Source organism: Mesoplodon densirostris, chromosome 4 (genome assembly GCF_025265405.1).
Source record: "Mesoplodon densirostris isolate mMesDen1 chromosome 4, mMesDen1 primary haplotype, whole genome shotgun sequence".
Classification (NCBI taxonomy): domain Eukaryota; kingdom Metazoa; phylum Chordata; class Mammalia; order Artiodactyla; family Ziphiidae; genus Mesoplodon; species Mesoplodon densirostris.
The window spans coordinates 12,435,910-12,687,001 of NC_082664.1; the positions used below are offsets into that span (position 1 = coordinate 12,435,910).

General features: G+C 53.7%; 2 protein-coding genes across 4 annotated transcripts; one reads left to right on the plus strand and one right to left on the minus strand.

Annotated features, from left to right (window-relative positions):
- The first annotated feature begins 5,000 nt into the window (after window positions 1-5,000).
- Window positions 5,001-171,849, plus strand: ITPK1 (inositol-tetrakisphosphate 1-kinase). Of its 2 annotated transcripts, XM_060095703.1 has the most exons (11): window positions 5,001-5,097; window positions 5,570-5,801; window positions 46,505-46,529; window positions 102,758-102,883; window positions 125,638-125,755; window positions 150,571-150,669; window positions 150,990-151,030; window positions 154,776-154,941; window positions 160,741-160,808; window positions 165,398-165,560; window positions 169,726-171,849. In XM_060095703.1, the coding sequence occupies exons 2-11, from the start codon at window positions 5,707-5,709 to the stop codon at window positions 170,082-170,084; spliced, it is 1,260 nt and encodes a 419-aa protein (XP_059951686.1). In that variant the 5' UTR covers window positions 5,001-5,097; window positions 5,570-5,706; the 3' UTR covers window positions 170,085-171,849. The 2 variants fall into 2 exon arrangements, with proteins under 2 accessions (XP_059951686.1, XP_059951687.1); XM_060095704.1 differs by lacking the exon at window positions 5,570-5,801.
- Window positions 171,850-175,591: 3,742 nt separating this feature from the next.
- CHGA (chromogranin A) lies at window positions 175,592-188,390 on the minus strand. Of its 2 annotated transcripts, none has more exons than XM_060097929.1 (8): window positions 188,170-188,390; window positions 187,310-187,356; window positions 184,933-185,026; window positions 184,012-184,080; window positions 181,469-181,567; window positions 179,499-179,930; window positions 178,284-178,756; window positions 175,592-176,028 (listed from the first exon to the last, which is right to left on the minus strand). In XM_060097929.1, exons 1-8 carry the CDS (start codon window positions 188,213-188,215, stop codon window positions 175,945-175,947), a joined length of 1,344 nt encoding a protein of 447 aa, XP_059953912.1. In that variant the 5' UTR covers window positions 188,216-188,390; the 3' UTR covers window positions 175,592-175,944. The 2 variants fall into 2 exon arrangements, with proteins under 2 accessions (XP_059953912.1, XP_059953911.1); XM_060097928.1 differs by having other exon boundaries at window positions 179,493-179,930.
- Between the last annotated feature and the right edge of the window lie 62,702 nt (window positions 188,391-251,092).

Here is a 251,092-nt window from a genome sequence, read left to right on the forward strand (position 1 = left end):
CTCCTATTTTTGCACTGTTTTCATCACCGCAGTAGCTCTAGTGACTAGAATAGTTCCTGGCACATAGCCGATACTTAATAAATATTTACTGATTGAGTGAATGAACAGATATTATCCGATTTGATTGTTTAAATGGCCATAGGGGTCCACTTATGGATGATGGTGGCTAACACTCAATAAGGCGTGTCTGATACAGTCCTTTATGAATTTAGACTCTTTCAAACTTCTCGCTAACCTTGTGAGCTACATTTGATAATCACTCCCACAGAATAGATGATCAGGGCTTCCCTGGTGGCACAGTGGTTGAGAGTCTGCCTGCCGATGCAGGGGACGCGGGTTCGTGCCCCGGTCCAGGAAGATCCCACATGCCGCGGAGTGGCTGGGCCCGTGAGCCATGGCTGCTGAGCCTGCGCATCTGGAGCCTGTGCTCCGCAACGGGAGAGGCCACAACAGTGAGAGGCCCGCGTACCAAAAAAAAAGATGATCAAACTGAGGTTTAGACAGATGTATTAAATTGCTCCCGGTCACACAGATAATAACACAGTCTAGCTATCCTGAGCTAGCCCATGTAACTTTGTGTCAGACTGTTGAAGAATGGGTTTACTTAACCAGTCTCCTACAAATGGACACCATCTTATGGTTCCCAGATGAGGCAAGCAAGGCTCAGAGAGGTTAAGAAGCTTGCATAATAAGGTCACACAGCTAGAATTCTGGTCTATCGGCTAAACCCTAAATTCTCCATCACTACATTGTCTCACCTCCCAAAGCCTCCTCCCCCAGAGGAAGGATTGGGGTTAGGAGGTCTTCCCTGCTTCCCAAGTAGGAGGTGCCCTTCCTCCCCAAGGCCCTCTCTCTACTGTTCCTCTCCCCTCTCCGGAATCCTCTCCCAGATGGCCCTAGGCCATGGACACACACTACCCCATTTAATCCCTTAATGGTTCATCTGCCTCCCAAAGGGAATGTAGATGTCTCCAGACTTCCCTTCTGGAGTTTCCCACCTCAGAGAGGTCAGGGACCACCTGAAGGGACTTACCTGAGGTTCATTTAATCAGTCACTTTTAATGAGCACTTCTGCAGGTAGGGAAGTGTTAGAGGCAGTTTGGCTTCCTCTAGAATCCAGATAGCGCCCAGCCAGTAATATCTACTGTTTTTTAAAAATTATTAATTAATTAATTTAAAAATTTTTGGCTGCGTTGGGTCTTCCTTGCTGGGCGCGGGCTTTCTCTAGTTGCGGTGAGTGGGGGCTACTCTTCATTGCGGTGCGCGGGCTTCTCACTGTGGTGGCTTCTCTTGTTGCGGAGCACGGGCTCTAGGCACATGGGCTTCAGTAGTTGTGGCACGCGGGCTCAGTAGTTGTGGCCCACGGGCTTAGTTGCTCCGTGGCCTGTGGGATCTTCCCGGAGCAAGGATCGAACCCGTGTCCCCTGCATTGGCAGGTGGATTCTTAACCACTGCGCCACCAGGGAAGTCCCAAGTATTATCTACTGTTGTGTTTTGGGAACAATGGTGAGCAGAGAAAAGCACAGTCCCTGCCCCCAAAGGGCTTACAGTCTAGTGGTGAGACAAACATTAGTCAAGTACACCACTCAAAGGGGCAAGTGGGATGACCATCCTCACTAGAGGTGCAGAGAGCTAGATGGCTGATGCCAGGAAGGGACACCTGGGCTAGGAGCTGGTGGATGAGTTAATAAGCAAAGAGAGGGAAGAACCTTCCAGAAAAAAAAAGGGCTGCATAGCTAAAGGCTCTAGGGACAGCAAGGATCACCAGAGGCCAGGATGGAGGCAGCAGGGTGAGAGGAAGGTGGTGGGAGATGAGGGTGGGAGGCCTTGACCTTATCAGGGAGGTTTGGTTTTATCCCAAGTACAGTAGAAAGCCACTTCAGCAGCGTGGGGTGGGGGGAGGGCAATGGTGCAGTCTGACTGGACTGATCAAATCTGACTTGCATTCTGAAGACTGCTCTGGCTGAAGGGTGGAGAACAGACTAGCTGAACTAGTGGGCACAGAGAAGTGGGCAAGGGTTGTGGGGAAGGGTTGATGGGCTCTGTGGCACTGAAAGAAAGGAGGAAGTGGTGAATCTGAGAAATATTTGGCCCGAGATTGTGCCCCTTCCTTAGGTCAGCCCATATTCAAAGTCTGGTTGATTGAGCAGGGATGGAGCAGGCAGAAAGGCCCACTCCCTCGGTCAAGGTGGGACAGCTCTGAAGGGTGGTTCTAGCCCTGGAGCTCCCTGGGGGATGACCAACAACTTAAAACAGAAGTAAAAATGTATAGTTTCCCATTCTCAATGGAGAGGAGGTTTGAGGCCATGAATTGCCCAGGGTTCCAGAGAAGTGTGGGTAGGTCCCTGGTCTTATCAATGCATGGGAGGATCCTGATTTGCCCTGGGCAGGGGTCCTGGCCCTCAGAACCTGTCCCTCTCCTCTCACATCCCTCCCATCTCCAGAATGATGGTGAGCCATGGGGATGAGGGGCCTCTTGACCTTGGGGTGCTGGTTCTAGCTTTCCCTCTTACCTGCTCTGTGATCTTGGGCAAATCCTTTTCCCTCTCTGGGTCCATTGCTTCATTGCTAAGACAGGAAGTTGGAGTAATCAGTGACTCAGACTCTGAGAGTTTGTTGAAAGCTACGGTCATTATACATATAACTTCTGGCAGCTGCAGGGGTTCCTGGAGTCCTGGGGTGGGGTAAGGAGGGGACTTAATTGGGTCTCAAGTTAAGGATCCTTACATAAACACACTACTATATATAAAAATAGATAATCAGCAAGGACCTACTGTATAACACAGGGAACTCTACTCAATATTCTATAATAACCTATATGGGAAAAGAATCTGAAAAAGAATGGATATATGTATAGTATAACTGAATCACTTTGCTGTACCCCTGAAACTAACACAATATTATAAATCGATTATACTCTAATATAAAATAAAAATTAAGAAAAAGAATCCTTGTATAGAAGCAACTTAAGTGTCCATTCATAGATGAATGGATAAAGATGTGGTACACACACACACACACACACACACACGAATATTACTCAGCCATAAAGAAGAATCTTACTGTTTGTGACAACATGGATGAACCTAGAGGTTATTATGTAAGTGAAATAAGTCAGACAGAGAAAGGCGAACATCATACGATTTTACTTATATGTTGAATCTAAGAAAACAAATGAACAAACATAATAAAACGGAAACAGACTAATAGATACAGAGAACAAAGTTGTGGTTGCAGGGAAGGGGGGGGGGAATGGGCAAAATAGGTGACGGAGATTAAGAGGGACAAACTTCCAGCTCTAAGATAAATAACAGCACAGGGAATATAGTCAATAACCATATTGTAATCACTTTGTATGGTGACAGATGGTAACTAGACTTACCGTGGTGATCAATTCGTAATGTATTGAATCATTATGTTGTACACCTGAAGCTAATATAATATTGCAAGTCAATTATACTTCAGTTTAAAAAGAAGAGTCCTTGGGTGAGACAGTAACGAGCCCCATTTCTGATGACCTGCTGAGGACCAGTCGAATATCCTGTCTTAATCCTCCCCCAATATTTCTCAGATTCACCACAATCCTTTAAGGCAAGCATTACTTTCTCCACCTAGAGCTCAGAGGCAGAACTTAAGTGACTTGTCCAAGCTGGGAGGAACTGAACTAGGACCCCCCCACCCCACCGCCCAAAGCCAGGTCTTTCTAAAGCCAAAGACTGTTCTTCCCATTTCAATGAGACACATCTCTCCTGTCCCCACTCTGCACCACACCCCCTCATAACACCATACATTTTAGACCTCATCGCCACTGGTCTTTTGCAGCCTGAAGTGCTCTCATGAGGCAGGGCTTACCTCCTCAGGTAAGAGGGAGGACCTGAGGCCCAGAGAGGGTGGGTGGACTGCAAGGTCACCCAGCAGGGGTGCAAGGGGAGGGGAGATGGGTGAAGGGTGGAGCTAGCTGAGAGGTGGACACAGAGGACCTGTGTGCTCACTCAGAGTCAGGTGTGGGTGGACAAGCTTCACCTGGTTGCAACTGGGAAGCCCTGCAGGAGGAAGGATGGGGGAAGCTGTGATTAGGGGAAGAAGGCAGGCGCCTAGGGCTGGGCCTTAAAGAATGAGCTCCAGTTTGGTCAAGGAGAGTCTGTCACCCCTAACAGCTTTGTTTTCCATTTCTCCCTGCTTCTATTCAAGCTGTTCCCCCTTCTCAGGCCTGTCAACATCCTCCTTATTTTTCAAGGTCAGCTTAAATGTCTTCCCTGAAAATCTGAGACCCCTTCCACCCCCCATTCATTTTTTCTGACGGGGCCTGGGGAGAGATGAGACTCTTTGAAGGCAGGATGCTCCCCTACCGCCCCACAGGGCTTGGGCAGGCAGGGTGGGGTTAATGAATCAAGAGCGCTGAGGCTGTGGTCACCCTGCACCCTGAAAGCAGTGTCTTCTGGGCGTGTCCCACCCTGACCCCTGATACTTCTAGTCTCTCCCCCGCCCTCTCCGTTGGAGGGGGCCCAGAGTGTGATTGGTGGTTAACTTCCTAAGCCTGAGAAGGCCCCTGGGTGTTCATGTCCCCACCCTAGGGGCCCCCATCCTGGGCCTGGGTCTGTCTCCTCGGGGAAGACAGATCTCATTTAGTGCCTGCATCCGCCGCGCCACCCCTCCTCCCGCCCCCCTCCTCCCGCGCCCTCTGCAGCAGTTGGGACTGAATAGTGCTGGGGGTACAGAGATGCTTTTGATGAATGAAACTCAGTGGCTCGATCACTCCCAAAGGACAAGCAGAAAATGCCCACACCACGACTCCTCTCGCTCCTTTAAAAAGTAAAAGCACTTGGCAAGGGCTGCCCTAAATTCAGTCCCGCGCCCTCAGTCCCCAAGTTCAACAGCCGGAGCCTCGACACAAACACGCACGAAAGGAGTAGGCGGGGGAAGGCGCGGCGCCTTTAAGAGGCGGCGGGCGGTGCTGCCCCCTAGCGGCCGGCGCGGCCGCGCTTCCTCCGCCCCGGCGGGGTCCAGCGGGCCGCCCGGCCGGGTCAGCACGGCGGCGGTGGCGGGCTGCGGGCTAGGCCGAGGACGGGGACGAGGAGGAAGCGGCGGCGGCGGCGGGTGAGGACGGCTGGGCGGGGGGAGCGGGCGGCCGCGTGCGCCACGCCGGGGTCCGAGCGCGCCGGGAAGGGCACGCGCCCGGGTTGGATCGGCCGAACGCGCCGCCGGGGACTCGGAGTGGGGACCGCGGGCGAGAGCGAGAGGGAGGGCGAGGAGAAGGAACTCGGGGGCGGCGCGCAGCCCGAGCGCGGGGGCGATCCGCCGTGGCCGCCGCTGGAGGGCGTGTTGCTCGGTCCCGAGCGCCGGGAGGGCGGTGGGCTGGGCGGCGCCAGCGAGGGAGGGCCTCCCTCCTCTCCTCCCCGGCCCGGCCTGGCGCTCGCGAACTTGCGCGCCGGGAGCCCGGCGGGCGGCGGGGGCGTGGGCGGCGGCGGCGCGGGCGGCCCCGACGCGGCGGCAGCCAGTGGAATGCCGCGCTGAGCGCCGCTCCCTCCGCCTGGGCGCCCGCCCCGCCCCGGCCCGCCCCTCCCGGCAGGACTGCGCGCCCGGAGCCCCGTTCCGCGTCCCCGCCGCCGGGAGGAGGTGCCCGCAAGCTCGCGGCGCGCGCCGGGCCGCCAGACTCGGCCTGTGGGCGATTTCCTCCGGACCCCAGCTCCCCGCCCGAAAAGGAAGATGCAGACCTTTCTGAAAGGGAAGAGAGTTGGCTACTGGCTGAGCGAGAAGAAAATCAAGAAGCTGAATTTCCAGGCCTTCGCCGAGCTGTGCAGGTATGGAGGGACGGGGCTCCGGCGTCCGGGGACCCCCGGCCCGAGCCCAGTTCAGCCTCAACGGCTGTTTTGGGAGGTTAGAGCGAAACGGAAAGGAGCGGTGCGCGGGGACACTGAGTCCGAGTAGCCAGGTGGCGGTGGTGGCCGCCGGCTGTGTTCGAGAGAAGCAGTGGCCGGTATGGGCGGTGTGGCACGGACCAGGGCTCTCAGGTGCACTGGGACCCCGGGTGGGGAGACCCCTGCCTCCCCAGGGCACGGTGGGAGCGCTGCTAAAGGTGGCAGAGGGACCTGGGAAATCGGGGGATCCACGCTGTCTGCCTGTGGCTGGAGGTTACTTTTGGACTGGAGTGTTTTTCTTCCTTCGTCCGCTTCCCTTCATGGAGAAGGGCACCAATGTTTGTATGTTTGCGGACCACCTACTATGTGCCCCGCCGGTGCAGCTCTCTTTGCAAGAAGCTGTCATTGCATGTCACTGGATTAAGCCTCTTTGAAGCGAGTAGCAATACTTGGCATGTATGTGATTTGCTGTCTCATTAGAGCCTCGCACCAGCCTTGGGAATTGGCTGGGTTGGTGATTCAGGGCCACGTGTCTAAGAAGGGTAATCCATCCGCAGAGAGATGGGGTACCTGGCCCCGGGTCCCACATCTAGGGAGTGGCTGGTGCAGAGGAGGTGCTGGGTAGATGCTTGCGGTGTAGAATGGCTTTCGTCCCTCTGGGCTCCACCCCCCCGCCCCACCTCCCCATGCTGGTCCTCAGTGGGGGAGACTCCGGGTGTTTTAATAAGATCGCATTCTTAGTCCATTACAGATGCATCCAGTCTTGGGTCAGGTATGCCTCACCTTGTTCCACCACGGTGGCTTTGCCTCTGAGAAGCTGTTAGTTAAATCCTGTTCTCAGTGAAAGCCTGAGAGAATCAAGCTCCTCAAGCCTTTTGCAAACTCTAGGGGGAAAACCCTTTTGTTATGCAGCGTCTCCATTTGGTAGATTTGATTCTCGAAAATGGGTCCCACTTGCATTTTTGTCCCTATTGGGTCACCAAACATAATGATGAATTGAACAATTGGGTTTCATTATCTCCTGGTGTGCGGAGAAAGTGGCCAGTCTGAGCTGGTCCGCGCAGGCTGGCCTGGCAGTACCTCTGTGCCCCTCATGCCTGTCCCCCGGGCCTGTTGCTCCTTTGCCTTGTTCCAGCCCCCCAGGAGCTCTTCTCCCCACAGCCAGAGGGGCGCACCTTGTATAAAACAGCTCCTGGCTCTGCATCCCTTGGTCTGGGGATGGAGTTGGCTGCCTTCTCTCCTGCTGGCTTCCCCAGGAGAAAGCAAGCTTTTCATGGTCAGTAGGGCATGCCGAGTGGCCGGGGAATTCACAAGGAAACCAGGAGGAACTTGCAGCCAGAGCTTTGAAAGTGGGTCTGAAGACTTTTGCAGCGTCAAAAAGGGGCACTTGAACATTGCACCGCAGATACGCACACTTGTGGAAAATGTGCCCTAGATACTGAAGAAATGTGGAGAAGCCCCTTTGACGTGTTCTCGAAGTCTGGTGCTGGTGTTAGGTGCCCGAGCTCCCCCTGCAGTCATCTAAGACTTGGGAAATCCCCACTGATACCTTGCACCCTTTTTCCTGAGGTCTCTCTGTATTTGTGTCATCCTGTGTCTGCAGCTAAAGCATGAGGCTTGTCATCTGGTTGGTATGTTTTGCTTGGTAATTAGGAGGCTCTCGCAAAACAGTTCCAGCCGAGACTCGTGGCTGGGTCCTCAGGCTGGACTTGCGGATTGGCTTTCCCTCCCCGTGGACCCTCCTGTCTGTAAAGAGGGGGCTTCAGGGCAAGCCGTGATGTCAACCGTTCTGGGGGAGATCCAGCACGGAGTGTTGATTTCTCTGAAGGGGTTATTGTGTTCAAAGTCTAGTTGCGTTCTTCTGGCCAAATGGGCTTCAAAGAGAGGAAGGGAAACGTCTGGGTCATTCTAGAACCTCAGGAAACCCACTTTGTGTTTTCAGGGGTGCTTTAGATATTTAGTCACTTAAGCTTAGGAAGGAAAAGAAAACACCAAAAAGAATTTTTCTGTTTCTTCTCTCCTTTATTACTTTCAGGGCAGCGCCCCCTGGTGGCCGCGTTTTTGTACTGGGTGCAAAACACTCCCACCCTCGAGAGAGTGGCCAGAGTCCTTTGCTGCTCTGGTGTTTGATGTGCAGTCTCAGTGGCCGAGAAGGGGCTGTAGATGGACATTGTCATGTTTTTGACTTTCACAGTCCGGGGGTGCAGCGCTCCCATGGATGGGTGATGAATTGTCTGTGAGTCCCATAGTTAAGAAGTCCGGAGATGTTTGAAAATGGCTTGAGGCTGTGCTCCGAATGTTTGGGGCAGTGGCAGTGGCAGAGAGGATGACCTGAGTGGATCGGGATGAGTTGTTTGTTTAGTCGAACGTCAGTCAGGCCTTGTAAAAATCTTAGAGCAGGAAAGGGTGTGGGAGATCATCTTACCAGCACCCCCACCCTGACCCCCACCGCTCCCATGCCCCTGTGTTTTTTTTGGCCGCACCGCCCGGCTTGCGGGATCTTAGTTCCCCAATCAGGGATCAAACCTGTGCCCCCTGCAATGGAAGTGCCGAGTCTTAACCACTGGACCGCCAGGGAAGTCCCCCCAGCCCCTTTGTTTTACAGGCGGGGGTATGGCATGAGACGGAGCAGCCTCCATACGTTTGTTCCTTTTGTTCAATTTCTAGAATGGGTCCAACCTGGGCACCTTGAGACCCACACGGAAAGCAAGTCCTTTCTCCTTGGGCATCTCCGACAGTTGGGCGGACCCCCTCATTATCTTCACGGGGTCCAGCTGCTGCCGTTTTGTCTTGGAGACACTTCCTTGCAAGGCTGAGCTGTGGCCTCAGCAGGTGTAATGTCTGCTCTCTGAGGGGCATCACCCGCTGCAGGCATCCGTGGGCCATTGGAGCAGGTCCCGCTGGGACACCTTAGCAGGCGTGAGGGCCAACCCTTCGGACCCTGGTGCACCTCGATGGGATGGGCTTTCTGGCTCCTCGACAGATGGGCCTTGACTCAGCTTGTTTTTCATGGCACTGTTTGTTCCCGCCCCTCTCCTGCGTGTCTTCCCTTCTCCACGGGGACGGCTCTGGTGTTCTCTTACCCTCCTACCTGCCTTCCCCTTCCCCTCACACTGGAGCACCCTTGCAGCTCCCTCACACCTCCCTTTGTGCCTTTTCGAGAAGTCCAGAAGGAACTTCAGGCAGGGAGCAAAGAAGTAAAGCTGTTAGTTGGAAATATCTGGTAATTTTTTTTTTTTTTTTTTTTGGCTGCGTTGGGTCTTCGTTGCTGTGTGCGGGCATTCTCTAGCTGCGGCAAGTGGGGGCTACTCTTGGTTGCGGTGCACAGGCTTCTCATTGCGGTGGCTTCTCTTGTTATGGAGCATGGGCTCTAGGCCCGTGGGCTCAGCAGTTGTGGCGCACAGGCTTAGTTGCTCCGCGGCATACGGGATCTTCCCGGACCAGGGCTCGAACCCGTGTCTCCTGCATTGGCAGGCAGATTCTTAACCACCGTGCCACCAGGGAAGTGCATGGTGGGTGACTTTTTAATTTTTAGTTTTCTTAGTTCTCCACAGTGCCCTGTGTGGAAAGGCTGGCTGACCTGGTTCCCTTTGTCCGCGTTTTCTGTGTCAGCCCTCCAGCGCTTCACCCCCCCACTCCTCTTTCCTGCGGTTGAACGTGTGTTGCAGGAGGTGGTGGAAAGGCGCAAGACATCACGAAACATTTTGGTGTAGAACGTGGGTGAACCTCTGTCTGTCTTTACTGTCGTGTTACCTGACTTTTTTTTTTTTTTTTTTTTTTTTTTTTTGCGGTACGCGGGCCTCTCACTCTTGTGGCCTCTCCCTTTGCGGAGCACAGGCTCCGGACGCGCAGGCTCAGCGGCCATGGCTCACGGGCCCAGCCGCTCCGCGGCATGTGGGATCTTCCCGGACCGGGGCACGAACCCGTGTCCCCTGCATCGGCAGGCGGACTCAACCACTGCGCCACCAGGGAAGCCCTACCTGACTTTTTAATGCTGGAACCTCATCTCACATCATCCTCCCTGTAGCTCAGGGTGGCAGAATGGGGGAACTGAGGCTTGGAGCATATGAGGGACTTGCATTCGGAGTGGAGGGCTTCCCTGAGCCCAGACCCCAGGTCTCTACACCTGAGGATGTGGCTGCCTTGTTTATTAAGAAGTTCTTTGCCCAGCTTAGGCCTGGGCTCTTGGAGGCTCCAGAAGGAGGGCGCTGGGAGTTTGGTGTTAACAGTACCCTGGCCTCCAGGGTACCCCCAGGCCGTCCCTTCCCCTAAGGGCCCTTCAGGGCCTACATTCCTGTCTTTATTTTTATTTATTTTATTTTTTACTTTTTTGCTGTGAGGCATGTGGGATCTTAGCTCCCCGACCAGGGATCGAACCCGCAACCCCTGCAGTGGAAGTGCGGAGTCTTAACCATTGGACTGCCAGGGAAGTCCCCATTCCTTTCTTTAAATGAAGGAATCCAGAAGGTTCGTTTTTGCTGGGATGGTTTAGCATTTTTCTGTGCTGGGATTCTTTTCGGAGCTTCTTAGTGGGGAGGGAGGAGAATCTTTTCCTAGATTAAGCGCTGCTGCTCTGTGAGTGGGTATTTTTCTGTTTGTCTTAGTGTCTGGATCTGGCACCGTTTTGGGGGCGTGGAGGTGGGAAGAGGTGCTGACTTAGGTTTTCTTTGCAGCTGTGCACCGGGACTGTCCATACCCAGCCTTGTAAGTAAACACTTTCCAACAGCTTCCGAGGGAGCAAACTGGGCTTCCCACAGGAGAAGACGGCCATCTGGGCGCTGCTGTATGTTGATGAGCCTGCCTGGGTCCCAGGCCTGGGTCTACAACAGGCCACCCATGTGACCCTGGGCATGTGCCTCAGTGTCCTCATCTTTAAAGTGAGGATAATGAGGGCTTCCCTGGTGGCGCAGTGGTTGAGAGTCCGCCTGCCGATGCAGGGGACACGGGTTTGTGCCCCGGTCCGGGAGGATCCCACATGCCGCGGAGCGGCTGGGCCCGTGAGCCATGGCCGCTGAGCCTGCACGTCCGGAGCCTGTGCTCTGCAACGGGAGAGGCCACAACAGTGAGAGGCCCGCGTACCGCAAAAAACCAAAAAACCAAAACAAAAACAAAAGTGAGGATAATGACAGTATTAGCTCAGGGTTATGAGCCTTAAAAATGTCAGTATGCAGATGCATACCGTGCCTGGAGCTCTGTGAACGGTGGTTGCTGTCCTTGGTGAGGGGGGAGTGGGCTTCTGCCCACGAATGCCTTTTTACTCCCAGATCTTTGGCATTTGCAGATGGAGTGTCCCCGGCCTGGGCCATTTTTGAGTGACCCTGAAGTCCGGGAGGGATGCTGACTGCTCATCCTGCCTGCGTGTGAGGTGTGTGTGGGGCTGGCGGGCATGGCTAAGGAGGGGCTACCCTGCCTGGTGCCCCCCAGCATGTCCCTTCACACCCGGCCTGTGGGACTCTTACAGCCCCTTGGGGGGCGGGGCTGCTGTCCTCACCTACTTTATGGATGGGGAGCCTGAGAAAATTACATTAATGCCAGATGATACTTTCATTCTTTCAAGTTCTGAGATTCAAGAGGAGTTTGTGCTGGGTTTCCTGAAAATGCCAGGCGTCTCCACGAGCAATCATGATGCTGTTATTCACTAACATTTATTGTTTTATCTTTTTGAATATTAAATACATGCATATGTTAAAATGAAACCCAGAGGATTCAAGATACACAATGAAAAGGACTCAAAATACACAATGAAAAGTCAGTCCGTTTCCTTCTTGTTCTTGAGTTCCGGTCACTCAGGGACATGTGCTGTTGGCAGTCTCTTTCTCTGGAGGTGTTTTTTTTTTTCCTTTTTAACTTTTTTTTTTTTTTAATTGAATGAAAGATTCTTGAAATTCTGTAGTGCTTTACAACTTTCACAAGTTTCACACATGATTTTATATAATCCCATAATAACCTTTTTTAAAAAAAATCCCCTACTCCTATACTGCCCCTCCCCCCTTCTCTCGAGGTGTTTTGTGCAAAACACAGGGTGCGTGTGTGGGGGTCTCTTCCGCCCATATCGTTCTGCCCTCGGCTCCCTTCGCGGAACACCGTGTCTTAGAGAAATTGAACATCACTGCTTCTTTGGAGACAGTTCTGTTTCACTTGCCTCGTTTCTTTAACGGCTCTGGGGTCCAGCTCTTAGACCAGTGGACCCTATTTCTTGCCCTGTGGTTGGCTTCTGCCGGTGTGGACAGTGGGGCAGGGAGTGCTGTGCCCCATCGCCTGAGTGCTCATTGCTAGATGAGTGAGCCCTGGGTCAAAGGGCATAGGCATTTTACTTTTTCGTGGCAGTTCTGAAACCACTCACCAGGACAGGGCACTGCTCACAGATGACAGCGCATGGGAGGGCCTGTCCCGCACACCCTCCCCAGCACAGCTCGTGGACAGATATTTCTGATCTTGGCCACACACATGGGTGAGAAATGGCGCTTTTGGTTTGCATTTCTCTTATGACGGTGAGATGGAGTTCATGTAGGCGGCGCTGGCTGTGCTTGGGCAGGCGTGGGGCAGAGCTGGGCCCACTTGTGCCTCAGGCTGGGGCCTCCCATCCTAACCCCTGGGCCCTCCTGCCTCCACGGGTTATTTCTCCCTCGTGATTTAGCAGGTTTGGGGCATTCAGTAACTGCTTAGTGAAGTGCCGCATGAGTGCAGTTCCTGAACAGTTGGGTGTAAATAGGGTTTCTGTTCCTACTTGTATTTTGAATTCAGCTGGTAAGCTAGCTTTTTGAGGGAATGTTCTGGTACCTCCTTTATAGAAAGTAAGATTCATTTAGAAAGCAAATCATCATTCAGGAGCTGGGCACCTACTCCCTCCCTGGCAAAGCCGCGGTCTTAAACCCCTTCCCTCTTGGTGCATGACTCGGGCCCATCCCGACCTTTCCCCCTCCGCTGGCCCTCAGGGACCCGGCCTGGGTGTGTGGCCTGCTTAGGCGAGAGAGTGCCGTGCTCCCCAGGGAAGCCCAGGCAGGGTGCGGAGGCTTATCCAAGGTGACGCAGTGGGATGTGGTAGGGGTCGGGGGAGGGGGCCCTCTCCCCACTCCAAGGCCAGCGCGCCCTCCCCGCTGCCTGCTGAAGCCTCTTTTCAAACTGCGCCTCCTCTGGAGCTGTGAATGAGGCCGTTCCCTTGGGCTGTTTGAATTCCGCCTGCTGCCTTGTCTTGCCTGCTCCCAGCTGCCCTCAGAAAGCAGCTGCCCTTGTGGCCTGCGCCTCCCCAGCCGGGCCTCATGGGCAGGATTGCGTCGGCCTGTCGGGCTGACAGCTCCTGGGGGTGCCCCAGTTTTAGGGCTCGGGGGGTGGATCTGTCACTGGCCATGCAGAGTTGAGAATCATTCTGTGAAGGATCCCCGGACTCCTGCCCCCTCCCCTCCCAGGCCCGTGGGTGCGGGGTGCCCACCCCCGTTGACTGCCCTTGGTGTTCCCAGCAGCCCTGCCGTCAGAGCCCGCTGGGCAGACTCTGCTAAGCCGCCAGCTGCCCCGGAGGCAGAAGCAGGACACACAGGCCAAAGTCCCTCCCGAAGATAGCTTCTGGGAGATGCCTTTTGTTCTTTCCTTTTGCTCAGGATCCTAAACCCTTAGTGCCCCCCGGCTGCCCTTGTCTGTCTCTGCTCATTGTCTGTCTCTCCTTTGGAAAGTTGGTTCCATAAAGGTCGAGACTTTGACAGTTCTGTTCCCTGCTGAAGCCCCAGTGCTTGTAGCAGGGCACACAGTAGGGGCTCAAGAGAGCATCTGTTAGTGGCGGAAGGAACTGACTGGTGGGTTTTGGAAGCCTTTTCTGTGTCCCTGTGACTCAGCTAAAGCTACTTGTGACTCTGGAGTGCTCTGGGCCAGGAGGGAAGACCCAGGGTGAAGGTGGTAGGTCCGAGGTCAGGGAGGAGACCGTTGGCTTCATTGCTTCATTCCTTCATTCACTCAGCGAGTCCCGAGCATCCACCCTGGCTTGCCTTGTGCTGGTGCTGGTCCCTGCCCCCCTGCGCCTGGTAAGGAGATGAAGGGAAACCAGCACACAGGTACATTTAAAACGCTGCAAGGTAGAACGAGAGCCAGGAAGCCTGCCGATGGGAAAGCCATGGCAGGAGCCGCTGCAGGCACTTCAGCACTGTGTGGTCAGAGAAGGCCTCTCTGAGGAGGTGACGTTTAATGAGGGGCGAGTGCCTGTTCCTCTAGGAGCTGAGGAGCTACAGGGCGGGTGGGGTCTGCTGCCCGGAGGTCACACGCCCTGGCCTGCCTCTGCCGTGGCCCCGGGTTCCCTGAGGACCGAGGGCAGTGTCTAGGGAAGAGCAGGCCAGTTTCCACATTAGACAGGCGGTGGTCAAAGGAGCAGCAGGGTGTCCTGCAGTAGCGTTGTTCCCTGACAGTGTGACAGGGGACCAGGGGGGTGGCCCTGGAACCTTCCTGCACCTGAGGCTGCAGCTGTGCTCTGGGGGCCAGACAGGCGGACAGATGCTCCCCTCTGGCCTCGTTCAGCGCGGACTTTGTGTTCAGGAATGAGCAGTTCTGGGCTTTGGGGGGCTGGCGCGGGGATGGGTGGGGGACCCTATGGCCCTGGTAGGCCCTAGGCCAGCTGACCTTTCCTAAAACTCAGGTTAGGCCTCAGGTGCCCAGGGAGCGGGGGAAAGGATGCTTTCTCTCTTTTACACTCATTTACCTTCCTCCAGGCCAGTGTTTGCTAAACTCGCCCAACAAAAGCAGCACTGGGGGCACCAGTGAAAAACGTATCCTTGAGTCCACCCCCTCCCCCTTAAAATTCTCCAGGGAAAGGGTCTGGGAGCCTCCTCTTAACAAGTGACCTGCTGATTCTTCTGGGAAATGGACACTGTCATTTCCCAAACAGTGTTACTAGGCCTCACCCCCGAACCATCAGGCACGTTTGACGCTGAGTTAAACAGGCAAAAGCAGCTTCTTTACTGTGGGGCTTCTCTGGGACAGGGGCTTTCCAGGAGGGCACCTAGGATGTAAAGGTTCCCAGGCTGGTCTGTTCCCGGAGTCCCTGTGCGGGACTTGTGTTCCCCGGAGCCCACCCTGGGAAACTCTGGTGAGGCACTCGCCACCTGCTGCCTTGTTTGAACCTCATCCATCACACGGGAGGGGGGCAAGGCAGGGGCCCCAGGCTGCCTACCCAGCTTCCCTGCCTGCTGGTTGCTACCTTTTGGGCAGTCCTGTTTCCCCTTTTAAAAATGTCTCGCCTCTGGCTGCTGGTTTGCACTGAAGTTACTTAGAGGTGGGTCCTGAGGCTGGGGCGGAGCTAGTTTTTGCACCGGAGACATTCCTGGGGACTGGCTCAGCCAGGTGCACGCTGATTATCAGGCCAGGGCCGGGAGCAGAGGCCGGGGCACAGCCTGCGGTGCCTTAGTCTGCAAACCCATGGGCTCCTCATCAGGCTTCGGCCTGCTCGGGTCTTAGAGCCTCTGAGCCATGAAACCAGAACCGGGGGCTTGTCCAGGAGGCCCTCCATGCTTCAGAAGGGCTGTGTTGAAGTTCCCTCCTGTTCCCTCCTGGATCAGTGGCTCATACCAGATTTCAGAGCACAGGGGGAACTTAACCACGGGCCGGGCACTATTGTAGGTCGGGAACCTACTCTCCAAGATGGCACGTCTCCATTTGCTAGACGAGAACACCGAGGCTTGGGGAGCGGCGGGATGACTTGCCTGCTCACTCAGCTGTGAGTGGCGGAGCTTGGATTCACCCTCGGGGCTCACTGACTCTCGGAGCCCTGCTGTTTCTACCCTTCTAGGTGGCTTTTATCTCCATCTTGAATGTGACATCTTGGTACCATTGGACTGATACCCAGTTTCAGAAGAAAATCCAGGCATTCTTTTCTGAGCATCCTCTGTGTGCAGTTACGGGGCCCAGAGGGGTGGTGGGTGGTGAGACGTCTGTAACCTCGGAGCACAAGACTGGCCTGATTGGCTGTAGACGACTGACAAGCCATTCCGCCTCCCCAGGCCTCTGCTCCTCCATCTGTAAAGTGGGCATAGTACACCCACCTCTAGGGCAGCTGAGCGCGACAGGTGCTTCGGGTGTGACAGGACTCCCCCTCCCCGTGGGCCACCTCCCACACCCTCCTACCCGGCCAGGCCAGGGTCTGGGGCCTCTGACATATCTCTGGTGGGAGCCTCCAGCCCAGGGCAGGCAGAGAGCCTCCCTGTCCGGCTCTCCTATCGTTTTCTGGTGTGGGGGACCTGCAGCGCCTGTGCCCAGGACATGCCCCCCAGCCTCTCAGCTCACTGCTTCCTGGGAGGGGCTGTGCGTGGTAGGTGGCTGCAGAGTGGAGGCCCCTGTGGCAGTTTTGCTTTCATTTCTGCCTCACACCCTTTATCCATCCAACAGTCGAGGGCTGGGGTGTGGAAACCTCTGGAGCCCTGCCTGGGGCCCTCGTCCCAGTGCAGGTTGCTAGGCACCCCCCTTCCCGGTGGATGAGTTTGGGTGCAGTGGACCCGTGCAGCAGTGAGCACCCCGGGGGTGGCCTGGGGCCGCGGAAGGCTCTTCCTCGCAGCGCATTGGGCTGGGTCCCATGGAGGGGAGGGTGGTAGGAGGGGGCTGCAGGTTGTGCGTGGCCCTCTTTCTGTTCTCTAGGGGGGATGGGGGGGCCCTTGGAGAGGAGAGAAGGGGCCATGTGTGGGGGCGGTATTTGTGAGTCCCCAGGGGCTGTTGTGCTGTTTCCCATCCTCCCGGGATCCTGGGCGTCTTTCTGAGGAATGTTCAGTGCTGTGGGACTCTGGCTTTCTCTCTGGATGGGGTTTCCTCTTTGTTCCCCAGCCCGTGTTACAGAGGCCCAGAAGGCAGATGCAGAGGTAGCCCCAGGTTGCAGAGCTGGTAGGTGGGGCAGCTTGGATTTGAACCTGGCCTTGCTGACACTAAAGCTTCTATTCTTTAAGATTTTATTCTAAAAGTCCGAACATTCACTGTGGGATCCTTGAAAAGAAGCAAAGGAATTGCGGCCATTCTGTCAGAGATCTGTTCCCGCCTCCCTGCGGGCAGGTCTGGGCAGGGGCTCCAGGGTCCCGTCGGGAAGGAGTTCTGCTTGTTGCGGAATCAGCCCCCAAGCCCCCCGCCTGCACTTGGAACCTGGCGCAGCACGTCGTGGCCTGTGCCTAAGGAGGTTTCGTTCCTTAGGCTGCCTGAGCCTCTGGGCCTCCGTGCCCCTGCTGGTGAGGAATGTGCTTACTCCCTTGGGGGAGCTGCTGTGGCTGCCCCTGGCATGGAGCGGGCAGTGGGGTCCGTGGCTTGATGTCGTGGCCTCGTTTCCAGTGTCACGAGAACAGCTGAGCCCTGGGAATAACAGCAGCTCCCGATTCTGGAGCTCCAGCCACGGGCCTGACCCTGTGCTTTAAGGCTCCCAGTCCACACGCGGAAACAGGCTCAGAGAGGGTAAGGGACCTTCCCCGGGTTTCACAGCTCGTCACTCCTGGGGGTGCGATTTGAACAGCGCTTTCTGTGAATCTGAAGCTCCGACCCTTGACCATTAAGAGTTCCTTTCTTTGTAAATGAAGGCAGAGGATGAGAGGGTGGCTTTCCTTTTGCCTGAGCTCTTTTCTGATGACCCGTCCTCTGTGCCCTTTAGTGTTTAACTTTTCTCCTTTTCATTTTCAATGTCCGTTGGATGTATGGCTTGCCTGGAGTCAGGAAGTTTAGGTGCTGGCTCTGTTGGTGTCCAGTCCGGCTGGGTATCAGCTGAGTCACCTTTCAGCAGCGTTGCCATCCGTCCCGTGGATGCCGAGTTTGGACCGCCCAGTTTGCGGCGTGCTCTGTCCAGATAGCGTCATTCAGATTCCCAGGAGCTGAGCATTCCCGCCTCGCACGCTCCTGCCTTGAAATCCTCTGAGCCTATGTGGATGAGGCCCCATGGCCTACTCTTCTGCTTAAATTGCCATGCGTGTCCCTTTTTGGGGTCACCTTGGGGAACCTTGGTGCTTTTTCTACTGACGGTAGAGGGTTTTGGAAGCACCTTGGAAAGGCCCCCAAAACCTGGAAGGCTCTTGGGACCATTCTCATTGGAGCCATTCCTCGGCTTCAGAAGTGGGGGGATGCTTGTGAAAGAGCTCCGAGATCAGGAGCAGGAACTTGCAGGCTGGGATGCTGGGTTCTGGCTGTGTGACTTTGGGCCAAGCCACCTCACCTCTCTGAGGCTTTCGTTTCTATACCTGAAATGGGAGTTTTCTACCAACCTGCAGCAGAATAGTTCTGCAGATTGGGTGAGCTGAGGCAGCTTGAGTCTTTTTTAGCGCAGACCCTGGCTCTTGGTGGGCAAATGGTAACTCTGTTATTCAGAGTCAGCCATTAAAGGGTGATGGAGGGGCTTCCCTGGTGGCGCAGTGGCTGACAGTCCACCTGCCGATGCAGGGGACACGGGTTCGTGCCCCGGTCCGGGAAGATCCCACATGCCACGGAGCGGCTGGGCCCGTGAGCCATGGCCGCTGAGCCTGCGCCTCCAGAGCCTGTGCTCCGCAACGGGAGAGGCCACAACAGTGAGAGGCCCGCGTACCGCAAAAAAAAAAAAAAAAAAAAAAAAAAGGGTGATGGAGCTGTTGACCAGGAGCTTATGTTTGAGCAGCCCTCATATCTGGGAAGAAGATGGGCAAGCTGAGTTTCGGAAGCCTCTTAGGTAGGGCTGTGCTGGATTCCTTGTGATGTCCCAGGGACAGTGTGTATCTTGGTCAGTGGTGGGATGTGAAGGCTGACCCAGCCTCTTACTGGATGGGTGACCCTGGTGTGTTTTGGCCCCTCTCTGGGCCTTAATTTCCTCCTTGATAAGAGTCAGCCTCGAGCATGCACACAGGAGGGGCTCAGCACACCAACTTGCTCCTTTCTTGTCCAGGCCAGAGGCCGTCTCTGACGGAAGCAGGGGAGGGTTGCCCTTCACCCCCCCAGCCTGTAGTCACGCCCTCTGTGTCCACGGGTGATGGAGAGTCAGCTTACCCTGCTGGTGAGATGCAGAGGTTCGCCATCTGAGAGGAGGAATTTCCCAAAACCTCGGAGCCAGAAGGGGTCCTTGCAGGTGAGGGTTTGCAGCTCAGAGTGTCCAGCCTTGATGGTTCGTGCACACAGGGAATCAGCCCGATGTGCTGGGCCTGAGCCCTGGAGCCCACAGATCTCCTCCCTTGGCTTCCGGGGAACCGCAGGTCGGATGTGAGGCCAGGGTCTACTCTTTTCTGTTCCGTTCTGAGCCACTGTTGGCAGGGCCCGCCTCGTCCAGGATGAGTTCTTTTGGTTCATGGGCCCAGGCAGTTGGGGGTAGGACCCCCCAGCCTGGTGGTCTTTCCTGTCTTTCCTCCAACTTTGCCAGGAATGCCGAAAGGGCAAGCTCTTTGGATTTGGGATGCTCCCTGGAAGGGCGGGGGAGTGGGCGGGTAGCCGTATGGGACATGGACAGTTCTGGGGTAGGGGGAATGGGGACTCCCCTGGGAGTGAGACCTGAGGACTGGCCAGGTGCCTGCCAATCTGTCTTCACTGCCGGAGGACGCAGTGGGGCAGCCGGGGCAGCTGTGTCCTCCAGGCTTCTCTCTCTCAATCAGCCAACAGACGTGGAGAGTTGCTGGGATGAAGTTCAGGATCGGAGCAGAAGAGCGGTCGTCTGACTGATTTCTACAAGCGGCAGCAGTGTCTTGGTTTCGGTAGAAGCCTCAGTGCCAACTGGGCTCAGTAATAAAGGGGCTCCTGTAAGTGGTAACTCCATGCGGAGGTCTGGCTTCAGGTATAGGTGGCTTCAGGGGCTCTCAATGGTGTCCTCGGGACCCAGTCTCTCTCGGTCCCTGGCCTCCCTCGTGTGGCTTCATTCTCAGGCCCACGTGATACAAGGTGAGTCCTCACAACTGACCTTTATTCCGAGTGCCGAGTTCCTTGTGTGTCATCGCCTTTGATCTGCGTCACACCCCATGAGGGTGTGGGCTTTTGGTACCCCTGTTTCCTAACAGAGGAATGAAGCCACAGAGAGGTTAAATAACTAGCCCAGGGTCACAGCTGGTCGGTGGCAGGACTGGGATGCAGACCCGGGCGGGTGGCTTCGGGGCCTCCCTCCCCCCGGGACGTAGGTCAGCCTGGGCCACATAGCTGTCCCTCAGCTAGGTGCTGGGGCCGGGGAGTGCCCCGTTCCCTACCACGTGATCTGCGTGTGGGCCGGATGGACCCCATGCAGGAAGCTGGGGACTTCCCTGAAGACAGTGGGATTGGCCGCTGGGCAGCCAGGAGAGGTGGGGATACTCCCTTGTTCTGGGCTCCGGGGCCAGGGCGCTGTTCCCGGGGTGGGGTGACAGCCAACTCCACAAGTGAGAGCCTGAGGCTGGGCCCCTGGCTTCCTCTTTCCCCTCAAACAAACCCGAGCTGGTTCATTCCCACGGCCGGTCGGACGCCGAGCCCAGTGGTCATGCAGGGACATCCTGGAGGAAGGGCTTAGGTAACCCTGCCTTGAGGGATGGGGTCTGGGGCCTTGGGCAGAGGCTGCCTGGAGTCCAGGGTGAAAGCCAATGTCTTCCCGGCCCTGCCGTGTGGAACGGTGGGGTTTTGACACCGAGTGTTTGGGGTGAAACAGTCTTGCGTTACGTAAACACGTCGTCGCCCTGTTGCCGTCTGGCCCCGCCCCGTGCACGCCGGGGAATGTTTAGGTGCCTTTCCCCCGGGAGCCTGCGGGATTTTGCAGCTGTGAACTTTGGCTTGGGGGCTCAGTCCTCCTGCAGAGGGGAGCATTAGTGCGGGACGCGGGCTCTGCTGCCTGCATCCGAGCAGGCCTGCTGGGAGTGGTTCCCCCTGGAAGGGGAGCAAGTGACTGGTGGCCACACACCCGGGCCCTGCACACCTCAGGGCCCCGGTCCGGAGGGCCCCTGGCGAAGGCAGGGCTGGAGGCCGGGAGAAGGCTCAGGGTGGTGGGGCCTGGTGAGGGGTTTCGGTCCCTGATGGTTCCTTTCGGAACCAGTGGGGGAGCAAGGACCCCTTGAGAAGCCGGTGGCTGCCCTGCTCAGTGCCCTTGCCCTGCCTGCTGGGTGCCTCTACTTGGGTGTTCCCGAATTCTCCTAGGCCAGCGGTTCTTCTTAGTGGCGTGGCCTTTGGTGGCAGGTAGATAGAGGTAGTGGTGGTGGGAAAACAGTGGAAGGGAAGGCTGTCCCGGGCCCTCCCCTTTGCTGTGGCCACCGAGGACTGCAGGCCTGGCCTGACATCTGTCAGCCCCCCGGTAGCTTCCTGGGGCTGTATGATGAAGCCGCCGGGTCAGGAAGCTCACGTCTGTCTCATTCATTCTCACTGTCGAGCCGTGTGGCCGTCATCAGAGTCCCTATTTGAGCGCCCCCAACTCAGAGGTCCTGGGGAGCGAATGCTCCTGGTTTAGCTGGTCGGACTGCCGTTTGGGCCCGAGTTGTCAGCCCATCAGGTCTGTTACGTGAGGCTGCGAGGAGGGGTCATTTCAGTTTATCAGCTGATTAAAAACAGCACTTGAAAACAGAAAGCAAGCTGGAGAAGGTTAGTGACTTGTCTGCACGAAAATTCCATAGTTTCTTGTGGGCAGGTTTACATCTGACTTGTGAATAACGCTAAAAAACTTTTGTTAAAAACGAATAATGTACGTGATCAAAATTTAAACCACACCTAAGAGCGTGCAGTGAAAAGTCGGTCTCCCTTACACTTCACCCCAGGCCCTGGAGGCCGCCGTGTTACCACGTTCTCGCCTGTTCTCTCAGACACGTGTTGTGTCTGTGTAAGCCCTTGTGTACACACATACATGCACGTGCACAGCCCCCTTTTTTGTTTCTGAAGCAGTGATGGCCATTATCCATGTTCTCATACAATCACCTTTATTTTTCGTTTAATATAGCTTATGGGTGATTCTATACTTGTACAGATGTTGAACTGTCATTGCCTAGGAAATAATATATGAACATAGCTTTACTCTTCTGTTTTAGTACAACCTCAGGCTTGAAGAAGACCCCTTGTCAGTTTCTCTTGGGGGTTCTAGGCTTGCCCCGGGGCTCATGGTTACCTTCTCCCTTAGTCTGCCTGGGCTGCCGTAACAAATGTCATAGGCTGGGCACCGTAAACAACAGGCGTTTATTTCTCACAGTTCTGGAGGCTGGGAAGTCCGAGATCCAGGTGCCTGCCAGTTTGGTTCCCAATGAGGGTCCACTTCCTGGTTCATAGATGGCCACCTTCTCTCTGTGTCCACACGTGGTGGGGAGAGAGCTCTGGTCTTTTCATCTTGTAAGGACAGTAATCCCATTGTGGGGTCTCTGCCTTCATGACCTCATCTAACATTAAGTACCTCCCAAAAGCCCCCCCGCCCCGATCCCAATACCATCACATTGGGGGTTAGGGCTTTAACATGAATTTTGGGGGGACACAAACATTCAGTCAGTAACATCTCACCTGGCAGGGGTTGTACAGGGGTTGCCTTCCATCTAAGGCTGGGGGTCCTCAGTGTGTGTGGGTCTCTACCTCCTGCCCCACATGCATGTGGCCCTTAGTGGAGGTGCTGCCTGGAAGGAAGCCAACAGGTGTGCTGGTCCAGGCCTGCCACTGGCTCCTGAACCCAGCCCCAGTGCCCAGGACATGACTGACCTGGGGCAGGTGATGGGCCTCCTTTTCCTTGTCTGTAAAATGGGCACATTAGCACCCAGTTGGGAAGTTCGGGGGATCACAGGAGGTGATGGCTGAATTGGTGGAGGTGGTCTCTGACACATGATGGGGGATCTGATTATAATTTACGCTCTTCCCCAAATACTTTTTTTTTCTGCCTAGAGATGAATATTTAGAGAGCTGAATATCATCTGTGATCTCAAAACTGGTCACAGGAAGGGTAGCTGGTAAACTAGGAAGGACCAATCTTGGTTGATAACCTCCTAACCCAGCACTCTTGCTGGGGCCGGCTGGGGCGGGGAGGGGGTCCTCTCTAGCTCCGCCAAGTCTGGATTTCCTCAGCTGCTTCCGTCAGAGTCTTCCTCCTTCCCAGCCCCACGTGCTTCTGGGTAGGGTCCCCCACCAGCCAGCCCCTCACTCATGCTGAGCCCCAGCTGAAGGAAATGAAAGAACGTCATCTTCTCTCTTGGCAGTTTTGGTCCTCTGTAAAGACAGTGTAACATCATGAAAGCAGAATTTGAAGAGACAAATCATTCCTCTACTGCTCACCCCACCACGTCTAGTTCCTTTTTTGTATCTAAAGTTGCAGAGTTGAAAACATTGTACGGGTAGCTTTTTGATTTTCGCTTTCTGCACGCAGCCTTGTAGTGTAAACTAGTTCCATGTTGCTACAGTCTTTTTAAATAAATAAATAAATAAACTCATTTATTTATTTTTGGCTGCATTGGGTCTCTGTTGCTGCGCGCGGGCTTTCTCTAGTTGCAGCGAGCGGGGGCTACTCTTTGTTGCGGTGCACGGGCTTCTCATTCCGGTGGCTTCTCTTGTTGTGGAGCACGGGCTCCAGGCGCGTGGGCTTCAGTAGTTGTGGCACATGGGCTCAGTAGTTGTGGTCTGCTGACTCTAGAGCGCAGGCTCAGTAGTTGTGGCTCGTGGGCTCTAGAGCGCAGGCCCAGTAGTTGTGGCGCACGGGCTTAGTTGCTCCGTGGCATGTGGGATCTTCCCGGACCAGGGCTCAAACCCGTGTCCCCTGCATTGGCAGGTGGATTCTTAACCACTGCACCACCAGAGAAGTCCCGCTACAGTCTTTAGAGTGATCTTTTAAAAATTTTTATGAACTTTTATCATGAACATTTCCAACATGTATAAAAGAAGGAATAATAAAATGAAATCCCTCCCCCCATGCCAAGTATTAATCATTACTAACTTATGGCTCATCTTGTTTTATTTATTTCCCTCGTATTATTTTGAAGAAAATCTCAGCCATAGTTCATACGTAAATAATTTAGTATGATCCTTAAAAGCTAAGGACGTACATAATCAATATGATCATGTATTTATAGTTTAATTTTCCTTTTCATAAACCAAATATCTTAAAAGATAATAAAAGTGTCATCATTCCCTCCCCCGTCCCCCGCCTGCCGGCAGAAATGCTAAGGACTTAAAACATAATCCCAATGATGTTATCCCACCTGAAAATAAAGTACAATAGAGGATGGTCCTTTTTCATTGCTACGCAATAGCTCTGTTGGGTGTCTACGCTGTGATATATTGAGCTATAATCTTATGATTGAATATTTAGATTATTTCCAGTTTTCTTGCTGGTGTGGATAATGCTGCATTGGATATCATTGTGAATATAATTGCCTTCCTTCCCTTTCTGATTCCATTACGCGTAAGTAAGAGTTTTATCAGTTACTGTTGAATAACAAACCATCCCCAGCGTAGCGCCTTTAAACAGTAACCACTTGTGAGCTCACTGCTCTGCGGCGCGGCGGCTCGGGCTGGGCTCCCTTGTGTATCTGCGGTCAGCGGCCGGTTGGTCAGGATCTCTGCTTCTGTGGCTTGGCCTCTGCTCAGCCAGGGTGATGGGGGTGACCTGGCCAGGGGTGTCTCATCGCCCAGCAGGCTTCCTGGGTGTGTGCTCTTATCCAGGGGGCAGGGGTCCAAGACAGTGGGTGTTTCCAAGGCCTCTGGATGCCTGGTCTCTCCACCACAGTCTGTTGGCCAAACAAGGTTCAAGGCCCACCCGGATTCAGGGGGTGAGAAAAATGAACTTCACCTCTTTCTTTTCTTTTCTTTTTTTTTTTTTTTTTTTAGTACATAAAAGGAATTTACTCAGGGAAATATTGAGGCTGTCACATAAATCACCTGTTTCTGTAGAACAGTTGCTTCTTAACCTTTCTTAGAAGCTATAGATCCTATTCTGAAGAAATGACATGTAATAATACACATATACCAAAACACAGAGAATGCCACAGGCTCTCTGAAGCAAAGGTTCTATGGATCCCAGGCGAAAGCTGCTTGTTTGACACACTTGGCCTAGATTTTCAGGAAGGATGACGTGTAAGCATTCTTTAGAACAATTATCTTGTAAGATTTCTACAAGATAATCCACCAACGAGCAATTCCATGGTCACATAAGTTTGGGGAGCAGTGCATACCTGGAGATTTAAAACACACAGTAGCATATTAGAAATCCTAAGACACCTTGCCAGAAAGAAACCTTACTGTTTTTGACTTAGCGTTTTGCGTTTGACGTGTTAGCATCTCAGAGAAGGCATTTTGGGAGCCACAGCTTGGTCCGGTATTCACTCCATGACTTATTAGCTTTGTGACCTTCGGCAAAGAGCTTAACTGTGTGAACCTCAGTTTTCTCGTCTGTGAAATTGGGACAGTGATACTAATGCCACTCTGTTGGCTTGGTCGCAGCGGCAGAGTCATTGCAAAGGGTGCGGATGGCCAGAATGGAAAAGGCCCTGTCCTTTGGAGCTCTGGTCCGTGGGGGCAGGTGTGTGTGGGTAACAGACATGTCAACCAGTGAGGTAAAGGGGTGATTTCAGGAGGGAACAGGAAATGAAGTGGTAGCGGTGATCCCCAGGGTGGTGAGCAAAGGCCTTTCTTGTTTTTTTTTTTTTTTTTTTTTTTTTTCTTCAGTACGTGGACCTCTCACTGTTGCGGCCTCTCCCGTTGCGGAGCACAGGCTCCGGACGCGCAGGCTCAGCGGCCATGGCTCACGGGCCCAGCCGCTCCGCGGCATGTGGGATCTTCCCGGACAGGGGCATGAACCCGTGTCCCCTGCATCGGCAGGTGGACTCTCAACCACTGCGCCACCAGGGAAGCCCGCGAAGGCCTTTCTGAAGGAGAGACTCCTTCTGTGATCTGACTGGCCAGAAAGAAGCAAGCTGTGGAGAGTCTGGAGCATCTCAGGCAGGGGGAGGAGCAAGTGCAAAGTCCCTGGGGTGCTGCAGGGCCAAGGAGCTTGGTGTGTTTGTGGAGCAGCAGGAAGGAGGGCTTGGCTGGAGCCAGGCTTGTGAGGTGTGAGGGAGGGAGCAGGTAGAGAGGGAGGTGGAGCCAGATTCTTCAGGGCTGCCCATGCCGTGGCGTGCAGCTTGAGTTTTATTTATGTGAGAGGGGACGGCAAAGACTCCCATCAGATCACCCCATGTCCCCCATCAGATCACCCCACAAGATAGTCCTTGAACATCGATGACCGCTTTAAAAGCTTTGGGCAGTGTTCAGAGCTCCAGGGCAAGGTGTTTTGGCTGTCCAGTGCGTACTATCCTTGAGGATGTTAAATGTCAGATGAAAGGCATTGGCTCCTTGCGGCCCCAGGGCCCGTGCTCAGCCCTCAGGTGGGTGAGGACCCGTGTGTGTGTGTGTGTGTGTGTGTGTGTGTGTGTGTGAGAGAGAGAGAGAGAGAGAGAGAGAGAGAGAGAGAGAGAGAGAGAGAGAGAGAGACTGTGTCCCGGAGCAGGCCGTCCTCCTGGCTGGGCGGTCACAGGGACACTTCTGTACGCTTGGGGCAGCCTGGGCTCCCCTCCCTCCACCTGGATAACGAAGTGCCCCGAGCCGGCTTTGGACGGAGGGGCCTGGGGTTCAACCTTGCTTCTGCCACTTTCTAGCTCTGTCGTTTGGGGCAAGTTGTTGAACTTCTCTTGAGCCTCAGTTCCTACATCTGTAGGATAAGCAAAGCACTTTCTAACATTCACGGTTGATGTGTCAGTTGGAATAACGAATGTAAAGTCCTGTCGTTCACCGCCTGCCGCATTTATTTATTTATAAATGTTAGAAGGACCCCATCCCAGGTTCCTTGGTAAACGGGAGGCGGATGGTATTAAAGTTGTGGAGGTGGTGTTATCGGGTGGTGCTGTGGGTCTGGGTTAGAGCCCGTACTAAGCTGGGAGCACCCGGGAGCTCAGTTGGGTGTGGGAGATAGAAGCGCTGAAGGGTTAGGCTAGTTGTGCTCAGGTTAGGAACAGTGGTAGTAGTTGGGGGCGGGGGCAGTTTTCTCCATCTAGGAGGATCCAGGGAGGCTTCCGCTGGGTCTTTGAGGGTCTAGAGGAGCTCACTGGACAGAGGAGTGTAGATTTAAGGAAGTCCATGTAGCGAGCCGGCATGTGGGAAGGTGTGATCTGTGAGGTCAGGGGTCCTCAGACAGGGACTCTGGACGTGTTGGGTCAGGGGCAGATGGGGGCTGCAGAGAGGCCCTGGAAGCCTGGGCTGATGAGCATCTAGAGAGCAGTGAGGTAGGGTACAAGGGAAGGAGCACCTCTGATGCTCATCCCCACTCTGTGAGAGGCAGGTATAGCTGTGCAGGTGAACAGGTGTGGTGAGGACCCTGGAGCCTGGAGGTTCCCCCCGCCCGCCCCCGCCCCGCCCCCGGCTCAGATTCTGGCTGCCCTGCTGGGAGGTCCTTGCGAGTCTCTAAGCTTCTCTTGGGGATGGTGACAGTCCCCCGCCCTTGCAGGGCCAGTGGGTGGATGAGAGGTCCACGGCTGGCACTTAGCACATGGCAAGCACTTGATGATGAAATGGTGGCTTTTAAACGGGGTCCTGGAGGGCGAGCCCGTCTGACAGCCTCTTGTTGGTTTAGGCGAGGGGTGGTGTGCAGGGGTGGGGGGACGTCCCTCTTAGCCTCCTCTGAGCTGTGGGCACAGATGAGTTTCCAGAGCAGACCGACAGATACAGCCCTGCTGCTTGTTTCCTTTCTTTCTCATTGCGAAGCAGCGCAGAGCAGCTACCTTCCTCGTCCCCTGCCTGGCAACCCCGCCCCCTGCCCCCTCCCCCTCTCCCCCTCCCCCCACCCCGGCCTCCGGGAGGTGGGGAGGAGGAGACCCCACAGGCCCTCAGGCCTGAACCAAGGAGGAAACGGAGGCTGGAGGCTCTTGCCGAGGCTAAGTGACCTCTATTGGACCCCTCAGGGTTAGAGCTGGGTGACCCCCAGAGCCTCCCTGCTGGGAGGGCTGGAGCGAGGCCATGGACGCTGGAGGGAGCGTCCCAGGAGTCCAGTGCAGTCCATTCCGTCTGGACCTTGGCATTTGGGGCAGGCTTGAGTCAAGGTCAGGTGGCACAGGACCCCGTGAGCCATCCCTGCGGGAGTCTGGGCCTGTCCCGAAGGTTGTGGGAGCCCCAGCGGGCATGTGAGCTGGGCCACTGGCCAGCTCCCATGGAGGACAGATCAGAGGTGGGCTCTGGGTGGGGGGAGGGGGAGGCACCCATGGTTGTCCAGGCGAGAGGTGACGGGGGTCCAGAGGGTGCGGTGGCAGATGGAGGTGACCTGGGCTGGTGGCTGGGGACGCGTGAGGACCTCACGCTCAGGGTGTGGCAGGAGCCCGCCTGCCCCAGGCCCGCTGAGCAGAATCTGCGTTGTGGCGGGGTCCTCGGGAGGTGCCTGTGCACGTTACACACTCACGTCTGAGAAGCACTGGGTGGAAACCTGCTGACCCCTGGGTGTGGGGCTGGGGGAGGGAAGGGGGAATGACGCCAAGGCCCGACCATGTAGGGGCAGCGGGGGAGGAAGTGGTGTAGGATTTGGGGTGTTCATTGCCCTCGGGTTCCTCACTGGGGTGGTTGAAGGTCCAGAGGAGTTTCTGCGAAGGGCTGACAGCAGCCCGCAGCTCTGCTCTTGGGGTTCCAGAACCGGGGGGCCTGTCCTCTGTGAACGAGGTCGGGCCTGCCCCCCAGATTTGGGTGCTTGTTCATCTGCCTACCCGGTCAGGAAGTGGGCATTGAGTCCATAGGTGCACCGCTGTGGGTCGTGGAAGTAGAGAGTCCTGGGACTTCCCTGGTGGCGCAGTGGTTAAGAATCCACCTGCCAATGCAGGGGACACGGGTTCGTGCCCCGGTCCGGGAAGATCCCACATACCGCGGAGCAGCTAAGCCCGTGCGCCACAACTACTAAGCCTGCGCTCCAGAGCCTGCGAGCCACAACTACTGAAGCCCACGTGCCACAACTACTGAAGCCCGCGTGCCTAGAGCCCGTGCTCTGCAACAAGAGAAGCCACTGCAGTGAGAAGACTGCGCACCGCAACGCAGAGTAGCCCCCGCTCACCACAATTAGAGAAAGCCCACGCACAGCAACGAAGACTCAGTGAAGCCATAAATAAATGAATGAATGAATTAATTAATTAAAAAAAAGAAATAAAGAGAGTCCTGCTTTTATGAGCGTCATTTTGGGGGCAACAGATGGTGGCAAGTGTGAAGAGGAGAGAGCTGGGGGTGGGGAGCCCTGCCCTGTGGGGACAGGCTCGGAGGGGCAGGTCAGGGGGTGTGTGGAACTCTCTAGCGTTTGTCCTTGTGCCTCTGTGGGCATCTGAATCCAGGATCTAATCACGGCGTTGTCAGGAAGACATGTGGGAAGGCTGACCTCAGGTCGTCTTGCTCCAGAGGCTTTCAAACCAGAGGCTGGGTAGTTGAAAGAGACTCTACATGCAGGGAAGTGTTATTTTTTTATTTTCAGAGAATATAGATGTATTGAAATAGACAGTATAGTCACACGATTCAAATCAAAAGGCAAGAAAGGACTTAAGAGTGCAAAGGGTCCCGTCCTAGCTGTGCTCCTTCACCCCTAGCTTCCCCCTTGGAATTGTTCCTAGTTTTTTATGCCTCCAGGATATTCTAGCAAATGCAAGCAAACGTGTGCATACCTATATCCATATTTACATAAATACACACACACACACATATGCATATTTATTTATTTGAAAGTCTTATTGTTTTGAACCAACCCCATGTCCAGGAAGATCCAGATCCTTGTTCACAGATTTCTGTAGCTCAGGGTTCCTCAGCCTTCGTATGACTGACATTTCGGGCTGGATCGTTCTGCTTGTTAGGGGCTGTCCTGTGGATTGTGGGATGTGGCACCATCCCTGGCCTCCAGCCACTGGGTGCCACCCCTTCGCCCCATCGTGACAACCAAAAATGTCTCCAGGCATTGCCATATGTCCCCTGAGACAAAATCGCTTCCAGAGAGAACCACTGCTAGGCTGGCTTTGTTGCCACCCAGCCACCAGGTGTGGGTCTGGCCGGCTCTGGTGGCCGCTCTGGTGGCTCACTGTCCTCACCCATCCGTCGAGGCCCACATGGCGGCGTGCTTGTGGGCACTCCGTGTGGCTGGTTCTCTGGCCTGGGGGTCAGGGCTCTCCTGTTCCCTTGCTGGAGACCCTGAACCTATCCCTTTATACTTCTCCAAACCTCGATTTTCTCATCTTTGAAATGGGGCTCTTATAGCTTTTCCCTTCCTTGGGTGCTGGTGCAGACTGGGGATGCCAGTGTGGTGCCCCCCACCTCCTGAGTTCCAGGCTCATCCTGGGTGTGACCTCCCTGTGACCTCAAGTCCCTCTCAGTTCTGGGCCTTGGTTCTTGTGTATAAAATGGGGGGACCCTAGGAGGCAGAGGGCCCAGAGCTAAAAGGCATCCCCTGGGGAGAGAGGGGAATAGTGGAAGTCAGCCGCCCAGCCAGACCCCGTGGCGTTTTAAAACCCAGAGTCCCGAAGAGGGTTGTGTGCCAAGGTTGGGGGGGGCCGGGCTGCGGGCTGAGGTCAGAGTGCACGCTGGCCTGGCAACTCTGCCAGGAGGGGCACACTGAGGAGTTTGGACTCAGGCCGAACTGGGTTTGCATCCCTGCTCCTCAGCCACTAGCCGAAGAGCTCGTGTAGCCTTTCTGAGGGTCAGGATCCACATCTGTAGAGCCGGCAGTGCTGTTCTGAGGCTTCAGTGGGAGAGGGAGGCTTGTTGACTGGCTGCCCGGGCGTCATTCAGTCCTCAGCACGCTGTGAGTTACACCCCATTGTCACACCCAGTTTACAGATGGGAAAACTGAGGCACAGAGTAGAGCACCTGGGTGTAGGAGGCATACAGAGACTGAAGCTGTCCTTGTTATTATTAACTGGCTGCTCTTGGGATTTGAGTCTGAACATCAAAGACCCTAAAGATAGAGGAAAAAAGAAGAAAGACGTGCCTTCCTGGGGAAGGCCCTGAGCCAGATGTGGAGGGGAGCCGGGCTGGTTCTGGGCTGGGTTTCCTGGGCTGGTGCTTCCTCTGGGCAGCTGGGAGTGCTTCTCGGGGAGCACTGGTGCCCCTGTCGGCTTCGTTATTTTTTGCCTGCAGGGGCCTGAACGATGTGTGCTGGTGGTAAAACATTCCTTGGGCTGACATTGTAATCACACTGCAAGGGACGCTTGAAATTATATTCGCAGTTGGGAAGCTAATTTTAAATAACGTTTTTCTTTCATAATTATATGCAATCAACCAGCCAGTGTTATTGGGGGTTCTCTTTTTCCCTCAGCCAAGAGACCATCTGCTTTTCTCTTCCTGCCCCTCCTCCCAGCATGCAGTAAGCCACCTCCCTGGGAGAGGGACCACCAGCCCTTGGCTGTCTAGAGGCCCAAATGAAACCTTTCTTTGGGGACTGATGGGGCAGCGGGAGAGAAGTGGAGGGTGGTGCAGGCTCTGGCTTGGGCGACTGGATGGGTGGGAGTGTTTGCTTTCAAGACTGAGGCCCAGGTTGGTGGAGAAGGTGATAGAATATGATGCGTTGGTTTGGATGTTGTAGGATTCTGTGGATGCAAGTGACAGAAAACCCAATTCAGATGAGCTTAAGCGAAAAGAAAATTTTGTGGCTCAGGGAAGCAAATGGTACAAAAACAGCCCCTCAGGGCCCCAGACATACTTCCTGCCCCTCTCGATCCTCACCATGGATCAGCCTCCATGATCTTTTCTGAGTTCTTCAGCTGCTCTAAACTCCTACCTCAGGACGTTTGCACATGCTGTTCCTGCTGCTTTGCAGGCTCTTGCCCCCACCACACATCTGGCTGCTCCTCAGCCTTTTGATCTGAGCACAGTCCCCCCTTCTCTGTCAGCCCCTCGAGTGTTCCTTTCAGAACATGTCACAGCTTGTTGTACTTACTTCAGTTGTTTGCTTGTTCACCCTCCTCTCTATGCTGTAAGCTCCTTGAGGACTGTTTGTGTCCACCATGCTGGGCATGTGGTAGGTGCTCAAGAAATAGGCATGAAATAAATGAATGAGTAAAAGAATGCCTTGGCTGGAAAGCAAGCCATCAGGAGGAATCTGGTTTAAGAAAACCTTGGCCAAAAAAAAAAAAGAAAAAAGATAGCCTCCTCTCCCCACCTCCTGCAAATTGGACCCGTTCTTCTCTATCTTGAGTTCTTATCCTGGCAATTAAGGTCATTCCTGGAGAATTGTCCAGCAGGTTAACGTCCTGACTCGGGGAAGTGGGCCCCCCACTCCCCAACAAGGACTGGAACGGAGTGGGCTGTGTGCATTGTCCTTAGGTAAGGGGGCACCCAGGTCAGGAGAAGGCACTCTTTATTGGCCCTTCCAGTTGGGGCTTATCTCCTTGGGCTCCTTGGCCACCTTCTTCTTGGGCTGCCCTCTGTGTGAGGAAGAGGCTTCCAGTGCTGTGGATGGTGGGCAGGGGTGGGGATGTTCCAGCGTGGGCAGGTGGGGGAGGGCACAGAGTCAGGTGTGCTGGGAGCAGACGGGGTGCATGAGGAGGTGGGCACCTGCTGCCGAGGTCTTGAATGCTGGGGGTGTGGCGAGGGCAGCTGAAGGGGTGGGGGGCAGGGAGGGGATGTGTCACATCTTAGATGTAGAGGGTCACAGGCTGGACCCCTGGGGGGTGGGCAGGGTCGGCAGGATGGTGGCCTATGGTCCTGGTGGCCCTCGGGACGGAGGCCTGTGTCTCTTGGGGCGGGGAGGCTGCCCTTTGCTGGCACTGAAGCGTTCTTCTCCTCTGGCTGGACTCGGGGCTTCCTCTTTTTGGTGTTGCTCACTTCTGGGAGAAACCAACCCTGGCTCTTGGCTTCGGGCTGGCGACTGCCGCGACACCCTGCGTGGGGCTCTCGGAGGGATTTTCTCAGGCTGTTTGGGGCCTGTTGCCATGGCTCCCAGCTGCAGAGCCTGGCAGGGTGGGAGGCCGGGCTGGAAGGAGGTGGGGCCCGTGCCTGCCTGCAGGGAGGAGGCTCTGGGCTTCAGCTTTTGGTGGTGGGGCCCTCTGAGGCCCCGGACCCATTCTCTCCTCCTCAGGGGCCCAGAGGGCCAATTGCTCCTTCTCCTTGGGGGGTCAGAAACCTTTAGAGATGGGGAAGGCCTCCTAAGACGTTAGCCCCATCCCCTTCCCCATGTACCTGTCTCCCCTCTGTGACACGGGCAGCCAGCCTTGGCTTGAGTCCATCCCACCACGGGGCAGTCACCACCTGCCTGGACAGCCTTCCTTGGGGAGCCGGCAGCCTCTTCTACAGTTGAGCCAAAATCTGCTTCCTTGTCCCTCTGCTTTGTAGGAAGGGCTCCTCCTGCTTGGAAAGTGTGGATTTCAGGTGACACAGTGGCCAGAAGGAGCTGTCAGCCCCTTGGAGAGGGGAAAACAGGCATGCCGGCTCCCCTTGCTTCTGGGCCTTGCGTGACCCAGGCGTGTCCTGTCCCCACTGCACAGTGGTCTCGGGATGCCTGTGGCCAGTCACAGCTCCTCAGGAAGCCCCTTCGGGGCTGTTGACCCTCAGGCCTCCCAGGGGCCATGACACCCCTCCCTCCAGGCTCCTGGGGGTCAGGGGTCTGAGGAAGGATTTCAGCCCAGACTTGGGGCAGTGGCTGGGCTGGGTGGGGGAGGAGAGGCAGGTCTGTCCAGAACAATTCCTCCGCTGGAAATCCCAGAAGCTTCACCCCTAGCAGACCTGGCTGGACCCGCACCCTCATAGATCACTGGACGAGGATGGTCTTCGCTGACAGACCAGACCTTAGACTGTGGTTCTGCTGTGGCTTGTTTGCTGTGAGTCTTTGGGGTGAGTTCCTTTTCTTTTCTTTCTTTCTTTTTCTTTTTGCAATACATATGTATTTTTTTCCATCTTTATTGAGGTATAGTTGACAAAATTGTAATATATTTAGAGTATACGGTGTGATGATTCGATATTCCACATTGTGGAAGGATTAATTGAGTTAATTAACACATCTATCCCCTCACATATTTATTCCCCTTCCTTTTCTTGGTGAAAACAGTTAAGTTCCACTCTCAGCAAATTTCAGTTATATAATACAGTATTGTCAGCTATAGTCACCATATTATTCATTAGATCCTCAGACCATATTCTTCTGATAACTGCAGGTTTGTCTCTTTACCAAGCTCTTCCCATTTCCTCCTGCCCCCAGCCCCACCCCCAGCCCCTGGAAACCACCATTCTGTTCTCTGTTTCTTTCTTTCTTTTTTTTTTTTTTTTTGCGGTACGCGGGTCTCTCACTGTTGTGGCCCCTCCCGTTGCGGAGCACAGGCTCCGGACACGCAGGCCCAGCGGCCATGGCTCACGGGGTCCAGCCGCTCTGTGGCACGTGGGATCCTCCCGGACCAGGGCACGAACCCGTGTCCCCTGCACCGGCAGGCGGACTCTCAACCACTGCGCCACCAGGGAAGCCCTGTTCTCTGTTTCTTTGAGTTTGATTTTTTTTTTTTTTTTTTTTTTTTTTTTTTTAAGATTCTACTTAGGAGTGATACCATGCAGTATTTGTCCTTCTCTCTCTGGCTTTTTTCACTTAGCATAATGTTTGGGTGAGTTTAACCTCTCTAAATGTCCTCACTTGAAAAAATAGGACAGTCACACCCCCTAATGCAGCCTTTGAAATGAATGCTAAGTGGCCACTGTTGCACATCTCATAGCCCCCCCGGGCCCCGCCTCCTACCCCTGCCTCTTCCTCTATCCCCTTCTTTTTTTTTTTTTTTTTTTTTTGCGGTATGCGGGCCTCTCACTGTTGTGGCCTCCCCCGTTGCGGAGCACAGGCTCCGGACGCGCAGGCTCCGGACGCGCAGGCTCCGGACGCGCAGGCTCAGCGGCCATGGCTCACGGGCCCAGCCGCTCCGCGGCATATGGGATCCTCCCAGACCGGGGCACGAACCCGTATCCCCTGCATCGGCAGGCGGACTCTCAACCACTTGCGCCACCAGGGAGGCCCTATCCCCTTCTTGAGTGGGGAGTGAGGGGCTCAGGAATTACAGGTGTTTCCAATCATTTGTTTGGGTTGTATCGAGGCCTTTGGAACCTTCCCTGAAATTTGAGGGTCTCAGAGGCACCAGATGAAGCCACTGCCTGTTTCTAGAGTTTGCTGCTCAGTGCATCTGAAGTGGGCAGGGGCCAGGGCCTGATACCCAGGGCCTGTAAAAGGGGGCTCTGCAGGCCCTCTCTGGCCCCAGTGTGCCTAGGTGCTGGGCTCAGGCTCCAAACGCCTCAGTTTGGGGAGTGTCTCTTGCATCCACTTGGCAGCTTGGAGCTGTGGCCTTCGCTGGAGCCAGGTGGCCTTGGAGCAGAGGGTGGGGAGGCCTAGGTGGTCTGGGCATTTCTCATAGACCTTGAGGTGGACCCAAGGGTCAGGAATATCACCCCTTCCCCCAATTTACAACCAAGCCTTCCAGGCCTGGGGCCTTAGGTCTTTGCCACCCAGGCCCTGGGTGCCTCTTCCCATCAGGGACCCATGTCAGTGTTTGGTTATATCCATTGCCCCCTTGAGGTCCTGCGGGCACTGTGCGGGCTGAGCCCCAGCCTCCTCCTTGGTGACTGTCGAGACCCCCAACGAACCTCTGGACAAATCTTAATCTGCCACCAGCCCACACGTGGGCACTTTGAGAGAGAGTCTGAGATTCCGGGGCGGCAGAGCTACCAGAGCCTTGTTGGGATAGACAGAATAATGTCCCCCTCCGCCTAGTTGTCCTCAGAACCTGTGAATATGGTCCCTTACGTAGCAAAGGGACTTTGCAGATGTGATAAAGGTCAAGGATCTTGAGATGGGAGGCTATCCTGGATTATCTGGGAGGGCCCAGTGTCATCACAGCGGTCCTTATAAGAGGAAGGTCAGAGGGAGATGGGACAGTGGAAGCAGAGGTCACAGTGATGTGGCCACAAGCCAAGGAGTGCAGGCAGCTTCTAGAACTGGAAACGGCAAAGGCATGATTTCTCCCCAGAGCCTCCAGAAGGAGCGCGGCGGCCCTGCTGACTGCATTTTAGACTCCTGACCCCCAGAGCTGCAAGAGAATACATTTGTGTTATTTTCAGCCCTACTTTGTAGTAATTTGTTACAACAGCAATAGGAAAATGAATATACTGTTCTGATGCACCGCCTTTTTCAGAACCTGTCAGGAGGGACTAGGTGAAGGTCAGAGCCAGGCTCTGACTCCCTGCCCTTAGTCACAGACCAAGTGGGTAAGGTTGTTACTTGACTCCCTGGGCCTGTCTTCCCACCCCCCATCCTGCAAGTAGTTGGGGGTTGGGGAAGTATTTGAATAAGGGGCTTGTGGTTTAAGTCTTCAGAGACTGGGGATGGGGCTAACCTCACCTTTGCTTTGATGCGACAGCAGCCTTGGTGCTTATGGCAGAGGGGCCCAGGGAACCCCAGTGCCCAGAGGCCCTGGCATTGCCCCAGCTGTAGCTGGTGCTTGGCAGCCCCCCTCCTGGCCACCCCTGGGGCTCAGCTCAAGCAGCAGGCTTCAGAAACCTTCCCGCGCTCACCGCCATCCCCAGGGGCTTGCTGTGTGCAAGGGCCCCGTGGCCAGCAAATGTTTGATGACAGTCAGACAGGGAACTCTATGCTTCTGTGCTTGGAGTTCCAGCACAGCGGCAGGGCCGAGATTCCCCCCACCCCCCAACCCTGGTGGCTCAAAGAACCCTTCTCTTGGTCTTGGATTCCAGCCCTCGGGCAGGAGGGAGCTTTCAATTGTAAGGGAGTGCTAGCAGCAGGATCTGGGTGGATGGAGATATTTAATCTGCTCTGGAATGCAGCCTGTAAAAGAGTGTCAGCATCCCAGAAGCAGTCCTGGGACACACACTTGTGCAGTTATTTTGAGAGCGTGTGGTACCTTGAGGATAGGCGCTAAAGACAATTCAGAACTTCTCGGGCAGGCTTCTCCCTCCCCCATTGGGTCCAAAGGGCAGAAATATCAGCACAGGGATTCCTGTCTCCCTTCCTGCTGGAGCTTACCTTGTTCATGGGGCTGATGTTAAAGAGACTTCGCATTCCTGGGAATAAGAAACTGCTCTGAAGAGAACCGACTGAGTCATTAGCCCTGAGGCAGGTCTACTGACTGCCCGGCTGGGGGTGGGGGGGTGGGGGAAAGAGCTGGAACCAACCCTTCCTGATGCCCCTGTGGGTCTCCCGCTCCTAAGGCCCATCCTTAATTATGAGAAGGAGAAATTTTAGCACCTGCAAGGGGGTAGTGAAAGACCTAAAAGAATTTCAAGTAGAGAATTTTATATTGAAAAGTGGAGGCGTTAAGGGAATTTCAACATTTATTTTCGGATGAAGTCAGGGCGATTTCTAATCTGAAACGTGACACTTTGGATGCAGCAGGACACATTCTTGGGTAATCTCCACCCCTGCCTCAGTTTCCCCACTCTGAAAGTTGAGGGGGTGGGGTTTTAAAGTGCCTCGGCCCCTGTGCTGCCATGTGCCTCCATAGCAGAGGCCTTTTGGCCCTGGTGGTTCTGTTTTCTTCCTGGCGATGCCGGGAAGGTGAGTCACTAACTCTGCCTCTTGCCCACATCCTGGGTTCACGAGGAAAAGCCACTTCTAGGCATCCCATGGGCTCGTTCTAGGTCGGAAGGGACACGCTGACTCATGCCACTGCGGGGACCTTCTGGCCCACCTCCTGCAGGTGGGGCACCTAGTATGGGGGAAGGTCTTCAGTTACCAGAGGTGGTGACTGTCCAATCGGGAAGGGTTTTACATTTCCCTTGACCTCCCACCTGCCCCCCACCCCCGCCGCCCCAAGAAAAAAAGACATATGCTAGCTTCCAGTTTATCTGGTTCTTTCTTGGAGCTGTCCAAACAATTCAAATGTTTGCACTGGCTTTAAAATTCTCTTCGTATGTTGCCTTTGTATTGGGCCATTTCAGTTTCTGGCACTGCTAAGAGAAGACAAATCCAAATTACGAAACCATCGACAAGTGAACCAGGCTGCCGAGGACGCAGACGGGCCGGGGCCCTCAGGGATGGACTGGAGGCTGTCAGCCTCATTCAGGAAGTGCTTGCAGAGTACCTGCCAGGTGGGGGGTGTCGGTGGTGGGTACGGGGCACTGGAATAAAGAACAAACACTCAGACCTCGGGGGCTCACGGCCCAAAACTGAGCACAGAGCAGTCTTTTAAGTGTCCATGGCTGTGTGGCTAAAGAGCCATTATTTCTGCCCGGGGAAGGGGCAGGGAACAGCCTCTCGGCAAGTGTGATGTTTAAGCTTCCCCTGACGGATGAGCAGGACTTTGCCAGAGGAGGAGGGGCATTCCAGCAGAGGGCACAGCTTGCGCTGATGCACAGTCAGGTCAGGCCTGACTGCATTGACAGTTAGGTGTTTGTAGCCTAGGGTCTCTCTTGAGGGAGTTTGATGAAAGGAGGGACTTGTGCTACTCCCTCCACCCCTGATGCCTGTGTGCTGCACCTCCAAATGCCTTGTGCTAGGTATTGTGCCAGGAATTTGGGGTGTAGACAGAGGGCACAAGCCCTGTTTCCTCAAGGAGCGTTTATCAGTCAGGTTAGGCCCGGTTAGGCTACAATAACAGGCATCCCTGAGAGGTTTGCAACAACAGGTTTCTTTATAGCTCATTCAGAGTCCCCTCTGGGCCTGCGTGACTCTCCAGGGCTGGCGGCCTCCCTGGGGTGGCTCAGTGCTGGTCCTCTGCATCTTGGTGTTTCTCATTCTCGGCACTGTGTTGCAGATCATTCTCTGTTTAAGGGCTGTTCTGTGCGTTGTAGGGCCTCTACCCTCTGGATGTCAGGAACACTTCCCCCAGGTGTGACCATCAAATATGTCTTCGGACGTTGCTAAATGTCCCCTTGGGGCAAAATTGCCCCGGTTGAGAACCACTGTTAAGCTGAAGGTCCTCTTAATAGAGTTTTTTCTGGTTCCCAGCCTGGCTTCATAGTCACCCAGCCAGGTTTCTTTCCAGGAGTGGGTCTGGGATGGCTTTGGGGGCCGTCTGTGCCCCCGTGCCCCCACAGCTGCTGAGGACCAGGAGGACTGGCCGGAGAGCCGACCACTGGCCATCGAATGCTTCTGTGTACATTTCCTTGGCCAAAGCAAGCCACATGGCTGTGCCTAGCCTGCTGAGTGAGTGTGTGTGTGTGTGTGTATGTGTGTGTGTGTATATCCGGGGAGTGCCCAGGAGGAGGAGAACTGTCATATTGGTGGTCACCATTAATGTCCACTTTACTAGCTCTTAGTCTAGCAGGGGTCAGTGGCACGGAGCCGGGCATCCTTCGCATCCATACTCTGTGCTGGGGTGTGGGGTCTCTGAGGAGGACGGGAGCCAAGAAGGGCTCCTAAGGAGCTGTCCTCGAGCGTGGGTTAGGTGGTGATGCCGGTGTGGCATTTGGGGCGGTGGGGATCAGCGTGTCCCTCTGCAAACTTGGGTGAAAGAGAAGGCCCAGCCGCCTATTCGGGGAACCCTGAGTCCTCGGGAGACATTTCGAGGCCCTGCCTTCTGCAGGCTGGGGAGAGGCGGGGGCAGGGGATTTGCCTGCAGGGCTCGTGGTGCTAAAGGGCCTGTTATTCGGGGCTCCTGAAATCTGGTGATTACCAAGCTGTGCTACAAACGGCTGGGATGTGAATGTGCCTGGCTTTCCACTTATATAATTACACACTTCCCGTCTCTAAGTGGTTTTTAGCTCTGGTGCAGGTGCAGCTTCTTTCTCCCTGCCCGTTGGCGTGGGGGAAACCTGTGTTTCCGGGCTGATGCCCTCTGCTGTGAAATTGCTCCGAGGCAGCCTGGCAAGCCTCCCTCCCCAGCGGGATTATCCTTCCTCTGCTGTCCACTTTGGCCAGCCCTCTGCTGTGCCTGGGTAGGAGGCAGGTGGCTGTGGCTTTGCATATCGTGAGAAAGCAATTCTTTTTTTAAATTTATTTAATTTATTTATTTTTGGCTGTGTTTCGTCTTTGTCGCTGCGCGGGGGCTTTCCCTAGTTGCGGAGAGCGGAGGCTACTCCTCATTGCAGTGCGCGGGCTTCTCATTGTGGTGGCTTCTCTTGTTGCTGAGCACGGGCTCTAGGCGCGTGGGCTTCAGTAGTTGTGGCACGCGGGCTCACTAGCTGTGGCTCGTGGGCTCTATAGAGCACAGGCTCAGTAGTTGTGGTGCACGGGCTTAGTTGCTCCGCGGCATGTGGGATCTTCCCGGACCAGGGCTTGAACCCGTGTCCCCTGCATTGGCAGGCGGATTCTTAACCACTGCACTACCAGGGGAGTCCCTAAAGTTTATTTATTTTTTTGACGTGGACCATTTTTAAAGTCTTTTATTGAATTTGTTACAATATTGCTTCTGGGTCTTTTTATGTTTTGTTTTTCTGACCGCGAGGCGTGTGGGATCTTAGCTCCCCCGACCAGGGATCGAACCCCTACCCCCTGCATTGGAAAGCGAACTCTTAACCACTGGACCACTAGGGAAGTCCCAAGAAAGCGATTCTGGATGAGCCCAAGGGCCCGCTTTGCGGCAGAAGAGTAAAGACTCTTCTTTGGTCACTGCTCTGCTCTCAGGGCACCTGGAGTTCTCCCAGTTGTCACGGGACTTTTCTGTCCTTGTTGGTCAGAGGGTACCGCTGTCTCGGCCTAATCCCCTCTTCCCTGCTGACTCACCATTGCCTGTGCTTCGCTTGCCCGCAGCCCTCGGTTCTCATACTTGCCCTGGAAGGTCTGGAAGGGTCAGACCCATTTAACAGATGTGAAAGCTGAGACCCGGGGCTGCTCAGCAACACGTCCTGTTCTTTTTTTTTTTGTGGTACGTGGGCCTCTCACTGTTGCAGCCTCTCCTGTTGCGGAGCACAGGCTCCGGACGCGCAGGCTCAGCGGCCATGGCTTACGGGCCCAGCTGCTCCGCGGTATGTGGGATCCTCCCAGACCGGGGCACGAACCCGCGTTCCCTGCATCGGCAGGCAGACTGTCAACCACTGCACCACCAGGGAAGCCCTGCGTCCTGTTCTTGCTGCTGGTTTTCGCGGGCCCCGCACTGCTGTGAGGTAGGCCTGCTGGTGTCCCAAGGTGTACCTTGTTACCCTTCCTGATGCGACACACCCAGCAGCTGAGTCTCAGGCCTTATGGTGGCCTCTGAGTGGTTTCGGCTGGCGCCTCCGGATGGTCCTGCCTCCCTGGCTTCTGGGACCTTGCTCTTTTCTAGTCCTCTTGCTTTTGGCCCTCTTCGCTGGACTCCTGTCCTATATTATCCCCCCTCTCTCTACACCGTGTCCTTTGGGGTAATTTTTGTCTTCAGGAAGTGGGTGCTGCTCTTACTTACTAAGCTCTGCTATATTAAGCAAGACAGTGGCCAGTGACAGAAACTCAAAATCCACAACTGAAAGTCTAGAGAGGGCAGGCTCTAGGCCGGCTGGATTGGGGCCTTGACCTCTGGAAAAGGAGTGCTGGCCTTTTCTCCTGGTGTAGCCTCCTTCTGGATAGTCTGCCCACGGTGTCCTCTGACGTTTCCGGGACGTGCTCTTCGTGCTGCTGACAGTGCCCCAGGACCCGTCCTGGAAAGGCCCCGGGCTGGTCTGGCTTGGGTCCCGCGCTCACCCTGCAGCTAAGTGAGGTGCCAGGCCACGTGCCCACCCCTGGAGGGGCTGCAGCGCCTCCGTTTTCTGTTTGCCCGTCAGAATCACATGGATAGAGGAGGGGCAGTTCTGAGAGGGCAGGCAGGCAGGGCAGAACAGAAGTAACAGGCCCCCAGCCCCGGCGTGGGCCCAGCCGTCCTGTGCAGTGGGGTCCAGGATTCTCCTTGCTTGACAGGTGAGGAAAGGGAGGCACGAGGTACAGTTGTGTCTGGTTCCGCGTTCTCCTCGTGGGGACGCCCCCCACCTCTTACACGTCTGCCTGCCGCCCAGACAGGCCTGAACTGTTTGCTCAGCTCAGTGGGGGCTTCTGACCACCTCCTGGCACCACCGCGGTCAAAAAATGGAGAAGTCACCGTCTCCCTGCTACGCTCCGTCCCTGGTGCTGGCGTGTGTTCTCAGCCTGCTGCACCCAGACTGTGAGCATCACAGCTAGCTCTGGTTCTTTCATGACCTTTACTCCTGTCCCCAAGACCTGGAGGGGCTGCCCCTGAACGAACAGGCCCCCGCCCCCTCCCGGGCATATCTGGTCCCGCTGCTCCTCAAGCGGCAGGAGTTGCTGCTTGGGGACGAGCAGCTGTTCCACACGTGGCAGCTCCAGAGGACACCTGGGAGCTGCACGAGCCCCGAGCTCCTCTCAGACCCTGCCCTCCGCCTCCTGGATCAGGGTCTTTGGGACCGGACCTTGAATTTAGTATTTTTGACAAGTTCCAGGGGTGATTCTTAGTCATCTGTCCTGGCATTTGGAACCCACTGGCCCGTGGGGTGACATTCTGGGCCCCTGGGCTGTGCCCAGCCTGCATCTTCTCTCCACTTCTCATCGCCCCCACCTGCCCTCTCAGTGGGGCTTATGCTTCCACACTCCCAGATGACTTTTGGGAAGGGGGGACACTCCTCGTGTTATTCCTCTTTAACTTCTTCTCCCCAGTGTCTGTCTGTAGTTGCCCTTCAGTTTTTGTTCGAATGGCAAATGCCGCCTCCTCCTTGAAGCCTTCTCTGATTGCTCCATCTTCTCCCCTGAAAAGATACTCCATTTTTTAAGTAACTATTTAAAATTCCCCAAGGGTATGCTCTCCTTGCCCATCTGGAGAGGGAGGTCCCTTTTGCAAAATGGATCCCCCCCTTATGGGATATCCAGCTTTTGGAAAAGCAGGTTTGTATTATGAGTTGTGAGGTACACCTCTGTCCAAAACTTATTAATCCAACATTTATCAAGGAAATGACAATTCAGAGCCTGCATTTTCTTGAGGTGCAGGTTTTAAGTAAAATTCTTTAATTATTTACCTTTTATTGTTACTTTTTCTATGATTTTAGAGGTAGTATCTATGTCATTGTCGAAAACTTAGAAACTACCAGAAAACGAAAAGAACCACACATCACTTTACTGCTGCAGCCAAGTTAACACTGCAGTGTGTTCCCTCCCGATCTGTTTCCCCGGTGCCCGAGTATTTAAAAGGGCTTAGAATCCAAACGGGATGCTCTGATGCGTGACAGTCCAGTGGCCCCGGAAGGGGTGTCATGGCGGCTCCTCTTTGAGCAGCCCAGGGGAGCTTTTCTAGATAAATCCTGAGCTCCCCTTCTTCACTTCATCAGCTGGTCGATTGCCCCATGCCCTCATCAGGCATCTACTTTATGCCAGACCCTGGGAATGCTGGCACCTGTTATTTCGTAAAAAATAAAAAAATATAAACGTCCCTAGTTTGGGGGCATGCGTTAGAGGCACCTGGCACAAAATTCAAGAAGTGTACGAGGCTGCACCGTGAAAAGGAAGTCTCCTCACATCACCTCCCAGCCACCTTTGCCCTTGCCCTTGACTAGAGGCCGGGCCACAGCTATTTTCTGGTGGTACTTTCAGATTCGTTCTGCATATATGCAAGCATGCCTTTTTTGTCCTGGACGTTGTGCTTAACCCAAATAACTGTCTACGGCCCCCAGGCTTTGCATGTTGCTTTCCCGTAGCAGTGTCTTGGAGATAACGAATGCATTATGGGACCTGGAGCACTTCCTTGTTCTTTTAACTGCTGCATAGTATTCCTCTGACTGCATGTAGTTTGTTAGCGGCCCCTCTTGGGGGGTTTAGGCGCTGCCAGGCTTTTGCTGTCTCGGGCAGTGGGGCAGTTAACATCCGCAGCCTGAAACGCTTTGCCCGTTCAAGTGTGTCTGTGGGGTGAGGTCAGGGAGCTGGGGTTTTCAGGAGGAGGAGTTTACTCAGTTGACCACAGGTTTGTTTTCTCTTCCCTTCTCCCCGTCCCGTCTCCCTCCCTTCTTCGCCCCCTCCTCCCGCTTCTCCTTTGGTGTCATGATTCAATTTCTGAACTTTCTGGCTAGGGCCGGGTTTCAGGAGCCCGCTGCTCGGGAAATGAACATTCTTGGTACCTTTGTTCTGCAGAGGTTTGAGGCGCAGAAGGGAGCCCCAGCAGGTTATACCTTATTTTCCTGAGTGGGCGGTGATGGGGTGTGTGGCATCCCACCACCCTAGGGAACGTGGTTGTCTGCTTGCGTCTGTAGGCTCCCCATTACACCGAGGCCCTGGGGCATGAAGACCAGGCTTGCCCTCTTGGCACCTCCTGAGCCAGCTGCGCCATGACTGTGTGGTGTGGGGAGCCCAGCTGCAGAGCCAGTGCCCGCTCTCCTGAGGCAGCCGGTTCTCAGCTTGCCGGTCAGAGTAATGGGCAGTCACCGTGGAAGGTGCCGCGAGCACTCGGTGGGCCTTAGCTCCTCTCACCACGAGGGTGTCTGGTGTACGTGTGGCCGGACGTGTGTGGAAAGGGGACCCGAGCCCTGTCTTTTCTGCCAGAGGTGCAGTTTATCCTGTTCTTGGTGCTCTGAGCTGCAGAGACACTGCACTGGCTCCTGGGAGGTCAGCCCCACTTGAGGTTGTCAGTCCATCCTCGAGACCACTTTTTTTGTTTCTTTTATTGTACGTGTTCCATCTGTTTTCAAAGTTAGAGTCCTGTTTGTTTTTTAGGACAGGGGTAAGGAGGGTGGGAACTGTCTGGGCTGATGTCTGATGTGGATGGATCGGAAGTGACCGCAGCTGCCTTCCTAAGGACGTGAGAGCCACACGCCGGGATAATCTGGATGCCGAGAGAATTAACTTGGAGGGAGAAGCCAGACCGGGCCCGGCGCCTGGCAGAAGCCCTCTCCACCTGGTGTGGGTCACGTACACACGGGCCTGTCTCCTGCAGGCCGTCTGTCTGTCCCCGAGACTCGTCCCCTGAGGCTCCCCCCTCAGCTCTTGAAGGTCCCCATCCAGGGGGGGCCGGCAGGGTGAGGAGGCACGCTGCGCCTAACCTAGCGGGTCACAGTCACAGGCCACGTGATCGTGGCGGGTTACCATCACCAATGCTCCCTTAGGGCCAGGACGGTCTGGGAATGAGGCAGGGGCTCTGGGGTGTCCACAGGGCTCAGAAATGAATGGTGTGGGTTGTGAGCCGATGCCTGGATGTGACATGGGTTCCAAGTGACACCGTCTGTCCCCCTGCTGTGGGCTCTGGTGGCCCAGGGCGGTGCTGTCGTGTCCAGCCCGTCCCCTCATGAGATCGTGGAGGCAGATGCATATCGGCTGCCATTCCTTCCAGAACTGCAGAGAAAGCTGAGTGACGGCGAGGACCCTGAAAGCATCAACTACTGTGGTTTCCAGATGGGGTTCCTTGGGGCCCGGCGTCCTGGGAGGTGTTGGGTGTGGAGGGGCAGGCAGCTGGGCACGTCCTGCAGTGTGACCTGGTCACCTCCTGCTGTGTCTTGCTGTCTTACGTGGTGGCCTCCTTGTGAGTTTCCACTCTGTGCCCCGGTGCTCGGAAGGTGCTGGGAAAGGCTTGTTGCAGGAGCTCAGTGACAGACGTGCAGGTTGGCGGGTGTCACCCCCGCTGTGCCGTGTGAGGTGCTGCGCCTGCTCACCGTGGCCTGGAGGTTCCCCTGGGGCCTTGTGTCGTCTCCCCCCTCAGGCTGTGAGCCTCTCGGGGGCCCGAGCCATGGTGTTTCATCTGTATTGTCCCCCAGGGGCCAAGCCGGGCACAGGAACCGAGCTGCGGCTCCTGTATCTATGTCCAGGGGCGTCTGGATGCCAGGCGGGCACACAGCGAACTTGCCCCAGACCCTGGTCCAAGGAGGGAGCGAGGGCGAGAGTGCCCCAGGCCTTGCCCTCGCCTGATCACAGCCTCCTCTGAGCATCTGTGGGGGCTCAGCTTCTGTTCTCAGGAAAGCGCGCACGGCCCGGGCTGTCGGCGTGCTGTCTGCGGTCCACACGCGCTCCGCCCCCAGGGGACAGCCCGTCAGTGCTCCGGAACCGTGGGCTGGGAAGCGGTGCCCCAAGTTGACCCGGCGTGTGCGGGCCCGGAGAGGACGTCATGAGTCCGGGACGGCTTCCTGGGAGGGCGTCTGTCGGAGCCGAATCCTGAAGGCTGGGATGGAGGGTGGAGACCGAGGCTTGGAGATGCCACGCAGCCCTGTGTGTCCTGAACCGCTTGCAGTAAGGGCTGTGGGTGGGGGAGTCGGCAGGGAGCCTCTGTGTGCTCCTCTGGAGACACGGACCCCAACCCCGGCTCCACGGGGTAGGGTGAGTGAGGGCACGCATGTGGGAGCACGGCGGCCCTGGGATTGTGTGGGGAGACACGGGGAAGGCGAGGTCCAGGCCTGGAAGGATATTGGTGAGGACCGTGGTGGTTGAACCAGGCTCAGAGGGCGGGCAGGGTGTCAGTGGGGCAGAGATGGCCAGCAGTGGACAAGCAGCCGGGCAGGACTGAAGGGCCTGGGGCCTCTTGCACGTGGGAGTGTGGATGGGCTGAGGCCGCCTGAGGGACTGGGCCAGGGTGTCTGACCTGACCCGGGAGGGAGTGGGGTTGGGGGGTTGGGTTAAGGCCATCGGTGGTGGGAGGGTCTTGGGGTGGTCCAGGCTGGAGCTGTGCCCACGAAGCCTTGGCCCCGGGATTGGCGTGCGGGACGGCTGGCCGTGGGCGGCCTCCAGCCGGCTTCCTCTGGGCACCCAGCCCTCTCTTTCAGCCGCGAGGTGGCTTTGAGGGCTGGCTAGGAGTTCATAAACCTCCCCCTTGAAAGCAAGGCCGTTCTGGGGACCATGGCCTGAGAGGTGCCGCTGCACTCTCCTCGCTGCTGTGCCTCCAGCTGGCCGTAGTGACGTTTCTGGAAGGATGTTTCCTGCCTGCTGGAGTAACCTGTGTTTTCTTTGTTTTTCTCCACAGGAAGCGAGGGATAGAAGTCGTGCAGGTGAGTACAGACCACACCCTCGCCGTTGTTCAGCTGCGGGGGCTTTCAGCGCTCACTGAAGAGTCTGGGCGCTTGGCCTCTCCTTACACGCTCTCGTTTTTCACTTCTCTCCCTGTGCAATCGACGTGATGGCCGTCCCGGAGGGGCCGAGCTGGAGCTGGCGGTGTGTCGGGGTCGAGGAACTGCTCTGCTTTGCTGGTGCGGGAGTGGTGGCGCCCTTGGTAGGGGTGGGGATGGGCAGGGTGACCACCCAGCCACTTGTCCGGCTTCCGGACCCTTGCCTGTCCTCAGGCTCCGCTGCGGGAGCTCCAGCCCCCAGAGCCTCTGCTTCGGCTGTTAGAGCTCTGGGGACGAGCCTTCTCCTACACTGGACCATTCTTGTATTACCGCTGACGTGGTATCGTCTTCTCCACCGATGCTCCTCCCCCTGCCCCAGGGTTCGTCCCCCTCCCCCTCGTCACCCCTTTTCTGCTCTCAGTGGCCACATCTGATCTTCCCGATGTGCCCCTGGCCCCTGGAGTGTGGACTGAGTCCGTGGGGGCTCCTGACCCCTGTGTCGCCTCACCCTGGGTTGGACTTGGGTCAGGAGCTCACTGGGGAAGGGAGGATGGTTGGAGAGAGAGCTCTCGCGGGGGTGGGGGGGGTGGGGCTTGCCCTGTGGGCCCAAAATAGATGACAAGCTCAGACCACAGCAGTAATGCCGGGAGGTTGGATCTGCCTGAGAGTGGGATGGACGGGGGGTCACGCCAGGGGATCCCTCTGGCCAGCTGCATTTGTCCTGGCAGTGACGACTCACGGGGATGGGAAGGGGGCCACTGCTCTCTGTGTCGACAGGACGATTCCCTCAGCTCTTCGTCAGGGGCAGGCTGTGACGTTTGCCCCGGAGCTTTTGCCTGCTCCCCAGCAGGTAGCAGTGGGCCTTGGTGAGACCCGAGGGTGGCCCGGTTGTGCTTGCTGTCGCCCTCTCTGTCCCTGTCCGGGGTGAGTCTGCCTGTCTGTGCAACTCGGCTGGCAGCCCTCCTTCCAGCTGTAGCTGCAGAGAGGATAACCCAGGCCGGGGCGACCTCAGGGCCGTTGGGGAGCCTGGCCCTCTGATACGGTAGGTTTTCATAAAGCCTGCTGAGAAGCTCTCGGAGCCCTCCGTGTTAACTCCGGCCCCAGCCCCCTCCCCACACCTAGCAGGTCCCGTGGGTGTTGGTCTCAAGCTGCTCTGCTTCTGGGGCCACGGGGGGCCTGGTTGGTGGCGTGAGGCTGGGCGGGGCCTCCGTCTGGCTGCCAGAGTGGCCGGCTGCTGAGTTCTTCCTCCTGGCCTCACGCTTCGTAGCTTGTGGGTTGAACTTGTCACCCCAAGGCTGAGGTTTGTTTTGGGAGCGGAGGTCGTTTCTAGAAGCCTCTGAGCAGCTGTGCAGTTTTCATCCTGCCTCATCTTGGCTCTGCAGTTTCATGATCTGCACCGAGCTTTTCTGTGGACCTCAGTTTCTCCATCCATCAAAAGGGGGAGGTCTGAAGCCTACTAAAAAGTATGCTTTCAGCGTCATTTCTGATTGATTAGTAGTGGGTGCCTGGAGGATTCTAAAATCCGTGAATGGCTGAGGACAGGGATTGATTGGTAATGCCTGCTAGGGGTCCAACAGTGGACGGAGGAGGTGCAGTTGTATTTGTGTCATTCTGGAGCTAGGTGTCTCCTAGCTAGGTGTCATTCTGGAGCTTAGGTGATTCCTGCTCCAGGATGCTTTGGCTTAGTTTTGTCTCTCAGTCCTTTTTGACGGTTACCTTGGAAGCCCCCAGATCCTTTGTAGATGCTCCTATACCCACCACCAAGGCCTAGACCCATAGTTGGAGCGATCGATGGAGGTTACCGTGTGAAGGGCTAAGTGCTTCCCTGAGGTTAGCTACAGCCTCCCATCAGGGTCCATGGGGAAATTTCTGTTGGGAGCTGTTTTTAGAGGAAATGAATTCACGTGCTCACGAACAACTGCTGCTTAAAAGGTGAAGAAATATGCTCTACCCCCAATACCTGATTTCTGTTCACACCAGATCCCAGACTCTAGCACAGTGGGATGCCACCCCTCCCACGGGAGGGGAGAGGAGGGGGGGCGGGGGCGGTGCCTTGGAGCTTCAGGATGTGAGGGACAACCGAGGGGTCAGTGTGTTCGCTTTACATGGCTTCCTGGGAAGATGAAAACCTTTAATCCACTTTGTGGGTGGGATGAGAAACTGAAGCCATTGTTTTAGAATGTACCAGGCAGAAGAAGAGTTATGAAATCTTTCTTGATGGGTCTACTGTTCTTTTTGATGATGACTTGAGGGAGGAAGTGGTGGCTGGGGACCAGCGCGAAGGCAGGCTGGAAGCTTTCCATGCCGACATCTAAAAATAAAACCCACCACGACACCTCTCTCTTCACCTCCTCCTAGCATCCCTGAGTGTTTGGAGAGCTTGAAATTTCAAGACATAGAGAAAAGGCTCTTTGCAAAAACTGGAAACCAAGCCACTTGGCTGTTTTTTTTTCAAAATCAGCCGAGCCTCTGTGCACCAGACCCCAGGCTGGTGGGCCACTGGCTGCTGGAGATGGGCATTTGCCAGTCACTGGGCGGCAGTGACTGAAGAGGGTGAGAGTAAGCATGCCACCAGCCTCCACCCAGTGTTTCCTGTGTCAGGTGCTCTGAAGGACATTGTCCCATTTTGTGCAGCCACCTGGTAATGTGAGTGGTGTTTTCACGTCCATTTTAGAGATTAGGAAACAGGCTCAGAATGTTGTGAATTCCCTCAGGGAACTCAGCTGGTAAGCAGTCCAGTTGGATTTGAGTGCGGCTGGTTTGTCTGTAAAGCCCATGGTTTTTCTGATAACTGGGTCTCCCCTGCATGTTAATAGATGGCTCGGTTTACTACATGCTTCCATACCTGTTATCACCTGGGCTTTGGCTACTATTTTTTTTTTTTTTTTTTTTTTTTGCGGTACACGGGCCTCTCACTGTTGTGGCCTCTCCCGTTGCGGAGCACAGGCTCCGGACGCGCAGGCTCAGCAGCCATGGCTCACGGGCCCAGCCGCTCCGCGGCATGTGGGATCTTCCCGGACCAGGGCATGAACCTGTGTCCCCTGCACCGGCAGGTGGACTCTCAACCACTGCACCACCAGGGAAGCCCCTGGCTACTATTTTTAAAAAAAGCATTCTGGGACCTAGGGTCAGGAACCAAGACTGTAAAATGATGGTAAGACCTGCAGTGTTTGTTTTGGTCACAAGAGTTGTTCTTCCAGCTACTGAACGGCAGTAGCAACACTCTGGGTGCTACCATCTATTGGGCACTACTGTGTACCAGGCAGTGATGCCATGTACTGGAAGGAAGCATTTGTATGTAACCTCTCCAAGGAGGGGGTGGGAGCACATTTAAGAAAGGAACTCTTGCAGATCCTCAGCCTCCGCATGTGTTAGTTCCCACAGCTGATCTGCTTGGGAAGGAGCTCGTAAACTCTCCCGTCGGCCCTCCATCCATCTCTACGGAGGCAGTGCATGTAGTGGGAGTGGGAGCCAGACGGCCTGGGTTCACGTTTCTGACCGTCTGACCTCGGGCCAGTTTCCTAACCCCCAGGTGCCTCAGGCTCCCTGTCTGTAAAATGGGGATAATAGTGGTGCCTGTCCCCTGGGATTGTTGTGAGGACAAATTGCATTAATTTGGGTCAAGCAGTTGGCACTGTGCCTGGCCTACTGGAAGCTGGTTGTCTACAGGAGAAGCACACACTCTCATTACCCACAGGCAGATCTGAACGTGATGTGTGACCCCAGGGCATACATCCTTCTTGGGTGCCATGTGACTGGTTGTTAGGATCCTGGGCAGGTGAGGTGGTTCCAGTTCTTTGCTTGCAACAGAATTGAAAGAGGGCCTGATTGAGTTGTCAGGTGATAGAACATTCAAAGTGAGTTTTGATAATAAATTACCGTAATTCTTGCCATATAATTCCAAAGGAATTCAGAGAATTTGCTATGGTAAATCTCTTTCCTTTCCATTTCTAAAATTTATTTGAATAGGTGGTTTCAGCACTATAAAAATTGAAAAATGGAGGTAGAATTGATAATAAACACTGCTTTATTCTAGCAGTCAGTAATAGTCATCTCTGGATATGTGAAATAATTTTTTAAAATTACCATTCATCTCTTCTGAGATGTATTTCTAATAAGGTTTAATTTTTATGATGATTACTTATACAAATTTATAATATATTTCTGTTATATTGATCAATTATGTACTAATAGTAATTGTAATAATAATTCAATCCAGAAGAAAAATTTTGACACTTAGAGCTTTATGGTCACATGAAATTAAAAAATTAAGACATTTATATTCTTTTTTTTTTTTTGGCCTCATACTACGATAGACTAATCAATGAAAGGCCTTCCAACATGAAATACACTGATAATGGAAACATCTCGAGGGATGTGGATTGGAAATTGGAGTTTGAGGAGGCAGAAGGGGCCTTGCTATCTTTCCACGTGTTTAAGAAGCGTCCGATTCTGTAACTTTAAATGGATGATGGTGGATCTCAAAACGCTATGGTATTTAGATTCCGCTAGATCCATTTAAAAGAGAAACAGTAACAGTTTCATTTTGAAATGTTAATATTTACAATATGTTGGAAATTACATCCTCTACAAGTATTTAAACTTACAATGAGAAATTTTAGATGTCAACTTGAAAATGTGCAAATTGATACAAAGTTTTAAACATTTATTTTGGGGGCTTTGGTTTGAAGGCCACTGCTTTAGAGCGTTACCCCGTTTGCTTCCAAGAACCAGGCTCTGAGGCAGACACTGCCTCGGAGGTGGGGACAGCAGCCTGGCTCTCAGGCCATCAGAGGCCCCGCTGGGACTGGGCCACTCGGGCTCTGGGGCCTGTGTGTCTGCTGAGACTCAGAAAGGCTTTGGCGGTGAGCTTGTCTGCAGGCCAGCTGACCTCTCCTAACGTGGGTCTGTTGGGCCAAATGATGGTCTGTTGGGCCAAATGATAATAAACACCTGCCGTTACCTGCTCAGGTAGCGTGAGAAGCCCCAGCTGAGCCCGAGTCCAGCAGGGCTGGGAGGAATGGAAGTTCTGCTCTGTGATCAGCGCTGGGACTCGACTAGAGCACAGGGGGAGAGTGGGACAAGATGCCCTCCACCCCTGTGTCCTCAGGGGCTACCTGTCATGACAGGGACGGTCGCAGGTAGCTGTTTGCCTCAGTTGTCTCTTCTGTACTCTTGTGATGAGGGTGCTGGACGCACAGGGCCCCTTGACTCCTCCATTTCAGGCGTTAACAATTGGCCTTGCTGAGCCAATGAGGTGAGGGCCCCTCATAGCCGGCAGGTACCGATTGGGAAGACTGGGCCCCTCCTTGCAGCAGGATTCAGCAGACCTTTACTGGGTTCCTGCTGTGTACCAGGCTGCAGGTGCCGGGGACTCACAGGGGCCCAGGCCACATCCCTGCAGCCCTCTGAAGTCTGCCGTTGGCAGCCAGGGGCCAAAGTGGTGGGGATCATGGGCACGGGCACGGAGGAGGGTCCTTACCCCACTTGGTAAGTCAGGAAGGCTTCCTTCCTGGAGGAGGGCAGGGTGAGCCTGGCTAGTGGCGATGAGCCTTGTCCACCTGACAGAGCCCGGCTGAGAGGTAGGTTCAAGCCCACAGCCCCGGTCAGGGCTGGACCTGCTCCCGAGGCCCTTCTGCTCCCGAAACAACTAGGTGCTAAAGTGACCAAGTGTTGAGCACGGCACAGCCATCACGGCCCTTCCACCCAGTGAACCTTTGTTGGGAGAAAACATTCCTTGGCCACTTGGGTCATCTGTGGCCTGGGGCTCTGCTGAGGGCTGGGCAGGAGGCTTGCATCAGCCTTGCAGGACGCCTTCCCTGGGGAGCATTTTCCACTCTGACCTGATCTGTGGGGAAGGCCTGGGAGGGAAGCCTGTGGGTTCTCCGTCCCTGGACCCCGTCGCCCCTTTCTAGGGCAACCCTGAATTTCGTGGAAGAAGATCCAGAGAGAACAACGTGCCTACTGCCCTGCCCACCTCCAGCCTTGGCATCCTCAGGAACATGTACATCGCATCCCACCCCCTGTCCGCCAGGTTCCCAGGGCTGTCTTTCCCCAGTTATCTTCAAAGCGCCAGGGGAGAGGGAGATGGCTGTTAGCAGAGAAGGATTGGAGTCTTAGTTTAAAATGCAAATGAGCAAGCTGTAAGTGGGAGAAGTACAGTTGCTGGTTCGAGATTCATTGTCCTCCTTACAAATTCCTTGAGAATTCAGACATTATGAAACCCCAGTCTCTGGAGCAGCCACTGTTTCTCAAGCCGGTGAGGAAGTAAATACATTTCCCCGGCTTGCAAAAGAGTAAAGGGGCGTCTGCAGGCTTTTCCTGGGGGTTCCTGCAGCGTTGTTGCCTGCTTGAGATGTTGGAGTTCTTTGTGTGTTCGTCTGCCCCTGTCTGCACAAAGCATTCAGGGCAGGGGGTTGGGTGGCAGAGGATAAAGCAGAAGAGGGAAGACTAAGAAAGAGAGACAGACAGAAAGACGCCAAGAGCAGGCCACATGCCCAGGGCTTATAGAGGACTGGGTGCTGGGCATCTGGAGTGGGAGGGGTGCAGTGACAGGGGCCCCGAGCACGCGGGCAAGCCTGGAGGGTGGGAGGGCTTGTCTGTGCCTTTGTGGGCCCTGCGAGGACACAGGGGCAGCAGGCATGAAAGCGGGGAGTGGGCAGGCGGTGGGGGGGAGGCCTTACGGGGAAGTTGATGCCCCTTGATACAGGAATAACGAGGCGTACGTGTGGGTGGGGAGGTGAGGCATTTGAATGTCATTTCGGGCAGGGAGCACAGCCTGTATGAGGACCCAGGGGCTGGGAAAGGGGGTCTTTTGACTGCCAGTGGAATGGTTTGGAAGTGCCGAGGCCTCGGCCGTGAGGGAGTCAGGCAGCAGCCAGGTCAAGAGGGCGGCAGGGCCGGCCCACAGGAGGGCCGGGTGAGCTGACCCCGTGGGATGCTGGGGGCATCAAAGGGCTTCTCGGTGGGAGAGGTGTGCGTGCCAGTTAGAGGCGATGGCGGGGAGGGTCCCGCTGGGAGGGCACACGGTGGGGGATTAGACAAGCCGGACTGGAGGGTGAAGAGCTGGGTCTGCTGGTTGGAGGCTGGGGCTGGAGCCTAACGGGGACCCTGGGTCTGGCTGGAATGGATGCAGTAGTGGATGGCAGGGGACACAGAGGGCGGGGTGTGGTGCCTGGGTTGGGGGCGTGACAGAGAGTGCAGAGTCAGTCCTCAGACTGGGGGGCTCAGGAGCAGCAGCAGGGAGTGAACGCTGGTTCAGACAGGTGTGTTGAAGGCGGGCAGCTAAGTTCAGTAGCGGCTTCCGCGCTGAGAGCGGGAAGGAGAGTCACATGGCTGAGTGAGCGGTCCGCCTTCCTCCAGGGATTATAGGTGCTGGGTTCTCCATTCACCTTTAAAAAATGTATGTTATTTAGTTAATATTTCCACGATTCAAAAATTGTTTTAAGAAGTACGTTGTTCAAGGTGTCAAATGATTAATCCCCAGCTGGGTTCCCTCTGCCACCCACTCTGTCTCCAGGGTGGCCCAGCTGGCTGACCTTGGTGCCTCCTGGATTTTATTTCCAGGTAGCTGGGGCCCAGGTAGGGCTGGACACCTGTGAACATTCTTCCTTCCATCTGCTCCCTCTGCTGGGTGCTCTGGAGCCCAGTGTAAGGGGCTTGGGGAATATCGGTTGCCTTGGTGTTTCTTGGGCTCCTGACATCCTTGCAGCTGGAAGAGCCCAGGGCAGCCAGCTGGCCACTTCCTTATGGGCAGGGGCTTTCTGAAGGCCACCTGAGTATGACTCTGATGCTGACCTCTGACAGCAGACCCCAGCACCTCCAGGGAGGGTGGCCATGGGACTGGGAGTTGGCTCTGCACAGAATGTTTCCACGAGGCTGTTTGGGACCATAATTGGGATATAGATTGTTCTTGGCTGAGTTCAGCCTCCACGTGGAATCCAGAGGTCTGGGTTTGAGTTTCCTTTAGTCTGTTTTCTGACTGTGTGTGATCTCACTTTCCTCATCTTTAAATTGGGATGACACTTAGCACACAGGACCTAAGACGGCTAATAGAAGTGCAAGGATTGTGGGCTAATTTTCCCTGATCCTTTGTTATGAACGGTGTGGTTTATATGTGCGTAGGGCGGGGGATACAGCTGCAGGTGAAACTGTGCTGCTTAGAAAAATATGTTGCGCAAAGAATGTGATCTTTCTGTCCCCCTGCCAAAGTAACACTTTTAGGTTTCTAACTGTTGTGGATTTTAACTGAATTCCTTTTTAAAAGATAGATTTGGGTGGGCTAGGGAGGGTGGGAGGGAGGGAGATGCAAGAGGGAAGGGATATGGGAACATATGTCTATGTATAACTGATTCACTTTGTTATAAAGCAGAAACTAACATACCATTGTAAAGCAATTATAATCCAATAAAGTTGTAAAAAAAATTTTTTTTCCAAAGCTAAAAAAAAAAAGATAGATTTTATTTTTTTAAATTTGAAACACAGATATTTGTATCATTTTCAAAACTTTGAAAGTTGTTTTTATTCTTATTTACTTAACATATATTTAATGAATGGAGTTAGTCACATTTATCTGTAAGCATGATCATCAAAGTATTTTTATAATAATGATACATGGGGCTGGGGAAGTATTACATGTTGGGGAACGCACCAGCTGTTCACAGTAGCTGTTCATAAGAGGTCATGTTTTGGAGGGCAGCGTGGGAAAATGACGATGTAAGTGCTGTCGACGTCTGCTGAATGGTTTCAGTTCTGCCAGTTTTATTTTTATTCTTGAGCTTTTTAGGCTTGCTGTTACAAATAGCAACCATCTCCGGCGTCAGTGCAGTCCTGCGTGGCTTCAGAGGGCTGTGAACCTCAGTTCTGGGGTGTTCTTTCCTGGCCTTTGACTCGCTGAGTCAACTTGAGTAAGTCCTTAAACAGAAAGCACTCCGGCCAGGGAAGCTGGAATCCGGGTGCCGGGGTGGGCTCTGCGGGGGCCAGGCACCCACTCCCAGCCCACCCCCACCCCGGCTGCAACACTGGTCCACACCGAGTCAGGGTTCCACCTCCTCGTCCCTCTGCCGTTGGTGGGCCTTCCGATTTCACTGGCCATCTCGGGGGGTACAACACGTAAGCACGTAGAAGCAAAAGGAAGAAGGAGCGTGGTGAAATAGGAAGGGCTTAAAAGGGATAGAAAGAGCCAGAAGCAAAGGTTCCGCTTTGAAAGTAGCCACCTGTTTTGAGGTTGTTCTGGGGTGAAGTTGTCTAGAGTGTTACTCACAGTGTGGTGCGCCAGCCATTGCCTGGGAGCCGGTTACAGGGCCAGCCCAGAGCTGCCGAATCCACGTCCCCAGGTGAGCCGGCAGCAAGTTTCCAGTTGCAGAGGCTCCATTGCAAATAGTTGGTGCCCATTTGAGTTGGGGAGGGTGCACCTCCTGGGGCTGAGACTCTGTGTGAAATGGTGAATTGACTTGAGGACCCCGGCTGCGCAGCTGGCACTGGGAAAGCAGGAGTGGAGACGGGCGTTGCCTTCTGCTGTTTCCCGGATCACGAAACGTCCTTAAATCTTTCGGTGGCTAAGAAGCTGGCATCTCCCTCTCCAGCCCCCTCCCCACTCTCATGTTTCTGTTTGTGCTGTTAGACCTGTTCAGATGTCACCTTGCCAGTGACAGCTTCCCTGCTCCCCCAGCAGACGCCCTCCCCCCAAACTGGAGCTGCCTGTGGACGCGTGCTCCTGGGCCAGAACCCTCCTCTGTCTTTTTTTTTTTTTTTTTCCTTCATGGTATATCTCATTGTATTTATTTATTTATTTGGGTATAATTTCTTTACAATGTTGTGTTAGTTTCTGCTGTACAACGAAGTGAATCAGCTATATGTATGTATATATCCCCTCCCTCTTGAACCTAGCCCCCCCCATCCCACCCCTCTAGGTCATCACAGAGCACCCAGCTGAGCTCCCTGCGCTATATAGCAGGTTCCCACTAGCTAGCTATTTCACACATGGTAGTGTATATATGTCAATCCCAATCTCCCAGTTCATCCCACCTCCCTTCCCCGCTGTGTCCACACGTCCGTTCTCTACGTCTGTGTCTCTATTCCTGCCCTACAAATAGGTTCATCTGTACCATTTTTCTAAATTCCACATATATGCATTAATATACGATACTTGTTTTTCTCTTTCTGACTTACTTTACTCTGTATGACAGTCTCTAGGTCCATCCACATCTCTACAAATGACCCAATTTTGTTCCTTTTCATGGCTGAGTAATATTCTGTTGTATATATGCACCACATCTTCTTTATCCATTCATCTGCCGATGGACATTTAGGTTGCTTCCATGTCCTGGCTATTGTAAATAATGCTGCAGTGAACCCTCCTGTCTCTGATGAGGGCAGCACCTGGCCCTGTGTGTGCTCTGTGTTTGCTGGGTGAGTGAATGAAGGACTGAGCCGAGAACTTTCTATTATGGAAGACTCACGTGACATAGCAGATTCGGGAGGGCGGTATTGCCCATCGCTCAGCTTGATGTCCATGACCGCCTGGCCAGTATCACTTCCTGGAGACCTCGTTCCCCACTTGGACAGTTGGAGGCCAGTCTCACCATTCTGTCAGTTCATCCATGAATGTGTCACTACATGTCTCTGTAAAGTAAGGACTAGCCCTTGTTCTTAACCTCTCAGTGGGCCATTCAGAGGTGGGTTGGGGTGCTGCTAGTGGATGGGCCCAGCTTCTGGGTCTGGCCCCTGCGCTCCCAGCCCCTGGGAGGCGAATGAGGGGCAGTGCTGGGGCAGGTCCTTGGGGCCCTGCTATCTTCCTGCTGACTTCAGGGCCGCCGGTGGCTGTTAGAAACCCGGGATATGCGTGAATTGCTTGGGTTCCTATTGGTCCTTCCCTAGGAGTGGTCATTGTAACGGTGTCGGGGAGATGATCAAAGCAGTGTGGACGCGGCCTTACTGTGTTCTGGGAACTTCTCTAAGCGCTTACGTACGTGAACTAATTTAATCCCCACAACAATCCAGAGAAGGACTATCATTTAGTGCAATTCTTAGCTCTATTTGATGGATAAACTTTTTGTTTGGTTTTTGTTTTTGGCTGTGCCGCGTGGCTTGCGGGATCTTAGTTCCCTGACCAGAGATTGAACCTGAGCCCTCGGCAGTGAGAGCGCTGAGTCCTAACCACTGGACCGCCAGGGAGGTCCCAGTGGATAAACTTCTATTATCCCTGCTTTACGGATGAGGAAACTGAGTTGGAGAGAGCTCGCCCCAGCCTCTGAGCCGGCGTGAGGCGGAGCCGAGCCCAGCATGCAGGCTCTGGTCCATCTCATAACCTCTACACCCCACTGCCGCTTGTGCATCATCTCTGAAACCAGCGCTTCCTTGCCGTTCCTTTGCCCGCGTGTCTTTGACCTCTCTCCTGGACTGGCCCATCTGCTGCCCAAGGGCTCTTTCCCAGACAGGCTCCGTCTTGTCACAGCGTGGCTGCATGGCCCAGCGTACAGGGCGAAGACCCTTCCCTTGGAGGGATCCACAAAGCCTTTAGCCGTTGGTTCTCACTCTGGGGAGCCCAGCCCGGGCCACGCCCTCACGTGCACCCCAGGCACCCTCTGCAGAGCCTCAGCCTGCTCCTCCATGTATCCTGTCCCGGCAACCCGCCGTGGCCTTCCTCCTGTTCCTTCTGGTGGACGCTTATTCATCTGTGTGGCCCAGCTCACTGCCACTAGCTCCTCAAAGCCTTCCTGGGCCCCCCAGGCCCAGAGAGCCTCTCCCTCATCTGGGCCCCTCCACCCTGTGCCCCCAACCCCCTAGGCACAGAAGCTCCCATTCCATGGCATAATCACATATTCTGGCAGCTTCTCTTCTCTGGAAGCTCCTTAAGGCTGTGGACCATGTCTTCTTCTGGGGGCTGTGTCAGCCTGGCATGCCTTCTGGCTTATAGGCGCATCTTACCGCTGAATCTTTGGAAATCAGTGAAAAATAATTAGATATTGTAGAAATATATGAATTAGAAAAGTTCCCTATCATTTTATTCTCCAGAAATAACCACTGCTAAGTTTTCCTTTTTTTTTTTTTTTTTTTTTTTTTTTTTTGCGGTACACGGGCCTCTCACTGTTGTGGCCTGTCCCGTTGCGGAGCACAGGCTCTGGACGCGCAGGCTCAGCAGCCATGGCTCACGGGCCCAGCCGCTCCGTGGCATTTGGGATCTTCCCGGACTGGGGCACTAACCCGTGTCCCCTGCATCGGCAGGCGGACTCTCAACCACTGCGCCACCAGGGAAGCCCTCCATTTTTGTTTTCCTATGCCTGTGCTAATATACCCCTTTTTTTTTTTCTCTTTTGGTTTTCTAACACCTATTTAAAAATCTTTTAATACTTTCAAAACTGGTATGTGAAGATCTAATGAGCCTTTGAGCGGAGGAATAACATATTTGTGTATTGTGGAGGGTTCTTAACCTGTGCTTGATGGTGTGCGAAGGCTGAGGCCGGGTGAGGGGTCTTGGAATTTCTTTTTTTTTTCCCCCCCAGCACTAGGGTGATACGTCACGTAGCACCACTTTGAAAGGTCAGAAAGTATACGTAAACCGGAGAATTTCCCTTGTACTTATGAAGTGCTAACTTGTTAGTTTGTCATTCTAGCTCTTCCCAGAAAGAGAAAACTGTTACTTTCATAGTCTAGAGATATTCCTGCCTTTCAGTGTTCGGCTCTAAACTCTAGTGTTTACACTCTTATCTCTTTCCCTGAAGGCAAGGTTAGTAAGATAGGATTAAGTCGAGGCTGAGGAGGATTAAAATTACCTGTCAGGCCCGCTGCTGTGAGGGTACAGCAGGGTAGTTCTGAGCTTCTTGGTAGCCAAAGCATGCAGGGAAGTGAGATTAGCTGCCATGGAAAAGAAGAACTCTAAGTTCCCAGGAGGGGGAGTAGAAACGATGGAGAAGGTTGAACCTTCCTTCCTCAAATGTTGAAGAACCTCGTCAGTGTCACACATAGGAAATTATTCTCTTGACCTGGACAAAAAGGGAGAATTCCAAGAGAAGCAGAAGTATGGTGGCCTGAGTACATCCTCCATGAGTCTGGGGTGCAGGGACATTGTCCTTTTGGCGGGGGGAGGGGGAGCTCTCCTGGACCCCCACCCCCACCCCCTCTGCCTGGCCAGCTCTCGTCCTCCAACACCCCGTCCGTCTGCAGCCTCGCTCTGGAGCCATCGGGATTTGCATTCACCCGCCAGCGGCAGATTGGAAATAATGGTGGCTTAAAAGAAATACCGGGCTTCCCTGGTGGCACAGTGGTTGAGGGTCCGCCTGCCGATGCAGGGGACACAGGTTTGTGCCCCGGTCCGGGAAGATCCCACGTGCCGCGGAGCGGCTGGGCCCGTGACCTGTGGCCGCTGAGCCTGCACGTCCGGAGCCTGTGCTCCGCAACAGGAGAGGCCACAAGAGTGAGAGGCCCGCGTACCGCAAAAAAAAAAAAAAAAAAAGAAAGAAATACCGTGTTTATTTCTCTCCCTGTGAAAGAAGCTGAACGCAGGAACTTAGAGCTGGTGTGTGTGCTCCATAAAGTTGCACAGAACCCTCTTCTCTCTGTGCCACGCCATCCTCCGCTCTGGCTTCTAGGCTCCAGATCACCTCCTTGCCGAAGACGGCTGCTGGGGCTTCAGCCATCGTGTTGACATTCCAGGCCGTAGGAAAGTGGTCAGGGAGTAGGGCGCCCCGCCTCGCACCTGAGTCTGGTCCCCCTAGGTGGCCTCCCCAGAAGTCCCACGTTACACTGTTGCCTACCTAGCCTTGGTCACGAGTGTTCTAACAGGCACTCGATCCTGGCGGCCAGCAGGCGAGAAGTGCGGTCTTTTTGCTGGGCATGCTCTCACCTCACATGAACTTGGAGAAGAGAGTGGGCATGGGTGTTGGGCTGCAGCTAACTCTGCCAGCGCACTCGGGCTCTGGACTTACAAATGGACAAGTTACCCCCAAAGAGCCATTGACAAAAAGGCAATAATACTGGAACTGGCCTTGCAGAGTTGTCATGAGATTGAGCCGGTGCAGCGAAGGAACGGCGCAGAGCCGGGTACGTAGCCGTGCTCAGAAGCAGCTGTTTGTTATTATTTACTGGAGCCATTATCCTCGTCGTCCTTGCGGCCCGTGGAAGTTTATATGAATCTAAAGTGTTGTGCGGGTGAACGACTGGGTTGTTAGCTGAGCCAAAGTGAAAGGATCTCTCTTGTTTCATTTGTTATCACAAGTAAAGAAAAAGAAAAGAAGCCAGAAATGTCTACAGTGTCAGTTACACCTGTCTGGTTTGCTAAGAGCAGGGCTGACAGGGACGATGCTCCTGCTGTGGTCCCATGGGGTCCCCACTCGGGGGTGCCCTCCTGGATGTGGCAGCCCGAGGCCCCTCCTAGACTGGGACGTGGGCAGCCTGGTTTGTGGTGCCCTCTGGGATTGGAGCCGAGTTTGCCCTGGCTGGGGGCAGGCTGATTTACCTCCTGTTTCGAGATCTCCCTGTGCCCAGCCAAGGCATCACCTCTGAGGGGTGCTGACCCCTGACCCTGGCCACATAAGCCCTCCTCCCCAACCCGGCATGCTAGCTTCCCCTTGGCTGGGGGAAGCCCCAGGAGGCATGTGCACAGCTGCGATTTCATGGCTTTTCCAAAAGCTTGTGAACCCAGAGCTGCAGCTTGGCTCTCCTTCAGCCATCCCCACCCTTGAGAACTCCCCCGGGAACTCCCGCCGTTCCCCCCCCCCCCCCCCCCCCCGCCTTTCTCCCAGGTTCTCTGATGTCCTGTATGAGTGACAGGCAGGGGCAGACCTTTCAGGGACCCAGTCGGCCTGGCTGCCTTGTCCCCCTTTCCCGCAGGCCAGTTTTCCAGGCGGACCAGCAGTCTGAGTAGCCTCTCTCTTTTTGAACATTCTGCAGTGCCCTCAGAGCATACCCTATAAGGAGATCCCGGCTCACGCTGTGTCCCGAGAACTTGGCGTGGAGCGGGGCTCACTCATCACTTCCACAGAAGCCACTTGGGAGGCGCTCAGAGGTCCGATGGGAATGGGGGGGGGCTTTCATCAGGTGTCCTGGGGGAACATGTAGGGATCCCCGGTTCTCAAAAGAAGGTGACCAGCCTGGGCACCTGGGCAACGATCCCCTAGTGATATTGCTTCAGAGCTCTGAAATGCCCACGTAATGATTCCACGGTGCTGTGATGTCTTGGGGCTGCGCTTCTGTGAACCAGCCCAGGTGGCAGCAGTGATAGTCTGGGCCTTGCCCGCATTCCCACTTTGCAGGCGAGAGCACTGAGGTTCAGGCGGGTGGAGTGGCTTTGCCCTGTGCCGCCCAGAAGGTGAGCGGCAGAGCTGGGCTTGGATTCCAGGCTGTGCAGCGGCAAAGCCAGCGCTGGCTCTGGTCCTTCCCACCTTCCCCTGGACTGAGAATTCAGGGACTGGCCCCTGGTCCGGCTTCTCCCCTTCGTAGCTGTGCAACCCCAGGCAAGTGGCAAAACCTCTCTGAGGCTCATCTACCAGATAGTGACGAGACTGATGAATGTGATGAGACCAGGGCAGGTGGGAAGGCCTTCCTAAAGGAGAGCCGTGAGTAGCCTGAGGTCAAGTTGGGGCTGGTAAGGATCTTCCAGCAGCTCACTGGTTTTCTTGCTCCTGAGATCACTTGAAGGGTCTTTTGAAGCCCATCCCTTTGTCTGATGGGGCAGAAATTTGGCCTCGACTTGGAGTCTCTCCCATCCCTGGTGGGTGGGGCCCCTGGATCCCTGGGTAGGCAGGGTGTGGGTTTCCTGGCATGGAAGCAGCCCTTGCCTCATTCCCTTCTCCCTGCCTGGGCAGTATTTTTGCTGCAGGCCCTGCCAAGTGGAAATACGTTATGTACAGTGTTTTGACAGGAGCATCAAAAGCCTGGATGAGAAAGGATGCCTTTGGGACTGAGCTAATGGCCTAGGAGTGTGGCCTGAGGGGAAGGGAGCCTGGCACAAGAGGAGGGGGAGATACACAGTGGGGGGGGGCTGGGGGTATCCATTTATTGAACTTGATAAATGGGAGGCCCAGCCCTCCCCTAAGCCCAGGGCTTAATAACAGTATGTACCGAGTGAATATCCCAGGCTGACCATTCCCGGCTCCCACTTCAATAAGGACAAGGGTGTCCCCAAGCCAGCTTTGGGCCTCGGCCTTCTTACTTTGCTGTCTGAGGCCTCAGTGCCATCATTTGCCTGATGGGGACAAGGACCTCTGATGGGGAGAAGATGAAACACCCTGAGGTGTGTTGAGGCCAGGCCCGTCTGTCCACAGAACCCAGGGACTCTCTAGCCAGGTCGTTCTGGACCCGTTTGCTGCCTCAAATGGTATTGTGCTGCCGTGGGACCCGGGCCGCCTGCCAAGGTGGCACCTCCGTCCCGCTTGATTCTCTGACCCTCCAGAAGCAGTTTGAAAATGTCTTTCAAAGTGGTCCAGGAGAGCCTCCTTTGTGGCTGGTAAGAGCAAAATGTGTTTACCTGTGGCCCAGAGATCACCAGCAGTCACCCGTCACGAACGTCCTTTGAGTTTTTCCTCTCTGTTTAGAGATGGAACCTGTTTATATATTTTAAACAAAATTGTTTTCTGTTTGTACCTGCTTCCCTCAAACACACTTAACATGTTGTTGATCAAGTTTCCCCTTTTGTTAAAGGCTCCACTCAGGCTTGTTTTCTTTTTCTTCCTTTCTTCTTCTTTTTTTTTTTTATATTTTATTTATTTATTTGGCTGCACCGAGTCTTAGTTGTGGCACATGGGATCTTCATTGCAGCATGCAGACTCTTGGTTGCGGCATGCATGCGGGATCCCTGAGCAGGGATCGAAACCGGGCCCCCCCCTGCACTGGGAACACGCGGAGTCTTAGCCGCTGGACCGCCAGGGAAGTCCCACAGACTTGTTTTCTTTTTTTTTTTTTTTTTTTTTGCGGTATGCGGGCCTCTCACTGCTGTGGCCTCTCCCGTTGCGGAGCACAGGCTCCGGACGCGCAGGCCCAGCGGCCATGGCTCACGGGCCCAGCCGCTCCGCGGCATATGGGATCCTCCCAGACCAGGGCACGAACCCGTATCCCCTGCATCGGCAGGCGGACTCTTAACCACTGCGCCACCAGGGAGGCCCTTGTTTTCTTAATGGCTGCATAATGTTCTCTCTGTCAGCAAAGTTACTGAATTCTCTTGGTGGATGTTGGCTGTGGTTCTGGTTTGTCACTTGTAAATAGTGCTGTGACGAACGTCTGGTTCTGATATTGTTGGGGCAAGTTGGTGATTATTTCTGTGGGCTATATGAATAATAAATCATATTTGTTGTTTTCACAGTTTATGAAAAGTAGTATGTACTCCTTGGGGAAAAAAAAAAGCCAAACATTATAGGGAATTGTAGAAAGGGACGTTGGTTTTGGAGTTTGTCCTGCTGGACTTTTGGATGCACCCAGGTTCTGTTTCTCTCTCACGCGTCCTCTCGCCCCTCCTTCAGTTCTCACCCACGCCCCGGAGCCCCCCTCTCTGTCCTTCATGGCTGGAGGCTGTTGCCCATGTGTGTTCCCGATCTGGGGAAAGGGACGGAGAGTGTGGACCCATGCTGAGGTGTTGGCCCCTGGGTGGGTGGTCTCCAGCACCGCCGAGCTGCAGGCTGCTTCCTTGGGCCCGTCCACCATCTGCACCGTGGTCTTCCCGCTGTTTCTGCGACCCCTCCTGCTTCCAGGTGCTTTGCTCGTCTTTGCACATACCTGCGGTTCGCTAGCCAAGCTGAAGTTCAGACCACTTCTGAGAGTGGAGCGCTCCCATCTCCCTAACACCAACCCGCCCCCCACCCCGGCAGAGGCGGCGAGCATCTCCGTCTGGGGACCAGCCTTATCCTCACAAGTGCCGGTGGGCGAGTCATTTGCCTTCTGGTCCCAGCCTCCTCATGTGGAAGGGGATTTTCATGGCACCTACCTCTGAGGTTGAGAAGATTCACTGAGATAGAGTCAGGACATCTACTACAAGGCCTGGCACGAAAACCGTGTTCAGAAATCTGTGGCTGGTGGTGGTGTGTCAGGATTCACCCCTGGCCTTCGCTGCCAGTTTGTTTTCGGGGAACTGAGGACTGGAAAGTTACTTTTTGAAAAAGAGCATCAAACACCAGCTTGCAAGTCAGGTTCCCTTCAGGGTGGGAGAGTTGGGTACAGCCCGGAGTCAAACTCTGCAGTGCTTCTGTGGTGGAAAGGGCCCAGCCCAGAGTTTGGAGGAGAATTTCCAGTGTGGATATGGGTCACTGTCCTACGGAATCCTGACCACATGACTTCGAACCAGTTCCTTGTCATTGCTGAGCCTGGGTCCCCATCTTTCTTGGACATTTATACTTTTCTTTTTTTCTTCTTTTTTTTTTTTGGACATTTATACTTTTATCTTGGTAGTTCTGGGAGGTGGGACTCTATCATTCTCCCTAGTGTGCAGATGAGGAATCTGAGACTCAGATACATCACTTGCTTAAGGACATATCTAAGGCCACAGAGCTATCAAGTACCAACCACTGGGGTCTTTGAACCAGAGAGACCTGACTCCCATAGGCCTGACTCTTGCTACTCTTACCATACTCCCCGCCTGCCCCAGTGCTAACTGGACCTCCCTGGTTTCCCATAAAAACCTATCGTGCCCTTTGAGACTTTTCTGAGGATGCCACACACCCAGCCCTGTTGTCTTGCATGGGCCTTTGCAGCAGAGCAGAGCCACCCTCATTCCTGAGCTCAGTCCACTGTCCCCACCCCCACCCCCACTGATGCTCGCCTGTTCTAGCCTGTGACCCCTTGTTGGGAGAAGGCCCGCACCTGCCCGCCCTGCTTGGTGGCTCTGCACTCATCTCTCCCACCCAAGTTTGTTCCCGTTGTTCTAATCCTGTAATGTTCGGTGACCTGGAGAGTCTGACCAGGGGGCACCCGCGGGCGTTCCCAAGTTGTGTTCCCCGGGCTCATTGCCCTCGTGCAGCCGGGCCGGCTTTGGTTCCTTCTCTGTGGAACAGGCTGCTGGGCCCTGATGCGATCTCTGGGGTTCCATCTCCCCCTCCCCTCCTGTGAATCTCTGACGCTTCAGAAAGCGGGGTAGAAAACCTCCCAGTCATTCTCTCCATCTGTGCCTCCTTATTTCTTAGCCTTTCATCTTGAAGACAGCCTGGTGAGGTTGCCACGCTTGCAGTGCAGAGTTGGAGATCTGAGCCCTCCTGCCCGCCCTTCTGGGGGGCGCAGGAGTGTGAGTGAGAATGCGTTGATCCGTTTGAAACAGGCCCCTTTGATGCTCTTTAAATAGGGCAAATTTCTAGAGAATTCAGCCAGCTCCCCACATCAGACCTCACTTGGGTGCACTTGCTGTGGGTGTGGCAAATGCACACGTGGCTGCCTCTGTGCGCACCGTGGTTTGGAGTCAGCTGACGGGGATTTGCATCCTCTCTGACTTGGACCAGCTGTGTGACCTTGGGCAAGTCACTGTGCTTCAGGCTCTGTGCTGACTGCAAGGCTCATCATCGTAATGGTGGTAATCAAACTCACCGCTTTGGGAGGACCAGATGGGCTACCGCAGGTGCAGGCGCTGTATAGACTGTAAAGCACCCTGTGAGGTGAGCAGACTTGTGGATGCCCTCTCCCCAGCAGCACCCAGAGGCTTCAGAGGCTCAGGAAGCATTCCTGGCAAAGCCCAGTTTTCAGCCTCGCAACGTCACGCTCGGAAAATGCTCGCACGTGGTTTATTCAGCTTTAAGTGGGGGCAGATTCTGCAATGGGTTGTTTATTGTCCACATTGGATTTTTAATTTCTTATAAATTCCCCACAAATTGCTGTAGTACATCTCTATTTATTGAATCTGTCAGGGTTGTTTATGGTGCTGAGGCCTGGGCTCCTGTGTTTGTGGGCTGTTGCCCTGGTGACGCCAGGGTCTGAGACTCCGGAGGGGAGGCCCTGCCCCAAGGTGGCGTGGAAGGTTCTGGAAGGGCTGGCAGTGTGAGGTAGAGAGAGCCACGGCTGTTGCACAGAGGGCCAGCCTTGGGTCAGGCAAGGTGTTCAAGACTGTGGATTCCGTGCCAACTTCACCTCCTTCCTTCGGGCCCCCGCCTTCCCATGGGGGGTGCACTGCCCCAGCCTCCGAGCTCTGCCCCTCCAAGCCCTGGCGGCTCCGAGTGGGTCTGGGGACGGGCAGCGCCTGCACCGCGGGGCACCTGTGGGAAATGCACACACTCCCCAGACTTGCCGGCTTGCAGCTTGCGGTTCAGCAAGATGGCAGGTGCCCTCTTGCCTGTGCCCGACACACTGCCATCGGGTGACCTCTGAAGGACGCCCCTGGGGCTCCCGGTCCTTAGGACAGAGCCCAGCAGCCTTGGCCTGGCAGTTCTTTGCCTCCACCTCCATCTTACCCTGAGATCTTTCCAACCCCATCTCCCCCATTCCCCTCGGCCCTGCTGCATCTATCCCTCCACCCCACCCCCCAGCTCTGCACATGCCCATCTCCGCTTGCCGTGCCTGCCCCAGCCTTCTCTCTCTGGGGAATTATAGGCATCTCGGAACAGGCAGCTCCTGAGAAACCTCCTCCTTGAAGCCCTCTCTGCTTTCCCTGGACTGGGTCAGGTCCAGCTTCTCCGGAGCGCCCCTGTGATCCAAAGGCCTCACCTGCCTCAGCCCCATGGGGCTGCTTGACCCACCTTCGCGGCTCTCTCCCCTCGCTACTGGGTGCTCTGGCTGCCCCTCCTGACTCCTGCGGACTTGGCCTGCAGCCAGCACTCAGGAATGCACTGCAGTCAGCCGGCCTTCACAGGACCAAGACTTGAGGCTGGACTTTTCCCAGGAGGCTGGACACTCCGTCCTGGGGAAGGGATGTGGCGTGGCATGAATTGCAGGGAGCTCTCGGCCTTCAGTCAAGTCCTGATCGGCATCTGGGACTGGGGACTGGATGAATAGAAAGGCAGCTGCAGGAGGAAGGACAAAGGGACAGCTGAGAGGTGTCCCGACTCTTGTGTGCAGGTGAGAACGCAGAAAAGCTCAGAGGCTGGCCTACAGGTGTTTGTTGAGTATCTTCTCTGGGCCAGGCAGTGTCCCCAGAGGCTCTGGGGACTCAGCAGTGAACAAAATCCCTGCCCTCATGGAGCGTCGACATCTAGAAGGGCAAGAGACTAAAGAGATAAACGTCTGAAGTGAGTGAGATGGTGCAGAGCCATAGGGAGAGAAATAAAGCAGGTAAAGCACTGGGGATTGGTGGGGAACATGGCTTGATTAAAGCTGAGCTATCCCTGCCCTTTGACCCCACCATTCCACCCCAGGTATCTACCCAAGAGAAAGGAGCGCTGTGTCTACCAAAAGACAGGCATAGAATGTTCAGAGCAGGAGTAGTCATAATAGCCTCAGCGTGGAAACAGCCCAGGTGTCCATCTGCTGGAGAATGGGTACATCAGGGTGTCATAGTCACATATGCAGCGATGACAGCAAACCAAAGACCACCACGTGCAAAACACAGATGTCCCGTTGACATGCAGCTCAGACCTGGAAGAGCACTGATAGTAAAGTTCCTGAACAGGTGAAACTACTCTGGGGCGGCGGGGGTAGGGGGAGCTGGAAGGCAGGCTAGTGGTTACCTCTGGGGACAGGGAGCCGGCGGACCTGACGGGGCTTGCTAGGGTCCTGCAAATGTTCTCTTCTCTGTCTTGATCTTGGGCATCCTTCTGTGAATCTCCATCACACTGCTCACTTGTGATACATGCTTTTTCTGTTATCGTATGTTATACTTCAGTCAAAGGCTTATAAAACATAAAAGGGAAAATAAAAGAAAGCAGAGGGTGTGCTGTTTTCTGTAACACGTACCCTCGGGCTCTCTCTAGAACATGGGTTCTTAAGCAGCAGTGCCTGTCGGGACACGGGCGTCCCTCCAGAGGCTCCCTCTGTGGAAGAGGCTCCCCTCGCCTCGGGTGACAGGCTCCAAGGAGAGACCACCTGTTGGGAAGCCAGCAGCCTCAGGGACGTCCTCCTTGCCCTTCATGGAGGGACTCGAGCCTCCCTGGAGTCAAAGGGGTGCAAATTCTGTACCCCCAGCCTCTGGCCCGGAGCAGGCACTAGTGAGCATTTATGGAGTGAAGGGTGTTCGGACGTGGGCTCCGGGCTGTAGCAGCTGCGTATTACAACCTGCATTCACTGTGCTGCGTGCTTACCCTGTGCCCTGCGCCGTATCCCACTCCAGCCTCTCAGTACCCTCCATATGCAGATGAGGAAATGGAGGTCAAAGCAGGTACACGAGGTGACTTGCTCCAGTTCCCCACCTAGAAAGCGGGGACTGTGGTTGACTCCAAGTAGAGTGACTCAGGCCAGCGCTTGATGTACTGACTACATCAGAGGGAGGGGTTAAGGCGGATGTGGGGAGGGAAGATGGTGAAAGCTCAGTTGGAATGAATGAGCCATTGGATGGGCTACAGGAAAGTGCTTTCAAGAAAGCCCGCCTGTCCCCACCCCAACTTTCCCTCCGTCAGCTGTGACTGTTAATTCCTTCCTTTCGGTGTCTTCCCTGAGCGCCAGAGCTGTGTGGTCTGACCTGCCGACTCTGAAACCTGGCTGTCCTGCCCTCCTCCCGAGCGTCACCCCAGGCTCCACAGACCACCTGAATCACAACCACCTTCTTCTTCTTCTTCTTTTTTTGTATTGTATTTATTTTATGGACTGCATTTTTTTTTCTTTCTGCTGTGCAGCTGTGGGATCTTAGTTCCCCAACCTGGGATTGAACCTGGACCCTCAGCAGTGAGAATGCGGAGTCCTAACCACTGGACCGCCAGGGAATTCCCAAGATTTTTTTATTTAGAGTGGTTTTAGGTTCACAGCACAATTAAGGCGAGGGTACAGATACGTTCCCGTGTACTCTCTGTCCACACACACACACACACACACACACACACACACACACACACACACACACACACACACACAGCCTCCCCCATTGCCATCTCCCACCAGAGTGCTGCATTTGTTATAGCTGATGAACTTACACGGACGTGTCATCATCTCCCAAAGTCCATAGTTTACACTGGGGTCTGCTCTTGATGTGGCACATTCTGTGGGTTTTGACAACAGTATAATGACACGTGTCCACCTTTATAGTGTTGTATCACAGTATCAGACACCATATAGTATCATGTCGTTTCACTGCCCTAAGAGCCCTCTGTGTTCCTTGTATTCTTTTTAAAGTATTTGAGGAAAAAAATTCTCACACGTACTGTTGGGGGCAGCATTAATTAAATCAAAACCTCGGGGGTTGGGTCCTGAGCATTGGTTTATGTTAAAGTGCCCCAGGTGATTCTAATAGGCAGCCAGGGTGAGGCTCCCCGGATCAAAGCCGTGGTTCTCAAGCTTGAGTGTCACTAGAATCCCCAGGAGAGCGTCTTCCACCGGGTGGCCAGCCGCACTCCAGAGTCTCTGAACCAGCAGGTCTGAGGGGGCCAAGAATTTGCATCTCTGATAAGCTTCTGGGTAATGTCGACGCTGCTGGTCGAGGACCCCCGTCTGAGGACCACTGGTTTTAAGCAGTGGTGGTGAAGAATGTGGCGGGGCCATGGAGGCTCCTTCTGAGTCCTTTGGGGGCATCCGGGGGATTGTGCCCAGGGACCCTTCCCTAGATTACACTACCTGCCGTCAGAGTGTGGGACTGAACCTGGGAGGGGAGATGCGGCACCTTTCCTCTGTGCCTGAGCTCATGTGCTCCGGTCATCGGCCTCTGGGGATCCTGGGTTTGGGAGGAGGGTGGTGAGGCAGGCAGGTATTACGTGAGTGCAGGGTGGACCAGGGCAAGGGGTGGGTTGCTCACAAGCCAGGAGGCTGGTGACATCCAGCCCCCTGGATCACTCAGGCAGGTTCTGGGCGTTTCTTTTTGCACTCCCACCGGGACAGATGGGACCCCCAGGATAAAGACAGCCCAGACTAAGCCTCCCTGGGTGGGGCGTGTCAGCCAGTGTCTGACACCAAGACATAGACTTTGTACAGAGTCCAGGATCCTGGGATCCTGGTGGGAGAAGCAGGCTGCCATAAATCTGCCTGGCATCTGTAATAAAAGCCCTTCAGGAGAAACTCAGTCTGCTCTGCTTGGCCTTTAGAAACCCAGCAATAAAATCAATGTAAATATAGCTCACATTTGGGAGTGGTTTATAAAGCACTTGAAAAAAATCCCCATGTAAACCCCAAGACAGTCCTGTGAGCTGTAGAGATGATTAATTACCCTGTCTTTTAGATGTGTAAATTTTAGGGTCACAGAGCTACTAATTGGCAGAGCTGGGATCTGAACCCATGGTGCTTTCTGTTCTCTCAGTTCTCCCCTACCCCCATGGGAACCCTCAGGCAGAGATTAAGGCTCCTCCCAAGCAAGCCCTGGTGACCAAAAGGGTAAACTGAAGATACTGGTGCTCTCAGGAGTGGAATGTGGCTGGAATTTCTCATGACAGAGTTTTTCTTGACAGTCCTCACTCAAAAGGTAGAGACCACCACCCCATGTGTGCTACAGTGGCAGGGATTGGCAGGTTACTCAGCTTTCAGACTGAAAGACTTCTGCTACAGATGCTGTTTTCCATTTCCCATGCTAAGGAATCGCGAGGCGCAGGGTGGTTTCCCAAGCTCATTGCATTAGGGCTGGCAAGAGGGGCTAGCGCAGTTTGAGCAGGACCCTCAAGAACCTGAGGGCTCCTCGAGGGAGGAGCACCTGCTTTCTGAGGGTGGTGTTGCTGACCCCGCATCCGACAGGCTCCCTTCAACAGTAGCTGCAGCTCTTTTTTTTTTTTTTTTTGCGGTACGCGGGCCTCTCACTGTCGTGGCCTCTCCCGTTGCGGAGCACAGGCTCCGGACGTGCAGGCTCAGCGGCCGTGGCTCACGGGCCCAGCCGCTCCGCAGCACGTGGGATCTTCCGGGACCGGGGCACGAACCCGTGTCCCCTGCATCGGCAGGCGGACTCTCAACCACTGTGCCACCAGGGAAGCCCTGCAACTCTTTTATCTACGTTTGATTTGTGGGGGATTTCCTTTCAAGCAAGACGTCACAGGTCAGAGGAGGTTTGGAAAGCACTGGTACAGGGACCAGAGTCGGGAGATGGAGGTCGGGGTCCAACAGAGCCAGGGCCCTGGACCCCGGCAGCCTCCTCCCCCCAGGCCTCAGTCATTCGAGGTACTGTGTGTGCAGAGTGCTGTTGAGCAGTGAGGTGAGTGGGATGGCCAGGCTGGCGAAGCCCTGGGAGTGGGGTCTGGCCATCATTGGTTTGATCCATTCATCAGGCATTCATTCATCTGTGTGCCGGGCCAGCTGGGCTCTGTGCTGAGCACGGGGATATAGTTGAGGGCAGAACTGCCCCAGTCTCCGAGGAGCTTCCCATCAGCGGGAAGACAGAACCTGGCTTTGGGGAGACTTCGAATCTCTTTCAGTACCCTCTGGTCACCATCATTGGAGAGCGTGGCATTTTAATCTCCTGCGCAGGTACTGGGCACGTCTGCGTGTCTGCTGACTCGCCGGCATCACTCACTTCCTCCCAAGACCAATGGTGGCGCCACTTACTGGACACTGCTGGTCATGGCGGGCTCTGCAGCGGGTCGGCTGTGAGGTCTATCTAACTTGTCCTCACCTGACCCCATCTTTCAAGAATTACGCTTGCCAGACCTTTCCAAGACTGTGATTTGCCACCTTTCTGAGTGGGTGAGGGAATAAAAGGAGGAAGCTTTAGTCATGCGAGGAGAGGAGCGGGAGCCAAGAAGGACCTCGCAGCATGGACGGAGGGGATGCTCTCAGAGACCAGCTGCAAGAGGGGCCCCCTTGAGACCCCTGACTCCTGGTGTCAGCCTTCGTTCCTTCCTCTCTTGCTGTGGACTTGGCAGAAGTAGCTAATCGGGAATCTTGGAGAACCATCTGGAACAAGTGATGCTCAAGAGTGCAGGGCTCTGTGTGCAGGACAGGGACCTGGTGGATCACAGGGCAGGCTGGAGTGGAAGGACCTACCTCTCCACTGCACAGACGTGGACAAGATAAGAGGGGCTGTATCCTGCCCACTCGAGGCTCTTGGAAGACGAGCCTTTTATAAACGCAATTCAGTTTTGATTTTACACACTGGCAACATGGACGAGAGATGGGCTTTCTTTAAAATGTGCTTTGTGGGGGTCCCCCAGGGCAACCCAGCCCTCCTTGTGTCAACTTGCAGATCCGCCAGAGCAGTTTGCTTCTATTTAAGGCAATGAGAAGCTCTCCTGAAGCCTGCTGTTCCCCTGGCTTTTGGTTTTCCCCAGGAAGTCTGATCCTCACATGGTTTTTTTTTTTTTTTTTTTTTTTTTTGCGGTACGCGGGCCTCTCACTGCTGTGGCCTCTCCCATTGCAGAGCACAGGCTCTGGACGCGCAGGCTCAGCGGCCATGGCTCATGGGCCCAGCCGCTCTGCGGCATGTGGGATCTTCCCGGACTGGGGCACGAACCCGTGTCCCCTGCATCGGCAGGCGGACTCTCAACCACTGCGCCACCAGGGAAGCCCCTTCACATGGTCTTTCGCAGCCGGGTGAAGCTGAGTGGAGCTGTACTTGTCTGCCCCTAGCCTTGTCAGGCCTCGAATGTCTGGGAAGCATCTCTGCCTGGAGGCACCGTGTTCTGTATCTTGACTCACCTCCATCCTCTCCAGACTTGCTTCCTCTCCTGTTTTCTTGGGTCATAAAGACGCAGTGCCTCCCGTCTCCCACCCAGGCAGCCAGCCCACGTCCCCCTGTCCCTCCACAGCCACAGCTCATCAGTTTCGGGCCCTGGTGGTTCTCCCTTTGGATGTTTCCTTGCCAGTCCCTCCCTCCATCCTTCGGTCATAGGTCCCTCGTCACCCCTTACCTAGCACGGCCACACCTCTGACTGGCATCCCCGCCTCTTGGCCCAGCTCCCACCTTGTGACATCGTCTCTCCTCGAGACTACCTGAGTCACTCCCCTGCTTTCCTTGTCTTCAGGTGAAAGTCTAGCCCCCGAGAACCGCTGGCCACGCTCCTCCCAGTTGTGGCTCTGCCACTCCCCAAGTCAGACACAGCGAACCCTTAACTGCCCCGTCTCTGTGCCTGCACATGCCTGTCGTGACCCACCTTGGCACACCGTTTTCATCCTAAAGATGCAGGTCAAGTGTCACTTCCTAGGGGCAGCCTTCCCTGACTTCCCATATGCGCCCCCCACCCCCAGGAGACCGCTCACTCCTGGGGGCTGCCGCGGGCCTGGCCCAGGATCCCGGGTCTCCCTCCCGACGCTCTGCCATTTACGGTTGACCAGCTCCTGCCCCCCACTCCCCCTTACCTGTGAGGTCCTTGAGGGCATTCATCTAAGTACTTAGCAAAGAACCCGGCACGTGCGGGGGTGGGGGGGCTTGATAATTGATTCTTCCTATTTGTTGACTTCACCCTAAGGTCACGTAGAAGCCACAGAAGTGGTTTCTTAGGATTTGTAAGGGGCACGTGGACTCCATTTTTCTTTAGCATCTGGGAAGTTGCCTTCCTGGCACATCTTCACTCTCCGTCTTCCACCATTTCTCTTTTGCTCCAGGTGGCATTGGTGATTGACCTAGGCCTGTCATGACAACATAGTTCCCTTTGTCCAAGACTTGCATCTCAAGCCTCCCTTACAGCTAGAGACACCCATGTCTTGCTGTTCTGACCAGTAAGATGTAAGGGGGAAGAGTATTTCCTGTGTTACAAAAAGGTAGCAGTTTGACCTTTGTCCCCCTTTTCTTGCCTTCCAGATACCCTCTGGGGACAGGGTACCTGGAGCTATGGCAGCTGTTTTGTGACCAGGAGGCGAAAGGCATGAGGACAGAAATCTATCATAGGAAGCATGGCAGAATAAAAACCTGAAAAGAGTCTGGGTTCTTGCTGACATCAAGCTGTTGAAACCCTCTAGAGACCCACCTCCCTCTAAACTTTCTGTTCTCAGGTTCAAGCCATTTTCAATCAACATTTCTTAAAATCAAACACATCTCCACTGTGTATTCTGAACTTGGCTGAGCTGTTTTTTGTTATCAAAGATCAAGTGTACCTTTGGGATAAGTCCTGGCCATCATGGAAACAAAACTTTGAAGGTGGAAGGCATGTGCCAAGGAGAAGGACACCAGTGCTGTTAGTGTTGAAAGTTTAGATGCCCAAGGGGTTGACTCTTAGGGCTCATGTTTATTTGGACCTACGTTATGTTAAAAAAAAAAAAATTGTACTTCGTGTATGATAAAACTTAAAAGCTCTTTAGGTAGTTTGAGTGACAGATTTTCAACTTGAAAGGAGACTTAAGGAAATGTGAATAAATAGAATTGATTAGCACGTATGTCTGAAAAAGTCTAGGTTGATGGGTTTTAGGCCATCAAGGACTCGAATTTATGTCATCAGAAGTATTTCTTCACTTTTCAGTCTCCTTGTGTGGGTTCCATTGGGGCAGGCTTTGCCAGGTCGTGTGAAAAAGGTTGCCAGCAAATCCATCCCATAAGTTTAACAACTTCATAGGAAGCAAGTATGACCTTCCTTTTGCCCTGAGTTCCAGCAAAAGTCCCTTGGCTGGCGGATGCTTGCTGGTTCTGATTGGTCTGACTTGGGTTACAGACCTATTATATTAGTTACCCGGGGCTACCATTACAAATTCAGACAGCAGACATTTATTCTCAGTTCTGGAGGCAAGGAGTTGGAAATCAAGGCCTTGGTAGGGCCACACTCCCTCTGGCTCCTCCTTGACTCTTCCAGATTCTGGCGGCCCCTGACATACGGCTGCACCACTCCAATCTCTGCCTCCGTCTCCACCTGGCCTTCCTCTCCCTGTGTGTCTGTGTCTTCGCATGGCACTTTTCCTCTTCTTATCAGAATGCCATTGTATTGGATCTGGGCCCACCCTAATGGCCTCATTCCAACTTGACTATGTCTACAAAGACCCTGTTTCCAAGTAAGGCCACATTCACAGTTGCGGGAGTTAGAACTTAACCTATTTTGTTGAGGGACACAGTCCAACCTGTAACACCTGTTCTTGAATCAGACACAGGTCTGGATGATGCGATGTTCTAATTGGCCAGGCCTGAGTCCCATGCCCATCCTGACCGTGAGGAAGGGGTAACCCCCTGGGAATTATGTGGTTTAAAAGTAGGCGAGAAAGGTTCTCCCCTGGGACTGTATGGAGGGTGGGCCGTGGATGCACGGCTGGCAAAAACAGTCGGTGGTTCACCAGCAACCTGCCTCGCGCGAGGACGCAGACCTTTTCGTTTGTGTCTTCTCGCCCACTTCAGTGCCCGCCCCTGCCCTTCCATTTTCTGACTTTGGTCAGCTGAGTTGGGAGGAGGATGGAGAGAGAAGGCAGAGGCCGTAGTGATTTCCCTACTCGCTGTTCACCCTGGACAAAGGCGTATGCTGGGCATCCGATGGCGGCGGATGGCTGGACGCCAGGTCGTGTACACTGCTCGCCCGTCCACCCTTTGGGTGGTTCTGTTGACCGCTACTGCTGTGGGGACCCATCTGCGTAGGTTCCTCAGCAGTCGAGCTTTGATGATAACGAACGATCCGTTGGCCGTTTTTGTTTGCTGGAGAGTTTCTCAGCTGCCGTGAGAGGCAGTGTCATGGCGCAGGAGAAGGTGGTTGGAGTGTTCCGTCCACGGAGAAATGGAAAAGTACTGATTCCCTGATTCTGCCCCTTGCTTTCCTGGTGACCCTCACTTGGACGTATTTTGTTTTGTGCTCTTTTCCCCTAGTCTTTTGGGCCGTCCCCCTCTACCTGGCCCTTCCCCGCGGGGCCTGAAGCTTCAGAGCACCCGGGAGCCTCTGGGCACTAAGTTGTGTCCAGCCGTTGCACCGCTTCCTGTAGGCAGGTCTTATCTCTTTTATGACAGGGACATGGTTCATGGTTTCCTTTTATCAAGAGCACCCGGTGGGGGACACGTGGGGGAGGAAATTCGAGCCAGGCGGAGGGTCCTGGGTTAGCATAATTCCTCCTCTACAAAATAGGAAAGGAACTAGCCCGAGGCTTGCTCAGTGGTTGTGACTTTCCTGTAAGTGACTTCCTGTAAGCAAGTTTGTGCGTGTCTGGGACCCTGAGCACAGCCCACAAAACGGTCTCGGCCTGGGAGGCGAGATCAAGATGGCCTGAGAGTTAAGATTTGAGTTGTGCTCAGACCACACACAGGCAGAAAAGAGCCTGGTCGGGGAGGGGGTGGCAGGGAAGCTGGGGATGTGCAGGCCACAGGGCCTGGGGCCAGGTTCAAGGACCAGGAGGGGCCAGAATAGGGAGCCGCTTTGGGAGGCAGTGAGCTGGGCGCGGGGAAGGAAGGCGGGGGCAGTGTGGGTCTTCGTGTAGGGGCACTGGGGTGCCATGGAAGGTTTCTGAATGGGGGAGGAGAGCAGTTCAGGAAGGACGCTCTGGCAGTTCTGGCCCAGGGTGGACTGCGTTTCTCCCAGGCTAGAGACTGGACTCAGAACTGAGCTCCGAAGCAGTGAAAAGTCTGAATTAGAGAGCTCAGTGAAAAGTAGTGAAAACATAGCTTAACTTTAATGACTGGTTCTTGTTCATCAGTTCCCTGATTTGCCTGTAACCAGGGTCTCTAACTGGCTCTTGAGTGCTGTAATACCTTTCAAGAAGACATACCATCTCCCTTCCTCTAACCTTTGCCCCCATCCTGGTGATTTGTTGAAGAGCCTTTGTTACGAGGCTGCACAGCATACTTCAGGCCTTGTGCTCTGCAGCAGGGCCCTTTGGGGTCATTAAAAGAGTTGGATTCAAAGGCTGCACTGAAATCTGCCCCCCAGCCTACACACACACACACACACACACACACACACACACACACACACACACACACACACACACACGCACGCACGCACGCACGCACGCACGCACGCACGCATTAGAGGAGTTGAATTCAAAGGCTGCCAGAGGAGCCTGCGGGTTTGCCCAGAGACATACCTGGCCCATCTGCTTATGTCTGAGAGGTGAGGCTTGAAGATTTGATCTGATCTCACTGCTGTGCCTGCAGTGGTGAGGACCCGGTGCCTGGTGAGTCATCGTCATCAGACCTGGAACTTCAGACACAGACTTTCATCTCAGGCTGAAAGGCCATGTGGCTTGGGCTGTGAAGTCAGGGTTCTTTAGGGGACAACTTACGGGGATGGGGCCCTTAAATGTGCCTTCCCCCCACCTCTCTGGCTCCATAGCTGGACTGGTTCTGGCCCTGGATCCTGGCTGGGGTCCCCGGGGCTGGACCCAGTTGGCACAGTGTGGATTTTCTTCCTCCTTCCTTCCTAACCAGCCTGGGTACCTGAGGCGGCCCTTCCAGCTGGTGTGAGACAACGCCCCTCTTCCCACCCCGCAGTGCTGGTCCCCCCCCACCCCCCCGCACCGACCCCACACCCCCGCTTTTCCTCCTCCAGAATCTGAGATCCCCATGGAGTTGGGGGATGGTCAGCATTGATCTGTTATCGCATATAATGAACCCCAGGCCCTATGTGGGCAGCTTTCCGTCCTTTATCTGGAGGCCCTGTGGGTTATCCACGTCCCAGAGTTTCCACCTGCTGCCAGCCTCGTGCAGCATCACTCGCCAGGGCCATAGCTCAGCAGGTGGGGGAAGGTGGTTAATGAGCACTGGCCTAGGCTTCAAGCTCAGTGTTATCCTGCCTGGACTCTCAGTAATTACTGCCTGACCTTCGTTCTCTTCCCCCTGCCTTGCGGCTGGGCCTCAGCCTCCCCATCTGTGTAGAGGGGGTGGACCTGGGGACTTGGACAGTACCTGGCCTGCAAGTGACACACTGGGCCCACACAGGACATTTACGTTTTTCTCTTTGAATTCGTTGCCACTTGCCCGCAGTCCCCGCTGCTCCCCGTTATCCTGCACCGGCCGCCTCGTTGTTTACATTTCTTCTGTTGGGCCTTTCTTCTGTGCTCCTCCATTTGCTCATAGGCTTGTCCCCACGGAATTCCCCTGCGGCTGCTGGCTCTGGCCTTTCTGGGTGATGGGGCCAAAGGGGAGAGCGGCGCGAGGCTGGGCCTTTACAAGCCAGATTCCAGAATGATGGGAGCAGACAGCTTGGGGGGAGGGGAGAAGGTTCTCCGTGGGCTCAGAGCCCAGGGTGGGGATGGGGTCTGCATGCTGGTCTCTCAGGCAGCAGCTGTGGCAGGGACCGCGTCAGAGACCAGAGCTGCAGGAAGGTGTGGTTGGGCTGTCAGGGGTCGGGGGTGTGGTGTGGGAATGGCCGTGGGCGACTCCCTGCAGGATGCTGGGCAGGTGCCAGGCCCGCCCCTGACAGGTCATGGAGAGATTGTGGTTTGAGCGTGGTCCCCAGAACCCTGATACACTCCAGGAAGGGGCACCTGATTATAGCGCTCCTGGCCTGAGGGCTTAAAGATCTTGGAAATCCAGTCAGGCTTTAATCAGGCTACAGATAAGAACCAGCCTCCTCCCAGCCCAGCTGGGGCCCGCCCAGGCCGGGGTGCACAGTCCCCACCGGCGTATTGTGTACTTTGCTCTTCCAGGCGGGTAGGGCTGGGCAGGTGGAACTGCCTGTTGGTGTGGACTCAAGATGGCATTGCCCCTGCTTGACAGGGTCGCAGGTTTCCTGTTGGTAACAGCCCCAAAGGGAAGAACGGTCAGTGGGTTGACCCACGCATGTGTTAAATGTTTCGTGCAGTGACCCCAGAGAGCATGTGGGCTTTTGTCACCTCTGTCCCCACTTGTGCTTTCCCGCTGGTATTCCTGCCTTCAGAAGCCCCCCTGGCCTGTCTGTTACCTGCCTCCCCCAGGGAACCCTTCCTTACCTCTCCCCTTGCCTCTCGCCTCTCTGCACACACTGGGGTGGATTTGAATCCTGGCCTCTCTTAGCTGTGTGATCTTGGGCAAGTCATTTTACCTCTCTGAGCCCCAGCTTTACAGCTGTGTGTGCCCTGAAGCCACCCGTGGCCCAGGTGGCTGACCTGGGTCAGTATTTTGTGCGAATACCAAGCTGTTTTTAAGACTTTTCTCAAACTGTGGGCCTCGATGGGCAGCCTGGCTTTCTTATCCTGGGAGTAGCTGGGTGAGCAAGGTTTTAGGGATAGGGCTGAAACTTTAATTTTCTTCTCCTTGTCTGAGGCTCCTTTCCCTTTCTCTGCCCACTAGCATCTCCCTGTGTTCCTGAGCCCCCCAACATCCTGAAGCCAGGACCTGGGTCACCCCACCAGCCCCAGTTCCCCCTGAAATGAAGACAAGGCAGACAGAAAAGGGACTTTTCTTCAAAGCCCTGTTAGGGTCCAGCTCTACCTGGCCCAGTTCCAGCCACGTCCGTGGAAAGGGTATTTGATCAACAACCTCAAAACAGGGAGATCGCAGCCTCAAACAAATCCTTTTGCCAAATCCTTTTACATGTTGCAGGGGGTTGGTGACCTGAAAAAGTCACAGGCGTTTTCCAAAACCTCCAGCATCAAGGCCCACCCAGGGACGGGCATTGAAGGTACCTGGCTGAGGCGAGAGGGACTGTTTCGCTCTTAGCTATACTTTCTGTTCATTTGTGGCTGTCACTCACTCAGTGGACGTTTATTAGAATATCGGGGCAGCATTAGGAAAACCACGTTTCCCATGTGTTAGATCTGTGTTTCAGTCCTGGCTCTGTTCCGCTGAGACCTGGGACATTTGTGCTATTTGTACTCTAGAAGTTTAATGTCCTTAACTTAAATGACTTGAGCTGCCCCCACTGCGGGGGGCGTCCTGAGGGTTGAGATGGGCGTGAAGGTGCCCGCACATGGCAGGTGCGCGGTACGCCACCTCCGCTGTTGTCCTTTTGTAGATGGTGTGCACTATTAGACACCGTGGGGGCCACAGGCCGGGTGAGGTGGGGTCCTTGCTACCGGAGCTCCTGGTCAGAGAGGGTCGGCCACAGTAGGGCTTTGCTGTGTTTCGGGGGTTTCCAGCATCTGAACTTCTCAATTTACATGTCTTCCCGTGGATCGCGGAGGCCAGGCCATCCTGCCCTTGGACGTGGACACGTGCTGGGTGTGGGCACATGCCAGACCATCTCCTGGCCCTGCTGTCCAGGAAGCAGGGACAGGGAGCATTCATGGCCGCGGAGGCAGGTGCCCGCCGGACGGGGAGGGCACGTGCCTGGGTTTGGGCCGCGCAGTGCGTCCTCTTCTGACGGCTGCAGGGCCCACTTTGCTTGCGCTTCAGGGTGCAGCCTCCCTTGCTGGGGTCCGGTTTCCGGGCGTGGCTCTCCTGGCTTCCTGCCGACTCTGGGCTGCACGCTGGCCTTTTTAGTGGGGCCCTGTTCATGGCAGCCCTGGGGCAGTTCTGCGCTCACACCCCAGAACCCACTGGTCTCTGGGACTCGGAGTAACACATGCTGAGAGCAGGGAGGGGGAGAAGGATTGCCATGCCTACCTGCGGGAAGGGTCAAGGAAGACTTCTTGGAGGAGGGGGCATTCAGAGGGCACTTTGTGGGATAAAAGGCCTGCAGGGAGGAGGTTGTGGGCAACGTTTGGACAAGTGTGACCATGAGGAGGGAACATAGAATTCAGTTATGCAGGGGGTTCCTTCCTCCCTCCCTCTTTCCTTCATCCCTCCCTCCCTTCCTTCCCTTCTTCCTTCCCTTCCCTCTCCCTCTCCCTTCCCTCTCCCTTCCCTCTCCCTCTCTCCCTCTCCCTTCCCTCTCCCTTCCTTCTCCCTCTCTCCCTCTCCCTCTCCCTTCCCTCTCCCTCTCCCTCTCCCTTCCCTCTCCCTCTCCCTCTCCCTTCCCTCTCCCTCTCCCTCTCCCTTCCTTACCTTCTTCCTTCCCTTCCCTCTCCCTTCCCTCTCCCTTCCCTCTCCCTCTCCCTCCCCTCTCCCTCCCCTCTCCCTCTCCCTCCCCTCTCCCTCTCCCTCCCCTCTCCCTTCCCTCTCCCTCTCCCTCTCCCTCCCCTCTCCTCTCTCCCTCTCCTCTCTCCCTCTCCCTCTCCCTCCCCTCTCCCTCTCCCTCTCCCTCTCCCTTCCCTCTCCCTCTCCGTTCCCTCTCCCTCTCCCTCTCCCTCTCCCTCCCCTCTCCCTCTCCCTCTCCCTCTCCCTTCCCTCTCCCTCTCCCTCTCCCTTCCCTCTCCCTCTCCCTTCCCTCTCCCTCTCCCTCCCCTCTCCCTCTCCCTTCCCTCTCCCTCTCCTCTCCCTCTCCCTTCCCTCTCCCTCTCCCTCCCCTCTCCCTTCCCTCTCCCTTCCCTCTCCCTCTCCCTTCCCTCTCCCTCTCCCTCCCCTCTCCCTCCCCTCTCCCTCTCCCTCTCCCTCCCCTCCCCTCTCCCTCTCCCTCTCCCTTCCTCTCCCTCTCCTCTCCCTCTCCCTCCCCTCTCCCTCTCCCTCTCCCTTCCCTCTCCCTCTCCTCTCCCTCTCCCTTCCCTCTCCCTCTCCCTCCCCTCTCCCTCCCCTCTCCCTCTCCCTCTCCCTTCCCTCTCCCTTCCCTCTCCCTTCCCTCTCCCTTCCCTCTCCCTCTCCCTCTCCCTCTCCCTCCCCCTCCCTCTCCCCCTCCCTCTCCTCTCTCCCTCTCCTCTCCCCCTCCCTCTCTCTCTCCCCTCCCCCCCCTCCCCTTCCTCCCTTCCTTCTGGTCAACCTGCCTCATTCAAAGCCCAGCTCTGCCACTTGCCAGTACAGCCTGGCCCTGGCCTCACGGTCTCTTAGAATCTCTTTCCTCATCAGTGAGATGTAAGTGACAGTACTGTTCACCTGCTGAGGTCTCTGAGGAGTAAAGGGTCGAGGACAGTGCCTCGTGAGTGGAAGCCAGGACCGTGGGTAAGCAGATAACCCTGACCTCAGGCCGGCCATCGGCAGTGGTAAGAAAGGCCAGGGCAGGCATAGAACACTGTGCCCCTAGACTCCTGCCCAGGGTTAGTCCATGGCAGCTGTGCAGGGTCAGCCAGCGCCTGCTGCCCCGACTCTGTGTTGACGGGGAGGAGAAGTACACACGGAGCGGCTGCGCTGCGCTCTGTGCGGCTCGCGTCCTTTCTCCTTCCAGCCACTCGACACCTTGTGAAGCAGGTACCCTCCTTCCTTGCTAGCAGGTGAGGTTAAGTGCCTCGCTCCGCCCCAAGGCCGTCCAGCAGGTGGGCCAGGACCTGGCACCGGCTCCCTCTGCCTCGCAAGCTTGGCTGTTTCCACAACCCCATGTGCCCCCCGCGCCGGGGGTGGGGGGAGGCAGGCTTGGCGGGGGACAAGGGCAGCACGCCAGAGTGGCCACAGAGCCACGGCCTGCCCGGGCCTCAGGGTGGCCCCCCGAGGAGGGAGTGTGTGAACATCCCCTTTGGGGAAGGCTGGGAGCTCACCAGCTAGAGGAGGGGGAGGAACGGGCCCCCGAGAGCTGACCCAGCGCTGGCCTTTGACCCGTACCGTGTTCATGGTCGGGGGTGGGGAACGGGTACGGGCAGTGTGACAGGGGACCCTGTGTGCTCTGGCCGGTGGCTTGGACCTCACTCTTTCCTTGGTGGGAGCTGGTGCAGGTGGGGGTGGCATGCTGGGCGGAGACCTGCCTCTTCCCCTCCCCCTGCTCTGTCCTTGTACCTTAGGGCCACGCCCGGGACCCTGGGCTCAGGCCCTGTTCTAGCAGGAAGCAAACCTTGGTTCGTGAAGCCCCAAGGATGGGCCCCAGGCTTGACATCTGCCCTCACACAGACCCTCAGAGTGCTCAGTTCTCTGGTCTGTAAAATGGGTGTGGAATCACCTGACCGTTCTCTCCTCCCAGGGGAATGGTAAGCTTGAAGAACCTGCCAGATGTGTGAACAGGTAGGTTTTAAAATAAAGGCAGTTTTACCCAAAAGGAACAAAACGTTTCCTGAAACCATGGAAGATGCGCTGGGCGTTCCTTGGGTAGCCTGTGTTGGAGGTGGGGGGACCCCAGTGTGTGGTGTCACCCCATCCAGAAGAGAATGGTCCTTTGGGGGTCTGGGGAGCTGGATGCAGAGGCAGTGGGTCTGCAGAGCAGGGCCCCCTCTGGAGGAGTTGCTGAGGGCAGAGAAGGTCCTGGAGGAGAAGTGAAAACGCCCCTTTCCCTCCCACCTCGGCTTGGTGGATGGCAACAGTACCAGCCAGGGGCTGGGGTCAGCCCATCCAGTGGTGTGGAGGCCAAGCACCGGCCCAGGCACTACTGGCCTGCTGGAGGTGCCCAGTGGGCAGGTCATGCTGATCCTGAGAGGCCACCAGGTGTCAGGAGCCACTTCAAGTGACCCTTTCCGGGGCTGGTGCCTCCTTTCCCCACTTCAGTGGTAGCTGAAGCACAGGGGGGTTGAGTGGCCACCCAGGCAGGGGCTGTGGGTCTTAGGTTTATAAAGAAGTAGACACAGAGCGAAGGAGGATTCTTAGAGAAGTTGATGGGCCGATTAATTGAGGAAATCCTATTCCAAACAAGGAGGTGGGGATGCAGGGTGTTCCTGGGAAGCAGTGAGCAGGCGTCTTGCTTGGCCGACAGGAGCCTGGGGAGGGCAGATTGGAGCCGGACCCCAGCTGGAGGCAGGCACTCAGGAACTCCGGGCTTGGGCTTCGTTTGGTAGCATAAGGGGAGTCCTGGGTGGGCTTTTGTCGTGGCTGGGCCCCCTCGGGAACTGGGTGCAGGAGGATGCCCTAGCAGCCGAGGGGGGCAGTCAGTGGCAATAGCACAGGGAACTTACTGCAGAACTTGGGAAACATCTTTTGGGGCTCAGTTCAGAGAAGAATTGAGCGAGAAACAGGGCACAGGTATTAGGAGTAGGTGTTGAGCATCTTATTTTCTGGCAGGATCAAGAAGTGAGGTTTTCCACTAAACGCATTGTTTTAGGTAGTTGCTTGGAGCTTACCTCTTTGTCTTCTGAAAAGTGGTTTTACAGGTTTCACCATATATATCCCACTCCTCTTTTCCCTTTTAAAAAAAGAGTATATGGGATACAATTTAATCCTTTTTCTTACGTTATTGTACAATTAGAAACAACCAAATGTTAAATGGTAGGGTGTTGGTGAAATAAATAATGCTTTATTGGTCTTTAAATGGCAGTGATTTAGAAGAACATGCAATGCCATAGGAAAATGTCCATTATAGCACACTTACTTAAAAAGTAGGATCCGAATCTGTTCATGTAGTATGACTCCGATTTGGGGAAAATATATCTAAAAATTGGAGGGATGTATACCAAGGTTACCTGTGAAATCAAGGAAGAATTATCTGGTGTGAATAAGTAACTTGGAATTTAAACATCTCTTACAAGGAGCAACTATTAATTTGTTCAGGAAGTCGCATTACTTCATAGCCACATCTGATATCTTTCCAGTCAGCCTGATTTTCTTTGTCTCCTCTGTGGAACACTCTAGAATCTGAGCTCCTGGCAAGCAGAGGGGCCCGAGTCCCATTTGGGCTTCGTGGGGTGCTAAGTGGCATTACTGTCTTGGGCTTTCAGACCGCACCCTTCTGGAAGCTGTTTGTGTTCCAGCCCTGCCATTTCTAGCTGCTGTTCTTGAGCCCCGGGCTGGCTCCTCTGTGTGAAGGGACCTAGCCTGCAGGTGGCTGCAAAGGTCAGGCTGCTCCATCCTGGAGTTAGATCGAAGCCTGAGCTGGGCCTTCATCTGTGGTTGCCATTTCATTCCAACAGTGAGACCCAACCTTCATGCTTCTTGAAATACCTTAAAGAATCCTTGCTAAGTTTTGAAGTTTTGTTAAGAGTCAGTGTGAGTTTGACCCCCGGGCCTGTCTGAAATAAAGGCAAATGCCCCCTCCCCGCCCTTGCAAGCAGGTGGGTCTGACCTCCTGGGTGAAGAAGTGCTGTCCATCTCTTTTCCTATCTTTCTTGCCCTGCTGACCATGCGAGGGACATGGAGGTGGCTTTGTCCTGGGGCCAGCGGCTTGGCAGGGAGGTGTGCTCTGGTTGGGGGGTTGCTTTGCGGCCCCCAGGGATTGGGACTGACTCAGCCAGGCTCTGCCCCAGAGCAGGGGGCCACCCAGAGAGCAGGGGACAGCCCTCGGGGCCAGCCTTGTGCAAGAACAGCCCTGACAAGTGGGGTCACTGACCAAGAAAAAAGGAGCATTGTTGAGTGGATGAGGGTGGGGAGAATATCGGGGTTTTCACTAGCCAGAGGCTCTGTTCTGGGGTTTTCCCAGCTCCCCAGTGATCCCCACTGTGGTCTGGGCTGCACCCCTGGCAGGTACAGCCGTTTTCTTCCTTTGAGGTAGCCTTGCTTTGGTAGCTGTCCATCTCTTCCAGCCCCTCCTGGCTCTGCTTCAGGGAGATTTTTCTTAGCATTTCCTGGCTCTGAGAGCCATCCCCTCCCTGCCCCCTGGTACTGAGATGAGTGGGAGGGAAGGCAGCTCGTGTTCTGGGTCATGATCCCAGAGCAGAGAGAATAGGGTCAGTGTTCCCAGGCGATGGGTCTGAGCTTGGGGGGTGGGGGCAGGGGGGAGAAAATATGGCGCCGGACAGGGGAGCCCTCGGCCCCAGGGACCTGCGCTGCTGATTTGGGACCTGTGGGGGGAGCAGTGGGGAGGGGCCACCAGCCAACGGAACAAGTCTGGAGGGTCAGATGGGCTGTGTGCCCCCGGCAGCGTCTTGGAGAAAGCCGTGTTTATTAACCGTTGGTGACGTCAGAAGAATGTGTAATCAGCTGCTTATAAGAGGAGCCTAAGTCCCATCTCTGTGTGTCCTCTCCCTGTCTTTGAGTTTATCTTAAACCTCCACGAGACGTTTGCAGTTTTTCTCATTGTGACCTTGACCATATGCCCTTTGGACATTGCAGTCCTCCGCACCCTGCAGGCATCCTGGGGCAGGGCTGCCAGCAGGAGGGGACAGTGTCTATCTCGTGTCCTTGTCTGCTCCCTGGGGCCCCCAGGCTGCCGATGGTGAGCTCCTTGGCAAGGGGGCAGATTTCACTGATTTCGTAATTGAGGCTTGGGGAAGGGGTGGCCTTGGCGAACACGCCCTCCCACCTGCTTCCATCCTCTCTTAGGATGCTCTTTGGGAATTAGAGGACCATGAACTAGTGATCAAAGTGCTCAGGTCAAGGCTGGGAAGCGGGTAGCCACCTGGCACCACATACTTCTTCCCACCAAGTTTTGTCTGAGACATCCAGGCCCACGGTTCAATGCCACGGGCCCCAGAACGTTATGGACCCCTGGCCGGGCCACGCTCAGGGTCCCGGCCTTCAGGTCCCAGGCTGACTCAAGTTTGGTTGAACCCTGGCTTTGCTGTCTTCTAGTACCAAGGAGGGTTAGACGGGTGCGGCGCTGCAGGACACTAGTTGCCGCTCAGCCTATGGTTATTGCTGTCCTGGACGGCCTCGGTGGTACCTGGTGGACCGCTGCTTCCCATTCCTGGTGTCCGGATCAGCCATGCCGGTTTCTGCTGCCCCTTCCAGCAACCCTGCTCCCCAAGCCCTGTGTCCGAGGCAACGCTGCCTCTTTGGCCATCTGCTGACCTCCCATTCTCCCTGGATTCCAGATGCAGGATTTCCCTGGCGCTTTGGTCTGCACTGGTGATTTGGGACTCCCTGGTAGATGGGTGCAGATGTGCGCCCCCAGACATACCTTCACGGTTCAGCCCACCGGCCACCTCCTCTGAGTGGACTTCCTGACCGCCTGCTTGAATAACTGCACCTTCACGTGTGTCCCTGCCGCACTCTTTGTCATTCTGGAAGAGCTGCTGTTCTCTTATGTCTCACTTTCCCACGGTGCCTGCGTCTGCCCCCGAGAGCCTTCCCTGTCACCCTGGCCTGGGGTCAGGTGCATACACAGGGACAGCTTGGTTCCTGTGTGTTGAATGAATGACTGAAGTAGCCTGACCAGGTCCCCGGGATCAGCGAGGGGATGAGACAAGGGACGGTGCGCAGGGGTGAGCAGGGCATTGTCCTGGGAGATTCCAGGGGAGAGAGGCGTGTGCTCACCAGCAGGCTGGCATGTAGGCCACGGGTGCCCAGAGGACCAGCCCCTCAGTGCTGCCTGGGGTGGGGCAGGGAGGGAAAGGCCTGCGGAGAAGCCGCCAGGCCTGAGAGGTGAGGGGTTTGCAGGAGGGTGGGGACACCCAGGCGGAGGGGCCCACCGAAGCCTGGGCCCAGCGGTAAGGGCCCGCTGCCCCGTGTGCTGGAGCTGTGCAGCCTGCTCTGCTGCAGCTGTGACTTGTCCTCTCCACCCGGTGAGTTCACTGCCGCGGCTCTCATCTCAGTTTCTGACTTGACCTTGCTGGGCGTGTCGGCGTGCATCCATTCAGCCAGCAGGGACGTTTGCCCGAGTCCCCACCTCACACGGGTGACTAGGACACACCCCGCCCTCTGAGGAGGGGAAGCAGAGCAGACAGATCATCTCAACCCCGGACGGTCAGTGCTATGGCAGAGCCCACCTCCCATGTCCATTCCTGGCAGAAGGTTCTGGAAATGCACACAAATAAATGAGTATAGGCATAACCGGGCCGAGGGACTGGAGTCACCTTCTGAGGACGCTTGTAGGCTCCCCAGAGAGAAGGAGAGTTTTCTGGGTCAGGATCAAGGAACTCAAGGGTCTCCTTGCCTTCCAGCAAATCCCGCTGCTTTACCTTTGGGTTTTCCAGAGCCTCCCCCTCCTGCAGAGACAGGAAGGGGTGGTTGCCATAGGAACTGCTGGGTGCTGCGGGATCTCCCTCCTAAATCAGCCAGCCTCTGAGGGACTGGCTGGGGCAGGATGCTGAGGGAGGGCCCCGTGACTAGGGTGTTGGATCAGAGGTTAGGAGGGACCTATGGGGAAAACATTAGATCGCTTTTGGGGGCTCACACTTTGGGGGTCTGGGACCCCGGTGTCAGAGCCCACTCTTTTTTTTTGGCTGCTGGGTTGTTTTTTTTTTTTTTTTTTTTTGCGGTACGCGGGCCTCTCACTGTTGTGGCCTCTCCCGTTGCACAGCACAGGCTCTGGATGCGCAGGGTCAGCGGCCATAGCTCATGGGCCCAACCGCTCCGCGGCATGTGGGATCCTCCCGGACCGGGGCACGAACCCGTGTCCCCTGCATCAGCAGGTGGACTCAACCACTGCGCCACCAGGGAAGCCCTGTTTTTTTTTTTTTTTAATTTTATTTGTTTATTTATGACTGTGTTGGGTCTTCGTTTCTGTGCGAGGGCTTTCTCTAGTTGCGGCGAGCGGGGGCTACTCTTTGTTGCGGTGCGCGGGCTTCTCATTGCGATGGCTTCTCTTGTTGCGGAGCACGGGCTCTAGGCGCGTGGGCTTCAGTAGCTGTGAGAGCCCACTCTTTTCTTCCACTCCTGGCTTTGGAGAAAGGCTGTGGCCAGCACCCCGTACCCCTACCGCTTGACAGGCATCTGTCCTGTGTGCACACCCCACCCCATCCTCGGTCCCCAGCCACTCGGTCCCTGTATACTCCTGCTTCTTCCCTCCCTACCCCCATTCCTGCCCTGGTTCCACACCTTTCTCTTCGCCCCCGTGCTGCCCAGGAGCCCCCCTGTGCCCTGGTCTTATCCTGCTACACACGCACACACGGCCATTCTCTCCCATTACAAACCCTCCCTGGCTCCTGAGACCCCGAGGGATCTGTGTGACCCTCTTTCTGGCTTCTCGTCTGTCCCCAGACTCCCACCTCTTCTCTGACCTGAGCCCCTTCACACGCGCTGGCCCCATCGCCCGCTGCTCAGGATCAGTTCCAGTGTGGCGTCTTCCCTGACGAAGCTCACACTCTTTCGGTTACACCCCTCACCCCCGACCCTGGCTGTCCTCACCCCTTGCACGGTCCTCCACTCCTGCCCGGGCCACCCCTGTGGTCACTGTGTACTGATTCCTGGTTGGTTTTCTCTCTGCCTTCGGCCCTGGTCCTTATGCCTGTGCCTAGCAAGGGTCCAGGCCCAGAGGAGGTGCTGGGGGATGTTTGATGGGAAGACTGGCCCCTATGTGCAACATTGATAAAGGCTCCTGCTAAGATGAGGAAAGGTAACTACGCGCTAGGCTTGGCAACCCTGTGCGTTGATACAGTGGCTGTTTCTTCGAGTTCCTCTGAGGTGCAGCTGTGCTAGTGCAGTTAGTTTAAACTTGATATCACGCCCTCCAGGACCTTCCTGAACCTGGTCCCCCCGCCCCCCAGGCTTAGTTTGGGTGACCCTCGGGTCTTCCTCTCACCTGCAGGACTGCAGTTAATACCAAATTCCACTTAGTCACAGGCCTCTGAGCAGAATCTATGACAACACTTTTGCATTTGCTGATTTAATTTTTTTTAACATCTTTATTGGAGCATAATTGCTTTACAATGATGTGTTAGTTTCTGGTTTATAACAAAGTGAATCAGCTATGCATATACATACATCCCCATACCTCCTCCCTCTTGCGTCTCCCTCCCACCCGCTCTATCCCACCCCTCTACGTGGTCACAAAGCGCTGAGCTGATCTCCCTGTGCTATGCGGCTGCTTCCCACTAGCCATCTATTTTACATTTGATAGTGTATATAAATCCATGCCACTCTCTCACTTCGTCCCAGCTTCCCCTTCCCCCTCCCCGTGTCCTCAAAACTACAGTGAGGTATCACTTCACACCAGTCAGAATGGCCATCATCAAAAAATCTACAAACAATAAATGCTGGAGAGGGTGTAGAGAAAAGGGAACCCTCTTGCACTATTGGTGGTAATGTAAATTGGTACAGCCACTATGGAGAACAGTATGGAGGTTCCTTAAAAAACTACAAATAGAACTACCATACGACCCAGCAATCCCACTACTGGGTATATACCCTGAGAAAACCATAATTCAAAAAGTCATGTACCACAGTGTTCATTGCAGCTCTATTTACAATAGCCAGGAGATGGAAACAACCTAATTGTCCATCATCGGATGAATGGATAAAGAAGAGGTGGCACATATATACAATGGAATATTACTCAGCCACAAAAAGAAACGAAATTGAGTTATTTGTAGTGAGGTGGATGGACCTAGAGTCTGTCATACAGAGTGAAGTAAGTCAGAAAGAGAAAGACAAATACTGTATGCTAACACATATATATGGAATCTTAAAAAAAAATGGTTATGAAGGACCTAGGGGCAGGACAGGAGTAAAGATGCGGACTAGAGAATGGACTTGCTGATTTAATTTGTAGACCCTGGGAAAAACCTGCGACCGATTTCATTCCTCCGCCTGCTTTAGGAAGTGGAGCCTTTGCTGCGCTCGCGGGCCTTCTCAGCTCTCTGCTTTCACTCTGAGTCTCTTCCGGGCGTCTCCTTGTCGAGGCCTCCTAAGCGCCTCTGAGCAGCTGTTGCCGCAGTGAGATGGAACTGCCAGGCCCTTTGCGGAAGGCCCGGACGCAGGCCCGCCCCCGGCCAGAAGGGCTGGCCTCGCAGGGTGCGTGAGCTGTCCAGTCACCACTGTCACCCGTTGACCTGAGCTTGAAAGCTGAGCTTAAAGACAGCTGCTCAGAGCCATCGAGTGAGTGCATTGCAGTCTCCGCGTCACAAGTCTTAGCAACCTGTCAGGGTCACCACGTGCCACTCCGGGAAGTTGCTGATCGGAAGTGCACCAAGCTGCCCCCTCCTGTGTGGTGTGTGGTGATCCTTGGGGCCTTCCTCCCATTGCAGGGCAGGGGTGGGCAGATACATTGTCTATAGGATTTTCCGTGGTGGCTTGGTGAAGTTTCTACATTTCTGTGACCTGGCATTCTCTAGAATTCTCCCAAGTGAGTTCGGGAAGGGTTCTAGCGCCAACTTTCTCCCTCTGTCAGTGGCCAGGGCACACAAGCGTTTTAAAATACTTGAGCCCTGCGCTAAAGATGCCAGTTTGACTGGATACCACCCAGCACCTTTTCAAGCGATTTGGAGAACACTGAACTTCTCTTTTCCATGGGATGTGTTTAATTTTTTTAAAATGCTTTCATTAACATTATATCAAATACCAGTTTGGAAACTGCCTCAAGGGATGCTCTCTTTGGACTGGAAATAAATGACTATAGAAAGGATACTGCTTTGGGGCTTGAAAAATAATCTTTGCAGGCTTTGTAGAAGTTTGACTCAAAGTTTTCCTTTCTTATTGTTAAAGAGGAGGCACAAAGAGTATTTTTGGCCTGGAGAATTCTTAGCCGCTTGTGACCGAGCTGCCAGTTGCCGTTCTGCAAAGATCGTGGAGATAAAGGCAACATTGAGATGTGTTTTCCGTTGTCAGCAGGAAAAAAAAACCACCCTGGGCTGGCAGCCAGGGCTGGGCAGGGAGCAAGGGGGCATGGTTTGGGAATCCCAGCTGGGGGTGGTCAGCTATTCTCATCCCACCAGCTCTGGGTATCAGCCCCGGGGCCCTCGTATTACAGACAAGGCAAGTGATGGCCCCCCGTTACTCGGCCGGTCAGTGCAGGCTCTTGACCTGCCCTCTTCAGAGTATCCTGGTTTTTGAAGTTCCTTCTTAAGCCCTCTGTTCTGTGAGGCCATGCAATTGACAACTGTGCCTGTTAAGTGCTTCCAGTGTCTTCCAGGCTGGTTGCCGACACCTCACAGGTGTTAACTTCCAGAGTGGTCTCTTCAGAGAGAACTGAGAGGTAACTCCCTGCCCAGCGCCCTCCGGGGGCTTCCCCTCCCACTGGGGACACCTTCCCAACTCCCAGTCCCGTCCTTGGCAGCTCTATACAACCTGCCTCATGTCCTTGTCCCCCTCCCCCTGAGACCCCCCCCCCCCCGCAGTGCAGCCTGTGCTCGGGGCCCCACCTGGCTTTCCCCGTTCCTCCGCCATCATTCCTGGGTCCTTCTCCTTGTTCAGGTCTCAGCTGAGATGATGGGTCCTTGGGGAGGCCTAGCGTTAGTTCCCTGGGCTGCCCTGTAACGAATTCAAGATTGTGCGGCTTAAACTACAAATGTATTGTCTCACAGCTCCAGAGGCTGGAAGTCGAGATCAGGGTGTCAGCTGGTGGGTTCCTTCTGAGGCTGTGAGTGAGGACCTGTGCCAGGCCTCTCTCCTAACTTATGGTGTTACTGGTGATCTTTGGTGTCCTTGGCTTGTAGATGCATCACCCTGATCTCCACCTTCATCTTCACGTGACATTCTCCCTGATGTGTGTCAGCACCCAAATTTCTCCTTTTTATAATATAGGCCACCAGTCATATGGAGTTAGGGGCCCACCCTACTCCAGTATGACCTCAGCTTAACGAATTACATCTGCAATGCGCCAGTTCCTAAATAAGGTCACCTTCTATGGTACTGATGGTTAGGACTTCAATCTAACCTTTTTGTGGGGGGACAATTCAACTCCTAACAGGCCTTCTCTGATGAGTCCGTTCCACCCCCCCACCGCCCCAGTATGCTCTCTACACTGATTTTATTCATGTTGTGATGCTTGGTGGCCACCTGAAATTATTTTATTTATTTGTTTATTGTTCATCTTCCTCCACTAGAGTATGAGGTCCTGAGACAGGGACCTTGGCCGTCCTGTCCACTATTGTATCTTCAGCACTCAAGCAAAGCCAGGCACAAAGGGTTCACTCACAGGAACTGCTGAGTGAGTGAACGAATGCATGGCTGGATGCACGGGTGGGTGAAAGGCTGAGCGAACGGCTTAAAGAGCGGCCCTACGAAGCAGGTACTCTCATCATCCCCCTACACTGAGATTCCGAGAAAACAAGGCCAGATTGAAGAACAGTCTTTTGTGTCTGATTCGTGAAGCAGTAGCGGTTTCTCTTTTATTTAAATCTTAAAGAGCAGAAGCAAGGATTGCTGTTATTGCGTTCTTGATGTTTTGAGAGTTTGTCAAAGGAGACACGTCTCACCCCATGTGCTTTTGCACATCCTGCAGTCACGTTCTGCTGCCTGCAGACCCTCACCCCTGTGGCCCGTGGAGTGCCGTTCTCTCACACCTCCATCACCTCGTTGGCCTCACGTGTCGTCCGGGTGGAGGATGCAGCATACGTTGGGTACCAACTTCAAGTTTACCATCTTGAAGGTAAACTTCAAGGGAGGGAAGTTGGCATCCAGGTCAGTCAGTGCTTGATCTGAAATCCTCGGTAGGAAGTGCAGAGAGAAAGGTGAGAGCCAGTTCAGGGTTGGGGTCGGGGAGGCTCTGGAAGAGGGATGGTGGCATTTGAATTGAGCTGGCGGAGAGCTCAGATGGAGAGCCTCACCCCGTCTCAGCCCAGGCTTTTAGCTTTGGGGTGGTCAGATGAGGTGGACGGGAGGACTGTTGTCCCTTTGCCTCTTTTCCTCATCCACCCTCTTGGGTCCTTGAGGGTCAGTGTCTGGTGACTCTCCAATCCTGCATTATACTTGGTTGTAGACAGGCACCCAGAGGCAGGGGACCTCAAGACGCTAATGGTCTGCTTGGGAGGGCAAGGCTCAAGCCCAGGAAGCCACGCGGGTGACCGAGGGGCAGCTCCTCCTTTGCTCTTTTGTGCTGTGGTTGGAGCCCGGCCTTTCTAGCCCCCGGAAGTTCATGGCCTGCTAGCTTGGCTGAGAACACAGCTACTGTAAGGCCTTGGGCCTCTCGAGCTCCCTGTGGAGGCCAGGCCTCCTCTCTGCAGGGTGCACGACCTAGTGCTGGAACTGGGGCGTCCACGTCACCCTGCTTGTCCCCTGGGCATGTATCCTTGTTTGCTCCGTGGCCCCAAGGTACCCTCGACTTTCTCACCCTGCCAGGCTCAGGGTGTCCGCAGCTTGTTCCTGGGGCCACTTGGACTTCTGCAGAAGACTTTGATTGGGGGTTCCAATGGGCCCTGTGGAGCCCCGCTCCCTGAGCACAGTGTAGGCATACTAAGCTAGGGGACCTTGGGGGTCCTGGCCCCTGGGAGCTGGGACAGCGTGCTGAAAACAGAATGAGGGTGATGGCTGCGGGGAAAGGAGCAGGTAAGAGACTGGGGTCGGAAATCCCTCGGGCCTGCCCCCGCCCCCCGGCAGTGCCCTTACCTTGTCCTTCTGTCTTCATTTTATCAGTGCACAACGGGGATAACATTTACTTGGAGGGGTGGCTGTATAAGTGCTCAATAAACATTGTGTGAATGGATGGGTAGGTTGATGGGTGGATGGTCTGAGTCTCTAGCCTCAGGGAAGCACTTCAGCACATGTTAGCTGGTCTCTGGCGCAGCCGGGCACTGTGCCAGGCTATGCAGGGGTCACAGGGAGGAACAGGACACAGTCCTGGACCTCAGCGAGGGCACACAGGCCAAGGAGAACTCTTTTTCTGAAACTCACCAGTGGTGTAAATATCATGCCTGGGGCCCAGAAAAGTCCGATCTGAACCCCAAGGGCAGTTACTGGTTGGTCTCGGAGGAAGCGGATCCAGCAAGCACTGTGACTGATGAGGCTTTGGAGGGCCCGGGAGCAGAGAAGTCTCCAGGAAGGGGGAGCTGACACTGCTCCTCGGCACCGTGCCTGCCGGAGGGCCTGCCGAGGGCTCAGCCCGGCACTGAGGCTTTGCCAGCACTGTCTTAAATGCTAGAGGCAATGACTTCTCCGGCTCTTTGAGATAAAGTTGGCTTGCAGATTCCCAGAACTTTGGAGCTGCACGCAAGGGACCTTCATCCTTAGGCCGTTGAAGGAGTTGGCCCTTCCTCTTCTGGGGGAGAAGGGTTACCCACGCGTCTGCCTTAACCAGATTGTTGTTTGTTATGCTAGTCATTGGAGACCAGTTGCTCAGAGATTGGGGCATTGGGTCCGGGAGTGTTGGGGCAGAGGCTGCCGGGGTGACCAACGTCGTGCCTGGCCCAGCCTGCAGGTCTTGTTGGCCAGTCCCTCGTGACCCCCAGCTCTTGAGGTCTCTCTGAGGGCCACTTGGAGCTCCTTTGGGAGGGAGAGTCGCTCTTGGCGGGAAGGGCCTTCGGGCTGCTGTCCCCTGTCATCTTTTGGAACCAACGCTGCCAAGAAATACGGGACTGGGGCTGCATCCTCCGAGGCCAGGCACCCTTCTGCAGTCCGTCCCCGAGGCACCAGGCCTGACTTTTCTCTCAGGAGAGCACTGCTTCTGCCCGGCGAGGCCTTTCCATGTTGCATATGGCAGTTCCGTCCCCGCCCCTCAGACCTGTGGAGAGTCCAGAGGAATAAATCAGCCTCCTGCCCACTTGCCGTTCATCGGGGCCATTGAGTCTGGACCTTGGCTGAGTCAAAAACTTTTCATCTAGCGACTTGCATTGGAAGTCACAGCTGAAAACACGCCCTCCGCAGGGGTGAATTGAGGGGCAGAAAAGGGATGGAAGGAAAGCCCCAGGTGCCCGGGGCACCCTTTGGCTTAGTGGCTGATTGTCTGGCTTTGGCAGGAGAGAGACCAGGTTCCCATGCAGCTGTCATGGGATGACCTTGGGCAGGCTACTTAACCTGTCCGTGACCCAGTGTCCTCACCTGCACCTCCTGCGGTCAGTGCTCATTAGCTAGTCTGTGGCCCAAGTCGGGACTCTGTGTTACTCATCGTCATTAACATGGATGGTCCATTTTAATGTGGCAGTGTGAACGCGTTGAGGAGTCTGATATGAGCTATAGGACAAGTGACCTAGCTTTGCAGAATTCAAATTCTCGTCTGCACCTGAGCTCTTGTTAACAGTACGTGGGGGAAATTTCCACTGGTCTGTAGTAAGGTGAAGACGAAGAATAGGGAAATGGAATAGCTGATCTTTTTTTTTTTTTTTTTTTTTTTGCGGTACGCAGGCCTCTCACTGCTGTGGCCTCTCCCGTTCCGGAGCACAGGCTCTGGACGCGCAGGCCCAGCGGCCATGGCCCACGGGCCCAGCCGCTCTGCGGCATGTGGGATCTTCCCGGACTGGGGCACGAACCTGCGTCCCCTGCTTCGGCAGGCGGACTCCCAACCACTGCGCCACCAGGGAAGCCCTCGCTGACCTTTTTGAGTACACAGCTGAATAGGAAAAGCATACCTCCTGCCCTTCTCCTTTACTGTCACAATTTTACACACTCACCACACCTGATAGCAGGTGTCGGGGGGCTTTTCCCACACCACGCAATCCTGCGACACCAGCTGGGTGTCCCACGGTTTAACTCAGTTTCGACCCTGACCACCTGGAGATAAGTGTCAGATGCCACAGGGTAAGGCCTCAGTCCCACTAGATGAATCCTCGCGGACTTACCAGATGCCGATTGCAAGTTTAGGTTGTTACCTGTGCTCCTGACCCCTCACAGGTTCTCATGACCCCCTCCTCTAGTTTGATTCATTTGCTGGAGTGGCTTCCAGAATTCAGGAAAACAGTGGACTTACTATTTACCAGCTTATTACAAAGGGTTATGGGAAAGGATATGGTTGAACATCCAGATGGAAGAGGTGCGTCAGGCAAGGTGCGTGGGAAGAGGCTCCCGTGCCTTCTGAGCGACCCAGTCGCCCAGCGCCTCCACGTGCTCACCATCCAGGACGCTCCCTGAACCCTGTACCTGTGGAATTTTCTATGAAAGCGTCATCACAAAGGCATGATTTGTCACGATCTCATTTTCCAGCCACCCCGGCCAAAGGACAGGGAGTGGGGCTGAAAGTTGCAGTCATGGCTTGATCTAATCATGCCTTGATCTTTCTGGTGACCCGCCCCTATCCAGCCCACCAAGTGTTGCCCCATCAGAATAAAAGACACTCTCCTATCATCCAGGAAAACCCCATCTGAGGACAGGCCTGTGTGGTCACCCTCCTCGGAACCTGAGTTTTCAGGCCAGAAGCCTCGTAGTCCTGGCACCGGTGCACGGCTCTTGCACACTGTGTTGGGCTCCGTCCTAAGTAACTTACACACGTTAACTTGTTCAGTTCTCACAACAGCCTGAGCTGGGGACCCGTGAGAACGACACCGAGCTTAAATAATGTGCCAGGCCTCACAGCTTCACAGCCACTCCTCACAAGACCCGGCTGCCGAGCGTGATTGTGAAATGGTAACCACACCTGCCTGACGTCCTCACTTGGTTCCCTTGCAGCCTTTGCAGTTGAGAGGTCAGTTAACAGCCTGTCTGGGTGTTCAGAGAAGTGTAGACTTTTTTTTAGCAGCCCAGGCCTCTGGGTGGAACACCTTGCATGTTGCATCGGGAGCCGGTGTGGAGCCAGTTTTCCCGAGTCCCCAGCCTCACCCATGGACCTGCTTCTTTTGTATCTAGCTGGTTATTGATCATGCCAGGGAAGCACATGCAGGAGTTTGGGAGCGAAGGGAGAGCTGGAAGCACAGCCCAGAGAACCCTCTGGAGAGCTGAAACACTCTGCCTCTGATCTCATCTCGGCACCCCCCACCCTTCCCCCATCCACACTCTCCCCTCTGGGGACTATGAGGGTAGACCAACCGCCCAAACCGGCCACCCCAAATTCTTAGCAGCTTAATGCTTTATTCGTTGTTCATACCACAGCCGAATTCGGGTCCCCTAGGCATTGGGGTCTTCCGCTGGGTCCTCGGCTTCCAGCCTGCAGATCAGGCCTGAGAAAGGGGCGGTTATGGGCCACCCCTCACCCTACCCCCCCTCCCCCCCCCCGCCACAAGGTGCCATGCAGGGGCCAGTGCTGTAGGAAAAGCTCTTTCTGCTGAGGTGGTAGCTTAGGGCACCGGAGGCATTTGGAATTGACAGATACGGGAGAGGATTTAATGCAGGCGAGTCCTGCATCTTTGTAGCTGCCCCCCTACCTGGATTACAGCTCCCTGCCGCCGCCCGTCTCCGGAGGTCCCGTTCTTCCTTCTCCCCTCCATGGCTTGATCTGGACACTTCCTCCTCTGGGAGGCTATTTCAACCCTCTTAGCAGAAAAGAGTACCCCTGCTCTACAGAAGGTCCCTCCTCCTTGGTCTGCGTTGTTCATTCTGTTCTTTAAAGCTGCCAGCGCATTTAGCAGACGTTTACCGAGCTCTTGCCTGGAGCCCCGGTTCTAGGTCCTGGGGACGCCAAGCCCCAGCCCTGGTCTTTGGAGATCTCACGGTCTCGTGGAGGAGACAGAGGGTTAAAGAAATGCCTTTATACTTGGAAGTTACAGTGCAGTCCTGGAGGGATGTGCAAGAGGGTCCTGGGGACACGGGTGAGACGAGGGGGCCTTTAATTCTTCCTGTTTGGGGAGGGGTGAGTTCAGAGGTCTGGAAAAGGATTGAACTTCTGAGCTGGGACTTGGACGATGAGTAAGAGCTCACACGTGGACAGGGGGATGCGGGCTGGGGGACATCCCAGGCAGAGGGCTCGCTCTGGCAGAGGAGCACAGCCCTGCCCTGTGCAAGGTCTGGGGCAGCTGGGGCTGCATCCAAAGTGAACAGAGATGCTCCTACGGCCGCCTGAGGCCCTGAGTTGAGGGGGCAGGGGTCGTTGTCTGTGCCCGGTGCACAGGTGGGGTCCAGAAAATACCGGTCGAATTAACAAGTGACCAAGCAGAAGCAGGAACTTGTCTGGAGGGCTCGTGTGCCACATCTCTAAATGGAATGTTCTCATCCAGCCCTGGGAGGTGTAGTTACGACATCCTCATTTTATGAATAGGGAAACCAAGGCACAGAGCAGTTAAGTGACCTGCTCCAGCCCAGAAGCATCTGAGCCGGGAGGGGTTTCCAGGCATCTGCTGTGCCCATTATCCCATCCTGTCTTCCTCGACCAGGTCGTGGGGAAGGCGGGGGTAGGCAGAGCCCAGCTCACCTTGGGTCCGGGCCTGGGCATGATGGGGTTGCTTGTTTCGGAGGTCAGAGGTGACTGTTGGGCCACCAGTGTCCGCGGGCCTTTGTCCCATCTCCTCCCAGCCCTCCCTTCACCCTAGTCTGCCTCACTGCCTTCTTCGCTGAGGAAACAGGGGGCCCTTGTTTTCTCCGAGTTCTGAGTGCTCACAGAACAGCATCCAGCGTTGGCCTCACAGGATGGCGTGAATTGGAAATGTGGCGCCTGCAGGCCTCTGGCCACGGCAGCCGTCCCTTTCATCGGGACACCTTGTGACTGGCTGAGAGGAACCCTTTCTGAGGAAGAGAACAGGTCCCTGGGAAAGTTCCCTTTTCTGCGAACAGAGTGTGGTCAGAAAAACAAAATGACACAACTGAACTGAGTTCACTTCCACCCCAGCCCCCATCCCCACTGCATCTGGGAAACGAAGCCTCTGAGTTGCCTCCCCTGGTCCCAGGGTTCCCTTCTGTGCAGCATCCTCCATCTGAGGGTCCCTCGTCTCTGACACCCTGCCTCTCTGATGGTCCCATCTTCTGCAGTATCCCCCTCCTGAGAGTCCTGTCTTCTGCGGTCCCCCTTCTCTGCAGTGTCCCCTCCTCTGTGGCACTGCCTCTCCCTCCTGAGGGTCCCTCCCGTGTCCTCCCCCCTCTGAGGGTCCCCTCCTCTGCAGGGTCCTGGGTTCTCTCCCACGTGCGCCCACAGCCTGCTGAGGACCACTCCTGAGGATGCAGCCCCAGAGGGCGTTCTCCCCGTTCCCAGCCAGTGGGGAGAGACTGCCGGCTCCTTGGGGTAGACCCCCTCAGGATGACCAAGGCTTGTCTGGTCCCTTGAGGAAAGGCGGTGCTGGAGGGCCTTTTATTTATTTATTTATTTATTTTGCGGTACGCAGGCCTCTCACTGCTGCGGCCTCTCCCGTTGCGGAGCACAGGCTCCGGACGCGCAGGCTCAGCGGCCATGGCTCACGGGCCCAGTCGTTCCGCGGCATGTGGGATCCTCCCAGACCGGGGCACGAACCCGTGTCCCCTGCATCGGCAGGCGGACTCTCAACCACTGCGCCACCAGGGAAGCCCTGGAGGGCCTTCTAGAGCCACTGACAGCTCTGCTTGGGCCCCAGCAAGGATGCTGCAGCGATGCTGAGCGGAGACCATCCAGACCTGACGTGTGTCCTGATTGCTGTTCTCGTGAAAGGGTTTCACTGGCACAAAAATGCTTGGAAAATACACAAAGGAAGGTGGCCGGCTTCCAAAACTCAACTGTTTACCTTCAGTGGGGCGGCCGGGAACGCGGGGAGCTTATTTTCCAAACAGCCCACGGTTGTCAGGCCTACAGGCCTTGGTTGATGCCAGGCGAGCATGAGCTGAGGGCATTTCCTGCCCACCTCCTTCCCCAGTCGCACTGGGACCCCAGGTTCCTCTCAGGGGCTGACTGTCCCCTCTTGCTGAATGGGAAATGTTCTCTCTGGGATGGCGTTTCTGAGGCCCGGGGCGCCCTGCCCAGCATCACCATGTGACCCAGTTCTCTTCCATCCGTGGCTGTCTTGGTCTGAAAATATTGGCCTCTTGTTTTGGTGCCTGTCACAGTGGAGCCGCGGTTACAACACAAATGGGCTTGTGTCTGTGGCACCTCTGAGAATGAGCTGTTCTTTGCCCGTGTTCCCACTTCCCACTGGCTGCTCTGCCTGCCTTCCAATTCTGTTTTATTCTGGGAAGTGGAGTTGGATGGGAATGTAATAATGAATCCATGGACAGAACCGGAAAGGTCCTTGGAGTTTCCTGTTTTTTATCCAAGGGGAAACTGAGGCCCAGGGACGCTGCTAGGCTTTTGCACAGGCCCCAGGACACCTAGCAGCTAGGCTGCGGGCTGAGCCCATTGGTGTCACTGTGTGTCCAGGCCCCAGCCGGGCCACCTCCCACCCGCAAGGCCTTGCCCGGTAATTTTTCCTCCTGGGCGCTAGGTGTCCTGGTCTGTGAAGGGGGACCATCACCCCCAGCTCCTGGCTGTGCTGTGAGGACAAACGCCGTTTCCCTTCCCCGTCCAGGAGTCCCAGAAGATGGGCAGCTTCTCAGCTGGTCTCATTTTGGCTGCTTTGTACACAGGCTAGTCACCATGGGGGAGGATCAGCGTTCTTCAGTGTTTTCTTTTGGTGAAGTCCGTGGAATTTTTTTTTTTTTTCAAATAGGTAAAATCCCTTAACATCTTTCCTGGCAGACAATAAAAAAGAGGAGTTAAGGATATCAGCCGAAAAGAGCTGGCACATTCCGAAGCCTTAACGGAAAAAGACTCTAAATAAGGGAGGATGGCAAGGTGTGGGCAGGGTCCAAGGAGCCAGCGGGAGGTGGTGAGGCACCCCAAGAATGGCGGGCTGTCACCACCCCAGGCCTCAGGGGACCAGGGGAAGGAAGAGCTTAGAGACAGTGGTGGTCTTGGGAGAGGGGCTGCCCTGTGCAGTGGGGACGGCGGGAGCAAACACCCAGGCTCCCCTCCCCTCCCCCCTCCCATCTTCTGCTGGTGCCTCCAAATGGCCGGACTCGGCCAGCAGCCAGAGGACAAGGCAGCCGGGTGGTCGTGGCTGTAGAGGACAGCCTCCCGTGGCCCAGAGCAGGCATGGGGCGTGGGACAGGCGCTGAGTGACAGGCCCGGCTTCGGCTCTGGCTTTGCCCTCTCACCGCGAGGTCCCAGGCAGGTCTCAGAAGTCTGTGTTTGTGGGATTCCTTCTCACTGTGTGGTTTGAAAATGAAAAGAAACGAACGGACGTACGTTTTTAGCACAGTGCCTGCCTAGAGCTGTCACCGTGATCTCTTTATGAATGACTTTGAAACAAACAGCCAGGAATCCCGGAGGGAGGCCCCCCTGGGGGTGGGGCTGAGGGCAGGGATGGGGCTGGTGGCCATCTCCGGGCTCTGCTGGGGCCACCCAGGGGGTCAGCCAGGTGCCGGGCTGGCGCCGTCACCTCCAAGGGAGCGGGCCATTCAGCTGGTGGCGGCCGCGTGCCGGGCGGCAGACATCTGGCCAGTCAGGAAGCTCGGTGTCAGGCGGCCCCGGCTGTTGGCAGGTGTTCCTGTCTTGGGGGTCAGGTGATGCCGACTGTCTGTCAGCCAGCAGCTCTGGCTCCCCCGGGGCCCGATCTTCCTAACCCCACGCTCTTGAAAAAATAAACACGCCCCCCCCAGTGGAGCCGGGCCTCAGGGACCCCAGGCAGCCCAGTGCCCCCTCACTTTGTCATCATAGGCCCTGATCTCAGTGTGAAGTGCCAGCTTCTGGTCTCTCAAAGCAGCGGCTCTTAGATTCGCGCAGATCACAGCTTTGCCGAGACTGTGTGTAGTTTTGTGGAGAGTGTCCGCTTGGATCTCAGTCCAGGTCTGGCCGTGTGACTTCAGTCGTTGGACTTGACCTCCCTGAACCCTGGTGTCCCCACCTGAAAGACCTGGGTGGTAGGGCAGCTGCAGTGTGGCCGGTAAATGCTTTCACAGTGACTCTCCCTTGATCCACAGAAACTTCGTCACCCTGATCCCACGTGTGTATTTTCTGTGTCCCCGGGCCGCTTGGGGCTCGGGGCCAGAAGTGTAAACACAGGGCCTGCCCCAGAAGGGCTCCAGGCCCTCAGCGAGTTCATCCCATTCGTCCCGTCCTGTCCCACGAGTGCCAGCCCTCCTCCTGCCCCCTCTCCGTGCCGCGGGGACATGCAGAGGAGACGGGATAGACGGGGCAGCGGGCTCAGGAGCTGAAGTTGTTCTTTTTCTCTGTATCTCCCACTTGTAGCTGAACCTTAGCCGGCCAATCGAGGAGCAGGGCCCCCTGGACGTCATCATCCACAAACTGACTGATGTCATCCTCGAAGCCGACCAGAACGACAGCCAGTCCCTGGAGCTGGTGCACAGGTTCCAGGTGCGTGGAGGGGTGAGGCGGAAGGCCGGGAGTGGTTCTGTGCATTTCTAAAGCCGTGGAGCTGTCTTGGCCGTGTACTGTGTACACAAGGCTCTGCCACTGCCAAGAAGACATGGGCTTGTGGTCGGGCACTTCCCTGATTGAACCAGGGCACAGTTGGAACCCCCTCTGCCCTCTACGCTTAGAGACCTGATTTACCGATCTGGGCACTGCAGAGTCCGCACGTGCCTTTGCGTCCTCAGCGACACACAGCCGCAGCCACAGGTGTTGAGTTGGCACAGGGGCGGAACCCTCTTGCCACCCCTGGAGAAAGGGACCCCTGAGGGCCTTTGAACTGGAGCGGCTGCCCTTGGCCCCTGAGTCCTGCCTTGGTGGAGAGCCCCTCTCCGAGCTCACGGCTTTGACCCTGTGTGCCCATCTCTGAGCTGGGACCAAGTCTTCTTGGCTTTTCCCTTCTCCCTTCCCCATTTCCCCAGTAGCCTGGGTCCTGACCCCACGGTAACCCGCCCGCCACCTTGGGGGTTGCTGCCATTGCCGCCGCTGACTTGCCCTGTGTTTTGGACAAGAGCGTGATTCATTCCTCAGGAAAGCGGCTCAGGGGTCATGAAAAACAAGGTCACGTTATCAGTGAAAATGCAGCCGAGAGACAGAGAGAGAGAGAGAGAGAGAGAGAGAGAGAGAGACAGCCTCCCTGTGGGAGGGATGCTCGGGCCAGCACTTTGCAGTGTGTGATAACTGGAGGGTTGACGTCCTGTGTTTCTTTATCAGGACAAAGGGGACTCTCATCGACACATAGTAGCCCTCCTGCTGACAGCATTTCTTTCCCCCGTGTGTCCAGGGTCGGTGGCCTCGGCCTCCCTCACTTCCCTGTGGCTCTTGCCCCCTTCTTGACCGACTCTGGCAGATTCCCGCTTCACATGAGCCCTGGTGGCCCATTTGTGGCCCTGCTGGTGTCCCGTCCCACTCCCCCACGCAAGTGGGGAGGTGTGCTGTCCACACGTGGTGCCCTGCAGGGCCTTTGCCTGGCCAGCAGCCTGAAGTCTCTTCCGCTTCCATGGGGCTGGGGGGCCGTGGGGAAAGGTGTGTTTGGGCTCCTCTGTGAGCTTGCCAAGCCTCAGTTTTCTTATTTGTAAAATGGTGTTAGTACCAGGAAAACCTCATACCGTGCTGGGAAGAGTAAACAACACGATGCGTATGAAGTGCTTCACCCGGTGCTCAGGCCCCAGCCAGTGCTTAGTTGGTGGTCGATACCAGTGTGATCACATGACCCCCTCGAGCCTTAGTTTCCTCTTCTGTAAAATGGGGTTGCTGCGAGGTCCTGCTTCTTAAGGTGGGCAGGTTGCTGTGAGAAGTAAATGTCTGAGTATGCAGAAGTGTCTAATGTTTGCTGAGTTCTTACAGCTGCTCCCACTACTGCCTGTGTCATTACTTTCTTAGATAAAGGACTGGGAGTTAGGGAACAACCAACCCTGGGGGCCTCCCATCCCCTGCTCCCCGCAAGCACACCCACAGCCCACGGCGCAGGACAGGTGGTGGCTGAGCACTAAAGGGGAACTTGGTCCCCTGTGTTCCTGTTCTTGTGCAGAGAAGGTTGGAGAACGTGTCAGGCGGGATGTGGGGACGTGCAGCTTCAAGGGTTTCAGCCACCGGCTGCGTTTCCCAGGGAAGTCTTGGCTGGGTCCCAGGAGTTGTCCCACCCAGGGCACACACAGCAGCCGGCCCTCAGATGCCTGAGGTGACCTCAGGATAACCTTCCAGCCTCAGTATCTCCGGGATAAGTTTTCACTGCCGTCTGTGCTTGAGCATGAAGCGGATATCTGCTAAGGCCGGGACGTTTCCTCTTTTGCGAAGAGCACGATCCTTTGGGGAGAAGGGTGACAGGCTGCACTTTGCACAGGCCCCGAGAAGAGAGGAGGAGGGCAGGGGCCGGTGGAGAGAGGGACTGAGAGGTGCCAGGTGAGGCCTGCTCAGCAGCACGCAGGCCATCCTCCCGCCACGGGGCTCCGGGCTGTCGGGGCTGACCTGGTCTTCCCACCCTGTGCGAGATACGAGATTCAGGTTCAGAGCCAGGCCATAGACTGACACTTGACCTTGACCGTGCCGTTGTTTTCAGATTCCTGTTTTAATATTTATTCTCGGGACATGAGCAGGGAGGCACGGGCTTAGGTGCGGGGAGGGGCCCAGGGTCAGGAGACGCAGAGGGACGTTCAGATTTCAGAGACCGGGAAGCAGGGCCCCGGGCTTGGGTTTGCAAAGGTGGCCTTTCTGCATTTTGTTGTAAGAAAACGGGGAAAGGTGGTTGGCCCCAGAAGGGGCTCAGCTCGAAGGGCCTTCACCAAAGGCAATACTCGGGTCCCTGGGGAAGTGGCTTGGGGCTGTGTGGGTCAAGATAGATGAGTTTCTGAGATGTTTCTGACAGCCTTAGAGCATTCCGCCCATGGGATGCTTCCATTAAACCTCCAGGACCCAGGGATGGACAGGAATTCTCAGAGCTGAGAGGTTATGCTTTTTTTCTGGCTGCCCTTGTGGACAGGTTGGGGGTTGTGTGTCTGGAGCTTATGCAGATCACTAAAGCTGGTTGCCATAGAAATCAACTCCCAAGCTGCCACCTCCCCCCCCCCAAAAAAGGAATATTGGCCTCAAGAGGGCTTGGCTTGGAGAATCATCAGGATGATTCAGTTGTTTTTCTGCGCCAAGGTTCTCGTGGAGCCGACAGCCTGGTGCCACCGAGACTCTGCCCGAGATTCAGTTATCAGGGAACAGACCTGGACAGAGGTCCCCTGGGGTGGCGGGAGGGTCTCCTGGCCTCTAGAGCTGCTTCTGCAGGGGAGCGACGAGAACCTTCTCACTGTGGCATCCAGAGCCAGCTGTCAGGTGTGGCCCAGGGGCTGAGGTGGGGGCCCTTTTGCTGATGCCCCAGAATTGCTAGAAGTGTTACGGTGACTGTATTCCTGAGTTAGGTGGTGCCATCTAGGTGGATCTTCCTGGGGTTTCCCTGAATGAGCTCGGAAGGAGGAGGTTTGAGTCTAAACGGTCACCTCTTCTCCCCATCTTCATTAGCTGGAAGGATGTTAAGTGTCCCCCAAATGGCCCCTGGCCCCCCTGTGTGACCACAGGGACAGCTTCCTCTGCAGTGGCACACTGCTTGCTGAGCACCGTCCACAGGAGCTCCCAGCCCGGAGAGAAGGCCTCGGGAAGCCAGGAACCGCACTCGCAGACCCCAGAGTGATGGACTAGGAGACACGCAGACCTGATCCCCGCTCATCCTGACTAAAAACTCTTTCACACCTTTTCATTGCGATGATAGTGAAGACTGTAGCCTCTGACATGGCCCATGAGGCCTGCAGTCTGGCCGCGGCCTCCCTCCCCACCTCCCCAGCCTCATCTTGTCCCACCCGCCCCTTCCTTGACTTGCTGGCCCTCCTGCAACAGCTGCTCAAGCTCTGAGCTCTTTTCCACCTCAGTGCCTTTGCACAGGACGTTCCCTTAATTGGAATTCATCCCCACCCCCAGCTCTCAGCTCAGGTGTCCCTTCCTCAGGGATGTCTCTCTGATAACCTGACTTAGGACACATTCCCTGTCCCGGGCCCTTAACACTTTGCACCTTTCCTTCCCTCCGTTTGGAAGTTTGTCATTCTCTACTGGTTGCTTCTGCCAGTCTCTCCATTTGGGGGTTAGCTCCGCAGGGGCAGGGATCACGTCTGCTTCAAGCTGCCCGGGTATCCCCTTTGCCGCACACAGTGCCTGGTACGTAGGAGACACGTCTATGTCTCTGTGACGTGGAAGAGCATCGTGGGTGCAGGGCTGGTGCAGGGCGCCCAGGCCGGTTAGGGGAGGGAGAAAGTGGCTCCAGTGGGTAGCTGGGAGGGGGCAGGGAGGGCTCATGAGGCAGACAGCGCCACCTTTTGGGTGCATGTGGACCTCCCTTCGGATGTGGGGACCTGCAGGACCATAAGAGTGGAGAGACTGCTTTTCACACCAGGCTGTGGGGCTTGGACTTTATCCTGAAGGCTCAGGGTGGGAGCGATAAGATCAGATTTAACTGGAACGAGAGGCCCTGCTTAGGAGGGGGAATTGCCAGCGCAGGATGAACTCCGAGCAGTGGGGACACCGTGATCATTGGAACCTGGCAGCTTTCTGAGGTGGAGAGGGACGCATGCCATTGGAGGCCCAGCAGTGCTCCGTCCTCTCTCCAGGGCCCCTGTGGTCCTGAGCGTTCCTTGCTCAGCCGTGACAGGCCAGCCTCTGAGCGGTCCAGCTCGGCCCTCCTGGGCCCGTGCAGGACGATGCCCCGCCCCCCTCACCTCTCGGGTCCCGTCAGCTGTTTGGTTGTATGAAGTGGATCTGGGAGGGTGCTCTCCCCTCGCCGCGGGGATGTCGGCAGAGAACGCACACTTTGCACGTTGGTTCTTCGTCATCATTACCTGAAAGGAAGTAGCATTTCAGTAGCCCAGCTCCCTACCCCCTACCCCTTATCCTTTTAAAAGACAAGTTTATTGAGATGCACATACCATACAATTCACTCTTTCAAAGTGTACCATCCGTGTTTTTTAATGTATCCACAGATGTGTACAACCATCACTACAGTCGGTTTTAGAACATTTTCATCACCTCAAAAAGAAACGCTGTGCCCTTTAACTGTCACCCCCCGCCCACCCCAGCTGTAGACAACCACCGCTTTCTGTCTCTATAGATTTCCCTGTTCTGGACTTTAATATGCATGGAATCATATAATACACCATCTTTCGGAATTCCCTGGTGGTCTAGTGGTTAGGACTCCACGCTTGCACTGCCGAGGGTGTGGGTTCAATCCTTGGTTGGGGAACTAAGATCCCACAGGCCACGTGTAGAGGCCAAAAAAAAAAGACAATACCATCTTCTGTGACTGGTTTCTTTCCCACAGCATAATGTTTTTAAGGTTCATCCATGTTGTACCGTAAATCTGTGCTGCTTTCCTTTTCACGGCTGAATAATATTCCAGTGTATGGCTAGACCACATTGTGTCTGTCCAGTCATCAGCTGGTGGACATTCGGTGGTTTCCATCTTTTGCCTGTTATGAAGAACACTGTCGGAAACATTCACGTGCATGTTTTTATGCATACGTGTGTTTTCATTTCTCTAGGGTATATACCCAGGAGTGGAATTGCTGGGGCAGGTGGTCGGTTGAGGAACCGCCAGCCTATTTTCCCTGGTGGCTGTACCATTTTAGATCCCCACCGCATATAACGGTTCCAGTCTCTCTGCATCCTTGCCAACACTTATCTGACTTTGATTTTAGCCATCCTAGTGGGCGTGCAATGGTATCTTGTAGTTTTGAATTGGTTTAAAATTTCCCTGGCAGCTAATGATGTCAGGCATCTTTCTGCGTGTCTGTTGAACACTTGTACATCTTCCTTGGAACCCTCCTTATACTCTGTGTGCAAATGTCTAGAGCCCTCAGATTTACCTTTTTCCTCCTCCAGACTGCTGGGCGCCCACAGCAGGGTGGTTAGGAGCGCTGATAACTGGAGCCCTTGCCTGGATTCAGAGCTGGCCTCCCCACTGCTTGCTGGCTGGCCTTTGGCATGTGCTCAGTTCCCTCATCTATAAAAAGTGGACAGCCGTCGTCCACACCTCCCAGGACTGTGGGGGGGACTGAGTATGTTAACACGTGTCCAGCCCTCAGAGCCCTGATGATCCTCGAGGCGTGAGTTGAGAAGCTGCTGGGGCCCGGCCCCGGGGCAGGAAGCGGGCCCGCATGTGGCCCGCCGCTCCCTGGTGGTGTAGCTGCAGGCTCCAGTGCCCTCCTGAGATGCTGGAGGACATCGGAGGGGGTGACTTTCAAGACCCCTCCCTCTCCATCCTGTGGGGATTGGCTCGGCCGCGCCGCAGTAACGAGCAGCTCCCGGGACCCGGCCCAGGCCTCCTTCTACTCTGTACCGCACACCCTCCGCAGGCTAGCTGAGCTCTGCTGCACGTCTGGGACCCGGATGACAGGCAGCTGCTGACGGATCCTGGTGGCCGAGGGAAGAGACCTCAGTGAAGCTCGTCCTGGCTCTTAGTTTCTGCCCCAAAGTGACACAAGCTGGGGACACCTAACATTTCAGCGGCCACACGGGTCCTCCAGGCAGGGATCAGGGAAGTAGGAGCCGCCTGCAGGCCGGGGAGCCAAACACGGGGAACAGCAATACACAGGGCCCTTTTCTTCTAAAAAATAAAAAAGACGCTTCAACAAGTTAACATGCGTGATGCCCTCGGCCCCAAGTGCGTGTAAGCGTCCACCACTCTTACTGTTAGAGCCTGGCGTGTGAGACCACGTGTGAAACCACGTGTGAAACACCCTGCCCAGCTGGAGCACTTAGTGACCACTCAGTTGTGTCGGCTGTTATCATACCATGATGATAGTCTAGCAGCCTTATCTGTGACTGTCGGTTGCAGCCAACTTGAGAGTGCTTAGAGAAGTCAGTGAGACAGTGATTATGAAAGTGTCCCCAAGTGACAGTTGTGCTCTGTGACAGGGGGATGGAAATATGGACTGTCCTTAGAGGCAGGGCCGGGTGGCCTGCAGGGGGACTTTGGATATTGTGCCTGGCTCCACCCCTCACAAGCTCACCCACCTGGGCCTCGGTTTCCCCGCCTGCCATGCCAGGCACATGCCAGGATGCCAGCAGAAGACGGTGGCATTGAGAGCAGTGGTACCCAGTCCAGAAGGCCATTGCCGTGAACAGCGGTGATCACCTCCAAGACCACAGCTCCGTTTTACTCCGAGACCCCTCTGGCTCCGAAATGATTTCACAGCTGTGTTGACTCAAACCCTGTCGACCTCAGATGTTTATTGAGCAGCTGCCAGCACGGGGCTCTGTACTGTGTGCTGTAGGCACAGAGGGGAAGTAGAAGAAACAACAGTTTTTGTTGTTGGAGGCTTTCTAATCTGATTAAGAAGATGACGTCTAAACCTATCAAAAGTTAAGTGAGTTTCTGTCTGCCGGGCAGTGCCTGGTGGCATATGGGCCTTCTGGACGGGGGTCAGAGCCCTGAGCACCAGGGAATGATTCAGGCCGTCACCATGGAGCCACGGGAGAGGCCACCGTTTCCCGAGCACATCCCAAGTGGCCCTCTCTGTCTTGGGCACTCCACATCTTGTATCTGTCTCATTTGGTACCTATATATCAATCCATGGAAAAAATGGAATTACTTCCCCATTTTTTTAGGTGACAAAACTGAGGCCCAAGGAAGTTAAATCACTTGCCTACAGCCAATCAGTAAGAAGGCGGCTTGTGCTCTTTTCAGATATGCTTCAGAGGGGCTTTGGCCGGCAGCGGACGGACCCCTGGAGGGCTGAGAGCCAGTGATTCCCAGTCACTGTCTAGCATTGCTCTGATATCGTTGGTGCCACACGATGATAAAACGTTGGCCGGCAGAGGCCAGGGGAGGCACAGCTGGGCAGATCTGGTGGCCCTGGCCCGAGGACAGATCCTGTCCCGGGGAGGCTGTGAGGTCAGCCTCCCCATGACTGCTGCCCTAGGTCACGAGGCCCCTCCTCCCATGGCGGAAGTGGCCGCACAATCTGCCCATTGTGCGTCCAGGCCAGGGCAGCGGGCAGTGGCTGTGAATCTCTCATTCTGCCCCAGGGAGCTTGGGGCCACTTAGGGCCATTGAGTGTCTGCAGGGCCTTTCCCTGTGGCGGGGGAGGCCAGCCCCCCAGGAAGACGCACAACTTTATGACCCTGCCTGTTACCTGCCCAGAGCAGAGATGGACTTTGTACAGCACTGGGTGGGGCGGTGGGAGGGACGGCCACTCGGAAGCCTGAGCTCACCCAGCGCACTGGCCGTGGTCCCTCTGTGTGTGCGTGGACAGTCACCATTTCACAGCTCAGGGTTGGAGGTCTTCTGGGTTTTAGAAATACTAATATTTGCTCATAATACATTTTCCCAAAGTCATAGGGAAAACTTGTGTATACACATCATTTCAGGGTTCCTTAGTTCGGCCCTGTGGACGTGTTAGGCTCCTCGAGTACCAGTATCTGGGTTTTGGAGATTGGGAACTCCCACCAAGAGGTCTGTAGTCCTGTGGGTTCTTTATTTCAGGAACATCTACGGCAGGAAGGTCTCTTCCACTCTCCTCCTGGCCTCTTTGGGACCATGACTTCCTGACTTGCTTCTGTGCCACCCATGTGGTCTGTGTGCCCACGATAAAGGCCCATGTGATTTCTTTTGACCTCGTGTAAATAAATCACAAAGTCTCTCACCAGCCAAGAGTAAAGCTGCTCTGGTGGGCCTCAGGCTGGGCCTCCGCTGACCTCCATCCTCTGGAGACAGACAGAGTGAGCCACGAGGACCTTCTGTGAGCCCCTCCCACGCTGGCTGGGGTCCGTGCCCCCTGCCTCAGGCCTCACACACTCCCTGGCTTCCAGCCCCTGACCTGGCCGGTATCTCTCAGTCTCTCCATTGATCCATGAGATCATGCATCAAATAACCACTGTGTCATTCATTCCACAAGTCTTAATTGAGCACTTGCTGTGTGCCAGGAATCCTAAAAGACATCGCAGATACAAAAAGTAAGATCAGGTGGATGCAGCCCCTTTCCCCACAGATGTGTGTGTGTGTGTGAGTGTGTGTGTGAGTGAGAGTGTGAGTGTGTGTGTGTGTGTGTGTGTGTGTTGCTATAGGGGAGGCAGGGTTGATGCTAAGAAAACACAAGTAAATGGAGGAAAAGCACCATTGTCTCCATTTATGGTAAGTTCTAGGAAGAAGAAAACTCGAGACGTGTGATAACAGGGAGGGTGTTGTCACCTCTCTGAGGAGGTGACACATGAGCCGAGGCCTAAAAGGCCTAGTGAGCAGGGGGAGGGCGTGGAGCAGGCGAGGGGGCTACGTCTGCCAGGCCCCTTGGCAAGACGGGCGCAGAGGCCTGCGGACCTGGAATGGGCTGGTGCAGCTGAGTGCAGCAGCGGCGGGAGAATGCGCGGACCGAGGGTGCACTGGCTGCCGCTTAGAAGAGGGCTGAGATGTGGAGCAGGAAGTGGGACAGTTGTCCCAGCACTAGGGGTCATTGCCAGGGTCACGGCCGGCAGCAGTAGCTGTCTCTGTTCTCTGTTCTCCTGCAGCCAGAGGCTGGGAAGGCGGGGTGGCCTCGTGCAGGGGTGAGGCGCCCAGGCCTCCCCTGGCCCAAGCGGCCCCGGGTCCCAGAGTTCAGCGGCACACTGCGAGCTCTGCTGTGGCTCCAGACGATCCTCTCTCCCCGCCAACAGCGCTGCAGTGTCCCGAGTCCTGGCTGTAACCTTGCTCACCCAGCAGAGCAGGAGCGGGCACCTGCAGGCCTCGGGGAGACCTGCGCTTGCTCTGGGAACTAGGAGTCCGACTCCGGCTGGAGGGCTGCGGCCCCGGCTGGGCAGGCAGAGCCGGCCTGTGGCCGGGGTCCTGGGAAGCGGCCTGAAGGCAGGGGCCGCTCCCCGGGCTCACCTGGACAGGTGTGTGGAGAAGGCGCTCAGCGTTAAGACAGGTGCTTAAGGAGTGAGGGGCCGCTGCTGAGCCGGGGCGGAGCCGAGCTGCTGGGACCAGGCAGCCCCGTCCGCTTCTCACTTCGCTCAGCTGTCGGCTCTGACACCTGGTCACATAACCACTGGGACCCCCTCCGGTCCCGACAGTGACCCCTGAGTGGAAAGGCCAGCCTGTCCTGGTTTAGTGTCAGCCCGTGAGCAGATGCCTTCTCCTGGCTGGCACCCAGCCCTGCAGATCCCTCCCCAGTACCGGAGGTGGTGTGTGGCCGAGGTCTCTCTCTGTTTGCCTGAGGACCTGAGTAGTGCCCTGGCACTGTGACAGGGCATGTGACATTTGTCAAGTGCGCAGCCTGGCCGGGCACCTTGCCAGCCTCCCGCTGACGGGAGGTGGAGAACACGTAAGTTTGGTGCTGAGGTCCGGGGACAGAAAGGGCGGTATTGTTCTAGTCGGGGGCCTGGAAGCGGGGGAGAAGGTGTTTGTTGTCTCAGATGGTAAAGTGTTCCGTTTCCTCCCCGCCCCCTCTTCCTCAGCGTTCGGGGTTACACTTTGATGGGATTGCTTTTCTTCATGGACTTTCTCTGAGCTCTGTCAACAATGGTGTGTCTCCCCACGGGGACCCCGGTTTTCTCTCCCAGATGGCTGAGCGAGGCGCGTGTCACCGCAGGTCGTCTGGGAAGATGACTCAGGCGGATGGACAGTCGTGGGTGGCATCCACCGGCCTGGGGATGGGATGGGGGTGCCTGTGACCTGGATGCCACTGGCGGGCACACTGGGGCGGGTGTGCAAGTCACACACCCGGGATGCTGGGGCCCAGCCCCGCCTCCACAGGTGCTTTGCTTCCCTCCCCCCACCCCCCATCTGGAAGGGGTTTCCCTCTGCTCCGTCAGTGGCGCAGGTCACATCCAGTTCATGCTAGAGCCTGGCGCCTGGGTGCTCCAACCTCTTCTTGTCTTTTCTGAACCCCTGGTTCTGTGACTTTTGTTCACCAGCAGGGACAGTGGGGGGTTATTGCCGGCGTTCTGCTCCCGGGAAACTTCCCAAACACTCCAGTGTTTCTCCCACCTTGTGCCCCTGGGACAGTGAGTTTTACCAGCCTATTCATGCACTGTGGTTCTGGTGGATTCCGTAGGCATGGCCTTGCCTATGTCCCCTCCATCTGGCTCTCTGCCATCTGACGTAGGTAACACGTGCCCATGCAGCAAATTCAAGGAGTCTTTTCCCGCCCCTGCTGCCCAGCCAGCGCATCCCCGTCTTGGGGGCAGCCATGGAGCCTTTTTAGGGGAGTTCTGTGTACACGAGCAAAGACGGTCTTCCCGTCCTCACACCAAGCCACTATTCTGTGTGATCTTGCTTGGAAATGATTTCATATCTGTCCTCCCTTCAGGCTGTCTTACTCTTTTTAATGGCTGCATAGTATTCCATTAAATGGCCTTCAATCCTTTTCTTAACCATTTCTCTACTGATAGACACTTAGGACATTTCTGATCATGTTTCGGAAATATGCTGCAGCGATTAAATATCTTTGTACATATATCTTTGTGTGCACATGTGTGGAATTATGTGGGATAAATCTCTAGGAATAGAAATGCTGAATTTATGTAGTCTTAATTTTGGCTGTTGCCCCCTTTCTCTCCATAGGAGTTGGGCCAGTAACCCTCCCTCCAAGCAAGTGCTGGCCCATGTCCCACCACTTTGGGAGGTGTTTCTAATCAGTTGAAATTGGCCAGGTTGCAGAGAATCGGAGAGTGCCAGGACCCTAGCAGTCACCTCCTCATCCTGTTGTTTTCTTCCGTGGGGCACTCAGGGCCCTGGGAGGGGCAGGGTCTGGGCCACCTTGCTTCTGTCTGGTGCTCGCGCACACCCTGCCTTTCTCCTCTGTACTCCCTGTGCTGCGAGGGCCTGGCCACCCGCGCCTGAGCTCGTGGGTTTAAGTAACGGGTCTGCAGAGCAGACTAGGCTGAGGGGCAGATGGCATCGTCCTTTTCCTTTCAGCTGCGCTGCCAGATAAGAGGCGGGATCGTGCCGAAGGTCAGGCAGCATCTCAGTCTTTCCTGGACTGCGAAGCCCGGCGCACGTGCCCCCAAGGCCAGCACTGTGCCTGACACGCTGCCCAGGCCTCATCCCTTCCGAGCTCAGCCCCTTGGCCTTAGCCCACACCTCTAGACAGGTCACCGCCAAACTCAGAGCTGGCTCGTCACTCCCCGCCTCAGGACCCTATTGCTTTAGGATCAAGTCCAAGCCCCTCGGCTGGTCTGTCTCCAGCTGCCTCTCCCACCTGTCTTCACCTACGTCCACCTAGCCACGCAGGCCCCTCACCCCATGCCTCTGCTTTCGGAATGTCTTTTCATGTGTCCCATGCCTGTGACCCTTTGTGGCTCAACGTCATTGGCTTCCAGAAACCCTCTCTCCCCTCCTCTTCACCGCTCTCCCACCCACTCCCCCATATGGCAACCCTGCCCTACTCTGTTATCATCAGTCACCCCCGCATCTCTGTCCACTTACGAGCCCCCAGGGAGGGTGGGTGGGATGGGGCCACTCTGAGGTTGAAGAGGTGACCTCCTCCCTCCCAAACACACATACACACCCATCAGGGGCGCTCACCCTCCCTGGTTTCATGCTGTCTGGGAGGCCTCAGGCTGGGCACACAGACACCTGAGATCTCTCTGGAATACAAACGAGGGTTGATTAAGACCAAGGCATCTGCTGGGTGGGGAAGCCCAGCTCTCGCTGGGAGCCATCTGAGGAGAGTTAGAGAAGCGGTAGTAGGTGAGGACAAGCCGTCTAACATGCCAGGCTGAGTCTATGAGGGCTGGAGAGTCATCTGGTGACGGCAAAGGACAGTCTCCGGGTGTGTATGGGCTTGGTTGAGCTAGTGAGTGGGCGTCTGTCCCCGACACGGAGCCATTATCTGTCACTCGTGCACCCGTCCTGCTGGCCTTCTTCCCTCGGCTGTGTCCTGCCACCCTGCCAACGTTGTCCTGTGCAGCCACAGTGCTGTGCGCCTGCTCGAGGGCAGCAGGCCCTGGGCTCCCAGGTAGCAGCCTGGCTCCATCAGGCCCAAAGAGCTTTCTTTCTTTGTTTATCATGTCAGAATCAAAGAATCCTAGAACTTAAAAGTCAGAAAGGATGTTAAAGATACATTATTCTGACTCTCTTGTTTATAGACGAGAAAACTGAGATACAAATAACTTGTGACCTTCAGAAGCACACATAAAGTTAATGGTGATTCCAGGACTCGAACCCACATTTCTAGACTCTGCCTTTGCCTTAACTTTCACAGTGCCTCAGGGTCCTGGTGCTGGGGTCTGGACTGCCCTAGGGCCGCAGCTGGCCTGAAAGGGGTGGTCTGCCAGTGATTGGAAGGCAGAAGCCTTGGCTGGCTGGCTGGCTGTCAGGGACGGTTACGCAGGTTGCACACTGAACAGCTCAGTAGGCTGCCGATGGCTCCCTGTGTGGCTGGACTCCGCGGTCCTGCCCCTAGTAGGTACTGGATGGTACCACAACCTCCTCTTGGCTCCTGGGAACCTACTCTCAAGGTTTAGCTGCAGGAATCTCCAGGCGCAGCCCTGTGCCAGATCCGGCTGCCTCTTTAGACCCTCAGCCTATGATTCTTGCACAGCCACGTGTGCCAGGGTTTAGCGAGGGCCGTGGCTGCCTGGCACACTGTTACATCAAGGCACTGGGGCCTAGTGTGGATTCCTCAGGACTATCCATGGTGTGTGGTTTTCTGTAAGCTCTAACGAACAGGCAGGTATTCTGAGTGGTGCCAGGAAGGCTTTGACTCAGAGACATTGGGTCCTGGCCTCAGTTGATTACGGGCTTCGGTGGTCTACCCATAGGATTTGTTAGTTGTCCTCCCAGAAAACTCTGCTCAGCCCGGCTCATGACCTCATCCTCACCTGCGGCTGCCCTCCCAGCGGCCGGTCTCGCTCTCTGCAGAAGCGTATACTGTGCCTCTGAAGGTGGGATTGCTGGCGACACTGCTGCAGTGTTAATCCTCCCTCCACGGGGCCCATCCCTTCACCCAGCAGTGTCCACAGCGGCCCTCCTGTGCGTCGGGCATGCGTCCTTCCCTTGGTGCCACGCGGATCCTCCTCCCAGTGGCCGCTGTGGACTCCGGCGTCCGGCCATGCCATTTGTTTGCTCTCCTAAGAGGTGTCTGTCTTCAGTTGTGTTAGTTTGTCTTGATCCAGGGTTGGGGACAGATGCAGACTCTGGCCCAGTGTGGTGGTCCCTGGGGGCCTTTGAGTGAAGAGTGAAGCAGGATGCAGACCCTGGGGTGATGGGAGAAGCAGATGGGCCTGCAGCCTTTCCTTTTTTTTTTGCTTTTCCTTGTCCTGCCACCAGACGCAGTGTGCCTGGCCTCACGGGCTGAACCACCAGGCTAAAGGCCTCTAGGCTAAAGACTTGGCCTGGCAGAACATGAGAAAGGGTTACTTTTTTTTCCTTTTAACATAAGTTTTAAAAGAAGGTTTTTAGGTTTTTAGATCTGAGAAAATGTAAATTATTTTCATGTCACAAAATTATTTAGTGACACCAAGATTCTAAGATTCTAAGGCTTCTGATTCCCAGTATAGTTTTCATTCCACTAAACCTCCATGGCTTGGTGCTTAAGGAAAGGTTCAACATCACCACATGGTAACTGTGTGCCCACGTACTCAGGTCTTTTTTGTTTTATGTAAATAAATAGATAATGGAAAATTTAAAAAAAATTTTTTTTAAAGAATGAACCTGAGTGATCCTGGCTATAGCTAGAATTGAGATGCTTTTCTTTTACCCAGGTTTGCTATGCCTATTTCACTGACTAGAAACTAGAGGGCTCTAGAGCCAAATGGTGTGGGTTCAGGTCCCATCTTGGCTACCTCCTAGCTGGGGGAGCCTGGGCAAGGTACTGAGGTTCTCTGAGCCTGAGTTTCTCTATCAAATGGGGCTGCTAATAGGACTTACTCTATAGGGTTGTTGTGAGGAATAAAATGTCAGTTGCTGCAAGGTGTAGGACATTGTCCTGCACTTGCTGAGCGTTTAGGAAAAGTTAGCTGCTATCATTATCACTGTTGTAATTATCCATAATAGTAACACATCCTAGCATCTTGCCAGGACCTCCATCATGGTGTCAAGACTTGAGGAACTAGAAGCTTCCTGGCTTTCACCTACCACTTGATGTGGAAGGAGCTCGCTAATAGGCCAGCCTTTGTGCCATCAGCTGAATGGTTTGGGTGCCGGTCATGCTCTCAGGAAGAGCCAGAAGGAGTGAGATTATGCTGAGGAAGCCCAAGGTCACCCCCTTTCCTGTAAAAAGCCCCCACGAATAATTTGTAACAGCTACAAGGAAGTCATTTGAGTTCTTCCTCAGCACGCGTTTGGTGGTTGAGTGTTAACCGAAACACCCTGATTCGTGGGCTTCTGGGAATCTTCTTGGAGAGTTTCTTCTGTGCGTGGCGTGTGGGGTTCGTCTTGAGTGCCGATGCTTCTCTACTTCTGGAACCAAGTGATAATCAGGATTCTGAAGTCCCATTGGGGTATTTAGCACAAAAGGTGGTTTTAAGTCCCAAGTGATCGCCGCCATAATCGGTGGTGATGGCTCCCGGGGCCGTGGAGGTGGTCATGGTGGAATTGGGCCCCGTTTTCCCCTTTTTTTTTGCGGTACGCAGGCCTCTCACTGTTGTGGCCTCTCCCGTTGCGGAGCACAAGCTCCGGACGCACAGGCTCAGCGGCCATGGCTTACGGGCCCAGCTGCTCCGTGGCATGTGGAATCCTCCCGGACCGGGGCACAAACCCGCGTCCCCTGCATCGGCAGGCAGACTCTCAACCACTGCGCCACCAGGGAAGCCCCCGTTTTCCACTTTTGATCCACTCCACATAGGAGGCTGGAGTCTCGGACCGGGTAAGCACAAGGCAGGCCACACTGCAGAGCAGGGGCTGCAACCCAGGGCCTTGCTGTTTAGTCCAGTGCTTGCTTTCTCTCCGTGCCCACCTTTTTTTTTTTTTTTAATTGAAGTATAATATACACAGAGAAAAGTGTGCATATTGTGAATAGCTTGATGAAGTTTTGCTACACACAGATACACTGTGTACCGAGCACCCGATGAAGCAGTAGAGCAGTGCCGCTCCCCTGAGCCCGGCCCAGCCCAACCCTGCTTGGCTCTGCCCTGCCCTTTTCCTCTCCTTCCTCTGCCTTGGGCAGTGGGCTCCCTTCCTACTCCCAGTGCAGAGCTCCTGTCCTGCCCCGTGACATTCTCTTCCCGGGGTGGGGAACAGGGCCACTGGAGGGAAGGAAGCCAGTTACCAAACCAAGAGATGGACTTTCTCCAACAAACTGGGTGCTGTCAATTCCCTATTCCATGAATGGCTTCCAACCTGGTCCCCACCCCCCGCCACTGGTCCCGGCCAGCAGGATTTTGGTGAAATTCTCCCTCCAGGCTGCAGGTTAACGTGCAGAATGCTTGGCCGGGAGCCGGTGCTTAGCTCACCCAGCCCTGCACGTGCTCCTTGTTAGCTAGCATTCGCCGTGCTGTTCCCTGCCCTGCCTTCGCCGGAGATTGACAGCACCCCAAGAACAGGGCATCAGGCTTGCTCCCGCTGTGGGGCTTGCCTAAGCGCCTGCTTGATGTGAACCCACGAAGCCATCTTTCAAACAGCCGGCCACCCAGAGACCCAGTAGGAGACTCTGCTCGTTCTTGGGAGGTCCAGGCAGCTCCCAGCCTCTCCATTCTCCTCCCACCGCTGGCCCCAGGCTTCGGTCCTCTGTTTCCTATTCTAGACCTGCCCTACTGAGTTGTGGACAGATGAGGACTGAGGCTTACAGAGGCCGCACACAGCAAGTGGGGAGAGCAGGAATTTACGCGGGTCTGGCGGCCTCCAGCTCCTTCCTATGCGTGAGACCTCTTCCCAGCATTGGCCTTCACTTGACAGAAGAGGAAGCTGAGGCCCAGAGAGGAGATGGGGCTGTGTGGTGGCCCTTCCTCCATCCTAGCTCACCTTCCCCCCGAGGCGTAGACTTCCAGAGCCGTCCATCAAACCTGAATTCCCAGTCCTGCCGTCGGGGTTAGAGGCTAGGCTGTGCCCGGCTGGGCTCTCAGGGGCACACAGCCCAGCAGGCAGCCTTCCAGCTGCTGGGTCCCAAGCATGATGAGGTGAGGCCATGCCCGGGCACTCCCTCACTCCAGAGCACCAGGTCCAAGGCAGGTGGCATCCTGGACCCACATAAGCTCCTGCTGTTGATGATGCCCGGTTTATCTGTTTTTTCCTGCTTGTACTTCTGGTATCATACCTGAGAAACCATTGTCTAATCCAAGGTCACAAAGACTGACACCAGTGTGTTTTTCTAAGAGATTTATAGTTTTAACTCTTACCTCCTAGGATTTTTATGTTAAAAGAAATAGTACTTGCAAACCACTTTACCCAGTGGCGTGCATCTAGCCAGTCCTGGGTAAATGGTAGCTGCTGTTATTCTAAATTATTATCAATTATGATTATTTATTATCATCTTTACCACGAGTAGCTCTCATTGTGTTTCCCGTCTGGGTGGCAGCCTCCTGCTCCTTCCTGAAAGATAGTGTTGCTGTTCAGATTCATTGCTGGCACAGTTGTGGGTGCAGGGAGTTGAAGAAAGGGAGGACCTCGTTACTTTCCCCACTCCCTCCATTTCCCCCCAAACTTTTTGTTTTGGAAAATTTAAAAATGCTTGAGAGGATGCTGCGATGCACTCCCCCGTACATCACCCAGCTTCATGAGTCAGCAACTTGTGGCCGCTGTGCTTTCACCTGTGCCTCACCTACTTCTTTCCCTGTGCCTGCTTATTGTGAAGCAGATGCTAGGCATCATTTTTTTTTAAAACCCACATTTGTTTATTTATTTATTTTTGGCTGTGTTGGGTCTTCGTTTCTGTGCGAGGGCTTTCTCTAGTTGTGGCAAGTGGGGGCCACTCTTCATCGCGGTGTGCGGGCCTGTCTTGTTGCGGAGCACAGGCTCCAGACGTGCAGGCTCAGTAGTTGTGGCTCACGGGCCCAGTTGCTCCACAGTATGTGGGATCCTCCCAGACCAGGGCTCAAACCCGTGTCCCCTACCTCGGCAGGCAGACTCTCGACCACTGCGCCACCAGGGAAGCCCTAGACGTCCTATTTAATCTGTAAATTGTTTTAGTACACATCTTTGAAAAATGAGTCACCACTTTTTTTTTTATTGAAGTATAAGTTGATATACAATGTTGTGTTGATCTCTGCTGTACAGCAAAGTGATTCAGTTGCACATACGTATACATTCTTTAGTATTCTTTTCCATTATGGTCTCTCACAGGATATTGAATATAGTTCCCTGTGCTACCACTTCCTAGAAAGAGACCTGCAGTGTTTTGGGGGAGTGGGCCAGAGCCCTATTACCTCCTGAGGATCCAGGGGGTGGATACTGGGTGCCTTTCCTGCTTCCCTGTGAGGAGCGGGCTGGCCAACTGCAGCTGGGCTCTGTCAGGACCTGAGCTGTCTGCAGAGGGCTGCCCTGGGCCGGGGATCGTGTCATGCTCTGGTTGCTCACCCCAAGTGCAGAGGTGGCCTGCCCCCCGTCTGCCAGGCAGGGCAGGGTACAACAGGCTCAGAGATCTTAGGTCAGGTTGGGCCCTAAGAGTCCATGTGCTGCAGAACCATGAGAATCCTTTTTGTTTTTGTATCTACCAACTCTTTTCTTCTTTTTTTTCTTTCTTTCTTTTTTAAAAATTTATTTTGGGGCTTCCGTGGTGGCGCAGTGGTTGAGAGTCCGCCTGCCGATGCAGGGGACACCAGGTTCGTGCCCCGGTCTGGGAAGATCCCACATGCCGCGGAGCGGCTGGGCCCGTGAGCCATGGCCGCTGAGCCTGCGCGTCCGGAGCCTGTGCTCCGCAAGGGGAGAGGCCGCAGCAGTGAGAGGCCCGCGTACCGCAAAAAAATAATAACAATAAAAAAATAAATAAATAAATAAATAAAAATTTATTTTGGCTGCACCGTGCAGCTTTCAGGATCTCAGTTCCCCAACCAGGGATTGAACCTGGGCCACGGCAGTGAAAGAGCTGAGTCCTAACCATTAGACCACCAGGGAACTCCCCCTACCAACTCTTTTCATATCTGTCACTGTCATCTCCTCGTTGTCCATGGCAGCTCCCTGAGATAGGTTTTATTCAAAATGTACGTTTACACACAGGAAATGGAATGTCAGAGATTAATTCCAGTTTCTCCTTCATAGACATAAGGTGGCAGAGGCAGGATTTGAACTTGGGACTCCCACCTGCATTTTCTGTTAGCTGAGAGCAAATCCTTGTGTCTCACTCCTGCTCCTTTCCTGGCCATACATGGAACTGCAGAGGAAATGGTATCTCTCATGTTCATCTCGGTTCATCTCTCATTCGGCTCAGATTCTCAGTGGGGAAAACTTGAACCCTGCCCATCCTCCCCAGCCCAGCAGAGGGCCCGGTGCCCCTCTTGGCATCATCACCCCATGGGCCTCGGGGGGCGGGGGCATCTGGCCCATCTGTGCCCCTTTGTCAGTATTCTCTAGACTTCTTCCTGGCCCTGCTGACCCCGAGCTATATATCTCTGCGTTTCCCTTGCTTTAGCTGCTTAAAGCCAGCCTCTTCCATGTTAACTTCCAGGATCCCTTTCTAGGTGTTTCGAGGCAGGCTGTCTAACAGAACATGTGTTTACCATTTGCCATGGAGACGGTTTGGGCCTTTCTTCCTCGAGTGGTGATAAAACGGTAACAAGGCGCTCACCCTTCCAGCAATTTGTTTGGTAATTCTAAGATACCTGTGAAAAATGCATGAAGCCTGCGATACAATAGATAAACTGAAAGGCTTGGAAGAAAATCCGCTTGTGGATAATGGGGTGATTGGAAAAACTCTTTCTTTGCCCTCTCTGTCCTTGTCCCAAAAGAGATCATGTTTAGGAATAATTCTTCTGTTAATTCTGATGCTTTCATCCCGGGTCAAAAGCTTGTTGGCGCCTGCTTGTCACATCTTCCCTCCTTTGGTTTCTTCTAGCTACTTTGGCTTCAATTCACGTCTTAATGAGTCTGAGTTCTCTCTATAAAGGCCGCTGCCCTAATGCACAAAAGTGGAACCAGAACCAGCTTTGTGTTATCTGGCAACCATGTGGACATTCTTCTCGGTACTGCGGTGGGGACATTTGAGGGCGGGTCATGGTTTACTGGACCTCGGTGGCTGGGGGAGAATTGGGCCAGCCCGTCGAAGCAACGTCTCTGATGTCGCCTTCCTTTTGAAGGAAAGCAGTGAGCTTGTGTGTGTCCCTGCCGTTATCTGTAATGCCTCTACCAGGGGCTGCCCGTCCTGTTCTAGAACAGCCCTGTGTGTGGCCTTGAAGTGTGCCTCCTAAACACTACTCCTAGGTTTCTCCAACTTATACTCACAACTCACAGACAAGGAAACCGAGACGAGAGAAACTAAATGGCTCGCCCAAGGTGACAGCGGAAGGTGATCACAGCGGGAGACTGGGTTTCTTTCTTTTTTTATTTGCAGTACGCGGGCCTCTCACTGTTGTGGCCTCTCCCGTTGCAGAGCACAGGCTCCGGATGCGCAGGCTCAGCGGCCATGGCTCACGGGCCCAGCCACTCCGCGGCATGTGGGATCTTCCCAGACCGGGGCACGAACCCGTGTCCCCTGCATCGGCAGGCGGACTCTCAACCACTGCGCCACCAGGGAAGCCCTGAGACTGGGTTTCTTGACTCTCAGTCCCTTGTTCTTCCCTCTGTACTGCACTGCTTCCTGGCAGGGGGTGGTGAGGGCATTGCAGTGCTTTCAATTCATAGCCCAGAACGTGAATTCATTGGCCAGATCCGGTAGGGGAAAACCTAGAAGGCTGTCATTCGTCCAGTGTTGTTTGCACCCTGCACGATGCCCTGAGCGCTGTGAATGCTGTGAAGTTTGTTGAGTGGATGACCTTTTAACATGAGGACATGAACATGATTTCGGTCGTATATGTCGATCTTGATGTCTCACGAATGACATGCTCTTGTGGCAGCGTAGATCTGGTTCAAAGGAACAAGCTCCGGTAAAGGAACAGCGCCGATGGGGAGAGTTGCCTCTGGGGAGCCCGCAGCAGAGAGGTTCGGTACCCTGAAGTGAGGCTGTAGGAGAGAGAACCTATCCAAGTTATATCCTTGGATAGACTTTCCTTACAGACATCTCTCACCTCGTTCCCACGTCCTCTGGGGGTGCCAGACGTGGGCCCTCCTGCATCAGCTGCCTGCTTGTTCTGTATGAGCAGGGCAGCGGGCCAGGCTCTCAGGAGGAGGAGGAAGCCGCGAAGGCAGCTTCTGTTCTGCACTTGGGTCTGCAGATGCACGTGCTGGGAGAGGACCTTCTGCGGCGAGAACGTGTAGGCCCTGTGGAGTTCACAGGTGTGAGGACGGGAAGAAGGCCTCCCCAGATGTGTGCACTGGCCACCCCTCAGGGACGGAGACTTCTTTTAAACATCCAGAGAAAAAGCCACCAGTGAGCTCATAATCAGCTACTACTTTGGTATGAAACACAAGGCGGGAACAGATTTCAGAGACGTAGATACAAATCTCTGGCTTTTGTGTCGAGAGCTCTTAAAAATGATTACTAGGAACCAAAATAGGTTCACCAGGGGAAAAAAAAAATCCCAAATGGAGCGTTCTTTTTTCTGATAAGGTTTACTAGAAGAGAAGCATTATGGCTTTTCCTCCTGGCCTCTGCTGACCTCACAGACAGATCTTGTGGAATGGGCGGGGAGGGGAGAATTAAGCTGGTGTATTTATTCCCTGGGGCTCCCGTAACAAAGTACCACAAACTAAGTGGCCTAAAACAACGGACATTCATTCTCTCACGGTTAAGGAGGCTGGAAGTCTAAAATCAAGGTGTCTGCAGGATTGGTTCCTTCTGGAGACTGAGGGGGAATCTGCTGGTGGCCAGTGGTCCTTGGCTATCCTTGCCTTGTAGCTGAGCTCGGTCACTGTCTTCACCTTCACACAGCCTTCTCCCTGTGTGTCTCTGTATCCAGATTTTCCTCGTCTTGAAGATACCAGTCAATGGATGAGGGTCCATCCGAATCCTGTATAACCGCATGTTAACTCGATTCCATCTGTAAAGACATTTCCAAATAAGGCCAAGTTCACAGGGACGGGGGTTAGGACTTTGAACAGATCCGGGGGTGGGTGTGCACAGTTCAACCCGCAGTAACAACAACAGCTAGTGAATGGCCTTCCTTACACCCAGCCTTGTCTCTGAGCCCCTCTCCTGTTACTCCAGCATCCCCCATTTGTGTCCATAGAATCCTGGAGTTTTAGAGCCAGAGGGATGGTCTCATTTACTTTGTCTTCCCGACAAGCTGCTCTAGCCCCCTGTTGTGACTTGGAGCTCTTGGAGTCATAGAGGTGTCTCACGGCGGCCCAAGATCCCTGAGTTCTTTTCCTGGACACATCTTGCTCTGTCTTTTGTTGAATTACATTGCGGATAATGGTTTCTTGTTCCTCATGTGCCTTAATGTTATGTCCCCAAGAAGACTGTAACTTCCTTAAAGACTAACCTTATCATAGTTCTGCTTGCATTTCCATGGTCTACCATGAGGCTAATGGGTATTAATAAGCACTTAACTGGAGTGAGCACCTGCAGGCCGGGTGGCTGCCCCTTGGCGAGTGTCTCCTCACCTTCCCACAGACCTACTGCGTCCTGGCATCCCACTGTCCCCAGCCCTGCCTCAGAGCCCTTATCAGTGCAGGGTGCTGGCCACTCACTGAGCATAATCCACCCGTGGAGCAGACCGGGTTTCAGGTGAGGCTTTACCCAGGAGTTGAACAAGCTGACCAGAACCGAGTTGTTCTCCTTTTCTCGGCCCTGTTTTCTCACTTTGGGCTCCATTTTGAGTTTGGGCTCCATCCGCTCTCTCTCCGTCAGATCCCGGGATGACTGCTCCCAGCTGCCCGGTCTCCCAGCTTCCTCTTGTCCTCAGGGACGGAGAGTGCTCCTGTCCCAGCATTTCCAACAACAGCGCTGAGCCTGCCTCTGATTGAATGGACTCGGGTCACATGTCCTCTCCTGAACCAGCAGCCCCAGGAGGTGGAACATGCTGATTGGTCTGACCAAAGTCATGTGATCCCAGTGGGGCGGTTTCCTGAGACCAGGTGTTGCCTCAACCAGAAGTCAGGGCTGGTGCGGGGATGGAGAGCAGAGAGATGGATGTGGGGGTGGCACGCGGGCTGAAATCTGGCGTGTCCCCCTCGTTTCAGCGTCAGTCTTCCCTCTCTAACCGGAAGGAGTGTTCTTTCTTCTCAGGAATACATTGATGCCCACCCTGAGACCATTGTCCTGGACCCCCTTCCCGCCATCCGAACCCTGCTTGACCGATCCAAGTCCTACGAGCTCATCCGGAAGATCGAGGCCTACATGAAAGGTACGGACGTGAGTGGCTCAGCATCGGTGGCAGTCGGCCCACCTCGTGGACACAAGGTGGTCGTTGCGTGGGGTGAGAGGAGGGACGGGGGTCCGGTCTTTTTAAACGCTTTGACACAGGAAGCAGCTGTACGTTCTGGGGAGGGCCTTTCCATCCCGCTCTGTGACCAGCAGGGTTCGGAAGTAGAAGCCCTAGGGTGCTCTCTTTGGGAGACTGGCTCCAACCACGTCAAGTTTTGTTGTCTTAAACCCACGAGTGGTGATGAAGTATCCAGATAACACAGTGGTTAGAGAGCAGAAGTGTGTGTAGAATAGCTCAGCGGCGGGCGGGCGGGTGGAGTTATGTAACCGGGCAAAAGAGACAAACAGAGAAATTGAAGGGCCTTTCATCAAAGACATGGAGATATGTAACGTGGTGGCTGGGCCTTGTGGGGTACGCTCTGTTCTCGCAGGCGGGAGCCTCCATCTCAGCTGTGGGAGCGTCTCCTGCCAGCTGCGGGCCCCTGCCCCTGAGGACTCATCCTCGCCACATCCCAGGGCAGGGCAGCTCCAGAGAAGTCAGACTGCCTTTCCAAGGTGTTTGTTTATGTGAGAAGGGCTTTTTGGAAGGATTCACGTTAACAGTAACCTCCTAGTTCTCCCCCCTGGTCCAGGCGTTCCCTGCTGAGAGTTCTTGTTTAACTTTAAGAGAAAGTGCTTTGCCTGGGCCTTGGGGGCTGTGTGAGAATCCATCTTAGAGGCAGAAGAGGCAGCCCTTTTTCCTGCCATCCAGGCCACAAGTGTGTGACCTAAAGGGGCTGCGTTGAACCCTGACCTGGATGGTGACTTGGCCCCAGGAGTTGTTCACGTGATGGTTGGACCAGTGGGTGCTTTGGCTCACAGGACCAGCATGGGAATAATAAGAGCAGGATTTATTGGGTACGTGCTGTGTGCCCAGCACTGGGCTAAGCCTTCTTACACTCTCTCTTCTGGTGCTTCTAAAGGTGGGCCAGATCATCCATCCTCCCTGTTTTGCAGAGGAGGCTCTGGGAGGTTAACAGGTATGCCAGCATCACACAAGCCTGTAAGCTGCAGAGCTAGAATCTAGCCACGTCTCTCTGACTCAGGCTCCCCAGCTCCTAATCCCTAAGCTTGACTTTCATGTCCATAGTCAGAGGGCCCTGGATCTAGCAAGCACCTGGCATGGATGCAGTCATGGACCCTGGTCAGGAGAATTGGTGAGTGCTGGGTTCTCTAAGGAACCTGCTCTGTGCAAGAGCTGGCTGGTGGACCTGGCTGTCCTGGAAGAGGTCTTGAGGCATTTTGCCCTGGGTGCCTGGCCGTCACCAGGAGAAACATGGACGTGACATCCTGGGGGGCCCCAAAGCACGCAGGGTTTTTCAACATGCTAGCATCCTCCCATCCTTGGGTCTGGAGTGGTCAGTGACCGCGTCAACTTCCGTTCCCTTTGCATTCCTTCCCTGGGTTGAACCAGAACCCCCAGATGAGAAGGAAGGTCTATAGTGATGTTTTGGCTAACGTTGGTTCTGGAAAGGAAATCCACCTTTTCCCAGGAAGTGTGTGTGTTAGATGCCAACTATTTGCGAAGGGACAGGAGATGATGGTATGGGGTCACCCAGGAATGGGAGCCACTGTTCCCGCTCAGCGCTTTACACTGGAAAGCGCTGAGGCATCTGGATTGGATCTTGGAGTCTGTCTCCATTTTCATGGGTAGAGAATCAGGGCTGGGGTCAAGGGTGAGCCCAGGCCTAGAGTGTGAGCATGCGTGTTCAGCGGGCTGGACTGCAGGGCGCACAGGCAGCAGGGTTGTCCCTGGGGGGTGAGTACTGAGGGGGAGAAAGCCTCCCAGACAGGGCGGGGGTGTGAGCGAAGCAGGGAGGGAGCTGAAGTGGGGTGCTTGTGTGGACTTGCAGACCATCGGTCAGAGCGGGGACTTCGAACACCTTGGGCAGTTGGGAAGAGGTAGGTTTTGATGGTCGTTACTGTTGTGAGGGTGACCTCCCACCCAGCCACAGGTGTGAGGGGCTGGTGACTGGCCCCCAGGCGGGGACACAGACAGACCCCACTCAGCTCCAGCCCAGCTGAGGTCAGCTCAGGGGCTGCCTGCTAGGGGGCCCAGTGAGAACTTGTTGACCAAACTCTCAAGACCGGCTTGGTCCTGGGCCAGCAGGAATTGTGTGGGTGGGCCGTGACCGCTGCACCCTGGGTTTTCCTTATCGTGCACGCCGAGCCGGGCTGGTATTCTTCCAGGAGGGCAGGCAGAGGCTGGGACTTCCTGGAGCCCTTTCCTGCCCACCCGGGGCGGTACGTGCGGAAGCTCTGCTGGCTCCCACCTCCCACCCTCCCAGAGGCGAGGCTGCTCCTGGTGCGGATGCAGAGAACCTGCTCTGGGAAGCGCATCCCTGGCGCTCCCCTGCCGCATTCCTGCGATTCCTGGAGGCTCGCAGCCCTGTTAGACCTGCTGTAAAGGGCCGTAATTACCCTTTCAGTTCCTCAGGTACAGCAGTCCAGGTGACACCGCTTTTGGGTTGGGAGAAGGGGCTTGGCAGAAACTCCTGGAGTCGTCACCACCCCTGTGCCAACGTGGCTCTCCCTGTCCTCAGAGAGCCTTGGTGGCTGCACAGAAGACAGGGCAGTGGGTGAGGCTGCTGCAGGGAGGTGCCAGGGCTCCCTGCTCTGCACTGGGGGTGGGCTGGTGGGCTGTGACACATGGGGAGGGTCTCCCGGGGCTAACAGGCAGAGCCCTTGAACCGAGGGTCCACGCTCGGGCCATCCATCGCCGCACAGAGCATCAGCTGTGGGGGACAGGTGAGGCCTGCTGCCCGGAGCTCCCAGCCTCACCTGTCTGAGGACCTGTGGTTGGCGCCATCTCAGTTCCACGCTCCCAGGGCTTGTCTTTTCCTAAGTCAGAGCCTGGAGGGGACGCAGCGTCCTTCCGGCTGCAGACGTGTCAGTCTGAAACCCACTGACAAAGTTGCTGCCGTAGCAGAGACCTGGAGGGTGGATTAAATGAGATGGACTTCATTTCTCTCTCACGTAAAAGCCCAGAGGAAGGCTGGCCAGTGCTGGCGAGAGATGGCGGGGACCTAGGCTTCCCCCAGCTCGTTGTTCTTCTGGCGTGGCCCTCCTGGTCCAAGGTGGTGCTGAAACTCCAACCACCACATCTACAGTCTAGACATTAGGATGGAGAGGGGACTAAGAAAAAGGAAGCAAAGGGAAACAGCCCTGGGTATCTTTTAAGGAAAAATTCTGGAAGCTACAGTGATGCTCTTTCATACCTCAGTGGTCAGAACTGAGTTACAAACTGAGCTGCAAGGGAATCGGGGAAAGTGGTCTTTATTCTGGGCAACCATGTGGCCAGCCAACATTTGGGAGCCCCGTCACCATGGCAGAATGGGGGGGATGAGTTTGGGGCACAAGTAGCTGTCCGCCTTCCCCTCCGGGGAGTGGGTTCCTGCCTGCGGCATCCATGGGTGAATGGCTCTTGGAATGACCCTTCGCCTTCCAGCTGGCCAGGGTGGGTGGCCTCAGCAGCACGTTCCTTCCACATAAAAGCTTACACAACATGAGGTCAGTAGGCTGACGGAGTGATCCGCCCCAGAGTGCCTGGGCCACAGGTTTCCCTAACAGGTGATTGCTTCTGGGCGGGGCTGCACCCACACCCTTTAGCCAGAGGCAGAAATGGCAGTGAACCCGGATCCAATTCAAACCGAGTACAGGAGCCTCCCAGAAGTTGACCACTGCCTGCTGCCGGCTTGCGGGGAGTGGGAGGCTGCGTCGCCAGCCAAGATTGCTGGACACGCATCTGCAGGCCTCTTCTCTCGTGGGCACCTGCTTTGCCGCATAGGGCCGGGGTTTTGAGGTGGAAGCCCCGAGACCAAGGCCTGGCTCTGCCGCCCTAGGCCAAGTGGTCCTGGGCAAGGCTCTAGCCGGCTCCTGAACTGGCCGGAGCAATGGGCGAGAAAGCTGGGCTGTGACTGGAGATTGTGGGTTTGTGTCCTTGGCCCTGGGAGCAGCAGGTGGTGGAGGGTCTCAGGCCACAGGGCCAAGGGCTCAGAGGCCCTTCCGAGACGGCTGCCGATGAGGTGTGGCTGCCCCGGCAGCTCCCACACATGCGCTCTGGGGGTGACAGATGGCCGTCTGGAGGCCGGGCCTCCCTGGGGACGGGGGGTGCACACCGCAGATCGAGCGTCTCTGCCTGTGGTTTTATGGGAATTTAATCAGGGCTCATCTTGCAGGCCGTTTGGAGGCTGGATTGAAATGGAGTAATCTAGACACCAAGCAAAGAGAAAATGACATTCCGTAGAGCCTGGGAGACACGATCCTCTCAGAGCAGCCGCCTCGGGGTGGGGGGCGTGGTTGAGTCGGGGGTCTCACTCAGAGGTGGGGGCCGGCTGTCCGCCCTTGGTGAGCTGCGGAGGGCCGTGGGTGGGAGAGGAGAGAGCGGGAGGGGCCTTGGAGTCAAGGCCTGGGCTCCAGGTCCGCCTGTGTCGCCAGGGTTGTGGCGCCTGCAGGTCACCGTTCCTCTAGGGCCGCTTTGTCAGCGCTCAGGTGGCACCCCAGCAGCACTAGCTGCATGCCAAGCACTGTATTAGCTGGTTTAATCCTCACGATGACCCTGTGAGAAAAGCACTACTGTTCCACCCCGTAGCGGTGAGGATACTGATATCCATTGAATCTAGTTGGTTAAGGCTGCAGAGCTACTAGGGGCAGAGCTGGGGTTTGAACCCATGCCATCTGGGTGGATTCTTAGCCAGTGGTTCCCGAATCTGGCTCCCGGCCTGACGAGGAGGGGTCGAGGCCACGATGGATGCAGTGTGGGCTCTGGCCCTGCTGCTCTTGCACCGCCAGCTGGCACTGCCCCCGGGTGCCCTCTGGTGTCCAGGCAATGGCATTGTCCAGACAAGATCCCTGCTTCAGTCATGGAGTCTCTGCCCCGTGTGGTTATTGAGGAAACAGAAGTCCTGTCCCTTTTGAAAACAGCGATACATTGTAATGGAAGACAACAGGCTTGGGCACTGACAAGCCTGGGCTGAAATCTCAGCCCCACTGGTGCGGCCTGGGCAGTCACCGGCCCTCTCAGAGTCCTTTGCTCATCTGTGATGCGCGGCTGTCATCACCTCGGGCGGAGGTGTGGGGAAGGTCTGGCCCTGCCCACTGCAGCAGGTGTGGCCCAGAGTTGGGCGCCCAGGTGCTCTCAGCTCCTCTCCTTGGTCCCACAGGGTGCCCGGAGTTTGGGTGGGAGGCACGTGGCAGAAGCTGGTAGTTAGTAGCAGGGCCTGTGGTCTTGGAGGACAAAGAGGAGAGGGGTGTAGCCCCCCGAGGACTGTTACTCCCGAGTCAGGATTAGCTTCCAGCTCCAATTTTGTGCAGGAGGCTGGAGTTTTGGATGAACCCACCAGGACGATGCTTTGCACACCTGTCGGGTGGGCCTGTGAGGAGTTGGCCCCTGTAGCACCTACTTGCCCGGGGCTCCCCGGGTGTCAGCCTGCCCACGTCACGGGGCCGAGGGGTCTGGTGTGAGGGAGGACCGGCGCCAGGCCAGGCCTGGACACACTGCCAGAGCGGGTGGCCACGGAAGAGGCTCGGGCCCCATGGGCTGACAGAGAGGCGGGGGCCTTGGCGTGGGGGCTCGGTGCCCAATTCCACTCCAGGACTTTGAGGCATTTGGGAGAAACATTGTCCTCGTTCCCACATCAGCCACTTCCAGCCATGCAGGCAGAGACCCCGCGTCCGGATGGAGGCGCGGGGTCTGCAGAGCAGGGTGGTAGTGGAGCACCGCCTGTCGGCCAGGCCGAGGTGGGCCCCGTGTCAGCGTTAGGAGGCAGCTGGTCCTGAACCCGGCCCTGCCCCGGGGCCCGAGTCAGCCCTGAGCCCTAGCGAGTCTCCCATCTGTCACCTGCCCGGAGGAGGTAAACACCCTCACCCAGGGAGTTGTTAGGAGAGCAAGTAAGGCCGGCCTGGCCCTGGGTGGGCGGCTTCTCCTCCCCTTGTTGCTAACCCTCCCAAGGGGGCTGTAATGATCCCCTTTTTCAGTCGAGAAAAGAGAGGCTCTGGACGAGATGCCAGGCTTCCTGCTCATCTGCTGGCACACGGAGATGCTCAGGCCTGTCCGGCGCCTTACACAGACCCTACTGGGAACCCCTGTTTCCTCCTGACCCACAGACCCGCCCTCTCAGGAGGCATTCCCGAGTGACCCCCCACACCAGCACCGGCCCTGATGGCTCCTCCAGGCCTGTCCCTGCAGCCCCTGCCTGTGCAAGGCTGACCTGGGCCAGTAGGTGAGCCAGACGCTGTCTTTGGGACCTCTGGCTCCCTTACCCCTTGTTGAGATGACTGACCCCTACAGACTCGAGATCCCCAGAACCTTCTTCCCCCTTCACACTCAGTCTCCCAGTGTCCAGGTGAGAAATCTCCACATCTCTTCCCCGGAACATGGTAGGGCAGATGGATGCTCAAACACACCTGTTGGTCAAGGTTGATCAGAAAGTACTAGACACCAGTCATTTACACTTCAGTGTGAATGTAAGACCCACCTAGTGTCTTTCCAGCCAAAAGAGATCTTTTTTTTTTTTGCGGTACGCGGGCCTCTCACTGTTGTGGCCCCTCCCGTTGCGGAGCATAGGCTCCGGACGCGCAGGCTCAGCGGCCATGGCTCACGGCCCAGCCGCTCTGCGGCATGTGGGATCTTCCCGGACTGGGGCACGAACCCGCGTCCCCTGCATCAGCAGGCGGACTCTCAACCACTGCGCCACCAGGGGAGCCCCCGAAAGAGATCTTGAGCTCTTGATGCCCCCAAACTGTCCTCCGTATCTTAAAGATGAGGAGAGAGCCCTAGAGAGGTGGGAGGACTGACCATGGGCCACTCCGTGCCTCCAGCTCAGTCCAGGGGACGCACACCTCCTCAGTAGTCTTTTCAGAAGCAGTGCTGTGGTGAATCTGGACTCAGATGGCTTGGCTGTGTGCATTTAGGCAAGTTATTTAACTGCACCACGGAGCCTCAGCTTTCCTATCTGTAAAATGGGAATAATGATAGCAGCCCCTTCCTCACAGGGCTGTTGTAAGGATTAAACGTGGTTATGCATTTAAGGCATAAATACTCAATAGATGGTAATTCTCCTGGGTAACACTGGGTTGTGGTGTTTCAGACCACACGCGGTGTGTTGTGGCCCTATGAGTCCTGGGTTCCTGAGATTCTTTTTAGCACCAAATCCATGCTGGCGTCCTTGATCGTGACCTCTGTGGCCCTGTGACCAGGCCCCTTGGACAGCACTGCCCTCTCCATCCATCCTTCCTGAGTACCCACACCCATGTTTGAAATGTACCATGTGTGTTTATTTTTAATTATATCAGTTTTATGGATTTATTGTAAAGTTCACATTAGCATTCCTCATATCTGTGAGGGATTGGTTCCAGGACCCCCCACGGATACCAAACTCAGAGGATGCTGGAGTCCCTTACATAAGATGGCGTAGTGTTTGCACAGAATCTACACACATCCTCCTGTATACTTTATTTTTTTATAGCATTTTATAAATGTATATATGTATGTATGTATGTATTTATTTATTTATTTATGGTTGCGTTGGGTCTTTGTTGCTGCACATGGGCTTTCTCTAGTTGCAGCGAGCGGGGGCTACTCTTCATTGCGGTGTGCGGGCTTCTCATTGCAGTGGCTTCTCTTGTTGCGGAGCACAGGCTCTAGGCGTGCGGGTTTCAGTAGTTTGGCATGGGCGCTCTAGAGCGCAGGCTCAGTAGTTGTGGCTCGCGGGCTCTAGAGTGCAGGCTCAGTAGTTGTGGCGCACGGGCTTAGTTGCTCCACGGCATGTGGGATCTTCCCAGACCAGGGCTAGAACCTGTGTCCCCTGAATTGGCAGGCGGATTCTTAACCACTGCGCCACCAGGGAAGTCCCATCCTATATACTTTAAATCATCTCTAGATTACTTCTAATACCCAATGCAATGCAAATTCTATGTAAATAGTTGTAAATACAATAAAATGCTGTGTAAATATTTGCTGGCACATGACAAATGCAAGTTTTGCTTTTTGGAATTTAATGGAATTTTTTTTTCCTGAATATTTTCTATTCGTGGTTGGTTGAACTCCATGGATACAGAAGGCTGACTGTATACAATTATTTGAGTATAATTTTTATTTTTAAGTAATTTTAAACTTACCCAAAAAAGGTGCAAAAAATGCTACACAAAGTGCCCGTCTGTATACCTGTGCACAGCTGTTGTGTCCAGTGTCAACATCTTGTGTGACAGTTTATGGTTCTCTAAGCCAGGAAATTCACATCAGTAGCAATACGGTTATTAAACAATTTCACAGCTGTCCCACTGCTACCCTGTTCCTGGCTCAGGATCCAGTCTGGTTTTTCATCTGTGGACTCTGTCCACCTAGAGCGGGGCCACAGGTTGTTTGTCTTTCATGACCTTGACACTTTGGAGGAGGCTTGACTGTTTATTTTGCTGCGTGTCCCTCAATTTGGATGTATCTGATGTTTTCCCCGAGTAGGTGGAGATTCTGCATTTGGGGCAGGAGCGCCACACCAGCAATACTGTCCCCCCCTCAGATCAGGAGGACATGACATCAATGTGTCTTCCCTCTGGCTAATAGATTATTTGGTCAGAGTTGTGTCTGCCATGGTTCTCCTCTGCAAATTTCTGTTTTTCTGTTTGTGTTGGCAGTTATCTCATAAGGAGACACTTTGCAGTCATCCTGTTTCTTGTCAGACTTTTACCCACTTTTTTTTTTTAAAGCATCCATTGATGGTTCTTGATGACAATTGTTGCTATTGCGGTTTTTGCCAAATGGTCTTTATACAGAGGTTTTCTTTTAATAAATTAATTAATTTATTTATTTTTGGCTGTGTTGGGTCTTTGTTGCTGCACACGGCTTTCTCTAGTTGCGGCAAGCGGGGGCTACTCTTCGTTGCAGTGCGAAGGCTTCTCATTTCAGTGGCTTCTCCTGTTGTGGAGCACGGGCTCTAGGCGCGCGGGCTTCAGTAGTTGTGGCACGCGGGCTCAGTAGTTGTGGCTCTCAGGCTGTAGAGCGCAGGCTCAGTAGTTGTGGCGCATGGGCTTAGTTGCTCCGTGGCATGTGGGATCTTCCCGGACTAGGGCTTGAACCCATGTCCCCTGCATTGGCAGGCAGATTCTTAACCACTGCGCCACCAGGGAAGTCTCTATACAGCGTTTTAAAGAGTGAGTGTGCCTCCCTTCACCCCAGTTGCACTGGAAAGTGACAGGGACTTCTCTGCCTTCTCAGACATCCATGGAGGGGAGGGGCATCCATGGAGCCCCAGCATGATCTCATTTGTAAACAAAGGGAAAGGCAAAGATGAGAATTAAGAAGGAAAAGGAAAAGTTGTGGGTTGTCAGATATGGTGGAGAAATCGGGAGTAGACACGTTTCTTTGCTGCAGGACTTTTCAGAGCCTTTATGTGCTAATATGAATCTTCAGTCTCTCAGAGGCAGGCAAACTGAATTTTACCACTGGTGGAAGTTGCGCTGATAGCTTATATTTACAAATAGCGAAAAAAATGCTAATTAACTTGTGACACACCATAAATGATGAGCCACATCTCAACTTCAGAGATGGAAAATGAAGAAAACAAAAGGAAACAAAACCCACGCCCTAGAATCGATGAAATACAGCAATATTTAGCCTTTTCCACTTAATCAGTTATGGGTCCCCCCTCTCGTTTTTTTTTTTTTTTTTTCCGGTAAGCGGGCCTCTCACTGTTGTGGCCTCTCCCGTTGTGGAGCACAGGCTCCGGACACGCAGGCTCAGCGGCCATGGCTCACGGGCCCAGCCGCTCGGCGGCATGTGGGATCTTCCCGGACCGGGGCACGAACCCGCATCCCCTGCATCAGCAGGCAGACTCTCAACCACTGTGCCACCAGGGAAGCCCCCCGCTTCTCGTTTTTGTTGCGCTTATGGTAAGAGGCCTGGTCCACCCAGCACACCTCAGGAATTGCTGGACTGGATGCCTCCTGAGGGCCGCTCACCCCCAGCCCTGCTCAGATCTGGTCCTGAAGTCCCTCTGTCAGCAGGCAGGGCCCTGATTGCCAGTGGTTCAGATCTGTTTGGCCCGCACCTCTCTTCCCAGAGGCAACCGCTCTTAAGTATGGAATCCATCCTTCCAGGCTCTTCTCATACATGTACAAATACATGTGTGCTTAAAAAAAAAAGAAAGAAAAGAAACAGTGTCCTACTACTTGTGTTCTCCTATAACTTGCTTTTTCTCCACTGAACATGTGTCTTGGCTTCTTTCCTTGTCAGCCCACGAAGATGAGGAAGACTAGGTCTGATATGCCCTTTTTGATGATAACATAAAATTTCAGCATGTGAATGAAAAAACCCCATAATTTACTCAATTATACTGGGCTCATAAAGTCATTCCAGTTTGATTTGGATTTTTTCTTTTAACTGAGCTGCAGTAAACACAGGTCTTTGCATAGGTCTGTAAAATTAATCCCTAGAAGTGGAATTTCCCGAAGACCGTTATAAACGTTTCTCACTTTGCAGATATTGCTGGATTGTTCTTCAAAAGGTTTGAACAACCTTTACTCCTTACAGTGCGTGGCTGCTGGAGAAATGATAACTGTCTTACCTTCAATTGCATTTCTTCCAGGATTGACAAGATTACTCATTTCTTCTTGTGTCTGTTGCCCCTTTGCATTTCTTGTGTATGAATTTTTTCATGTTAGTTGCCCATTTTTCTCTTGGGTTGTTGGTCTTTTTCTTATTGATTGGTTAGACCCCCTTTGGGGGTTAAGGAGATTGTCTTTTTGTTTAAAAATATGGACTGTTTCATTGCTGGAAGCTTCATCTTTGCACTGGACCAAGCTAACGTTTTCTATTCTGCTTTTAGAATATGTATGGCCAGAGAGAGCACTTCAAATATTATTTTTTAAAACGTCTTGGAAACAGCAAAGGCTGCTGCGTTTTGGGAGTTGGAGCCGAGTGGGGCAGTGAGCCTTTGGGTCCGGAAGGAGCCATAAATCAGTGCAAACAGCTGCCACAGAGTTAATCCGCGTTTCCAGCAGCCGTTTCCATAAGCTGGAATGGGACTCAGGAATGTCCCTGTCTCCACCGGGGCCAGTGTCTAACTTCCACACTCCTGGCCTCGAGCACACTGGGTGCAGATAGCACTCTGTTCCCTCGAGAAGAAACAGGTCCTTAGCTGAGTCAGACGGGATGGAAACTGGTCGAGCTGACCAGGGCCATGTCAGACTGGGGACTGTCAGACCTGTGGCCTTTGTTCCCCTCTGTTCCTGCCCAGAAGCCACCCCCTCCCCCAATTTCAGGCTGGTTCCCCACCTTCCAGTGTTTTCCCCAACAGCACGCCTGTAGCTGGGGAGCTGAGGATCAGGCTGGTAGCAGGGAGGTAACAGCTGCAGCAGGGCCTTAGGGGGGGCCCCCTCAGAAGCCTCCAGGGAGCAGGGTAGGGGCTTCAGCCACTGCTGAAATGCCCCCATCCCCCTACCCAGTGTCTCCAAATAACACAGTCAAGGTTCCCCTTTGCAAACTCAAAATAACCAAGCCTACTAGTTTCCTGTTGCTCCATAACAGGTAACTACAAACTGAGTGGCTTTCAACATCCCCCCTTTGTTATCTCACAGTTCAGTAGGTCAGAAGTCTACCTGGCGTGGCTGGTTTCTGGTCTCAGGGTGTCTCAGATGGGAATCAAGGTGTCAGCTGGGCTGAGTTCTCATCCGAAGGCCCTGAGGAAGAACCCGCTCCCAGGCTCATGCTTATTGGCAGGAATCACTTCCTTGTGGCTGTAGGACTGAGATCCCAGTTTCCCTGCTGGCTGTCAGCAAGGGGCCACCCTCTGCTCTTACAGCCCCCATATTCCTTCTCATGGGCCCCTCCATCTTCAAGCCAGCAAAGGCTGTCCGGCCCTCCCTGTGCCTCCGGCAGCACCAGGCTGGGCCTCTGCACGGCCCACCTGCCGAGCCCTCCCTCACCATGTGAGCGGCAGGGACACAGCACGAGCCTGTCGGCACTCAGGAAGTGCCACTTCTCTCTGCCTCCCCTCAGGGGGCCCTGGGGAGGAGCACCATCCAGCCTGGCTCCTGGGCCCTGAGGCCTCCAGGTTCACTGCCTGGTCTGTGTGGCCGTGGGCCTGGGTGGATGGAGCCCTGGCCTCTCCTCACATCCACTGTCCTCATGTGACCTTCTGAGGTGTCAGGCCCTTCTTCCCCTCAGACGCCGTGGGTGAACTGGACGGTGAGCAGTGAGTGCCCAGTCGTGCCTGGGGAAGGCTCGCCCCAGGTTCCCTCAGCACCCAGCTCTCGTACACCCTTCACTTTCGGCCTCGCTCAGCCTCCGACTCCGTCTGAGCCCCTTGGTGCCTGAGCAGCGGGCAGGGCCTTCTCTCCTCCCTTTTCCCGGAGGGGGTACCTCAAGGGCCACCTGTGTCCTAAGCCTGGTACTCCTGAGACAGTCCTAGGTCCTGGGGAGCCCTCCACCCCATCGTGGGTTCAGAATGGATGCCCAGGTTGTTGACTGGGCCTCGGTGCGCCAGGAGGAGCAGACCCACTGCCAGCTGAAGGCAGCCAAGCCTTACGTGGTGCTTCCCCCTGCACGGCCACTCACGGTGACTCATCTAGTCCTCACGTCCTCACAAGGAGCCTAGGGTGTAGGAGCCGGTGTTACCCCGATCTTGCAGATGTGGAAACAGAGGCACAGAGAGGCGGCCCGCCCAGGTTGAGACAGTGGACCTGGGATCGGAACCCAGGCACCCAGCCCACCACTACGTACACCCGTGGCCTACGAGGGGCTACGAGGATGAGGATTGGCCTCTCCCGGGATCAACCCAAAGCCCTGGCAGATTTCCAGTTGGTTCCCATGAGTCAGGCTCCCCAGTCCCCACATCTCCAGGGCATGCGGCTTCAAGGGCTGGAACTTTAATGACTTAAAACATATTATTTCAACTTCATGTCATTTGGGGCTGTGAATGGGTCTTAAGAGACAGGATGATGTCACCGTTGTCCAATCATTTCCACCCTTTTGAAGCCCGACACAAATCCCCCCACAGATCCAGCCTCTGTGCCTCAAGGGCGGCTCGGGCTATAGGGAGAGATGAGTGCCCTTCAATAAAGGGAATGCAGAGTGAACTGGAAGTAGGTGCTAGGGGACGTGCGGGGTCAGAGCAGGGGACAGTTCCTGAGTGTCGCTGGGGGGAATCAGCAGAGGTTCTGACTTATCGAGGTGGGGCGGGGCGGCTTGGGGGCATCCCAGGAAGATTCCTCTTGAGGAGAGTGGGGAGGCGAGGGTGGAGCACTGCCTTGGGGAGCCCTTCCGTGGCCAGGCTGGCGGACGGGACATTATCCTGTGGATAATCCTGTGGGGCAGGAGAGTCAAGGTAAGGACGCAAAGCGCCCTCCTCACACCCAGGCCCGGCTCCACTTCAGAGACCACTTCCCACTTCCATCTCTTCTCGTCCGTGGGCCAGCCATCCGGGCCCTTCCTGGCTGCCGCCTCCTGATCCGGGCCTGCAGCTGCTTTCCCTCCCCCACTTGTCTGTTCTGCATTACTGGGTGGCTACCATCACCACGAGCCAGAAAGCCACTCGGTTGTTTTCAGAGGGGCTGTCAGGCTAAGACTCGGCTTGCCCGGGATGCACAGACGTCTTTCCCTGTCTAGGATTCGAGAACACGTGGCTCCTGCCCCTAACAGGATGACGGCAGGGGGCAGGTGACTTTGGGCAATCAGGCACCAGACGAGTCATGAACACTGGAGTCTGTAGGTTGGCGGGCCAGGCCAGCACTCCAGCCCCACGGCCACAGTCACTAGGGCTGTGCCAGACCAACAGCGCTGCGTGGTGGCCAGTCGAGGCGTTGCAGGCCACCTCCTTTCTTTCCCTGTGCTGGTCAGTTGTGTTCCTCCATTGCCCCCCTTTCTCCTTTTGTTTCCGGGCTCACAGCTCACACTTACTCAGTTCATCTCACACATGTACACTTGTCAGAGAGTTTTCACTGACGGCTGCCATCTCTGAGCAGCACTGGGCTAGGGGTCAGGCCAGGTCCTGACCCCAAGGAACGTACCGCCCGGTTGCACAGTCAGAACCCAAATGTGTGGAAATTTCCTAGGGGACCAGAGATGAGCAAGCAAACAAGGTAGCGATGCAGGAGAGAGATGGTAGTGGAACAGGTGAGACTGCCAGAAGATGCTGGGGAGGTGTCATTGTTATGAGACAGCTTGTTCCTGTCTTAGGGGCTTAGGGGAAACTGAGTGACACCGGCTGAGCGGGTTGTTGCCGACTGGTGGGAGGAGGGGCGTCCCAGAGGCGTGTGTGGGGAGTGATGAGGAGACCACTGTGCGTGGAGCCGGGCTTTGGCTGGGAATGATCTTGGTTCTGCGTCTGAGAGGAGCTGGGAAGTGAGTTAGATTGCCAGGGCTGCTGCAACAAAGCGCCACAGACTGGGTGGCTTAAATCACAGAAGTTAATTTTCTCACATTTCTGGGGACTAGAAGTCCAAGATCAAGGTGCTGGCAGGGCTGGTTTCCTCTGAGGCTTCTCTCCTTGGCTTGTAGGTAGCTGTCTTCTCCCTGTGTCTTGTCATGGTCTTCCCTCTGTCTCCTCCTCTTAAGGACATGAGTCAGTTGGATTAGGGCCCCCATATGACCTCGTTTTAACTTAATCCCCTCTTTAAAGGCCCTATGTCCAAATAATAGCCACATTCTGAGGTCCTGAGTGTTGGGCCTTCAGCATATGAATTTGAGGGGACACAGTGCAGCCCATATGGGAAGGCAAACAGAATCATGTTGCAGGAGCCTGGAAAGGCTGTTCACTCAAGTCAGCCTTGGACAATTATTGAGCTGAGAGCTGCTTCAATATATAGGTCGGAGCTTTAGGAAGATGATCCAGGATCCAGCCGCTGTGTGTAGTTTGGGCTGGATGGTAGGTGAGGTGGGCAGGATGCCAGGAATCCAGTGGTTTGTGGGTATTGCAGCCACAGTGGGGAGAAGATGGTTCTGGGGTGAGGGTACCAAGAAGGGGGTTCCTTGGTTAACAAACGCCAGCCGCTGGGAGGAAGCCCCAGCCCTGGGCCACCGCACTTGTTCTGTCTGTCCCAGCGGATCATCCAAGGGTTGAACCTGGGATGGGTCGTGCTGGGCAGGCTGGGGCCACTACAGCTACCCAGACGCTGGGGCGCAGCCGCCCTTCCTGGAGGGAACTGTTACATAATTTTAAAATACATTTTGTAAACGTGGGGCAGTGGGAGACAACCCTGTGAAGTCAGTACTATTTTTGTTGCCCTCTTTCCCGCGAGGCAGCTGAGGCCGAAGTAAAGTTACTTGGCCAGCCTGGCACAGCTGATGTGAGCTGGAGCCGGGATGTAAACCCAGGCACACCGGGCCCTGGTGAGCCCACAGGAGAGGCCTCCTCCGAGGTGTGGGAGAAGAGGGTGCTCAGAGTGAGGGAGGTGGCCTGACCCAGGGCTTGCAGCACGAGCAGGAGCTTCCCAGGCCAGGCAGGAGCTGGAAGAAGGGGCTTGCAGGGCCGAGGGACCAGCATGTGCAGAGGCTCCAGGGCCTGTGAAATCAGGGTGTCAGTTTTCTCAGCTCTCAGAAGATTGAGTGAGAGCCCGGACCCTGCCCACGCCTGCCCGCTCCCGTGCCTGCTGTCAGTGACACAGTGGGTCTCCTCACTGTCCCCTCCTGAATAAGGCTCTTTCCTGCCGTACAACACAGGCCCCGGGGAATGGGGAGTGGCCCAGGGAAGCAGGGCCGAGCCCAGCTCTGAGAGGCAGCATTTGGTGCCCCGAGCTGGGGGGTCCTGGGCCGAGATGTGAGGGAACCTGTCTTTTTTTTTTTTTTTTTTTTGCGGTACGCGGGCCTCTCACTGCTGTGGCCTCTCCCGCTGCGGAGCACAGGCTCCAGACGCGCAGGCTCAGCGGCCATGGCTCACGGGCCCAGCCACTCCGCGGCATGTGGGATCTTCCCGGACCGGGGCACAAACCCGTGTCCCCTGCATCAGCAGACAGACTCTCAAACACTGCGCCACCAGGGAAGCCCGAACCTGCCTTTTGATAAGGGCCACCTCCCTCCGGCCAGGAGAGGTGGGAGCCCAGGCCAGCGCTTCGTTCATTCACTCGTGCACTTGTTTGTTGGGGATGCAGCCATGAACGCGGTAGACAAGGCCCCTGCCTTCACGGAGCCCCCATTCTGCCTGAAAGGTGGAGCCCCAAGTCCAGGCAGCAGCTCTCTGACTGAGGAGGGAGGGTTTGCGTGGACTGAAATTTCCGGCCTTCACTGAGGCCCACCGGGATGTCGCCTCCCCCCGGGGAGCCCTCCCTGGTCTCTCCAGGATGCAGTTAGAAGTCTGCACGCGATCCCTAGCGAAGCCCTGCTCTCCCGGGGGCCGGTCTGCTGGCTTGTAGCTGAGTCACACGCTCCCTCGGCGCTGCCTTCAGCATGCAGGGCTTGGGGTGCACCTACTGGGAGCCGGGCGAGGGGCCCTTCACCATCACCCGGCTCCCGGAGGTACCTGTGAGCCCAGAGGCTCCCCTCTCATGTCGTTTGGGGGTGGGGGTGTGAACAGATGGCAACTCCAGGCCCTTGCCCACCGCACTCCCTGTACCCCCATCCCCGCCAAGGGGGAGCTGGCTTCTTTAGCTGGCATTTCGCAGCACTTTTTCCTCATCCTTTCAACTCCAGCAAGTAGACAGGAGTGATTAATTATGACCCCCGGTCTACTGATAGGAGCCCAAGACCTGAAAGGCCACGTGGCTCGCCTGGGCCCAGGGGAGCTGCCGGAACTTGCATGCACGTCTCCGGGCCCCCGTCCAGGGCTTTCGCTCACTGAGTCATGCACGGGCCTCGCCCCCAGCCCCCCACGCCAGCCGGTGTCTCCGGGCCTCCCTCCCTCTGCCGCGGGGCCTGCTCGACCCTGAGTGACCGTGTGTGCGGGGGTGGGACCATTCACTATGTCACCCGTCGTCCTCCCTCATGAAAGTACTGCCCAGATTTCTGAAAAAGGGACTGCCTGGGGCTGGGAAGGCACGGTCAAGACCCTGCATTGCTGGTGCCTCAGGAAACTGCCGCCGTCCCTTTGGGAAGCAGCATGACCCCGTGGCAAGAAACAGAAACGTTGGTGCCGGTGGAGCGCGGACCCCCTCCTGGGAACGCGGCCTGTGGAAATGACTCATCACAAGCCCAGAGCCTTATCATGCTTGAGAGGTGTTCAGTCCACGGCGGAGGAAGATTGGCACAAACATGAATGTCTGACCTGAGGGGAAATGTCGCCAGTCGGGTGACCAGGAAATGCAAAACCACGGGAAAATACTGGTGGCAACAGCATTCAGTAAACACAATTAAAAAGGGAAGTCCAGTCCCAGTCATAGCAAAGTAGATAAACAAGATGCTTCTGCAGGGGAAAGTCCTCCAGAGAAGCCAGTGGCCAGGCTGAGAGGGGACAGCTGTGACAGGTGTCCTCTTTTCAGACGGAACAAACCTGGGTGGGCAGAGACCTCGAGGGAGCGGAGTGCGAGGACGCAACGGTGGCCCGAGGGCCCAGGTAGCAGGCAGGCGGCCTGGAATGTGGGACATTGGCGCCCAGGCACACTGACCAGAGGCTCTGCGTCTGTCCAGATGTGGCCTATAGATGCCCGAGGAGCCGGCCTTGTGCGTAGGGCGCTGTCAACGATCAGTCCCTTCACACAACAAGCACTTATTGAGCACCTACTGTGTACCTCAGTGTTCTAGGCACTGGGCCCACAGCAGTGAATAAACCCACCAGCCCCTGCCCTCATGGAACCAATGTTCCAGAGGGGGAGACAGAGCCCTCGAATGTAGTAACTCCTCCCCCTGGCACGTCCCAGCTGAGTCCTCCCCGCTGCCTAGGAGCGCGCAGCGGGCTCCAGGCCCTCGGAGCCGCTTCTCTGGTCTGTCTGCAGCTCCTCTCGCCTCAGCACAGCCCTCACTCGTGGGTGTCATTCTCTGGGGCCCCGCCCTGCAAAGGATTCCCACTCTGCATGTCCTTGGGGACTGTCCCTGCCCCTAGGTTTTGTTTCCACTGGGTATCGTCTGGGTGAAGAAGTTACACCGTCTGGGAGAAAAGAACTGAAGCAGGGTCTCGTCACAGCTGTCCCCAGGCCCTGCATCGCCGGGGCCCCACCAAGGCTTCCTTCGCATCTGTGTGCAGAGGGCCTGCTCTGCTGGCACCATGCTGGGCACAGCCAGGGAGCCAAGGAGGGTGAGGCCCGGGGCCCAACATCCCCGGTAGCTGGACATGGACCGGTGGCTACGATTCAGAACCTACCCACTCTCCTGTGGGCAGCCCAGGTGGCCTTGCCCAGTGTAGTAATAGAAATAGCAGCCACTGCTATGTGCCTGTTAGGTGCCAAGGCCTCCCAACAACCCTCTAGGGAGGCATCGCTCCCATTTTACAGATGAAAAGCGCAAGGCCCAGCATTGTTCAGTCGTTTGCCAACGGTTACAGCTACTTTACCCCAGGTTCAGTCAGGCTTCAAAGCTGCGCCTTCAAAGTGCTGTCTCCCCCTCTCCCTTTCCCTAGTTGTCCTCTTGTAGCACCTGTTTGTCATTGTCTTTTTTTTTTTTTTTGCGGTACGCGGGCCTCTCCCATTGCGGAGCACAGGCTCCGGACGCGCAGGCTCAGCGGCCATGGCTCACGGGCCCAGCCGCTCCGCGGCACGTGGGGTCTTCCCGGACCGGGGCACGCACCCGTGTCCCCTGCATCGGCAGGCAGACTCTCAACCACTGCGCCACCAGGGAAGCCCTGTCATTGTCTTTTGTCCTCTTGCTAGCTCTGTATCACCTGCCACCAGTTGCATGGGAGCGTTGCCACCTGCCAGAGTGGACAGGGCAGTGATGTGACTCAGACACCTGGATTCTCACCCCGGGCCTGCCTGTGACTTGTGTGTGGTCTTGAACTATTCTCTTCCCCTCCCTGGACATGATAGGACTTGCCATCTCCGAGGACCCCTGGCTTCACGTTCTCTGATGAGGGTAGCACAGAGGGAAGAGCGGGTGTTTCAGGTTCCCAGGGGCTAATGTTTCAGCTCTTAACAGAACACAGCCCACCATCTGACTAAAAAAAAGCCTCATTCCAACTCCCATCCAGAAATAAAGACGACAGATACATAAGCGGCAGTCGCCTTTTTCGGGGAACCAGAAATAGCGCCCAGTGCTGACTGAGAGAAAGCGTCTTGTTCTATGTGGGGGAGAAGAGCTGTTGGCACTGTTGTGGTTTTCCCAGGGCGGAGCTGGAGGGAACTCTGCTGTCGCTGTCGCTGTCCCTCCCATGGGGCGGGGCCCGCGTGTCCGCTGCCACCAAGGCGCTGGCTCCACCGCTGCAGGGCCCGGCTGCTTCCTCGACGTTCCCACTCAGGTGACCTCTGTGTCCACGCGCTAGACTGATGTCACCGTCTTCATCTCAAAGGCTGGGTCCGTTTGTATGACCACACGGCAGCGTGTCCTCAAGCAGGGCCTTTGTACTGGCTGTCCCATCTGCCAGGAGCACGTTGCCCCCAGATGCCCAGGCTGACCTCTCGCCTTCCTGTGCCTTTGCCCAGCGAGGCACATCCCGATCACACCTCCACCTCCACGGGCAGCCCCCTCGCGCTCCCCGTGTCACCTGCCAGCACCATCTAGCTGTCCATTTTACTCATCCATCGGGCTTACTCTCCGATCCCTGCACCTGGAACGTCAGCTCCACGAGGCAGCGTTGCCTGTGTTCCTTCATCGCTGGGTCTCTAGCTCCAGCGATACAACACATTGTTTTGTTGGTGACCGATGGTTGAAACCAAAATAGAAACAGTAGTCGTTTCTAATTTACTGTGATTTCACAGGCGTGGCAGGATGATTTTGGCTACAAGCAGCCAGAAATTGGGTCAAGCAGTAGAGTCATCGTGGTCTGCTATACCCGAGTCCAACGTTGGGACAGGCCCCGGGTGTGGGGCAGCCTGCAGCCCAGTGAGGGACACAGGTTCCTTTCCAGCCTCTGCCCTGCGGGCACAGGACTGCCTTCCCCCAAGGCGGACCCCCACAGACTGAGCTTGGTCTGTGGGCCTTTCAGGCCGCGTGATCAGGGAGGTCTCGGTCCCGGGCCCACTCTGGAGAGGGCGCGCGGGGTTTACAGCTGGTAGTGCCTGTTGCTCAGGGTGTGGTCAACAAGCTCCAAGTTAGGATAAAGGAGGAAGAGCATGACGCTGTGCCTGGGCCCCTCTTTCTTGTCACACTCGGTCCTTGGCCACCTCTGCTGGGTCCTGCCATCACCCAGGCTACCGCCTCAGACCCCAGAGCCTGAGATTTCGGAAAGATGTGGATGTCTGGCCTAACGCTGGATGCGCCCTGTTCGTTGGAAGCGTCTCGTCTCTGCATTTCATCTGGACCCCAGATATCTCCGGGAGAGCTTTCTCCTCATCCTTCTCTGATTCACCCTGGCCTTGGCAGGGGCGGGGCTGGGGGACGGGTCTCTGCAGGTTTTCTGGAGGATCGAAGGAGACACTGGACCCGAAGCATTTATTTAGCCCAGTTTCCCGCAGGGAGCGAGTGCTCACTGGATGGCAGCTGCTACCGCTGGGGTTTTTTCCTTATTTTTCTTTTTCAATTGGTATAAGCCACATACCCTAAAATCCACTTTTTTTTTTTTTTTTTTTTTTGGTGGTACTCGGGCCTCTCACTGTTGTGGCCTCTCCCGTTGCGGAGCACAGGCTCCGGACGCGCAGGCCCAGTGGCCACGGCTCATGGGCTCAGCCGCTCCGTGGCATGTGGGATCTTCCCGGACCGAGGCACAAACCTGCATCCCCTGCATCGGCAGGCAGACTCTCAACCACTGCGCCACGAGGGAAGCCCAAAATCCACCTTTCTAAAGTGTAGATACAGTTCAGTAGGTTTGAATATATTCCCAGAGTTGTACAGCCATCACAATTATCTAATCCCAGAACATTTCATCACCTCAAAAAGGAATGTTCCCATTTGCAGTCACTTCCCATTCCACCTGGCCCCCAGGCCCTGGCAACCACCAGTCTCCTTTCTGTCTCTATGGATTGGCCTGTTCTGGACATTTGGGCTAAATGAAGTCATGTATCCTGTGGCTTTTCTAACTGGCTTCCTTCACTTAGCAGAATGTTTTCAAGGTTTAGCTATGTTGTAGCATGAATCAGTGCTTTTTATGGCTGGATCTATTCCATCGCATGGATATATCACGTTTGTTGACCCACTCATCAGTTGATTGACATTCGGGTTGTTGTCACTCTTTGGCTGTGATGAAAAACGCTGTTATGAACATTCCTGGACAGGTTTTTTGTGGACATATGTTTCCATCCTCTTGGTTGTATAGCTAGGATCACACTGGGTCTGCTGGGTCGCACTGGAACTATGTTTAACTGTTTGAAGAACTGTCAGACTGTTTCTCAAAGCAGCTGGGCCATTTTACATTCCCATCAGCAATGTCAGGACTCTTGTTATTGTCTGCCTTTTTGGTTGTAGCCAGCCTAATAGGTGTGGTTTTGATCTTCATTCCTCTGATGGCTAATGACGTTGAGCATCCTTTCCCATGCTCATTGGCCATTCGTATGTCCTCTTTTGAGAACTGCCCATTTCAGATCCTTTGCCCATTTTTTAAATTGGGTTATTGGTCTTTTAATTGTTTGGTTGTTAATAGTTCTTCATTTATTTTGGATACTAGACCCTTATCAGATATATGATTTGCAAATATTTCCCCCCATTCTGTGAGTTGTCTTTTCACTTTCTTGATAGTGTCCTTTGAAGCACACAAGTTTTAAATTTTGATGACATCAAATCTGTGTCTATTTTTACTTTGGTTGCTTGTGCTTTTGGTGTCTAAGAAACCATGTCTAATCAAAGGTCATAAAGATTTATACCTGTGTGTTCTTTCTTCTAAACGTTTTATAGTTTTAGCTCAAATGCTTTTTCTGCACCTTTTTTTTTTTAAGGAATAACTGTTTTTTGTTTTTGTTTTAAATATTTATTTATTTATTTATTTTTGGCTGTGTTGGGTCTTCGCTTCTGTGCGAGGGCTTTCTCTAGTTGTGGCAAGCAGGGGCCACTCTTCATCGCGGTGCGCGGGCCTCTCACTATTGCGGCCTCTCTTGTTACGGAGCACAGGCTCCAAACGCGCAGGCTCAGTAGTTGTGGCTCATGGGCCTAGTTGCTCTGCGGCATGTGGGATCTTCCCAGACCAGGGCTCGAACCTGTGTCCCCTGCATTGGCACGCAGATTCTCAACCACTGTGCCACCAGGAAAGCCCTTTCTGCACCTATTGATAGGATCGTGTGGGTTTCATCCTTTATCCTGTCGATATGGAGAGGGCACTTTTTCTACTAGGGAGGCCGTGGTCAGTAGCATGGACTTGGGAACCAGCTGCCCGGGGATGAGCCCCCAGCTGCACCCCTTACTCACTGTGTAACGCTGGACAGGGAGCTTCACCTCTCTGTGCCCCATTTTCTTTATCTGTAAAATGGGGGTGACGGCACCTCTTTGTGGGGTTCTTGTGAGGGTAGGTGATGGCTTTGCAGACCGTGTGGTGTCGTGTCTGGCACATAACAAGTGGGGTTTATTGACTGCTGGCCGTTAGCTGTGACGTGACTTGAAAGCTTTGGGCTGGGGTGGGAAGGGCACTGAAGGCGGATCTAAAAGCCAGGCAGATTCACCTGCTCCGAAAACTCCCGAAGCTCTGACTGGAGGTGGTCTGTTTGACTCCAGGGATCTCCGAGTCTTCCCATGGGAGGGCTGGGTCCAGGGTGGACCCCCTGCCAGGCCAGGTGGGCAACTGATGCAGGCCGGCCTGCTGTTGCACTCTCCAGTTTGTTTGGCCTGGGGTGTCACGCCCTGTTAGGGCTGGGCTGGAGGGGCTGCAGCAGGGAGCCTTTGCGCAGAGCGCTTCCTCCTTCCACAGCCTGCCAGCCCCTCACCAGTTTCTACCCAGCTCTGACTCTGGGCAGGGGGTGCAGAAATGGGGCCTGTTTAGATAATGGCTTACAGCTGAGAGCCAGGACACCCTCCCCCCCGCCAGCCCCACCTCCCTGCTCTGATGTCCCTGGCTTCTCTTCTCCTGGCCTGCCATGTGAGCCTGGCTCCTTGTCCTGGCTCTGTATGTGGCTGTCAAGTGACCTTGGGCAAAGACTGCCTCTTGGGGCCTGTGTTTCAGCATCTGTCCCTGAGGAGTATGAGTGCTCCGTGCACAGGGCCTGCCTCGCCGTCCGCCAGGGCTCCACCCTCCCTGGGTCCCCGAGAACCTGCCATGACTCTGCGCCTGTTTGGAGTTTGGACTTTGCTGGCGGGGGGCGGGGAGGGAAATTAAAACACTTTTAATGTTCCCTGTATAATTCTTGGCACTGGCTTTTATGAGATATGTGAAGCTGGATCTTACCTTGGTTTCAATGTTTTAATGTACTGACCTCCTAGCCAGCCAAGTAGCTAGAAGCTGTTGGAGACAAGCTGCTTTACTGTTTGCTTTCGGTTTGGTTTCCAAGTTTGTGGCGGGGATGGGGGTGTCACCCCCATCCCACTAATGCTCAGCCTTTCCCAGCTCCTGTGCCCAGAAATACAGGGTGGTCTTACCTCCTGGGAACTGGCGCCCTGAGCGGGGATGGAGGTAGACTGAGTAGTAATAACAGACCAGCCATGCAATTTAACAATCAGTAGAGAGATTCAGAATACATTTGGTTTTCCCACGAATCATCTGTTTTGCCCTCACTCGGTGTCTGGCACCAGGGGCGTCCTGACGAGCAGAACACACCCAGCTCCCAGAGCTTCTCAGGAAACCAAACACGCCTGGAACCCATAGGGTGAGTGAGCACCCCTCCAGGAGCGGGGACTCAGGAAAGCAGCGGCACAGGGATGGGGCCGGGGCTGGAGTGTGGTGGCGGCAGGAGGGCGGTGCCTGTGCTCACGTGTGGCCCGTCGGGGTGACAGAGGGGTCAGGAGCCACCTCTGTTAGGTGGTGAGAGGCTGCGTGCCGGGGTCCCTGTGTGACCGCGAGCCGCTCTTTAATCCCCCCACCCCCCACTCAGCGTCCTCCCCACGGGATTATTTGCAGACTTCAGAGGCGATATACATAAAGCCCTTGGCAGTGCTAGACCTGGGATAAGAGCTGAAGGGCTGGTGTCATTCCTGTGCTTATCGTTAAGCTGATACTGCCTATGGAGGGGGAAGTCTTTTTTTTTTTTTTTTTTTAACATCTTTATTGGAGTATAATTGCTTTACAATGGTGTGCTAGTTTCTGCTGTGTAACAAAGCGAATCAACTATACATATACATATATCCCCATATCACCTCCCTCTTGCGTCTCCCTCCCACCCTCCCTATCCTACCCCTCTAGGCGGCCACAAAGCACCGAGCTGATCTCCCTGTGCTACGTGGCTGCTTCCCACTAGCTATCTATTTTACATTTGGTAGTGTATATATGTCCGTGCCACTCTCTCACTTCATCCCAGATTACCCTTTGGAGGGCGAAGTCTTCATTGCCCCAGAACAGTGGTCATAGTTGATTGAGTGAAAATTTGCATTACAAAACAGTACCTGGTTGTGGAGCTGTGTGTGTGTGTCACATGCCCAAGTGCGGGCTAGGAGGTAATCGCAGTCGTATCTGTGACTGTCTGGTTTTCGCTTTTAGTTGATCTTCAGCCTTTGCCGTTATCATGTGTTGGTTCCGTCATTACAGAAACGCTCTTAGAAAATGTAATGAAAGTCTATGCTCTCATTCCCGGGGCATGTGGGTGACTGCGGCCCATCAGATGGGGTGGGCAGGGGCTCTGAGGGGGCCCCTGGGGAGAGGGCGGTGCTGACTTGGGCTTCTCCTCCACCCCCAGATGACAGGATCTGCTCACCACCCTTCATGGAGCTCACAAGCCTGGGCGGAGACGACACCATGCGGCTCCTGGAGGAGAATGGCCTGGCCTTCCCGTTCAGTGTGTACCTGGGCGTGCCGCGTGGGGGCCGGGTGGGCCTTAAACTTCCCGAGGGTGCAGTCAGGCCTCGGCCGCTGGGGAGGGCATGGCCCCGGGTCCCTGGGTTCCTGGGTGGTGAGGACCTGGCCTGGCAGCGTCCGTCCAGCTCACCCGTGGGCAGGTGCTGGCCCTGGTCGAGTCCGCGCCGCCCTCCAGCTCCCACCTGCCCCTCCCCTGAGGGGCTGCGGGAGTTGTTGAGAGTTTCTCCCTGTACCTGCAGGGCTGGGCTTTGTGGGTGAATAACCTCGCTCACCCCTCTGTTTTTCTCTCCCCACCCACAGTTTGCAAAACCAGAGTGGCTCATGGCACCAGCTCTCACGAGGTGAGTGGAGGATGTGACGACTTGACTGCCGTGCCCCCCGCCTCCCCACCCTGGCCATCCCCCTGCCCCCGATCCTTTCGGCTCGCGGTGTCTCTCTGGGAGCCCACCAAGCCTGCTGCTGCTCCTGAGGTCGTGGCTTTGTACGCTCTCTCCACCCACACCCTGTGCCTGTCCTGTCCCCGAGGCCGCGATGGCTGTGCCTGCCCCCTTTGTGCCCGTGCAAGCCAGGCCTCCATCTGACCAGTCCTTTGGCCCGTCGGTGCCGGTCACTTCCTGCTCCGTGCTGGGCACTGGCCTGGGCCCCACTGAAAACATGCCATCGCCGCCCACAGGGATCTGCCAGGCCTGCTGAATTGGGGAAGGGGGTGAGAGGAGAAAGGAGCACCCTACCTGCCGTGTACGTGATTGCCCCGCCCTCTCATTCAGTCCTGTGTCCACCCAATAGTCATTCCCAGCCTTGGGTGCCCTGGGAAGGATGCGTAAGATGTGAGTCCTGCGCTGGTGGAGAGCACAGAGTCCCGGAGGTGGAGGGCACCAGCGGGGTGTGATTGGGAGACAGCGGAGGAAGACTTTTGGGAGCTAATGGCCAGGCAGGGGCTCTGCTGGGTCTGTTGCCGTCCTTAAGAACCATGCCTGGGCCATTGTCTTCAGGGGCACAGCCCAGCCTGGGGGCCCCCTCATTAGGTGCATGGGAGGACACCCTGGGCTGTAGACATTTGACCCACCCAGAAGGCCCTGTAGGAGAGTCTGTCCCGGGCAGCCCCACCGTCAGAAACGCTCCCCCAAGACCTGTGACTAAACGTGGACAGCCCCGGCAGTGTGCCCTGGAGAAGATGTATGTAGTGTCTTTATCCCTGGCATGTATTTTTGGGGAAATGTCTGTAAACAGATGTGTCCCTATGGTGTGGTACATGCCGTGATGGGGCTGCAAGGCCGAGGGGTCCCTTTGCTCGTCGGGGGGAACGTGAGGGCAGGAAATCCTGGCCTGTAGCAAAGGTCAGCTGTCTCCTAAGGTCAGGAGCCCTCGTGGAGCCTTCCCTCTCCAGGCCTGCCTGGGCTCCGGGCCAGGGGTGTGCGCCTGGGCCGGGCCCCGGGAGGGAGCAGGAAGGCTTCAAAGCAGCCAGAATCGTATCCCTGGAACCCACACTCCCCTCGCTGGCACCAGCACCGGCTCCCCAACCTTCCACCTGGCCCTTTTCACCACCAAACGGTTCCTCTGTTGGTCAGTGCCTCGGGGTTTTCAGGACAGAAAGGCGACTGCAGTCGTTAGTGTGATTAGACCAGCCTAATGCAGAATAGGTCAGCCTGCCAGGAAGGAACCACTTCTGCTGTTGACATAAGAACTTCGGAATCACACCAACCTGGGACCAGGTCTGGTTCTGAGCACCACCGGCTGTGTGACTTCGGGCAGATTACCCAGCCTCTCTGAGTTTCCGTCCCTCACTTGTAACTGGGGGTATATGGTGGCTGTTGTGAAGGATAAGGGAGTTGCTGCGTGTGCTGCCATGGGGCCTGGCCCAGGGTGTGTTTGATACGCTGTCGTGAAACCAGTTGCCCTGGAGCCCGCTGGGTCATTGCTGATGGGGCGGGGGTTCCGGATCGAGGTGGCCGCCCTCCTCCAGGGGAGTCTTGACTCCATGGGCTCAGGCGCCTTCAGGGGAGGCTACTTCACCCCTCAGTCCAGTTATCCAAGTCTGGCTCCAAGGTGTGTGCCACGTCCCCCCCGCACTGCCCCACCCCTGGGCCTCCCCCAGCCCGCCGTGCACTGTTTCCAGGAGGGGCTCCTCTGCTGGGTGGGGGTCCGGGACAGAGCCCTGAGATTGGGATCTGGGATGTTGCAGATTCCCAGGGGGCTTGTGTGCCATGGGCCGTCTGCCTCCTGGGAGGCTGTTAGCATCAGAGGGACGCCCCCCCCCGGTGGGGCACCCTCTGTGGCGTGAGCCTGGGGGTGGGACGCTGAGGCTCGTCACCCACCTCAGGGGTGCCCGGGGATGCTGAGCGCAGCAAGGATGGAGGACACCTCTGTGCACGTGATGAGCTTCACACAGGAAAGGGGGCCTTCTGACCGGGGTCCCCACCTGTACCCCCGTCCACCCGAGCCCTACCTCTGATTCTCTGGTCCCTCGCTCAACTGAAATCGGGACTAGTTTGTTTTCATCTTATGTTCACACATAAGATGGTTTGGGCTCTTGTCTTGGCTTTAAGCTGGTGTAAGCACACAAGTTTGCTCCACAGTGGAATGCCACGTCCCCTCCTTAAAAAAAACAAAACAAAACAAAAAAAGCCCCACTGAGCCAAAAGCTCGGAGGACCCCAAAGCGACCCCATGGTGGTTATTTTATTTATTTATTTATTTATTTATAATTTTTTTGGCCACACTGCGCGACACGCGGGATCTTAGTTCCCTGACCAGGGATCGAACCCGTGCCCCCTGCAGTGGAAGTGCGGAGTCTTAACCACTGGACCGCCAGGGAAGCCCCACCATGGTGGTTACTGATGCTATTTTACAGGTGAGGAAAATGGAGCTTAAACAGGGCTTATGCAGCAAGTGCCGGGGCTGGGTCTTGAACCCGTGTACGGCTCTCTTACTTTCATCAGATGACTAAGGAGATAATTCACTGCGGCACACACACACACACACACACACACACACACACACACACACACACACACACACACACACACACACACACACACACACACACACACACACACACACACACACACACACACACACACACACACACTCTTTTCGTTTCCCCATGTGGCCTGGATCTCTGCCCCGTTACCCCTCCCAGCAGCTCTGGGCATCTGGTGGCTCCTTCCTGGGGCCCCGTGGACTTGAACGAAGCAGTAGCCGTGGCCCCGGCGCTGGCAGCTGGCTGCAGGGGGCCCTGCCTCAGCCAAGGCGGGCAGGCTTTCTCCAGCCGCCCCTCTTCCCATCTCGACCTCAGTCCCCTGCCAGACCCTCCTGTTGGAGGCCTTTGTCCCCAGGGGATTCAGGGACGGGGAGCGGCATGTTGCCATTCCTCAAGTGCTCGTGTGGCTCACTCAGTGTGTAAGACGGCAAGGCTGGGGGCTGTTGGACCCCAGCCCATTCTAGGCTCTGTCACTTTCCAGCAGCCACTAAGTGCCTCAGGGCCTCAGTTTCCTCATCTGTCCAAGGGGCGTGGTGTCAATGCCCACCTCGGAGGTACATTGTGAGGGAAACACCAGGTGATTCATGCAAAGTGGTTAGGACAGGGCCAGGTGTGTCATGAGTGCTCAAAAGGCAGCGCTTGTCATTATGCAGGCTTGGACCCAAGGCCTCCCAAACCCTGATCCATTGTCTTCCGCTTCCTGGCTGTGCCACCTGCCCCCCCCACCGCCCCCACCACCCGACCAGAGACTTTGTGGAGGAACCTCTAGGAGGTCATAAGGGTTAAGTAGTACACAACCCAGGGGTCCCATTCCCTGGGTGCAGTGTGAGTAGTGGAATTGTGCAGTGCACAGCCAGCTCAGCCTTACATGGCGGGCCTGATGGTACAGGATTTCCAAACCCCCATAGCAGGAGTGGATTGATCCCCAGGTGTTCTTCTCAAGTCCCACTCCACTCACCCTGGCTTGAGACTCTTCTTGGGGAGCCCTTGTGCTACAGGACCAGGGGTGGGCCTTGGTGGCAGTGCTCTGGGCAGGTGACACACCCCATGCCTGAGGCTGAGGAGGTAGTGGACTCTGACCAAGCCCTTGGCCCCCTGTCTCCCCAGATGGCCATCGTGTTCAACCAGGAGGGTCTGAGCGCCATCCAGCCGCCCTGCGTGGTCCAGAATTTCATCAACCACAACGCCGTCCTGTACAAGGTGTTTGTGGTCGGCGAGTCCTATACCGTGGTCCAGAGGCCCTCACTGAAGAACTTCTCTGCGGGCACATCAGGTAACTGAGCCTCGCGCCATCTCTGGGTGCCCTGAGCTTAGGGGCATGGCTGGAGCACAGCACCAGCTGCCAGTTTCTGGAGTGGGGAGAGGTGATCTGAAGGTTGGAAGAGTTGTGTCCAGTAGGTAAAGAGGTCTTGGGGCACGCCAGGTCATTGTAGGGGCTCCGTCTGTCTCAACTACCATAAATTCCAGGAAGAACCTGAAAGCTTTCTGTACCCAGGCCGCCTCCCAGGGCCGCATGCGATGAGGAGGCCCACAGGGAACACGCTGGAATAGATGATGGTCCCTTCAGCGAAGCCAGGGAGGGAGAGGGAGGGAGGGGCCCCTCATATTTTGAGGACCAGAGCGCTGGCTGCTTTATCACATCTCCTTTTTCCAGCTGGGAAACACTGAGTTACCTGTTGCTTCTGCAGCTGCTGAGGTGGACGCATGCTCTCTTCGGAGTTAGCACATAGGGCACAGGACTTCCCAGCTGTGGGACCCCGGGCAGGTCAGCAGTGGGCACAGTCAGCCTGCCAGGTCCCCCACAGGGCTGAGGAATGCATCGGTGAGCATGTTTTGGATCAGTGGATGATGGTCCTCTGTGTCCCTCAGATGTCACACAGTGGTGGCATTTGCAGGGTTCTGCCAGCATTGGGGCATCTGAGGGGGTCTTCTAGGGAGGCTGAGGGGCTCCACGTGCTCAGCTTTTCTTCAGCTGCTCACCAGCTCCAGGTGACCCTTGGCCATTTCAAAAACTGACCCTAAGATAAGGATTTGCTGGTATTGGGGCTGCTTAAAGGACTGTTCTAGTGGTTCTGGAGGCATCTCTAAGGCAAGTTCCGGAAACCTTTGGAACAGTGGCAGTATCTCTGGAATAAGCATGGTTTTCCAAGAGGACCCCTCGGAGGGTGTCTGGTTGCCCTGGTGTGCTTTGCTCTCACTCACTGTGTGTTTCTCTCTGGATGGGAAACCCGCCATCACCAGATGAAATGCCCAGGCTGCGTTATTTCCCTCTGAGCAAACAGATGTGTCTTCCTAATATCCCTCTGCTGGGACTGCCTGTCACCATCCGCTTCTCATGGCTTCAAGCCACTCCGCTTTTTTTTTTTTAAATAAGTTTATTTATTTATTTATGGCTGTATTGGGTCTTCGTTGCTGTGCGCGGGCTTTCTCTAGTTGTGGCGAGCGGGGGCTACTCTTTGTCGCGGTGCGCGGGCTTCTCTTGTAGTGGAACATGGGCTTCAGTAGCTGTGGCACGCGGGCTCAGTAGTTGTGGCTCGTGGGCTCTAGAGCGCAGGCTCACTAGTTGTGGCACACGGGCTTAGTTGTTCCGCGGCGTGTGGGATCTTCCTGGACCAGGGCTGGAACCCGTGTCCCCTGCATTGGCAGGCGGATTCTTAACCACTGCGCCACCAGGGAAGCCTCAGGCCACGCCTCTTGAATGAAGTCCAGCTGTTCGCGTCCTCTCTCAGCCGTTCTTCCCATTAACACAACTCAGAGAGCAGACACTTTGGAAATGTGTGTCTCTTTCCACTGCCCATCTGAGTGCTGGCAGGGCTTTCAGGGCATCCCGGTCCTCACACTTGTACTTCCCTCTACCTACTGGGCTGATGGAATGACCTGGGGGTGGGGGACCGATGTCAGGAGGGGTCTTTTTGTATGTGACTGTGTACTGGCAAGAGGCGTTCTTACCGATTGTGGGCAGGATGAGGCTGATATTTTTTTAAACCTGTTTATATTGTTTCCTGATTTTTAAAAATATGTTCTTTAAGTCTACGCAAAATGTATTAAGGGAAGAGTAGGTATACCTTTTTATTTATTTTACCCAAAATCACTCCATCTCTAAAAGAAATACACCACCTGGTTTCCTCCCTTTCCACATGAAAAGTGTCCCTCTTTTCCTTCCCTTTTTCTCCTGGTTGCAAAGGCCTGGGCCAGTTTCCATCTGGGAACCACTAGTGGCTGGGCGTCAGCTCTGTGTCCTGTGTCTGAGGACAAGGGCTCCGCATCTGTGTCTTCTCATGGCCATTCCAGGTTGCCCGTTTACCATAATATGCAGGCTGGGGCTGAGTAAATAAGTGGAGAAACACAGAGCTAGCGGAGAAGTGTTCATTATGCCCAGGCGAGCTGAGTGATTTTCACTGTGTCCATCCCTCCATCCCCCAAACTGATGCTGTGTCCACTGTCTTCAGGGCATCACACCAGCTCGTTGTTCTTTTCACACGTGTGTTCTCTTTCTGGATGAGAAGCACAGTGTGACAGCGGCTCTTTAAGCTGGACCAGTTGAGCAGGGGGCTTTAGGGCTCTGGCTTCTTTCCAGCCCCCTCCCAGCTTTCTGGTTCCCATGGCCCTGCGTGGCGGGCTCCCCGGCCTCCCCTGTCCGTGCAGGGAGATGGAGGCTCCTTGAGTGGGATTCTTTTGACCTGCAGTGGTGGTGAGGACACCGGCTTTCCCTCCACGACTACTGTGTTCTTTTGATTCTCAGATGTACTTTTGGTTTTCACCTGTTAGCATCTCTGAAGTCAGGTGTGTCTTACGGCCACAGGCCTCTTGGCAGTTGCCTCTGCTGGAACTGAAGACACGTTTTTACAGAGAGGGTTGAGGTTGGCCTGCACCAGCCCCAGGAACACATGTTCTCTGCCCTTGGTCCATGGTCTTGGGGAGACTGCTCCCGTCTCTCCACTAGTTCCAGAGTTGCAGTGGGCATGTTTCTCTGCTCCCCTTTCTGTGCAGTGGGTTTATTTCTGTTTCTTTTCCTCTGCGGGCACAACGCCTTTGTTGTACTCTGCACGTGGGCCTTTTTTCCCTTAGGGGTATGTATATAAAGGAACGACACCGATTGCCACATAGAACAAGGGTCAGCAGGCTTTTTCTGCAAAAGTCCAGAGTAAGTGTTTCCAGCTCTGTCATAATTATTTAATGCTGTAGTTGTTGCCTTAGAGCTGCTGTAGACAACATGTAAGCGAATGGGCGTGGCTGCGTTCCAATAAACCTTTATTTACAAACACAGGCGGCGGGCCAGATTTGGTGATCTTGCATGGAGAGGCCCTCAGGTGTAACAAATGCCCTGTTTCGTTGAACCTGCCAGGCGCTCAGCCCTGGGATCCAGCAGGGAACTAGATAATCATCCAAGTGTCCTGCCCTCGTGTGCTCATCTTCTAGCGGGAGAAACTACACACCAGGGAAGAAGTAATGAAAGGATGAATTGTGGCAGCACAGATGAGGGAGCCCAGAGGAAACAGTGGGTCCGGGGACACCGCTGGGTGAGGGGAGCCACTCGGGCAGGGCAGCTGGGGCCGGCCGCTCTGCGGAGCTGATGCTTGCATGGGATCTGGGAGGAGGCCTGGGCCACCGTCTGCAGCGCCATGACATGCTTCCCCCGCCAGAGATGTGAAGATTAAGCAAATGAAGCTGAAGAAGGTGTGGCCACAGCTCACAGCTGCACCTCAGACCCTCCGGGATATTTGGGTGCTAAACTTGTCACTGACTCTGCTTCTCTTGAACCTCTTTTTCTTGTCTGTAAATTGGGGACAAAAATACCCATATAACTCTTATTGCCTCCCCTCTCCTGTGGGCGTTCTTGGTGGTTCTTCATGGGGCTCCGTGTGACTCGGGACTAGTCCAGGAGCAGAGAGGGGATGGGCCCCCCCAATCCAGGGTGCACCTGTGATCAAGGTGCAAGGGCCCAGCCAGGCTTATCTTTAGGGAACTCGGTATCCTGAAGCTGCCCAAGGAAACTGGCACCAAGGGATGCTCTGACCCTTTCTGACCCGTCTTGGCTTCCACAGTCTCCTGGTTCATCAGATGGCCGGAAGCCGCTCCCACTGTGTCCGGCCCCTGCTCAGGCCGCACATGGGGAGGATCTGAGTAAAGGGCAGCTCTCCCCTCCCTGTTAAACAGTCCTCTGGCCAGGGCTCCCAGGTCGGCGTTAGCCAGGAGGAGAAACGAGTCTCCTTTGAAATGGTCCACACTTTTGATCTTGCCACGAGAAGCTGTTGGGTGACATGGTCTGTCCTGTTCAATGGACGCTGGGTACACCCCTCCGAGCACCCACTTCCTTCCCTTCCTGGCATAGCTCAGCACCCATGGTGTTCCCTGTGGCTCTTGCAGGCTTCCCAGCCTCCCTGAACTTGGCTGTGTCCACCTGCTCTGGGTGGCCTTTCTCTCCCCAGGCCTGCTCTGCCATCCTGGCGATTGCCCTTGGGTCCCACAGGGTGGGTGGGAGGCGCCCTGAGCTCAGTAGGACTGGGCCAGGCTGGGCTACAGGCTGAGAAGGTGGGCAGTGCCTACAGAAGGCCAGAACGCCCATCTCAGCTGCTCGAGCCCTGCTCCGGGCTCTGGCCCGTGGGGCTTGCCACCCTCTGAAGGCTCACTCTTCTTGGCTGTCGGCGCCCAGGAGTCGAGGTCGGTGGGGCTGCTTGGCACCAGTCCTGCAGGGTGTTTATTTTCCCCAGGCTCCTCCCCAGGACCGTCTCTCATGCCCCCCGTCTGGACTGGCTCTGGTCGGAGCGGTAGGAGGACTGTCGGGCACACCAGGGCGGCAAGGGGCCTGCATGACCCGCTAGCGGGAAAGATGCCAGGTACATCTCAGCGCCTGCCTGCTCAGCCTCCGCCCGAATCACTTCCTCATGCATGATTGTTGCGGCGCTGTAACCCTGGAGGTGGCGGGGGGCAGGCCTTGGCAGCCAGAGCAGGTGCCTCCTCGGTCTGGCCCCTGGCACACAGCAGTGCTCAGCCAGGGCCTTTCCTGGCCTGCGCTTAGGGGCCTGGGTCCCAGGGATGAGGAGTGTGTCCTGGGGGACGGGAGCCATAACGCCCTACCAGGAAAGACTAAAGCAGAGGCTGCTGGGGCCACGTCGGGCTCGTGGTCCGTGCCATTCTTGGGGTGGGGGGATCATAGTGGGATGATGGCCTTTACCAGATCTCAACCCTGAGGCTCATGGTTTTGTGATTCGTGCATTTGTGTGCCACACTTCCAGCTGCTGGAGAACATGTTTCTGACCGACTGACCTGCCTTTACTCTCCAGGGGGTGAATGAACAAACCAACTGCTTATCACTCTCAGTAACCTTGGGATTGATCTACCTCTCGGGCGCCCCCATGGGACCAGGGAGGGAGGGGGTGGGAGGTGTGGAGGGTATTTCATGGGGCTGTGCTAACTTCCAAAGCCAAACAGACATTATTCTGTATGCTTTCTTGGATGGGTCCTACAGAAGCCCCTGCTCTGATTTCCTATTTTTTCCTTAAATAGTGGGGAAACAGCAAAACCCTTTGTATTTTAAACACTCACGTGCCAAGTGGCAGCCTAGCCATTTCTCAGCTGCTACCCTGCAAAGGCATTCCGTGGGCAGAACCGGGAGGGGAATGCTGGATTAAATGGCATCAGTTGACCTCTTTACTCTGGGCCTTTGCTATTCACATATGCAGCATTTCCCACTCACTTAGCCCCCTTTCTGGTGCCATGTCCGTAAGACACTCTAGACACACTTTGGGGAGGGGGGCGCCTCGGGTATTGGGGAAAATCAGGTACGGTTCTGTAAGACGCTAGCAGAGGCAGAGGTGCGCTCATCAAGCCGTTCATTTTTATATGGGAAGAAAAATGGAAACAGGAGCCCTGCCTGGGCGTGCGTCCCTCCTTGGCATCATGTCTTCTTGGAGTGGGTAGAGAGGCCCAGGTGGCTGCCGCTGGTCGCTGAGCCTGAAGGCCACTGTGGCCTATGGCTGGGGTGGTGCTGTCCCCTGGTGTCGGGTGCTGGAATCACCGTCCCTGCCTCGAGCTTCTAACTCCGGCTTCTTCCTGTCTTTGCTTTTTTCAGACCGTGAGTCCATCTTCTTCAACAGCCACAACGTGTCCAAGCCAGAATCGTCATCGGTCCTGACCGCGGTATGTCCCTCCCGCCGGGCCCTGGGTGTGGGGTGCTTTGGGCTCTCCAGCGGGGCAGGGTGGCAGGACCTTCCCCCCCAGGCCAGGGACCCAGGGAAGTTCCAGAGACCCTCTTCCTTGCTTGCTTCGGGCCTTCGTGACAGTGGTCATGGCAGCCACGCCCGCTCGTCGCTAGGCTCCTCCAAGTGCGTGATTTTCTAACTCTCCTCCTACATGAGGAAATCCCCCCAACCGTGAGGACTTTGAAGTCCTGCTTTCTAATCTGCCTTTTGCCTGATTTAAGAAACGGGAGCAGAACGTCACCTCAGTTTTCCTCTTGCTTTCCTTGCCCACGTGAGTCCAGTGAGCGTTTGTTAAGAGCCTGCCGTGTACACCTGGGGCCGCTGGGGTAGGTCACGGTGGGTAATGGGCCCGGGGTTGCTGTTCAGCGAACGTCGCTGCGTGTCAGGCTCCACCCCCGATGCCCTGCGGCCCAAAACAGCCTTGCAGGGGTGGACAGACATCCCCCCTTTCCTGAGGCGGGAGGGCTGTCTCAGCCAGATTCACAGGGCTCCTCACTCAGGGACAGGGACGAGATTTGACCCCAGATTAGTCTGATACCAAAGCTGGGAATTTAGGGTTTCTTATCTCCCTGGCAATTGCTGAGCAGTTAGAAGTCAGCGCTGGGCCGCCGTCTGCTGTTCCTCCATGTGTCCTGAGAGCCAGGGGTCTCTGCCGCCACTGCCGCTGGAATGAGCCCTCTGCCGGCTCCCCGCTCCCCTCCTGGCCATGCTCGGAGGGTTTGCCAGTGTCCCCTCCACCGCAGACCCCCACCTCTAGGCCTCACGCCCCCTCGTTCCAGGTTAGGGCCTCCGGTCCCCTGACCGAGGCCGCCTGTGCTTTTCTTGTTTGTTTCTGGTTCCTTTGAGGAGCCAGCTGTGTGCTGGGGTTCGACAGAGCACAGGCGTGGAAGGGACCTGGAAGGAACACCAGCGTCCCTCAAGGTGTTAATAGACGTTCCCCGGGAACAAGTTTTGTGGTCAAGGATGCTTGGAGAACAACCAGATTTTAAACAACCCCTCAGCGCCTGGCTGTGCACACTATAAGACATAAATAGGTGTTCTGTGCAAGAAAACGTTCTGGTCTCATAAAAGCTGCAGAAACTTCAGGCTGGCCCAGCTCCGCAGGGCCTCTTCCCTGCGAGGCTCTCAGACCTTATTCGGCCTGTGACTCTTGGAGGGGGTTGGCATTCCACGGACTTGCCAAGAGGCTGTCCCTGCCACTCCCCTGGCACAGAGGAGCTCTAGTCACCACTGGGCTGTTAACTGATGCCAGAGGGTCACTGTGAGGGCCAGAAGCAAAGTCACCTTCCTGGCTAATCACCCACCTACCGTTCAGCCTGCGTCTCCATCTGCCACGTGGGAAAGGTCGGCCTGCAGACACTGCGGGGCCATCTCTCCACCTTTAGGCCCCGCTGCCAACTCCCCCTTCCCCTCAGCTCACGACTGCTGTGTGGGGATTCCCCCAGGGCTGGCAACGTGGAAAAGAGAAAAGGGAAATGCAGTCAGCCGTCCCTTTTCCACTCGGGATGTCCGGCCCACGTGCACAGACAAGTCCATTCCCAGACCTGGGTGTCCAAACAAGCCCCTTAGCATCCTCCTGCTCGCTGGGGTCCCTCCAGTCCCCATCTCGGCCTCGTGCAGGTGCCGGGAGCCCTGCCCTGGCCTTGAAGCCCCTCCTCCCTCCCTGGCCGGATGCTCCCAAGGGTGGACGCAGCTCCCACACCCAACTAGCAGCCCCCCCAGACACGGGTACAGGGTATTGGTTAAGAGTGTGGTACTGACAAGACTGCCTGGGGTCAGACCAAAGCTCCACAACCTTCCAGCTGTGTGGCCTCGGGCAAGTCACATTGCCTCTCTGAGCCTCGGGTTCCCCGTCCCACCCTGTAGGGTGATGGTGGTGTTCAAGGAGTCCCTAGATGAAAAGCACCATGGCGGTGCTGGGTGTACAGTAGGTGCTCAGTCAGTGTCAGCTGTGACTGATGACGGGGGACCCGGGGGTCCACCTGAGCACCTGTTACCACCTCCATCGCCTCCTTGTTTCAGACAATCAGAGGGCTCCAGAAGGACTTCTGAGATTCCTTAGCTGAGCTGAGAAGGTGCTTTTATAAACAGCAGGGTCACGAGGCTTTGTAACAAAGCAGCAGCCACTGGTCCCCTTGCTGCCAGGCCTGAGCCACAGGCCTTACGGGTGAGCTTCATGGATCCTCACCACAGTCCCATGGCGGCGGGGGTGTTTTTATTACCCCGTTTCCTGGGACGAGAAAACAAGACGCGGCAGGGCCCGTTATGGCTCAGGGCACACAGCGGGGACTGGGCAATGCCAGGCGTCCTCCCAGGGCTCTGACTTGGTGAGGGACCCGGGCCGCAGGACCAGTGGCCAGGCTGCTGACCTGGGCTCACTCAGGCAGGTGCCTGTCACGGTGAAGCTAACACAGATGCTTAGAAAGCGTCTCCCCTGGACGAGACGCCAAGGCAGCGGGGTCATGGGCACTGTTGGGGGTCGCCACCTGCTATGCAGAGCCGGTGGATGTGGCTTTCACAGTAGCTCACGACAGTGCCCAGTTGTGGGGTCCCTGCCCTGCACGTGTCTGGGAGTTCCCCATCAGCCATGAGGCTTCCTGAGCTGGGGGTGAGCACCATGTGTCCTGGGCACCCAGGGCCCTGTCCCCAGCCCACCTGACCCAGCCTCACTTCTTGTTAACATTTGTCGTTTTAACGTGAACCGTTCGGTGGCGTTAAGTACATTCACAGTGCCGTGCAGCTGCCATCTCTGTCTAGTTCCAGAGCGTTTGCACCACCCAAAAGAGAAGCCTGTACCCATTAAGTGTCACTCCTCATTCCCCCTCCTCCCAGCCCCTGGCAACCACTAATCTGCTTTTTCGTCTCTATGGATTTACCTATTCTGGACCTTTCATATTAATGGAACCATATAGCATGTGACCTTTTGTGTCTGGCTTTTTTCACATATCCTGATATTTTCAAGGTTCATCCACGTGGTAGCATTGTGAGAACAATATTCCATTGTGTAGGTAACCCATTTTGTTTATCCAGTCATCTGTTGATGGACATTTGGGTTGTTTCTACCTTTTGCCTATTGTGAATAATGCAGCTATGAACAGTGGCATACAAGTTACACACCTGGGGTGGAATTGCTGGGTCACATGGTAATTCTCCATTTAGCTTTTGGACCCAGCTTCTTTTTTAATTTCTGATGGGTGAGCTCCTGTGCTTCCCCTTTGGCCCCGAGCCCACAGTCCATAGGACTCTGGTATCTCCTGAGCACCACACGTGAGCCCTATTCTGGCCGACACGCTGCCATCCATGCCCTAAAATGCAAGTGGAGCGGCTCCTCCAGCCAGGCGTGTGCTGTCCCCATCACATCAGTGACCTTGTGATTCCTCCCAGCGGTCTGGGATGGAGGCCTCGTTGGCCCTGTTTTGCAGATGAGCAGGCTGAGGCACACAGAGGCCAAGTACTTTCCTCTAAGACCGCAGAGCTAGGAAGTCACGGTCAGGATTCAAATCCGGATCCGTCGGACTTCAGTGCTTCCCAGGGCGATGTTCTACTTCCTTGGAGGCCCGGGTCAGGGGCCACGCTTGAGCCCGTGAGGACCTGTGTGCCTGTCCCAGGCCAGCTGTGATTAGAGCAGAAAGTGAGCGGTGTCAGCGGGTGTCCAGGGGACGGCCCCACGAGCCCTGTGGAAGCTTCGCTAAAAGCTGAACTTGGACCCAGGAGTTGGGCGGCAGCAGCAGAGTAGACTCTTGGGGGAAAAGCCCGCTGAGCACGAGTCAGTGTGGCCACACCAGAGTTAGCGACTCATCCGGAAGGGGAGAATGTAAGCCCCACCCAGGAGCCCTGTGACCGCCACCCGCCCCTGCCCACTTCCGGCCGGTAAATGAAGGCCGGTCCACGGAACCTATCACCTCACAGCCTTGAGGCTCCAGCAATGGTGGGCCAGTGCGGTGATGCCGACAGAAATTCCCCCCGCTGCCCGCCCCTGCCCTAACCGTTCCAGCTGCCCCCAGCTCTCTCCTGTGGGTTCTCGCCCCTGCACCTTTGCTTCCACTGTGCTCTCACCTGGGTCCCTTCCCCACAACCCCTCAATCCTTCCCATCTTCAAGGTCCAGCTCACAGGCTCCCTGCACCACACAGTCTTCCTGGGTTCACAACAGACTCTCCATCCCCTTCCTCCTTGCTAAGAGGCTTGGGTTTTACAGGCTTAAATGCCTGGGTTCAAATCCAGCCCTGAGCTGTGTGGCCCTGGAGCGGCCCCTGACCCTCTCTGAGCTTCAGCTCCCCTGTGTATAAAATGCTCTCCCTGCTGGTTATGAGGACTAGAGGTCACGTACGCTGTATACCTAGCAGCTGCCCAGCCCGTGGCAGGACTTGGAAATGGCCATCCTCGTGCCGACTCTGGTGGGTCTGTCCTGCCTCTTGCCTGCGGGTAAGGCCCGGCCTGTGCCACCTCCCTGGGGGGTCTCTGTGTGTGGCGAGGCGTGGAGCCTCCCCACCCGAGGCCTGACTCTGTGTGTGTGTGTGTGTTGGCAGCTGGACAAGATCGAGGGTGTCTTCGAGCGACCGAGTGACGAGGTCATCCGGGAGCTGTCCCGGGCCCTGCGGCAGGCGCTGGGCGTGTCGCTCTTCGGGATCGACATCATCATCAACAACCAGACGGGGCAGCACGCCGTCATCGACGTCAACGCCTTCCCAGGTGAGCCGTGGGGCCGGGCGCCGCCTGCACCGGTCTGTACACTGGCGGCCTTGGGCGGGTGGCGGGGGCCGGAGAGTCGGGCTGACCAGCTCCCTCCCTCACTGTCTGGGGCCCAGGGTCAGAGCAGCCCCCGCTCAGCCTCAGCCCCACCTGCCAGTGGGCTTACAGGGTGCATAGTGGGCCTGCAGCTAAACGCGTGTTCTTTCACCTGCCTCTCCTGGCCCGGTGCCACCAGCAGTGGCCTTTCCGGGCCAAATCTCAGCTGACCTCTTGGGCCCTTGTAGGTTTAAAGGGCTGAAAGGACACTGGAGGGCATATAAAGCCCAGTTTACACGCAGGGAGGGAGGGAGAAGTTGTCCCAGGTCACACTGCAGAGTAGTGGCCAGGCCGTGCTCCTCCCCCCACCCCGAGCCACCATGCTGGGGACACGCTCAGATCCGGCCAGCGCCCCATGGCTGGGGCGTCTGCTCCGTGCTGTCTGCGGCATCCCTGAGGCGGGAAGCACTGCTGGGCCTGCTGCCCTGCCAGGCTCTGCCCTGCACCCCTCAGATCCCAACTCAGGGAGGGGCTCAGCAGGAGCTATCACCCGAGAACCCTCAAGGGGACCGTTAGCTTCAGCAGTGATGGTGGTGGTGGCCCTGGGCTGAGCTACGTCACAGAGACACGTGCTGAGGCCAAGCGACTCCCCATCTCGCGGCAGGTCAGGGACAGAGTGCTGCTTCGCTCCCTCTGGCCCAGAGCAGCCTGGGCGCTTACCCTCTCGGTGGGCGTCTCTGTCTCAAGGCTGTGGCTCTTGCCTTTATTAAGCACCTGTCCCAGAGGTAGAGCCATCGTCAGTGCTCAGTGGATATGAAGAGAGGAAGCGATTCCCACCCTCGGGGAGGCTAGCATCTCACGTGAGAGCCCTGCTAGCAGGAGGGCACCGTGCAGTGGGCGTCCACAGGGAGCAGGAAGCCCCCGTACTTGGGGAGCATCATGGGGTACCAGGCTGGGTGCGTGACGCGTGTCCCCTGCAGTGAGAGCGTGCGGGCCAGGCCCGGCCGGCACCACGGTTCACAGCCAAGGAAACCCAGGTTCGGGGGAGGCCCCTCCTGTCTCTGTCACGCAGTTTGTCGAAGGCCCACTGCATTCCCCAGCTGCTGCAGACAGCGTGGGGTGGCGGGGGCCCTGCCCTCGGGGGACGGGAGTGCCAGGGGCTCCACTGTGAAGCGCGAGTGGGAGCAGGGCCTGGCAAGAAGGGAGGGAGCCACCCCTAAGGATCCCGGGCAGGGCCTGCGGAGGGGGGGCCTGTGGCCCGAAGCCTCGTGCAGCAGGGAAGTCAGAGGTCAGAGGGGAGCCCACCGTGTGGCCGTTCACTCTGAGCAAGGTGGCGCGGCCATCTGAGGTCTGTGTTCGTGAATAGAAATTGAGACCCTTTGGGACAATGGCCTAGTTTTCTGTAGTCACCGTGGGTGCGGCCTGGACGGAGAGGTGGGTTTTTGATGAACGAGGGTGACGGAATGAGAGAGCCCAGGGAAACTGGGGCTGCATCAGGGGAACAATTATAATAAATCAGAGGATCTAAATCAGGGAGGACGTGGAGGGAACTACAGCCAAAAGGTGGCTGAGTCAGTGGGTTGGGGGGACCGGGCAGGGCAGTGCCCGGCTGGTGGGGTGGAGGTTCTAGAAGGATTGCGGGGGGGAGGAACTCTGCAACTGAGCTGCGGATTTGTGCTGGGTCCTGAGTTGGCCCCGCCCAGCCAGCACCTGCGCGACTCGGGCCGGACATTCTGAGGGCGTCCCGGGTGTTCAGAGAAGGGACGGCCACTGTGAGCCGGCGTGGACGGGGGAAGCCAAGAGGAGGCCCCCGGCGGGCCAAGCCTGAGTGACGGAGCTGAGCCCCGAGGAGACCGTGAGGGAGCCCGGTGCTGAGTTAGGCCCCGGGAGCGCGTGGGGCTTGGGGCCCCAGAGGAGGCGGTGTCCAGGAGACAGACTGCCTGGGGCCCCGCTCTCTCCCTGCTTGATTTACGGGCCTGGATCTGGAGTGCTCATGGTCCTGGGCCCCCTCACCCTGTGCCTCGGGTCGTGGGTGTCCGGTAGCAGCCCCGGCAGACAGCCTTTGTGCTGGGCCTGGGCCCCGGGCCCCTGACCTGAGGCTGCCTGCTTCTTAGCTTGAGTCGTGGGTTCAGATTCTGGCTGCCCTCACCCTCTGCTGAGGCGAACCTCCTGATGGGGCAGCCTCAGTGTTCGCCCGTGCACAGTGGGAGCACTTCTCCCCCGCCAGCAGAGGAGATGGCGTGTGCACAGTGCCTGCCCTGCAGTGCTCCTTCACGCCTCAGTCCACCCTCCCCAGGCTGCCTGGAGCCGTGGGCCGGGCCTCGTCTGGGGACGGCAGAGCTGTTGCTGAGGGAACAGCTTATGTTCCTTGGTGGCCTGTCAGCGGATCTCAGCTCTTCTCCCCTGCTTGCGTCTCTGCCCTGGAAACCCAGCAGCACGTCTGCCGATGGCCCGTGACTGCCCTGCCCTCCACCCCCAGCCCCAGGGCCAAGGAAGCCCCCAGTCCTAGAGCGGGGCACCCAGCACCACATGTATCCAAGGCACGGGTGGCACCCAAGGGCCTGGTTCAGATCCCAGTGCTGCTGCTTAGAGCTTCGTGTCCTCATCTGTAAAATGGAGATAACCCTCAGGTCCCACTCCCCGGGGGCTATAAGGATGCCACAAGCAAGGAATGTGAAGCCTGTAGCCGGGGGCCAGCACTTGGTGAGCCTGGATGAGCGCTAGCCGTGGACATTGTCACCACACCCACCCTCACAGTGAACACGTGTCCACCTGCTGGTGGCTGTTTTGGTGTTTGGGGCTGGTTCCTTAACTCTGTTGCCTCCATTTCCTCATCTGGAAAATGGGGACAGAGGGTTGTGATGATCAAGTGAGGGAGTGTTGAGCAGGGCAAGTGCTGCGCGTGCCAGTATACACCCAGTTTTGTTTTTACCCTGGGCACCTCTGCTTGCCCCTCTCAGCCTCGGGCTCCCTCAAAACCACAGCACTGTTTGCTGGACACATAAGAGCGTGGACAGTGAGGCAGCCCCATCTGCCTGGCCCCTGGGCAGCCTTTTCTGTACGAGCTAACGCACCTGCCCAAGTCCGAACCTTCATTCTCCCGCAGCTCGTGCCAACGGCTGTGAAGACCATCCCAGAGGACGTGCAAGGGGTCGGTACCTCTCAGCACCAGGCCTGGTGTCAGCGATGAGGTCACATCCCGGGGCAGGGGGTGGTACCTGGGCCCCCTCCCGATGCAGGCACACTGTCCCTTTTGGGGGACCTGCTTCCTGTCCCGATCACTGTTCTTGCAGCTGTGTGCCCGGTTCTCATCGCTGCAAATTGGTTCAGGCAGGCGGGGGCGGGGGCACCCACCCCGTGTCGAATTTCTTTCGAAGCAGCTTTCAGAAGTCAGCAAAATCCTCGAGCTAGATCCGAAATTTGCTCGATGGGTGGCTCCAAGGACTGTTTGCTGACATTCGCAATTGCATCTGTGATGGGAAACGCAGGCCCCAGGTGGGTACCGGCAGTTTCTGTTCAGGAGATCTGGGCCCGCTCGTTAGGGAAGCGGTGTTAGCGTGGTGGCCTTGTTGGGGGGTGCGCAGTCTTTATCCCTTGGCTTTGCTGTGCGGAGGACGCAGCATGGCGGGCCTCCTTGCAGGTATTGATACTTTGGGGGTGAGAGGGAAATGGACTCAGTTCCAGGAGCAGCTGCTGTTGATCAGGCCTCACCTACGTTCCAGCCCTCCCGCAGGAGCCCCCCTTCCCCCGTCCTCAGTTTACACACAGGGAAGCTGGAGCTGGGCCACGTGGAGGGGGGAGGGGTGTTTCTGATTCAGAGCTGGAGGAGCGGGCCTTCTGTTGTGCCACCTCTGGCCACTCCACCTCCCCCATGATGGCATCAGACCACGTGGGGAGGGAGGTGATTAGATGAGATGCCGAAGCTGTGCTCAGCAGGGACTGGGCGCTTTCTCAGCGGCTTCTCACCCTCCGGGGGCAGCCAAATTCAAGGACTGGCCCCTCGGGGCCGCACGCACCGGTCTTGGAGTCCAGGCTGTGTGCACTCGACCAGCCCTCGTGGGTCCGGGAGCCCTTTCGCACCCCCCGCACCCACCTGGCTCAGCGTGCCGTCTGTCTCTCCCACCCCCAGGCTACGAGGGCGTGAGCGAGTTCTTCACGGACCTCCTGAACCACATCACCACCGTGCTGCAGGGCCAGAGCGCAGCCGCGGCAGGCACGGGGGACGTGGCCCCGCTGAGGCACAGCAGGCTCCTGGCGGAGCAGGCGGGCGGCCTGGCGGCCGAGCGGACGTGCAGCGCCAGCCCCGGCTGCTGCAGCAGCATGATGGGCCAGGAGCCGCCCTGGACGGCCGAGGCCGACGTGGGCGGCGTGGGCGCGGGCAGCACCTCCAAGCTGCCGCACCAGAGACTCGGCTGCACCGCCGCCGTGTCGCCCAGCTTCCAGCAGCACTGCGTGGCCTCGCTGGCCACCAAGGCCTCCTCCCAGTAGCCACGGGGCCCGGGACCCTGAGGGGCGGCGCGGGCTGCAGAACACACGCTGGGCGAGCAGCTCCCGGCGGTGACGCTACTACTAAGAATTCCCAAGGATCTGATTCTCCTCCTCCTTTTTTTTTTTTTTTTTTTAATTTTTAACCTGATTCTCTGAAGTCATGATCTACATGAGGGGTGGGGGTGGGGACGGAAGAGAACCCAAGTGGTCCAGCCTCGCGGAAGAGGGACAATGCCGCCTGATTCCTGCTGTGCAGATCTCTCCACTGAGTTTACACACGCTTGTGTTTTCAACACTAGGTCTGAATGTGAGGTGGGGTGTGCATGCGTGCGTGTGTGTGTGTGTGCGTGCGTGTGCATGGTCGCCGTGCGTGTGTGAGTGCCCGAGCATGTCCACGTCTGTTCTTCTCGATGGCTGCTGTGGCCCAGGCCTCGGGGACCCTGGGGCAGGCCATCCCTGGTCAGGCTGTCGGCGGCTGAGCAGAGCCAGCAAACGGTTGCCCGTCTCTCTTCTCTCCAAGCCGCCACGCCAGGCCTGGCCCCGTTTCTCTTACCGCTGGCTTAAAGCCCCATCCGGTGTGCAGCTGCCCCCCTCCCGAAAGCAGGAGCCAGGGGAAGCAGGAGGCCCCAGCTACCATTTCCTCGGGGATTCCACGCAGGGAGTCTGGGCTGTGGCCCACCTGCTGCCCGCTCACGAAAGCAGAGGAGGAGGAGGAGGCTTCCCCGGGAAGGCCACAGCCCTGGGTCGGCTGCCTCTCTCCACGTCCAGCTCCCTGGAGTCCACTAGGCCCGTCAGCACGTGTCCCACGCAGCCCTGCAACCGGGCCTCCTTCCCTGACCGAGCGCCGCTGCTCCCTGGACCCGGGAGGAGCCTGCCTGGTTGGGAGCCTCTGGGCTGATCCTGCTCGTGCCAAGGATTTGTGCTGTGACTTTGGGCCAATCATTCCGAGAGTCGCCGGGCAGTCATGACCAGGGGACTCGAGGGCAGGCTTGACACCCTAGTGCAGCCTGTGTCTCCGTGACGTCAACCCAGATGAGCGTCTCCTTGGCATCGAGGCGATTTGGGGCTCTCCCCCCAGGCAGGAGGAGGCTGCGCGTTGCTCCACACCTGCCCAGAAGGCCTGATCCACCCCTTTCGTGCTCACTGCCAGCCCCAAGCACTAAGCCAGCCAGGTGCGAGGGGGCTTGCGGCCCCAGAGGTGAGAAAGCACGTTACCCGCTTCTCCTATTAGAGTCACCCCAGCCCCTGGTGGGAGCAGACCAGTCCAAGCCCGAGGTCCAGGCAGGCCGGCAGCCCCCTTTGCAGAGAAGGGGTCAGTGAGGGGCTTTGTCAGTCCTCGGGCCGTGTGACCATCCGGCGGGATGCATAGGACCCCCTGAGCATGGCCTCGTGTCTTCAGCCATCAGTCCCTCTTGAGGAAGAGGAACAGGCCTCTGGGCCGTCCTGCATGGTCCAGGGAGAATGGCCTGAGTGTGGCCGCTGAGCTGGGCGCTCAGACACCTTCAGGCCTGGTCAGCAGGGACGTGGCGCTCGCCCACTTTGGGAAAGGAAGGGCTGGGGTCGGGGGCGGCTGCCGTCAGAACCGCCCAACTGTCCTGGAAACCATGGGCCCTCCGACCACCGTGTTTACACGACTTGAGTGTTGAACCCTGATTATAATGTCTGTACGTCGCCTTTCCTAGCCTAACCCCAAGCGCCGGGGGAGCAGGAAAGCGTGGCCGGCCTCTTGCACTGCTTTGTCTCCAAAATAAACTACTGAAATCAAACTGCATTTCACACGTGTTTACAAAATGTTGCTCAAAGCTTATGCCCTCCTCCAGTCTTTTAATCAAACAGCTTTACCTTTTTGCGTAAAATTCCAGTCCTGATCCGAGTCAGGACAGGTCGGGAGTGCAGGGTGACCTGGTGCCAGGCGGGGCCCCTGGCCACGTCGCGTCCTGTTTAATCGATGCCTCCCCTCCGGGTCTCGCACGTTAGCGCCCAGGGCCCAGATATCAAGTAACTGTTTTGCAGTGATGGGGCGCTTTCCACCAGCCTCGATGCGGGTGGCCAGCAGGGTGGGGAAACCGAGGGGCGGGGTTAGGCTTCATAAAGGCCCAGGAGCTGCGCGGTGGTGGGGAAGGGACGCGAGGGCATGTGCGGGCCTCTCCCCGGGCCCAGCAGACAGCGGCCGTCTCTGCAGGGGCGGAGGGAGCCGTGTCGGGGAGCGTAGACGGGGAGGGGGTTGTGAGCAGCAATGAGGCCTCACCGAGCGACCCCCACCCTCAGTGTCACCTGGTGCACGCTGACCGGGCCCCAGGACACCGGCCATGGAGTCGGTCTCCTCTTAGGTCTCCGTGTCCCTGGCCCTGGGGCTTCCGCATCGGGAAGACAGACCCCCTCAAGGCCCTCAGCCTTTGCGGTCTCTCCTTCCCCAGGGCTTGGCGCTGCTGCCCCTGGTCACTCTCAGCACCTTCGAGGGCCCCTGGGGAGGGCCTGCTGTGGTGTACACGTGTGGTGCCTGGAACCGGCCCTGCTGGCATCCCGGGGGCAGTTGGGACTCTCCTCCCCAAGCTGTTCTGCCAGTTGGTGGGCCTGTTGGGGGCCGTGCCCTGCGGCATCTGGGTGGTGGTCAGCGGCTGGGGCTGCCGAAGGGCTCCAGGAGCAAGGGGCGGGGCCACGTTTTGCCTGAGGCCTTGGGTAGGTTCCGAGGGTCACTTGCAAGGTCTCTGCCCTGGGCAGCCTGGAGCAGAGGCTGCGGGCCGGGTTCTGCTTGCGGGTTCCGTCATGATGCGGTTCCACAAGCACTAAGCCCCAGCTGAGTCTAGGAGCTGGATGGCTCCTCCCCACGAGAGCCTGGGGGCGGGGGGGGGGGGTTGTCCCTGGCAGCATGGGTTTGCAGCGCGGGGTGGGTCGGGCTGGACCAGAGATCCTGCAGCATCACCTGCAGGAGACGGACGCAGCTGGAGTCCCCGGGGAGTGTATATGGGGCATTGTCTGAGTTACTGCCATCAGTGAGGGAGAAAACAGCCTTGAGAAAGGATTCCTCTTCACCCAGAGGACTGCCAAGGGCGCTGTATGGAAGGTTGAAGGACCCTGGCGGGAAGCCGTCCTTTAAGCCAACTGGGAAGAGCAGCTGTTGTCTGCCCTGCGGCCCCTCTAGGACCGAGGGACACTGCGGCGCCCTGTCCTTGCTGGAAGACTGGTCCTCAGCTCAGGGACTCGCAGGCCGCTGGCCACACAGAACCATTGAATGGCTTCACTGGTGTCCCTGGGGTTTGCATTTGCCCTCCCCTCTCCCCCCTAGAAACTGACCCTTCACCCAGCGGGATCCCCGACAGCTCGGCTCCCTTCCCGGGCCATGGCTCAAGGGCCCCTGAGCTCCAGAGACCTTGAGCGGCGTGCTGGCTGTCCTGAAGGAGCACGGCCCCTGCACGTGGCTTACCACAAGGTAGAGGAGTGCATCCACCCTTGACGAAGGTTCTGGACTCCTCGGTGAGCCTGGCCACGCCCTGATGCCGCACACACCGCCCCGCCCGTGCCAGAGCCTGAGCGTGAGATGCTGCGGCCGAGGCCTCCAGACAGGCAGTTCTCCTGTCGGTCCTACCCTCCGTGAGCAAGGCTCTGTGCCTCTGCTTCTCTGCACAGCCTCGCCAGTGTGATCTTGGAATGGCCCTCCACCCACACGCTGTTTACTGGAGAGCCGACTGCTGGCATGGAAGCACCCGGGCCCTTTTCCTTCTGGTTCCGACCAGCAGGCCCCACCCAGACCACCTGGGGCCTTTTCCAGAAATGGTTGCATTTCCCCTCTACTTCCAGAGTTGCCCATGACCTGGCGACTTGGAGGGACTGTCCCTTTCCCACAGCCAGACCAACCTCGGCTTCCGGGGCTGGGTGTGGATCCCACTTCTTTGAAGCTTGCTTTCTCTTTCGAAAAGCTTCTCCCACAGTGATTCCACCAAGACGTTGGCAGTTCCAGTCTCGGCGCTGGCATCTGTGCTTTGTGACAAATGTTTGTTTCAATCCTGTTCGCGAGCCACGTTGGCCAGAACGCCAAGCTGGCTTGTACTTAATTTGTGTGCATACGTGTATATAATGTTTATACGAATCTATATGTACTACCTGTAAAAGCACGGCTTCTGTAAAAACCAAGAACCCCTGGCTCTTTTGACTTGGTAGCACTTCTGCCCCGTGTGTTTATGACAACACAGGTGGCCCGTCTCTGCGATGGGGTATCTCAGGGACAAGGCGTCCCGTGTTCTCTTTATTTGCTGAGTGGTCTTGGTGGTGGGTGTCCTGGTAGCTGACTAGTGGGATACAGTCCGTGCTGTGTTTGTTATTTCGGTAATTGCTGGGGACGGGGTGTAAACCTGTCCCTTTGAAACATGTGAATGAACACCTTATGGCGCCAGCTCCTTGGAGGGTGTCCCTCTGTGCTTCAGGGGATGAGCAGCGGCAGCGGCCCCCTTGCCAGACTCAGGAGAGGCCCAGACTTGCCAAGACCCCTCAAGCGACTTGTATCGCCATTGTAATGGTTTGCTGGCCCAGGCTGTCTAGACCCTCGAATCCTCACCATGATCTGGTGAGGAGGTCCTAAGTATTGTCCCCATTTTATAGATGAGGCTCCAAGAGCACCAGGAATGCTTGTCCAAGCTCTACAGCTAGGCTGGGGAGTCCAGGCCCACGTTCTCTGGGCAGTGTGTTTCTTGAAGTCAGGGCTTGTCCGGGCCATTTCTGTGTGCCCAGACCTGCCGGGCCCATAGCAGCTGCTCACGGGTGTTCGTTGAATGACTGAATGATCGGCCCTGATATTCAGCTGGTCCACACCGGTCCAGCACACCAGCCTGTCTGTTCTGGTTGCATAATCCTGCAGCCCCCGTGGTTAACTGTTTGGGGCATCACTCCTGCCTGTGACTTTGATGAGTCATCTCACCCTGTGAGCCTCAGTTTCCTCGTTCTCAAAACCGACTAAGACTGCCATGCTATAGCGAACCATTAAGTTCAACAACTTCAGACGCCCCAGAGTCCTGTGCACGTATCAGGTCAGAGGGGATGACAGATTTATGCTGAGGGGGGCCTGCAGCTCAGAGGCCCAGGTCAGGAAGTCCAAAGCTGGCTGGGGCCTGTGGCCTTGGTGATAGGCACTAAACTGGGGCTTCTCAGGGCTGCCACCCAGCAGAGAGAGAACAGAGGCTGTTTCCCAAACTGGCCCCGCCCCTGCATGGCCCAGTTCATGTGTGGCTGGGAGATAGGAGAAGACCGTTATTTAATCCCACACATGCTTTGGGGCAGGTGTCAGCACCATTTTACAGATGGGGAAACTGATGCTTCAAGCAGCAATGTCACTTGCCCACGATCCCCTGGCTGGAAAGTGGCCCAGAGTCACCCCAGGGGAAGTGAACCTCCCCTTGTCCTTTCGCCTGAAATCCAGTCCATCCTACCCCACTTGGAGTCAAGGCGGGGGAAGGTTCAAAGAAACAGGAGAGAGCCCAGAGCAGATTTATTTATCCTTAGATAAATTTTGTACAGAGTATGTTAGAGTCAGGAGTTCTCAGCTTTCACCAAAAAGTCAGAAGTTATTGCAGTTGTGCCCAATGGCTCTAATGGTGGAAGGGAAACTTCGAGAAAGCTGCCCGTGTTCGGAGAGAGGAAAACTGTTTAAAGTCAGGGGTCTGCCCTGCGGGGGCCGCACTGGGGCCGGGGTCAAGAGCAGGAGGAAAGGAGCATAGGGGCAACAGGGTGGCTTGGGCTTGGGCAGGCTGGGGGCGGCCTCCCTACCGGAAGCAGTGCCCGGGCCATCTGGCCAAGACCTGCAAAGGGGACAACAGAGCCAGGACCACAGGGTGCCTCAGGGCCCTGGCTGGTGGGGCCAGCCGGCGCCTCAGCCCCGCCGCAGCCCCTGCAGCTCGTGGGCCACCTTCTCCAGCTCTGCCTCGATGGCCGACAGGCTCTCCAGCTCCTGGTCCTAGGAGAGAATGTGAAGAGTCCCATGGGGACTGGCCCAGGGAGTCTGTGCCAGCAGCATGGGGCGTGCAGACAGACTGGTTGTGCCCGGGTTAGCTGTGTGGCCTTGGGCAGGTGGCTTTGCCTTTCTGAGTCTCAAGGGCCTCAGCTGTTCCATGGGGACAGTGATGCCACCCTGCGGGGCTGCTCTGAGGAGCACTGAGCACAGAAATGTGCCCTGGTGGACTCACTCAGGCCCACCGCCTCCTGAATGGCTCTGGGCAGGCACATGGAAAACGAAGCCTCCGGTGCCCTTCAGAGCGCCTTCCAGTGCCCCGACCCCAAGGCCTAGACTGTGACAATGGCTTCCTGGGTGAGGCCGTGCCTGGGTTTCCTGTCCGCCACGGGCCTTCCTACCTGAGGGGTCAGCAGTCTGTGGCCTGGGTTTCAGGATGAGAGAGCTGCCTAGGGCTGGGCTTGCACCCTCAGTCCCAGTCACTGGGTCCCCAAGCTCCAGCTGCCAGGGTGGTCCAGGGCAGCAGGGGACCCTCTGGGACTGACACCCACAAGAGCATGCCCTCAGACTCAGAGCAGGGGTCAGGGAAGGCCACGGCCCAGCTTTGACCTGAGAGGGGTGGTCTTCCTGGGGTCCCTGCCTGATGCCAAGCAGAGGGCATCCACCTGGGGCCCAGTCAGAACAGACGGATGATGGTTGCCATGGAAACAGGGACCCCAGAGGCCCCCATCTTGGAATAGCCCCCGGGCAGGAGTTCTGTGATTCTGGGGCCCTTTCTAAGATCTTTGGGCTGAGTGGACGGGGCCCTGCTCCATCCTGTCCACAGGACTCAGGGGTCCCCGTTTCTCCGCCCTACTGTCCAAGGCTCCCTCTGCCTGTGGAGAAGGGAAGCTGGAGGGTGCCCCAGGGCACCTGGCTCTGTCCAGCTTCTGTGGGTGGGGAAGGCAACGATCAAAAGGTGCCCAGCCTTGGGGAGGGGTGGGGGGCAGGCTGCTGCTTCCTGGAGCCCCGTCCCCTCAGTCCTTGGAGGCATAGGCAGGTGACCTTAGCGCCAGCTCCCAAGAAGGAGGCTTCTTCCTCTCAGGCTGATGGGACCCTGGTCCCAGGCCCAGAGAATGGGGGACCCAAGGAAGGGACCACATCCTCTTCTGGGTGGGCAGAGAAGATCACTGGGACCAGAGCCTTGAACATGTCCCACCCCCCATAAGGCCCCGATTCCCACCTGGGCACTGAGGCCTGAAGACCCCCCAAGGCCTCCTCCAGCCCCAAGGTGGTGTCGCCAGCCTGCCCCAAAGTCCCATCCCATCCCCTCCTATGGGACCATGTCCCTGCACCCCACTGAGCTTCCCAAGTAGCCCTGGGCATGGCCAGGTTTTCAAAGCTCGCATGCATTCTGATCATGATAATGAGGTGAGCGGAAAGGACTTCTTACCCCCATCTCACAAATGGGGGAACCGATGAGGCTCAGAGAAGGGGAGTGACTGGCCCAAGGTCACCCAGCTAGGAGGCAGGACCCAGGTCTCCTGGCACAGGTCCATGCCTTCCCCACCCATCACCACCAGGCCCTGAGGTCCAGCTGGCCCTGCCCCTGCTGCCTTCGCCATCGGGGTGGGAGGCAGCGCCTGAACCTGGGAGGAGGGTGTGGTCGGGCTGCACGGGGGCCAGGAGAGGACATGGCTGGACCAACAGTAGGGCCTTCCCAGGATGCCTCAGGGTCCCCTCCTGCCGTGCCCTCCCAGCTCTCAAGGCCGATGCTGCCCTGAGCCTGGATCCCCCAGGCAGCAAGTAGCCCTCCCCAGGCCAGTCCCTGCCAGGTCTTTTTAGCTTCCAAGCTCTCTCCATCCAAAGCTCCAAGCTCCGCCAGTCAGTCACTCCCTTGTCCTGCTCCCAAGCCTGCAGCAGCTCCCTACTGCCTTCAGGACAAAATCCCCGCCCAGCACCTCTGGGAACGGGCTTGACTCACCAGCTCTCCGGCTTCTGCGCGCTGACCTGAACACTTCTGTCTCCTGCCACCAGCTTTCCTGGGTGCCCCCCTCCCTGAGGTGGGGTTCACTTGTCCCCCTGCCTGACACACCCTTTCCCCTGTCCCTTCCCAGCTTCCCAAGGGCCCCCTGTCTGAGTGCCCCTCCAGTCCCAGACTCCAAGGGGGACAGTGTCCCCTCAGTGGTGCAGGGGCCACATGTCTGGTTGCAGCTGACCCCCAGCTGGGCCCATGCTCCCGGGGCCTGGCCCAGGGCCGGCTCCGCCCCCCCCATACCAACCTCTGGTCTGCGGTTGGCGCTGCCCTCCTCCTCTTTCTTCTCCTCCGGGTAGCCACGCACCGGGAGGGGCAGGCCCGCCTCGACGCTGTCCTCCCGGGAGGATGGCCTCCAGCCTCGTGGCAGCTGCAGCCCAGGACCGCTGAAGTCGTAGCCCCGGGCCCGGAAGGAGAGCTTCATGGCCCGGTCCGGGTCCTCCTCCGCCGCCTCCCCCTGCAGCCGCTTCTCGGCGGTCAGCTCCTGGGCCAGCTGGTCCATCGTGCTCCGCCGCTTGGCATCCTCCCACTCCTTGGAGAGCCGCCCCTCCCCCTCCTGCTCCGGCTCCCCGCTCTTCCCGCCCCGGAAGAGGCCTTGCGGGGCCCCTGCCGTCGCCTCCTCCTGCAGGCAGTACTCCTGCTCCCCCTTCCCCTTGGGGGACGGAGCCTCCTCAGCCCCAGTCTTCCCGGCTCCATCCACAGCCAGAGCCTCGGGCCAACCTGGAGCAGGCGGTGGACAAGAGCAGGGGAATGAGGGAGGCACCGCCACTTTCCCCGGTCCCTGCCACTCCCCGGGGCCTCTCTGTGGCCACAGTTGGGACCACAGACCCCGTAGGCGGGGTCCAGCTCAGCCCCTCACAACGGATTCCATTGGGAGGGAAAAACCATCTTGACACCATGCTTTACAAGACCCACTAAAGCTCTGAGGGGTGGGTCGGCCAGAGCCTGCCTGTTCTTTCGGCCCTCTCACCCCAGAAGCCCTGACCCGGGGGTCACCCAGCTGGGGCGGGAGGAAAGACCCTGACCAGGGCCTCACGAGGAGCCAGGGGCTTTCCTAAACCCTGGGTGAAGCTAACAGTGTCCCCAGACCAGGCTGTTCCCACCTGTCATGCTGTCCCTCTGTTCCCAAAGCCCACCCACCCACGCTGCAAAGTCCCTCTCCCCTCCGGGGGTGGGGGTGGGGTGCTGGGGAGGGGCTATGTGGAACAGTGGGAGATGCAGGGTTTTGGAGTCAGACGAGCCTGGGTTGGAATCTCAGCTTTCACACAAATTAGCTGTGTGACCATGGGCAAATTACTTAACCTCTCTGAGCCTTGGTTTCCCATCAGGCAAATGGAGATAATACCTACCTTTCAGGGTTGTTGTGAAGGTGGAATGAGATTATGCGTGAGGCCCCCCCTCCGTCCCCTCCCCCTCTCCCCGACACATTTGTTGATGTCTCAGACATCATACATACTCTCACCCCTCTGCATCTCCTTGTAGCCGAGGCTCGGGTGGGGGTTAAATGCTGCGGTGGGGGCGCTTTCTTCCTCCGGGACAGCCTCCTCTCCAGCCTCTGCCTCCTCCTCCTCCTCCTCTTCTCTCTTTGCCTGCTGCCCTTGCTCGGCACTCAGGCCCTTCTCTCTGCCCACTGGACCCTGGGAGGGGCCCTCGCTGTCCTCCTCGGCCTGTGGGCCTGGGTGTTTCTGGGTGGGGAGGCTGGCTAGGGGGTGGGTATTGGAGGAGGCCTCCTCCTCCCCTAGGGCCTGGCTGTCCTCCTCAACCTTGGACCCCTGCCCGAGCTCCGGGGCGGCCTGAGGCCTGGCTCCATCCGCATCTTCACCATTCCTCTCCGCCTCTTTAGAATCTCCTCTTTTTTCCGTAGCATCCTTGGAGGACACCTCTTCTGTCCCCTCTACAGAAACAACAGAGCAGAGTCAGGCCCTGAGGACCAGGCTGCACATGGGATCTCCCCAGAGCCCAATTTCATACCTTAGTCACTGTGTCTCTTGGCTTCCAGTAAGCCCAGCCCAGGACACCCATGAGAGAATTAGGGTTGCCCTCTCCATGTCTGGGTTTGACCTGAGCACAACTGGATTATGTTTTTCTCTGTAATTCTACCTCTCGAAGCAAGATGTGATTTTTTTTTTCTAAAAAGACCTTGAAATGACCCCAGAAGATAGAGCCTTGAATTTAAAATTAAGACAGCAGTTGAATTGCTGTGTGATCTTGGGCAAGTTCCTTAACCTCTCTGTGTAAGAGGCACCATTACTGCAACTTCATTCTCCCCTCTGTACAGGTATTGTCTTGAGCATCCTGTGAAAGTGCTCAATTCCTCAATGTTTGTCAGGTTTCACTAAAAGGTATTTTCTTGTAGCTGCTTTGAAGGCAGGCTTCTAACTAGTAAAAATCCCTCCCACTGCTAGAATGATCACTGTTGAACAAGACACTACCAAGTACATTCCATCATTTGACTCCAGGACTCCAGGTGGAAGCCCTCCCATGCCCATTTGACAGAAACTCAAACCGATCCTCAGAAAGGTAAGGTGGCCTGTCTGTGCTCACAGTCAGCAGTGCTGAGCCTCGAACCCAAGCTTCCAAATGCCAAGTACCGGGTGCTCTTTGCACTGACATGTGGCTGCCACCCCCATTAATGCTACACTATTCCCCTCCTACAGCCCATGGCAGACATCTAGAGTCAACCAGACACTCATTTCCATGGAGCCAAAATGTGGGAGTCCCTGCTGTGCCCCAAGCAGCCACTAGGGTGACGGCCCTGGCCAATGCGAGGGCACCTCGGCCACACCAGCAGGCTTCCCCTCTCAGCCCCGACGGAAGACCACTGAGATCCCCGCTCTTAGGAACTGGCCCTATTCACTCACCTTCCACATGCAAAGAGCAGGGCTGCAGGGGCAAGTGTGTGGCTGTTTCTAGGCAGAAAGGTGAGTAACAGAGCATCCCCTTGACCTAAGCCATGATCCGTGACCCCTAAAAGCTCTCTGGTTTCAAGAAAGATGATCCAGGTTCATTTAGTGTTTCAAACCTACCCCTCTGGGATCCTGCTGCCACTAGGCTATGCTAAGGCACCACTAATTCCCAAGGGGGCAGGCACTGGGGGTGGGGACCGGGCTGCGGTGGCCACTGGGAACAGTCGAAGCTGCCTAGCTGCCAGGCCAGAGACTTCCTGCCCGAGAGTGTCAGTCCCTGCAGTGGGCAGATGGGACCGATCAAGGGCTTTGGAGTGAGACGGACCCAGAGTCACATCTCCAATTATGCCTTGGGAAGGTACCTCCCTGGGACTCAGTTTCCCCATTTGTAAAGAGAAGGAAATATGAGCTACCTTACAGGGCCTAAAGGAGGGGCTTCTGACTCCCAGGAACCCTCGATCTATCCTAACTACTGTTATGTTCATCCTCCCTCCCCTGGTCCCTGGCCAGACTGGTCGGCACTGACCCTTCAGCTCGGCCTGGTCATTCTGCTTCTCAAGAACCTCTGAGAGTTCATCCTCATAACTGCTGTGTTTCTTCTGCTGACGTGCCCTCTCCTTGGCTCCTGTATGAAAAATGGAGAAAAAAGTCCCATTTGGTCTGAGCTCCGCATGTTTGTCTATGAGAGGGAAGGCCTCTGTTTCCTCATCTGTAAAGTGGGCACATCATGTTCTGGGCTTGCCCAGTGAGAGACTTGAGCGGGGAGGAGCTGGTGGCGGGTGGTAAGGGCTGGCTGCCCCCTCCAGGCCCCATCACCTCTCCAGACTCCATTTCTCACCTAGAAAATAAGAACAAGCCCTGCCTGCTGGCTCATGGAGCAATTAAGGCACAGATGAAGCAGATGGTCCCAGGGGCAGAAGCAGAGAGTGGAGGGCCCTCAGGACCTGGCTGGTAGCTAGGGGACCCTGCAGCAAGAGGTGATGGTGACTGCTTGTCCCCTCATGGGGGCTCTTGGTTCAGGCAACCCCTGTTCCCCCTGGACCCCATAAGCCCAGGCTGAGCTCTGGTCTGCATCCAAGCCCAGGGTCAGCACCAGAGACCCTTCTCCCTGCATCAGCCCCAGGCTATGCTGTCTACTCTGTCTCCACCCATCCCTGGTTCTTGATGGTGGCCCAGGCCAGGCCAACTCTGCAGCTGGTGGTGATTTTTCCCATGATGAGAATTTCTGGGGTGGCCAGAGCAGGCTGACATGGGGGCTGTGGGCCGGGGGTACGTCCAGATCTGGCCCCCGGCCGACTGGGGTTCACACTTCCTGGTTAATTCCTTGCTCTGTGACCTTGGGTGACTTGGGCAATCCAGGACCTGGTTGCTCATCTATAAAAGAGGGTTGCTGAATGGTAAATGCTAGGATAGAGGTGTGCAGAAGACATGAGAGTACAGAAGAGGGAGTGGGTGGATGAGTGGATGGATGGATAGATGGATTGGATGGATGGATGGATGGATGGACAGACAGACATATAGATCTATACCATACTCTTTTATTTTTTTTTATTTTTATTTTTTTTTTTTGCGGTACGTGGGCCTCTCACTGTTGTGGCCTCTCCCGTTGCGGAGCACAGGCTCCGGACGCGCAGGCTCAGCAGCCATGGCTCAAGGGCCCAGCCGCTCTGCAGCATGTGGGATCTTCCCGGACTGGGACACAAACCCACGTCCCCTGCATCGGCAGGCGGACTCTCAACCACTGCACCACCAGGGAAGCCCTATCCCATACTCTTTTAGTAGAAAATAATAATGTACCTGTATATTGCACACTGTTTATATTAGATACACACGCACATATGTGTGTAAACAGACGTTTCAGGACACATCCCCTATAGTAGCCTCCATTGACATTATATTTAATTATTTAAATGCAGTAAGTCAGTCATTCAATATTTAATTTAAAAATTATCATACTGCACTCCTAGCAACGATATGCGGTGGATGTTTGTCTTCCAGGAGGACGAGCGAGTGAGAGAAAGAATGGCACGCTAACTTGGGGAGGGTCTCAGGGAGCCCTCCTGCTGTGGTTATTTTCACGTGCCACCTCCCCAAATCCCTATCCATTCTCACACATGGCCCAGCCTGCCCCAGAAGCCTCAGAGTGGGGGCCTTCCCTGAGCACCAGCAGCCTTCATGCCCTCCACCCTACCCCATCCAAGACACAAGCCCAGCCCTAAAGATGGGCCCTCACTTTCTTTGGAGAGAGACGCAAGATTCATGCTTGAGGGCCATTCTCAGGGAGAGGCAAAGGGTGCCTACGGCCCTGCCCCAAATAAAAGCCACTTCCCGCAGGGAGTCAGCCTGGGGCAGATGCAGGGCCAGAACCCATTGTTTCCAATTTTCCAGGGAGGCCTCTGTGCCTCATGTGAACCCAAGATGGAGCCTGGGGCTGGGCAGAGCAGCTAACTCTGTGGGATGACGTCAGCCTAACCCTCCTTCCCAGCATCCTATCCAGGCTCTGCTTGAACATCCTCAGTGACAAGGAGCTCACTACCTCACAAAATCACTCCATTCCCAAGAGCATCAGTAGATTTTCCTAACCTCTTGGAGAAAGCCATGTCTCGCTCTGAAAGCACACTGAAAGTCTGGTCTGTGTTTTGGGGCAAGCAAGACCCTGCTTCTCCCATCTCCCCCTTGAGCAGGAGCTCACAAGGGCAAAGGGGCCCCTCCTCTCTCCTGGAGACCAATTTTCTTTTCCGTTAACAGAGAAAAGGGATCCTCTCTGCAACCTAGTCTTGAAAGTGTCCCCTCTAAAAGAGCTGAACTCCAGAGACCATGGGGTATTAGAAGAGCTGCATCTGGTCTTGGGATGTCCTTAACTTACTGTGTGACCTTGGACAAGTCACTCGACCTCTCTGGGCCTTGATCGCTTTAATTACATTAATTATAGACCCCACCTTGCCACCCTATAATTGAAAGGCAATAACTGAGTATCAGAAACAAGACCTTGCTCCACCTTCCACCATGATTTTCTGACTCTCAGTTACTGGCAGTTACTCAGATTCGCGTGCAGCGGTTGGAAAATACCTTGGAGAGCGAGGTCTTGGAGCTCTTTCAGCAAATTCTGATGTCGCAGTATTGAGAGGATCCGTTCATCTGCAATGAAAAAGAGTCATTACGGGTGGTTTCCAGAGAACAGCCCAGAAAGAGATTGCCATCAATATTTTCAGCTGAGCACAAGGAATTTATTCTGGAAACCCAACACCTGGGTGGTAGCTGCAAGACTGGGTCTTGAGATAACACTTCTGAAATGACCTCCTTTCCAAGGCATCTCTCCACCTGTTATTATATCAGAAAGGTCAGCCACAGTCCCTGCCCCCAGACCTTCGCCAAGAGATGGCAGCCCCTGAGGTGATGCAGGGGTGTCTCTAAACACAACATGTTTTCTCATCTCCATGCCTTTGCCCATGTTGTCCACGCCACCTGGGGTACTCTTTTTTTCATTTTTCTGCTTACTGATTCTCAACTTTTATCTTAAAGCCCAGCCCCAATGCTAATGTGGGATCTATCCAACACTGACTGCCTGCTTGGAAAGCTTTGTCCTTCTCATGCCCACCCACCCACAGTGTTCTTTTATTCATCATACATCGAGAGGGGATCTACCAGGTACCAGTGGTGGTTCTCGGCCCTGGGGATATAGCACACAAAGTCTTTGTCCACAGGGAGCTCACATTCCGGTGGCTTGCTGTTCCAACCCTGGTTTCCTTCTGCCCAGAATTCTGGTTAATTGTGTTCATATCTGTCCCTTCTGCTAGGCTGTAAGCTCTGGGCTCACAGCGGCTGTAAGCCCTTCATCTCTCTATACCACCCAGCACAGGCCTGGCTAAGGCAGGCACTTGGTCAGTGACTACTGAATTAAATCACTGAATTCCTTCAAAAACCACACACCCATGTCCTTGCTCCCCAGCCCAGCAGGCAGCAGCCCCTCACCCCAAGCCTGGCCCATACCTCCTCGGAGTATCTCGAAACACTCCTGGCTGACAGGCATGGGGCTGGGCTTGGAGAGCGTGTCAGAAATGACCTCCACGATGCACTTCATCACCTGGGAAGAGAGTGGGGCAGGTTGGGGCTGGTCTGGGCATGGGGCTCACTTCCCTGAAGTTCCAGGGTAAATTTCTACGGAGGACATAAGAACATTCTCTTGTGTCTTTTAAGAGTCCATGGATGCCTAGCTCAGGGGCACAGCTCTGCTTTCTTAGCTACGTAGTAACAGCAATAGTAATAATTAAAAACAAAACCAAAAAACCTTACACAGTGCTTACCAAGTGCCAGGCACTCCAATCACCAGGCTGGCAGGAGCCCCTCTAAGGTGAGGGTGGGTACCCTGTACCCTCTCATCCCAAGGGTTTCTCTGAAGATGGGGAAGCTGCTCCTGGGCATTAGAGGTGTGTCTTGCAAAAGTACTTTAGTCTTGCAGATGCCCAAGCTATCTCCAGGAAGCCTTTCTGGACCACCAGTGGAGAACAAAGACCTTTCCTGGCTCTACCCTGTCTGGAAACAAGACTTGGAAAACTGTCTCTAGATATCCATGGTGTTGTCACATGCAGGGAGTGACAGCCTCACAGTCTGGCTCCATAGTCACCCACCAGGTGAATCCCCTGGCTGGATGTGGGCACACATCTATCTGCTACATCTGGGTGTCCATCCCAGGCCGACAGCAGCCGTATCTCTGAAAGTCTTATCGAGTGCCCAGCAAGGTGCTACGGATAATCAGGCAGCCAATAAGTGAATGCTATCTGAAGATGGTGCCAACTGTAGTGTGATATCCTAGCTGTGTGATCTTGGGCAAGCGACTTGACCTCTCTGAGCCTCAATTTCCTCATTTGTAAAATGGGAGTGAGAAGACCTTCCCAATTCCCCTCCCAGGGTGATGAGGCACAGATGGGAAAATACTCTGTAACGCATGAAGTGCCACACACACCCAGAGAGGGATTCCCGACTCCCAGCCTGCTTCAGCTGCCTAGAGTTGGGCAGAGGAGCAGGAGGTATCAGACACGCAACAGGCAACACTGGTGGGGAGTGGAAGGCTGTGTCTACGGGATGCCAAGGCAGCCCATCCAAAGATCCAGGAGGGCAAACCGGCAAGCAGGCTCTACGGTAGTCATGGCATCCTAGGTTAAAACATGCAGGTCTTCACCAGCTGCTCCGGTGTCTCTGACCCCAGGCTGCTGAATACAAAGTGTCCCCCATAAGGGACCTGGCAGGGAGGAGCTTATAGCCTGCACCCTATATCTCCCTGCAACCAAAAGTCTTGCACTGGGGAAATCATAACCACCAGTCCATGAGGACAGATTCTGGGAGAGAGGAACTGGGTATGAGTTCCAAGAGTGATGGGGAGGTCATGAAAGGAAGCTCTAGGAATAAAAATGCTTATTTACTGAGGACCAACTATGTGCCAGGTATGTCACGTGATTCCAATTCCTTACAACTCCCTCAAAGGAAATATTATTATAGACAGGAAAAGGGGAAGCTCAGAAAAGTTAAGGAATCTGCCCAACATCACACAGCTACCATGAGTGGTATAGGTTTAAATGTAGGCCTGTCTGTAACTAATGAATAGGAAATATAAATGAGCAAACTAAGGTTGAAATCTCTTTGATGTTTTAGGTTTCAACTACAGCCTCTCTGGAATAGAAGAAAACAGCTCCTGAAAAGGCAGGGAGTAGACATTTCTCTGACTCCCAAGTGGAGGTATCTGTGAACATCAGAGACTGGAAAAACAGCCCCAACTCAGACATGAATGAATTTCGAGTATACACCCAACACAGAGTGTCTTTTGCTGGCCACAGAAGCCCCCACTAGTGTCTTCGAAGGCCCTTTCCTGGGTGACCTCCACCAGCAGCCCCAAGTGGCTGGGACCCTGGGTGCAGGAGCCATGATCAAGCGTGTTTTCACTGTGGCCCTTTGGGAGAGCCAGCCAGGGCTTTAGTGACTGGGGGACGGGGCGGGTGTGTTGCTGGCAGGGCTCTGGGGAAGAGCAAAGCGGGAGGCCAGAGCCAGGCAGACGAAGACTGTTCCCGCAGGTCGCTGGACAGCCACAGCCTCAGAGAAGTCACCCCCGCCAGCCCGTGGTGGGCCTGTGAGATTCGGAGTGTTCAAGACAGGGGGCCTGGCACCTGGGCCCCGCGGGTAAGACACAAGCCCCATCGGGCTGCACACCCAACTCAGAGGAGGCCGGGGAAGGCCCCACAGGAGGAGAGCAGGGAAATCTAGCAGACTTTGATGTCTTCTGGCGAAGCTGTCCCCAGGCTCAGCAGCCGCAGTGCTGGCTCTTGGCTTTATGCTCCTGCCCCCCATGCCGGGGCATCCCTGCACCCCTTCTTACCTCAGTGTCCCCTTTATTCATAGGGCTGTTCACAGGGAGGGCAATGACTAGGAAGAAACAGAAAGAGCTGGGGTCACTCCTCTGCCCCGAGCGGGGAACGCGGTCCTTCCAGGCTGGTTCCATCAGGCGCGGCCCCTCTTAAGACCACCTCCGCCCAATTGAGACGCTGAGCTGATTTTATTTCCCTTCCCCAGCTGCTGACCCCCCGGAGGTGGCTCCCAGAGGCTGCACTGAGAACCTTAACCCTTCCCCTTGGGAAAGCTCGTGCTCTGGACGGGGTGTGTGAGCTGAAAGCAAGAGATGTGCAAACAGGCCAATGGCTGAGTGGGATCGGGGTGGGGGAGGATGAGGGAGAGTCAGAGAGACCCCGGAGGTGACAGAAAAGAGGGTGAGGGGAGCGGAAGAGATGGAAGAGGAGGACTGTCACAGGGGATGGGAGAGGTAGAAGCCAAGGGCAGACAGACGGGGGGCAGAGGGAGGATGCAGGGGGAGGCAGGCGAGTGGGGAGCCTGCAGCGGTCCTCCCACCTACCCCGATGACCTTGGCCAGCCACGACGCAGAGCCGGCGCCGGCCCTGAAGCAGCCCAGACACGGGGTGGTGGGGGGGACGTCAGGGGACCCTGCCCCGCGGGGTCGGGAGTCCGAGTCAAAGAGTCAGGCCTGCGGGATCAGCTCCCGGGCCCCTTTGCGGGGTCGGGTGGGAGGCGAGGCGCTGTCCGTGGCGCTGAAAACTCGCCGCGCCGGAGGGAAGGTATGGAGGAGCGCGCGGCGCTGCGCGGTGCCCGGACCTCAGGGCAGGCAGGGCAAGAGCAGGCAGGGGCACCCGGGACCCTCTCCCCCAAGGCCCCGTGCTCGCTCACCTTGCCCGGCGCAGAGTAGAAGCGCCAGGACCGCGGCGGAGCGCATGGCGAACCCGGGGCGCCGAGCAGCTGGCGGTCTGGGGCCGGGCGCGGCGCGCACTGGGGCGAGGGGTGGCTGGACTGGTCGCTCCGGGCGGCCTCGGCGACACAGGCGCGGGGATGGGGGGTCGCAAGGTCTCTGTGTGCGTCCGCCTGTCGACCCGCCCACCGCCTTTCCCCTCTGGGCTCGGGCACTGCAGCAGTGACACCCTCGCGCCCCACTTATATACACCCCCGGACCCCGGAAATGACGTCATCGGACCCGCCCCTACCCCCTTTTCCCATCCCTCCGGGGGTCTGGTCGCAGTTCACTCCACCCCCAGCCTCACGGCTGTTGCCGATGGCCACCGCCTCACACAGCTCTTGGGTGAGGCAGCGAGGCGGATATCTGGCTTCCAGGAGGCGACACGGGGGACTCAGCGGATCGTCCACCCCTCGACGGCTCCACCGACTTGCTGTGTGTCCGTGGGCAAGTCACCTCCAGTCTCTGGACCGCGTGGGCCGCCGAAGTGTGCTGAGGTCCCTGACAATTCTAGCGCATCACTCCTTGCTCCTGAGGACCCCTCTTGAGGGGGTCTTGCTTCCTCGATCCCACTGGCTGGAGGCATGCTCACCATTCAGGGCTCCCTCAGATATCTAGGAGGCTGTCTAGAGGTCCCTGACCCCTTGTCTGAATCAGGCCTCTCTCTGACAGCCCAGTTTTGTGCTTTCATGATTTCTAATATGCATTTATTTATTTGAATAACGTTTAGTCTTCATTGCTTTCACAGTCCTGAGCAGGGCACCTGACAGAGGAAATGCCCTTAACTGATACCTGTTGAATGTACTGATTGAAAGTTCAACCCACAGATGAGTGAATCCTGGGCCTTGGCCATTGTTGGACGGCGCTCATGGGGGGTGGGGAGGGAGGGGTAGGGGACAGTTCTTGATATCAAACCGAAATAGAGGTCCTTGTAACTTGTACTCATTAGACGTCGTTCAGCCCCTTAGCATCACCTTCTTGCGGCTGATAACCCATTTGTGCGTTTGAGAACGGTTGTCACCTCCTCTTGAGTGTTCTCAAAACCTGGATGGTTTGTGTGTAAGGCTGGTTTCCGGGTTTGTTTCTCTCTGCCCTGAGGCCCTTATGCTCCGGCCACATTACTGCTCTCACCCTTTGCCACCTGACCCCACTGTCATAGTGAAGCGGGTATCTGGGCAACAGTTTGGCATCAGCTGGCATCGTCCAAGAGCCCCTCCTTCTTCCTGTAACCGTCCCCTCCCATCTGCTGCTGCTACTTCCCACCTCCCGCCCCTAAAGGAAAAGCTGGCAGAATCTCAGAAGAGACTAAAAGGGTCTTGTTCATGCAGGTATTCATTCGTTTAACCACTGTTTGTTAATCACCTACCATGTGCTTAGGACAGCACTTAGCTGCTGTAGGTATGCACAGTATGTCAGGTGGGGACAAGTGCTATGGACAAAAATGAAGCAGGGATGGGGGATGGGTGTGCTGGGGGAAGGAGTTGGGTTATATTTTAAAGAGGGTGGATCTAAGGAGGCCTCACCAAGGAAGTGACATTTTAGCAAGTCACCTGAAGTTGCTGGGGGAGGGGGTTGCATGTGTCCAGGGGCAGAGGGCTCCGGGTAGAGGGACGGCAAGTGCAAATGCCCAGAGGGAGGAACGTGCCTGGCGTGTTCAAGGAATAGTAAGGAGGTAGAGGGGAAACGGCCTGGGGAATAGAGCTGAACAGTAACATGGAGTCTGTCTCAAAAACTTGGAAATGCACAGAAATACAGAACATCACCTGTACTCACACAACCCAGAGAGAAGTACTGATCTTTTTTTTTTTTTTTTTTTGCGGTACACGGGCCTCTCACTGTTGTGGCCTCTCCCGTTGCGGAGCACAGGCTCTGGACGCGCAGGCTCAGCGGCCATGGCTCACGGGCCCAGCCGCTCTGCAGCACGTGGGATCTTCCCGAACCGGGGCACAAACCCACGTCCCCTGCACCGGCAGGCGGACTCTCAACCACTGTGCCACCAGGGAAGCCCAAGAAGTACTGGTCATTTCAAAGTGTATGTTCTATGGTCTTTGTGGAGGTGGCTCCCTTGGTAAAGTACAGTTCCCAGTGAAAAACTTCAGCCAAACACTGAAAACGTAAGCGCCCTTCTGATGTGGGTCATCCTGAACATGGTGCAAAGGTTTGCAATACACAACCTTGTACACAAACCTCTGTAGCATTTGCAATTCTTTCATGTCATTTCATATAACAGTAGGTGAACTCCTCAGTTGAAGAAAATGGACATTTTAAGACACTTGATGTGCATTGCACAACTGCCGTGGAGAAAGTTGAACCACTTTCCAAGCTGAGTGGATTTTTCTCCTGGGAAGTTTCAGAGCGCCTGCCACCTTCCCAGGAGCACTAGTTCTCCAGAAGCCTGATCCTGTTTGCCCCGTGAAGCTGAGCTTAACCAGCCGGCAAAAGTCTCCCAAACTAGGCTTTACAAGTGACGATGCCAGTAACCAGCACTTACACCATGTTGTATAGCTCTTCAGAATGTTCCATCCCTGAGCCCTTACGGTAATCCTCAGCCTAAGTTAGAGCAGGATTGTTTTTATTCTACTTTGCAGATTTGGAAACTGAGACCCAGGATGTTAACATGAGCTTCCCAGATGCCACATGGCCAGTGAATGGTAAAGTTGGACCTAGAGCTTGTTTTGCTCAAGGGTCCATGTTTCCCCCATCTCATGATTTCTCACATGCTGTTACCGCCCCCTGGAACGCCTCTCCTTACCATCCCACTCCCTCCCCTATAGCCTGGCAAATGCTTCCATCCTTTTTAGGACCTGAGGTAATTACTCCCTCCTCTCTGCCTCCACATTTGTGTGGTGTTTATCACACGTGGTCGGCATTTTTTGCCTCTAGATCCTTCTATCTCGTTACACTTTGAGCTCCTTGGGATTTGATGAGCATCCTGCTCATCTTTCGACTTCAGTTTCTGGCATAGTGCTGGGCACATGGTCGGCACAATGGAAAATTGAAAGAAGGAGAAAACTCACATCCATTGATCCCATCTTTGGCTTTCGGCTGGATTGGTTAGGTAAGGATAAGCCACTGGAACGAAAGACCCTACAATACAGTGAAATAAGATGGGGTCTTATTGTCTCTTCCACAACAGTCCCAGAGGGAACAGTTTGGATTCATGGGGTGGCTCTGTCAGCCTCAACAAACATTTTCCACCTTTGATATCAAGGCAGCTATTCTGGTTGCCACCATTTCTCAACCATCTCAAAGGGGGCAAAGGGTAGATGGAGACCAAGCAGCTTCTCTGTAAGGTTCTGATGCAGACCTTGCCTGCAACACTTCTCACAGCCCACTGGCTAGGACTTAGGCACGTGGATACACCTAGTTGTAAGGGAGACTGGGCAGCCACGGGGAGGTTCTGATTACTAAAGGAAGACGGGATACTGGAGGATGATGTGCATTCTGTACCACACAATCCATGGGGGTGATGCCAACAACTAACCCTTGTGGAAAACTTGCTAGGAACCAGGCACTGTTCTAAGAGTTACAATACAGCCCTATGAGGTAGACACAATTATTATACTTGTTTACGGATGCAGTTTTACAAGAGAATGAAGCCCAACACCCTAAGGCATTCATCATGAATTCGTGTCTCTTGCATGCATCTAGAATGGTATGAATTATGCACCATTCTTGGGAGAACTGAAAAAATAGCCACTCAAATAATTTCTGTGTTATGGTTCTGATGAGGAACACTGTATGGTGCTGTTGATGGGTCCCTTTTAAGGAGCCAGGCATTGAGTTAGATGCTTGTCTTTGTTTTTAATAAATTTATTTATTTTATTTATTTATTTTTAGCTGCATTGGGTCTTCGTTGCTGTGCACGGGCTTTCTCTAGTTGCGGCGAGCGGGGGCTACTCTTTGTTGTGGTGCGCGGGCTTCTCATTGCGGTGGCGTCCCTTGTTGCAGAGCACGGGTTCTAGGCGCACAGACTTCAGTAGTTGTGGCTCGCAGGCTCTAGAGCGCAGGCTCAGTAGTTGTGGCGCACGGGCTTAGTTGCTCCGCGGCATGTGGGATCTTCCTGGACCAGGGCTCAAACCCGTGTCCCCTGGATTGGCAGGCGGATTCTTAACCACTGCACCACCAGGGAAGCCCCAGATGCTTGTCTTTGATTGGGTTTCCCCAAAAGCAGATCCTAAGCGGGGATTTGGGAGTGCTTCATTTGGAAGTTATTCCATGAGCAAGGGAGTAGGAAAGTGAGATAAGGAAAAGTAAAGAACCAATGAAATGTGTATTGATAAGCAAGTTACCACTGAAGGCAGTGGAGACAGTCTAGCTGGGACTTACTGAGAAACTGTGTAGGACACACCTTGGGATTTTTCCACTGGGGCGAGGACGCTGGGATACTTACCTGTCGATTCCTTTCCCTCATTGAGGGTCTCACCTGAAGATGTTGATTTCCCCGCACTTCCTGTCTGCTCTGTGAAAGGGCCAAGCAAACTCCCACTGCCAGAGAATACCCTCAGACAGAGAAACACTGGAAGCTGTTGGCATGTATGGGAACTGTCTACAGGTAACCTCCGAGGTGGTGCAAGGGGACATAGGTGGAACACTGACATCTGCTACAGGGCTTTATACATGTTATTTTATTTCATCTTTACAATAAACCTGAGCCTAAGATATCAACGTCTCTGTTTCTCATATGCAGAAGCCAAAGCTCAGAGAGATGGAGGAACTCTTCCAAGGTCACACAGCTAGGAAATGGTGGAGTGTGGGGACCAGTCATCTGTCTGTGTCACCCCCCTCCATTTCCCATGGCTTATGCCCTCTACCAGCCTTATGTTTAACTGATCTTCATCATCAACCCCCATCCAAAACTACTGCCTTCAGGCTTTCTAAGGTTTCTTATCTCTGAGAAAGACAATTGATGTTTTTCCAGCTTTAGGTGCATGAAACATGGCGACAGGCTCTATTTATTGCTCCAAGTCTATACAGGCAATCTCCATTAAAAACCATGTCCTGGCTTTATATATAAAGTTTTGAACAAGTTCTCTAGCCCCCGTTTCTAATCAGGTCGCTGCCCCTAAGCTCCTCTTGTCTTGACATTCTGGAGCCACTTCTGCTTAAAGCAAATACCTCTCATCTGGTGCCCATGGTCAGGTCCTTGTTTTTTTTTTTTTTTTTTTTTTTTTCGTTGTTTGGTTGTTGTTTTTTTTCCCCCCAGACAAATGTTCTTTCTGTGAATCACTCCTGCTGAAATGCAAAAACCTAAAGCCAAGATGTGGTTAACTCTCCATCAATTATGCAGTAAGAGGAATCAGAGAGAAGGACAGTCTGCTCTGAAGGTGGGCCTTAGGATCATGTTAGAGTACTAGAGAACCAGTATTTCTCAGTCTTCCCACTGCTCCTGGCTCCCCCTGACAGTTTCCCAGATCTACTGCCAAATTTTGATCCACGCACAGAATGTGTTATGATTATAGCTAAGTATATATACTGCCTTGGTTTTGTATGTTAGATGAAGCATTGAGCTGAGTAGGTGGTGGGAGCTATAGCATAGCTCACTGAGAGCAGGAGGCAGGGGGCAAAGCAAAGTCAGGAGCTCTTTACCTTGTGAGTATATGGAGGACACTGTGGATTAGATTGTTCAACCTCCATTCCAACCCTCTCCAGGTGGGCAGAAGTAGGAAAACTAAAAACTACATTTCCCAGAATCCCTTGCAGCTGAAGACTTGGATGTGATTTAGGTTCCACCAATCAGAGGTACTTGCTCAGGAACTGTGTGGAGAGAGGGTGCAGAGCCAATATGTTGCTCCTGTGGACATGGCAGAGGTGGGTGGCTCTGGGGTCAGCGGCTGTGGTGGCAGCGTTCTGACTTGGCAAGAAGTTTCCTGATCCTGGCATGGGCAGCTCCCATGGCAGCTCAGTTCTGGGGTGTGGCTTTGTGAGCTGTTTCTGGAAACACACTACAGTCAACTTCTTCAGTCCTCCCAGTGATTCTGTAAGTCGTTTACTATCCTGCTTTCTGCACCTGAACCCCAACTGAAACAAGGAAATAGCCAGTAAGGACAGTGAACAGTTCTGACAACAAACAGCAACACTGGGGGGGAGGGTGTCCAGGTGAATAGGGTGCTGATGGTGGGAGTGTTTATAGACCCCTTGTCACTATGTCAAAGGAAAAGGACTACTCAATGCCAGGCACTATTTATTTCCGTATCACAGACAACACCATTCAACTTCATTCAAACCATGCAGGCTTTATGAAGGTTGTCAACGCTTCAGGGTTTGATCACGGGCATAGATATCTCCTGGTTAATGGGCAGTTGTCTGAATTAATGCCTTAAAACAATCAGTTTCCAGGTCTGTAAGAAACTCAGTGAGTGACACTGGTACTGCCAAGATTCTAGTCCCATTCCTGAGGTTCAGAGATGGAAAGGCACTTACCTAAGATCACACAGCAAGTTGTAAGAGCCAGAACTGGTTCTCCTGGCCCTCAATTGTTCCACTGCTTCAGTGAATGAAAAGAGTGAAGAAATGGATGAAAGAGGTATGGGACTGGCAGCCAAAATGCTACCCCCTAACTCCAGAGTCCAAGGGCCAACCTGGGGTTGGTGGGGAGGAGGAGAGAACAGGAAGCAGATTTGGGCAGTGAGAACGACACTGAAATGCTTTTTAAGGACTCACTCTTCAGTCAAATTCAGAGACAGAAAATAGAATGGAGGTTGCCAGGAGCAGGGCTGGGGAGGGGGGATGGGGGGTTTGCATTATGGGAACAGCATTTCTGTTGGAGAAGATAAAAAATTATGGGGATAGATGGTGATGGTTGTGCAACAATGTGAAGGTACTTAATGCCACTGAGCTGTACACCTAAAAATGGCTAAAATGGTAAATTTTATGTTCTGTGTATTTTACCACGATAAAAAATTTGAAAGCACTCTCTATGGCCACTGCTGTGTGAGGATATTGGCTGCATGAAAGTGGCTGCCTTCTAGTCTGAGGAGTGAGGGCAGGGGGACAGAATCAGCATTCTAGTCTCTCTGTGGGGCAGACGCTGCCCCCCAGCTAGCATCCCTGGGAGCGCTCCGGGCTCTAAGCTGGGGGAGTGGGAGTCCTGCTGGGGGTGCCCACTGGGGAGGGGCACCAGAGCCCCCACCAGAGCTGGTCTCCCAGGACTTCGGAGGTGGTTCTCACAGAAGTGCAGTCCCCCAGAATACACCACCAAGGGAGACCCCAGAGGCAGCCTGTCTGTGCCCATGGGGAGCGGCAGGCTCAGGGCTGGATGCAGCCCCAGTTGCTCCCCTCAAGCCAGTGAGCCTAACTCTAGCAGACGCAATCCAAGCCCTGCTCATGTCCCTTGGGCCTCTCAGGGTCCTGGGCCACGGCCCACTGCCAGGATCTACCCCTTGGTGCCCAAAGGGTTTTCACAGAAACCCAGAAGTCTGCTCTGCTCGCATTCACCGGAAGCTGAAAGCTCAGGGACTTGCCCTCAGATGTTCATTTATTTGTTTTTTCAACAAGAGAAAAATAGTTTGTTAATGCATGTGGTGCACCTCACACAGGAGAAATCTCAGTGATGAGTAACTCAAAGGGATGGTTAGAACTTGGGCTTATATAGCATCTTAACAAATAAATTTGTAGAGAAGTGACAAGAGAAAGGAAAAGGGTTTTAGGCTTCCAGGGCTGTCAAAATATGGGAAGGTAAATATTTGGGGGGAAGCCAATGGAAGACAAGTGTCAGAGGTTCATTTAGAAGCACCCCACCTTCCTCACCCCTGGGCGCTATTCCAAGGAGGGGTTTTGTTGTACAGCTTCTCATTGGCTCCCTGAGGAATTCAGCTGGTTCCTCACCCTGGGGTCGGGCTTGCCTGCACACACTATTGCTAGCACACTCTTTATTGATTTCCTTTCCTTTCCTCCCCGCTTCCTTCCCACCCCTCCACAACGATTCCTCGAATCCTTGACCCTTGACTTGCAGAACCCACGCCAAGATGCTGAGTGCCCCTTCCCCTACTCCCCCGTGCTCTGTCTGGGGTGTGAGTGTTCTGACAGCATCCGTCTCTCGATCCCTTGATGGTCCTCCATCCTGAGCCACGTGAAGCTCAGTGCCTCTAAGACTCCAGCCCTTCTGGACCCTGATCGATTTCCCTCCATCCCTGACTCTGGAGCTTGATTGTTCTTTGCATTAATTTGGAGGGTGGCTCTTTAGACTCCTGTCCTACCCAGGAAGTATCTTGTCAGCTCTAGACCACTTCCAGGCCTCCGACCAAGGTGAGGTCCCGAGGGTGAGGAAGGGCCAAGGCCAGAATCCTCTGGGTTGGGGAGCGGACGTTGCATCAGGCAAGCTACAGCGCTGGAATGAGGGGGTGGAGAGAGCCCTGGAGCCAGATGCAGAGTCTACCCAGGAGCTACCAGCGAGCCACCAAGTGACCCTGGTTCGTTTCCTACTCTCTGCCTCAGTGTCCCCACCTGAAACATGGCTGTGACGATGCAAGGCACACAATTGTGCTGAGTGTGAATGAGATCTGAACGCAGCTCCTGACCCTTGAGCACATGGTGGCTGCTTCACACACCTGTGATGAAACCCTGTCATTATCCTCATTAATATCAGGAGATGGAGGTGCAGAGAGGTCCCAGACCTGCCTAACGCCACCCAGCCTGGTGAGCAGCAGAGGCAGGAGTCGACCTCAGGCTGTCGTGTGGAAAGCCGTAATGTGGAAGTTCACTGCTTTTAGATAAAGAAGGTAAATATTAATATCATCTGACAGTAAATTGAGACTCAGAGATGGGCAGTGCCTTGTCCCAAGTCACACCGGGCTGTTGTGGGAGCCAAGTGCTCCTGGGGCCCAGCCTTGGGTTTTCCTTCCTGGATAAGACCGCCTTCCCCTCCCCCCCGAGGTTGCTAGTGGTGGGGCTACGTGGGGAGGGCTGCCTCAGATCTTCCCCAGGGGTGCACAGTTACCTCAGGAGGTGCACTCTGGCCTCTCTGGACCCAGCCTCTTTCTCCCCAGTTCTACCAAAGCTGTTAGGGGACAGGGAAGGGGAGACCTTCATTCAACAAACATTTATTGAGCACCTACTGTGTTCCAGGCTTTGTTCTCAATGCTTGGAGTATGCTGGTGAAGAAAAGAAGCAAGACCCCTGCCTTCCTGGAGGCTGAGGAGACAGGCAACAAACAATAAAACATAAGACAGAGAAAGACAAACATCATATGGTATCACTTAGACGTGGAATCTAAGAAAATGATACAAATGAACTTATTTACAAAACAGAAATAGACTCACAGACATAGAAAACAAATTTATGGTTACCAAAGCAGGTAGTGAGGGCAGGGAGAGAGATAGATTATACATGCTACTATGTGTAAAATAGATAAACAACAAGGAATTACTGTATAGCACAGGGAACTCTATTCAATATCTTGTAATAACCTATAATGGAAAAGAATCTGAAAAATAGATGATAGATAGGTAGATAGATCATTGAATCACTTTGCTGTACACCTGAAACTAACACACTGTAAATTAACTATACTTCAATTTAAAAAATGGTTTAAAAAACCAATAAAACCTAATAAATAAGCACATCATACAGTAGGTCAGAAGGTGGTGATGTTGGAAAAAAAGAAGGAGCAGAACAGAGTCGGGGGCCTGAGAACAGCTGGGTGGGAAGCTATGGCCTCATCCAACAGGTGGTCAGCGTAGGGCCCCATTGAGAAGGGTCAAGGGAGAGAGCCATGTGGGCATCGGAGAGAACATTCCAGGCAGAATGAACAGTCAGTGCAAAGGCCGTGGGACAGGACCACACCTGGCAGATTTGAGGCAGATTAAAAAGGCCAAGGTGGCTGGAAGGGAGTGAGTGAGGCAGAGATTAGTCGGGGATGAGACAATACTGGGCCAGATCAGGTAGGGCCTCGTGGACCGTGGTGAGGACTTCGGCTTTTACTTTGAAGAAAACAGGAATCACTGGGAGAAGACGGGCAGCAGAAGGTGGGAGGAGCCCAGAGGCCCCAAGGTGTTGTGTAGATGTGCCCACCAGGCCTGGCTAGCTCCCAGCAGCCCGAGCACCCCACTTCACTCCAGAGGGCCTGCAGAGACGCTTCTGAACCAGGAGTCAGGGAAAGAAGAGGAAGCCTTTGCCCCCACTGCCCCAGGTGCCCTGAAATGTCCCCTTTGGGGAGCACCAGATCCCAGGGAGTGAACCGCTGCTCCTCTGGCTGTAGGGCTCAGGACACCTCCACGTGGGGAGTCCCTGCCGGGGGTGGGGGTCCTTCGGAGCAGCTTTCTGCCTGGACCCCAGAGAAAGTGGCAGCTGCTCATGTGTTGGGGGAGACCAGGGCATTGGGCAGAGTCAACATACCCTTGGCCCTGCCTGCGAAATCACGTTTTCCAAACACACAGCTCCTCTAAGCCCCTTATCGGGCCTCCAGGTAGCAAAGCTCCGTTGCTGGGCAATGGTGTTTTATCTGCGAGCTCTGCACAGAGGTTGTAGGAGGTGATTTCATTAGATCCTCTCCCATCTGTCTCTGCAAACGTCCCCAGGGGCCTCCAATTAAGGTTTTGCTTTTCTTCCTTCGCAGATGTTTGCTTTAATCTAATAAAGCGGTTTACAGGCCTCAGTGGGCGGACGAGGGCCTTGGTGGGCCCCAGCCCAGGAGGGTGGTGGGAGAGGTGGGGGGGGGGTTGCCATGGGCGCCAAGCCCTGGACGCAGAGGCGAGCTCACGGGGGCTCGAGGCACAGCAGACTGAAAAGAAGGCCCCGGCCTGGGCCAAACTGAGGCACGAGAGGTCTTCCCCGTAACCTACCTCTCTTCCTCCTTCCTGCAGCCGGGTTCCCACAGGGGCCACAGCGGCACTTCACTCCCAAGCAGGATGTCTTTTCTAGGGAGACACCTCTGGGTCAGAAACTTCTGGATCCAAGGGGGAGATCACCTGGGAGGTGGATCTGCGGAGGCTCCATAGAGACAATGCTGTGGAAGAACTGCTCTGTGGCGTGCAAACCCAGAGTCATGCCGAGGAGACCAGACGCGGGAAACCAGGGGTCTGGGGGAGAGAGGATGGGTGAGAGGCAGGCTCAGGGCAGAGGACAGTAGAGGAGCTGGCCTGACTGTCCGGCTGAGGCACTGCGGTAGGGAGAGAGGCGGGAGGCACCCCTGCCCTCCCAACAGGGTCAAAGCAACACAGGGGGCTTCTGGGATGGGGCCCCGCGGCCAGGACTCCGAGGGAGACGGGACCTCAAACCCCAACCTCTTAGTTCTACAGGCCCCCAAAAGGCTGGCCTCCAGAGCCTCCCAGGGAAGAGTCTTCAGGTGATTTCAGGGTGATCCTGGACCCCAGAGCCCCTGACCAGCTGGCAGAAGCCACTTAGGATGGTGAAAAGGGCTGCACTTTGGAGTCTGGTCTGGGTTTGAATCCTGGTTCTTCCTGGTACTACTGTGTCACCTTGCAAAAGTCACTGAACCTTCCTGAGCCTCTGTTCCTATTCTACAAAATGGCCAAAATAAGTTCTTGCGTGATTTCTATGAATTGAACCGAGAGAATTCCATCGCCAACATCTGTCAGTGCCAACTATGTCTGGGGCGTCTCGGGAGCTGATAACAGGAGGGAAAGCTCCAGCACGGTTCCTGGGTGTCCCAGGTGGCTGTCGTAGCTCTCTCCCTGCCCCCTCTCCCTCAGGCTCTGTCCCCTGGTGGAGCACTGGGTTCGTGTGGTCCATTTTGTATTGGACTGACTAACGAGCCACGTCCTTCACTCTTCAGCATCAGCAGGGCTGGGCAGATCAATGTCTGGGGGTGCCTCTGTTTTCTCATCTGCAAAATGGGGGGTGATGATGATACTACTTACCTCCTGGGGCTACTTCCCTGTTGGCGCAGTGGTTAAGAATCTGCCTGCCAATGCAGGGGACACGGGTTCGAGCCCTGGTCCGGAAAGATCCCACAGGCCGTGGAGCAACTAAGCCCGTGCGCCACAACTACTGAGCCCGTGCTCCTAGAGCCCGTGCTCCGCAACAAGAGAAGCCACCGCGATGAGAAGCCTGTGCACTGCAACGAAGAGTAGCCCCCACTCGCCACAACTAGAGAAAGCCCGTGCACAGCAACGAAGACACAGCACAGTCCCCAAAATAAATAAATTAATTTAAAAAAGAAAGGAGTTGCCGTACAGTTGGGTGCTTTGACACAGGGCCTGCCCACAGTGAGTGCCACGTCACTGCACCTGTCATTGTAGTAACTTTAGGAAGTGGTTTTCCTTCAGGTGACTGAGTATCTCTGATGTTCAAGCCCCTCACAGCTGCATCTAGTGCCCTGCAAAGTGGGGGCCCAGAAAAGGGGTGTTAGGGGTGGGGTGCTGGAGCCCCGAGCGGTGCTGATTCTGCTCTCCACACATGGGCAGGTGGAGCAATACCTCCGGTGTCAGGCCCTGCCCCTCCGCAGGCAGCCCAGCTGGGGAGCACCGGCCTGGATGGACGCACGGGGAGCTCCTAGCCGGCAGGGACCTGCAGGCCACTCGAGCATCTTCTCTCCTGCCCAATGCTTTCAGAGCCAGTTAGCTGGGCAGCCTTCTCTCCCAAAGAACAGGCTGTTCTCTCCCCTCCTCCCCCAGCACCCGGGCTCAGAGACCACGAGCAATGTGGGTTCCCCTTCTCCCCCTGTGTCCCCGCCCTGCAGGAGCCGGCAGAAAGGCCTGGACTGGGTGGGGTCCCTCCTACCGACACCTCAGTCCCGGTGCCACCCTGGAGTCCTCAGCCTTGTCCACCTGCCCCAGGACGCCCCTCTTCCTTCTCAGACTGGACTGTGCTTCCGCGCTTCTTTGCTGAGGTCAAAGCTCTGCTCTCCCACCCGCACCCCCAAGAGCAGGTGCCACAGTCTCGGGTCTGTCAGGCGTTGACTCTACAGTATGGGGGACCCACGGAAGTGGGGTGATGAGGCACCAAGCACAAGGAGGTGAGGAAGTATTACCCAAGGGTAAGAGGAGCTAGAGTACGAGGGTGTGCCACAGGTTCACCTTCCAGCAAAGGGAGGAATTCGCCCCCTCAGCATGGTCCCCTCACATTCCTTTGGCCTCCTCTCTTATTATTCCCCTCCCCTCCCCCATCAGCCATACCATACTAATTACTGTCCTCACCCCTCCCCACCTCCCCTGTGTCATACGTACTGTCACACACACTCCTGCCCCCGTACCTTTTTCATGTGCTCCCCTGCCAAGAACGCCTTCTGCTTTTGCTTGTTTTCCTCAAACTTTAAGGCTCACATCAACTCCTCTCGACACCTTCCACTCCAGAAAGGGTTTCCGACCAGCCCCAACCACTCAGATCTCACTAGCCTCAGAGATCTTTTAGCCCTTACCATTTGACCATCATCAGCTACCGTATTAGCCTGGGCATTAACCTCATATGTAAATATTCTATCTGCTCAACTAGATTTCAAGCCTTTGGAGGAGAAGGACATTGCTTCACATCATCCTCAACCCTACAATCATAGGAACATGACCTGTGTTTTTCCACGGAGATGAAAATAGCTTAACCCCAATACAGGTACGATGGTGGAATTTCTCACAAGGTGGGATGCTGGTCGGGGAGATGTCTGGGGACCTGGGTGCTTTCAGAACCTTACAGATGTTATGTCACCCTGTGAACACACTCACCCTGGCTCTTCAGGTAGAGGCAATTGAGTTCAAATGATGCTCCACAAACTCTCTGACTTACTCTGTGGCTGTAGGGGAAGGCAGTGCTCTCTTAGAGGCACAGATGAAACAAGATTAAGGGCGGCTTCGTGGGCCGCTGTCTCTGCTTCTGAACCGTCACCTCCCTCCAGGGAACCCAGGACACTGGTTAATGATTTTTGTCTGACAGGTCCCAGGGACCATAGTTTTTAAGATTGTTTTTCCTCCCCAAGCTTGTTCAAACTTTTGAAATTTTTAGATAATTATAGAATAATTAGAATTGTGGTTTTGTTTCTCAGTTGATGTAGTTGTTTTATTTCATGGCATCTATTTCCGAAGGGTTAGACGTTTTCCACCTCTGAGAAACTGGGTGCTAGGGGAGTCGTGTGCCTCCTCACAGTGGTATTTCTGTGGTTAAGGACCCTCCTGACTTCATGGGAACTAGTGCAGCGCCATGTCTTGCCTCATTTTAGAGACATTGTCCCCGCTCTACGTCATAATGACTGGATGACCTGGGGCAGGTCTGTTCACCTTTCTGGACCTCAATTTTTTCCTTTAGAAATGGTTGAAATGATGGAGCGAGGGCTTTGGACTTGATTTTCTGAGCGGCCCCTTTCCTTGCTGAAATCATGCCTCCTGAGTCACTGGCCATGTGTCCCACATCTCCATGCATCCTTCCTCCCAAGCTCTTTAAGATAAACACAAAAATCTAGGACATTTCCCACATGAAACGCAAGACAGTTTTTTTGTGGGTGGCCTCACTTCCTATTGCTAAGAATCATGGAAGGGCTCAGCCTGTGGTACCCACTGCATCTTAGAAGGACATTTGAAACGCCCATTCTTCCACTCTTACTTCCAGGTGACTTCAACCATATCTCAGCTTTCTCTGGTGGAAGACACGTGGTGAGAAGCGTTTGGTCCTAAATGTAAACAACGAATCTTGTTCCGTGCATGCCAGCTCTTCTGGAGAAGAGCTGTGCCTGGACAGAAGGTTTGGGGGGCAAAAGCCCCCTGACTTGGCCTCAGAACCAGGGAGCCTCCCAGCTTGGAGGGCCTCTGAGCCCTTGAGCTGCTGTCATTTCACTGATGATGGTGCTCCGAAGAAGCCATGGGTCCCACCCCAGACCCAGTCCTCTTGGCTCCCAGCTCCAGGCCAGGTGGTTCAGGCTACTCCACCACCTCATCCTGGGATCCCAGGATCTCCCAGGGAGAGAGATCTTATTCCCAAGGCATTGAATGCCAATAAATATTCAAGGCCCAAGTGGACAGAGGACAATGATATTGAGAGGCCAGAGAATTTTTACCAAAAGTGAGAGCTTGGTCTCAAGTACATTTGTCCCAGAATTCCAAGGCAGGAAAGGTACCTGGGAGGTCACCTTGTGTCCCCAACGGCCTCTCCAGTAGCAGAAGGGAAGAATGAAAGATGCACACAGAGAACTCCAGGGGTCCCCACACCCTGCCTCAACTCCTAATTAAGAAAGACAACCTGGCCTTGGGCAGGGGGCGTGGACACCCACGTGCTTCTCTGGAAGAAGCACTGCAATGAGATACCGCCACATGCCTATTGGAACATCTAAAATTAAAATGACTGATTGTGTCAAGATGTGGAGGAACTTGAACTCATATACTGTTGGTGGGAATGTAAAATGGTACAACTATTTTGGAAAACAATTTTTCATTTCTTGAAAAATTAAACAAACACCTATACCATATGACTAGCCATTCCACTCCTAGGTATTTACCCAAGAGAAATGAAAGCATTCAATACTTGTACATGAATATTCATAGCAGCCTTATTTGTAATCACCCCAAACTGCAAACAACTCAAATATCTATCAACAGATAACTGAATAAAAATGTTGTAGCATATCCATTAATGGGTGATGACTTAGCAATAAAGAGAAATGTACTGTTGAAATACACAATATGGATGGATGTCAAAATAGAAGCCAGACAAAAAAACATAGTGTATAATTCCGTTTGTATAAAATTCTAGGAGGTGCAAATGAATCTATAGTGACAGGAGGCAGATGAGCCGGTGGGTTGGCTGGAATGTGGATGTGGGGAGGGGAAGGAGGGGTCACAAAGGGCCGAGAGGAAATGTGGGGAGGGGATGGATGTGTTCACTATCTTTTTTTAAAAAAATTAATTAATTTTATTTATTTATTTTTGGCTGCATTGGGTCTTCGTTGCTGCGTGCTGGCTTTCTCTAGTTGTGGAGAGAGAGAGCTACTCTTCATTGCGGTGCACGGGCTTCTCATTGCGGTGGCTTCTCTTGTTGTAGGGCACGGGTTCTAGAGCACAGGCTCAGTAGTTGTGGCGCAAGGGCTTAGTTGCTCCGCGGCATGTGGGATCTTCCCAGACCAGGGCTGGAACCCGCGTCCCCTGCGTTGGCAGGCGGATTCTTAAGCACTGCGCCACCAGAGAAGCCCTGTGTTCACTATCTTGATTGTGGTGATGGCATTCCAGGGGTACACATATGTCAAAACTTACCAAATTGTACATTTTAAATATGTGCAAATGTATGTCAGTAAAGCTATTTTAAAGAAAGAAGCTACCACAAGAATCTAGAACACGCTGAGAATACATGGAATTGATGTCTTCCAGTTCCAAGCTGGCTTGATTATCATGGGCGGAAGAGTTATTGTCCCCATCTGACCCAAGAAAAACCTAGAACCCAGAGAGGTTAAGTGCTGGGCCTGAGGTCATACAGCAAGCCTAGGGCAGAGCCCACGACAAGATTCACACTTCTACCTCTGGATCCAGCACTTCTTCGGCCGGGCACTGGCTATACTCCCAGGCGTCATCCGTGGCCTGTCGGCACGTCCTGAGCCAAGGGACAGTGTGTCCCTGCCGCCTGAAGATATAATCTCCCCTCCACAGCTCACTCCTCCCCGACAGTGGCCCCTCGGTCCGTGCTTGCCAGGACCTAATTTGCAGAGGCCGTGGTTATAACATCTCCCCAGGGAAGTAATAAAGAGTGTGAGTGAGATAAGGGACAAAAGCAATTACCTGTTATCCGTGGCAGAGAAGGACACAGGCCAAGCTGGTGATTCCCGTCCCTGTCCCAGCATCCTGGAGAGGTGGACAGGGACACCAGCCCAGGAGAGCACCCCAGGGCACGAGGTCATAGTTAGGGGGTGGAAGGAATGGGGAAGGAGTAGGAGTCGGGGTGGGGATGGGGCGCTGGGCTGGGCCAAGCACCCACTTGGTTTCTGTCCGTGTGTTCTCCTCCAGCCCCGGGGACCCACCCGGTGTCTGGAGTCAGCACCACGGAGGGATCCTGGTTGAGCTGAATGAGCACCGGCCTTGAGCACGAACAGGCCTGGATGTGAAGCCTGCTGCCAGCAGCGCCTCAGTGACCCCACCTGTGAAATGGGGGTCACGCTGGTCCCTGCCTCCTACGATAATGACCTCCCCTGTAAGCTGGGTCACTCTGCTTCCCCTTCCCTGGCTGTCCTTCTGGTTTATTTTCTCCTCATACTGTGCAAACCCAAGACTGGACCAGCTGAGGCAGGAGGTCTTGCTGCCCCTGGAGAGTGGGTGGGAGGTGAGGCTGTGGAGAACCAGCAGCAAACGCATTTACTGGGTGCTCCTGTGTCCCAGGAGCTGGACTGAGCACTTCACAGGCTCGTCCCAACCCCCAGCCCCACAAAGTACTTACTGTAACGCTACCTCACCAGCAAGGGCATTCAGGCCTTGTGAAATTAAGTCACTGCCCAGGGTCACACACAGTGGAGAGAGGCAGAGGCAGGCCTTGAACCCAGGCAGTCTGACTCCTGAGTCCATGGCCTTGTGGAGGAAGCTCGCCACTGGGTTTCTGGGTCTTTTCTGAGTCCTATCCCCCCGGCTGAGAGGTTTACTCCAGCTGGGCTCCAGGTTCAAGTTCTCTCTGCTACTCCAGGCGTGCTCATGATCCTCACATGTGCACCTCACTCTACAGTTTACAAAGAACTCCTCCATCACTTACACCACCATAGTGGTTCCAAATCCCTTGAGAGAGGAGAGGGCTGCTATCATCCCCACTTCATAGCATCTATAATGAAGTTTCATTGCCTCCACCCCTGGCAGAGGTGGTGATGGGGGCAAGATAACACTAGGTCTACTTTGCCAAAAATCAACTTGCTAAGAATCATTTTGCCAAATAGCCAATTTGGCAAATTGACCAATTCACTCAAAACTTGTTTCTTTTAACAGTTTACACTACTGACATAATTTGTATTGAATAAAACAATTTTAAAGGGGGAAAAAAGATATGGCTCCCTCCCTGGGGGGCAAATGGCTTTACACACTTTGGACAATTTTGTTTGCACAGCATCCCTGAGAAGCAAATATCATCAAGTCTAGTTTATAGATGCTGAAACTGAGGCCCAGAGAAATTAAATAACTTGACTAAGTTTACAAAGCTGGGGCATGGCTGAGACAACATTTCCTCCCAGATCTGATGGACCCCAAAGTCCAACCTCTTCACCACTTTGGAACTGGACACAGCCTAATCTGATTTCAGTGAATGGTGAACATCTAATCTAATCCAATTCAAGGGGTACTAATTAACCCCTGATTCCCCAGCCCCTCACAGGCCAAGGCTCTGAGGTCCTTTTTCGAAGGTTTAGTCCTGTCATTTTCTGAGTCAATCAGACAATATTCATTCATTCATTCATTCATTCAATACAACTTTGTAAGCACATGCTCTGTCCCTGCAGCCATGTTGACACTTGGTTGTGGAGTGCCCGTAAGTCATGGTCCTTGCCTTGGAAGAGTTTACTGTCTGGTAAGGAGAGAGATGAGCAAAATGGGTAGGGAACCTGCCCACTTTGTGTGTTGCAAAGTGCAGAAGCCCCATGTGTACCTTGGTGTACTCAGTACAGAAGAAAACTGTCTATTCTGAGCCTCCCTATTCAGCAGTTTCCCAGGATACCACATCATGATAACTAATCAGACCAAATCAAATGCAAATCAAGTGTCTATTTCAATCTTTGATGTCATTTGCTGCCAATATTTTATCCACTTGCATTTATTTCAATCATTCATCCAACACAAACCCTTACCTATAAGGCTCTGGACTTGAATGAATGTATGAATCATCATCATCATAACAACAACCACCAAAACATAGCTAACATTCACTGAGAATTTATTATGTGCTAGGCACTGTTCTAAGCACATCACATTATTCATTCATTCACCCCACAACAGCCTGGTGAGGAAGGTTCTGTTATTGTTCCCTGTATAGGATGAGGAAACGGAGACAGAGGAAGGATGAGGATTCTGTGCACTAAAGATGGTATTGGACAGCTATCAGTCATCACTGGATCTCTGGGTGATCCAAATATGACCTGATCTGAGAGTTAAGACCCTCCCCCAGGGCAGGTCACCTCTTGCTCTCCCTGGTCCCAGGCTCCAGCATCAATCGTTCACATCCCTGTGTGCTTTATATAAGGTTCCATGAGAACAAGCATGGGCCCCTTGGCCCAGGGCTCACTGGTGGGCTCCAAGGCATAGGCCTAGCTGGACTAAATGCTCAGGATCAAGGTACATGGGACTGTGGGACCGCCCAGCAGCCCCAGGAGGGGAGGAGGTCTCTGAGAAACATTCAGGGTGGACATGCGACTCCTTTCCCCTCCAACCTTGTCCCATCACCCACCACACCCCTTCCCTCCTACACATCGTATGGAAGGTAGATGCTGAGTTGGTCACAGGATGTGAGCAGGACGGGGTGCCAGGAATCCTACTTCTCATCCAGATGTGGTGGAAGTGAGAGGAAAGAGCTGGTGGGTCCTCGCTGCTGAAATAAGCCTGGACTCTATTCACTTGTTCTAGATTTGTGAGAGCCCAGGGGACAAGGATGCCTTCCCTCCCCCCGACCCATCCAACCCCACATGTCAGCTCCCCTTGGAACCTCCCCTGACTCTCCCTCACTAACATGTCAGAACTTGTTGACAATAAGATCATTGACTCCAAAAGGGCCCTAAAGCCCACCTTGATGGAAAAATCAAGACCAGCCCAAGAACAAGATTCCTCGTGCCCTTTGTGGCCCCAACTCACTCCCTGGCTCCTTCTGAGACCCTATGAGTCTCCTGCACTTTTCCAGGAACATGGCCAAGTCATGTGATCATCCCTCCTGCCTCACCTCGTCCTGGGGTCATATCGCCAGTGCAGAGGGTCTTCCTGTGGTGTCCCCACCTGGAGAGCTGACTTTGGGTTCATTCCAGAAACGTGGGATCAGAGGAGCTTTGGGTTCAGAGGGACTCAGGGGGGCCTGCTCTGATGCTCTGAAGGACAAGATCTGGGGCTTTCTGATTTCAGTTGCCTCCTCTGTACAGTGGGGACTGAGCCCTGCTCTGGCCGTGAGGATCAGTGACCCCTCCCACTGCTGCTCTCAACTGTGTGCTTCACACACAATCTTCTGATCTCTCAGCCTTGGTGGGTGTACAGTTAGTGGCGGTGTCAAGACTTGAACCCAGAGCATCTGCTTCCAAGGCTGGAACTCTTCCATCTGCACCATGCTGCCTCTTACCGTGGAAGGTTCTCGAAGAGGCTGGAGGCTCCAAACACAGGGGTGGTGTCTTCCGACTCCCGGACATGCTGACCGCAGGAGGTGCCCTGATAGACCTGTTTCTGTGTCCTTGCTGTGTCCCATTCACATTTTTCTGACCTCTGGACAGGCTGTGTCCAGGCCAGCATGAAACCTTTCCCTGGGGCACCTGTGGCTGCCCGCCATCCTGTCCCCGCGCCCGAGTCAGTTGGCACCACAGTGCTGCTGTTTCCCCTCGTTGTTGTCATGTGGAGGAGTTACCTCCTTCCAAATGGGGAAAGGAGGTTAGAAGAAAATATCTCAGCAGCTGGCCCATGAGACATGCTCGCCCACATTGTTTGGCCAATGCAGGGCTGTTTGTGTTGGGTTTCCATATGGCTTCGTGATGGACATGGCTTTTCCGTCAGCATCTATAGCGGATGCTATTGGTGCCCTGCACCTCATCCCACAGCCCCCATTGGACCTCAGCAGCAGCACTCCCCAGTGAACTGGGGGATTCACTTCCGCAGGAACAGCCCTCCCTCTGTCAGCGGGGCGGTGGTGGTCAGTGGGTCTCTAAGCCCAAGGCTCCCCTCACTCAGGACGGTTCTGAGGTGTGTTTTACACAGTACCTTAGAGGATCCCTGGTGGGATGGAGCCCCAGTTGCCCATGTCAGTGACCAGCTCACTCATGCGCACGTGGTTGGCATCCCTCCTGCCCTGTCTCTCTCTTTCTCGTTCCCTCACTGTAGCCTCCCAGGCTCGCCTCCCAAGTAAACTCCCTGCCCCCAAATCCTTGTCTCAGGCTCTGCCTTAGGGAGAAGCCAAACTAAGACCAAAATGTGAGCCAGGCTAGCAGACAGCATGAGTTGGAAGAAGGTGAAGCCCTGGCTTAGAAACCAGGAGACCCGAGTTCCAACCCTACATCACTGTTTCGCCAGCACCTTCCCCAGTAAAAATTAGTGTGTTGAATACGTAAATGTTTGAATGAGTGAAGGCATATGGTAGATATTACTTTGCCTATTTTGCTGATTTGGAACTAGTGGTTGGCAGGTTTAGGGCTTTCCAACCATTTCTGGACATGCACTGTCATCTTCCGATGATCCCAGCCCCCCTTCTTGAATTGTGTGACCATGTGACTTTCTTTGGCCAGGGAAATGTGAGCAGAAGTGATGTGTTTTACTTCTGGATGAAAGCAGTATGGGGCCAGATACTCCCTGTTCCCTTCCCCGCTCTGACCAACCCTGAAGCTGAGTGTTGAGAAGTAAGTGCCAGAAGATTAAAGCAGTTTGGTTAGCTTGGTTGCTGGGTCAGCTCACAGGGGACGGTGACCCTGGAGTTGCCCAGACAGGCAGTGAATTTGTGTGTGTGTGTGTGTGTGTGTGTGTGTGAGAGAGAGAGAGAGAGAGAGAGAAACTTTTGTTGTTTCAAGCAGAGATTTGGGGGGATGCTCGTTACTGCACCATAACCTGCAGTCATCCTGACTGATACACAAACCAAGCCCAGAACTGAGCTGGAAGCCTGGAGTCCAGGCATTTCTTCTCAGTCCAGGTAACTCTTGTCCCTGATAGAGGCCTCTACTCACCTCCCTATGTTTGAAAGCAGGGCAGTGTGGCCAAAAGGGTGGCCATTTCCATTATATTCCACTTGGCCAATCTCAAGTGAGCTCCTTAAAGGTTCTGTCCCTAATCCCCCATCTGGCCTCGGGTCACCCATTTCTCCAAAGAAGAGGTTGGACGAGCTCAGTGGTTCTGAAACTGTACTCTGCAGAGGCCCTGGCTGCACAAACGTGTCATGGGTTGGGGCTGGTGGACACTGGCCATGCTCTGTCTTCCTGCTTCAAACAAAGGAGCTCCTCTGGTGTCTGTTTTGCTTTTGGAGGTTTTCACATTAGAGAGGATCCACTGATAGCAGTTTGATGAATGCAGGCTGGATAATCTGTGACTTCAGGATGAGGGCATTTTACCTACAGACACCTTAATTAATCTAACCCCACCCAACTCTGTCCAAATGTAAAATTCCAGGGCCCACATTCCTGACTCCCAGCCATCCTCAGATCTCCAGTGAGAACGGTACAAAGGGGACACTTTCTGTGGACATGGCCTTTGTGTCCAGGGTGTGTGAGCCACCAGATCCCCACGTGGCTCCTGATGGGTCAGTGAAACACAGAGCCTCCCCTTTAGCTGTCAGTTTCATCCCCTCTCCACAGGCAGGGTGAAAAACATGGCCTCTAATCTCAGCTCCATCGCTCTCTCACTATGTGGCTCAGCTTCTTTTTCTGTAAAAGAATAATAGCAAACAGTTGAGAGCCAGGCCAGCACTGTGCTAAGCAGGGGACAGGCCATAATAAAAAATGTGCCACGTGAGGAGTGGAAGAGGGAAGGGTGGGGGCTTTTGCCTGCAGGAGAAATTCAGAGTGGGGATGAGAGCTGGCTTCAAGACTCCGTGAGACTCTAACAAAGAGATGGATCAGACATGATTTTCCATCATTGCACTTATCACAGCAAATAATGTTTTCTATTTTTTGTTTTATTGGGTTTTTTTTGTTTGTTTGTTTTTTTTTTTTTTTTTTTCGCGGTACGCAGGCCTCTCACTGTGTGGCCTCTCCCGTTGCAGAGCACAGGCTCCGGACGCGCAGGCTCAGCGGCCATGGCTCACGGGCCTAGCCGCTCCACGGCATGTGGGACATTCCTGGACCGGGGCACGAACCTGTGTCACCTACATCAGCAGGGCGACTCTCAACCACTGTGCCACCAGGGAAGCCCTCTATTTGTTTATCTAGAACATCAGCTCCATGAGGACAGGTGGTGACCTCATCTGTCTTGTTGACTGCCATGTTGAGAACAGAGGTGGTACATGGTAGGTGCTCACTAAATATTTATTGAATGATTAAACTTGTCCTGTGTGGCTTCCAAGGGATGAAAGTTCCAGAGAGCCCATCGATTTCTCTCTGCCTGCCCCGCTGCCAATAGCTCTGCACCTCTTCCACCTCCTTGAGTCAGACACTTCCCCTCCTAGGTGGAGTCCAAGCCAGACTTCCTGTTGCTCAGACTGGCAGCTCAGAAAAATCTAATCAGAGCTGATGGAAAGTGAAGGATCAATTAGTTGGTGAGGCTGAAGGTGGCTGGCTGCTGAGATGAGCTGAGCAGAGAAACAAAACGAAATTATCCCCAGAAAGGGAAGAGTACCCCCATCTCATTTCACACCCTTCACCCAACACCAGGAGCTGTGAGCTGTTGGCCATGGCCATCCTCATGTTGCACCAGCGCAAGTGGAGGGGGGGTGGGATAAATTGGGACTTATGTTGCAATTACAAGATGATTTCAAGGCATGATATGGAGAGTAAGCTCTGGATGAGGGAAGGTGTCCTCTTTTGACCTAGAGGTAAGCAGGATTGTACTGATTCAACAACTGGGAAGAGGAAACCTCAAAGCCAAGGCCATCTTGGAGTGTATTACTAGAAGTCTATCACCCAGCATAATGGAGGGGATACTCCACCATGGGCCAGGCTGACTAAGCTCTCATTTTTCTTCCCTCTTGAGAAGCCCAGGACCCTCCAACCGGGTCTACACAGACTCTGTGTCAGAGCTGAAAGGCTTTGGAGTCCGACAGACCTGGAGTTCAGATTCTGTCTCTGTTCTTCATGGCTACGTGACACTGAGCAAGTCACAAACTCCCTGAGCTTCACTTTCTAAATGTGTAAAAACGTGCACAATAATACTCACCTCTTGTTACAAAGATTAAGCGAGGTGATGTAGAGAGGCACAGGCAGGTGCCCCACGAGTGTCTGATCCCTGCCCCAGCCCTCCACTCAGGGCCAGCCTGCACTTCTCTCCCTCTCTGTTGCCTAAAGTGGGGAACTCCTTCTTTTTCCTATTTTGCCAGAACTTTCCCTGGCTGCTGGCCCCACTCTGTTCCTGCCCAGGCTGTCCTACAGCTGGTGAGTGGCAACGCTAACATCCCATTTCTGACTCAGGCCACCATATTTATAACCACTCTACAAACCAGAGTGTGGTAGGTTCAACAACAGCACCGAGGAGGGAATGATGAGCTCTGGGGCATCCAGGAGGACTTCTTGGATCTAAAGGATAAAGGGGAGTTCAGTTGGCAGATGAGAGTGGGAAATGAAACTTCAGGTGGAGTGCACAGCCTTGGCCAAGTGATGCCAAGGTAGAAGTAAGAGGCGGCAGAGTGGTGGGTGGCGGGGAGAGGGGGAAGGGGGGGAGGTAAGACAGGCAGCAGGGAGACCAGTTGGGAGACGGTTACTGTAATCCGGGGGAGAAGTGGTGATGGGTTGGAGCAGGATGGAGGTGGGGGGACAGACAGTTGTGGATGGATCTGGGGGCTTGTTAGAGGGCAGTGGGGGTGGGGATGGGGGGAGAGGGAGGAGTGGGGAGGAAGTGAAGATTCAGACTCAGGTGGATGGTGCAGCCTGTTGCTGCAATCCAGAAGGCTTGGTGTAACTGAGGGCAGTGTTGGCCGTGGCGAGGGTAAGGGCCAGTGGCCCTGGGCCAGGTGGCAATGTCCAGAGGTACTGGACCCAGGAGGTATTGATGCTGAAGGGGGAGGGATGGAGTGAGGCCTGGGAGGGTGGAGAGCGGAAGCTTGAGGACACTGAGATATAAGGGACAGGTGGGGAACGGCCCACAGGTATGTTGGAACCCTCTGCTCTCCTGACCTTGGAGATGAACCTCTGACAGCAGCGTTCCATCCTGTTCAGAGCCCAGAGGATGCTGGAGAGTCCAGTCCTGCTGACCTTCAGCCCTCTCCTTAGTCCACTCCCAACTCAGGCCCTTGCACTTTTGGGAGCCTGGAATTATGTAAACCCAAGTCCCACCATGCCTACAGCTAACTCCACCCCTCCTTCCCAGTTACACAGTCTAATGATAGGATAAGTCCTCCCTTACATTTTTTTTAATTTGCTTAAGCTCATGAGTTAAGTTTCTGTCTTTTGTAACAGAAACAATTCTTACTAATACATCTCATTAATACTCACTAATACACCCTACATGGCTAATGTCTCTTGGGTGCCATTCTTGAATCCTGCTGTGAAAACTTTGTTTCAAAGGTTTTTCCAGGGACTTCCGTGGTTGTCCAGTGGTTGAGACTCCACGCTTCCAGTGCAAGGGGTGCAGGTACGATTCCTGGTCAGGGAATTAGGATCCCACATTCCGCCTGGCACGGCCAAAAAATTAAAAGCAAATAAATAAATAATCTTTAATAAATAAATAAATAAAGATTTGTCCAGAATCCCCCAGACACAGTCCTCAGGCTTCACCAGTTTCCCTAAGGTATTCTGTTAGTATTAGTCATCTATTACTGTGTAACTAATTACCTCAACATGTAGCTGGCTTAAAACAACAATAAACATTTATTGTCCCACAGTGTCTGAGGGTTAGGAATCCCAGAGTGGTTCTGGCTCAGGGTCTTGTGAAGTTGCAGACAAGATGGCGACCAGGGCAGCAGTCTTACGGGAGTTGAAGGATCTGCTTCCAAGGTGGCTCCTTCACACGAATGGAAAACTGGTGCTGGCTGTTGGTAGGAGGCCTCCATTCCTCACTCCATGGGCTTCTCATAGGACTGCTTGAGTGGGCTCATGACACACAGCTGGCTTCCCATCATGACCTGGCCTCAGAAGCCATTCACTGTCCCTTCTGCAATGTCCTGTGGTTCACGTAGGTCAGCCCTATTCAGGTCTACACACGCAGGTGAGGATTATTGGGGGCCACTTTGCGGGGGTGCAGAACTGCGCCACCCAGTGGCTGCGACTAGGGCACCTCCCTAAGCACCCCTGCCATTCCGGAGAGAAACCCTGCATGAGTGAATCGCATCCAGAAGGAAAGTAGCTCCATCCCTCTCACCCCTGTAGGTGGCTCCCCCCACCCCCCGCCCCAGAACCATGGCCAGGAGGACCCTGAGAACAGCCTCAGGCCCCACGTAACGCCATGGCCGTGGGCTCATCTGCCTCTCCCTTCCCCTTGAGCACAGAAGCCTCAGTGATGGCCCACCTGAGGGTATGGTTATAACTGTGGTGGATCCTTTGGTCTTCTTCTCTGTCATGGGTGTTATGAGCCATGACAGGTGTTGGACCAGAGGGGCAGGGCTGGAGTCACATGTGACGGGACATGGGCCAAAGCTACTCTTTCTAGCACAAAGCGACTTCTAACAGCACATGTGCAGGAACAAGAGCTGTTTTTAAAACATCGTATTTAAAGAAAGTGGTGTAGGAGGGAGCTGTGGACCAGACAGGTTCTGATACTGGCTCTTCTCTCTTGGCCAAGACAAGCGAATGCTCTGATCCTCAATCTCTGCATCTGTGAAATGGAGGAAATAAGATGCCCAACGCTAGTGCTGAAGAAGAAAACGTGGGTAAAGTCCCAGCACACACTGACACTGAAGGTGCCTCCCTGTACCTATGGCTGTTAAGCTTCTGCCTGGGTGAGGAACGGCAGGGATTCCTACCCAGCAGGGAGGGACGCAGTAAGAGGGACAGGACTGGAACTCGCGTCTGCTGACCCGCTTCCTTCCCTCTCCCACACTGTCCCCTGGGGCTGCAGGGGGGGTCCTTCCCTCCTCCCTTGGCACCCCAGCCCCTTCCCTGGGTGCCGATCCTGTGGCCTCCTGGCTCTCTCTGCTCTTTTCCACGCCACTCCCAGAGCCCAGGCGGGCCCTGCGGGCCCTCTTCGTGATGGAGGCTGGGCCTCCAGACCCACCAACCATCCTGCTTCATGGAGGGAGAAGTACCATTATTGATTATTTTCTGATCCCCCTCCCCCCTGCGCAGAATCCTTCAATGGCTCCTCCTGGTCAAAGGCGTGCCCCCTGCCCTGGGAAGCTACACCAGATCCCCCAGCTGTGCGCGTGGCGGAGGGGCCTTTTTCAGACTCCACTTGGTTCCTCAGAGACTGATATTCCCACCCCACCCCTGCCCTTTGGATACCTTATTACTGATGGGAGTGGGTCCTACCCACCGGGTAACCCGAGGCAGAACAAGAAAAAAGAAATACCTTGAAAGTGGCTGGTGTACATGGTAGGCTCTACAGGATGACACCCCCAAATTCCTAAGCCTCTCAAGAGTGCGTGAGGTTTACCTCTGACCAGGACATGGGGTATTACGTGCATCCCAGCAGCCTCACCCAACACCGCCCCGCACAGGGGTTGTTTTCAGCAAATGTTTGGTGACCCACTGCAGTCGGTTTGGGAGGGGAAAGGATGGGATGGGGGCCATGGCTGGGGCTGGGGGCTCCGGACAGGGTGGGAGGGGGCTTATTACCTAGAAGCGAGCCGGAGATGCTCTGAGGCCCCACTCACGGGTTGCCTGGCAACCATTGTTCATTTAATGTCCACAGGCTTTGAAAATAAAAATCAATTTCCTCCATGATGTGAGTAGGAGGGGCCATATCAACCCCCAAGTTTGAACAGCCCCGTTTTCTTGCTCAAAGCTTTATGGACAAAGATGTACACAGTGGACTGTTTATACCGGAAACGTGTTTTGGAGGAGGTGACCCTAAATGCAGAGGGATGGGATTCAGTCAAGGCCCTTTCTCACCACAGAATATTCTTCAGCTAAGAAAAAACAATGTTGGAGATCTAGGTGTGCCGACTGGTCTCACCACATAAGTGAAAAATTACAAGCAGGTCACGGAACAGTGTATAGTGCGCTGCTGTTATTGTTTCACAAAAAGGTGTGTGTGGACACCCACTTGGGCCTATCAAAGAAAACATTCTGGTAGGATACCCAGCAAAATGGTAACAGTGATTTTCTCTGGGAAATAGGATTGTAAATAAGTTAAATTTCCTTTCTATCTTCCTGGATTATCTGATTTAAAAAATAAAACAAGCATTTGTTCCTTTTTCAATCTGAAAAACAAAAATGATGAATGTCATTTCTTTTTGCAAATGGAGAATTCCGACTCTGGGGCCCAGGGGCCCTCGAAGGCCCAAGGGGGTAGAGAATCCTTGGTCAGCAAGGGCGAGGCCGGGGCAGAGCAGGGAAGCAGGAGGGGAAAGGAGACCCACACTCCCCCCAGGGCACTGAGACCCTCGCCAGTAGTCAGTTCCCCTTTCTGGTCTCCCGGCGGGGTTTGGGGGTGGGGGGAGATGGTCCAGGCTGAAGCTGGATGCTGGGGGCGGGGGTGTCCCTGCAGTGATGGAGGGTGAGCCAGATACTTCCTGGGTTCCAGGAAGTGGGGAGATAGAAGCAATTCACTGAGAGGGAGGGACAGGAAGGGTGTGGACATCAAACTGAGACCAGCTGGACCAGGGTCGAGGGCAGCAGAGGGTCCAGCCTCCTTTAACCACTCCTCTCCCTCATCCTCTCTCCAGGCTGGCATCGCCTCAGGGCCCTCTTAGCTTTGCACTCTACGCCCTTCTTGGTGGTCTCATGCACACCCGTGCCTTCGACCCCTCCTGGACACGGACCTTGCCGTCCTGTCCACACACGAGCCCACCCTCCAGGCTGCCCCCCGTTCCTAAAAGCTATGCTTCAACATGTCACTCCCTCGCCCAAGATCTTTCATGGGCTCCCTTGTGTCTGTAAAGAACATGCAAAGCCCTTCAAACCTGGCTCCAACCCAAGCCCTCCCCACTTCCTTGCACGGGGTTCCTCTCTCTGTGTGTGTCTACAAAGCTACCCTTCCTTTGTCTACATGACAAACTCCTATGTTTCCTTTAAGATCTAGCCCAAAGATCAATCTCTACTGTGAAGCCTTCTAAATACTCCAGGCATTCCATATTTTTTTGCTCCCGTAATCTTTTTTATATTCCTGATATAAATTTGTTACACTCCACAGTTACCAACTTTGATGGTGTCCCCCCGTTCTCAGCTTGTGAGCTCTTGAGGGCAGATGGCTTATGTATCCCAGCTCCCAGCTCCCAGCTCAGGGCCAGCACATGGAGGCACTCAGGAAGTGCTGGTGGGATGGATGGATGAGTGGATGGATGAGTGGATGGATGGATGGATGGATGGATGGATGAGTGGGTGGGTGGGTGGATGGGGGGTGGATGATGGATGAAGGATTGTTCCTTTCAATATATGAACATGTAATTTCTCCCTCTTAAGAACAGAACAAAAAGCTCCCTCAATCCCACACCCCTCCTTCCTTTTATATCAAAGTTCCTTTAGACTTGCCCACCACACCATCCTCCGTTTCTTCACCTCTCATGCTCTCATGCACCGACTCAAGCAAGCTGTCACTGCTCTATTGTTGGACACAGTCGCTGATGACCTCCACGTTGCTAAATCTAGTGGTCAGTTCTCAGTCATCAGCTTATTGACCTTTCACAACATTCGACACCGCTTCTTTCTTTTTATTTATTTATTTTTTTTTGCGGTACGCGGGCTTCTCACTGTTGCAGCCTCTCCCATTACGGAGCACAGGCTCCGGACGTGCAGGCTCAGTGGCCATGGCTCACGGGCCCAGCCACTCCACGACATGTGGGATCTTCCCGGACCGGGGCACGAACCCGTGTCCCCTGCATCGGCAGGCGGACTCTCAACCACTGCGCCACCAGGGAAGCCCCACTCCTTCTTTCTTTTAAACACGTTCTTCTCTTGGCTTCCAGGGACCTTACTCTCCTGGTTTTCCCCTTACTCCACTGACTTCTCCTTCCCAGTCTCCACTGCTGACTCCTCTATCCCCCCCAACCTTAGGCCTTGGACTCCCTCCATCTAGTATAACTCCCTTGATGATCTCATTATTTTCGAGGCAAATGCCCTGACCATATGTGATCCATTTGCAACCTCCCCATCTGAAGAAACGGCAATGACCTCCTTCCAGGTGCACAGGCCAAAGATCTTTTTTTTAATTGAAGTATAGCTGATTTTCAATATTGTGTTAGTTTCAACTGTACAGTTGTACAGCTGAAACAACAATGTTTGAGTGTTTTTGCAGATTATACTCCATTATGGATTGTTACAGGATAATGGCTATAATTCTCTCCGCTATACGTATTTCCTTGTTGCTTATCTATTTTATGCATAGGAGTTTGTATCTCTTAATCCCATATCCCTAATTTGTCCCCCTCCCCTTTGGTAACCACCAAATCTATGAGTCTGTTTCTGTTTTGCATATACACTCATTTGTATTGTTTCTTAGATTCCACATATGTGATGTCATACAGCATTTGTCTCTCTGACTTATTTCACTAAGCAGAATCTTCTCTAGGTCCATCCCCGTGACTCCTTTTTCACCCACACCCAGCTTGTCAGTACCCTGCTGGCTCTGCCTTCAACACGTGTTCAGCATCCCTCCAGCCGCTTCTCACCTCCTCCACAGCTACCCCTCTGACTCAAGCCCCCTCCCAGCCCTTGCCCTCTAACAATTCCTCCCACTATCGCCCTTAATCCCCTTCTGTCTACTCTTGACCCAGCAGCCAGAGCGATCCGTTGAAAACTTAATTCAGATCATGTCACTTCTCTGTGCAGAAAATCCCAGTGGCTTCTGAGGGTTGAGGTCTCCACAATGGCCTCAAGGCTCTGTGGGATCTGTGCACCTTCCCCACTTACTTCTCTGACCTCATCCCAACTAGTCCTCCCATGTTGCCTCCATGCTACTCCTCAAACATGCCAGGTCCTCTCCTGATCACAGGATTTGCGTGTACGGCTCCTTCTGCCTGGAATGCAGGGCTCCCAGGTACCACCTGGCTCATTCCTTCGCCTCCTGTGTCTGCACCCAAATGTCACCTTCTTTTTTTTAAAGCACATTCTCTGCATTCAAAGACCTTATTCTTTTTTTATTATTATTAATTATTTATTTTATTTTTGCTGTGTTGGGTCTTCGTTTCTGTGCGAGGGCTTTCTCTAGCTGCGGCAAGCGGGGGCCGCTCTTCATCGCAGTGCGCGGGCCTCTCACTACCGCGGCCTCTCTTGTTGCTGAGCACAGGCTCCAGACGCGGAGGCTCAGTAGTTGTGGCGCACGGGCCTAGTTGCTCCGCGGCATGTGGGATCCTCCCAGACCAGGGCTCGAACCCGTGTCCCCTGCATTAGCAGGCAGATTCTCAACCACTGCGCCACCAGGGAAGCACCCAAGTGTCACCTTCTTAGTGAGGCCTCCCCTGGTCACCCAACTTAAACCTGCAGCCCCGTCCCCACTGACAGCACTCGCCCCCCCTTCCCTGCACCGCCTTCTCCACAGCACTTACTGCAGCTGGCCCCACTTTATAACTTACTCACGTGTTGATGTGTTGTTTTCTCCCTCCGTTAGTATATTAGCTCCGTAAGGGTAGAGGTCGGGAACTTTTGTTCCCTGCTGCATCTTCAGTGCCTAGAACAGGACACAGCACGTGTGTCCTTATAAGTGTGTATAAATGAATGAATGATTTTATTAATCCTTGCCATGCCCTCCCCATTATTTTTTGGATGAAGTAGCAGAAGCACAGAGAGGTTAATTAAGTCAGCCCTGGTCACTCCGGTCCTAGATTTGAATCTAGGCTGTCTGACTCCAGAGTATGTGTTCTAAGTACCAGGTGTCACTCTTCTGAACCTCAGTGTCTCCGTCTGTCAAATGGGGAAGATAATATTATAATATAGCCGCCCTGCTGTTCTCACAGGTTGTTTGAGGCATCATCACGAAACGATGTTTGTGAGTGAATGTTCTTTCAAGCTGTAAATGTTGAATATTATCATTTTCCCTCTTCTCTTAAGAATTAAGTTCCCAAGGGCAGGAACTAAAATGAAGGCCTTAGAGATCAGCTAGTCTAACCCATTATTTTATAGGTGGGGATGAGAGATACTTAAGTTCAAGACTCCTGGTCACTTCTAGGCACATGTTGAATGGCTTGGACAGCAAAATTGGGGGCTGACCTCTCAGATTGGTACCTTCCTCTGAGGAACAGTCTGCAGGCACCCATCCATCTTCCAACCCTGCCATCCTTCCACCCACCCTTTAATTCTTCCATCCATTCATCCATCCTTTCATTCTTCCTTCCATCCATCTATCTTTTTATTCTTCCTTCCATCCATCCATCCTTCCAACCAACCATCATGCATCCTTCTATCCATTATCCATCCGTCTTTTCACTCTCTATCCATTTATCCTTTCTTCTTTCCATCCGTCAATCCATCCATCTTTCCACTCATTTATCCTCCATCCCTTCATTCATCCAATCATTTCCCCCATTATTCATTCTTTCTTATATTCATCACTTTACACAGATCATTTCCTGAGACTCTTCTGTACACCAGACCCTGGACTTGGAGCTGGGGATGCAGAGATCAACAGAACATCCACCCTTGGAGTTGCTGATAGCCTTGAGGAAGGGGAAGTGTAAAGGGATAGTGTGGGAAAGCACCCAGCAAGGCTCTTGTTGCATGTAAGTGCTTAGGACCTGGAACTCTCTCTGTGATTAGGTAACTTGCTGGAGGTCCCACACTAGTAAGTAGGGGAGCTGGTCCCAGAGCCTAACTTTGAGTAAGTAGTCTTCTTACCCTACCATGCTGTCTGTTCTGAAAGACTACTGTGACTATTGTCAGCTCTGGGGAGAAAATGCTAATGGTGGGGGGAATGCCAGGGCCAGGACTTCACACAATGAGGACACCATGCTGGCCATCCTCGTGGAGATCTATGACACCAGAGACCTCTGCCCAGGGGAACGGCTAGGGGCAGGCAAGCAAGCTGGGTGCCAGCAGGCAGGAGGCTGCAGGGGGAGGGAACAGTTAATTCATTAGGCAGGCAGGCAAGCCGAGCTTTGCACATTAAGCCCCTTCACCTCCTTGCAATTGCATCCATCAAGGCAATAGAAAGCAATTTGGTTAAGTGGTGAATTTAATCACACTGAAGCCCGTTCAGAAGACACTTAACGCCTTTGACTGCAGTCGTGCTCTGCTTACTTGGAAAGCACACTTCTTCAAACACAGGGCTTTTGTACTCTCAGCTCCTGGTTTGTAGGATGTTAAAAACTACAGAATGTCAGAGCTGAAAGGCAGCTCTGGGAATGTCTTTCTGGTTCAGCCCTTTTGTTTTGAAGGGATGAGAGAGGGGGAATGTGATGAATTCTATGTTTCTCATCTATTCCTCCCAACAATCCCTGGGGCCTAGACACACCTTCATCTCCCAGATGCTGAAACTGCCTCCCAGAGAGGTGAACTTTCTCACTGGAGTTCAAATCCAAGAATGCTTTATTCCCAAGCCTTCGCTTCCTATTTATTGGAATCATTTCTTATAACTATATCTTCACATATTACTTTTGTAATTGAAATTTTTTCCATTATACTACTCAGCCTACTGAGTTTCTTCCATTTTATCTCCTAATCTCTCTCCACAATTTGCTCCCCTCCCCCCGCCCCCAGCCACCAAGTTCAGGCCCACATAACTTTGTGCCAAAATCATTGCCACCCCCCACCCGCCCCTATGATCTCTCTGTCCCCAGTCTTGATGTCCTCTACGTTTCTGCTGCATTACTCAGCTCCCAGTTTCACAGCGTAACACATAGCCCTCATCCTGCCTCTCCCTGGCTCAGAATATTTCCTTGACCCCCACTATCTGAAGGATAAAATCTAAGGACGTTGGTGCAGGATGCTGCCCTGTCTTCCCTCCCACCTACTCACCATTTCCCAAACAAAACACTCACTTTCAAGCCTCAAATTTAACGAGCCTCTTCCTACCTCAGGGCCTTTGCACATGTTATTCTCTTTTCCACCAAATCCAGCTTCTCTCGCCCTGACCCTCTCTGGCTCTTCCCCTAACTGGCTACTTTTCATACTTTGCGTCTCAGCTTTAGGATCATCTCCTCACAGAGGTTGTCATAGGTCAGGTTCACATAAAGCAAACCCTGAGACGGGGAGGCATGAGTGAGTGATTAACTAAGCAATGCTGGAGTGGGGAAGGGAGACTGAAGGGAGCTGGGATGCAGGACAGGCAAAGGGGAGACACTGAGCAAGTGTGTGATCTCAGGCCTGACCCCACGGGGAGCCCTGGAGAGTAAATTATTGCTTGGAGTTTTCCTTGACTCCAGGCAAGGGGCCTGCCTGGGCTTTGTACTCCTGCATTGGTCAGTTGTGGCTACCGGTCCCCGGGGGGAGGAACCTAAACCTCAGTCAATTCCCACTCCAATATCCCAAGAGCAGTTCCCTAAAGGAAGCAGGTGTGAGCCCTGAGAAGCAGAGCTGATGCAGGGGGATGGGCCACAGAGCAAGCTGATGGGATCTGAGGGCATCTGGGCACAGTGTCTGCCCAAGACGTCATCTTCAACCACCCATCCACTCAGAGGCTTTCCCCTTATTCATAGTCTCAGCCCCTTTTTTCCTCCCTTCCTCCCTGCCTCCCTCTCTCTCTCCCTTTCTTTCTTTCTTTCTTTCTTCCTTGCTTCCTTCCTTCTTTCCTTCCTTCTTTCTTTCTTTCTTTCTTTCTTTCTTTCTTTCTTATAACCACTTGCATTTTCTTTTCTTTTTTCTTTGCCTATTTGTGGCCTCTCTCCCCCTGAAGACCTTGAGGGCCTTGAGGGCAGAGACCCTAACTATTTTGTCTACCGCTGTTATCTCCAGTGCTCAGCACAGCTCTTGGCATTAGTGTTAAAAGGCAATAATGGAATGAATGAATGAATGAATGAACAGAGATAGCCAGTAAGTGGTAAAGCCCGTACCCAAATTCAGGACTCCAAGCCCAACATTTTCCACTCAAGAAATAGAAAATTTGAGTGGAGTAATGGCCATGAAAGAAACTGGGCAAGTTATTATTTTTAAAAAATGCTTTCAACTCAGATGTTTTTATGGATGAATTCTTTCAAACTTTCAAGGAACAAATAATCCCAAGGAATATTTACACTTGTTGGAGACATAGAAAAATAGAGAGAGCTACCCAATTTATTTTACAAAGCTAACATAACCCTAGATGATATCTGAAGTAGACAGAGCAAACCCTATAGACTGGTCATGAATACAGAGAAAAATATATTCATTTTTCCTCCCCTCTTAATAACAGATTTCGAGTTGATCACATTGATGTCTGGAATAAATGTCTACGTTTCTCAGCAGTTAGGATTCAATTATATATTAAAAGAAGACTATGACATAACCAAGTAGGATTTATTTCAAGAATGGAAAGCTACAAATAAAGTGTATAAGTATTAAATTCATACAAGAAAAAGCATACAATTATCCAGTAGATTCTCCAAAAGCATTCAGTAAAAATTCATCTTTATTTTATTTTATTTTTTTTCTTTTTGTGGTATGTGGGCCTCTCACTGTTGTGGCCTCTCCCGTTGCGGAGCACAGGCTCCGGATGCGTAGGCCCAGCGGCCATGGCTCACGGGCCCAGCCGCTCCGCGGCATATGGGATCCTCCCAGACCGGGGCACGAACCCGTATCCCCTGCATCGGCAGGCGGACTCTCAACCACTGCGCCACCAGGGAGGCCCCATCTTTATTTTAAAAACTAAAAATTAAAAGTATAAGGAGATTGTCAACACAATAAAGAATAAGTATCTCAACTTATGTGTTTGTATCGCATTTTATGATGGAAGCCTAGACTAATTCTCATTAAAATCAAGATTAAAATGAGGTGGTCTCTATCCTTGTATCAAATATTAATCTTATGAATTAACAAAGACCTGAAAAATAATGTCTTATACAAGAAAAAAAATTTTCTGTCAGGCAAAAGAAAACTGGAGGTAGGAAATCCAGGGCAACTCTCTTGTCATTGTGGAACAAAATTTCTGCTATATTTCCCCACTATCCTAGTGCTTGCCTTCCACCCTTAGGTCTATATGAGTCTCTTATTGCTGCTTTAACAAATTGCCACAAACTCAGAGGCTTAAATCAACACAAATTTATGATCTTGTGGTTCTGGAGGTCAGAAGTCCTAAAGAGTCTCACTGGGCACAAATCGATGTGTTGGCAGAGCTGTGTTCCCTCTGGAGGCTTTAGGGGACAATCCATTTCCTTGCCTTTTCCAGTTTCTAGAGGCATTTTGATTGTGGCTGCATCATTCCAACTTGCCTTTTTCACATTGCTTTCTCTCCTCTGACTCTCCTGCCTTCCTCTTTTCTTTTTCTTTTTTTCTTTTTTTTGGCCATGCCACGCAGGATGTGGGATCTCAGTTCCCTGACCAGTGATCGAACTGGAGCCCCCTGCAGTGGAAGCGTAGAGTCTTAACCACTGGACCGCCAGGGAAGTGACCTTCCTCTTTTCTTTATAAGCACCCTGGTGGTTACGATTGAGTCCATCTTGATAAACCAGGATAATCTTCCCATCTCAAGATCTTTAAATTAATCACACAAGCAAAAGTTCTTTTTGCCAAGTAACTAACAAATTCATAAGTTCTAAGGATTAGGACATGGACATCTTTGAGGGTCAATATTCTGTCTAACAAGTGATCCAAGATGGCAGCTAAAGTCCCAGCCATCATATCAACTTTTCCAGCCAGCAGGAGGTAGAAGGAAGCAGAGGACAGGAACTTTGAAGAAGTCTCACATAACACTAACACTTACATCTCATTGATCAGAATTTAGACACGTAGCCCCACGTAGCTGCAAAGAATGCTGAGTAGCAATGTACCCAGCTAAAAATCAGGATTCTGTAATTAAATAGGAAAGAGAGAATGGAGGTTGGGGTAGACAATTCACAAGGTCTGCCACAGTCACCAATATTATTTGATAGTCCTTTGGAGGTTCTAACCAATGCAAAAAGGCAGAAAACAGGAATAAGGGTTATAACTCCCAGAAAGGAATAAACACAGTAACATTATCTGAAGAAGGTATAATTTAACTACTTAGAAAACCCAAGTTCAGTGAATATCTGTGAGGGTGGGACCTCCTTAGAAAATTATTGCAGAACCTCTGGAGAATAAATGTCATTTAAGATTGATGAATGAGGGAAATACAAGAAAAGGTGAATATGGAACAAATTGAATGAAATACCAGTAAAGTTCTGTGTCTTTAAATTTTGGCATAATTATTTTAAAGTTAACATAGGAAAATGAATGTAAAAATACAGTTTAAAAAAGTTGAAAGAGAAATGAGCCTTACCTAGTATGAAAATATAAAAGGACAAGAATTAAGACAATGTTGTACCACTGCATGGGAGTAAACAGATCAGTCAAACAGATCAAGTGACTCTAATGGATGATCTGTAGCTATAAGGGAGCCAAGGGAGACACTTGAACAGGGGAAGAAGAAGGAAGTGCAGATTTAGGGCTTTAAAGGGCATTAAACTTGGAGTCCTCTTGACCTGGGTTGAAATCCTACAACACACTAGCTGAGGAACCTGGGATGTTATGAAATTTATCACAGCCTTGATTCCTCATCTGTATAAATGGTATAATCATATCTGATTGTTGGAAGATGACAAAAGCATTTTAAATGTTGGAAAAGAAAAAAGTGCTCATAATAAATGACAAATATCTTGGAGTTGGGGTCTGAGTCTGTGAAATTAAGAAGAGTCTGAGTTCTTATTACCAGCAGGCAGTGGATTTCTCTGAAACACAGTCTGAAAATCCTTACCTTTTAAATGGCAATTTTGTTCATTTACATTTATTGCAAATAGTGATGGTTTAGACTTATATATAACCCTTTATTTCCAGTTTTCTATTTACCTGTCTATTTCATCTTTTTTCCTTCTTTGGTGTCTTTCATTGGATTGATGAAATTTTCGCTCTTCTAGTGGTATGAAGTCATACATTCTATTTTCCTTCCTTTAGAGGTTACTCTTACATTTTTAACCCGCTTGATATAATAAAGTCTAAGGCTTGTCAGGATCTCTCTTTTATCCCAAATAATAAAAAAACTTCAAGTATTTTCCTCCAATTCTGCCCTACATGTTGTCTTACATGTCTTTATTGATCAGTATTTCTATTGTTTAGCTTCCTCAAATTAGTCATTTTTATGACTGTTGTTTCCTGCAGTGAATATTTGTTTAAATGTATCTGTGTTTCCGAACTGATTTGATCAAGATTCCTTCTTATAATGCGTTCGTCCTCTGGGACTGGGTTTTATTCTTTCTTTAGGAGCCTTCAACACATGGTAGTGATAACTCTCTCAGTCTCTGTATCTCCCTCATTCTTAAATTGATGCTTATATTTCCCCCAGCACTTCAGACTATTATTAAAATAGCATGCCATTATCTTCTAGATTCCACTGCTGTGGTTAGCAGTCTGTTGTCCCTTTGTAAGCAGTTTGTCTTTTCTCCCTGAGCTTCTAAGGTCTTTTCTTCTACTTTAGGGTCCTGAAGTTTATCTGTAGTGTGTCCATTTGTGGAGTCATTTATTTTAATGCTGCTCAAGACTCCTTGTACTTCTTCAACTTAAGGATTTATAGCTATCATCTATGATGGAAAATTCTCAGCCCATTATTTCTTCCACCATTATGTCTCCCCCATCATCATCTTTTCCTGATGGAGAAGATATTCCCATTGCATGAAGATGAGCATCCTCCCTGCCCACCAACTGCCTTCCCCAGTCACTCCCCTCAGGCAGGGTGAGGTCTCCAAGCCCAGCCCTGATATGCCAGCAGCTCCTGAGAAGCCCGGATCCTGCTCTGGGTTCAAGGGAAGACTCCAGAAGCAGGAGATGAGACCTTTTCTTCCAAGCTGCCTCAAACCTGGCCTATGGGGTGGACTCAGAAGGTCCCAGCCCCAAGGGAGACTGAGGCAAAATGTTCCTCTGGAGCCGTGACAAAGGCCACCTGAGCCCCATTCTTCCTACGCTGATGGAAACATCAGAAGCCATTGGCGTGACGCCGAGGGAAGCACAGGCCCTGCCACACAGACCGGTTCCTCTTGGTTTACTCAAGTTAGGGCCGGGCACTCAGGCCTGTTTTCTGTCACTGCTGTTCCCCGAAACTCATGGCCTAGGGCCCCACCCACAGGAGCCCACAGGGACTCCTACATCCAGGCACTCCGAGCCTGCCTGGAAACCAGACCCTGTTTCCATCAGACACTTGGGGTTGGGCCTCGACTTAGAGGCCATCACTTAGTCTGCTCACTGCCTCCCTCCACTGCTGAAAGGACCAGCCAGGGACCCAGTGTGGCCCATGGAGCCACGTGGGGAGCAGGCCCCGGGATAATCCTGCCCTAGCAGAAGACCAGAGCCACCTCGTAGGGGCCAGTTGGGTCTGCATCACCTGGGGAGGAGGAGGCCACTTTATGGGGGAAAGTAAAACTTCAACCCACAATGAAACGACATCCCCCAACCATATAGCCTCACAGGTTGTAATCATTAATAGACTAGCATTTCTCAGACCTGAGAGGGAAAGCAGTTCCTGAGCCCGACCTTGTCTTTATAAGTAATAATGCTATGGAGCACTTACTGTGCACCAGGCTCTGTGTTCAGACCGTCACCTTATTTAATCCCGTGATGTAGGGATCCACTACCTGCCTTATATTACTTGTGAGGAAAGCTCAGAGAGGTCAGGCAACTCGCCCAAGTTCACACAGCAGCTAAGTGGCAGGGTCAGGATGTAGGACCATTGGAGGAGGAGGGGAGGGAGGTCTTCCACAGCTGACGGCAGAAGCAGGACTTGAACCCGGACTTCCCGACCCCTCATCTGTGTTTTGTGGGTACTAAGCCCAATTCCACGGGGCCGGCCCTGCTTCATGCAACTCAGCTCCACGCAATCCCCCACCTGCTGCAGGTTTTGTTAAGTAGCAGCTCCCCTTAATGCACTGAAAAATGGCTGAGTTGGTTATTAAAGAGGGGAAAAGGTGGGGGGAGGGATAAATTGGGAGGTTGGGATTGACGTACACACTGCTGTATATAAGATAGATAACTGATAAGGACCTACCGTATAGCACAGGGAACTGTACTCAATACTCTAATGGCTTCTATGGGAATAGAATCTAAAAAAGAATGTGTATACGTGTATAACTGATCCACTTTGCTGTACAGCAGAAACTAACACAACATGGTAAATCAACTATAGTCCAATAACAATTAATTTTAAAAAAAGAGGAGGGAAAAAAAAACAGAGAGAGTAGGAAGGAGGTAGGGGGAGAGAAGGAAGGAAGAAAAGGAAAAAAAAAAGAAAAGAAAACGGAAGGGAAGAAACCTTTGGAACTGTTTCTAGGAACTGGGACTTGTGCACGAGGAGACCCACTGGTGCCCTCTCTGGGTTATTTAAGGAAAGAGCAGCACTCAGGGGACCTTGGAAATAAATGTTCCAGTAAATGTGACCAGGAGGAACGTGGTTCAGACACCACTGGGACGTCTGCAAACAGGCCGGCTTCCCAGCCCCCACTCCTGGGCACCACGTTCAAGGGTCTGACGGTGCCTGCACAGGAAGCTGAGGTCGCCTGGTACCAGGTGAACCAGCTGCCTTCAGTTCTCAGGCTGGAGAAACCGGGGCCAAGCTCATTGCTGACAATCAGTGATGCACCCCGGAGGCCTTCTTACCCAAATGATTCCAGAAATTCAGCACCAGGGAGGGGCAGTGAGGTAACGCTCAGCTCCTCGGCTGAGATGAGACACAGAGGGGGACGTGTCCCACCCCAAACTGCTTACCCAGCGGGTCCCAATCCCACTGTCCCAATATCTCCATAATTTCTAATGCTTTTCCAAACCCCCTTTAAGGGAAATTCACATTGACCAAGAGAGGCACCTGGGATACTTTCTCCTCTTGATTGTCTAAAAAACCCTCTAACTGCCAGTTTGCAGGAAATACAGGGGACAGAGGAATGCTAAACGACACTGTAAAATGCAATCAGAAAAATCCAAAATGGAAAATCTCTGCCGAATAAATGACCCAGTTTCTTCCACAAACAAATTGTAAGGGGAGAAAGATGAGGGAGGGATAACAGAGAGACTTAAGAGGCGTATCAACAAAATAGACTTACACGAAGACCATTACAAACCGACTCTAGAAAAATGAGAACATTTAACATGGACTTGATATTTTCATGGTAGTAAGAAATCACATTATAGGGTCTTCTCTGGTGGTGCAGTGGTTAAGAATCTGCCTGCCAATGCAGGGAACACGGGTTCGAGCCCTGGTCCGGGAAGATCCCACAAGCCACAGAGCAACTAAGCCTGTGTGCCACAATTACTGAGCCTGTGCTCTAAAGCCCGTGAGCCACAACTACTGAGCCCGTGTGCTACAGCTACTGAAGCCTGCACGCCTAGATCCCGTGCTCCACAACAAGAGAAGCCACAGCAAAGAGAAGCCCATACACCGTAACGAAGAGTAGCCCCCGCTCACCGCAACTAGAAAAAGCCCACGCACAGCAACAGAGACCCAACACAGCCAAAAATAAATAAATAAAATAAATTTAAAAAAAAACATGATTTCTTTCTTTAAACGTCTACCTTTTTCTTTCTTTCTTCCTTTCTCTCTGTCTCTCTTTCTGCGTTGGGTCTTCGTTGCTGCACGTGGGCTTTCTCTAGTTGTGGCCAGCAGGGGCAACTCTTGGTTGTAGTGTGCAGGCTTCTCATTGTGGTGGCTTCTCTTGTTATGGAGCACGGGCTCTAGAGCACAGACTCAGTAGTTGTGGCACATGGTCTCAGTAATGGTGGCTCATGGGCTCTAGAGCACAGGCTCAGTGGCTCAGTAGTTGTGGCACATGGGCTTAGTTGCTCCGCAGCATGTGGGATCTTCCCAGATCAGGGCTCGAACCCGTGTTCCCTGCATCAGCAGGCGGATTCTTAACCACTGCGCCACCAGGGAAGCCCACGTTATTTTTTAGGTGTGATGTGATATTAGGATGATGTTGAAAATAAAAGGACCTTATGTGTTGCAGACAAAACCTGAACTGTTCACAGGGGAAATTATATGATGTCTTGAAGTCTACTGTATACTAATCCAGGACGGGGGTGTGGATAAGACCAGAGATGATGACAATTACCTGGGAATTCATTACCCTATTTCCACAAACTTTTGTGTATTTAAATTTTCCCTTATTAGAAAAAAATTAAGACATGAGAGAAGGAAAAAGATGTGATTCAGAAGAGTCAGATTGTGACTACTGACATTTCTTTTTTTTCTAGTTTGCTTTTTATGACTGCACAAAAGAGTGATAACTGATTTAATAAAATCTATATACAAAATAACACTTACAAGTGATAAGATAATGCGGAGTGGTGCCGGCATTGACCGTTGTATCCCAGCTGGTGTCTCAGAATCTGTGAACCTTGGCATTTTCTGTCTTCCTGGAAGACGAAGGGCTCAGATGGGTTAAGCGCTTGTCCATCTTAGGCAGGTCCAGGCCCGTGCTGGCCCAGGTGCAGCCCTGCGGTGCGCCCTGGGGGGCTTTCCATTGCGCACAATCCCTCCTCCCAGGACACAGACCGGCCTTGGTTGCCAGGAACCATCGATTAGTAGCGACCTTGGGGGCCGCTGACACTCAGCAGGTGGCCTCTCGGAAACAGAGCCCAGCTTGGCAGAGGGTCAGATCCCACAGGAAACGTCAAACCCAACAGGAATCACATTCATCTTCCCCAGAGTTTAGAAGGAAGGATGGGGTGTCCTTGCTCCGATCAGACAACTGCACTCTTTCAAAACCCTGGCCAAAGGCCGATCTGGAGACAGGACACCAGGAGGATCCGGGTTGTCGGGGGGCGATGACTTGTCAGCCCTTTTTCCAGGAACCATGTCTGATTCCTAACGTACTGGTATAAATACATGAGAGAAAGAGGACATCCTCCCCTCCGAGGGGACACAGAGACACCAGTAGGCAGTGCATAAAAGGAGATAGACAAATGAACAATTCACCAGAAATCAAGGACATGAACATTACAACAGGATACTATTTGGACCTGTCATGTTGGCAAAGGTATTAAAAATGTATAATGTTCCAGGTTATAGGTGACCATAGAGAAGTGACAACTAAACCCCTTGTATAATCAATCCTGCATTTGGATCCTGGACAGGAGGGACATTATTAGAATAATTGGTAAATTTTGAATATGGACTATGGATTAGAAAATAGTATTATTGTATCAAGGCTAAATTACTGATTCTTTTTATCATTGTCCAGTGGTTATGTAAGAGGTTGTTAGGAAACACAGTGAAATACTTGGGGTAAAGAGTCATGATACCTGCAACGCAGTCTCAAATTGTTCAGAAAAAAAGGGAGAAGACGCACAAATGGGGGAAATGTTAGCACTTGGTAAACCTGGGTAAGGGGGAAGTTCTTTGCACTATTCTTACAATCTTTCTGTAAATCTGAAATTATATCAAAAAGTGAAAAACAAAAGCTTAGAACGCTTGACAATGCTCAGTGCTGGCAGGAGGACATGAGAACTCTTGTCTTGCCAAAGGGAGAGAAAGCCAGTTCCCTGTTCTGGAGGAGAGTTAGGCAATAAATAGCAACATGACTTGACCCAGCAATTCCTCTTCTAGGTAGTTAGCCTAAAGAAAGAACCATTGCTGTGCACAAAGATGCAGCTATAAAAGCTCTTCGCTGAAGCATTGAATGTTCAACAATAGACTGGTTAAATAAATGATGCCACATCCACAGAATGGAACACTATGTAGCCATTTAGATGGTTCTGTGAAACCATGTTTAATCACTTGGGAAAGTGTTCAAAGTACATTAAGTGGGGAAAAATGGTCCCAAGACGTCTTGTTCCTGACGATCATTATGTTGAGTATGGAAGCCAAACCCAGTGAGAGAGAGAGAGAGTGTGTGTGTGCGCGTGTGTGCATGTTGCACGCATGTGTGTCTCCATTTAAATCTCCTTGAGGTCAGAAACCAAATCTTATTTGTCATACTGTGTTCCCAGAGCCTAGGACAGTGCCTGACAACCAGGAAGTGGTAATAAGAGTTTGTATAATGAATGAGTAAAGAGCCCTGGGAAAAGGGACCAAAAGGGTGTCCTTCACAATGTCCAGAGCCGTATTTCTGGGTGGTGTGAATAGAGGTAATCTTAATTTTCTTCTTTCTATCTCCATGGTCTAAATGTTCCACACAGAACATTGATTCTTTTTCTGGTAAATTATTTACAACAAATGCAATTACTTAAAAACAATGGTAAATTATTTAAAAACAACAAATACAAAGCAGGAAAAGAGCAGCCTTTGCCTCAGGGCCCTTGGGTACAGGATCTTTCTGGAAAAAAGTTCAAGTTTACCTTAAGCCCCCAGAAATCACTCCAGGCAATTGTCAGAGTACAGAGTATGCCCAAAGCCCAGTCCCACCAAAGTGGATGGAGGCTGTGCCCTGAAGCAGATCACTGGCCCTCTCCATGGCCTCTGCCTTCTCCCCTGTGGATTGGGGCAAGGCTGTATGTAGCATCCAGCACAGGGCTGTACCCCTCTTGGTGCCCCAGAGATCCAGGAGATTTGGCAGGAGTGGGGAGCAAAGGAAGGTTATTGTCCCATTTGCAGATGAGGTGACTGAGGTCTGGAGGCTGGAATTGGAACCCCAGTGCAGGGGGAAGGGTGGCTTCATGGTCTCTCTCCCTCCACCCCTGCACCTGTTGGCTGGGAACATCCCCTCACCCTCACCCCCCCACCCCTGCTCTGACACTGCCTGAGAACTGACCTCCCCAGGGGAGGCGACACTCACAAGTGTCCCCCGTCCCATGAGCGTCCCTGGAGAGAACAGTGTCCCACCAGGATGACAAATGGCTGCTCTCAAGGCCAGGCTGAGACTGGTCACCTCTCCAATCCAAGGAGTGATTCATAGCTGATCCTTCTCTCCAGGCACAAGAGCCCGTCCAGATCCACCAGGAAGACATACAGCCTGCAAGATAGCTGTTGACAAAATCCAGGCTGTGGTTTTAATGAAAAGCAAAGTGAGGATTTTTTTTTTAATGAAAAGACTTTATTTTTTTTAGAGCAATTTTAAGTTTACAGAAAAATTTAGCAGAAAGTGCAGAGAGTTCCCGTAGAGCCCCTGCCTCCCCCCGCTTCAGTTTCCCCTACAAACCCCTTGCATTCATGTGGCACGTTTGTCACAATCAGTGAATTATTATTCCTCAAGTCTAGAGCTTACAGGGTTCACGATTTTTTTTTTATTTGTAGTAAAATACACATAACACAGAATTTACTATTCTAACCATTTTCAAGTGTACAGCTCAGGGACATAAAGTGCTTTCACCCTCTTCTGCAACCATCACCGCTATCCGTCTCTCAAACAGAAACTCTGTACCCGTTAAACAGCGACTCCCCTAGAGCTCACAGGTGCTGCACATTCTGTGGGTTTGGACAAATGCATTGACGTGTAGCCTCCATCACGGGGTCATACAGAGTAGTTTCACTGCCCTAAACATCCCACCTATTCATTCTCCTCTTCCCTCCTAACCTCTGGCAACAGCTCATCGTTTTACTGTCTCCATCTTTTTTTTTGCCTTTTCCAGAATGTCCTGTAGTTGGAATCATACAACTAAAAAAGTGTGGCCTTTTCAGACTGGGTTCTTTCACTCAGCATACACCTTTCAGAATCCTCCCTGTCATTTGAGGGCATAATGGGTAGAGCTGAATGATATTCCACTGTCTGGAGGCACCATACTTTGTTTATCCACAAGTGGGGTATTTTTCATGATAAAAAACTGTATGCTAACTTTTGGAAACTGAGAGAAACTAAGAGGAAAGGAAGAAAAACAAACCCCTGTAGTCTTATGCCTGAAGATTATGCTGTGAGCACTTTGCTGTCATCTCCTCCGTGTGTGTGTGTGTGTACGTGTCTGTGTGTACGAAGATCTTTTTTGGTTTGATGTAGCATGGTACATAACTTTTTTTTTTTTTTTTTTGCAGTATGCGGGCCTCTCACTGTTGTGGCCTCTCCCGTTGCGGAGCACAGGCTCCGGACGCACAGGCTCAGCGGTACAGTATATTTACATTGTTATGAACTAGAGCTCCAGAACTTTTACATCTTGCAAGTCAAAGTCTGTATCCATTGAACATCAGCTCACCGCTCCTCTCTCGTCCCCGCTGCCCCTACCCCAGCCCCTGGCAACCACCATTCTACTTTCTGTTTCTAAGAATTTGATTATTTAAGATACCATATATAAGTGGAATCATACAGTATTTATCTTTTCATGACTGGCTTATTTCACTTAGCGTAATGTCCTCAAGATTCATCCAAGTTGTGGCACATGTCCGACTTTCTTTTTTGAGGCTGAATAATATTCCTTTGTATTTTTATGCCATATTTTGTTTATCCATTCATGTGTTGATGGACATCTGGGTTGCTTCCACCTCTTAGCTATTGTGAATAATGCTATGAATATATAGCAATAAACCTACAAACAATATTTGAGTCACTGCTTTTAGTTCTTTCGGATACATATCTAGAAGTGGGATTGATAGATCATATGGTCATCTATTTTTAATTTTTTGAGGAACCTCCATATGTTTTTCCATAACTGTAAGACTATTGTTGTTGTTGTTGTTGTTGTTTTTGCGGTACGCGGGCCTCTCACTGATGTGGCCTCTCCTGTTGCGGAGCACAGGCTCCGGACATGCAGGCTCAGCGGCCACAGCTCACGGGCCCAGCCGCTCCGTGGCATGTGGGATCTTCCCGGACCGGGGCTCGAACCCACGTCCTCTGCATCAGCAGGCGGACTCTCAACCACTGCACCACCAGGGAAGCCCCCCATAACTGTAAGACTATTTTACAGTCCTACCAGCAGTGCACAAAGGGTTCTAATTTCTCTACATCCTTGCCAACACTTGCTGTTTTCTGGATTTTAGGTTTTGTTTTGTGGGGTTTTTTTTTTAAGATTTCTTTTAAAGAGCCAGAAGGGATCATCTGGTCAGTGGTTCCCAAATTTCATGTCTTTCTTTTGAGCCCACGGTTCAAGAGATGTTTGTCTATCAAACACATTTTACCAAGAACTCGTTATCTTCCAGTCTCTATCCGTGGGTCCAGTATGTGCAGGTCTGGGGATTTCCCTTGGGACTGATTGCTGGCTATCTGTGCTGCCAGTTCTGTGCCCCCTTCTTCCAGGCATGCTTCCAGCTGGACACACTTCCCAGCAGCCAGCTGTGGCTGTGCCACTACGTCCTCACCAGTGGGATGGGGACAGAAGTGATCCACACAACTGTTTAAAAGGCTCGTTTACCTGGGGTTTCTCTCTCTCCTTCCTGCAAACAGAGCACAGGACAGTGGCCCAAGGGATGGTGGACCACCCTGTCCTGCCAGCCAAGATCTCTTGGTCACCACATTTGGCCTGCAGGGACACACCCCCACGTAAAGATCACAGTAGTCACTGTCCCTTCAGTGTTATTCACTGGGGTGCTGTTGGTCAGAGCAGAAGACTAGAACTAAATGTCCACTAGCAGGCAACAGTTAAAAAACCCGAGACCCATCTGTCCAGTGGAATTCCCTGCAGCTCTTTAAAAAATGAAGTTAAAAAATTTAATAGACTATTTTTTCGAGCAGTTTTAGATTCATAGCAAAATTGAGCCAAAGGTACAGATATTTCCCATATACCACACGCCCCGGCAAGCAGAGCACCCTCCACCAGCACCCACATGGAGAGGTGCATTTACTACAGCTGATGAACTCACACTGACACATCATCATCACCCAAACTCCATAGTTCACACTGGGGTTCACTCTTGTCCATGGTTTGGACGTGTTTATAACGACATATATCCACCGTTATAGTATCACACAGAGCCGTGTCACTGCCCTAAAGAAAAGCTTTATTTTTTTTTTAATTTTTTTTTTTTTTTTTGCGGTACGCGGGCCTCTCACTGTTGGGGCCTCTCCCGTTGCGGAGCACAGGCTCCGGACGCGCAGGCTCAGCAGCCATGGCTCACGGGCCCAGCCGCTCCACGGCATGTGGGATCCTCCCGGACCGGGGCACAAACCCGTGTCCCCTGCATCGGCAGGCGGACTCTCAACCACTGCGCCACCAGGGAAGCCCAGAAAAGCTTTATTGTTAAAAAGAAAAAAAAAAGCAAGAATCAAAACAGTATATTTCTATGCTAATACCTTTTTTTTTCAAGTGGGGAGAGGGTACATATTTGGATTTGCTTGTACATGCAAAGCATCACGTCTGAAAAGGATCCACAGAAACCCAGGGTCAGTAGTTATCAGTCTCACCCTAGGGTGCAGATGGGTGGGAACTGGGCAGGTGGGGGTCAGGGCGGGAAGAAGTTTTCCACAGTTTGTCTTTTTATACATTTTGATGTTATGTGAATATATTACCCATTCAGAATGCAAATAAAGACAATGTAAAATTTTCAATAGTTTCTTTTCCCATTTTATTGGAACTCAAAGTTCAGGTACACCCCTGCCGGGCTTCTGCTTGTTGAATCCCTGAGCTGAAAGCGTCTGGCTGAAGGCAGAGCTGCTCAGGGTTCAAGCTGTCCGTGTGGCCTCCATGCACAGAAGGAAGCTCGGCCACAACCCCTCCCAGGACGCCTGTCCCTATCCGGCTGGCATCCAGCCTGCTGTGCCCAGGCGAGGCCCAGCCCTCCACCTGCCGCCCCACACAGCCAAGCTGCTCACCGCCTTCCTGCCAACTGAGCATCCTAATTACATGATAAATACTAATTGCCCGTGACTAGGATCTTCCACAGTCATAGACATTAACCAAAGTCACGCCTAATGAGCCTCACCGTTAATTATCTGTGCTCACCGCTCCAGGATTTAATTAAGCCTTGGCAGGAAACAGCAATCCACATAGGCTGAGCAAGGAAACAGAGCTTGCAAAGACACCCTCTTTTCATCAGGTCGCCCTGGCAAAACTGCTCCAAGTGTCCCTTCCAAGCCCCTAGGGTTTCCCAGTGAACAGGAGACACTGGAGAAGGGAGCCTGCATTTATCCAGCACCTGATGTATGCCAGGCAGAATCTGACACGGTCGCATACCCTATCTCATCTAATTTTTGCAATCACTGCAGGGGCTAGGTCTCCATTTTACAGATAAGGAAGCAGAGGCTCAGAGAGGCCTAGTGACTCTCCAAGCAATTGGCAGAGCCAGGTCTGTCTGAGCTGCAGGTGCATAATTCCCACTACTTGTTGCTGAGGAATGGTATCTTAATGGTATTATTTTTCACTCTGACCTCGAACCTGTGTTTTTTCTTTCTCCAAAGCATTCCCAGGTCTTGTTTTGTCTTTGTCTCATATTTGTTCACTAAGAAAACAAAAGGCTGAAGTATTTGAAGCCCAGAGAGATTGTGACATACACCCAGTCACACACCCAGGAAGACAGTGGGGTGGGTGTGGGGATGGGGGTAAAAGACTGGCCCTGCGGTCAGACTGCTTGGTTCTCATCCTGGCCCCTCTTTCTGGGCTTCGTTGGACTTCTTGAATCTAAGGCTTGATTTCTGTGTTGGTTAGAACAAGTAATGCTAGCTGCTGTAACAAACAACTTCAAAATCTCAGTGGCCTAGTAGAAAAAGAGTTCATTTATTGTTCACTCAGAGCAAGTAGGTGGTCATCAGGTGGCCTTCTTAGCAGGGGCCCAGGGACCCAGGGTCCTTCCATCTATGCAGGGGTTGTTAACCACTGCTGGACCTTTGAGAGGTCTCTGGATAGAATTCAGGGGACCCATGAACTTAAATGGGGAAAGTTATATCACTATTTTGTTTATTATTGAATAAAATTTAGCATTTTCCTTTTATTATGCATATAGACAACCAACCACAGTTTTATACCTGTGAATATGTTTCCAGTGGAAGTCACAGATATTTTGATATCCCATTACAGTTGCTGCAGATATCTTGAATTATTGTTTACACTCATTCACTACTTTGAAACAATGGTGGTATTAAACCTATGACTAGCTGGCATGGGATCAAAGCTCTTCTGTCTATAGATGCTTGGTTGGAAGCAGATGGCCTATTGCTGGCTGACTGTGTACTTAATCGTTCAGCCACAAATGGTGGCATTGCATGCTCTCATGTTGGTGACAAGCTCTCTCCTTTGCTTTCCAGCATTCCCTAACGTTGACTGTTGATCAGTACATCGAAGGAAGTGAGTCAAACCCCGGGTGGCATGCTGCTTCCTCCTGATAGGTGCCCTGACCTCTAAGAATAAAATCCTTGGGGTGAAGGCCACCACTTGGGGCTTATAGAGCTGTTTGGCAGGAACTAAGGGCTCCTTTTGTGGCTGTGATTCCCCACTTGGCTTTGCACGCAGGGAAGGGTGCTGCACTGGTCCCCTGGGGGTGCCCTGGGTGCTGCAGCAGGTACTGACCAGAGGCTGGGGGCCTCGGGTCTTTGAGCCTCATTTGCTGGTGACCCCAGCAGAGTCTGTCCCCCTCCCACTTGGTGATCATACCAAACACATACACTATCTAGAAATTACGAGAAACTAGACAGTACTCACGCAGTTCCTCTTTTACTGAGTCTTCCCATTAAAATGACCTGATTTTATAAAACATATTCAAATAATAAACATGAAAAATATTCTACCTGATTATATTCAACCTAACCAGTATTCAAATGAATATTAAACCAACGAGATACTGTGCTCTCCATTGGATTTTAAGAACTGCTCTCTCGTTTTTATTCTAATACTTGCTGCAGGTGAGAAGGCACTAAGAAACTGGTCTACTCCTGGTGGGTGGCAAGATGGCTCCTGTCTCTCTGGAGGGCAGTTGGGTGACTTGCAAAGCGCGTCGGAAAAGTGCCTCTACCTTTAACCCAGTGACTCCCCTCTGGAATGTGTCCTAAGGCACTCAGTTCAAAAAATATATTTATGCACAAGGAGTTTCATCACAGTGTTATTTTGAATAGTGAAAGATTCTTTCCCTCCAAAGTACCCAGTATTAACGGAATAGTTAAGTGGTGGTCCAACCAGTTACTGGAAATATTATGTGGTTAGCAACTTGAAAAATTGTCTGCAAGGTCCTAATGTCGAGATCTTGCTTTCTATCTTTCTCCATGAAAAGGAACCTTTTTAGCAGAAATGGCTGATTCCAGGTCCAGGAAAGGGATGTTCCAGATTAGACTGGAACATCTTGGTATGCTGGAAAGCAAAGATGTGCTCCAAAATGAAGGGGCACAGGTGGAAAGGACACCAGAGCTGGCTGGAAGGGGCTCCCCCTGGCCAAACCTGGGACAGTTTCATTATCAACAAGGATAATGACCACGTTGGATTTCAACACAAATAATTTTTTAAAGGAATTTTGCCTTTTAAAAAGTTTTAATTAATTAATTAATTAATTAATGGCTGTGTTGGCTCTTCGTTTCTGTGTGAGGGCTTTCTCTAGTTGCGGCAAGTGGGGCCACTCCTCATCGCGGTGCGCGGGCCTCTCACTATCGCGGCCTCTCATTGTGGAGCACAGGCTCCAGATGTGCAGGCTCAGTAATTGTGGCTCACGGGGCTAGTTACTCCGCGGCATGTGGGATCTTCCCAGACCAGGGCTCAAACCAGTGTCCCCTGCATTGGCAGGCAGACTCTCAACCACTGCGCCACCAGGGAAGCCCCACAAATAATTTTTTAAAAAAGAATTCATAAGTACACAGTGATAGTATTTAAAAAAAAAAGAGTGGTGGGAAAGAAAAAGGCCAGCTAACAACGGTAGAAAAAAAATGATATGTTTATAAAATCATCATTTTGTAACCACCAATACAGTAATTCAGGCAAGGATTACCAGTGCATTCTTTTTTTCTTTTTGCCAGTGCATTCTAAAACCACTGAAAATTTGTTGGGGAAAAGGGTATTTGCATGGTCTCACGGTATCACTCCACAAAATACTTATTACCAAAAAGAAAAAAAAAAAGGAAAAATATGCTTTTATAATGGAGAGACTGGGCAGGAGCCATTTTAACTAAGTGGTCAAACTTAGCACCATTGACATTCTGTGGCTCCGGGATTGATGTGCTGATCTGACATCACTTGTACAGGAATTCCTCCCCAAAATGTGAGACCTGAATCGAATTGTGAGGAAACAGACATCCATGTTGTTTGTCTTTCTACAGGATAACTGGCCCACACTCTTCAAAATATTGGGGTGGGGAGGGATAAACTGGGAGATTGGGATCGACACATACACACTACTATGTATAAAATAGGTAACAAATAAGGACCTACTGTACAGCACAGGGAACTCTACTCAATACTCTGTAATGACCTACATGGAAAAGAATCTAAAAAAGAGAGTGGATATGTGTTTATGTATAACGGATTCACTTTGCTGTACACCTGAAATGAACACAACATTGTAAATCAACTATAGTCCAGTAAAAAATATTTTTTTTAAATATCAAAGCAAGAAGGACTAAAAAAGGGGCAGGGGGAGAAAGGGCTGTTCTAGATGAAAGGGACTGGGGGGGATGGGATAATCCAGTGTAATCTTGGATTGGATCCTGGACCAGAAAACAATTTTAAACAGCTTAGAAAGAACATTTTTTGGACTATTAGAAAATGTGTATACGGACTGGATATTAGGTAATATCCTTGCACAATGTTAAATTTATTGGCTGTGTCAATGGTACTCTTGTTATATAGGAGACTGCCTCTCTTCTCAGATCCAAGCTGGGATCTATCCTGGGATGAAGTGCCATGAGGTCTGCAATTTATTTTTAGATCATTCAGAGAAAAAAAAAAAAAAGAGAACAGATGGTGCAAAATATTAACAATGGAGGAATCTAGGTGAAGGATATATGGATATTCACTGTGTTGTCTTTTCAACTTTTCTGTGAGTATAAAGTTTTTCATGTTTATTTTTAAAAACATTGGCAAAAAATAATATGGGCGGTATTTACTACAATACTGTCAGATACTATTATGTCATCAAAGTAGGATATGAAGTTGTGTATACATCTGGATGTACAAATATGCGTGTACCCATGGTAGACGGCTGTTGTTTGTAATCATTGCATTTGCACTGATTATAACATGCATAACTAGCAGCACCCTTATTTTCTTTTGGCACCTACCCTCCCTCTTTTGGTTCATGGGGTTTGGATGTGGGGGCCATCTACATCCATCTGTCTCCAGGGATTGGTGGGCGTATGTCTTCAGTTAGTCCAACCAGAGCCAATGGACATCAACCCCAGGGCTCTTGCTGGACCCGTGGGGAAGAGGTGGTACTCTTTTTCACTGAGGTTGTCAGGTTGAGAGGATGTGAATGGAAGCAGCGTGGTCATCTTTGTTTGGGGAGTAGCTACCTGTGAGTCAAGCTGACACAGGAGAACTAAGAAGGAAAGAGAAAGATACCAGTTGACACTGTCTGAGTACCTGGATTTAAACGTGCCTGAAGTTAGGTGAACCTATAGATTTCCTTTTTGCTTATACCAGTTTGAGCTGGTACCTGTTGCTTGCACCCAAGGAGTCCTAGCCCTACAGCATGGAAATGCATAGAAAAGGTGTATTTGTTTCCTATCACTGTGTAACAAATTACCACAATTCTAGCACCTTCAAACAATATCCATTTATTATCTTGAAACTTCTGTGGGTCAGCAGTCTGGACACAGTTTAGCTGGGTTCTCTGTTCTGGGTCTTCCAAGGCTATCATCAAGATGTTGGCCAGGTCTCATCTGGAGGCTTGACTGGGGAAGAATCTCCTTCCAAGTTTGTGCAAGTTGTCAGCAGAATTCATTTCCTGGCAGTTGTATTACTGAGGGCCTAGCTTTTTGCTGGCTGTCAGCTGGAGGCTGCCATCAGGTCCTAAACGTTACACACCATCCCTTGACCCATGGGCTTCCTCAACACAGCCACTCACTTCATCAAGCCAACAAGGAGAATCCAGTCTGCTAAGGTGGAATCTTACATAATGTAATGTAATCAGGAAGCTGACATCCTACCGCCTTTGCCTTATAATGTAACCAAATCAAGACACTGATAACCTATTACATTTGCTGTATTCTATAGGTTAGATGCAAGTCACGGATCCCATCTGCACTCATGAGGAGGGAATTACACAAAGGCATGGACAGGAGATCCTTGGGGGTCAACTTAGGGTCTGTCTGCCACAAAGGGATGGGAAGAATCCACTCTACAACTGCCACACCCACCCCTACCCACCACTAAACTCTTATTTACTGAGTATTTACAATTGAGCACTAAAGCTCATTTCTTCCTAATTTAAGAGGAGTTATCACTGGGAAGTGGCTGGATAGGGAGGCACTAAAAGGGCACCAGCACTTTGGTATGGTTTGGCATATGGTATTGCTTAGAATTTTTATAATGAGCATGTAGTATGTAATTTAGAAATACAATTAAAATAGAAAATTGAATATACAGTGTGACTTCCACTATAAGCTGTTTTTTCTCCACTTCTGGACCTTCCTATGTACATACACATACACAATGGGAAAAAAGACTGCAAGGAAACAGGCGCAGATGTGAAGACTTATTAGAGTGTTGGGTCTATGGATGAATGATACTTTCTTCTTTACACTTTTCTGTATTTTTCACAATAGGAATATTACTCTAATAATCATATTTTTTTAAAGTGATTTGAAATGTTTTTTAGGTCCAATATTATGGCTGAAAATAAAGCAAACCCTCTTGTTTACCTTCTGTAGAAAGGCAATTGCCTGCTTGGGTGGCTGATGGAGTGTCTGCTTCTAGAACTCAAAGAAATCAGATGGCAGCGGGGAACACACACCTGCTTCCTCTCACACTGATAAACTCTCATCAGAATGCATCTGGCTTTGCTGCAGGATGAAGCATTATTTGAAAAAATATGGCAGGTTTTCTCCAGTGACTAAAAGCTACTGGAAAGTTCTCGCCAAGATGGTAAACAGAAGATCTGGTGCCAGACAGATCTGGTAAGCTGACATGTTCAGTAACCAAATAGTCCAAGCCCATGGCTACATGAAAACAAACAAAAGACATGTTTGATCTCATTTTTATAGCTAATTAGAGGACCCTGATGGGTCTCCGAACCTGTTTGCGGGTCTGTGAATTTAGAATTAAACATGAGGACCAAAGACCACACCTGTAGTCAAAACAAATAAACAAAACATAAACTTTCAAAGTTAGGTTTACCAAGCTTGCTGCAGCCAAGGAGGAGGTGTCCTCAGGAACATCCCAGCAGGGGAGACGAGAGGGGCTTCTTCTAGGGTTTGTGTTTGTGTTGGATGATTGTGGGGGGCATTAAAGAACCAGGGGCCTGTTCTGGGTTGGATGCTGTCAAGAAGCAGGGGAAACTGGGTGACTGAATACTTCAGTGACTGTCACCTAGAAGGAGAGTTAAAATGGGGCTTGAGTTGTTACTGGTGAAACAGCAGCAATTGCTCAGAAAGGAGGAATGCTTGTCAGAGTAGGGGGGTGTTTAGTAATTTGGGGGCTCACAAGAGTGGCCTTTTCAATGTCTTGTTCTGAGGATTGTTCATGTTCAGCTGGGAACATGGCTGACTGTCAGTAGGGCAGTTTTCTACTTTCTCACTCCCATCCAGCTTTAAAATAAACATAGCACCCGATGAAAAACTAACACTCAGATACACTTTCAACTTAGAAAATGCTCTTTTTACCTGGGGAAATCCTTTGTGATTCTTTCCAGCTTCTCCATTCTTAAAGATTAGGAAATCGAGGGTCAGAGACATTTTAGTGACTTGCCCAGCACCACAGCTGGCTTACACAAGCCAGAAAGTTGTAGCATCCAGCCTTAGGTTTATACTACTTTGTCACCCATCACTGTTCCTCATTAGTCCTGGTTTAGAAAGTTGTTTGTTCATTCCAGAATGATGACGTGATGGAAAGTTAAGAGGCAATTCAATTCAGTGTCAGTATTATGTTTAGGGAACTACTGTGTGAGTGGGGTTCATAACCAGGGAAGGACACCGTATCAGAGTCTATTGCTGCTGTAACAAATTACCACAAACTAAGTGCCTAAAAACAACACAAATTTATTCTCTTACAGTCATGGAGGTCAGAAGTCTGAAGTGGGTCTCACTGGGTTCAAATCAAAGTCTTGGCAGGGCTGTATTCCTTTGCGGAGGCTCTAGGGGAGAATCTGCTTCCTGGCCTTTTCCAGCTTCTAGAGGCTGCCTGCATTCCTTGGCTCATGGCCCCTCCTCCATCTTCAAAGCCAGCTATTCAGTCATTCTGACTTCTGCTGTCATGACATCTCTGACTCTGCTGCTTTCTTCTTCCATCTTTTAAGGACCCTTATGATTACATCGGGCACAACTGGTTAATTTAGGATAATCTCCTTTTGTTACAATCCTTAATCACATCTGCAATGTTTTGACATAACATATTTATATGTTTCAGGGATTAGGACATGGACACATTTGGGGGGGTGGACATTATTCTGCCTACTGGAGACACCTAGCCTGGTATTTTTTTGGTGGGGAGGGGAAGGGAGGAATTCTGACCTAATAGAGAAAGAAGCATCTAAGCTGACAGCAGGAGGGGCCAGGAACCAAGAAGGGAAGTGTCTTTAAGCAGAGGGGAGGTCTGGAGGTGGAGAGAAAGCAGGGGGCATTGGTGGGTCCATTAGTCATCTATCGCTGGGTCGTGATGCAGTAACAACCAAACTCCCAAATCTCAGGGGCTCACAAGAGCCACGTTTTACTTTTTGTTCAAGCTACAGGTCCACTGTTGACATGCACCATGTTCTGGCTCCGCTCTACATCCTCTCCATTCCAGGAGCAGCCCCTGCCTAGAACATGTTGGGCTCATGGTGGAGGAACAAGTTAGGGGGCAAAACCATAAGATGATGCTTAAAACTTCTGCTTGGGAATGGCTCATGTCCCTTCCACCCACATTTCATCAGCCAAAGCAAGTCAGGTCAAATGGCCAAGGCTGACATCAGCGGGACAGGAAGTAAAATCTTCCCATAAGAATAGGCAGTGAATAGTTGGAACAGCAACAGACTAGGACAGTACAAGAGGCTGGAGTGTAGTAGATGTGGGGGTGGCTTGAAGCTCATGAGGCAGTGAGGGCAGATCATGCATGATTTAAAAAACCAGTTTCCTTAGAATGTAGGCTCCACAGAGATAAACCCTATTAGTTGACCTATGGTCAACTTATCTATGACAAAGGAGGCAAGGATATACAATGGAGAAAAGACAGTCTCTTCAATAAGTGGTGCTGGGAAAACCGGACAGCTACACATAAAAGAATGAAATTAGAACACTCCCTAACACCATACACAAAAATAAACTCAAAATGGATTGAAGACCTAAATGTAAGACTGGACACTATAAAACTCTTAGAGGAGGGGCTTCCCTGGTGGCACAGTGGTTCAGAATCCGCCTGCCAATGCAGGGGACATGGGTTCGAGCCCTGGCCCGGGAAGATCCCACATGCCGCGGAGCAACTAAGCCCGTGCACCACAACTACTGAGTTCTAGAGCTCACATGCCACAATTACTGAAGCCCGCGCACCTAGAGCCCGTGCTCCGCAACAAGAGAAGCTGTTGCAATGAGAAGCCAGCGCACTGCAACAAAGAGTAGCCCCCGCTCGCTGCAACCAGAGGAAGCCCATGCACAACAACAAAGACCCAACGCAGCCAAAAATAAAAATAAAAAATAAATTTATAAAAGAAAAAAAAAGTCTTAGAGGAAGATATAGGAAGAACACTCTTTGACATAAATCACAGCAAGATCTTTTTTGACCCACCTCCTAGAGTAATGGAAATAAAAACAAAAATAAACAAATGGGACCTAATGAAACTTAAAATGCACAGCAAAGGAAAACTATAAACAAGACGAAAAGACAACCCTCAGAATGGGAGAATATATTTGCAAACGAGTCAACGGACAGAAGATTAATCTCCAAAATATATAAACAGCTCATGCAGCTCAATATTAAAAAAACAAACAACCCAATCAAAAAATGGGCAGAAGACCTAAATAGACATTTCTCCAAAGAAGACATACAAATGGCCAAGAGGCACATGAAAAGCTGCTCAACATCACTAATTATTAGAGACATGCAATCAAAACTACAGTGAGGTATCACCTTACGCCAGTCAGAATGGGCATCATCAGAAAATCTACAAACAACAAATGCTGGAGAGGGTGTGGAGAACAGGGAACCCTCTTGCACTTTTCGTGGGAATGTAAATTGATACAGCCACTATGGAAAACAGTATGGAGATTCCTTGAAAAACTAAAAATAGAATTACCATATAACCCAGCAATCCCACTACTGGGCATATACCCAGAGAAAGCCATAATTCAAAAAGACACATGCACCCCAGTGTTCACTGCAGCACTATTTACAATAGCCAGGTCATGGAAGCAACCTAAATACCCATTGACAAACGCATGGATAAAGATTATGTGGTACATGTATACAATGGAATATTAGTCAGCCATAAAAAGGAATGAAATTGGGTCATTTGTAGAGATGTGGATGGATCTAGAGACTGTCATACAGAGTAAAGTAAGTCAGAAAGAGAAAAACAAATATTGTATATTGACGCATATATGTGGAATCTAGAAAAATGGTACAGATGAACCAGTTTGCAAGGCAGAAATGGAGACACAGATGTAGAGAATACACGTATGGACACCAAGGGGGGAAAGCGGCGGGGAGGGTGGTAGTGGTGCTGGTGGGATGAATTGGGAGATTGGGATTGGCATGTATACACTAATATGTATAAAATGGATAACTAATAAGAACCTGCTGTATAAAAAAATAAAATTAAAAAAAAAAAGAATGTAGGCTCCACAAGGGCAGGATCTAGGTTGCTTTATCTTTCTAGTCCAGTATTTCTCAACCTTTTTTTTTCATTATTACTCCCTACCCCAATAAAATCTTTTTTTTTTTTTTTTTTTGCAGTACGCAGGCCTCTCACCGTTGTGGCCTCTCCCGCTGCGGAGCACAGGCTCCGGACGCGCAGGCTCAGCGGCCATGGCTCACGGGCCCAGCCACTCCGTGGCATATGGGATCCTCCCGGACCGGGGCACGAACCCGTATCCCCTGCATCGGCAGGCGGACTCTCAACCACTGCGCCACCAGGAAGGCCCGAAAATGAAATCTTTTTAACGTTGACTAGACAAGTCAGAATTAAAACCATTATGAAACATAAAAAATATAAAACTTAAGGTGAAAACCAAATATAAGAACACTATTCTTTTTTTTTTTTTTTTGCGGTACGCAGGCCTCTCACCGTTGTGGCCTCTCCCGCTGCGGAGCACAGGCTCCGGACGCGCAGGCTCAGCGGCCATGGCTCACGGGCCCAGCCGCTCCACGGCATGTGGGATCTTCCCAGACCGGGGCACGAACCCGCGTCCCCTACATCAGCAGGCGGACTCTCAACCACTGAGCCACCAGGGAAGCCCCCAATAAAATCTTGATGTCACAGATATACTGTTATGTACTGCATGTATATTTGGGCTTTATATATATAAACAGTAAGATATTTTTCCCCATCTAAAAATCAATTTTCACCCCCTTGAAGGTGATATCAGCCCACGTTGAGAAATCATGTTCTAGCCTCAGTTACATTTGTTTTAATTAATTCTTGAGTTCAGTTGACTTAAGCCACATTTGTGAGTTAAAGCAAATTGTTAATAGTTGATAAGTTTACACGCATAAACCTTATTATATACTTTGTGTAAACTCAGTTTAACTAGCACCACAAGAATCGGCTAAAGAGGAGAGGGTCCAGTGGAGCAGAGAGGAAACTTAATTTGACATTAGAAAAGACCCTGATTGTACCTACATGTTGCTTTGCAGAACTTTCAAAAAGTGAATCTAAATATCTTATTGCTTTCAGAAGGCTTCTCCACTGTAAGGCAGCCTTGCCTGTCTTTTGGGAGAGTCATTAAGACTGAACTTTCCCTGATGATTAAAGGTCTTCACTATGAACATCTAGGACCAGCGAAATCCTCAGGTCACCTTTTGCTTTTATATTTTAAATGATTATGGCTTTTCCCTCTTTGGGAAAACCCTGACAAGCTGCCCAATCTAAGTCCTCGCTACTAGCAATGCACCTGGCCAGTTACAGTTCTTGGCTCTGGTTTTGGAAACCAGAGGTGCTGCATGGACGGGACAGATGCTGAGTGAAGGTCCGAGGAGCTCTCGAGGAGACATGCGTGAATTTAATGTTTTGCCTGATTCAGTCAATGAAGTTCAATGAACAACTGAAGGCCGATTATGTGTCAGGCAGTGTTTCTAGGCGTTAAGGATATAATAGTGGATAAAAAAGGTAGTATCTTTGTCCTCACGGGATCAGAAATGTCATTTTGAGTTTACGAGCTCTGATAGCACAACAGCGGTGGTGCCGGACAGTGAGCCATGCTTAGGCTGGTTGGTCAAAGGATGAGAGATATTGCCTTCAGATATGAAGGGCTCTGCTCTTGGATTTCATTTTTCTCTTTGTCCCTGACTTGAACAAAGATGAGGCATTAACTATGAATGCGGAGAACAAGAAGTTATGGGGGAAAGTACCAATTCATTGACCTGGTATTCTTTGCAACTACACAGGAAAATCACCTCTTTGGGTTCAGCCTGTCCTCACTTCAGCAAACTTAGCACCTTTCAGGGGCTTTGCACTTTAACCCACTGCCACTCCACTATGCGTGGCCTGTCACCTTACTCAGGCTCTGCACCACTGTCACCTCTGCAGGGACTTCCCTCTCTCCTCCCCCATGTCTCTCTACACCTTTGCCTCGTTTTATTTTTATTCACAGCATTTAACTCTTAGTGACACATTATGCATATGTTTGTAGTCTGCCTTCCCCACTCAAAGGTAAGCTCCAAGAGGGCAGGGACTTTTGTTCGCCACTCTATTCCCAGCTCCTAGAAGGGGCCAGCACAAGGGTATGTAATTTGAACGATCTTACAGTCCTGTGATGGCTTAAGATTATTTTACCACCACTTTTTTTCTTCGAGACATCTTCTGTAAATGAGGTTTCTGTGTGTAACACACTTGACGATTCAACTGTTCATACAAAAAAAAAAGTTTCCTTTACTTGGAGGTGTTAGTGTTGGAATCTGTGTCTGAAGAGCAGACCACATGTTAGAACTGCAAAAGTTCAGAAACATTCAATCCACAGCCTTCCCACTCAGGAAAGAGTTCCTGAGAATACTAGACTAGCCTCAACATGTTCAGAATAACCACAAGACATTTTTCTGTCATTTCTTTCTTCTGACCAATCACAGCCTGAAGGGCTTTAGGCTATTAGCCCCTTTGGCTTTGCCAGTTCTGTCCTTCTGCTTCCATCTAGACCAAGATGCCCATACTGGCCTTCTCCAATACAGCTGACCTCCTAAAGTAGGGAGCTGGAGCCCAGCGAGGCGTATTTGAGTAGGTTGGGTTTTTTCCCCTCCAGGGTGAGCTGTATAGAAGTCTTCCTAAATGAAGGCTAGAATGTCCAGCCCCAGACATTATTCCCTTATCAACAAAACTAACCAGGGTAGACCTAGTTCCACGTTTTAACAACCCATGCTTTTCCTTTGAAGTTTCTGTCCTGTAGCAATAGAAATGGTAGGTTTTAGAAAGCACAAAGTCTAGAGAAAGGGAAATCTTAAGATAATAAAATAATCTTATTTTCCAACTGACAGCTAAAAATACAAAGCAGTACATTGAGAAGAAAAAAATTCAGCTCTCACACAAACCTTTTAAGTAAGTCAAGAAGCTTTCATGTTATCTGAGGATAAGTGAATGGGAGACTTTTAAAAATCCCCTAGTGTGTTAGTGGTCAAGAATACAGAAACTGAAAGTCAATTAAAGATTTAAGTAACTTCAGAAAAATAATCTCAGAAACACTTTGTCAAACTATTTCCAAAGCCAAGAATGCATAAAAACTGAACAAAAGATTTAGAGCCTTCCCAACAAAAACCAGGAGGACATGCAGAGACGGGAAGTCTGGCAATACACGATGATGAAGCAGGTGCCATTTTCCATTTTAAGTATGTAACCTGGTTTTAATCATTTTCCAGAAATGGTTCCAAATTAGAAGAGAAAAAAAAAAAAAACCTTTAAAAGATATTAACAAGTCTAAACTCTTCACTCTGTTTGAGATAAGACTTGACTTCACAGCTCAGACTCTAATAGGCTATCACACCTGAATAAGAACTATGACATCTAGGGACTTCCCTGGTGGCACAGTGGTTAAGAATCCGCCTGCCAATGCAGGGGACACGGGTTCGAGCCCTGGTCCGGGAAGATCCCACATGACGCGGAGCAACGAAGCCCGTGCGCCACAACTACTGAAGCTCACACGCCTAGAGCCTGTGCTCCACAACAAGAGAAGCCACCGCAATGAGAAGCCCACACACAAGTAGCCCCCACTTGCCACAACTAGAGAAAGTCTGCGCGTAGCAACAGACCCAACACAGCCAAAAATAATGAATTAATTTTAAAAAAACTATGACATGTAGATTTAATAACGTGTCTCTACCCTACCCTCCAAAATCTCATATCCACTTTTAGATGGTATAGAACTCTCTACGCTTTTCATTCATCTTAAATTGGAAAAAAGCCCAAACACAACTAAGATGACCTTTAAAACTTCATTCTCTGATGAAAAATAAGAAACATATACATCTAGCATACCAAAACTTTTGAAGATTTATAGGACAATTAAAGTCATAGTATAAATATCATTAAAATAGAAACTGGTCAGGTTTTCTGTTAGGCAACAGCAGGCTACTGCAAAGGCATTCCTGACAGGAAGGACTATACCCTTTGCCCAGCCCAGGATCTACATATGCTAATTATATACGAAGAGAGACTGCCAGTGCCCGGCATGGACAAAATGAGAATTCAGACGTGTAGATGACAAGGAAAGCCAAAACAGACATTATACTGGACGTAAGACAAAGAAAATGTCCCTTTTCAAAGAATAACTCTATATCGTCTCTGCCTTGGAGTATTTTAAAAACAAAGGGTGTTAAACCAAATTTGATTCCGAAATGCTACCAGAGGGGCTATGGATGTCCTGAGCCCACCCAAGGTATAGGCTAGAGAAAAGGAAAAGAGGTGAAGGGAGACAATGGATGAACGAATAAGAATGAGAGGAAGACAGCACGTGGGG

Bases quoted from the DNA above. Each gene is read 5' to 3' on its own strand.
- CHGA (XM_060097928.1), bottom strand. From the start codon at position 188,215: ATGCGCTCCGCCGCGGTCCTGGCGCTTCTACTCTGCGCCGGGCAAG. The intron at 187,357-188,169 runs GTGAGCGAGCAC...GTTTCTTCCTAG, and splicing joins TCTACTCTGCGCCGGGCAAG to TCATTGCCCTCCCTGTGAAC. The intron at 179,931-181,468 runs GTCAGTGCCGAC...TTGTTTCTGTAG, and splicing joins TGACCAGGCCGAGCTGAAGG to AGGGGACAGAAGAGGTGTCC.
- ITPK1 (XM_060095703.1), top strand. From the start codon at position 5,707: ATGCAGACCTTTCTGAAAGGGAAGAGAGTTGGCTACTGGCTGAGCGAG. The intron at 150,670-150,989 runs GTGTGTACCTGG...CCCCACCCACAG, and splicing joins TGGCCTGGCCTTCCCGTTCA to TTTGCAAAACCAGAGTGGCT. The intron at 151,031-154,775 runs GTGAGTGGAGGA...CTGTCTCCCCAG, and splicing joins ATGGCACCAGCTCTCACGAG to ATGGCCATCGTGTTCAACCA.